Source organism: Vicugna pacos, chromosome 15 (assembly GCF_048564905.1).
Source record: "Vicugna pacos chromosome 15, VicPac4, whole genome shotgun sequence".
NCBI classification, from domain to species: domain Eukaryota; kingdom Metazoa; phylum Chordata; class Mammalia; order Artiodactyla; family Camelidae; genus Vicugna; species Vicugna pacos.
In genome coordinates, this window is record NC_133001.1 from 39,553,512 (window position 1) to 39,766,062 (window position 212,551).

At 48.6% G+C, this 212,551-nt stretch overlaps 1 protein-coding gene and 2 long non-coding RNA genes across 5 annotated transcripts; 1 reads left to right on the plus strand and 2 right to left on the minus strand.

Moving 5' to 3' along the window:
• Positions 1–9,177: 9,177 nt before the first annotated feature.
• GALNT14 (polypeptide N-acetylgalactosaminyltransferase 14) lies at positions 9,178–200,112 on the plus strand. Of its 3 annotated transcripts, XM_072937954.1 has the most exons (15): positions 9,195–9,851; positions 131,864–132,033; positions 155,318–155,416; positions 161,177–161,244; positions 163,339–163,404; positions 163,545–163,666; positions 170,383–170,470; positions 171,218–171,302; positions 173,181–173,284; positions 181,514–181,640; positions 183,228–183,320; positions 187,378–187,461; positions 187,949–188,093; positions 198,249–198,368; positions 199,566–200,112. In XM_072937954.1, the coding sequence occupies exons 1-15, from the start codon at positions 9,723–9,725 to the stop codon at positions 199,722–199,724; spliced, it is 1,659 nt and encodes a 552-aa protein (XP_072794055.1). In that variant the 5' UTR covers positions 9,195–9,722; the 3' UTR covers positions 199,725–200,112. The 3 variants fall into 3 exon arrangements, with proteins under 3 accessions (XP_072794057.1, XP_072794056.1, XP_072794055.1); XM_072937955.1 differs by lacking the exon at positions 187,378–187,461 and having other exon boundaries at positions 9,188–9,851; XM_072937956.1 differs by lacking the exons at positions 187,378–187,461; positions 187,949–188,093 and having other exon boundaries at positions 9,178–9,851.
• On the minus strand, positions 14,202–24,914 carry LOC140685892 (uncharacterized). The gene is made up of 4 exons (XR_012059344.1): positions 24,857–24,914; positions 23,407–24,038; positions 18,189–18,506; positions 14,202–14,778 (listed from the first exon to the last, which is right to left on the minus strand). It is a non-coding gene; the product is annotated as an uncharacterized lncRNA (long non-coding RNA).
• Positions 118,962–130,647, minus strand: LOC140685893 (uncharacterized). Its single transcript, XR_012059345.1, has 3 exons — positions 130,508–130,647; positions 122,559–122,625; positions 118,962–119,245 (listed from the first exon to the last, which is right to left on the minus strand). It is a non-coding gene; the product is annotated as an uncharacterized lncRNA (long non-coding RNA).
• Positions 200,113–212,551: the final 12,439 nt, after the last annotated feature.

A 212,551-nucleotide genomic window follows, 5' to 3' on the forward strand; every position in this document is an offset into this window, starting at 1 on the left:
GGTCCTCACCTGTCAGACTGCAGCTCTGCTGTGGGCCAGTTCTGGGGGCTATTGGTGAACCTGGCAGGGGTTGAAGGTCATTATACTGGGAAGAGTGGGGAAGCTGGAGTCACTTGTCCAAGAGACACGGGGTCTCCAGCTGAACTCATCCTTTCTGCTTAGAAGCTGTGGACTTTGCCAGGAATGTGCTCTTAGATTTTGGCAGTTTGCTTTACAAGGAGAGGGGAAGAGGAGGCGTGGGCTCTGCATCTCGGTAGAGATTCACCCTTTTCTCTAACACATGCTGCTTTGAGGCAGCCAGCATCAGAGGCCAATGAGGCATCCTGGCCTGCTGGCTTCTCTCCAGAGGGCCACCTTCCATCACAGGCAGAAGAAAGAATCTTCTTCATATGTCCTCTGTCCCATCTGACCTCCTGAAGGAAGTTATTGGTTCACACCCTCTGTGAGTTTAAGGGACCTGGCACTATTTGGCCATAGCAAACAGGAAGACTTTTGTGGATTTATCTCCTCTCAACATTTTATTAGTGGATATTTCCCTATGACTCAATAAACCCCTGTCTACATTTGCTGCAGAACCAAATGGAGACCAGCAGAGGGTTTTGGAGCAGGAGTCAGAAATGCATTGATTCAAAGAAAGATGGGAGTGGACAGGATCTTAGAGACCATCAATTTAGTGCCTCACTTTACAGGTGAAGACATCAAAGACCAGAGGACTCTGGTCTAATGCTCCAAGGCCTATAGGCAGGATGAGAAGCAGAGGGAGCACCAGAATTCCTGATTCCAGACTCCCAGGTCAGTGTTCTGTCCATTACCCCAGAGTTGGAATCGAAGCTGCCACTGAGACCCACCTACAGGACCTGGGCAGGTTACAACAGTTCTTGTTCCAGTTGCCTCATGGCTCCTATCCATCTTGGAGTAGCACTGCTAAGGGCCTCAGATGAAATAATGACTGTTAAGTGCCATGCAAATCACCAAGCAATTTTCAAGTACCGAAAGTGAACTACATTTCAGTTACTGGCAAGACAAGCATTTGTAATTAGTCAATCAACAAGCATCACCTAGCTGAATAAACATTTTGGGAATCTGGTCAGGAAGCTTTGCTTTTTAGTTCTGTTTTGGGTTTTTAAGTTCCCTAGAAACTAGGTTATGTACTGAGGGTTGTATGATCTTAGGAAATTATTTTTAATTCGATTCGGTGTGATAATGGTATTGTGGTTATGCCCAGGATGTTATTAATTTGGGGGACTGTGGGGCAAAGTATTTCTGGATTATTGTTTAGGTGTCATCTATCATGATGTCTGTAATTTATTGTTTAATAGTTCGGCAGTTATAGATGCATGTTTGTGGGTGTACACACACGTATGGCAAAAATGTTAATTTGTGAATCTTGGTGATAGGTATGTTATGTGTGGCTGTTGAGTAGACCATCCTTGTATCTTTTTGTATATTTGGAAATGTTTATTATGAAATGACTAGTAAAACACATTTTCCAGGTGGTCTTGATTCTCCCTGATGGTTTGAGCACTGCTGACGCGGAGCTGCAAGCCACTGAACAATGACAATGTGTGAGTGGGAAAATCTTTTAAATTCCCTGCTTGGTATCTTGTCAGAATTGGAACCACTTTTGCTCGGCAATACTGCTGCTTTGTTCTGCCTGTCTGAGTCACCTGGAAACCAAAGTATGAAAAAACCATCTTTTTCATTTCCAGGCAGACCTAGAGGTGACACTGACTTGACTTGAAGATATTGATTAGATCAGTGGTTCCCAAACTTAGGTGCCTAGAAACATCACACACAGACTTTCACCAGGCTTAGAGTGAGAAGCAGACAACTTATTGAACAGCCATCAGATGTCATTCTGATGTACATTTAGGTTTGAGATGCATATTTTAGACCTTGATGACCACAAAGCCAAAGTCATGGGTTCAATTCCCAACTTGAGAGCTGTTTAACTTTGCATGAAGGAAAGTTCTGTTCCTTGATGACATCCTGCACACCTTACCCTGTTCCACCATTTTAAAGTAGAGGTCCTGGTGGGAAAACTGGAAAAAGGGAACCAAGGGAAAGAAGATGAATGGATCAGAGCAATTTCCGATTGCAAACACATATGACTTGTTCCCCTTCTTCTGAGAATGCTACGTTCTATTGTAGAAGTGGCTGCATTTTATTGATGAGTGAAAGGGGGCCTTTGTTGTTCTCCAATTGCCCAGTGTATCAAGTATTCCAGGAATTTTGGATGGAAAGATAAAAATATCTTGTTAGTATTCGTGAATTTTGATCCGAATGAACCATGCTTTTAATGATAAACACCTGACAAGCACATACCCAGCAAGCCCAAAAGGAGAAACTGAACCTCAGGAAACAGAAAAATGAGCACCCTACCCCTCATCCTGATTAAGAACACTTTCTGGGACTTCCTCCACCGCCCTTTGGTGCAGTCCTGGTTTCTGCAGCAGGAACCAGCAGCGTCCTTCACTGACACGCCATAAAGCAGCATCCCTTATTCTTATGTAATACGTCTTTGCAGCTCAAACCTTTAATTAACCAGAGATGTCATCGAGAAAAGTTTGCCAAGGAAGAGGATGCCTGGTTTAATTAAAAAGATCTTTAATAGTTATTAAGGAAATCAATTTGGAATTCAGGCTCAAGAGCAGTGATGGGGGAAGAAATCACTGAGAAGAACTTTGCCATCTCTCTGGGTAATGGATTTTTTAACCCTTTGATCTGCGTTGCTTCAAAATCCCTGGGGCCGTGGTGCAGGGAATGGACAGCCAAGCTTATTTATCACTTATCACTCTTGAATCTACCTTCCAGATCCAAAAGGCATACAGAAAGCCTAACCTTCCTGGAATGCAGTTATCCTGACAATTGAAGGAAATAGGAAACCATTATAAATTGAAAATCTCCTGCCTCATAAGTATAAGCTATTTTTTTTTCCAAGAGATGCATTATTTCTCCCTGAGGATTTGTGCTTGGACTGTACATCAGGCATCTTTCTATTACCGCTCAAACCTGCATTCTTCGGATCAAGCCAGCAAAAGGGATTTGGCTCTTTGGAGCACAAGAGAAATATTATTTTCACTTGTCTCATGAAAATGATGACACAAAAGGTGAAATAGCCAGAGGATGGGCAAAATAAATTGTGTAGGGGAAAACTGCAAAAAAGGAAGGAGTTTTTACTTTATAAAATAGCATTCTGCCAACAGGGGGGTGATGTTAATATCATCCTCTGATGCAGCCCAGTTGAGTTCAAATGCTAAAAGCACTTTTCAGATAATCTATGTTTAATTAATATTTGTACAGCACTTAGAGAGGGAAACCAAAGACAGGTGCAGAGTGTGGCTACAAAAATGACTTTCTTGTTGTGTTGTAGTGAGTTCTCAGGTGGACTGAAGTGCCTCTACCTAGAACTCCTATCATCACTCAAGGGAAACTCACCAGAGAGGATGGACCAGATCTTTTAAGGCTCAAGCCTGCACCCTAATCACCAGCTTACACATTCTTGAAGACTTGGGAACAGACGTATTTATTTGTATTCCTCACAGCAAATTGCCCTAAATCCGTGCTCACAATGTATTTATTGATTGCTTTGCTGATTACCTATAGACTTCTGGGTGTAATTGCCTCCAAAACGTCTCAGCTCCCTGTTTCACTTGGTCTGTTGAACCTAGTGGCAGATGACACTTGGGAGAACTGGGGGTTCAGGGTAGATGTATTATAATGCAAGCTCTACTGATGAACTCGTCTTGCTGGAAGTAGATCATGTAGGTTCTGAGCTCCATTTTCCTCAATTACAAAATAAGGAGCATCAAACTAGATGGTCTTCAAGGTGCCTTCTGACTCTAATATAGTCTGATCCACAATTTCCCGTTTGTCTTGGCTGGGTATATCTGTTCTAAGTTGGTTGAATGATGGTACACAGGAAACCACAGTGCTTATTAAGACATTTGAGGCTGAAGAACAGGTTGTAAACCAGCACGCAGGAGGCTAGATCCAGTCTACAGACCTGTTTAGTTTAGCCCACCTGATATTTGGGGGTGGGTGGTTAGGAATTGAATTAGTTAACAACAATTAAAATCCAGGGGATATCACAGAGTTGAATTTTTGCTTCTGTTGAGAAGCTGGAAAACCCTGGCTCCACTTCATCTTCATTGGCGATGATCATTTAGGGCTGCTTCCTTGTGAGTCCTACCTGGACCCCAGTGCTTCCCACTGTGTCTTCAAAAAGAAGGGTGAATATCGATTCCATTGTTTTCATTGCGTTCATTGTGTTTATGCTATTGTTTCCCTGACCCCATCCCATTTCGCTCATTCAAGGCCAATGAAGGGAAATGGGTAGAGGAAGAGGTGATTGGAAGGACAATTAGAGTCTGATGACAGCTACTCTCTGCCCTTTGAAGAGACACCTGTGCCAGCAATCTGGCTGCTTCCTGAGATCCTCCTAGGTGGATAAAATGCCTTCAGTAGAGTGGATAGGATCAGTTAGCCATTAACTGATATGGGCAACACAATTATTTCCTATTTAAAGCTAGCTCAATTTGTCTATATTATCTCTACTTGGAATTAATGTCTTGAGTATCATCCACTCAGAATAGTGCCCCACAGGAACATCCAGACTACCCCAAACTCAGTGCACACACAAAAGAACTTGAATGGCAAAGACCATTTAGTCACTTAAGAAACTCAATCTTCCTTTTAGCAACATCATTGGAAGTCCTCCTGTCCATTAGAGTGGCCATCTAATTTACTGTATAAAAATAAGAATTTCTTGAAAGTGAAAGGGGGCACTATTAATACTTATGCCAGGAATAGGAAGCCAGGACTGACCTAAGCAAACTGGGAGGTGTGGTTGCCCTGCTCAGTGTGCTACATCCACCAATGACTTGATTACTTCTAAATTGACCATTGGCTGCAGCAGGTTGTCCTGGGAACCAGGTTTGTCTCATTTCCCCCCTTGGCGTGTGTTTGGCTCTTCTCACTGTTGAAATTCCTGCCAGATTGGAGAGGACCCTCCATGGTTCTGTTCCTTCCAGAATTTGAGCTCTCTTTCTCCCTTCTACCTTTCACTGATGCCTCTAAACTTAAGCCGACCAAGAAGGACTCTTTTTGACTGTCGGAGATGATGCAGGTGGCTATCAGACATGGCTGTCTGAAATCTGGGTTCTGGGGAATAAATGATCTCTGTCTTTGGATCCCTTCAATCCTTCTTCTGTTTGTGCTCTTCTCTTTCAGAGGCCCTGCTAGGTAATTCAGCTTAAAGAATTTTCCTCTACATTTCTTTAAGCTAATTGGGTCACCCCTTCATGCTGCTGGAACTTGACATTTTCCATGGGGGGCAGGGTGGTCCATGGCTCAGGTCACTGCAGGACACCACCACTGAAGATCAAACCACTTTCACAATCAGCACAGGCGTATCACTGCAGCAATAGTGAGTTTTACATTTGGCATTTGGGTGAGGAACAAAGAAAGTTTGGGGGCATTTCAAATAATGACAGGAAGAAGCAGGCTTTTGAAATGCAAAGATATAAATCCCTTTCCAGGAAGCAAATTATTCAGTGATACATAAGAAAAAAAAAAAGGCAGGGGGAGGGGTTGAGGGTAGTAGAATGGTGAAAGGAGGTGTTTAATGGATAGAGGAAGATCCAGAAAGGTGATTCTCAGATCGCTTAGATAAAGCCACCCATCTACTCGGCAAAGATAAGAGGAAAAGCCGGCTGGCTTTATTCTTTTGACACAGATGTACCAATGTGGCAGAGAGGGGAGGTAAGAAGGTTGGTAATGGCTCATTCTCATTTACCACACAGCCTAAACTGTTCTATCACTCACCTTCTAAAAAGGCCTCGCAGGAGACTCGGGACAGGCAGTTTGACAGAATCTACAGTGGCAAGGAAAAAGGAGAGGCGCACAGAGGAAAAGGGAGCTGATGTATTATTTACAGGTGGAGTGCTCGAACAAAGCAGGCCGCGGGAATGGGCCCAAAGACTTGCGTCTGTACGACTGTGGAATAAAGACAGACATCTTTGAATTCTTGCTGCTGCTCCTTTGGCTGCCAGGGGCCCCTGCCATTGCTGGGCCAGCGTGTGTGTGTCTCATCTCTGCCCCGCTACCAGTTACCCTTCCCTACGGCCGGGAGTGGCAAAGACCTCCCCAGAAAGCTGTCGGACCTCTGTGGGTGAAATCTCATTAGGCTGGGCACAGAGGGCATCTCGCTGGTGGTGGCAGGTCTGATCAGCACGCGGATGGAAGACACACACACGCACACACATCCTGACTGAAGTCACGCAGTGGGCAGAGAGGAGGGATGCGGGACTTGGATCCAAAAGGAACAAAAGGCGGCAGCCTCTGCAGAGAGCTGAGCGAGAGTGACAGGAGGACGGCTGAAGGCAACCAGAAGCAAAGTGTGAAAGCCCACAGCACAAGCTGCCGGGGAGCATATGCACTGGACTTCACAGCTTCCTTCCGTTTCCAGCTTACATTTGCTCCATATGCTGCTTTACACAGCTTTCTGGGGCCATAATGGGTTTTATTCCATAGTTTTTATACTAACACGAATGACTCACATCTGCTCCAATACCCAATTCGCTCTCTAATGTCTTCGGCTGCTAGGGAAGAACAGCTTACATGGAACTTGCCAATAACAAGAGTGTCACACACACACAAAAAATCCTAATTCAGGGACCAGAGGGAGGATGGTTTCAATGCTATACGTGTGAGCTGGGAGGGTCTTTGAGAGGGCATGATGGGGAAACAGACCCAAAGAAATGAAGGACTTGCTTAAGGCTATCAAGACCACAGGTAGATCCATTTTCGGGCACCAGGATGGTCCTAACTCAGAATGTACTTCTTTTCCTCATTTTTCTGCCATGTTAAATCTTCTGCTAGGAGCTTTTCCTCCCCATACAGGCTGTGATGAGAAAAGGAGTACCTTGGATTAATCACCGATCATAGCTAATCCCCCACTGGGATCAACTGTGCTCTGCATTACTTAAGCTGGTTATTAAAGTTTTAAATATCTGCCGGAGCACAGGGGACCCCTGGATAGGCTGAAAGAGACTTACAGGGCCGGGCCCTGCGTGGAGACTCACCTGGCTTCCAGATGTTTGAAGTCCCGTCTGAAATCATTTTCAGTCCTTATGACACTGGCTCAACAACCCAGATTAATACGCCTATTGGCTGGATGAGGTAATGACCTTCGGTGAAACCAGACTCCTTTGACAGTTTTCGTTGGCCCAGGGAATCTTCTCCACTTGAGAAAATAATGATTCAAGAAGCAAGCTCCTTGAAAGGCAAGCCCTGCTCTCCTAGGCATTGCAGGCCCTGCATAGGGCTGCCATGGGAGACCCAGGACCTTGGTTTCCCCAGATGCCAAACAGCACAAAGCACCTTACACCCTCAGCAGCAGGCAGTGTGGGGTTGCACCATCTCTAAAGCTTGGCGGTGGTGTTGTGTAACCGTCTGCCATCTGTTACTCAGAAGCAGCATCACAAAGCACTGAGCAGTGGACTACGGTGCTGCAGCTCCTGCCTGGAGCTGACGGCATCTCAGCGGCTTGCCTGGGGGTCCCCTGCAGTCTGCCGCAGAATATTTTGCAGGCCTCAGCCTGCAGGTCTGGGGTGAGGCTCCTGGAAGGGATCCAGGAAGCTCAAGATGCTGCAGGGAGGGGTTCTCTTGCTGCTGTTCCACCCCCATCCCTCCCATGACTGTGATCTACCTGGACCTTTGCCCAGGCAAAGTGGTGGCTGGGGAGTCTACTCCGACCTTTCAGCATAAAGAATTCTAATAAAGGCAAATCCTGGACCATCCTCAGGGTTCTGCATGAGGTCTGAGAGCTCAGCGGAATCTTGAGATGGGCTGGCAAGAATGCCCAGCTTTTCTGGGCTGTTTGATTTCCATCATTGTTTCCAACCAAAAACTTCTTATCTACAGCCTGGCCAGGAACTCTGTGAGGCTGTGAGAAAGGACTGCCCTCGGGCTGAAAGACAGGGTACCGAACCTTTCAGCAGATTCCCCCATTTCTGCTCCACTTTTTGTCTGCTCCATCTTACTGGAAAGTGAATTCTAGAGCCCTGCTTTACACCTGCCATACCTCCCTCTGGGATGAGGGCTTCCCCTATGCTAAGCTCTTTGAGGGAGGCAGGGGAGTGATGTCTTCAGTAGTAGAAGCATCACTTTCACCTCTGCAAACAACTTGATGAGATAAGCGTCCCTCCAGCTCAGGCTACACACATAAGATAGCACTGTTCCCCAGGGAGAGCGAGGTTTTATCTTCCCCTTTTTGAGGGATCAGATGATCAGGTAACACCAGCACCTTGCGTTTAGTTTTCACAACTCTTCATTCACTTAGAGGAGGTAGTATCATCCCCATTTTACAGATGAGGAATCTAAGGCTCAAGGAAAGTACTTGCCCAAGATTCCCACTGCTATTGTGGCTGACCCAGGCCAAGAACCCCTAATCCAGTGATAGCACATTTATTCCAGCCTAGCTGAGGCCTACATGGGAATCCCGTTCAGACTTTGCTCTGCCCCTCGACCTGAGTGGTTTTAATTTGCAAGAGGAAGGAGGACGCATTTCCAAAAGGCATTTGGGGAAGGGAGCTTTTGAAAGCCCTCTGTACCCAGTTCCCTCCTGCCCAAAATCACTTTCCAAGAACCCCATGTGGTCGACCCAACTTTGGACCCCCCCTTTCCTGGCACAGAGTTCTGATCCTTATAGGGAGACAGACTCTTAAGGGAGATAATTGCACCTTAATTTTTTCAAAGGATTACGTTAAAGTTAAATTTAGACCAACTCAGCGTTCCATTAAGCAGAAAAGTTGCCAGGCACCTGCAGGCAGGCAGAGAGAAACACTCTGGGGAGTTGGCCGAACTCAGCCTTGGCCCTGAAGGGCCACGAAGGTGACTCGAGGGTGGGGTAGCTGCCCCGCCAGCGTCCCGAGGTCCCAGCGCCGGCTCCGGTACGGAAGGTGCTCTGAGGGCGGGAGCACGCTGTGAACGCCACGTGCAGCCCCCGGCGGAGAGCGGGAAACTCCTCCCAGGCACAGCTCCGCCTGGCGCCGGCTGGCCCTCAGGCCCTAGTGTGCAGCTGGGGGAGGCGGGCTTCGCGGACGCACCGTTCCCGCCCCGCTCCATCCCAGGATAGTCCCGGAGCTGCGCCCAGGGTTCGGCGCCTGCGGCCCCCAAACAGCGCCCGGCGCCTCGGTGGGCTGACGGCGGTAGCTCCCCCTCTCAGAGCCCCGCTCGCTCCCGCCGGGGCGCCCTGGGAGTCCGCCTGTGGGTCGATCCTCCCTCCCCTTCTCTGCTTCCCTTCCCTCCTCCCTTGTGCTCCTCCCGGGGTGCCGGGCACAGCCTCACATTCCTCCCTCCCCGCAGCTCGAGTCAGTTTCCCTCGCGCGGCGGCAGAGGTGGCGGCGGCGGCGCAGAGAACACCTCAGCGGCCACCGAGCTTCTCCGGCTGGAGCGGGCGTCCAGCTTGGCTGCCCCTCGGCCCTTCCCTGCCGCTCCTCTGGGCACCTTGCGCCTCAACCCCCCTCCCCCGCCCCGCACTCGCTTCCCTCACAAGCGGGCGGGGCGCCTGGCAAAATCCTGTCAGCATTCCACCCGGATCCCGGGGCGAGCGTTCCCAGCAGCCAGACACTCTCCGGGACTCCTGCCCCTCCGACCCTGACCGCCAGGGGGTGCCCTAGGGGGCGTAGCGTCGGCGAGAGGAGAAGGCGAGGGGGACCATGCGGCGCCTGAGTCGCCGCCTGGTGCTGCCTATCTTCGGGGTGCTCTGGATCACCGTGCTGCTGTTCTTCTGGGTAACCAAGAAGAAGTTGGAGGTGCCGACGGGACTTGAAGTGCAGACCCCCAAGGTATTGGGTTTGGCGGCGCGCCGGGCGCGGGGCAGTGGTTGGCGGGAGGGCGCGCAGCTCTCGAGCCGGGTTTGCGGGCTCTCGGGAAGCCAGGGCCGGGGTCTGGGTGCTGTGAGCAGGTAACCGGGCGCCGGATGCGGCTACAGTGTGACATTTCTGGATTTAAAAAAGCTCAGGGGCATCCCCGGCCCCGCGCTGTGTGTAAGTGAGAGTGGGTGTAGGCGGTGGGCGCGCGCTGGTGGGCAGAGCGGGGCTCTCAACTTGGGCAGCGCGCCGGGGCCCTGGGGCGGCGGGGGACCCTGCTGTCGAGCCGCCCAGGGGGTGGCGGTCCGTGGACGCCGCGAGAGAGTCGCCGGTGGTGGGCCGGGTGGCAGGGCCGGCCGGTGCTGGCGTCCGCCAGAAGTCTGGCGGCTGCACTGACCTCCTTCCTTCCCTCAGCTGCCAGGCCCGATCAGGGGAGGCTGGAGGCCGGGGGTGTGCCGCGCGCGCGTGTGCGGCGCGGGCGAGCGCCCTGCAGCCTCCCGGGCGGCTGCTGCTCGGGCCCACCCGGCCTGCCGCCACCCCTGCTTTATAATAGTCCTCTATCCCTTCAGCTGCATTGGAAGTTGAATTGACTGTGCCCTGAACATCACTAAAGAGCCTGTAAAACAGACGCCTTGGTATTGGTGGGGAGTTGGGGAAATGAGAATCCAAGTGGCTTTTCCAACTCCAGCCCAGTCGGTTCATCGGAGCGGAGCCACAAGGCTCTCCCTGCAGGCTCTATCTCACCTTTAATGCAGACCCCTCATTCCTCAGCCTACTCTTCCACAGACCTGGCGGTGGGACACTGAAGGAGGCCTTCGGCCATTTCCTGACTGACCAGACAACATTAATGAACTGGGTCCAGAGCGGTCCCCCAGCGTCTGAGAAAAAGTCCTTGGAGAAGCTTAGGGCCCCAAGCGGGAGACTGAAAAAAAAAATGGGGGATGGGGGAGAGAGGGGAAGCTCCCAGTAAGTACAGTGCGGAGGACCTACTAGATGCCAGGTACATAGTGGGTGCTTCTTTGTAAGTAGTTATGTGAGTTGGGTGGTATTCTTCTTATTACACAGATTAGGAAACAGATTCAGTCTTTAAGTACCTTGTCTCATTTGAACTCAGACCTCTGATATGCAGTATCTCTCCACTGTATCACTTTGCCTCTGAGATCTCCTTTTAACTAAAACCTTTGGGCGCTTATGTTTTGGAATCTTGCCAATGCTCAATTGAATTCCACAAACATTTATTGATGATCTGCGGTGTGCCAGGCAGTATGCTAGGTGCTATGTGTACAGAGAAGCAGAACTTTTTCTCTGGGGGTGGGGGATTTGCTTAGGAATGGACCAGGATGGTACAGTGTGCTGAGGGCTAAGATGATTCCATGCACTGGACATCATGGGAACCTCGGGTCTTCCTGGAGGAGGAGGCGGACATAACAGAACTGAGTTGAGAAGGGTGAACAGTAGGTTTGGCCAGTAGGTAGGGAGGGCATTCCAGGTAGAGGTTAACTGCACCAAACAGGCTGAGAGGAATGACACAGCACGCTGTGCGAGTTTGGCATAATTTGAGCGTCAAAGCACGTGGCCAATGGCACGGATGAGGCTGGGGAGATGTATAAGGGTAGGGCTGTGTGCGTACCAGGGGGGCCTTGGAGGTGAACTGAGCAGGGGAGTGACGAGGTCAGACTGATGACTTCAAACAGCCTTTATCACACTGGATCAATTTTCTCACTCACCTCAGACCTGTCCATAGATCTGGAGAGCTTTTCTTCTTTTTCCCTGGGTGCTTCTGCTCCTTGTGATGCATTTAATGATGCCTACAGGGACATGAACTCTGTTTTGCACTGAACCTCATTACCTTAAGCTTACTTATTCCTAGTTTACACTAGGGAGCTGAGACAAGAGATCTGTCTCCTTCTTTGTGCACTTTGTCCTTCTGCCTCACTTGTCTCTTCTCATCCCAGCGGGCACTGAACACACATTTATCGAATGCAGCCATAGGCCAGGCTCTGTTAGGTTTGGGGCTTGCAGTGATAATAAGTACACTGTGTCCCTGAATTTGGGGGGCTCTCCCAAGTTCCTGGTTGAGGCAGAATTACAAACGAATGAGTAGTAGGATGGGATGGGGGCAGTGGTGTAATGTCAGGAGTCCGGACCTAGTGCTGTAGTTTTGACCACGTGTTCTTTGTCTTAACATCTTCCTTTCCCCCCATTTTCTGTGTTCTTCATAACCAGGAATTCTTTAGATTTAAAAAGTCTTGATACTTATTATTAGGCACATGTCTTCTTTGTTATATATTTCTTCTTCCTGTTCAGTGACTTTGTGTGTTTACATATATGTGTTGCATGTCTGACTGTTTTATGTTTTATGACCTTGTGTGTCTACATATATGTGTTATGTGTATTCATGGATGTGTTTTGTGTCTGATGGATGAGAACCCCTCTGTATCTTACTGTATATGTGTTTGAGGAGAGGGGTGGAGAGACAAAATGAGATCCTTCTTAGCACAGAACAGTTTTATTCCAGGTACCAGGTGCAGGAAAGGCAAAATTCTACAAATGATGGAAATTTGCAGGTCACGTCCCAAGGAGTGCAGTTGGTTCCCAAACCTGACTGCAGGTCAGAATCACCTGGAGAGCTTGTTTAATATACACATTTTTGTGTTTAGTTGCAGAGATTATGATCCTGTGGGTTTGGTAGAAGTTCCTAGAATCAGTATTTTTACAAGGGCTTCATGTGAGTCTGAAGCAGCTTGTTGATGGATGGTATTTGGGAGCTGGGTGAAGAATATCAAGTCTTTTGATTTTTTTTTTGGTAGTTTGGTTGGCCCCATGTACGTGTGGCCGAATGATTTCATTCTTCTTGAGCTTCTGGTAGATCACGCTTGTGTGACTGTGTGCATTCATGTGAAATAACAATAGCTAGCATTTGTCTAGTGCTTTACAAATTCACCATCTCCATTTCACATGTATTAGCTCATTTAGTCTCCACAACAACCACAGACAATAGGCTGATCATACTTTTATGCAGATGAGCTTGAGTAATGAGGTTAAACAATTGGCCCAAGATAACAAGGCTATTATTAAGTGGCAGCGTCAGGACAAGAATGGAATGGGCTCATTCTGGGAACTGCCCATGTAAGTGCTCCTTCCATGCCACCGAACCTGGGTCTGCACTAGTGGCTGATGGGCTGAGTTTGGGGTATTGACAGCTGACGATACCCATCTACTTTCCAAGCACTTCCATGGCTCATCCCTAGGTGCTGGCCTTTGGAGAGCTCTAGGGAGGTGGGTGTCATTTGAGAGGGGAACCTATCTCAGAGGGAAATCCTGCTCTGCCCTTGGAGGAGGCCAGATGGGGCAGAGGAGGCTCCTCTGGCTGGACAGAGTGCACCCCAGTGGGGAGGGTCTGCTGGGAGGAGACAGCATCATTGAGTGGTTGCACCAAATGGTTGCAGGTGGTTGTAGCACCTTTGGTTTAGGACTCCTTTGCCAGGACAGAGATTGTTGCCTCAACAGTAGGAATTCAGCTGGGATGTTGTCTATTGTAGGGAAAGAAAAATTTGGTTTTTGAGTGAGTTCAGTATCTTAGGTTTCCCTAGGCAATGCTCATGCCTAGTTATGGGAAGAGCTCTTGCCTTGGGCATGTCAGAGCCCTGGGGAAGTTTTCATCCTGCCTGGGGCTCTTCCCAGTGTGGTAGAGGGGGTCAGCTTATTTCCCAAAGCCAGAGCAGTGGGCTCCCGTCCCTTAAAAATATTTAGAGAAATTGAAAGGGGTTGGACAGGAGAGGGCTGGGGACCTCCCAACTTGTAGATTCCATGCTGCCAGTTGTCTTTTAGTGGAGATGCTGCCAGTTCTAGTCCGGGGCTCCCAGGCTCTTATTCTCCTTTCCTCAGTGTTAGGAGACATCCTCATTCACCTGGCAATGGGATCTCCAAAGTGGGCCTGATAATAAAATAAAACTCATGGCCAGTCACAATCCAGGTGATATAGAGAAGCCAGTCTGCACTTCTGGTTTCGGAAAATTGATTGGATTTCCCCCCTTACTTTCAGGAAAGGCTGGTTCTATTAATAGCTCAAATAAAGATTTCTTTAAGTTTGACTTTTCAATGTTGAGTTGATTTTTTTTATGGGAGTTTCCCACCCCCAAATTCAGCAAATCTCTAATTCCTTATTGAAAATCATATAACATGCTCGATGCCTTAATTTAAATTGTATTTTAGCGATAAATACAGTCCCACTAGAAAGGACTTGAAAAATGTTTCCGTTGCTTCTCTCCTCTGTCATTTGTTTGCCATTTGGAGAATTATACAATAACTGACAGAATTAAAAAAAAAACCCAAAAAACAAACAACCTAGCAAATTTGTCTCTTATTTCCAAGAAACTAAATTTGGTCCAGGGGCTTAGGGCTTAGTAAAAACAGAAGAATTTGAGGCCTGAGGGTACTTTTGGAGGAAAGTTTTGGAAATGTAAAGGCTTTGAATAAAGTGCCTCAGGCTTATGTAAATGTATTTGTGCTGTACTAGAAATATAGCAAACACTCTTAGAAAGGAGCTTGTTTTCTGTAATATTTGCATACTTACTGCAGATGTGTTAAGTATATGACACTGGTATTTTGTTCCCCATTTACTAGATGATTTCTCCCACTAAAAAAAAATCCATCAATTTTAGAGAGAGACCCTAATAATCTGCTGATGCTCAGTGGGTGCATTTTAGAGTCTGTCCAGGGACCTTTGACTCTGGAATGACCAGGAAGAGCCCATTATCAGATGAATGGTCATCCTTCCACTCGTTCTTGTGTGTGCTGGTGCCTGCACTGGGCGCTGGGCTGTTTTCCCATCTAAGGCAGTTCCTGGAGCAGGTGGGGAGGAAGGTGTTGCCTAATGGCCCAGATGTGTCTGCTGTGAGACCTGGGAAATATGAGAGCAGAAAGTTAGAACCTCAGGGATTCAAGAAAGGCATGCTTTTGCTTTCTAGATAGCTACAAGCTTTTTTTTTTTTTAAAACCCTGCGCTCCCCCTGAACTTCTCTCCTTCTGTTCAGTCCCAGCTAGCTGGTGGGAATTTCTCTGCCCGGGGTCATTGTGGGCCTGCCCTGTGTTGTACCTCTATTCTAGGTCCCTTTTCAGCTGGCATTCTCCCCCAGGCCCTGTCTCAGGGACCCCTGGGTCTGTTCTAAGGGAATCTCTTTGAGTCAGTCTGGGGAGCTCTCTCCCTCTCTCTCTCCCCCACTAAACCCTCGTTCCACTAAGTGACCTGGTGCTTTTGGAAACAAAGACCAGGAATCTCTGTCTCAGAATTTCCAAGAGGCACGGAATGATACCTAATCAAAACAGGAAAGACCTAAGGGTAAGGCTAGAAAGGAAAGAGAAATTAATGTCCCTGTCACAAGCTTCCCCAGCCTGTCTAGAGACTACCCTTTCCCAAGGTTGCTCATCTGTTTGAATCATTTAAAAGTTTTAATTTCCATTCATCAGAATTAACTGAACAGGGACAAAATGAGGCTGCCATTAGCTGATGCCTAAGGCCTGGGATTTCCACACAGCCAAGTTCATGTGCCATTTCATCTACCTCCTTTGCCTACATCCTTTCCCACACCTTTCCCATCCCAAATTTCCAGAACAGTCTTATGCATTATCAGGCACCCAGGAACACATTTTGAAGTTGAAGAAACATGTTTCTGTGCCCTTGTTTTGTTTTTAACATTTATGGTTCTGTCACTCTTCCAGAGCATCTCAAAGTCCCCAGTGCATTTTTTGGAAAAGAATCTGAATTAGAAAGTAAGGACAAATTCCGGGCTCCTCTCTCTGGGGGAGTCTGTGAGCCCTGCCATGACATTTGCACATTCCACCAGAGACTAGCATTATAGACCTGCCATCTGTTTGGGGAAGTGAGTCTGGATGTGCCCTGTGCCCTCTATAGCTGGCTGCTGACTATTCTCACTTGAGCGCTGTGACCCTGAGGTGGAGGGGGGGTGGTCAGCCTTCCTCCTTATATGGACCTTGAGATGCACATTTTTCACCAGAGTCCAGAGATGGAGAGCCCAGCTCCCGCCATGTCATCATCAAGTGTGGCTTCACTTTCCAGCTTTTCTTATACACTTGGCAGCCCGCGGGTCTCTTTCTGCCATTGGCAGTGCTGGATATAACTCTGACGGTCTCATCCAGGCTCAATCTCCTAGACTGTGAAATGGAGCCGCATATGGCAGCCCTGCCTATCTCCCCCTGGCCTTGCCAGCAGTCTGAGCCATTTGGGGTTACTTGTGAATCACTCTGAAGTGAGACCTCATGGCTTTAAATAATTATACTACAGATACTCTGTGTCTATTACTTATCTTTTAATTATTTTACCAGAAATGCTAGATTAATCAAAAATAAATCAGTTTCCAAGTCCTTAGATGTTGTGCTGATTAAGAAAGAACCCCTTTGGGATACTAAAGAACACACACACATGCACACATGTACACTGGTACCTTGGGGAATTCTGCAGAAGCTCCTGAAATTTGCTGGCTCTGATATTTTGGTATTTCAGAATAAATGGCCTGAGATGACCTTCTGGGGCAGCAGTCTTTGCATTTGGCAGGAGCTGCCGCCGTCACAGGACCTAATGAACACTAGGAAACTAATGGGGAGAGAGGAAGAGCTCTCTATGGTGTGAGAAACGTGTGCGCCACCCAGGGGGTCTGCTTTCCTCCTGCTTTTCTTTCAATTGCTTCCCTCCTCCCTTCATCACATCGTTCCCCCTTCTCTTATTCACATCTCCCGGAAAGGAAAGCGAGAGGGGTCCAGAGCAGAGAGGCACAAGACCCTTGGGCAGGAGCCCCAAGGAAGAAGTCTGGAGGTGCAGGAGCCCAATTCTTCCCTGCAGGCTCTGACCAAAGTCAGGAGCTGCCTGCCTCGCTCCTGCCTTGCTCTTTCCGAAGGAGGGAAGTAGCCCCTCTGGGTCACCCTGAGCCATTCTGCTTGTATGCCGTTATATCAGCATGAGTCCTCATCGCAGGAATTAAGGAGCCTCCCGGACAATGCTGATTGCAAGTACAAAGTCTCTTATGTGTAACATTTCCCGGAGACGAGATTAAGCACTTAAAAAAAATAATTAAATTCTCCTCATGTCACTTGTCTTCTTAACTGTGAGCACTCCAGAGACCTTTCAAGGAAATGCAGGGAGAGCAGCACACTCTCGTGTTCCTGCCACTCGATCTGAGTGCCCAGAGGAAGAGAACCACAACCCAGCTGCCTCTTTGCTAATGATCCTGTTGTTTAAACCCAATTTGCATCTCATTCCCGGCCAGGAATGTGGGGTAACATCTACAGAACGGGTAGGACCACCCCATCTTGATAAGCTCTCTCCAAAGAAGCTATCAGTCCCCTTCCTCTGTCCTCACTAGGGTTCAGAAATTAGAAATTTTTTTTCCCCTAATGGTCCAGGCTGAGGATTTATGTAGCTTCTGCTGTTCCTCTGAGAACACTCTAATCATTAATTCCCCCCAGCCACAGAGAGACTGAGCCAATCAATATTTATGCTCCCATCTCTCGCAGCTGCAACACGCAGGCATAATGGACGCCAAACTCTGTGATGGTCATTGAGAAATTAGCTGGCGCCTGTATTTCAGGCCCATTGTTTTCTAGAATCTCAGGGAGCTCAGACCACGTGGCCCGTGGATTAATTAAGCCACCCAGATAATTGGCTGTTAATAGACAGCCAGTTGATAGCTGCCAGCTGAGGGCTGAACTGACTGTGGTCCTTATTGTGGTGGGTTGATGGTCTGTATCAGGAGAGGCACTGGCTCAAAGACCTGCCTAATTCCAGGGGAATGAAGAACAGGAACATCAGAGGTAGCTTCCTCTCTCCACCTCTTCCGGGGATGTTTTACAGCTATCAAGTGTTTTTATTCATAGGTGACTCGTTTGATCCTTCCTGCAAAGGCGTGGGGTGGGTGTGGTTATGATCCTTGTTTTCTGGAGTTCGAGGAGACTGAGGTTATAAGCGGGAGGAGACTCTGTCAAGCTCCCCCAACCAGTAAGTGGCCTGGAGCTCACGCTTCCCTCTGTAAAGCACATGCTGTTTGCATCATGGCTGTGCTCGACTTCTGGGTAGCTTCCTTTTCCAGGGGAAATGAACTCTATTTTATATATGTACATGTTACATGTATGTTTTCACATGGACAAAAAGCTTATGCTTTTGCTGAGAAATGACTCTGTACCTCTGATAAAACACCAGTGTTGCTTTTCTGTACGCAGATTAAGGCAACTAGAGAGCCCATCTCCGGAGGGCCACCAGGACTTGGAGTTTTCTCCCAGGACAAGTCAGGTTTAACTCACCTGCAGGTCCTCCAGGAACGTCCCATAGGTTACTGTTTTCTCCTGTGGGAAGGTGCTGGGCTGGGCGGACTCGTGGTCCTGGGAGAAGCGGAGACAGGCTTTCCCACCCCTTCAGTCCTGTAGTCAGCGCTGGCTCTGTCCTTGTACCCATGGGCCTCCCGGGCTGGTAGGGGTTTGATGGCAGGAAATGAGGCTCTGCTGTCATTCAAGAGGCTGCTCAACTCAGAAGTCAACAGGATTGTGCAATTAAGACAGAAACCATTGATTTGAATCCCTTTCGTGATGAGTGCGGTCCTTAAACAATCAGAAGCAACTCCCCTGTAAGAGGAAAAATGTCAGAAAGAACCTAGGATGCACAGCTTATTTCAAATGCGAGGTAGGTGTATGCGGGAATGACTCCAGCCAAGTGTCTTTGGAAGGTACCCAGCCTCACCTGAGATCCTCCCAGCTCAAAGACAGAAGGTGCCCTGCCTGTGTCATGCTCTTTAGCCTTAAAGGCCCATTGATGGCAGCAGCGGCAGCTCACTTCTGCTCTGTAGATGGACTGCTGGTTCTACCCCGTACAGGGTACAGCCTCTTGGTGGCTGCTTTGGAGGTTAGATGTGAGTAATGTACTTACTGCCTGTGTATAAGCTTAAACTTATGACAGCATAAAATCAGGAGGTTGCTAATATCTTCTGGGTATTTGTCTGCAATTCGGGTAAGCTACCGGAGGGCTCATGGTGGTGCTTTGGTGATGTAGCCTGAATGACAAAGTCAGTCTCTATTGCAGGATTCTAAGCAGAAACATGACTTTCCTTGTCCATTTCTGCAGAGCATGGCAACGTTAAAGGGGACTGTATTTTTAGAGTGTGCATGGAGTAAGAACGAAAAGAAATGGTGAATCTCGGTAACTCTGACATTTTCCCTCTCCACTCAAAGATCCTGATGATTTTCTAATTATTTGTTCAATTCTGGATCAGATAAACTCCCTGTAATTCTCCCTGCCTCTCTTAACACTGAGATTATGGCTTCTGCTCCAGTTTTTAGCTTTTCTCTTAAAACTGCGTGTATGTTTTGGAAAACATCTTAGAAGTGTCTACTAAAGCCAAATGCATGTTTATATCTATGACCCCGCAATTTCACTCCTAGCGATAAACCCCAAAGAAAAGCCTTCCTGTTTCAGTGAATCCGTGCACTGAAATCGGAGCAGGCCAACTTTTCCTGTAAAGGGTCAGATACTAGTTATTTTTGTTTTGTTTAGGTCATACGATTTCTGTTGTAACTACTCAACTCTGCCGTTGTGGAGTGAAAGACAATATGTAAATAAATGAACATGGTTGTGTTCCAATGAAACTTTATTTGTGGACCCTGAAATTTGAATTTCGTATAGTTTTCACATCTTGTGAAATAATTATTCTTTGGCATGATTTTCAAAGATTTATAAATGCAAACCCCATTTTTAGTTTGCAGGGTGTCCTAAGACAGGTGGCAGGTCAGATTTGGCGGGCTTGTGGAGTTCCACTTTCATAAAGTACAAGAACCAGCCAAACTAATGTACGGTGTTTGAAATCAGTTTCATGGTGACCGTTGGTTGGTGTTAGTGACTGGAAGGAAGCAGGAGGGTATTTGGGGAACTTGTACTGTGTCAGTTTCTTGATTGGGGTACTTGTAACTTGGGTGTGTTCACTTTGTGAAAATTCCTTTTGAATACCTGCTCTTTTCTGTTTCCACCTGAATACGACGTTTAAAAAGAAAAAGTCGGCACTGAGTGGGTGGCTTCTAACTCCAGGTTTCAGCACCACCTTTGAGGTCAGAGCGTAGAAGTTTTCATTCTTTTTTTAGCCACTGGTTTCTGAGTGAGAAAGCCTTTGGAGAAAGGTGTTGAGAGGTCTTCCCAATTTCCCAACTCTTACTCCCTTTTTACACACAGGGGGACATTTAACAACCAGTGTAGTAGGGATACCAGTCACGCAAAGTACACGTGCCTGCTGAGAGTTAACTGTTTAGTTGCTGAATCATAGGAAGATGGGAGGTGGATGCTAGGGGAGAGAAGGGCAGTGGGAGGCACCTTCAATACAGTGGGAACCACCGGGAGGAATTCAGCTGGTATAGCTGCTCCACAGTGAACCCAGGCTGAAGTTGACCTATGTTTATAATTAAGAGATGGAGGCTTAGTGACAGTCAATGGAATTTTATGACTCATGCTACTGGCTTGTAGAAATCCAGCTTCTATTGATTGATTGATTGACTGATTGCCTCCAGGAGGAAAAAAAGCAGAGAACTAACAATCTGAGCCCCTACGGGTGCTGCCAGGTGTATCCTGTGTCAACCATCTATTCTTCGTAACAACCCCCTGGACAGTCGGTATTATTAACTTTGTTTGTCAGGTGAGAAGCATCCAGGCTAAGGATCATGAAGTGACTTTCCCCAAATCATGCTGCTCATCCGTGGAGGAACTGGATTCCAAACCAGATCTGTCTGGCTCCAGAACCCACCCTCTTACCACCTTACCACGCTCACCCTGGCTTCCTTCCCTCCCTCCCAGCCACACACGGTCTCCTGAAAGTGATGATTGAATATATTTTCCCCCTATAAAGGTGCCTTTATAGCCTGCCTTTGCTCCCCTTCCTGGAATTACACGTGTCTTGTTGAGACCAGAAGCTGTTGAATGAAATAGTTTTATATCAGAAGCTATCTCTTCCAGGACAAGTCATTTTAGAACAACAGTCGAAGAGAAAACTTTATAACACTTTCAAAGAGAAATACATTGTGCTTTCAGCACTGTTTGATAGCCATTAGGAACACATCCTCCCTACAGACCATGGGGAAGGTTTCTGGTCCCTGGGTTAAGCTTTAAAAAAGGAGTCTCCAAGCTATCACATTCTTGAGGGTGTTAAGCTACTTTCGATCTGCCTCAAGGCTGATTAAAGAGGGGATGGTGAGGAATCAATCAACAGATGCTGAAAATGCAAAGACCACGGTAAATGGTAACCACCCCACCCTGCCCAACATCATTCTTCGGAGAGGAATAGTCCTGTATCCAGCATAATAGCACCGATTATTTGGTTGTTTGTGCTGAGGAGTTGAAAGCTATCATGTGCCGGGGAAATACTCAGCATGGAGCAGTAATTATGGATCAGCTGATAATAAAGGATGTATTGGATTGACTGCTAATTAGATTATTAGCAGGAAAAACAAATACCTGCTATTAACCATAAATAAGCCACATTTGTGATATCTTCTCCTTTTTAATGCATATTCCTTTTTATAATGTGCAATTTCTTCTCTGTGCTAGGACTTCCTATCTTCCCCAGTCATATAGAAGCATAGCTGTTGAGCTGTAATCGAGTCGTTTTCTGGTTTCTTTCCGGTCTCAAAAGGGGTTGAGAGGGGTTGAGAGCACTGACGTGTGTTGAGTGTCATGTGTCAGGCCCTACATGAGATGTGTTTGGTCTTTTCAGGGAAGAAGTTGGGGCTAGATCAGAGCAGGAGCCGGGTGTTTCTCACAGGCATGCAGTCTCTCTGAGGGGTGAGGGATGAAAGGGTTTTCCCTATGAAATCCAGCCTGGAGTTAACTGCCAACAAAATGACCTAGTTGCTTCTTTGTTGCCACTTTGAGGTTTGGTCCTCATTATCCTGCTTTGAGGAGGATGGATGGGCATTTGGGTGCTTTGTGTGTCTGCCCCTACCCTCTCCCCACCAAGCAGGCCATCTTCCTACCCAGTATGTCCCCAGTGGTGTGAGAATCCGGCTGTCTTCCTGCCCAGGGTGATTATGCGTTCTCTGGGTGGGGACCATCTGAAAGAGCCCTTGGGAGCTCCCTGGGTTGTCTGCAGGGGTCAGGGGGCAGCTCTGACCACGCCCTCAGTAAGTGGTGCAAGTGGCCATCAAGTGTCCTGCAGGAAGGGCTAGGGATGGAATTTATCCCTGACCACACTGTATGCTAGGAGTCTATGCAGGAGGGAAAGGTTTCCGTGGGGAGAGGGCTGTATGGCTGCCTCTTGGGAGAAATGCTAGGTGCTTTATCTGTGTTGAGTTATTTGTTCTTTACAAGGCTCACCACGAGGTTAGGCAGGCTGAGACCTAGCTGGTGCTTGCCAGTACAGCCCTACCATGTGTTCAAAGCTGGCACCTTTCTGATTAACTAGTGCCTAAGCCATACATGTTGTTAAAATGTTCTCTTAAAGAAATACAAATCAAAACTATGAGGTACCACCTCACACTGGTCAGAATGGCCATCATTAAAAAGTCCACAAACGATAAATGCTGGATAGGATGCGGAGAAAAGGAACCCTCCTACACTGTTGGTGGGAATGTAGTTTGGTGCAGCCACTACGGAAAATAATTCCTTAAAAACTGAAAATAGAGTTACCATATGATCCAGCAATCCCACCCCTGGGCATATATCTGGAGAAAACTCTAATTTGAAAAGATACATGCGCCCCAGTGTTGATAGCAGCACTATTTGCAGTAGGTAAGACGTGGAAGCAACTTAAATGTCCATCAAGAGATGACTGGATAAAGAAGTTATGGTATATTTATACAAAAGAATACCACTCAGCCATAAAAAGAATGAAATAATGCCATTTGTAGCAACATGGATGGACCTAGACATGATCATACTAAGTGAAGTAAGTCAGACAGAGAAAGGCAAATATCATATGACATATCACTTATAGGTGGAATCTAAAAAAAATGACACAAATGAACTTATTTACAAAACAGAGACTCACAGACATAGAAAACAAACTTATGGTTACCAAAGGGGAAAGTGGGGAGAGGGATAAATTAGAAGTTTGAAACTAACACATACACACTACTATGTATCAAACAGATAATCAACAAGGTCCTACTGTGTAGCACAGGGGACTATATCCAATAGCTTGGAATAACCTATCATGAAAAAGAATATATGTGTGTAACTGAATCACTATGGTGTACACCAGAAACTAACACAACATTGTAAATCAACTATAGTTCAATTTTTGAAAGTTCTCTTATGAATATTATCTCTGGATGACATGTGGATTTCCCTTATTTTATGAAGAAAAACTTGAGGTTCATAAACATGCAGTGAGACTGGCCCAGTTCAACAGAGCTAATAGGTGGTGGAGCTAAGATAGGTCTGTGTGATGCCAGGGTACCATTGGGGTAGTTGGCAAGTGAGAAAGACGGTGAGTTCCTTGAAGGAATTTCTCCTTTTGAGTCCCTATCCAGCGTGGGGAGACAGGCTTACCAAACAGGAGAGACAATGGGCCGGTTTTCCTGTACCAGGCCATGTTGCAGACCTGTATAGGCAATCCTGGGTGGGAAACACTGTGCAGGGTGTGGGAGATGGCCGGGCCCGGTTCTGCCCTCCTGGCCCAGGGCGAATCCTGAAGGAGTAGTGGCGTGTGGAGCAGCAGTGCCTGGCAGAACTCTGTCTCCCTCTTGGACTGGAAGGTGTGTTGCTTTATTCCTGGAGAGACGGAACTGGGTGACTTGGATGGCTGTTTAATGGTGAGAGGGCTGCAAGATGAAGAGACATCTTTTTTCTCTTTTGAGTCAGAGTGGAATGTGAGGCCGGGGGTTGGAGAGGATCTTTACACGGGTTCCAGGGATAAAAGTTTGAGACGATGGCTTTCAAATTTACTAGGAGTTGTTCTGCAAGGTTGAATTCTTCCCTTGCTCATGTCACTCTTCAGTTAGCTCAGAAAAGTGTGGTTGAAGTTTAATCTCATCCTTAAAGCTCTTTCACTAAAACAGGAATCCATTATTCCACAGGGCCTCTTATTAGGAGAAGAAGGATTTAGGGCGGTCTTTTCAAGTCATTTCAGTGAGTTTTGAAGAAGTACATTTGCCGGGATCCACTTGTCCCCAAAGTGTCTGCTGTTTGAAAAGTACAGCATTAGCGAAAGGAAAACAGGAACGGAAAACCAAGTTCAGGAAAGAGAAATAGGCTAACTGAGCACCCCTCTTTAGTTTAATTAGACATTCATGCCTATTATGGGTTCTGTACTATTTTAGACAGTCTTTACTGGGGTTTGCCCATGGGCCAAAATCAGACCCCACCTCCTCCTGTGAGCTAAGAATGCTTTTATGTGTGTGTGTGTGTATAAATTTTTAATAGTTGGAGAAAAACTAGAAAGAAAAATATTTTGTGTCACATGAAAATCATATGACATTCAAATTTCAGTGTCCATAAATAAAGGTTTATGAGAACAGTCACACTCATCCCTGTACGGATTGTCTGTGGCAGCACTCTCTATCGTGGCCAAGCTGAATAGCTGTGATGGAGAGTAGGAGGCCCGCCAAAGTGAAAGTTTTGCTATCTGGCTGGCCCTTTGCAGAAAAAGTTTGCTAACTCTGCCCTAGATCTATGCTTCTCAAAGTGTGGTTGGCAGGTCAGGGTTGGACATTTGTTAGAAATGCAGATTCTCAGGCCATTCCACAGCCATTAATTCAAAATCTGCATCTTTTTTTTTTAATCTGCATCTTAGCAAGACTCACAGGTGGTGCCCAGGCAGCTGACGTTTGGGAAGCATTGCCGCAGGTGACAACTATCTTTTGCTCACAAAAATCGAGTGTTAATCGTAGTTCACAAACTGGGGTCTAGAGTTGGTGCTCCATTTCCCTATTTATTGAATTCAGTATGATTCTGAGATCCCATTCTCCTGAATTGGAGTGGGGATTCCTCTTCTACTCACAGATTCATGAGGATCCAGAAGGCTTCCTCGTTGCTAGAGGATGTGGGAAGAGCCTCGAGCCTTCCTGGCATTGTGGTCATGTCTGTGACATCACTGAGCCCTCATCATTCTCCTGCTCCCCGGCCACTGGGTTCCTTGTGACACTGGGATCCCCAAGCCCAGGGTCCAGCCTCCCTAGGGGCACCGCACAGCCACTCCTCTCGGACCCTGCTGTCCTCTGGGGCACCCACCACTTTCAGGACTGGTTGCCTTCATTGTCTTTCCAAGCTGGAGGACTTCCCTTTTCCATCACCCGCTGGGCTACTTACTCTTTCAACACACCAGCTTTTTTGTACCACCTGGGAGCAAGGGAGCATCCTGTTTGGGTTCTATGCTGAGGTTAGGAATTGGGGCTGGGCTGGGGTCGGGGTGAAGGGGTAGAATGCAGTGAGAACAAATTCAAATGAATATCCCAGTACATTATCCTGCCATGCCTGTGGCGAGTTAGGATGCAGTTGGGGGACGTGACCAGCACAGCGCAGTAGCAAATCTAGGATATCTTGCTGTAGAACATGGAGTAAATTCTGTAGGAATTCAGAGAAAGGGCGATTGTGTGGCTGGCGGGGTGAGGAGGGTCTTCCTGAGGCAGTGGGACTCAGCAAATGGCCAGAGTGGAGGAGTTTTAAAATAAAGCAATTTGCTTATTTTTATTCTCAGATGTGAATGTGTCTGAAAATGAATGGATCTCTTCAGTTGGGAATATTACAGTTTACTCACTGGGGACCTGTTCAGGGTATGTTTTTGGTTTAAGGATTTTAACTGCTCAGAGTATGCCGTTTACTCTTAAAGGGGCAGTTCAGTGAAACTCGATGAGGCATCCCCTTTCTCTTAACCTCTGGTCTAAATGAGAGTTGCTAAATATGTTCTGTATGTCTCACCAAGGTTGGTTCTGGCTTTTCTTGACCACCTATTTTCATCTTTAATTCGTGGAGCTCCTGTTAGAGAAACACCCCACGGAGAAGTCATCTTGTCGATCTACATTCTGTCGAATGAGGTCTTGGGAAAAGTCACGTAGAGCAGTCCTGTCCTCTGACAGGTGTGTGGAAGTCCTGGAGACCCGAGTCTGTGTGCGTTGGTTGGAGGAATCAAGAAGGGAAGATATCCTGGCTGGTGTTACCAGGATGCTGGATGGGGTTCCCAGGTTGGGAGATTTCCTTCTTCTTGTATCTACCAAGCAGCTCGGAGGCTGATGGCCCACTTGCGTTCACAGACATGTGTGGTGATCCACTATGCCTCTCGCCAAGTTACCCTTCTGGGAAGCTGGACGAGGAAAGGACCTAACACAGTGGACATGGACATGCATCATGATGTACCAAGTTAAAAAAAAAAAAGGATTCAGAATTGTGTCCCTAGTAGGATCCTATTTTGTTTAAAACAAGATATATATTGAAAAAATTTTTAGATTATCAAAGTGAGTGATTTACATAAATGGGTATGGTCTATGTTGTGTTTCTCATTCTTGCCTAGTAAGTGATTGATTTAGGCTTATCTTCTTGCTGATTTCCTCCACGCACCCCTCCCCCTACTTTATTTTTTTTGCAGGAGGAAGATAATTAGGTTTATTTGTTTGTTTGTTTGTTTTTGGAGGAGATACTGGGGGTTGAACCCAGGATCTTTTGCATGCTAAGCATGTACTCTACCACTTGAGCTATACCCTCCCCACCTCCCCCCACTTTTAAATAAGCATCGTAACAACCTGAATGTGTAAACTTCCGTATCTTTCTCTGTGCACCCTCTAGTCGGTATGTAAACAAATATAAACATTTACCGATCTGTTTGGGTCATTATTAAGGAGGAGAGAGAAAGAGATTGACCATAGTATATATCCTTCTTTGTATCTTACTTTCATTGACTGTACATCCTAGAAATCCTTAGGGCAGTGAGTTCATTATTTTTAATGACTGCATAATATTCTATGACATAGCTGTGGCTTATTTTATTCATATAATGAATTCACTTCCATATAATGAATATATCCCTTGTCTCTTATCTCTTGTCATTGCACACAATCTGCAGTAAATATCTATGTATACATACTCTTACCTATTGGTGCTTTTATTTCTATGGGATAGATTTTGAGGAGAGGGAGTTCTGAGTCAAAGGGAGTCTAATTTCTATATTAATGGATACATTGAGATTGCTTTTTAAAAGAGTGTAATATTCCATATTTCCACTGGCAAGGTGAGTATTCTTTCCACAGCAGCCCCTTTAGCATAAATGTTGTCATTTTCATTTTGCCAGTCTAATGGGTGTGTAATAGAATCCTACTATAATTTTATATTCCTCTGACTACCAGAGAGGTTAAGTATGTTCTCACATATTATTGCCCTGAAGGATCTGTTCTATGAAATGTCTTTTTAGATCCTCTGCCCACTTTTCCACTGGGCTCTTCATCTTTTGTTGTCAGTAGTAAGAACTCTCTGTATGTTACAGGTGGCTCTTTGTTGGTCATATGTATTGTAGATTTTTTTCTAGTCAGCTCTTACACTGTTGACTTTGTTTATGGTATATATTACCATAAAATCGTTTGCTTATTTTTATATAGTTAAAAATAGCTAATGAGTGTTCTGTCTTATTAAAAAGATCTTCCTAACTCCTAGGTTGTATGTAGAACATCCTAAATTTCCTCTTCTATATGAATTTCAAAAAAACTTTAAAATCTTAAGTCCATCTGGATTTTATTTTCATTTCTAGTTTGAGGTAGGAATTTAACTCCATTTTCTTCTAAATGAATAGTTATTTGTGTCAATATCATTAGTTAAACAAATCATCATTTTCTTCCACTGACTGAAATACTGCCTTTATCATATATTTATTTCCCCTAAACATTGGGTTTTAGTTCTGGGAACTCCATTCTGCTCTATTGATCTATGTATCTCTTCCTATCCCAATATCATACTTTTTACTAGAATTTTCTTATTAAACCCAGGGGCTACTTCTTAATTAGTCCCTCATATTTTCCAGGTATAAAATCATATCATTATCAGAATGAGTTAAATTTCTCTCTTTTTGAATATTGAGCTTAATCACTTTATTATCTTGTTTTGTCTCATTCATGAGAACATTCTAAATGAAATACCATGGAATATAGAACTCTTTCTTGACTTTGATGCAAATAGCTCTAATATGTCACTATTTACTATTTCACACTTATGAAATATTCTTTATCATATTGTAGTAGTTTCATTTCCTGTTTTACTTCAAGTTTTTCTTAGAAATGACTTTGGATTTTTATCATATTTTGTTTGACTCATACAGTTTTTCTCTTTTGTTGATGCAGTGAATCAGTTTGACTTCCTTATTTTGAACCATCCTTGCTCTCCTGGAATAAACCCTTTATAGTTAGAGTTTATTTATGCTGCTGGATTTTATTTGTTGGCATTTATTCGGAAGTTTAACAGCTGTATTCACGAATTAGATTGACTTATAGTTGTTTTTTGTACTCTGTCAGGGTTTAGATTTAAGAATATACTGCTTTTATAAGATAAACTGGGAGATTTGGGTTTTTTAAGCATACAATAGTTAAAATAATAGTTGAAATAACTTTGATATCTGGCTTTGAATGGGCACATAAAAACTCAGCTCTGAAACTGTTGACTCCTTCAACAGTAGCCCGTGACTCCCTTGAATACCAATTTTTATTTTGCAATCCAATCTGAAAAATGTTAGTATTTTAATAGGAATATTCAGCCTATCATAATTAGTGAAATAATTGATATATTGAATATTTACTGTTTATTTTTCTTTCTTCTTTTTATGATTTTCGCTATTTTGGCCAATCACTATCTCAACCTCTGTTTCCTTTTTAAATTCAGACATCTTATTTTACCATCATCACTGACTGTTACCTTCCTTTTCAGGACATTCAGATAGACATTTCTGTAAAAATAAGATATCAGTGAGTTATCCCCACAAAGATGTTTTACTCACTTCTTATCAGTCTAATACATTGAGGCTTTTAGAAGTATTTTTACTTCCTAACTCTTCCTTCTACTGAAATCAGGTGGACCGTTAGAAGACTTTCACTCATTAATTTCTTGGCTTTGCTAAGATAATTTAACACTTGTAGAACTAAATGTCAAGTTTTTCTTCACAGAGTGCCTCTTCTTTTTCAAGTATTCTTATTTATCACTTTTGTTACACGTTTCCAGTACTTTAATACTCTCTATTTAGATTCAACTGTGCAAATTGCACGGTTCATCACTCACCACTGTTTTCTCTTTATCTCACTCATCTCAAGATTTGTTTGAATTCATTTTTTGACGTGAGTATTTTCCTGAGATGGGATTTGTGGGTTATATTTTCTATGAACCCTTGCACATCCACAGATATCCTAAAATCAAACAGGTGGATAACCTCTATCCTGGATGTTTGGCAGTATGTGGATGGTTTCCCACTGTCTCCTAGATTCCCGTTTTGCAGATGGCAGGTGAACTTGGTGCCTAATTACTTTCCCTTTGTTAAGTTACTTGTTCTTTCTGTCTGGAGACTTGTGAGATTTCCTCCTTATCTTTGGAACTTAGAAATCCACCTTGGGGTATGTCCTTTGCTGTAACTCCTGTGAGGAGCTCAGTTCCATTTGCAGACTCGGGTCTTTCTTCAAGGGAAACCTACTTTCGTTTGTTTAATTCTTGTGTATTCTTTATTTGTGCCTTTTCTCCCTCTGGGATTATTCTTATTCACAAATTAGGTCTTCAGAATGGGTCTCTTCTCCACATATCTTTTTGTACGTGATTTCTATTTCTTTGTATTTTTGCTCTTCTGCAATATATATATATATATCGCACACACACACACACACACACACACACACACACACACATTTATTTCTTTTTCCATTTGATCTCCTGAGCCAACAATTCAGGTCAGTATAGAAACCATCCCTTTCATCAACTCATCTAATGAGCTTTTTAGTTTGAAAACCATGGTTTTTAGTACCAGAGAGCCTTTTTTTCTTCTTCTTCTTCTTTTTTTTTTTTCTGGTGCTGTAGTTGAACATCATTAAGCGCTGTTGTTGGTTTTTTCGCTTGTGTTGCCCTTTGCCTCTGCCAACAGCTCTGTTTTATCAGCAGCCTTGCCTTCTGGGTGTTCTGCTCATTCATCTCTCTGGCTTCTGGTCCCCTCTGGGGGGGGCTCTTTTCCTCTGTCTACTGGATGAGTCTTAGGACCAGCTGTCCACTGCCTTCAGGTGTGATCAGCAGAGAGTGGTGATGGCATTGCAGTCTTGGCTCTTGTACTTTGGAGTGGTTCCCCCTGGCAGGTTGTCAGTTCCCCGAGACACCAGAAGGAGCCCCTGAGGTACCCTAGCTCCAGGCTAGAGAGGACTTGGCAGGCTGCTCAGCTTCCAGCCTTTTCTCTGGGCCATGGAGACAGGAAGTCCTCTCAGAACACTCAGCCAGCTGAGTTGCCTTCCTCCTGGGGTCTGTCCCTCTCTGGGCTGAGCTGCCCACAGGGTTTGGGAGTTCTGAGCTTGCTCTGGCCCCTCTGCTGCTGCCCTCTTTCAATCCGGAACAGCTTTCTCCATCCAACTCTGCAGGACCTGAGGTATCTCTCTTCACAGACTCCAGACCATACCTGCTTGCTGGTCTTGCGGCTGCCAGGCTCAAAACAGCATCCTGCAGTTAGCTGGATTGGCATTGAGAGAGACTGGTCCAGTTGTCAGCAGGGGCATGTTCAAGACCATAGTCCAAAACTGCTTCATCAGCTCCTGAATTTTCAACAGTGAATTTTCAGTCACTTCCCAGCAAATTTGTTTTTAAATGTAGGTCTCTTTGTAGAGCAATTAAGTTCTAGGAGGAAGATGAGAAGATAGAGTCTTTGCATTGACTTTTGTATCCTGTTAACCTTCTAGGAGATGGGTTTTGCTCTGGTTTCGAAAGAATTTCTATGCATTGGAAAGTGTTACTGTGATTTTATAGTAGCTGCATAGAATGATACCACTGAATAGGCCTAATTTATCTAGACTGAAAGTATTCTCTTATGGGGTCTGTTAGGGGCTTTTAGGTTTAATCCATCGTAAAGTAAGAGTTCCAGAAGCGTATGGTGATGGCATTTTCTAACCACAGAAAGGAGGACTTGGTGTAGCATGAAGATCAAAGGGAAGAATTTGGGGATGGCAGGAAGGGGAGGGTTGGAAGGAAAATCAGGGACAGACTCAGAGGTGTTGTGGACACTGAGAATGGTACAGGATTTGGTTCCTTAGAGTGGGCAGAATGCCAAGTGGACCCTGACTCGTTAGGAAATGCATTGGCCTAGATGTTATCATATGTCCTTCCAAGTGCAAAGAATTGGAATATGACCTGGTGGTGAATGTTGGCTGTTTTTCCTTGAGGACTATAATATGTCACAAAGACTGGCTCATGAATAAGTCAAGAGATCATCTTTTTCAGAATGTATTAAACATCAGTTCCATACAAAAATTTGTGCCTGGAGCTGTCCTGTATATCTTGTTTACTCTCCACCCAACACCCTATGTTAGGCAGCATTTTCCCCAGTTTACATGAAGAGCAAGACGAGAAACTAAGGGACTTATTCGAGGTTACAGGTCCATAAATGTCCACTGTGATTTATTTGCTGATTGGGAGGCCTGACTCCGATGTGATAGTGGAATCGAGAAGCACAGGTTTTTGCCCAGAATTTGCTCAAACAGTGGTCAGAGTAACGAAGCCACAGCGGTAGGTTGGTCCCCTGCGCCCTGGGGCCGGTGCTCCGAGAGGAGCGTTTCAAGGACCTTCTGCCAAATGGGCAGGAGTGTGACCACTGGCCATCTTCAAGGACAGTCTTTTACAAAATTGGACTGATGGGGAGCCCACATCCTTTGTGGAACAAGGAGGGATACACAGAAGAAAAGAGAAGCCATAGGGAGAGGAGGCGCCCAGCCCCGTGGGTGGAGGCAGCAGCTGTGTGCAGGGCTGTCTTGTTGGTCACGGTGCTGCTGGTGGCCTATATAAAAAATTAAAAAGTAAATAAGATATGAGAAAGAAGCAAAATAGATGCAGTCAGAAGAGGAGAGAAGCACATTGAAACTCATCTTGCATAGAAAAAGTGATGAAAGCCAAATAAGGACCTTTGTTGGAAGAAAAGCCTTAAGCAAACATCTATTTACCTGCATCATCTCACCTCATTTTAAAAGGCAGCCAAAGCTCTTAAGGTGCACTGCAGGCTTCTCCAGAGGGGCAGGTTCAGGGATGAGCTTGGTGCAGTCTGTGATAGTTTTTTATAGTTTATTTTCAGTTTGCTGGGTTTTAGTTTGAAGTCCTAGATGAAAGCCACACGGGGCAGGGGAAAGGAAAGCTGTCCCAGTCCAACCAGCCTGGGAACCAGCAGAGAGGGCCCCCCCCACCAGCGATTTAGTGAACAGATTAAACTCTATAAATGTTTAGGATGAGTATCTGCAATGTGTCCAGTGATGAACTCGGCCTTGTGAGAATAAGTGTGTAAGCCCTGGCCTTTTGCCCTGGGGACTTGTGAAGTCTTGCAGGGTGGCCACCCTGGGAGGCCTCCGTCCTTGGCTCTCGGGGCTGCAGAATCCCAGGGTCTTTATGCTGGTGATGGCAGTTTCCCATCTGCAGCCTGGATGGTTCCCTGGGGCTTCGGGGTGGAAATAGGGGGCAGCATTTTGTTTTCTGCTTCACCCCAGCATGAATCCTTGAGGGTTTGGTGTGCCCCCTGTTTTAAATTCTCTGGCCCTGCTGGCAGACCAGAGGGCGAGGGACAGTTTGTCCAGCTCTGTCTTACAAATGGGCTACATACACGAGGGAGGACTAAAGTCCAAGTTCCCACCTTTTTCCTTAACCCACATGAGTCAGGGTAAGTCATAGCTTTAAAAATCTGACTTACAGATTTTTTTTCTCTGAATCTAGTGCCTGTGTAAGTTGATGTAATTCTCGCAGAGTCAGTTTTTCCTGTATCCTTGAGGGTCTGGTATTCAGAGAAAAAGACTAATCAGCTTGACATTAATTCCCCCAAATTTGAGAACAGATGGTTTTCTGAGCACGTAGGGAAAAATTGTGGTGGTTACCAGGCCTCACATGGCTCCCCTAAGAACAAAGCCTGTCTTCTTTTCCATGCTCATTCTACTGGGAGGTCAGGGGAAGGACATAGCAAGGGATGGCTAACATCGAGTCCCCGTGCTGTCACTCCTTCCCATCGCTCTCAGTCCAAGGGAGATGGTGCTAATTGTCTCTGTACCAGCACATGGCCACAGCTTTTATGTTGCTTATCATTAAAGATTGCCTTCTGGGTAAGAAATAGGGTTCTCTCTTTTGGTGACTTTTTAAATCCTTGTCCTGTTCAATTTCCGAGATGCCTAGTGTTTGGAAGACGTGTCCTTTGGAGTCACTACAGATAGGCAACCTTCGACTTGATGAGCCAGTGAATGGAGTGTCTAGAAACGGAGATCGGGAGGAATCTGTGTGCTTCTTGCATTTATAGGGGATAAAGAGACTGAGGAGGTAAGAAAGGGAGAAAAAAGGATTGAATCTGGCTATTCAGACATCTGGAATATTGTTTCAAAGAAAGGCAATGCAGAAATTAAGCCTTTTTTTTTTTTTGAGAGATAGGACTCAAAGACAAGGAAAGAATGGATTTGCTTTTAATGATTTCAAGTAGAATTGAGGCTGTTCCTGCGATTGTTGGAAATAAAATTGGTTAGAAAATGATGTCAGCAGAGAGTGGGGACTGTGAACCAGGAAAATAAATGAGCTCTGAAATCACCTTCTATTTTATAAATATTGTTTCTGGAGCTGAGAAAATTGAGACAGATGATTCCTTCTTTCTCTCTCCCAAGCTATGGGTGGAAGAAGCCCTGAGTATCCCATGTGGACCTTGTGAGAAACATCCTGTCTTGTCCTGGTGCGCTAAGTAGCTTTGTCTGCATTTAGACACACTCCATTTCCCTCTCAAGGACCACTATCAGCAGTAGCCAATTACAAACACACCTCATAACACATTATTGAGACACACTGCACACAAATAAGCTGGAGAGATGTTTAATGATTGTACCGCATCGTGTCCATTTCAATCTGTCCGCACTGTCTTAGGATGGAGGGGCTGTGCCTGGGTGCGAGCGTCTCTGTGTACGTGTGCTCATGTGTATTTCATTTTCACTGTGTCCTAATTGGGCATAATTTGAGCCAAACCAGTTTACACTTTCAAGAAGGGAGAGAGGGCATCATTTCACATTCTGACAGTTTCCTTTTAAGCCCAAGATTTCTTGTCTTTGGTTTCCTAAAAGTATCAGCGCTATTAGCAGACTGAATTCATCTAAGAACAAGGGATGATGCATTTTTCGACTCCCTGGGTGGCTTTCTTCTGTTATCTGTTTCTTGTAGAGAAGCAAAAGGTGGGCAATTTAGAGAAATGCTACTTAGGCAGTCACTTCCTCCACTTTTTCATCTGTGGGTTTGATTTTGCAGTAAGAGTTCGCTGAATTTTATTTTCTCTGCCATTTCCCACTGCCGTTGGTTTTGAAGTAATGACTGTGTTTTGCCACCATAACAGCCACATTCCAGTCCTGGGTGAAGTGACGGCTGATTCACAAAGCATCAGGCCTTCTGTTACGGTGTGGTGGAAGGGGTATCAGATCTGGGCGATGAGATAACAGCCAGGCTCAGGGGCGTAAGCCAGAATCCTCACTTGTTGAAGCAGGGATCCCTTGGGTTTATCAGGTCCATTTTCTCTCCCTGTATCTGAGGATGCTAAGATGAAGGAGGAGTTTACCCTCTCAAGAGTACTCAGATGGTTGGTGGCGGAACTTATCTGGAACTTGGCCTCTTGGCACTGAATCCAAGCTCTTTGCATTCTGCCTGTTCCAAGTTGGCTGTGTTTGCCTCTATATAATGCAGAGCTCAGGAGGGAGATAAGAACTGCTGACTGGGATGCTGGGAGCCTGCTGGACCCTCCAGCCATGAAAACCATGACAGAGCACACAGACGATGAACACGCATACAGTTCTCATTTCCCAGGGGAACTCCTTCCATTCCGCGGAGTCTTTTGAAAGAGAGCATACGATCTCACGATGTTTTAATCAAAGGATTGTTTTTAGCCTTCTTTTGGAAAAAACCAGAATGCTCAATGCTCCTTACTCATGTTGCCTTGCTTGAGTTTCACTCTTGTAGTTCTGGGCCTTGAAGGGGTAGCAGAGGGGAGAGAGAACAGACCTTTGTGTTTGCCTTTAAATCAGCCGGGGAGGTTTTCAGCTGGATGGAAAACTAGGTCGGCTCTTCTAGAGCCTGTGTGTATAGCTGAGTGGGTGACGTGTCCAGCCTCCTGAACTTGGAAAAATTTACTGTTCACACTTCATTCATATGTTCCTTAGTCCTTGGCAAGCGAATTGCTTTTGAAGAATTTATGTTCCCATCTGCCACTTCTCTTAGTAAAGGCGATATTTGTGACTGATACGGTGAAGGCTGAGACCTGGGGCCTTGGTAACTTGACACTGACCATCTGTAGCCTGAAACTTTGGGGTTCACATGGGGTCAGAGACAGGAACCTCGGTTTGGCATTTCCCAAATCACACCACCTGGCTGAGGGAGCCTGTTTGCTCACAGCCAGGCGGATGGTGCCAAGTAGTGGCACATTCCTACTGCTACTTTTGCAGCCAGTAAGAGAAATGAGACAGGACAGCCAGCACATTGGTATTTTGAAGAATCTGCTATGTCTGTGGGTGTGAGTGTGGGTGGTGTTGGGGGAGGTGGTGAGAGTCTACAGTCTAGTCCTAAAGAACCAGCTGTTTTCTGGCTGGTAGTCTCCAGAAGAGCAGTTCTAAAGAAGTAGCGTGAGAGGTAAAATGATCAGCACCATGGAAAGCACCATATTTCTCACCATTTAGGAAACTCTTCCTAAGCGCACTGAGACATGCCTCATGTCTGCACCCCCCGTACTCTGCTTTGATCATCTTCAGAAGCAGCTCAGAGAAGGACAGATATTCCTTCTCCCATTCTGTGAATGGGGAGACTGAGGCTCATGGGTGACTGGTTTGAGTTGTTGTGATGACCCAGTAGACCAGGCAAACAGGGCTTTTGGCATGATATGGTTGTTTGTACAAGACAAACTCTTTTTGCTTTCTGCTGTTGGATATTATACAGAAGCAACGTGGAGAATAGTAATCATTCAGAAATGCAAAATGTCACTTTCTTTGGAATTATAGAAGAGATATCATCTATGGAATCTGAAGTGTGTGCAAGGGCTACCCAAGCAGCTGGGTTCGGGAGAGGCCGCTGGCAGATGTGAAGAGGTTTAGAAGATCAGCAGGAGGGCTACGGGGCTGCAGATGGCATAGAGTGTCAGCAAAATGTGTGTCCTGGAGGTGCAGGGGCATCCTGAAGGGTCCCAGCTGTATCCCTTATTTGCAGACACTGGGCAGGGACTGGCATGAGCAGAACTGAAGGAGGGTGCCTCCTGGGCCTGTTTTGCTTCTGAGAAGCAGAGGAGGTGAGTTGATACAAGATTCTCCAGAGAGACCTGTCTGTAAGAAGTAATATCTGTTGCAGCAGGAAAAAAGTCATCCCTCCCTCTTTCTTCTTTTCTTCCTTCCTTAACATTTTTCTTGAGGGCTAACATGCATGCAGTAAAGTATATAACTAATTTTTAGCTCGACAAACCTGTATGCATGTGTACAGTTATGTAACTTGACCCAGGTCAAGTTCTAGAGCATTTTTGGCACCCAGAAAATCTTCTTGTGCCTCCTCCCAGTTGTTACTCTTTCCCACAAAGAGCTTTTTTTTTGTTGTTGTTATGTAATGAAAGTCTACCCTGGTCTTTCCTTCTATCCCACAGGAACTTCCTGCCAAGAGCTGGACCAAGAAAGTCCACTCGTTCAATGATAACTAATGAAAGAGACATGAGAAATTGAGCGTATTGGTAGAATCAATGCAAAGATATTACAGTGCAAAATATCAATAATAGCCACAAAACTACCCCAAATAAGGAAGATTCCTAGGAAAATGTAGGGAGGAGATGAAAACTGAAACTTGATATTTTACAGTGAATTTAAAGAACTCACTGAAGCAATCATTTCTATGAAGAAGAGCTATGAAGCAGAAACAGGGATTCTGGAAAGGATGACATGATGGCAAGAGGTAGGGAAATACGAGCTGTCAGAACTTGAGGGGGAAATGGAAAAAAGGCAAATCTGTCTCAGAAGTGAAGATAAAGTTGGAAGGATCTCAAGGGAAAATAAACATTGGAAAATTTGGCATGGAACTTGGACAACAGAAATGAGAATGGTGAATAAATGCAGTTGAAAGAAGGGAAATGTTACTAAAGATTAGAGAGAAAATGATAGACCTAGAAGACAGGCAGTGGAAATCTGACAGAAGCCTAATTTTGGTCCCTGAAGGAAAACACAAGATAATTGAATAGAACAAATATTTAAAATATAAATTAGGGAAGCTTTCATGATATAAGAGAAGAATTAAATCTCAGTGTTGAAAGAACACAAATTTGCGCTTTGGGGAAAATTACCCAGAACAGTTAACATCAAGATGCAGTCTTGGAAATTTTAGGCATTAAAGAAAGGGAGTAATTCCCTCCCTTCTTTCTTTCCTCCCTGCCTCCCTCCCTCCTTCCCTTTCCCCTCCTCCTCTTCCCAGCAGGGTAGAGAGTAGGTGTGGAGGTGGCAGGCACAGAAGGTGACTAGAATGATTGGGAGATTAGTTATGGGGCAATAGTTATTTATTGAGCAGGTAAATCTATAGAGGATAATAGGACCCATGTTTTTTACTGTTTGAGAAGAGATTTGTAAACATGCAAAGAGGGAAGGCTAGACAGAGCCTGGGGTGCTGGACTGGAATTAGAAGTACCAGTACGTGTATATACATACATGTACTTCCTAATTCATTCTGCTCAGATGGTCCAGAGGCAGTGGCATTGCAGTAGCGCTGAGTGCACACTGAATACTCAGACCCTGGTTTCCAATAACTGTCTTCCACTAAAAGTGACTGAGGCTCCTCAGAGAAGTGGCTGATTGAAGGGATGGGGCAGAGAAAATATAAAATGGACCTAAAGTATTTTATTTTTGCAGAAAGTAAAGAAAATACTAGAACATGTCAAAAGGACACAAAAGCCAGCTTGGAGTTTCCAAGGGCAAAATTGAGGACAATTTGAGCATCAAAGTAAATAATGAGTATCAGATTACAACCTATTGCATAAAATAGGAATCCATGTTATATATGAATGAATGAATGGGTCAGTGGATATATAGACAAATAGATAAGTGAGTGGGGGAGAAGGGGAAACTTTTCCTTACAGTAGAATGCCAACTGAGAAATGTAAAAGGAATGATGGATGTAGTAGATATTCATCACTTGGCAACTATCATAGTGGTAGTTGATACAGACAGGGGTTGTCAGTGGATGCTAAGTTTTGTGGGTGGAGGTTTTGTAAAGATCAGTGTATTGGCACAGTATGGGAATAACTTCCCACTAAATTGTAGTCAAATACAGTGGAAACATGGTGAATTGTCAGTCGGGAAACCTGGTAGACACTACCTTGGCCAGGTGAGCAAAATGGTGGAATGGGTTGACCTAGGGCACCCTGGATGTGATGCATTGAGAACACAGCATCATTTCTATTGTATTCCTGCCAAGAACGCATGGCTTTTGTCTGGTCATGTGGAAGCATCAGATGTACCCAGACCCCACTGAATGAAAGGCCTGTAACTCTGAGACTTTTAAGGACTTGAGAAAGAGAGAAAGACTGAGGAATTGTTCCAGATTGGAGGAGATTATTGAGACATGACCAGTAAACGGAACACTCGTTGGTGGATATGAACCTACACCACGAAGGGAAAGGAGACATTGTTAGAACAGTTGGAGAAATTTGAGTGGTCCTGTGGGCCAGGCTGTATCAGTGTTGATTTCTTGACTGGGAGGGTTTGTATGGTGGTTATGCTCCGGAGAGGGGTCTTTGTCTTTGGGAGGCATACACTGGAGTAATTCAAGAGGAAAGACATCATGCCAAAAGAAAATCTCTTTCTCTCATTCCTCAAATGGGAAAAATACAGTCAAATGTTCTCATCTAGGGAATTTGTGTGGAGGGGATGTAAGAGTTTGTATTGCTCTTGCAACTTTTGTTTAAAGGTTTGAAATTATTTTGAAATTAACAAAAGGATCATGGAAAAGACAGTTGAAAGGAAGGTAAGAAAAGGAAGAAAGAATCAGGAAAGAAAGGAAAGAGACAGATGGAAAGATAGACGGACTAGAAAGACAGACAGACAGACTGGAAAGAAAGGAAAGAAAGCTGAGAAAAACAATTTATTGGGGATTTGGGCAAAGAAATCAAGTCACTTACGAGGAGAAAAGTATCAGGTTGGCTCCAGTTTCCTCTACAGCAACATTCAATGCCCAGAAGACAGTGAGCATCTACAGTGTAAGCAAGGAAAGTGTGAGCCAAAATCTGTATCCATCCCAGCCATCTTTTAAGTAGAAAGACAGTTTTGAGCATGCAGTAACTCAGAATATTATTCTCATGAGCTCTTCCTGAGCAAACTAGTGGAGGATGAACTTCAGCTAACAGAGAAAAGACAGGGTGAATGCTGAGTAGTTCCAGCTGTCATTCTACGCTAAAACTAAAACAAATAGAAGGATTAGAGCAACAGAGGAGAATGTAAAGGTTATGTGCCCTGATGATGCAGAAATAACCTAGCCAACCAAGATGGGAAGGGGAAGGGGGGAAAAGAGAAAATTGTCTGAATGCCTCATTCGATAATAGCAGGGAGTCAAAGGGTATCATTTAGAGCTGACAAATGAAGTAATACAAGCTTAATTATATTTACCAATAAATGGTAAACATTAAGGAAGATAAAATTATTGATTAAAATCAGGTGATGGAAGAGAAACGCAGCCTAGCCAGAGTAAATGATGCCCGGGGGCTCTGTAATGTGTGTGTCACCTCCCTCCCTGCGTGCAGCTGCCACTGTGTTAAATCTATGTGCATTTTTATAGCTGGCATCCCGGGATGTGTGTCTGTTTCTCTCCCCACCCCGACCATGCCATTGCTGTGGAAAGGGAAGTGAAGGGGAAGAAGAGGAAATAGACCGATTCTATCTTTGCTTATAGTATAGGATTCATAAATCTTGTCAAATACATAGATTAAGATTATTATATAACGCTGTAGTTATGAAATGTAACCACTTGAATAAAAACATGAACCTTCCCAGAGGAATCCCACAGAAGAAACAATCACAGAAAGGCCCAGAAACCAGGAAACATGATATAAAATGAGAATGAGAAGCAAACCCATTTGTCATGTTGCTAAATATAAATGAGTTTAACTCACCTTTTAAAAAGATTTTCAGACTGGATAACAAATCACAACCCAATTCTTTGTTGTTTAGAGAGACACCTCTAAAGGAAAGTGATATGGAAAGGTTGAAACTACGGGAGGAATGAGTACAGGAACACCAGGAAAATGCTTAAAAAGGTTAATGAAAAAGTAAATGTAGAAATAAATAGTAATCACCGGCTTGCATCGGAAGAAGCGGAATTTGGGTTAAAATGCTTTAAATGAGATAAAGGAACCTCATTATGCTCAAGTGTACATTTCACAATGAAGAAACCCAGCAGCAATATTGAAAAAAACAAAACAAAACGAAGTTCCAGGAGATGCAAGGAGAAGTGGACCAAAGCACACTAGTAACAGATTACTTTAATTTACATGTTTCAGTCTCCTGATAACTGGACAAGAATAAAAAGCAATATTGAAGACCTAATTAACGTAAGTAATAAGTCAGATCTGATTGATGAATAGTAAACCCTGTTGACTAAATCAAGAGAATTCAACTTTCAAGAGCCCAGGAAACATTCACACATATTGACCATTTATTAGGAGCAAACCTCAGTAAATCCCCAAAATTAGAAAAAAAAAAAGCAGTATTCTCTGGTTACAGTACAATTAAGCTAAAAAGTAATACTAATTCAGAAAGTCAGAAGGACCATTCCACTGAAAGTCAAGTCAAAACAAAACAAAATGAAAAGACCCCCTCAATGCATGGCTCTAAGAAGAAAATAGAAACTGAAAGTTCAGATTTTATGAAAAACAGGAATTGATAAAAACACTAAATATCAGAACTGATGCGATAACACTAAAGCAGTCCTCAGAGGGAAAATGATGCCTTAAATATTTACACAAAAGAATGAGAACACATGAGTTAATCATCTGAGTCAAGGAGTTATAATGGAATAAAAAGATTATAGCAGAGGGAAAGCAGAAGGAAGAAATACATAAAAGTAAAAATGAAAGAGTTAGAAAGTAATGCAATTGAGATAAATTTCAGAGCTGGTTTGGGGGAAAAAAACAACAATGAAATAGATAAACTACCAGTTAACCTAATCAAGAGAGTGTAGGAGCAAGTGCAGACACATAAAACAAAAGATGATATGTGGGAGGTGACATAAACAGGAAATTAAAGGACTCCCAAGAGATTATTTCACTCAGATTTATGAAGATACATTTGAAAGTCTAAATTGTTTAGATTATTTTTCAGGAAAATCAAATTTACTAAACTGACCCCAGAAAAGAATCCAAAGTTTCCAAGGAGGAAAACAAAAAGCAAAAAATACTCTTTCCCAAAGAAGAAAACACCAGTCCGTGTGGTTTTACAAAGAACATTTTATCAAACTTCCAAGGAACAGACAATTCTAATATGTTCCAGAGCAGAGACAAACAGGAGAGGTAGTTACCAAAATCTGACAAAGAATGCACAGATAGAAAACCAAAAACTAATCCCACTTATGATACCAATTCAAAAATCCTAAAAATTATTTAGCAAAACAATTTTAGCAATGCATTTGAAGACTAATCTTAAGAGGCCTTTATTCCTGGACTGTAGAGACAGTTTTGCACTAGTGAACATTAGCATAAAAGATACGGTTATTTTCATAGATGTTGAAAAGGCCTTCGAGAAAGTTTAGTGATCACATTTTATTAAAAAAAATACACACAAGAAAACAGGAACAGATATGTACTTTCTTACCATTCTAAAAATACATCTATCTCAGACTAAAAGCCAGCATCATGTTTAATGGGGAAGCATTAAAGGAATTCTCACTAAAGAACAGGGATCTACACTATTCAGTACTATTATTCATCACTGTGCTGGTGATACTTACCAATGCAACTAGGTAAGAGAAAATAATTAGAAGAGAGAAGGGAAGGAGGCAACAGTAACTTTGTGAGATATCGTGGCTGCATGGCTGGAGAAAAAAAGAGAAATCACTGGAAGACTATTTCAGACAACACAAGAGCCCCATAAAGTAACAATGTACAAAAATTAGTAAACACAAACCAGTATCTTTCATATATACAGACATTAAACAGAATATACACCAGAAAAGCCCTAAGTTACAACAACAACAAAAAATCTAAAACAATAATAAACTTAACAAGAAGATATATAGGATATATAACAGGATTTAAAAGCACTGAAGCCTTAAGGAGACCCTTGAGCAAATGGAAGAGATATTTTGTGTTCATTAGTAGAAAAAGAATACATGTCATTCTCTTTATAGATTTAATACAACCTAAATAAAAGTACCAGTAGATCCTTTTTTAAAAATTAGGCAAGCTTATTAAAAAGTTCACGTAAAAGTTAAATAAGAATAGTCAGGAAAATTCTGAAAAAGAAAAACAATGTGGGAGGACTGGCTCTGCCAAATATTAGAACTTATTATAATGCCTCACTTATTGAAACAGTGTTATAGGCATTTGCACAAATAGTTAAAAGGAACAGAATGGATAGTTTAGAAATAGACCCAAGTGGGAAGGGTCTAGCTCAGTGGTGGAGTGGGTGCTTAGCATGCACAAGGTCCTGGGTTCAATCCCCGGTACCTCCATTATAAATAAATTAATAAATAAATAAGCCTAATTATTACCCCCCCCAAAAGAAGTGGACTCAAATACATATGATCATTTACTATTTGATAAACATGGCAACTCAAGTCACTGGAGGAAAAGTTTAAATAAAGCCCTATGGGAGAAAAAATTGAATCTGTACCTCACCCGATATAGATGCTGGGATAAAATTCTAAAAAAAATAAGATTTAAATGTAAAAACAAAACTATCAAAGTGCCAGAAGAAAACACAGAGAAGGCTTTTCTAACCAAGATTTAAGTCCAGAAACCATAGAAGAAAAATCTGATATATTTAACCAGACAAAAATTGAAAGGAAAAAAAAAAAACCAACAATGTCACCTGAGTAGGTAAAAATAACCTGCATAAAGTAAACTGAAAAAATAAATGGCAAAGAACTAATCATCTTTGAGATAAAGAGCTCTGAAGAGTCAATAAGATTAAGAATTTCAACCCCATAGAAAAAGTAGGCAAAGGCTATAACCAGGCAAGTCATAGAAAAAAATATGAACAGCCCTAAATGTGTTCAAAGCTAAGCTCAACCTTACCTCAGAAAAAGTCAAATTAAAACTACATATGAATACCGTATTTCACCTATCAGATTACCAAATAAAAAAAATTCTGAACAGTGTGTATACCGTACTACCTTTTGTATAAAAGGTGGTGGAGTGGGTTGGGGCAGAATAAGAATGTGTATTTATATCTGCTTCCATATACGTAGGAAATTTTGGAAAGATGCATAACAGACTAATAATGGTTAGCCTTTGGGGTGCTCATGTGAACTAGGGATGGACAGGGGTAGAAGGGAAACTTCATTGTATACTTTCTTTTTTCAACCATGTAAATATATGTATGTGTGTATGTATTATTGAAGTACCATCAGTTACAATGTGTCAATTTTTGGTATACAGCACAATGCCCCAGTCATGCATATACATAGATATATTTGTTTTCATATTTTTGAATTAAAGGTTATTACAAGATATTGAACAACATTCGCTGTGCTGTACAGTAGAAACTTTTAAAAAAATCTATTTTTATATATAGTAGCTAACAATTGTAAATCTCAAACTCCCAAATTTATCCCTTCCCACCTCCTTACTCCGGTAATCATAGGATTGTTTACTATGTCTGCGAGTCTGTTTCTGTTTTGTAGATGAGTTCATAGTGTCCTTTTTTTCTTTTTCTTTTTAAAGGGATTATTATACTAGCAGGATTCTAACATATTTACAGATACATTTATGTCACAAGATGGTGCACATCCCCTTACCCCCAACCTACAGAAAAGGATACAGATGCTTCTACTCCAGCCAAATGTAATTTGCCCAAACCCTTCTGCCCTTAATAAGCTGTGAAGGATGGAGGCAGAGCTCCTCAGAGTCCACTGTGAGTTTTACAGGTAAAATCAGCATCATCTCGAATCACTGACTTTTATTAGGCACTGGAGTTTTTGTTTGCAGATTGCAGTGCATTTGCTGAGTATGCAGTTTGCATCTCCCCTGATGATTTGGTATAGATCTGGATCAAGTATTAGATGCTTGTTTTGCAGCTTTTTAATAGAGATGTAAGATGATGACTGATACCAGTTTGAGATTACTCAGTTCCCAGCTATAATGCAAGTCTGAGCAGTTCTGACCATATAGGACATAGGACATAAGATGGTGCACTTGGAATGAATCATTGAGATTGACTCGTGAAATTCACCCATTTCATTGGTGAAAAAACACTCCAGTCCAGGTGGAAGGTCCTCGGCTAGTCAATGCTGAGCTCGAACCAGAGCCTTGAGGCTCTGAGCTAAACCTGCCAGTTCTGGTTCTTTCTCATCTGCCCATTTCCCATGGGCACTAAGGTGTTGGTATGGTTAGTACAGTGTGACTCTGTGGACAGTGTTAAGTAGGCTCAGTATTAGGGGGTGAATGCCACCTGTGTTAGGATGCTTGCATGTGGACAGCAGAAAACAAAAGAAGAATTAAGCTAACATGACTAAAAAGTCCTTGGTCTCTCTCTGTAACAAAAACTGTATTTTATTTTCTCATAGCCTGTAACACTCTCAAAAAGATCCTGTTGGGTTTTTTTGCTCATTTGTTTATTTTTTAGCTCTGTGACAGAAGAGGCTCTTCTGGCTTTTCTCCTGTTGTATCTCTGATGCCTAGAGCACGTATTTGGTGCTTAGTGACTATTGATGGGAGAAGTTAATTCTCTGCCCTTAGAGTAGAGGATGGAGGATGCAGCAAGTGCATGGTCTAGGAGTGCAGAGAGGGACTGTCCCCAAAAGACACTGAGAAGTGACAATGGATGCTCAGGGCCAAAATATAACGAATGTCTACCAGACCTCAGAGACTTTCAGATAATCTTCTTTTGCTCTCTTCTCGTTCCTGTATACTAGAAGATGTCTTCATGTCTGTATTTTCCCTTCTGCTAGATTTTACTCAAGAGAATGAGGGAGAAGCTTCTATAACTGTGATTAGTTATCCTGTCTCACAAGCAGGCAGTACGTCTCATACCCCCTGACACTGCATGGAGTCCATGAGACTCTCCCTGAGTCTTCCCCCAGTTAGAGGCTCCTGACTGCTTCTCCTTGATTGAGAACCAGGACTAAGCTGATGGTGTGTAGTCATACAGAAAGAAAGGAGGAATGTTTCAGGAGGATACATTCAATAGGATACAACCAGACAGAGGACAGAAATCCAAAATGAGAGACCCAGGGTCCTGAGTTATCTTCAGAGACCAGCATCTACTATTGCCAGACCTCTCCACTTAGGTCAAGTTGTGCTTTGGCCAAATGTGGTGTTGTTGGCGGTGGTGATATTTACCGTCTTCCCTGTGTGTACATTTCCATGGTATTCAGAACAGGTTTTCACTTAGGGCATGTGTTATTAGAAGACCCTAATGTGAAATCGTGACTGTCATTTTTTAGTTGTGTGACCCTGGGTGAATCATTTAACTTTTTACTCTCAGATTACACTTACACAGAGTGGGAATAATGGCGGTGTTTTCCCTGTATATTTCCCAGGATTGATGCGAGGATTAAATGAGACAAAATATAGACAAGTGCTTTGAAAACTAATGCACAGAAGAGAGCCTTATCTTTTAACGACTTTGTTTTTACCTGCATAAAGTTATATATTTTAAGAATCTTAGACTAAACTCTTGATTTTAGAGGAGGAAACCAAAGTGACAGGAGGTTTGGTCAGGATCATAGGCTTAGTGAGTCGGACTCGCTTCCTGTCCATTCTGAGACAGTACCGTGGTAGGTAAAATAAGAGCCCCCGCTCCCCCAGGATGTCCTCGTCCTTATCCTAGAAACTGTATGTTAAGTTACATGACAAAGGAGAGTGAAGTTGTTAATCAGTTGACCTGAAATTAAGGAGATTATCCTGGATTACCCAGGGGAATCCAACGTAAATACAAGAGTCCTTAAAAGGGGTGGGGGTCGGAATGATTAATGTGAGGACTTCACTCGCTGTTGCTGGCTTTGGAGATAGAGATAGAGGAGAGAGAACATGGGCCAAGGAATACAGGTGGACTCTAGGAGCTGGAGAAGGGAGGGAAACCTATTCTGCCCTAGAGCCTCCAAAGGACCACACCTTTGCTGACACCTTGATTCTAGTCCAGAGACGCGTGTTGGACTTCTAACCTACAGAACTCTGGGAGAATACATTCACATTGTTTTAAGCCACCAATTTATGGTCAGTTGTGATAGCAGCCATATGAAAGGAATTCAGGCACTGCTCCTCACATTTAATTAGGCACAGATAGGTGGAGAAACTCTTAAGTCCTAAGTGTCAGCTACTTTGGGAACTTTTTCTTGAGAAAGGAGTTGCTGGGTTGAAAATATTCAGTAACTACTATGGGAGATAGCCTGGAACAGATTAGGATGTTAAATCGCTGGTTTGGGAAATAAATTTTCCTCTCTTTTTAGCTAGTCTGCATTCCCTCCTTGGAGGGTCAGGAGCTTTAAACTTTTTTAGTGGCTTGCTGTAATCATTGCTTGTCCTGATGAGTAGGCAGGTTGACTTTTCCAGGACCGAAGAACACTCTAGTGGAAAGTAAAAAGTAGGAAGTTGAGGCAAAGACCATTTTCGTATAAATGGAAGTGGTGACTCTGGCATATGCACTTTTTGGGGATGATTTCCCCCATGTCCAATTAGTACTAGGTAGGAAAGGAGTAGCTTGAGGCAGGACCCAGGCTGGGTCAGATACGAATAGCTTGCAGTTGTTCTGTTGTTGGGGCTGATGTGCATTTGTTAGCACATCTGGAACAAGGCGGAAATTCACAGACACTGAAGGCTGGGTGGGATCCTAGTGGTTACCCTACCTTGTCTGGTGTTGGTGACATTGAGCTATTAAGGTGACAAATCTCTACCAAGATTAAGCCATCTCTGGTTGTCTTCTCTTTGTTTGCCACCTTTTCTTTCTTTGCCTACTCCCACTGTTGTTTCCATAACTCTTGTCTGCTGTCAGTTCCTCTTTAACTCAGCACATTTTTGTACTTGCAGTGATTCAGCCAGAATATGCTCATTGATTCCACCCCAGATTTGACATTTGTCTGGCGGTTCTTTTGTATCAGCTTCTGGCCTCTTTCTCATTTTCATCTTGATACTCTTACCTGGCTTCTGGTCCAGTCTGCTCATTGGACAGATGAGCTACTAAGGCCAGAGAGGAGAAATGACCCGCATGGGGCCCAGTATCATGGGACAGCAATGGAACCAGAGCCTAATTTCTTCTCCAGAGATTCCTGCCCCTCACCCAACACATTCCCCACAGTGAGTCTCTGTGGGGGCATCATTTCTGGACCAGATGCAGCCTGTGCCTTCCAGTCTCAAGGCCAGCCTCATGCTCTTTGGGAAAACCACTTAATCATGAACTTTCATTTTCCACATGCAAAATGGAGAAAGCAGAGAAGCTGAGAGGCACCTGGGGAATGGTAGAGTCTGGCATGTGCAATAAAAATGGATCAAAGAAGGCCAAAGGCTGTCATGTTGCTGGGGCAAAGAGGGCATCTGGCCACGTGTTGCCCATGTCCTGTCTCTGTCATAGAATTCCCTTTAATCACTCTCTGATCACACAAATAGCTGTGACTTTCAAGTCGTGCAATGCCCAAGCCTGCAGCTGGGGTAGATCTTATTGCACCAAAACGAATATGAATGACCTGGATGAAATGGGTTTCCACCCAATCACCGTGCTTGGGGGGGGCTTCTCAGGTCCTGCTCAGACTAGTTCAGCCCAGGTCTGGGAATAACCTGGCAGCCTTACTGTTCTGCTCATGGATGTTTTTCTTTCTTGGAGGCTGCAAGTCTGCAAAAGTGTTTTTCAGTCCATTGGCATTCAACACCCGCTGGATGCTACAGAAATAAAGTGATGTAGACATGATAGATAATAATAAGAAATGTAGCACTTGTCATTTGTTAACAGTGCTATTCATTATTCTTTGCAGCAGCGTGGTATGATAGATTCATGTTATCTTCTGCCTAAAGAGGAGGGACGGAAGCCTGGTGTGCGGGAATCCACATACTGTGTCTGTGGTCTCTGCTCAGGATGTGTGGCCCCAGACTCCGCAGACATCGCCTCTAGAAGTGGTGTGTCCTCTCCTGTGGGTTGGCTAACGGCATCTTAGATCCCCAGTATTGGTAAAGACTGGGCAGGCTGTCAAGGTTTCAGTCTCCCTTACCTCAGAACTATCCCTTAAGGTTCTTTGAGCTGTACTTCAGAGTATGCATCTCAAGCTAGCTTCTGCCATGTGAGACTCTTCTAGTGGTCCAGAAGTGTGGTCATGGAACCCAGGCCTCAGGCAGAGTTTGGAGCCCAGGACTGCAAGGCTATTGGGAACCTAGGGGAACTCTTTCTCTGTCTCAGCCCTCTCCTCCTCTCTGTGCATCTGCTTTATTCTTCTTTCCTGGCAGACCAGCCTTCCCTGCTCCTCAGCCCACATGCTGAGCAGAAAGGTTATGCTCAGTCACACAGAGCACCCCTGTTTTTTCCATCCCTGTCCTGACCAGCTTTCAGGTTCTAAGGTAAGCGACACTAGTGTGCCAAGCTCTGGACAGGAGCCATGTGGTTGAATCACGTTGTATAAACATGGCATCCAGGAACCTCCTACCCTGCGGATGCTTGTGATGTAGTTAAGGAGGCCTTTGCAAGATGAGTCATCTTCTAAAAGTTGAACAGATGCTGGTCACTGATCACTGCATTTTATACTCACAATATTGTATATTCACTACTTTGAGTGTATATGCGGATGGGGAGATCATCGCTGGAGGCAGCACAGACGGCTTGGGTGCCTCCTTATGTTGAGCTGAAAGGGGTCTTCAGTCCCAGGTTTATTTCTTGCAGCCACATAGAAGGATCGTGATCTTCCTTTTGCATGACAGTTCTTTGCATCATTGAAGGCACCCTCTTAATGATTTCTCTAACCATTCTTCCTTTGACATATGTCTGAGTACCAGAACATTCCTGGTTGCCTACCTGAAAGTGATCCATTTAGTCTGTACCTCTATTAAAGTAGAACCCCCAGAATCAAATCCCAACTCATTCTAGATCTTTTTCCAGGAGTAGTCTTTTTTTTTTCCTTCCCAACATCTTCTTTAATCATTTCTTTTTCAGGAGTAGTCTTGGGGTGAGTAGAAAGATGGTCTATAGTAGGAGTTGGCAAACTTTTCCATTGAAGAACCAATTAGTAAATAATTTGTCTTTACAGGCCATATGGTCCCTGGTTCAGCTGCTCAGCTCTGCTGGTGTAGCCTGAAAGCAGCCATGGACAATCTGTAAACACGTGGGCATGGCTGTGTTTTGATAAATCTTTATTTATGGACACTGTAATTTGAATTTCATCTACTTTTCATGTGTCACAAAATGCTCTTCTTTTGAGTTTTTTTTCAAACTATTTGAAAATGTTAAAATCAGTGCTTAGTACACCTGTTATACCAAAGCAGGTGGTGGGTCAGATTTGGCCAGTGGGCTGTAGCTTGCCGACCTCTGGTCTGTATTCTATATTTAAGGGGTCTGAGTACCTCTCTCAGTCAAAACAAATACAACTCTTTTCACCCAGGTCTGAAATACTACCACTGCTGGAGGAGGGAAAACTTGCCGTCTATGCAAGGGAAGGGAGGTCAGAGGGTCTGTTTAAAAGTGAAATATTTGGGGGTGAGGGAATCCAGCCTCTACAACTTTAGTATGAATTAGTACTAATGATGTACCTTTGTAAGACACTTGCCAGTTTATAAACATGCATTAGTTAGTTCTGTCCTCATGGAACCTGTGAAGTATATATTAAAATACGTGCCTTCACAGAAGAGGAGAAAGTCCCTTAAATATAAAGGGACAGCCTCCAGCTCCATGGTTCAGGCAGAACTGAGACTCCTCTCAGGCAGGTTGAGTGCTCCACCACCTCTGTTGTCAGAATAGAACAAAACGTATCAGGCACCCAATTGTGTCTGTCACCCTCCTGGAGGAGGAAACATAGGTGGATCAGACATAGCCCCGGACCCAGAGAGCTCAGACCCTCTTGGGGAAGATACCTTATGTCATTGTTTGGCTATAAGGTGAGAGTAGGGGACCTTCGGAAGCTCAGAAGAGAGGACCCTCACCCAGCCCAGCCATGGACTGGAGGGCTTCTTGAGGGACACTTTTCTCCAACAGAGGAGGAGGGGTGGGCTGACTTGACGATTCTGGCGTGTGGACATGATGGGAACTTGGGAGGGTGGCTTGGATCCCTGGAGGGGAGGGAAGGTGAGCGCCCCCACCTGCTTCATGAGTTTGCCTGTGGCAGCCCTGTTGCCAAGCGAGGAGTGTTCTTTGGACTCGTCCTGTTTTCTCCCCACATAACTGGTGGATGTGAAGATGGCACTGCAGGAAAGCTTCTGAAACCATCAGATTCCTTGAACCATGACTTCAAGGTCCACTCCGTCACCCTGGCTCAGGCTGGGAAGAGCCTCAAGAGTGAGCTCCCTTTCCTGTGTTTCAGATATAAAGAAGATCTGCATAGCTGGGATGGAGGGAGCATGCCGGCTGCTTGTTATTTCTGGGACCCCTTGCATGAAATACAGGCTCCCTAGCATCACCTGTCAGATCTGCTGTCTTTTGTTTCATTGAAAATAAAACAGAAAGCCCTCTAAGCAGTGGCATTAAAGAACACCTGGAAAATAACCCTTCTGCTTTCTCAGGGAAGATGTCAGTACGTCCGAGGCAGGATTGATTTTTGAGGCAGTCATGAAGAAAAAAAAATCCAAAACCCAAATGGATCAGGCTTCAGGGAAGTTGGCCTAAGAAGTGAGAAAAAAAATAACCCCAAACCAGAAAATGTGCCTGTCTCCAAAAACAATAGTTCTGGTGGCTAACTCTTAACAGCTGGTCTTGCCTGATTTGTTTTGGTCCAAGTCAGCTATTCTAGAAGATGAAACAGTGACAGACAAATACTTTTTCTTCTTAAGCCAGTTAACAAGTAATTATTAAGCCTCCTCAGCATGACCGTCACAATGTCAGGGTAGTTAGCAAAGGCTTTCAGAGAGTGGGGCTTATTAGAGTTTAAATCAGTGGAGAAAATGAGACATTTAAGGAGAGGCAAACAGCAGGCAACAAATCACCTCTCACCACCATCTTTGAGTTGCTGTCATTATCCCCTGGGAAGTTCAAGTCCCTCCAGTCTGAGCACCTCATCTTTCCTTGACCAGACTTTTAAACCTTCTGTCATCTGCACCCACATTTTCCCCTCTTATTACAGTGGAGGATGCCACACTCTCCTTTTATCTAAGGCCAACCTCATCACTTGTCCTTGGGAATCTTCCCTTCTCGCTATCTCATAGATGTTGACCTTCCGAAGCTATCTCACCTCTCCCAGACATCAAAATCCTCTGTCATGATGGTAGGTCATTTTCCCGTTAGTATACAAACATAACTCCAGTATCACCTATATTAAAACTAATCCTATCTGACCACACATTTCCCCTTGTATCAATCAGTCATATCCATAATAATGCTGCATAACAAATAAGCACAGCATCTCAAGGGCATGCATACAACAAGCATTTGTTCTCTTGCTTATAGAATTGTGGGTTGGCTACAAGTCCACAGATCTAAGCTGGGCTCCATGTTGTGGATTGTGTTCTAGTCCGTTCCATGTCTTTCATCATCCTTTATCCACAGGTTACCCAATGTGTATTTTTCTCATTGAGAAGGGCTGGAGCCAAAGACAGCAAGCCCAGTTAGGCAGGTACATTTCAAGCCTTTGTTCAGGGCATATCTGCACATCTCATGGCCTGACCATATCAGATGTCCAGGCCAGTGGGGTGGGAAGTACACTTCTCTCTTGTAGATGGAGGGAGAGGGAGTGAATGTTTGCTGAGCAATAATCTACCATATTCTTTTATCTTCAGTGCTTTTGTTCTATTTCTCATGATAGTCAGTGCTCTGGAAGAGGTTGCCTGCTCACGGTAAGCCATCCCCCAGTTCCTCACCTCCTGTTCTGTCTTCATCTCCTCTAGTGGCTTCTGTCACAACCACTCCACTTTGGCCCCTCTGGTCAAAGTCACCAGCATTGTCACACTGTCAAAGCCAATGGATGTGTTTCCATCCTCATCTAACTTTGTCTGTCTCCCAGTAACATTCCCTCCTTCTGGAACTCCATTCTCTTTGGGATTTTCCAGCTTCCTGCCCCTCCATGACTGCCCCTCCTCATCTCTTTCTTCTCTCCTCCAGCTCAGTGGTGGTATTTCTCAGGACGGGGTCTGGAGCCCCTCTTCTCTTCTTTCTCTAAGCTCCATCACTTTTCACAGAGTTTGAGGAATCTTCTCTGTGTTGATGACCCCTGAATGTATGGGTTTCGCTCAGGGATCTGAGTGTTACGTGCTCTCTGTTCAGCTGTCTTGACTTTGCCTTCTGGATGTGCATAACCGTTGAAGTCAATCTGTTCAAGTGGAATAGCTTTTCCTTCTATAATTTGCCCCTTCAACTTCAGCCAAAATGGTCCTAAACAGACCACAATGGCACCTGCCTCAGAGCCTTTGGAAAGGCTGTTTCTTCTTCCTGGAATGCCTTCTGCCCTCCTTCTTCCCACCCCACCCCACCCCTTCCCATCGCTGGTGTCTTGCCATAGTCGGGGTCCTAGGGTCAAATGTTACCATCCCAGAGAAGCCTTCCTTAGCTGGTCCCTCTAAAGGAGACTGCACTCCCCATGCTGCCTCATTTTTAATGTCAGTCCTTATGTTTCCTACCAGTTGCCATGATTAGTCATTCTTTTTATTTGTTCTCTTGGATTTTCTGTCTCCCCAACTAGAATGAACAATTCCTGGCAGGCACTCGGTAAATATTTGTTGAATTAATGACCTTGAAAGGCCCACAGAGATGGTTTAGTCAACTATTTGCCAACCTGTAGGCTGTGGACCCCTAGGGGACTGAGGAATTATTACCCTGGGTCCAGGAGTCCATAGTGTACCAGTCCTCGCTTTGCTGTTGGAGAACCAGTAATAAATCTGACTCATCTATGGACTACTATTTTCCAGATGATGGTGTTGTAATGAATAAAATACAAATTCATTTGAAAGTATTGCTAAATTCATAGGGTCTTTTTTATCTCACCTTCTAACATAATTCCTGTAACTCTGTCCTCATAGCTGTAAGCACATCTCCAGAGGGATGAAGTTACTTGCTCAAGGTCACATTCTTCCGTGGCAGAAAGGCCTGGAGAGGGATGGAAAGTAAAGGTCAGCGCCCTGGGGATTAAGAGCACGGGTATGAGCAGACACTCTGAAGGCACCTGCTTCAGCACGACGGTCCCAGGTCCCTGGGTCTGAGCTGACTTCTGGGGCTAAAAGGCAGTGGTGTGGGGGGAGTAGCAGGTGTGAGGGTGGAAGAGCTGGCAATTCTGTGTGCCTGAAAATCAAGGTTCGCCTGGAATAGTTTGGCCCTGGTCCAGAGAGCCTGGGACGTAGTGAAGGCCTGATGGCCAGGGTGGGAGGTGATGGTGGCAGAGAAAGTGTGGCACGTGGGCCGGAGCCAAGCATTTCCATTAGATAAGCAACAGAAAGGCACGAGCGAGCTGAGGGGTTACAGCAATGCAGAGAACGGAAATGGATGACTTCTGATGAGCCCCTAAGAAGGTGGTGGGGCAGTGGTGACAGGGAGATGGCACAAGTGTGACAGAGGTGGCGGAAGTCAGCATGGGACTTGGGTGTTTCCGGTGTGTACATCGGTGCCCAGGCCAGGGGCTGCAGAAGCTAACTTCTCTGCCTCACCCAGCGTGCCTCCTGCCTCATCTCCCTGGATGCCTTCCTGTGGTTAAGGCTCCCTTGTTGTCCCTGGGCTCGGGGTGGAACTCCTCTGTGGCTGATCATGGGAGCATCTTTTTGAGGCTCTGAAGGTCATGCCTCAGAACAGGCTCCTCCCTCTTTCTGGAAGCTCTTCTCATCGTCTTGATCCTGGTTCACCTTTCTGGATCCCTGGAAGACCAGGAGTGTGGAGTGAAGACTTTGAATCAGGCTCTGAGTTGGACAGGTCAGCCTGGCATGGTTAAATGCCATTAATTGGAGGATACCATTGCTTCTGATGGCTTGTGGGCCTGACATCCTGCCAGGTTAGCAAACATTTGCTTGAAATAACGTTCTCCATGTATGGAAGGATGCTCAGCACGTCACATGTGCTATTTTTAATACTTAACACCAGCTACAGGAGAGCCAGGTTATAGATGAAGAGACTGGGGTTCAGAGAGGTTAAGTGACTTGCTTAAGACTGCTTAGTTACCAGGGAGCAGAGCCATTATTCCAGTCCTGTCGTGTGGGGTGCACAAACCCATGCTTCTTCTCCTTCACTGGCCCCCACCTCAGCAGTGTTTCCAAAGAGGATACCCCCCACCCCTGCCACGCCCACCCCTAGGACCCAGGCAAGCTGAGCATCAGGTCAGGCAGCAAAGCCCTTAATAAACGTGGAGCAGCCAGAACACATCAACCACAGGGCTTCAAAAGCTATACCTACAGCTGGCCTAAAGAAGACTCTTCCTCCAGCCTCAGGTTCCTGGTTCCTCGCATCAGCCCCCCTCTGTTCAGTGCATGTTCCCAAAACCTGTCCCAACGCACATCTTTAAGGTTCCAGAATCAGCTGCTTCTGCTTCAGCCAACACACCCAACTCCTAAGTAGCTTGGTCACGTGAACAGCTCACTTCCCTTAGCCTCGGATTCCACCTCTCTGAGATCGTTTCCTCATCAAAAGCAAAGGGAAAAAATGGGGCACAATAATGCTTATTTTGGACTTTTGTGCTGAGGATTAAAGGAGGACAAAACTGGAGAACGAGCCTTGGGCGGCAGTTGCTCCCAGTGCCTGTTCAGCTTGTGTTGGCTGAGGCTGCACGTGGACAGGGATAAACAGGCAGGTTCACACTAAGTGAAGTAGTGCAGACAGACAAGTACTATATGATGTCCCTTATACGTGGGATCGAAAAAAATGTCACAAGTGAACTTATTTACAAACCAGAAATACACTCATAGACACAAAAAACAAGCTATGGTTACCAAAGGGGAAAGGGCTGGAGGGATAAATTAGGAGTTTGGGACTAACAAATACACACTGCTATATATGAAAGAGATAAACAACCAGGACTTACTGTATAGCACAGGGAACTGTGTTCAATATCTTGTAATAACCTATAATGGAAAAGAATCTGAAAAAGAATATGTATGTATAATCGAATCACTTTGCTCTACACTTGAAACTAACACAACTTATGAATCAACTATATACTTCAATAAAAAAGAAAGAAAAAGAAAATTCCGGTTCTGACTGTCAACCTGGTGCACTTTCTCCCCTACCTGCTGGATATCAGCAGCCTGTAAAAATCATGTTCCTAAGTCCATCCCTAAAACCCTCAAGGAACTGAGGGATCCCTTCACCAACAACCTCTCACAGAGCATTCTCTGGGCCCTCCTTGCTGGCACTGTTTCTAAGTTTCACCAGCCCCAGGAGATGAAATAGGAACCCAGAGTTGTGTAATGTCCTTTCTGTGGGTCACACATAAGGTCTGATGACAGGGTATGGGGAAGGCCTTCGGCCTCAGCCCCAACTCAGGAGACCAGGACCTGCCCACTGAACCAGGGCTCCCTGAGAGTAATTCCCAGCCGAGCTCTTAGGCCTTTCTGCAGAGACACATCCCAGGACACAGCAGATCAGAACCCTAGTCCCACTACTCAGCTTATTCAAATGCTGTGCACCACCTGTCGGGCTTCTGCAGTGAGTGAGACTCTGGGTAGAGGTTAAAACTCAATGAAGGGCAGAGAGACCAGCTGAAACTCAGTGAGCCCAGGCACGGCCAGACCTCACTTCTGACCATTCCCTCCCACACCCTTGTTTGTTTCCTTTAACTGGAACCGACAGGAGGAAATGATTAGCCTGGGCAGCTTGTTAATGATCATCGATTCCCTGGGTTCTCTTCATCAGGTGCTGTGATGGGAAAAGCTAGACCATGATCCTCCAACAAGAAAACTCAGCTTTACCCCCAAGCAGATGTGGTACCTGGCTCCCTGACTCTCCTGGCCTATGATGCCCAGAGCTAAAGGCACTTAAGCCTACCTGCAGCTTCTGTCCCACCCCAGGCTCTGTCATCAGTCTGGGCACAAGACAGGGAGAGAAGGACCAGCCCTCTGGGTTTGCCCAGTCTTTGGAGCTTTCGCATGGAATGTCCCTTATCTTGGGAAACCATCAATCCTGAGCTGACTGGACAGTTGTTTACCTAGCAGGGAACATTTCATCCTCCCTCTCCTCCTCTTCATCGGTAATAACTAATATTGAGTGCTTCCTGGGTACCAAGTTGAACTGTGCCACACATTCTGAATCTTTAGGAAGTTGATAATCCCTGTCAGGAAGTTGAGACAGAGGTCAGTTAATTCACCGGGTCAGCTCCTGCACGACTATTTCCCTGAACCCCTAACTCATGTTCTCAGTGCAGGTCAGCCTCCTGTGGGGGCTTCTCTAATCCGGTTTCCCCAAGCTCCTTCCTTGTCCTGGTCTCTGATTCTCAGCTTCTCCTCTAGCTGAGACCCACTGAGTATTACAGTACCCCGGGACTGAGGTCGGCCTTGTTCCTGACCTCTGTCCTGGAATTCTGTAAGACCCTGGCGCATCACACTTGAACTTCGAACGCTGAGGCTTGGTCTTTACACCAGCACTTGGATCCTGTGTGACTGCCTGCTCTGTTGCTTAGTAATTATAGTTGGTGCTTGGTTGGCCTTCCTGGAATTATTTGCAGCTGGCCTAGGTTTGCAGAAGGCTCTCCTTTCCCTGTTGGCAAGGCAGGGAGAGCTCAGCCTTTTTCATATCAGTCTGAACATCCTATAACTAGGGAGACAAATAGACCACTGGAAATATCATGCGCTCCAAAGGCACATACAAATGACTTTTGGAAAGGGTGGGCTCAATTAAAATCAAATTGATTCAAATCATGATTTGAATCACTAGTCGGGAAGAGTCGATTAAATCAATATTTTCCCTGCAAAAGTGCATTCATTTTTGATATAATTTTAATGCACAGTCTTCACAGCTCTGACAGAGATAGATGTGGTTTTCATTTTTAGAAGTTACATACCATGCATTTTTAAGCTGTGATTTATTTTGACATTTCGTTGAATCAATTTTGCAGCCACGTCTGAGTCTTGAGTGATGACTTGGTTATTTTATTTACCAAAGCTAATCAAACAAATGTGTATAATTTTCCCAACAAAATAAGCATGTGCACTTTTGAATGTTTAACTGTTTTTTCTTTTCTGTAAATGTAAAAATGTATAAAAATTGCTGAGATGAAATTAGACTGTTTTGGGCAGATCCAACCCAAAATACTTACTATATTTTGGACTTAACTTGGTCTTTTCCTTTCCTTTCTGCTTACTTATATTAGGAAAGAATGGGTAAGCTCTTCTACTTTTGTAGTTCCCAAATGATTTTAAAACTTAGGCTGTGTTAGTCTTCTTTGGAAGATGCTTTTGTATGTGTAGAGAAGAAATGGCTCTGATCACACCCACTTGATATTCCTCCTAATCGTTGCTGAGAATCCAGTGGTTGACTTCTGCTAGCCTTTGGTGTGACCTTCACAAAGCTTTGTCAGCATCTTTCATGATTGATTGAGCTTTACCCTATCTAAAACAAATTCTTTTCATACAGATCAGTGGATTTTATTTTAAGAACATCTTTTCATAATAACAAAAACTACCCACCCCCTGCCATTTTCCCCCTTTTTTATTGAAGTATAGGCAGTTTACAATGTTCTGTCACTTTCTGGTGTACAGCATTATGTTTCAGTCATACATATACATATATATTTATTTTCACAATCTTTTTCATTATAGGTTACTATAAGATACTGAATATAGTTCCCTGTGCTATACAGAAGAAACTTGTTGTTCATCTATTTTATATATAGTAGTTAGTATCTGCAAATCTCAAACTCTCGATTTGTCCCTTCCCACCCACTTTCCCCCCGGCAACCATAAGTTTGTTTTCTATGTCTGTGAGTCAGTTTCTGTTTTGTAAATAAGTTCATTCATGCACCCCAATGTTCACAGCAGCACTATTTATAATAGCCAAGACATGGAAACAACCTAAATGTCCATCGACAGATGACTGGATAAAGAAGATGTGGTATATATACACAGTGGAATACTACTCAGCCATAAAAAAGAGCAAAATCTTTTAAGGTGCACATTTGGGATCAGATGCAGTCTTAATAGGGCTGTCTGTGGAAGGCTGTTCTCTACCCTTCTGTCAGCCTCAGAAGGCTTTGGATGGACCCTATACAGCATTAGTGGCCCAGATAACCTACTTGGGTTTATCTTTTCTGATCTTGTTTCTGGCTTCAGCTGAATGACATCATCTCTTAGAACACAGCCACCTGCATTCTCTGCCTGCTGAGAAATCAAGTGTCTGTTGACAGATGAATGGATAAAGAAAATGTGGCTTATATATACAATGAAATGTTATTCGGCTATAAAAAAGATGGAAATCCTGTCATTTGTGACAACATGGATGAACTTGGAGGATATGATGCTAGTGAACCAGACCTAGAAAGAGAAATACTGCATGATCTCATTTATATGTGGAATATAAAGTAGTCACACTCATAGACGCAAAGAGTAGAATGGTGGTTGATTATCAGGGGCTGTGGGGAGGGGAAAGGGGGATAGATGTTGGTCAAAAGGTACCCAGTTTTAGTTATGAAGGATGAAGAAATTCTAGAGATCTGATGTGCAGCGTGGTGACTCGAGTTAATAATTCTGTATTATATACTTGAAATTTGCTAAGAGAGTAAATCTTAATTGTTCTCACCAAAAAAGGGTAACTTGGTAAGGTGATGGGTATGTTAGAAAAGACCTGCAAAGAAAGAAAGGACCTGCATCTTTCAAGCTGAAACAGGTGCTCTCTAGTTTTGTTTTCTAGGACTTGGAACATAAATACATTTGCTGTTCATACAGTTCTAATTGAATAGAATCATAACATTTTAGGATTGGAAAGAAAATAGCGATTTCCTAGTCTCATCCTGAAACTAACTCTTTAATGTAAAAGTTAACTGATTTGCACAGGTCACAAGCCTGCGACAAGAAACCATGTCCTCTGAATCTTCCAGAATAGGATGTTTCCTGTAATAAATCATGCCTGGATTTGAGTAATTTCTCCTCTTAGTCTTCCTCTTTTGGAAAGTAATGATTTTTTAAAACTTTTTTCCATATAAAAACATCTAACTTTTGTTCACATACTTATACTAAAAACTTAACTGGGCTCCTGTATTTTATCTGGCAATCTTGTTTTCCCCCGGTCTTCAGGGTAATGTGTTTTATGTGGTTTCCCATGGTATTTCTAAGGTGTTGAGTAATCCATTTTATTCTTGAGTAACATTTTCACAGCACATTCTACTCTTCTGTTTGGTTTCGTTAAAAAAATCATTTTGTATATAGAAAAGCAATAGATTACTATATGTGAATCTTGTATTCTGCAACTTAACTGAACTCATTTATTCTCATTTTTTGGTAGAGACTTTAGAGTTTTCTATATATACTGTCATGTCATCTATAAATAGTGAGTTTTATTTCTTCCAATTTGGATGCCCTCTGTTTCTTTTTCTTGTCTGATTGTTGTGGCAAGGACTTCAAATACTATGTTAAATATGGTAAGAGTGGGTATCCTTGTCTTGTTTCTGATTTTAGAGGAAAAGCTTTCAGCTTTTCACCATTGAGTATGATGTTAGCTGTGGGTTTGTCATAAATGGCCTTTATTATAATGAGATATGTTCCCTCTGGACCAGTGTTGTTGAGAGTTTTTATCATGAATGGGTGTTGAATTTCACCAAATGCTCTAATAATGAAGTGTCAGAAAGAAAAAGCAAAACAACCGCATTTATAAGCACTACAAAAAGAATAAAATACATCAGAATAAATTTCACCAAGGAGGTGAAAGACCTATACTCTGAAAACTGTAAGACTCTGATGAAGGAAATTGAAGACAAAAAAAATCATTTTGAGCAGCTCTGATTTTTGCCCCATGCACCATTTTCATTAACATGCACCACCACATCCTTTCGAGGAGGGATCCTGATGCCTGCAAAGCCCATGCCTGCCTAAGCCAGCCTGTGTGGCACCAGGTTGCAGGGAATCCAGGTGCTGGAGGCTGGAGTGGATCACTGAGTGCCCAGCCTGGTCTTCCAGGGAAGCAGCAAGAGGGCCCAATATCAGGGTGACCACCAGAGGGAGTTGCTATTATGGAGACCGAGTGACATGAATCTCACTGTGCCTGGAATGGGAGATCTAGACCCTGCCTGATTAGGGAAGTCAGTGGACAGCTCATGCTGAAACAGCCAATTTGCCGCTTGATGGGAGCCTCACCTGGAAGCCAATTAACCCTAGATGCGTGGCTGTCTAATTGAAGAAGCAGCTCTTCCTGGCCATCTTCTTCCCTCCAGATGTGGAGCCTGGGCTGTGGCTCTTGGTTTAGACAAGCTGATTTCCCAAAGGTGTGGCCACCTGAGCCAAATACCATGGCGTGCATTTCTATTTCTTATTTCTTTATGTTTTTGCAGATTGAAAATGGTCTACAGCTGAGGTCTAGGCTGACCCACCTCTGAAAGCAGCCCTAGCACCCCAGCAAAGCTCCCCTGCTCTCCCTCCGAGGCCCTGAGATGGGCCTGCACAGCAGCAGACCTGCCTGTGCAGCTTCCTGCTGCTGCGGACCTGAAGTGCCTGAGTTTGCAGCTCTTTGTTCCTCTGATCTATGAACCAGCCCTGCCTTGCCCTGCTCTCCAGCATCCAAGTTCTCCCCTCCCGTATCTTATCCCGTGTCTGATCTCACGTGCCCGTGCCCTTCCCTGTTGCTCATCCTGGTGGCCTCACCATGCTGTCCAGCTTCTGAACCTTTGCCACAAGTGACCACTGTCCTGAGTGGGCCGCATGGCCCCCAGGAGCCAGGACCTGAGAGCTCCTTGGTCCTGGCTGTGCTGCAGGGCTGGCCCCAAGAGAGCTCACTGCAGGGTGAGTGGGCTGATTTGATTGGGGTCCCAGGAGTGGGAAGAGAAACCTTTAGTAGGCCAGATCTGCCCAGGATTGCTTTGATGAGAAATTCTGATTCAGACCCATTATTCTGAAGTCGTTAATTGGCTTTAACTCTGGATGCAACTCTCCGGTAACCTTTAAAACAATAGGATTTTCTTATCAATCTGTGTGCCTTTAATAAGGGAAGGGCTGATTAAGGCAGGAGTGGGGGGCAAACCAGGTGCACTTATGATTGTCTAATGTTATCAAGCCTAATTACCATTTTCAAAGCCCTGCTGAAATTTGAAAGTTGTCGAGTCGGATGATTACCATTCAAGTTTTCTCCTTCTAACAAGCCTGAACTTTCTCTGCCATAGCTTAGCCTGATGCTTTTTGACGATCGTCCCTATTGACTAATGAGTGTAATTGGCTCTGGCCTTTTTTTCCGGGCTCCTCATTTCCAGTCTCCGCTGGAGCCAGTCTTTTCCCAAGATTACCCCCATCCCTTCACTTTTGCTCCTGCATTGTCACCTCTGGCATGATGTAGCAATGTCCTTAGCTCCTGACTTGAGCCTCTTGTTCTGCCCTGGTCTCTCCTGTACCCAGGGTGGTGTTGGACAACTCCATCTGTGACCTGGTACACATTTCCCCATGGGCACAATGTGACAAATCTTGATCTAGTTCCTCGGCCCATCCGCCCTAGCCTCTTAACGTAGACTGGAATGGAGATGCGATGCTCCTGCGGTGGAAAATAGGCAGTGCTGGGCTACCCTGCTTGTTATGGGATGAGACCCAGGGTGATGAGCTCAAGAGAGAAATGTGGGTATTTTGCTGGTGCTCAGGGAAAAGTCTGTTTAATTAAAGACAGATAAGGACGTAAATTAAGATTTCTGGGGATTGTGCAAGGGGACTTCTGGGCACTTGCAATGTCATTATTGGATGATAGAACTGTTTATTATTCTAAATTTTATCTTACAACTTAGCCTCTCATTTGCCTTCATAAAGGAACTTAGACTTATCAAACAAGATTAGTGAGCATCTTTGGAGATTTGTAAGAGGAATGGAAATGGGGAAAGAGATATTTAGAGAGAAGGGAAATGTTTTTCCTGAGATAATTGAAGGGAAAAGAAGGATAGATGTTAAGTAGGGAAACAGATGTGAAAATGGAGAGAGGGAAACTGCCTGAGCTGTGGGGGTGAAAGATGGGCGTGTGTACTGGATTTCATAGCCTCCTTGAGGGATAGAGGTGAGAACTTGCAGCTTGTAGTTCAGACGAGGTCCTTTATATTCGGACAGTGCTGGAGTACTCACTTTTGTGGCTGTTGGGCATGTCATGTAACATAAACTCTTTGTACTCTGTTTTACTAACTGTAAAATGGGTCTAACAATGCCCACCTCTTAGCATTGTGAGAATCAGAGGAGCCGATGTCTGTGATAGCTTAGCATAGTATCCAGCATCTCTAATCAACAGAAGCTGCAATTATTATAAGAATTGTTACTATAATAATATAAATTACAGGAGTAATCATTAGTGCTGACATCACAAGGGATAGGGTGGCATTGTGCAGAATTCAGCACTTGTATAGGACACTTGAAAGTAGAGTCTGTAAGTTTGGCTGGGGCTACGACCATCGAACTACCTTAGGTGACCTTGGGTTCACCTTGGCCATTCCCATTTATATCTTGTGTCCCAGTGCAGTTATTAGCTGTGCTTTAATTCTTTCATTCTTAAGAGTGTTCCAGTGTGGATGACAAATCCTACAGCTACCCTGCATGCGGTTCTTACTGTCTAAACCAGTGAGACAGTATTATTGCGTTATTCGTTGTTTCCTGTTTTCTCAAACAGATCATGAGTTTTTTGAGGCCACTCTGTACACTTGTTTGTGTAAATCTGTGTATATGCACGTACACACACCCCTAGTACTTCTTTTGTGTTTGTATCTGCTCATCACATAGAGATACAGTACCCTTGTTTTGCTTCAGAGCGGAGATCATTCATCTAAGATTTCCCTGTCTCCTCCACGAGAACGCAGCCTCCAAGGGGGCAAAGGCTTTGTTAGGTTTCTTGACCACTATATCCCCCGTGCCTAGATCCACACCTGCACACAGCTGGCATGCAACAAATGTATTTATTTAAGCCCCATCTTTATAATGAAGTGCATGTCACAGGCCAGGCACAGGGCTTATTTATGTCTCTAGATCTTGTCAAAACCCCATGGAGTGAGTCCTATTAATATTCCTGTTTGGCAGATGAGGACCCTGAAGCATCGAGTGGTTAAATATTTTGTCCAAGATCCTACAACTGATTCATGTTGGAGCCGGGGTTTTTGACTCCAGATCAGAGCTGTTAGATCCTATTCTTGGGTGACCCTTGCTGCCATCACTAAGCAACTGGGGGAAGGGTTTTCCCAGCAGAGAATGCCTGGCCCCTGCAGTTCCTGGGTTTTCCTCTGAGCTCTGGTGTTTTCCCTACCCACATTTTCTTCCGTGTACCCAACACTCTGTTGGGTGTTTAAGTGCAAAAGGCAGTTTATCATCATATGTGGAGAATGTAGGGCTCAAATAAGACCCGTAGACAATTAGCAAGGCCAGAGCAGGGCAGAGGCCCGGAGTGGTCATGGCAGGAGCTGGGAGCTCATTCTAAGTGGCCATTTCTACAGGACCCAGCCCCTCCCACTGTTGCTCCTCCAGGGGCCCCTCCCTCATTGCCCCAGGGGTATCATCAGAGGACAGTGGGCTGAGAGGAGAAGTGGAGATAAAGTGTTTATGGAGTGTTTAGAGCAGAGTTGGTTCTAAAGTGGAGCTGTGGGCCGACCATGGATCTGCACCCTCAACATCTCCTGGGCCAGTCATTGAACTTTTCTGAGTTTGCGTATATAGAAAAGTGAGTAACAAAATAGACTTAGAAGGCTTGTTGGAAGGATTGCATTGCGGACAGCCCTCTAAATACACTTGGGCAGCATCGTGCCCCTCCCCGCTCTTTCCTCCAGTTCTCCGAGCTGTTCTTTATACACCGTGCTTTTCTGGTCTGTTGTTGACCCAAGTATGCTTGAGTGAAGACAGCTTTTGGCCAGAGGGATGGATGGGTCATTTCATGTGGCTATCGGGGTTGTTTGTGGGGTCCTTTAGAAAGAGTTTCCTCCCTGACTCTCAAATGTGTTTGTAGAACCTGCCAGAGTTGCAGAGCCCAGTGTTGGGAAGAGGTCTTTTTACCATGGGCTTTGTACTTCCTGCCTGCCTTGACCTTAAATCATGTTATTCAAATGGGATATTTGTGATTCAATAATCAATTCAACAGTGAAAGGCAAAGGAGCAGTCTGCCAGTCCTGGCGGAGTAAATCATCCCATAAGCATACGAGGAGCAGCAGCCCCTAATAGCTCTTGTAAACACGCTGTCACTCTCAGGGTTGGGCACCGTCCAGCCAAACCTCTCTCTATGTGCATCTCTAGTTCTCGGAATCGCTGCGCGAACCAGCTGTGACACACGTTCTGTATCAGTTGAGAAATGCTTCCAACACGTGTCTCTACGCCCCAGAGACTGTTTCTGATTCTTTGCAGATCAATCAACAAGCCTTTTTAGAGCAGCTTCTGGGTGGGGGGAGAGGGGAGGCTCAAAGATGCTTGAGCTAGATTGCGGGTAAAAGGTGTGTGGGGACAGCGGGACCCCGTTCTGAGCCGAGCTCAGCAGATGTGCTTCCACTCATGTTCTCAGCAACTGACCCTTGTTACCTTCATTTGACACATGAGGAAGCTAAAACCTAGGAGGTCAAGTGACTTCCCCAAGGTCACGAGCTGAGAGCTGGATCCAGGGCTGACTCTGCAGGCTGTTCTCTGCTCAGTTTACGGTCAGCTGAAGATCTCCATTTGACCCGCATCCTCTCCCGCAGTGACCTCGGGCCCTCCCTTCTCTACTTGCCCTGCACCTCGGTGTCGTCCTCACCGACATTTCTCTCTTCCACATCCCCAACTCACAGGCAGCTGTCTGCAGTGGAAATCCTAATTGATTATTATGATGTGCAGAGAGCTCAGAGCTCAAAAATATACAGGTAGATAAGTGGGCAGCCTGGGGTAAAGCAGAGGGCTCCATGTGGCATGATTCCACCCCAGATGTTGTGCCTCCCTTTTTCTCTAGTCCCCGCATTGGCTTCATTTTGCTTCAGAGCAGAGATCATTCATCTAAGATTTCCCTGTCTCCTCCACGAGAACGCAGCCTCCAAGGGGGCGAGGGCTTTGTTAGTTTTCCTAACCACTATATCCCCAGTGCCTAGATCCACACCTGCACACAGCTGGCATGCAACAAATGTATTTATTTAAGCCCCATCTTTATAATGAAGTGCATGTCACAGGCCAGGCACAGGGCTTATTTATGTCTCTAGATCTTGTCAAAACCCCATGGAGTGAGTCCTATTAATATTCCTGTTTGGCAGATGAGGACCCTGAAGCATCGAGTGGTTAAATATTTTGTCCAAGATCCTACAACTGATTCATGTTGGAGCCGGGGTTTTTGACTCCAGATCAGAGCTGTTAGATCCTATTCTTGGGTGACCCTTGCTGCCATCACTAAGCAACTGGGGGAAGGGTTTTCCCAGCAGAGAATGCCTGGCCCCTGCAGTTCCTGGGTTTTCCTCTGAGCTCGGGTGTTTTTCTTACTCACATTTTCTTCCGTGTACCCAACACTCAGATGTTTAAGTGCAAAAGGCAGTTTATCATCATATGTGGAGAATGTAGGGCTCAAATAAGACCCGTAGACAATTAGCAAGGCCAGAGCAGGGCAGAGGCCCCGTGTGGTCATGACAGGAGCCCGGCATGGTGGACCTCTGGCACATCTCTGTCTGGGGTCCTCCTGTGCATAGCTTCCCTCACCATCTGGCCCCATCTTCAGGGCTGAGGGGAAGTCCCCTTGTCCCATGCACTGAGTGCAGGGTCCTATTGGAGGGACCTCATCTGTGGCAGGACTGGATGTCCTCCAGGTCTCCTTTTGCTGCAGGAATCCAAGTCTGTGGGTCTGTGAGTCCACTAAGGGAGAAGCCGAGGAAGGCAGAATTTTCCAAGCAAACTGGAGCAGTGGGCTGTGAAACAGGATGGAAAAGTGAAGAAGAGAAGCAGGGCAGAGAGAGGACAAGAGAGGACAGGCCAGGGGACCAGAAGAGTGAGGATGAGAGAGAAGAAATCAATGAAGGAACAATGAAATAAAAGGACGGGAGCAGGCAGGGGAAATATGTATTTGGCATATTTGTATATGTGTGTGTGTGTGTGTGTGTGTGTGAGAGAGAGAGACCAAGAGAGAAAAATAAAGTGGGTGAAGGAAGGAGACTGGAAGTGGGGGAGGGGAGTGAGCACCTTGGAGCCCGAGCCACCCCCGCTCCTCCTCCCCTCCCTTCCCTAGCCCCTTGCCCAGTGCAGGCTGATGGTCACACCTCCCGTCCATCCTTCCAACTGAAGTGCTCCTCTCTGCCCCGGGTTGGCGTGTTCTTCCACATGTCTCTGTCCCACCTCCCTTTTCACCAACCCCCATTCCCTCTTCTCCCACACATGGTGGCCCCTGAGTGTGGTCCTCGCCATCCCTGGGTGACATCTCCACTGGGGTGGCTCAGCACCTCCAGTTGGAATGCTGTGTCAGGGCAGCCCCCAGGCACAGCCGGCTTCCTGGGCCTGCGGCTCCGGCAGCTGCACATGGGACTGTGCTGGGTTTCAAGTCTGCCGTTACTGTCTTGAAATTGGAAATGATTTTTGATCGAGAAGGCTGCACTTTTTCTTTGCACTGGGCCCTACCAGTGACATAGCCAGTCCTGCCTCAGAGCCTAGAAGCCCACCAAGGGGTCTGATGGACAGAAGAGACACCAGCATTCAGAGGAGGGTAGAGGTGAGAGGAAGAGTCCCAAACACACCACTTGAGGTGAGGAGGAGGAGGGCTGGGGAGCAGCTCGGAAGCCGTGGGGCAGGTTCCTGGGACCGGGTGAGCCAGGTTGTCCTGTGCAGCAGGAGAGGCAGCCAGGGATGCAGAGAGTCAGAAGCTCTAGGCCTCAGCCCTGTGTGGGTTGGGGGGGAAAGGAGCTGGAACGGCTGCAGTGAGGAAGGAGATGTCATTTGACACCAATTTCTGAACGAAGCTTCTCTGTCTACCCTCCGTTTTAGATCCAAGTGGCTGACCTTGAAGCCATCGGCTCTCCGTTACACTCCGGTGTCCTCTGGACTTGGTTCAGGAGACAGCTGCAGAAGCACAAGTCCAGGGAGAACTCAGGGTCATGGTGGGCATCCTTGGTTGATCCTGGTTCTACTTTTCTCCAAGTCCAAGGGAGGCCCTGGCATCTCTCTGCCAGTAAAGATGGCCCTGACTGCTCCTGCAAGCATGTGCCCAGCCCCAAGTAGGCCCCCCATCCCTCCCTCAAACATCAAGCCCACACTTCCAGATCTGCATTTTTGCATTTGGGCAGGGGATCTTGGATGGCTCTACTAACTCAGTATGATCTGGGCATTTGCCACACACTGGAGTTTGGATGTGCCTGAAAAAAAAATTCAGACTCCTTGATGTAGGATTTCAAATTAAAATTAGAAGCATGGTTCACAGCATTGCTTGTTTCGGCTGCAATGGCTCATGGCTGTCAACTGCTTCCCCTCGAGCGCTCTGATAAATTGCTGCTGCGGGGTTTTCGGGCTGGTCGAAAATGGATGAATCACGGGGCTTTGGGGGCCTACCTGCAAGCCTGTGAAATATAGGGTGAAACAGGAGGTGGAAGGAGATGGCCTTTGAGTCAGGGCCCCACCAAGGGTACAGAAGCACCTCTGTGTCTGAGAACAGGACCTCCTGGCCAAGAGCTGCGTGGTGTTGCCGTATCTAGGTTCCTTCTGTCTCCAGAGGGATGTTAGGACCTAAATGGTCCCCTTTCTAGCCCTCAAACTGATGTCCTAGGTTTGTTTCTGGGCTCCTTTCAGGATTGTGGACAAGCACTAGGTGCATTCTGAATTTCCACCTGGCACTTGGCGAGTGAGTGGCTGTGTGGGGCAGTCCCTGGTTAATGTGGGATGGAGGCTGGAATCTGGGTTTGCGCTGAATGTCCTGGGACTTCACTCTGGTGGTTTGTCTCCTTCCTCCCAGAGATTCTTGGAGGATGCTCTGTGGAACTCAAAGGAGAGGTATAAGTGGGTGGAGGAAGGATTGTGGCTTGGCTGCTGGTTGCTGATTAAGCCATTCTCCTTTTCTTTTACTAGCTTTGGGCCGGTGATGTTGGAGCTCTCTTCTTCCTGTCACAGCGCCTGCTTCTCACTGAGCGGGGCTGTTCATCACCCATCGGGATGGGGGAGACAAATGACAGCAGTTACGTGAACTGAGGAGGATTAGATAAAACCAAAGAGCTATCACACACAACAGTGGACAGTCATTTAAGAGGAAATCCATCTCATTGTTGGCCTGAGGCCTCTTGGGAAGAAAAAGACATCTTCCTATCTTGAGTTTGGTTTTTATTGCCAGGGGTCAGCTTCCAGGAAGCTCGCTTGGGCCCTGCTCCTGCACAGCAAACTCTCCCAGGCTCTGGAGACACATTGCCTGGGGTCACACTCAGGGTCTGCCCGTCCTCCGGTGGGACATCACATTTAACCTGGGAGAGTCTATGTCCTCCTTTGTAGAGAGCAGATAATAAAAGTGTTTCCTTTATAGGGCAGTCGTGAAGGATAAAGGAGGGGATGCAAGCCAAGTGCTTAGGACATAAGTCGGCTGCAATCAGTGATACGTATGACAGACGGGGCAGATGCTGACTGTCTAACCTGACCATAGACAGATACCCTCTAATAAATACAGGCCCTCTCACCTCCCTGCTGGGGCCTTGTGGTAAATAACCCTGAGAATGTTTAATGCTACTTCTGAGATACCTTCTCCCTGTCTTTCTCCAGAAAGGAAGACAAAGGGGATGACCCAGCATTTTTATTATTTTAAAATAGCTTTTTTTTAAAAACATAGGGTTTTATTTGCAATATATTTCAATGGATGATTTCTTTCTTTTTTTTTAAATTAAAATACAGTCAGTTACAATGTGTCAATTTCTGGTGTATAGCATAATATTTCAATCATTCTTAGACATGTATATATACATTTTTTAAAAATGTTTATGAACCATAAAACCTACCCGTAGAAAGTATACAATTCAGTGTTTCAGTGTATTCACAAGGTGTACGAGCATCACCTAAGATAATTTTAGAGCATCTTCGTCCCCCCAGAGGAAACTGTACCCAGGAGCATTCATGCCCCATGCCCCTCACCCAGCCCCTGGCAACCACTGATCTAGTCTGCCTCTATGGATTTGCCTCTAATGGAGAGTTCATATGGATGGACCTGTACAATCTGTGGTCCTTTGTGACTGGCTTCTTTCACTTAGCATAATGTCTTCAGGGTTTATCCACGTTGTAGCATAAATGGACTTCATTCCTTTTAATTGGGGAATAATATTCCTGCGTATGGCTGTACCTCATTTTGTTCACCCATTCGTCGGTTGGTGGGTGGTTTCCACTTTATTGTGAAGATAACCCAGCCTCATCTGAAACACCTAGGGGTCCCACTGCCATCCTGGGCTGCCAGGGCTGGGGGTGAGTGGCTGTGAGCTGGAAGGTGGCCAAGTCTCTTGTTTGCATCCTCTGCAGTTGGGAGGGGAACAGGGATAGCCCTGCACCTTTCGTAATTCTAATTTAAAGTCAATGTGCCATTAGTTAGGGGCCAGCCCTTTGTCTTCCTTTGGAATCAGCAGAACCCAGGTGCCTGCAGGGGTGGGCCCCACAGTCATGCACAGAGGCTCCAGTCTAGGGGTTGACTTAGAGCCTCTTTCTGGGCAGAGCTGGCAGCAAGATGGGTAGTGGAGTCTCCTGAAGTTTGTTGCTGGTGCAGGTGGGGAGACTCCACACCCACAGGAAGACAGAGTGGACATGAGGTCGAGGCACTGTGTCCCCAGCCTTTCTGCCTGCATCTCCCCCAGATCTCAGCTCATGGGAACAGTCCTGCTGTGCATGTCCAGACTACCTGGATGTGGCTCAGACGAAGGGTGACTTTGAGTGGGTCACTGAGCCCCAGTCCTTGTCTGAAAAATGGGGTGAGTCATGCCCACTTCCTAAAATGTTAATGAAAATGCAGCGAGCTGATTGTAGCGGGAGGAGAGAAAGCCCTGTGTCAATATGGAGGGTGATTTTTATTGCAGGAGTAGGTCTGGGCCCCCCTGCCCTCCCTTTCCAATAGGATAGACCACCCCGTCTTTGAAGCTGGGTAAACTGAGACCTGGAAGGCAACAGGGGTTGCCTCAGAGCTGGGGACCCTGACCAGTTTCACAACAGATCCATGCACCTGTGGACGCCCCTCCTTCCTGAGCAAATGTATCTGCCTGTCATAAAACCGGCTGGAGGAGGACCTTAGGGGAGGAGCTCAGTATTCTGTAAGTCCTGGGGATGCGGTGAAGAAAGCCCACGTGTCCATGGTTCTGCACCTCTGTGCTCACCAAAACGGGGGCCTCTACGCCTTCTGTTGACCCCAGTGGGGACACTGCTCCTACCTCTGGACTCCCCGTGTGGCTACAAGTCCGGGATCCTCAACCTTCTTCCTCTCGGGTAAAGAGCGAATCTGCTCACCGTGGACCGGAGGGAGGAAGAGTCCGAGCAGATAAAGTAGTCCCCGAGGGAAGGATGCCGCCACAACCTCTGGGGTCAGAAAGAGGAGATCCTTGGCAGGATGGGAGGATGGTACCATCCAGCTGCATCACTGGTGTTGCTGAGTTTGGGCTTCCTTTGCTAAAGGGGATTCGGGCTGGTGTCGGAGCGAACTCGCACGTGGGCGAGGTGGGCATGTGGTCAGTGTGCCTCCCAGCCTTCCCCCTTTCTAGGCCAGATCAGGCCTCAGAATTAAGTTTTCCCCAGCAGGGGCAGCTTCCCACTGACTTAATTTCTCTTTTATGTGTCTGGAGCATGGCCCAGCTTGAGGGGCCAGCTTGGAGAGGAACCGTCTGTGCAGTGGCGGGGCAACTCCCTGTCCACCTGCTGCCCAGCCCCGGAGGTCACCCGCGCTCCGGATCTTCGCAGAAACCGATATTTGCAGCCGATTTTATCTTTCCGCCGGGATCTTTGGGATGACGATGTTTTGGCCGAGATGTTGTTCCTGTCCAATGCATGTCAGCATTTCTGAGGGGAAGCTCTCTAATTAAAGGCTTCCCTGCATGGCCCACTCCCTGTTCACTAAGCTCGAGTGACATAAATAAGCCCCTTGTTTCTCTTAGCCCAGCAAATCGAGACCCTTAAAGGTGGCTGAATGCCACCTCCCCCAGCCCCACCCCCTCGCGACCACAAGGAGTCCCGGACAGAGCCGGTGAATAATGGCTGCTGTCCAAGCCTCAGCCTCGCTCCCCTAGCTTCTGACAGGCTCCTGGGTGCTTTACAGCAGGGGAGGGTGTTATGAATTTTCCCTCCGTCTCCCTCTGACTGTGCGTCTCTGGCCCCTGGGGTGGTCTAAAAGCGGCTCAGCTGAGGAGTCAGTTGATGAGAAGCATCTTACAGTGGGCACACACAGAATGGAACCTCCAGATCGATGGGAAGGGGCAACAGGGTCCTGGGAAGGGGGCATCTGCCGTGTGGTGTCCTGCTCTGGACCCCACCTTGCAGCTCTGATCTCATCTCTCTCACATAGCAACCCTGCGAGCAAGCTAAGGAAAGGGAGGCTCAGAGAAGTTGAGCGACTTGCCCTAGGTCACACAGCTAGGGAGAGGCTAGGGCAGGGATTTAAATCCTGTGCTGAAGGCCCATGCTCTGGTCATCGTGCTCTACTGCCTTTCTGGGCAGTTTATGGGGCTATTTGGCACAAATGTGTCAGAGCTGGAACTCGTGACCTCTGCCCTGGTGTTCCACTTCTCCTGAGCAGCCAGGGCAGATTTGCAGGACACCCAGGATTTGTTGGGCACCTGGGGAAGACATGTAGAAGGGTTGGTTGTGGTCTTCTCAAAGCAGGAGGTCCCCAGTGCAATTTGAATGTGATTCCTTTCACGATGCTTCAGTCACACATCATTTAAAAAATTCAACATGGTGAGCAGGACCTGTAAATCTGAGACTCAGGAGGGAATGTTGCCAAATTGATGGGGCTGGAGTGTGTGTAGCAGTATTCACCCATCCCAGACCTTCCTCCTGGCCTTTTATGGGTTCTGGCTAACCCCCTCCAGCACCCTCTTGATTGCGGCTGCATCTTGTCCACTGAGATTTGCTAGGCACTGAGCTGTGTGTTTTACCCAGAGCATTGCCTTTGCCTTAATTCTTACCACTTTTCTGAAAATTATTCTCCCCATTTTTCCTATGCATGAAATGGAGCCAGAGAGTCTATGGACTTGCCTAAGTTCACACAGCTTTGAAATAGAAGGGAGGGATCTGGGCTGACTCAGTGCGATGCTTTTCCCACGATTATCTAGGCCTTCCGTGGATGGAGGAGAGAGGAAACGGGAGGCTTGAAGACAGAGTATAAAACATGAGGCATCCGGGGAGGGTACAGCCCAGTGGTAGAGTGCGTGCTTAGCATGCACAAGGTCCAGGGTTCAGTCCCCAGAACCTCCATTAAAAAAATAAAATAGATAAAGTAATAAATATAAAAACTAATTACTCCCCTGCCCACCTCCCAATAAAAACCATCAGGCATCATCTTTGCCCTCAAGACCCTGGGACTTTAAGCATCCATATAATAGGTAAAATGATAAAACAAAAGGGTAGTTGATAAAGGACCAAGATGGAGGCAAGGACTGCTAATTCAGTGGGAGCGCAGAGTTGGGAAGTCTTCAGGGATGATCCAGAAAGGAGAGGTCGGTTTGGGGCTTGCTTCTAGCTGCTCCTCCATTGCCCCACTTTTTCATACCCGCCGAAAAGCGCAGCCAACCTGAGAGTGTGAGCACTTAATCTGCTGGCCGTGAAGGAGATGGATTTCTTTAACCGTGTAGCAGTTTTCCACCACTCTCTCCATTCCCATCTCTGTTTATTCTGAAGATCAATACAGACAAAGGAGAAGTTATTCCCTGGAGAGGACCTGGCTATGTAGTTTGTAAAAATATCCTTAGTCCTTCTTCCTGGTCCTGCTCGTCTTCCCCCATCGTGTTTATTTAGAGCAGAACTGTTTCTGAGAAGCAACATTGGGTAGTGGTGTTGAACTGGAGAGCTCCAACTGCTGCAGCCCAGTCCTTCACAGGCCAGCGGAGGACCCGGACACCCAGGCTGCATGGACACCCAGCACAGGGAGCACATCTCTTTCCTTTATCAGGAATGTTTGCTTCCTGAGCCAGAGTCTTCACTTGATCTTAGCCAAAAGGCCAAGAAGCGATTCTGAGCCAGAGTCTTTGCAGGAGAGGGATTAAAAGACAGAGAGGAGCTATGGTGGGTGGGAAGGAGACATCAGTGTTCTCCTGGCTTCGGATCTCATGGGGCAGGAATGTCTAGCAAGATCCAGTAAGATGATCTGAAGTCTGCCAGTCCAATAGAAATCAGTATTGGCTGTGCCACGTATTCTGACCTGGAAACATACAGTCTTGGCTATTCCACAAGCTAGTGGAGTGATCTAGGGAATCAGAATAGATGTTAACTTTCAAACGCTTCCCCCAGTGGAATCTGTTTAGTTAGATTGAAATCTGTGCCAGGTCCCAGATATGGACCAGATGAAGGTGTAGCTCTGGCTGTAGGGGACCAGGGTTTGGGACAGACTCCACCTCCTCTCTGCACTGCTGTAGGATCTGGGGTTCTGAGGAAGGTGAGGAAGGCATTGGAGGAGTTGGCCCCAGAGGTTGTCTCTAGCTCTGATAATCTAGAAATTTACCATCTTCCATCATTTTCCTTTGTGCTGTGCCTGTCTCTAGACTCTGCAGGGAGCCAGTGAAAGCTGTCGGGGCAGAGACACTGTCTTACGTTTGATTTATGCCTTTGCACACAGTAGGAACACGAAAGCAGATTTGTACCCAGCTGAGCTTCAATCTCTGTTCCCACTAAAGTCAGGTGTTTGCAGCAGGTTATCTGGAGGAGAGAGTCACTCTCCACCAGCCTGGATGTGACATCGTTCTGTGTTCTGGTGGAGCTGGCTGTGAACCTGGCACCATTTCTCCTCTTTTACGATCTGTAAAAATGGACTCTTGGCCCTGTAGGGATGAAATGAGAATGAAATCCTCATCTTGAAAGTCCCTTCCTGTAGCATTGTCTTTTCAAATCTTTTCTGTCCAGGTGAGATTATTCTTTGAGTACTACCAGGGAGAAATCAGTTCATTTTCAAGATTTTATGGAAACCATTTGGTTCAGGCACTGCATTAAATGCGAGGGGTAAGAATAAACTTAAACTATGATCTTGTCTTCAAGAGGCAGGTAGGTATAGAGTAAGTTGCACTTTATTCTTAAAGGGCTGGGGAACTGTGCTGAAAGGATGAGGGACAGAGGAATAGAACAGTCCAGGCCCGGGAATAGCAAGAGCAAAGCCTTGCATGTATTGTGATGCTGGTGCTCTTAAGTAGTCTGAGGCAAGTGGGGCAAGTAGTTGGAGATGAGCCTGGCTAGAGAGTTTCAGTCCCAAGTGGTTGAAGAATTTGTTTCCGGGAGGGGAAATTTACGCTCATAACTCACATTTTTGGAAAATTACCCTGATGATATTTTAGAGGATGTGTGTTGGGGTGAGGAGAAAGGGGGCCTTGTTTCTCTTCAGGAGGAAGGATGGGAGCCCAGACTGAGACGGGCTGGCTTCATTTAAAATGGGAGAAAGGAGGGAGGTAGATGCTGGACAGATTTGGAAGTGGAATTAATAAACCCCTCCATGGATGCGAGGCTTGAGAAAGAGAAATTGAGGACGAGGCCAAATATTTGGTTTGTGAAATTGGATAGAGAAAGGAACTTACTGTTGAGTTTGGAGTTGGCAGAGGAAAAGCATGTGGGGTTCGGGAGGTGGAGATAAGGCTGGAGCCGCGTTGGGTTTGCAGGGTCTATGGGACGGGACATCCAAGCAGGATGTGCTGTAGCAGCTCAAGAGAGAGGAGGAGGAGCAAGAGGAAGGCCTGCCTTCTCTTAAAAGCCTACTGGGAAGAGAGGCTGTGATTCCTGCAGCCGCCGCCTGTTTCTGGGAGATCCGTCCTGGGGCAGCAGAAACCAGTCTTACGGCTATGTCCTGGAGCTTCCCTACAGAAGTCCTGGCTGGGTGGCGTGCAGTCGAGATGCGGGACAGAGCCGAGCCAGGTGGTTCTGCAGAATTGGCTGTCTTCTGGGCCGCATCAGCTTTCCTTAGAGAGAGGTGACCCGCTGGGCCCAAACACCGAAACTAATTGGGAGAGCTCTTTAACTTAAACGTATCACCCAGCTGTGGGCTGTGCAGTGACGGGGGCCCCAGGTGTCATGTTGACAGCCGCTGGCCCATTAAAGGTGCAGCTCGACTGGTGAGACACAGTTTTGAGGAGCTGCTATTAACAGCATTTAATAGCAGGACTGTAGTTAATGGTTAGCAAATGTTTTATGAACAGATTCCTCGTGCTCTGTGAAGGCGGATTCAATTTATTCGGAGTGGATTTGCTTTCCCCTATTAAGCTCAGGAGTGTGTAATCAGCTTCTTCCCTCCACTGAAGGGCTTTCTGTCTGGCAGGAGTGGGGCCTGTTTAATGCTGGGCCTATTCAAGTTAAATAGGAGGCCCTGGGTGGTGGGCGTGTGTGTCCTGGGGGGTCTCGTGTGGATTGTTGGCAAAGCAGAGCCTCAAGGGACTAGTTTGTGGTGGGCAGAGAAAGATCCTCTGGGACAGCTGTGTGGTCATCATGGCTTCTTCCCAGGCTGAGCTGGGCCCTCCCTGGATCTGGTCCTGGCTGGAGCCCTGGTTTCCTTGTCACTCTTAAGCAAGCCATTTAGCCTTTCTGCCTCTGGTCTCTTCAACTGTGAAATACAGCTAATCACACCTCTCATCCTCTTGGGTGTGTGGTCGGGATTAATGACCTTGAAGCATCTCAAGGGTTGGGGAGGGGAGGAGGTGGGGCAGGGGGTGTCCACTCTAAGTCTTCAAGGAGAGTCAGGAATTCCCATCGGGAGGGAGGGGAAATATAATTTGGCATCGCCAATACATCATATATTAAATTGAATTTCCCATAGTATTTTTTCAGGCCAAGTCACATTTTAAGAGGTAGAGAAAGCGCTGGACTCTCCGTTTAGAAGAGAAGTGGGCTGTGATGTCTGTTTCTAATTCAAAGAAAACTACCACTGTTTTTCCTTTTGTGCTGAAAGGTGAGGAGAGGGGCAGGCCTGCCAGGTAGGCTCACTTGCCCTTTATACAAAGGCAAAGAAAGTATTGTCCCTTAGAAAATAAAAAAAGGTTAAGATTTTCAACTCCAACTTTTACTTAAATGTAAGTTGCTGCTTTTATCTCTCTGCTTTTTCCTGAAATTATTTTCACTGAATTATACAATCGAACCACAAATTCTCCATGCCTAGTAGATGGATGATTATATCTCTTTGGTGCCATTTCTGTTTCTCAGTGGAAGGACCTGTCTTTCCAGAGAAAGAAGGTGGCCAGTGATGACTGTACTAGCAGGGTCTCACCCTGTGCCAATCGGGAAGGCAGGAGATATAACAGATCCACTGGACAGCCCTTCAAGTGGTCACCATAGCCAGGGGCTGGCTGGTGGGGAGGCTGTGCCCTCTGCAGTGAGCCTGTTCAAAGCTGCTCATTACAACAGGGGGCCGCTCCCAGGACCCAGTGCTCTGCGGCAGTTGTGTGTGGGGGGAATGCACAGACACCCGAGTGAGAGGGGCACACCTGAGCACAGAGAGCAGGTAATGGCATGATGGCCCCTTGGCCTCCAGCAGCTGGAGTTTCAGCTGACCTGGGCTGCTCCGTTTCGACCCTGAGTTTTCGCGTTGCAATGGCCAGTCATTTGATAAAGGGAAAGGACAAGGCTGTAGTTTATCCAGCACCTTTAATCCCAGCATTTAAAGAGCTATTCCTTTCTTGAATATGTGTAAGCACATTTGCCTGTCTTTTATGATTGGATTACTGCATTCTGTTGATTCTTATTTTGTCATTGGCTTTATTCCTTTGATAACTATGTAAGTTTAAAAAGCTAAAGATCTAATCTGTTCTTAGAAACAATAATTAGTACATATATGTAAGCTAAAAAAGTGCAGTGTACTGTATATATGTATTTACATGCAATATAATGTGTATGTGCAGTTGAACTGTAATAATTCTACCTAATAAAACTGAAAAAGAAAAAAAAAAGAGCTATGTCAAAGTGAGCTTCCAAGAAGTAAATGCCTGTGTCGTTTACGTTTTTTAAAATGTTAGAATAAACAAAGAGCAGTATGCTAGCGCCTTGCTAATGGGTGCCCTCTCTCCAAATTTTCATTAGCCCTTCCAAGAAGTGCAATCTTATACGGTGACCCATTTGACAGCAGTGAGCCTGAAGACACATGGTATCTGCTGCCAGTAATCATGTCGGCTTTCATTTAAATTACTTTTTTTTCCAGAACATGATTTCTTTTATGAGCAATATTAAGTCTCATCCTCCTTTGCTCTGATAGTGTAGTGGGCAGGCCTCAGATCTGGGTTCCTTGTGGTGGCTCTTGCTATGGCCTTGGGCCTCAGTCCTGCCATCCAGAAAATGGGCAGCTCTTCCCAGTCTCTCCTCCACTGTGAGTACCCTTTCGTGCATTTTGTTTTGCTTCCTGATTTTCTGTCTTAAAAGATGTTATCCACCAAATAAACAACTTTGATGCTATGATGCTTTTGTTTTCCCACTTTTAAAAATCAAAATATATTTACGAATTAAAATTTCTGATTAGCCAGGGAGCCAGGAATACTAGTTGAGTTGATATCCTTCTAGTCAAAGGCCCAAAATGTGATATTTTCTTTATCCTGGGGGGCTTTATCCAGGGTAAGCAAACAGATGAAGTCTATTAGGCTTTGAAATATATGAAAATAGCTCACAGGTCCTGTTCCTTCATTTGTTCCTTCATTTGTGCAGTGAACTCTGGGGGAGGGAGCACTGTGCTGGGTGCTGGGGGTGTAGCACCCACCGACACAGGCAAGAGTCTGCTCAAGGTGGGAACAGGTGAACAAGGAAGGGGAGGTCAGACTGTGAGAAATGCCAGAATAATAACGAGACAGGAGGGTGGGTGGGAGAGTGCCAGGGTGGGGGCTGCTTTAGTCAGGCTGTTGGGAGAGGTCTCAGGGGAGCGGGCATCTAAGGTGAGACCGAGAGGATAAGGAGCCAGCACGCCAAGGTTGTCTTTGGTCCCATTGACAGAATGGCCCGCGGAAGCCCACACATATGTAAATGTGACTTCTGTCTTATTGCCAACCATTTTTCAAAAAAACCCCATTAAAAAAAAATGTCATGAAGTAGGCAGCTCACTCCAGGGGCTCGAAGCATTTGTCACACTTCTGTGAAATGGCCTCCTGTTTCCTTCTCTCCCTCCCTAAATAATGTGCCACCTCCTTGGAGGCAGGGGCCCTGACTTGCTCGTCCCTGTATCCACAGAGCCTGATGCAGCGCCTGGCTCGGGGGGAGGCCTGCAGGGAATTCTACAGGTGGAGGAAGGAAGGAAGGAAGCAGGGAGGGAGGGAGACAGGCAGGCACAGTGTTGATTTTCATTGTCCTCGGGCTTTGCAGGACCACAGTGTTGTGGGGGGTTCTTGCCAAGCAGTGGCAGAGGCATGAAGGTGGCCAAGGGCTGGCTGGTAAGTGAAGACAGGAGGGGGTCTTCCCTGCCTTGATCTGATTCGCTGGCCCCTTGAAAAGTGTGCTCTGGAAACTGCATGTGAAGAAAAGATTTAATCCTTAGTGCCCTGCTATGTTCTTATTAAGAGAGCGTGGGTGCCGGCAGAGCTGAAAAGCAGCCTCATCAGGAGCATGATTGTTTGTGGACTGGGAGCTGTCTGGAAGCAGCAGTGTCTGTCGGGAAAGCCGGAAATGGGAGCAGGAGACTATCTGTTAGCGGCGGGGGACGGGCCTGGGCCTCAGGGGAAGCAATGGGATGTCTTGGGTGGCAAAGTCTTCCTGTCAGAGGTGGTCCTGTCCAGGTACTGTACCTGGTTAAGGCCTGATCCGTGGCCAGCAGAGCTGGAGGCGGGCAGGACGGGAAGGTACGACAGGGCAGGTGGGGGAAACAGGCTGAGAAGAGTCCCAGTCCCCGCTGTGGGGCGCTCACACCGCTGCCGGTGCTGGTGGGCGAGTGCACACCTACATCCGTGCTGTTGTCCCTAGTCGTCTTCAGTCTCAGAGCCACCACGGAGGCTGGCTACCGAAGAGGAAGTGGCCGACCATCCCGGCAGTCAGGGCCCTCCCCCTGTTACGCTGGGGTTTAGGCACTGGACCCAAGGTCTGGCACAGGGCCCCTATTAACAGGCAGATGCTCCAGCCTCAAAGAGGTGACAGACAGAACCTCAGCACAGGCACCAGAAGTGAAATGGGAGACTGGGGCCAGGGACTGAGTGAGGGTCTGTTGGGGGCACTGGAGCTCTGCTTTGCTGTGTCTGCAGCCGCTTAAATCCCTCCTGCCTCAGCTTAGGGTTGGGCGCCGGCTGAGTGAGGGGCTGAGCTGTGAAGAAATGGCATAGGAGGCCTGGAGGCCGGGGCCCAGCAGGGCCTGAAGCGGCAGCTGCCCTGCCCTCCTCCACTGGAAGTAGGCATGCCAGATAAGATGCAGTACACCCAGCTATGTTTGAATTTCAGAGAAACAACAAATAATTTTTTTACTATAAGTCTATCCCAAATATCATGTGAGATGTATCTATAGTTGGTGTGAAATTTAGATTTGATTGGGCATCCCGTATTTTTATTTGCTAAATCTGGCAACCCTGATTTGAAGGCAGAAGATGGAAGCTCCCAAAGAAAGCACTGATTTCTGTCGCATGGGCTGTCTGGCGTGTCCTCTGGAATCAAGGCTGCTGGAGATGGTGTTTCTCTTCCACCTCCCTGAGCATGTGTCCCTCTGAGTCAGCAGCTGGGCTGAGGGGAGGAGCTGGTGTGGTGATGGGGCTGTTGCCGGGGGCATGTCTCCTCGCCAAGTAGGGGAGGATGTCCCGATGTCCCCAGGCATCTGCTGTTTGCTTCACCTTCTTGGAAAATCTTCAAAGTGAAAATGCCTAACTTCTCACTCTGCCGTTTGACACTGAATGTGTCCTCTGTTGACACCTAGGACGTGACCTCAGGGATGTCGTCTACCCAACGGTTCTGTGGGGTGAAGTTGCTCCGCTTCACAGAGTGGGGGCCCGAGGCTCTCAAGAGGCTGGGAGATGAGTGACTCAATGCAGCAGGGGTGATGAGGACGTCACCCCAACATGCAGACTCCCCACATCCCTGGGATGCTGCTGGTTCCCTTGATGCTGAGAGAACTACAGGCAGGACAGCGTGGCAGGGCCAGCAGCCTGCTGCAGTGGGCTGGTTCTGTCGTGTGCTGTGGGTACCTCGGCACCCTGGTTAGTCTGTCTCCTTGGCAGGTGGCACATTTGTTCTCCTCACTGAGGAAGTTCTGTCAGCCTGGGACGCATGTGACTGGGGGAGTGGGAAGTCGAGTGATGTGCTGTTACTTCTGAGTTGAAAGTGAGAGGCAGTGGGGGGAGTGTCCACTAAGCTGTTTCTGAAATGTTTGTTACTTCCTGTCACTGTTGAGCCCAGGGAAAGACATCCTCTTAAAACGATCAATATGAGCTCTTTATCTCAGTGAGTGAACGATGGAGCTGTGAAAGTGCCAGTGATGGGATGTCACCATCTCTCAACACACAAGGGTGCCAACAGGACAGGTATGGGAGCAGGTGCTTTGGACCCAGCCCAGGTCTTCTGGACCCTCTGCTCCCCTTGAGTCAGTGAGGGTTCTCCGGGGAAGCAGAGCCAGTCTCTGTGTCTCTGTCTCTGCATATGTCTGTTTCTCTCTGTATCTCCATCTATTCTTCCATCCATCCATTTATCTATATATCTAGGGAGGTTTGTTTCAAGGCATTGGCTTACATGATGTGCGGCTGGCAAATCAAAACTCTATAGGTCTGGATATTCAGGTCAGAGCTTTCAGGGCAGTCTTGAGCTGGAAATCCATTGGCAGGCCAGGCAGGATGGAAACTGCATGAGTTTCTCTGTTGTACTCATGAGGAGAATTCCTTCTCCACACTTTGCTCTTAAGGCCTTCAACTGATTGGATGAGGCCCACCCATGTTACAGATGGTCATCTCCTTGACTTCAAGTCTATTGAGTTAAATGGTAATCTGCCCTCAGAGTCTGCTGGTTGACATGTAAATCATATCTAAAAAATACCTTCACAGCAGCATCTACAGTGGTGTTGACCACACAGCTGGGCCCCATAGCCTCTCTGGCTGACACATGGCATTAACCATTGCAATGGGCTTGTCCTTGGATTTGCCAAGTGTGTGGAACTGGCTAGCCACCCAGGAGGAGTGTCAGGCACTTTCATGGGGCCATGTCTCTCCAGTAAGGGGCTGGGCCACTGGATTTTCTGCAGGAGGTTCGTAAAGGTCAGAGTGTCCATCTTGATTTCCCTCCTCCTCTTCTCACTACACCAGATCTTTTAATGCCTGGGGAGATCACTTTGTTCTCTTCAACTGATTGGATGAGGCCCACCACTTATTCAGGGCCATCTGCTTGTCTCAGAGTCTCTTGACTATAAATATTAATCACATCTGAAAAAATGCCTTCACAACATCTATACTGGTATTCAACTAACTGGGCACCATAGCCTAACCCAGCTGACACAAAAAATTAAGTATTACACTTCTCTTCTGCTGTATCCTGAGAGTTGGGAATCTCTGCCCTTGCCTTGGGTGAGAAGAGAGCCAAGAAGGGTATGGGCATCTGTGTGTAGAGTAGAAATTTGACACAGTGAGAGTGGGCCAGGAGCTCCAGAGAGCAGGAGGAGGGAGGGTACACATTGCACTGGTAACGTCCACCTGCTTCACTGCCCCTGTTCTGGAGGAGGTTTGGTGGGCCTCCAGGCAGAGGCCAGCAGAGACTGGCACGAGACAGGATAGATCAGAAAAGCCCAAAGCCCCTTCCAGCAGGTGGGAGATCACTGACAGGGGTCCCCTCCCTGGTCAAGGATGTTATACTCCCTCGTGGACCAGTAGGGAGAATTCCAAATATGCCCAGCTGGGTAGAGGGTCTCACACAGCCCACTGGAGGCAGGTTCAACAGAATTCCAGCAACGGCTGCCTGATGCAAGCCCAGAGTGTTCTGCGTGGCACGAGCCTGTCTTCCCACGTCATTTTTCTGCCTCCGTCAAGTGGGCTTTTCTGGCAATGAAGGTGGTTTCTCAGAAGCATCTTCTTGCCTGATTCCTTTTCTTCCATCTCCGCGGGGAGACTTCCCCCTCTGCTCTCCCTCTCTGCTCTCCCCCTCTGCCCTTCTCCTCTTTAGTTACAACCTACCTGTGACTTGCAGGCTCTCTCTGGGGTGAGGTCGCATACAGGGAAGTTCCCCATTGGTGAGGGCTACCCGCAAGCCCCACCACCCATGATGGAGAACCCTCACCTCCAAGAAGGCAGCACATTCCCTTTTTTAAAAAAATTCAACTTTTGGTTTAGAATAACTTCCAGTTCATAGAAAAGTTGCAGAGATAGTACAGAGTTTCTCACTTAGCTCTCCCCTGTTATCCTTTTACACCACATGCAACATTTGTCACTGTGAAGAAGCCAGCGGGGCTGCACCACTGTGAACCTCAGGATCGGTTTGGGTTTCACTGGTTTTCCTGTTCCAGGAGTCAGTCTAGGCTGCCGCGTTGTGTTAGTGCTCCTCCACTTTCCAGGCAGGCTGGGTCCCTTGGCCACTTGCTCCTTCTCACCACACCCCTGTCCAGCTCTCTCGTCCTGTCTTCCCCAGTCTCCAAGTCTCGGGCTTGACCAGTCACTGCTGAAGCTCATGGCCATGTCTATGGATCTTTGTCCAGAGACCTCACCTGGAGCTTTTTTCCTTCTTTCATGCTGAGAGGAAGGAAGCCACCCTGGCCACTTGGTAAATATTTTACAGCGTCTAATGGAATCAAGTTGTTTACTCTGCAGGAAATAGAAAGGCATTTGTTAAAGTAAGTAACAAGCTGGCTGGTTGCTGATGCTTCAGGTTTAGCGAGAGACCTGGGAGCTTGAATGATTTCTGTTTAAGAAGCTTTAGTGCTGGGGCTGCAACTGGAACATCCCAGAAGTGATCAGCTTTGGCAGTTTCTTGAGGCTCAAAACCACAGGAGGCAACAGGATGTGGGAGCCAGGATCCCCGCAGCCTCAGACTCACTAGGGACTTTGCTGGGCTCCTGCTCAACTCTGTCCCCTAAATGTCTTCCTGCCCCCAGACCTCATTCTCCAAAAGTTCTCCCCTTGGCCTCTTCTTCCTTAGCTTGGCTCTCCCAGCCCATACCCTTTGGGGGTGCCTTGCGAGGCTGTGGGCCACGTCTTGAACCTGTCATGTTGGTGACTTACCAGAACCCCAATGAGCTCTGCCCATCCACAGTGCCTCTTGCCCGTGGGACCTGGCTTTCTGGTCTAGAATGAGAAGGATGGTGCTCAACTCAGCCCAGAGATCGAGGGAAGGGGACTGTTCTTCCCAGGTGGGTCTGGGAACTCCCATGTGGCCGGAGGATGCTGTGTCATTTCCTGGTCCTGCCCAACTTTCCCCACCTCTTCTTCCCGCCCCTGCTTTCCCATACTCCCCACCCACCACCGCAAGAGTTTCCTTTCACAGAAGAGTGAAATAAAAATGTTTATTATTTAAGCCAAGGCGTATAAAGGCTGTAGTAAATTGTTTTGATGCCATTTACAAGCTGTGCCTCATAGTAAAGTTTAATGTGAAGTCACAAGGGAATCAGTGAAGGAGGTCTGAGCGGCATCTTGAGTGTGGGGAAATGGGTCTCACAGACCCACAAGTTTGCAGTTTCGTCCCCTCTTTGCTTGTCACTCTAAGACAAGCACTGTCCTCCTGGTCCTCCGTGTTTTGCCCTGTGAACTCCTTTCCCTCTTCTTAGCCTGCACCCCGACCTCACCCCTCGCCCCCTCACCCCCTTGTTGGTCCCCCTGACCCCCTTCAGATGCACACCCCGTTCCATGTTCTCCATGACCCAAGGGAATGGGCCGCTGGTGTGGTTCCTTGGTGCTTCCCTAGGTGATCTGGAAGCCATGCAGGGAGCCAGCTCGGAGCCCTCAGAAGCCTCTGATTGGATTTTAGAGATTTACAAGGAGCATTGGGTCATCTTTCTCTGTTGTCTTCAGTGATCATCGTTCCCGTTTTGAGCATTTAACAAGTACAAATTGGCATGTGATACCTGAGAACAAGCTGAAGACACAGACCCTAACCCTGAGAGGGGGGATCCAAGACAGAGGTTACTGAAGTGGACAGATGAACAACTACACCTGGAGAACAGCCAACAGGATCTGTTTGGAAGTGAGCCAGTGGAGGACCATGCTACACTGCAGAGAACCAACACATAAGATACATACCAGGGGAACGTGCGGGATCTGCAAGGATGACTGGGGAAATTTGCCATGGCCTGGGGTCCTCCGTCCTCATCATGAGGGAAGGCTGGCCAGGCAGGGTGACAGGAGGGAAAGGAGAGGATGGAAGAGGGGCCTGTGGGCTGGAGGGGGCCTTTGTCCAGTGAAGGGGTCTGGGTGGGAATGAGCGGGTCAGGGGAAGGGCTCTGAATCCTAGCAAGTGGGTAGGGGAGTGGGTGGGGTGTGAATTCAGTCCTCTTCACAAGGACAGAGGGGTGTCTTTGGGGTCTAGGGGAGAGACCTGACCTGGTCCAAGGTCAAGAGAATGATATCAGTGACATTGAGTGAAGGGGTCAGCACAGAGCTCTCGGTATATTGAGGGAGAGAGGATGAGACCTTGGCTCATGGTGGGCAGCTCAGTGGTAGAGCCATGGCAGAACTCCATCGAAGGATGCAGCTCTTGGTGTGGGAGGGCAGACGAGGCAGGGTTTGGGGTGGGAGGCTGTCCCATGGCCTGGTCATCTCTACCATTCTCCCTCTCTTTCATTTTTGTTCCTAAGAAACTGCCCACTTAGTGCTTTAGCTTCCAGAGGCCGGTGGGCGGTGAGTTTTGGAAGTGGATGAGGGCAGGTGAGGTCCTCACCTAACCTGGGGCTTCCAGGCCCAGCCCTACAGTCTGGCTACCATGAGGGGTCTCAGCCAGAAGAGAAGCAGAACCTGCTCTTCCTTCTGCCATTCTCCCTTATCAGGGTCCTCGCGGGGAAGAAGTGGCTGGTTGAAAGCACATTTGGGCATTCCTATGTCCCTTGCCAAAAGCCATAGAGCCAGCAGGGCCCCAAGCCTATGGTTCTAATAGAAAGCAGGAAAAAAAGACCAGTTCAGGTTCCCTACCCTCTTGCCTGGCTGGGCAGCACGTACAGCTAGGAGTCCTCTTTCATGGTGACAGTTATCCCTGACTCTGAACATGTCCCTCTGGGCCCTGGGCAGGTGTCTTCTTGGCCCTTGCGTCTGGGCCATTTCTCCCAGAGAGCTAGGAGCTGGCTCTCTGGCATTTGGAGGCATCCCACGTGCTCAGCAGCTTTGGATTAAAATGTTCTAAATCCACCTATTATGGACCATAAGCTGCAGCCCCAAGGGGCTGGTGCTTGGCTGAGAGCCAGCACTCCCTGGTGTGGGCTGGACACTGCACTGAAAACGAGCCTGGAGACAAGGGCGGTGGGTCCGCGGCAGCTGGGGGGCCTCGGCTCCTGCAGCACGACTCCGGCTGTGTGGTCCTCTTTCTGGTCGAGGCTGCTGAGACTTCATCACTGCTTTGTCCCCTGAGGGCACAAGTCTCATCTGCACAGATAGTTGATATGCAGATTCCAGGGCCTTCTTGCCTAGTTTATGATTCAGTATGTCTGGGGTATGGCCCTGAGATCTTCTGGGGAGTCCTGACGTACAGCTGGATTTGAGAATCCTTGCTCCAGTCCACCCTCTTCTAGAAACGATCCCTTCCAGGTCCTAGCCCAGGCTCTCCTGGATTTGGTTGTGGAAGGGATACTGGGGACACACCCTGGGGCCTCCCTCCCCTTGATTTTGGCTCTACAAAGGGAAGAAGTGTTACCTGTAGTGCCATCAGACCTCAGAGTACAGAGTCCTTGGGGAGACCTAATTCTGAAGCTATTCAGAGCCCAGTGAGTGGCTACAAACAGGAACCGGGGCCCCTGGGACCCCCTGTCTTCTAGAAGAGGGCTGGGTAAGGAGCAGCATAGTAAGCAGGATAAGGGTCTCTTGCCAGCAGCGGGGGAGGCAGGGCTACGTGGTGTGTGGATTTTGGAGACTAGCGTTTTCTCACTGGCACGTCTGAGCCCAGCGTGGCACCTTGCTTGTTATTAAGCCTCAGCTGGTCCCCGGATGCTGGGATGTAGAAATGGCTCCCCAACGACTAGGGCTTCAAAGCTCAAGATTTGGACCAGTTTTCTCATCTTCTCTTCCCAAATGTGCCAGATTGTGGGTGTGGCTCAGATATTTCAGTAGATCCATCCTTCCTGCCCCTTTGCACCTAACCCTCTTCTTCAGCAAACTGGTCTTTTCTTGCCAACGTTCAAATGGCTCTGACATCTGCCTTCCCACCTCCTATCCTGAAAGGTTTAAGGTTTTCTGGGTGATGATTTCCTGTGAGCATATTGGCTTGAATTTCCAATGCCTTTGGTGGATCTGGCACCCCATACTTCTGACTACCCAGATGCTGCTGGGATAGAGTGTAGCCAGTGTGTAATTTCTAGAAGAATCCTTTCTGGTTTGTGCACTGTTAATATGAAGCATTGAAGTACACATTTCCAGAGTGCATAGATCACACATCTGTTTGTCTTGCTCTGATTTACCTCCTACACACAGAATAGTTAAATCCACGTCCTGATGGAGATGGTGGTAGTGTCAGTAATGTTAATAATTGGGAATGCCAAAGAGGAAAACAGGACGATTTGAATGTGAACCTGGATTCTGGGGAGGAAAGCAATGCAGTGTCTGTATTTTAAAAGGGCAGTGTGTTCACTTTGCAAGCCATTGCTAGGTGAAGTGATCAGGGCAGTATTTTCTTGCTGAGTCCTTCCAGATATTTCTGGGAACTCTGATGTGTCAGGACAAAAGGCTTTCTTTTTACAATGATGTGTGGCTTTCAAAGGCTTACTAAGGGGAACATGGGGAAACAATTATATGAAAAAAATTGATCTTTGAATGATTAAAGGGTCTTGTAATACGTTGTTAGTCCTTTGCTGTGCTGTTATAGAGTACAGTACATGAAGTCAGGAAACCTTGACGGCATTCCCAGAGGGTGAGTCTTCCTGGTACTGCTTTCTGAGATGCAGGGAGGCACCCTGTAGCCTGGCCCGCTCTTTCCCCTGTCATCTTTTACCCTTGCCTGACTTATTACTGAACACTGTTGTGTCTGTGATCATGGCACCTTGTATAGACGTCTGACGTCGTAATGTACTATAATTCTTGGTTTACATGTTGATTTCTCTGCACTGTGGGGAGGAATCGGTGCGGTGCGGTGTGGTGTCTTATTAGTTTTTACATACATAAAGACTAGCATGTAGTAAGCCCTCAATATATGTTTGTTGAATAAATTAATTTTGGAAAAACACTAGGAAAAGAAAAAAAGAATCACCTGGTCCATCCCTTCCTGGTGGAGTGGAGGATCCCAGAGAGTTTTAATACCTTGTCCAGAGCCCCAGCACCAGATTGTGTCCCCTACAGGGACTGGATCTTTTGCTTTCTGTCTCCAAGTGCAGCGTTTTTGGCTGGAGTTCCCAAGTTGTGGTTTTTTCCCCTCTTGTTTATCTACAGCATTTTTCTTCTTCACATATTCATTCATTGACTCATGCTTAGGTTGTTTGTTGAACAGCTACAGTGGGCTAGGTACAAAACAAAGCAGATAAAGAATGCTAATGGAGCTTTTGTTTTAGTAGGGGAAGACAGCCAATGAATAATCAGCATAATTAATAAGGAAAGTATATCATACATCAGAAGGAAATCAGTGCTATGTAAAAAGGAAACAGGAGAGTGGGGAGATTGGAAATATTGAGCAGGCGCTGGCAGTAGGTTGCAGCATTTCATGGGATGTGAGTGAGAAAGCGAGGTTTGAGCAAAGACTTGAAGGAGGGATAGGATTTCGTCTTGTGTATGCCTGGGGAAGCGTGTTTCTGGCTGACAGAAGCACTCAAGCCAAGGCTCCAAGGTTAACTTTGCTTGGAGTGTCTGAAGCCAGGGACCGGCAGAGTGGAGCAGGCAGGGGTGAGAGGAGGGGAAGAAGTTGGGGATGAGCTGAGGCAGGCACCAGAGCCATGGCAGGTAGGGCCTTGCAAGCCCTACACAGAATTTTGGCTTGGATTCGGAATGAAATGGAGAGCCATTAGAGGGTTTTGAGGAAAGGAATGACATGATTTGACTTGTTTTGAAAAAGAACCAGTTGTTGTTTTGAAAACAGACATTAGGAGAGCAAGGGTACAAGCAAGGAGATCTAGTGGGAGGCTGTTGAAATCATCCAGACCCAAGATGAAGGGGACTTGGATCAAGGTGGTAGCAGCAGTAGAGGTGGGAGAGGAGGCAGGTGCTGGATACGTTTCAATGGGCGAGCCAAGAAGAGTTCCTGATGGACTAGCTACAGGGTACAAGAAAGAGGAAGAGAGTGAAAGATAGCCCAAGGTTTTCACCTCAGCAAATGGATGTATGGAATTGCCATCCACAGAGATGGAAAGGCGGTGTGTGAAGCTGGATTCCCCATCTCCCAGCTTGCCCCACTGGTTCATCCCTGAGATGAAAGAGAAGTAGGGGGATATGGAAGGCCACCCATCCCAGTGAGACAACAGTTCCCACTTCTGTTTGGAACACTCCTTTTTCTTCACCAATTCTAGTGCTACCCTTTGATTATTCCCTTTGAGATTCACCACCTCCTTCATGCCATCTACCTTGATTAATTTTACCTGGCTGAAGTCTCCCAGTTCCTTCCGTATTCATACATAGATATGCTTTACTTAACACAGTAGATGAGCTTTTGAAAAGAGAGGTGTTAAGTCATCCTTTAAAAAATATTGAAGCCTATTTTATATTTGCCAGGGGAGTGAACTATTTAAAGTACCCTATTATTAATGCTTTTGTAAGGTGAAGAATTCTTTTGTTAGATGACTGTGGATCTCCACTAATTTATCCGTTTGGAAAGATCAGGTTACAAATGTATAAAACTGAGTGTGCACTTACATAACCCGTCTCTATACATGAGGTACCTGCTAAGCATCTCACTGGGGGGCCACTGGGACCCCAGGCTCAGTGTGTTCTCACCTGAGCTCATCATTTTCCTCCTAGACCCTCTTTTCACCCAGGCCTGAAACCTCAGAGTTATCTCTTGATGTCTATCCTCCTCCTCCTCTTGGTCCCTCTCTCCGCAGCTCCTCCTTTCACACCTGTGAATTCCCTCGCATCTCCCGTGTTCTCTCCCTGACCCTCTGCCTCTGTCATAGTTCAGGTGCCCAGGACATTGTAATGGACTTCTAACTCTTCTCCCTGTAACTACTCTATCCTGTCCTCTGATGCCTCATTCCTCATTCAGCTATGCCCCCAAACTGCCAAAAGCATCATTCTCATCACGACTCTTCTCTGCTCAGACATCTGTAATCTCCCCCATCACCTTGCCTGGAGCGTCCAACTAAACACCTGAGCGTCGTGTCTGAAACCCTGTCTGTATCAGTCTGCATGCACCTTTCTGGCCTTCCCGGCTCCTCTTCTGCATTCATCTTCGTGCACCAGGAGGGGTGTACGGGGTGAGACATTTACTGCTTGCCTGCGGCCCTGAGCGTGAGCAGGTGTGGGCCCAACTTCATCAGCCCAGGCCGGCAGTGCCCCTCGGGCCACCTTATTTTGCTCAAATCCTCTCCATTTTCAAAGACCTCCCAAGCACCCCTTCCTATTGGAAGCTGTCTGTTCTTCAGACAGCCCTGAGCGCTCCCTCCGTAGAACTGTATGCAAGCTATTTTGATTGCACGCATCCTTCTGGTCCTTATTCTCCCTTTCATATCTTCCTCACCAGAACTGCATGCTTCCTGCATGGCCATCTTCATCCTCACCTTTCTCTTTCATGTCTTATGTGAAGCAAGAACTTAATAAAAATGTGCTGTCCTGTCTGGCTGTCCTTCGTCTTATTAATGTTTTATTGTTGACATGTGCTGCATACATTAAATTGTAAGCTTTGGGAAGTCTGGAGCTGTCTTTTTTTTTTTTTTCACCTCCATCCTTGCCATACAGTCCCCACAGAAGGTGTTTCTTGTGCGAGGAGCTGAGTTCTCCAATAGCCCTTGTGTTTCAAGGTTGTCCGACCCTAGTGGCAGAAGCACAGCAAATTGGGAATTCATCCCAGGCACTCTGGCCTCTGGTTTGTTTATTCCTTCCTTCATTTATTTATATCCCACATGGCGGGTATGAATTTCAGGCCACAACAGTCGAGTACAAGAAATGTCACATTTCTTTATTTCTCTAAATCAAATTTAATCTGTGCCAAGCTTCCACCTGCTGAACTGGCAGGAAATTCAATCTGTCTTTTGAGAGTCCCTCGCGCCCAGCCGCTCCCTGAAGTTTGTACAGAAGCTTTAGGGGTCTCGCTCGTCCTGAGTTGCTGAGGAAGGACCCTTTGGTTTGGGGCCATACTGGTCACATCCTAGTTCATGTGATCTGCAGGCGGGTGGCTCTTCTGCTTTTGGATTAAGGGAGTTTGAGGGCCCAGGCCGGAAGCATCCAGTCCTTTCTGAGACCCTCCCACAGCCCCCTGCACTGTAAGTAGAAGACCCCTAGCCTCCAGCACTCAAGGTGGCTCCAGAAACCAGGCCCCATCTCAGCTTCAGGGGATACTCTTAAAACTTCCTCCAGATAGGAGGGGAGAGATGCCTCTTGTCCTTGTAGCCTATTTCAGTATTGCCAGAAAAAAAGTTAATATCAGAGTGATTTACCTGTCATACCTCTCAATAAAGTGATTTATGCTCAGTACACATGTTATAAATTTGTGACAGTGTAGAAATAGAAATAAAAAATGTGGACCTGGGAAAGAACCCAGAGTCCCAGTAACTATAATTGCTATAGTTAAGCTTCACATTGGACTCTGTGCTTTCTGGTTGTCAAAGTGAAAAGGGAGATGGGATTTCATAACCCTATTATCAGAAAGGGAGAAACAATCTGTTTCTCAAGAGAAGCAAAGATTTTTCTATTACTTGATTTGAACATAAATTTCTCTTATGAAGCTTTGTAAGGGGGATACCCAGCTCAACCCTCTAAGATACTGCATGCAGGTCTCTGTTCCTTGTAGCTCGTGCCTCTTGGTAACTACGTGTGGTGATAAGTGTGTCTGAGCCCTGCACAGAGGAGCTGTGAGCACAGATGTTGGTTCCTTCTTTTGCTACCTTTATCTCTTGTTCAGATTTCTAAATATGGCCAGATGGTATTGATCTCCCCACCGCACCATAGCCTAAGCGGAACACAGACTGAAAGCAGCACCAACTAAAGACCATAACCGAAGCGACAGAAAAGTCTGGCCAGTCTGGGCAGGTAGTTCAGCTCCTAATGTTGCCTTTGTCTGTTAATGGCCTTGGCTGTTTTTTTTTTTTTTTTTTTTTTTTTTTTTTTTTTTTTTTTTTTTTCTGCTGAAATCTCTTTGAACCTCAGGGCTGGGACTCTGTCTTCATCATGGAATCACCAATGCCTTGTATGGTGCCTTTCATTTAAGAAGTACTGAGTAAATCATTGTTGAGTTCACGCGCTTGCTTTCCTCTCTACTTCCTACCTGTAACATACTCTTTTAAGTTACCCTCCTGTGTTTCAGGAATAATGTGGAGCTAGGGAGAAAAGAGTTCCTCCAAGGTGGACGTTTCTCCACCTCATACAAGTCAGGACTAGGAAATAAGTCTGAGGATCCATCAGTGATTTAAGGGACATATGAGAATTAAAGGAAAAGGTAAGAACATTGTTTCATTAAATAGGGAGTATCAATAAAGAGATAAGAAATATTATATATATATATATATATATATATATATATATATATATATATATATATATAAAATATTATACACACACACACACACATATACCCCAAATAGACATTCTGGACTTGGAAAGTATAATAACTGAAATGAAAAATTCACTGGAGAGACTCAACAGTATATTCGAGTTGGCAGAAGAAAGAATCAGTGAACTTAAAAATAGGTCAATCGATATTATCTAGTCTGAGGAACAGGATGAAAAAAGAAGAATAGACAAAATATGACACCTGTGGGACACTATAAAGTAAACCATCATACGGGTAATAGAGTCCCAGAAGGAGAGAAGAGAAAGTGGCAGAAAGAATATTTGAAGAAATATTGTCCAAAAACTTTCTAAGTTTATGGAAAGCACTAATCTACACATCCAAGAATCTCAACAAATTCTAAGTAGAGTAACTCCAAGAAATCAACACCCAAATACATAAACCATCGAAAGTCAAAGACAGAGAGAATCTTTAAAGCAGCAGGAGAGATGTGTCAGGGACTAGGAATCTCAAAAGCTTAACAGCTGACTTCTCATCAGAAAGCTTAAAAGCCAGAAGTCAGGGGTCTTGAATATTCAACATGTTGAAAGAAAAAGACTGTCAGCTAAACACTTTTATATTCGGTAAAAACTATCCTTCAAAAGGAGAAATTGAGACATTCTCAGGTAAAGGAAAACAAAATTTGTTGTTAGAAGACCTGCTCTACAAGAAATATGAAAGAGTCTTCCAGGCTGAAATGCAAAAAACACTGGAGGTAACTCAAATCCACACCAAGAAATAGAGAACAGTAGTAAAAATTACTACGGTGTTAATGTATTTTTCTTTTGTTACTCTTTTCTTTTCCTACCTGATTTGAAAGACAGCATACAAAGCAGTAATTATAAGAGTGTGTTGTCAGGCTTAGCATGCATGATGACATGATTTGTATGGCTATAATAGCATGAAGTAGAGGGCAAAGAATGGAGCTATACTGGAGCAAAGTTTTTATATCCTACTGAAAATAAGTTGGTATTCATCTGAACTAGACTGTTATAAATTGAGATGTTAATTGTAATTTCCAGGGAACTCACTAAAAAAAGAATTCAAAGACGAAGAAGAAAAAACAGTGGGAAATAAAAATGGTACACTAGAAAACATCCATATAACATAAAAAAAGCAATAATGGAGAAATAAAGGGAAAAAAGACATAAGACACACAGAAGACAAACAGCAAAATAGCAGGCATATAAATCCCACCTTATCGCTAATTATTTTTTTTTATTTTTTATTTTGTTTTGTTTTGTTTTTAGGGGGGAGGTAATTAGGCTTACTTATCTTTATTAACTTTTTAATGGAGGTACTGGGGATTGAACTTAGGACCTTGTGCATGCTAGGCATGCACTCTACCACTGAGCTATGCCCTCCCCCTAATTATATTATATTTACATAGACTCAACACTTTAATCAAAAGGCAGAGATCGGCAAAATGGATTTTGAAAAAACATGATCCAACCTACATGTAGTCTACAGCAGACATATTTTCAATTCAAAGACATGGATTGGTTGGAAATCAAAGGATAGTTAGAGGTAGAATGTGCAAATAGTAACCAAAAGGATATATACTAATATCCAGACATAATAAACTTTAAGACCAAATTTGTACTGGAGACCCAGAATATTTTATAATAATAAAAGGGTCAATTTATCAGGAGGGTGTAATAAAGATAAGCATAATCACCTAACAGCAGAACCCCAAAATACATGAGACGGAAGTTAACAGAACTGAAGGAAGCAATAGACAATTCGATGATAATAGCAGGAGATTTCAATACCCCACTTTCAATAATGGATAGAAAGCTCAGCAGATGACCAACAAGGGGATAGATGGCGTGGTCACCATAAACCTACTAGACTAAACTGATATTCTTAGAACATTCCATCCAACAGCAACAGAATAGACATTCTTCTCCAGTGCACATGGGACATTCTCCAGGATATACTGTATATCAGGACTTGCAAGAACTCAGTAAATTAAAAAGGATTGAATTCATACAAAATAATCTCTCCAACCACAGCGGAGTAACATTGGAAAGCAATTACAGAAGGAAGTTTGGGAAGTGAACAAATATGTGGAAACTAAACAACTTCTAACTACTTCTAACTAACTAATGGATTAAAGAAGAAATCACAGGGAAACTAGAAAATTCTTTGAGAAGCATGAAAAAGAAAACACAACATACCCAAACCTATGGGGTGCTGCTTAGTCAGCGCTGAGAGGGAAATTGATGGCTGTCTGTGAGTGCCTATATTTAAAACGAAGAAAGATCTTAAATCAATAACCTAAACTTTCACCTTGAGAAATCAGAAAAAGCAGATCAAAGAGACAGAAGGAAATTCATAAAGATTAGAGCAGGAATAAATCAAATAGAGAATAGAAAAACAATCAAAAGACCAGAAAAAGATCAAAAGTCAGTGACTGCTGTAGCCACACGGGGCTCAAGGGAACCTGCCAGGCAAGGCTGCCAAGTAAGCCACTTCCCACTGGGCAGGGTCCTGGTGTGGACTCAGCGCAAAGCAGGGGCTGGGAGGAGTCCTTGAAACTTTTTCCTTGAAGAGTGACAAAACGAAATAAGTATTATAAAGGATTATTTGGTATCATTGTTCTGTTCGTTATTTGGGACCTGTTTTAGGTGCCTTATAAAGGCTAAAGAATGAAATTTAAGGTGAAGCTAGAGGCCACTGCAGTAATCCAGGCAGCGAGGGACAGAAGTCTAGAGTTGAGTTGTGCCAGTGGAAGGACAGATTTGTATTAAAGAGATTAGAAGGAGGGAAGACTTACAGGATTTGATGGCTGTCTGGATCTTTGATCTGAGAAGGAAGACAGGAGAAAAACAGGTTGATCTTGGCTCCATAATTTACTTGCTCTTTGACTTTAGACAAGTCTTCTGAACCCCTAGTTCCCTCATCTATGAAATGAGACTAGTCATGCTTGCCTGGCCTATATTTTAGGATTTTTTTTTTGGTATGATTGAAATAGGATAGTGGGTGTAAAAGAGGTGTAAAAGCCACTTGTGAACGTTTAAAGTCTTGACAAGTTTGAGGGTTTGTTTGCTGTTATCATGAGTTCCGTTTCTGACGTGCGTTTTCAGTAGTGAGAGCTCCAAGAGGAAGCGGTGAGCTGACAGTTGGAAACATAGGGGGTATCCTGGAGAGAAGTGAGTGCCAGAACTCACATTTGGGCCTCACCTGCCTATCTCTGGGGGAGGGGTGGAGAGAGGAGAGGGATGGGGTGGGTGGGCAAGGACTCGCCAGCAGAGAAATGGAACTGATTAGAGGCAGAGGTGTGGGGGTTGGAGACGGAACCAGGAACTCAGTGAGGACAGGGTTTCCCAGAGCCGCAGCTTACCATCGCCCCCAAGATGTGAGAGAGAAGATAACGCATCCAGGGATGAGACGGTGTCTGGACTATGCACAGGAGTTTCTGTAGAAAGTGAAGAGAAGCAAAAGCAGCAGCAGCTGAATTTAGCTGGAGAATCAAGAGTAAGGGGAGGTAGGTCACAGGCTAGACAGAGTGTTCATCTAAATGGCTGGCTTTGGAAGAGACAATTGGGACAACCTCAGAGTCTTGCGCTGAGATGGCATCATTCTGTATTTTGAAATGGAGACTCTTGTGGTTCTGCTGTGTGAAGTGTCAGGGTCATGAGGGAGGCCACCAGGGAAGACAGGTGCATTGGGTTTTGCAAGTAGGAGCCATGCCACACGTCACCCTGTCCGTGGGCACAGGAGGGAAATGCTCTCTAATCAGATATCTCAAAGCTTCCAGGGTTCAGTTGCCGGAGCACCTGGGGAAGTAGCCCACCCCAGCCAGCAGGGCTCATTTTGGAGACCTGATTCCTCGACTGCCATCTGTCCCCTCCCCTGCGGCGTTTGTTCCCCAACCTGAGGACGTTCACTGATCACAGTATGGCACTCAACTTGGGCTCGTGTGACTCCAGGCTCTCCCAGCTCAGAGCTGCTTTAGGAGCTGACTGCTCCCATGATGCCCTTAGGGTGTGGAATGCAGCCTTTCCCAGCTCCTCTCACAAAGCCTGAGCAGAACCCAGCTGTTTTTCCAGTGTGGAGCAAAGTGCAGCCCGAGGCGGGCTTCCTATCTCCCAGTGCAGGATGCACCTTCTGTCTTCAGGGCAGATCAGTGGAAGGTTGATATGACCTTAATGACTCAGCTGTGCTGCTGGGCTGTGCTGAGCAGGGGCTTCCTGGGCCAGAAAGAGAGAGAACAGCTCCCCTGGCAGGAAGGTTACAGAAGCAAGTTGTGCACTTGTTTGCGGGGACCTCTGGGCTTCTTCTGTCCTTTCATAGCCCTAAAATGCTTCCTAATCCAGACCTCGGTGGAAGGCACCAGAAAAGTGAAAGTAGCAAAAGTTGAACCCCGCTACCCTAAAGTGCTGACTTCATGAGTTTCTTGCAGCCTGGAAAATTGCCCTGCCCTTGGTTGCTGTTCAGGACATCCTGGAGCCCCGCACCCCGACTTTCCCAACCTGAGCTCAGGTAGGGATTAGAGATCTGGGATGTCGGTGGCTGGAGTTACCTTAAGTGGGTGAGTCCTCAACCAGCCAGCCTCAGCAATTCCGCAGGGACCGTGGGCACCGAAGGCTTTCTGAGAAAAATCGCTCTTTCACAGGATAGGGCTTTGGGCCTGAGCCTCTGATTGGCTGCCCACCTTGGAGACCTGAATGACTCCTTTGTATTCAGGAGTCTGACCCCTGGGTATTCCTCCCCCAGTCCCACCGTGGCTTCAGCATGGCCTTCCTGAAGGACAGAGGCACCTCCAAGGAGTTCCTCCGAGGAGGCAGAGGGAGCAGGGCAGGAAGACACATTGCTGAGGGATGGGTCCGACCCCTGCACTGCTCTTGCACGGGGGCATGGAGGGGAAGGGTAGCCTCTGTCCCTCCTTACAAGTTGGGCTGAATGTCTAGCCAAGGTCCTGCCCCCACAGCCGCATTTCCTTATGGGATTCTAAGGGTAGCAGTTATTTTCAAGGCTCAGGCAGGGCATCTGCTGACTTCCTTTTAATCTGCATGATCTTGTTTGCATGCATCCTGATGTTGAGAGGTGCGCCAGCAAGCTGGAACTGTTTGGGGGTGAAGGAGGCACAAGCCGTGCTCTCCAGCTGCTCGCTGTCTGGAAGACACACATGTAATAGCCAAGTACGTTTGTAGGACGTGCTCTCATAGAGTTCTGTCAGAGAGCCGGCACGCTATGGCTGTCCAGAGCAGAGCAGGACCCATTCTTCCTGCAAAGACGGTGCGCGGTATATCCATTAGAATATGGCTAAGCTGCTGTACCAAAAATTACAGTGATTCTACCAAGATAGACACGTCTTGTTTCCTTCTGAACAGTCTGGAGGTGGTCCAGGGTGGGCCATGCTGTACGGCATGAACTCACGTGGAGAGCCCAGCTGTCTTGTTGCTTTCCAAGCCTTGGTGTGTTGTTCTTGTCCCCATGGCTGAGACTGGCCATCACCATCACATCCACGTCCCAGCGCAGGGGCCGGGGGAAGGAGAGGAGTGGGGACGGTCCATGTCCTTTATAAAGGTTGTGACTTGTGTGTTGTACACATGATTTCCATTCACCTTCCATTCATTATGTGGTTACATCTGGCTGCAAGGCAGGCTGGGAAATATGGTCACTAGTTGGGTGGCCGTGCCCTCCTAAGATGCAGGGATTCTCTTAACAAATGGATGAAGTGGAGAAAGATTCAAGGAGACAGTGATCAGTCTTTGCCTGGGTGGCTTCACAAGAGCCGCTGCTGCCCTGTGTGATTGATTGGGTGGGTGGTTGGGTATGGGTGGCGATGATAAGGTATTTGGGGATGATGCTGGTGGAGACACTAGGATGATGGTGGTGGCAGAGGCATCTGTGACCATGAATGTGGAGGTGTGAGGGGCAGCGTGTGTGTGAAGAGGCAGGCTGACTCTTCCTGACTTCGGTTCTTTGTAGAAGAGTCACAGAGCTTGTCTGACCCTTCCTTTTGCAAATAAAAAAACAGATCCAGAGCGCTGAAGCGACTTGCTCAAGGTCGCACCGTTCCTGAGTTGCTGAATATAGAAACTCAGAGCTGAGTGTCTGCTCTTCTGGGCCAATACTCTTCCCTCTGCGCACAGTAGAATTTTCTTGGGTGGAGCAGTTTGATAAATGGGAGCATGGAAGGGCCCGGGAGAGCTGAGGGTAGTAAGAACATGAGAACTGCTACAGATGCCCTCCAGAAATGGCCCTCCACCTTCATTCTGGAAAGCAACGCTTTTATTTTGCTTTTGTTTTTGTTTTTGTTTTTGTTTTTGGATACAGCCAATCCCTCAACTGTAAGTTCTTCTCAGCTGCTGCTGCTTAGCACGGGAGCCGTCCTTTCCCTCTCCTCACCTTCCCTTCCCTGCTAGATATCGTGGCAATGACATACCACCTTGGCAGAGTTGGAGAATTTGTCATTTTTACATCTCCACATCCTAGTGTCTTCTGCTCCGAGTGACAAATAAATCCCTGGGCTGATGGCTGGCCCCGGCCATTCATTAAGCAAATAAAGCCCCAGCGTTCAAGCCGGAGACTCGTAAATAATCCCTGGTGTTTTATCCCCGTTGCCTGCTGCCTCCCAAGCTTTGCATATTTATAATACAGGAGCAGTATTTCTGACATAGCCTATTACGTGTGGGAGACGCAGGGGAGAAGGACAGACAGCAGAGGCTCTAAGCTGGATGGAGGCGGCCCGTTAACCAGGTCAGGTGCCCTGCCGCCCTGAGTGTTGACATTATCACCCAGCAGGGCTGAATTAGGGGTTCTGTCTTGCTGGGCCCAGAGCCCGCCCCAAGCTGGCTCCAATCAAGATGGGGGGGTGAGGGAGACCTGGGCCAAGTGGCAGCTTCAGCCGTTCTGTCCTGGGGTGGAGGACCATCATCTTGGAGAAGGGGAGTGGCTGTGGTATGGTGGAACCCTTGGCAAGGTCGTTAAGGGCATGGTTAATGATACTCCCCCCGAGAGAGGCCACACACCCTCACTCCTGTCTCCCTGGGGAGCCTCACGGGTGAGGGGTCAGACTTCCCCAGTAGGGAGCAGGAGGAAGATGAGAAAAAGTTCATGCCGGTAACAATGAGAATGAGGAGAATAATCAACACTAAAGAAGGGGCTCGAGCTCACATCGTCATGTGCATTACGTGCCTCACTACGTACACCCGTGAGCAGTGAACTCAGCAGACCTCTGTTATCCCAGGAGGATGTCGCTAACGCAGCATCCTGCCCCTGGCATGCATGTATGCACACACACATACACGTGCACACACCCACACCATGGCCCTCTCAGTGTGTCGTATCCCTCAGGCAGCATCTGCTGCCTAAAGCCTTCCAGAGGCGAAAGCTATTATTTATAGAGGTGCACAGTGTACACAGGAATAGGATGGTGGATGTGCATTTCATTTCAATTCCTATTTTAACCACAAAGGGTGTGCACATGGATTGTGGTGGGAAACAGTAACACAGATAGTGGGGCAACCCAGACTCTATATGATTTCTGAGAGGAATGGTTGGGACACACTACTATTAACTCACTGGTATCCATGTACCAGGTTTCTTCCGAAAGTGGCAAATGTTGGCTGATCTCACCCAGGATCCTTTAGTCTGGGGTCTGTGTACACTGTGCTAGGACCCCCAAGATTGAAGGTTTGCTCTCTGACCGGGCCCTGTGACATCTCAGAGTAGGGAAATGATGAGAGCAGAGCCTGTCTTTAACCCCTGGTGAAAGCATGTGGTTGTCTCCTTTAGTGGGAAGTAGACCAGGGTGTTTTTTAAATATGGATCATGACGCATTAGTGAATTGTAATTTTTTTTAAAGGCACAGGATGGAATGAGAAAGCATTACGAGCAGAAAGGGAGAGTTCATTCATAAAATGTTAGTGCCGAGTAGGTATACTGGTCACAGCACAGAATGTGCTACTTACCTGGGGTTGGACCCTGAGAAGTGGACAGCGTTGGGAAGGCTGGAGCAGACAGGGCTCTGGATTTGGAGTTGAAGGTCTTGCGTTCAATTTCCAGCTGTGCCCTTGAGTTCTTCCACACATACTCACACACCCAGACTCAGGCCAGTCCTATTTCTTGGTACATGAGCATAACAGAAATGAGCAGCCACGATGGCATGGTGGAACATTCCAGCTGGGAGACATCCTGGAGATTAGCCAGGTCTGCATGGACATTTAAGGCCAGAGATGGGGAAAGGCTGGTCCATGGCCACACGGCACATTAGTGGTTGAGGCAGGACTGGAACCCACTGTGATTCTTGCCACAGCCCCCCTTCTGAGAAGCCATAGGCACGAAGGCCTCAGGAATCTCCTTAGAAGCAAAAGTCTCCATGAAGCGGCCAGGGTGTCCCAGCGTCACCCTCTTCTAGGCCTCATTTGTCTCTGAGCTAGGGCAGGTGGCCACTTACACTATCACAGTCTACTCTCCAGCGTCTGTCTAGGGAGAGAAGACAAGATACTCTGCATCCAATTAAAAGCAGCAGGAGAGTGTAAGGGAGACAGAAAGCAATTCTCCTTCTTGGAAGCCAGCCAGGGCATCCTCGTGCCAAGATTAAGAAGAATCATACAACAGCCATAATAGTGGGAAGGAGAAGCTTCCACAAGGCCTCAGGGACCTGGTGGAGTAAGAAGAGGAGAAAGGGAATCAAGGTGGGCATGCTGTAGAGAATCCAGTGGCCCAGGCCCTCACTGGAGAGAAGCGCCCTCCTGGAAGTGCCCTTGGGTCTCCAGCTGGCTCTGCACACTCGGAATGTCTAAGGACAAGCTTACTGCAGTGCTCAATGCCACATGTCAGCTGGGTGAGGCTATGCGTCCCAGCTGCTTGTCCAACACCTGTCTAGATGTTGCTGAGAAGGTATTTTAAACACGCAATGAACATTTAAATCAGTAGCCCTGGAGTCAAGCAGATGACCCTCCATTGAGTGAATGGGCCTCATCTAATCAGCTGAAAACCTTAAGCACAAAGAGTGAGGTTTCCTAGAGAAGCAGGAATTCTCCTCAAACCAGTAACATAGAAACCCTGCTGGAGTTTCCAGTCTTTGGACTCAAGACTGAACATCAACTCTTGCAGGAGCCAATTCCTTAAAAACTCTCCCTCCATCTCCCTCTCTCTCCTGTTGGTTCTGTGTCTCTGGACAGCTCTGACGAATGCACTCACCATTTCATCTCCGCGCCTCCTCCTGTCACAGGTACCCACATCCTCATCCCCACCCCGGGTAGAGCTCACAGCCGACCTCATCTCTGCTCCTCTCTTCCCTCCACCCACATCCAGTTGGCCAACAAGCCTGTGAGTGTTTTCTCACTGCTGTAGGACTGTCATTTTCTACTGCCTGGCTCACATCTGGCCCTGTCTTGTCATTCTCTAGTCTGTCCTGTTTAGCCTTTTCCTATCTGGACAGTTGCAGTAGCCTCTTTAGCTCGCTCATACTCTCCCTCTCTCTCTCTCCATCCATGTCTCCTTGTGTCTATCGTCTGTCTCCACTCTTCTCTCTCTCTCTCAAGTTCTCTCTCTCTCTTTCCATGTTATAATGGAGTGTGAGGGCAGATGCCTTGCAGATCGTGAGATTCAACCCCCGCTCATTGGTTCCGGAATCAGACTTCCTGCATTGGGATCTAGGCTTGCCAACTTCCCAGCATTACTATACATCTTTCTGCCTCAGTTTTCTCATCTCTGAAATAGGTATAATAGTAATAGCTACATCTTAGAGTTACAAGAAGGATTCAGTGAGGTGATCCACATAAAGTGTTTAACCCAATATAAATACTCAAATCAATGTTAGCTAGTTTCATTACTATCACAGAAAAAAAAAGTTGGCCCAAATTGACAAAGTGACTGGCTTGATGGAGAATGTTCCATGGTGTGGCTGAGCCACTGGTCAGGTATTCTGACTTCCAGTTTAGGGCTCTTTCTCTACTGTTCCAGCAGCCACCATCGCTGCCAGAAAGACTGTCCTGGAGCTGGCTGTGTGGGATCACCCTCCTCAGAAGTTTTCAGTGGCTCCCCATTGCTTCTCCAAATAAAATCCACACTTTGGGACCTGGCATCCATTCAGCTACTATTTATTGAGTAGGACCACATGCCAGACCCTGGGCTGGGCGTTAGGGTTACCCATTGGGAGTTCCTACCCTCATGGGGCTTACATTCTAGTGAGAGAAAATAGAAGGCAAATAGATATATGGTCTATATGGTGCCGATGAATGCTATGAAGAAACATAAAACAAAGTAAGGGGAAGGGTAGTCTGGAAAAGTCCTCTGAAAAGGTGAGGTGAGATTTGAGTGGGAGGGAGCAAGCCATGCAGATATTTCAGGGATAGGCATTCCAGGTGGCAGAAACAGCAAGTGCAAAGGCCCTGAGGTGGAAGCTTGGCAGGCATGGTGGAGGAACAGCCAGGAGCCCAGTATGGCTGGAATGGGGTGAGTGGGGTCAGGGGGGAGAGCAGCAGGAGATGAGAGCAGGTGGGGTTTGGGGCTATTGTCAGGACTTTGTTCCTGAGGGAGTCGCAGCCAGGAGACAGTTCCGTGAAGAGGTGTATCATGACTTGACTTACATGTTTAAAGGATAATTATCATTGGTTTCTATGTGGAGAATAACCTCTAGGGAGAAAGGAAAGCAGCAGCGAGGCCAGTTAAGAGTTCTGATGAGAGATGACATTGGCTTGGGCTCTGGTGGTTGTGGTGGAAGGGCTGAGAGGTCCCCTGGGATATAGTTCAAGTTTACTGACAGAAAGGCTATGGGGAATGAGATGAGTCCAGAGTGATACATCCATTGGAGGCTGGAGAAGTGGGAAGGATGGATTTGCCTCGTACTGCGACGGGGAAGGCTTAGAGGAGCAGGTTCAGAGAGGAAATCATGGGTTGGGGACATATGTTCGGGAAATATTTTAGATCTTAAAGTGGAGACACTGGGGAAGCAGTTGGAAATGAAGAGGGGGAGGGGTTGGAGTCATCTCTGTGTTGAAATCCTTGGGACTAGATGAGATCACACAGGACGCGTGTGTGGTATAGAAGAGAGGATGACTGGGTGCAGAACCGGGGGCACTTCCATGCTTAGCTGAGAGGAAGAGGCTGGAAGGGGCAGCCGGAGAGGTGGGAGAAAACCAAGAGAGAGTAGGGTCCCAGAGGCAAAGGAGGAAAGCACTCCCATGGGAGGGCTGGAGCCACTGTGCAGTGATGCTGCTGAATCAAGCATACTGAGCACTGAGACTTGTCAGTTGGATTTGATCATATGGATGACCTCCATAACTGCCACTGCAGTGGAGACATCAGGGTGAAAGCCTGATGTGGTGGGACTCAGGAGAGAAGGGGAGGAGACAGTGAAGACGGGAGTCTTTTTCCATAAAGGGAGTGACTGATGGCGAGGGACCTGGGATCAAGGGAGGGTTTTAAAGATGGAAAATATAGTACTAGGTCTGTGTGCTAATGGGAATGGTCCAGCAGAGAAGGGAACTGTGATGATGCAAGACTGAGAGGGCACAATTATAGGAAGCAATCCCTTGAGGAGGCAAGAGGGGAGGCAAGTAGCGTTCCCACAAGACTCATCCTGGAAGTGGTCCCTGTTGGCCATCTGGGCTCTCTGCTCCGGCTCTCCAAGCAATTTCACTATCAGTGCTGATTTCTTCACCAAGCAGATGGAGTGCATGCTGAGGACAACAGCATAGCAGGGCCATCTGTGGGCGGGGAGTGAGGGAAGGGATTCAGCTCCCATCCGCTTACACAGAATTTTGGCTGCGAAGAACCTCTGTCCATTTCAGTCTACTTGTAAGTCCTGAGCTTTACTGTGGCATACTGTTTTTATTTAGAATTACAGATGGGAGGCATCATGATTTCTTCTGGTCTTAGGACCCCCAAAGATCCTCATCAGGCTGCTCTCCTTTGCCCGCCTTTCTTCCCCTAAGAGGCTGTAAGTGCCAGAAACAGGCATTGCACTCCGCCTCCCACCCATCTCGGGGCCCCTGCAGTACCTCCTTAGCTCCTAAATATACATTTGCTACAGTGTGAAGACACTGTTTTGCAGAAGTGTTACATGGCAACTGGAGGCCCCGTGTGGGATGATATTCTGCCTTTGCAGGAGGTAGAGCGATGGTGAAGAGTGATCTATTCCGGAACTGGGGGAGAGCACGACCGCGGGGCTGAGGCTGGGGTCAGGATCTATAGACTCAGCCCACGGGGAGGCTAAGCAGGGTATTAGGATGGGCCTAGCATCCCCCCATTCCCCACAGAGGGCGGCCCCCGTGGCCTTCGTGTCTATATTAAAAGAGAAGACAGGCTTTGATTTGCCTGCTGATCCATATTTCTCCTAAGAAAATCAAGTGAGTCAAAGAACGGCTCTCCCTTCTTCCCTCCCTCCACACTGTCCTGACCCCACCTCCCATCAATCCATACACATATTTGCAAAACATGCGCAGGTCTCTGCAAATATTCTAGCTGTGAAAAATAGGCTGCAAAAATATATTTCAAAGCCACAGGGGAAGGAAGAATCTCGCTTCTATCTAATTCCTTATTGATGCATCTGCCTTCGCCCTTCACCACACACATAGCATATCTCATTACTCATAAGGACCACACCCTAGAAAGTAGATGTTATATCCCCATTTTAAAGATGAGAAAAACTGATCCGTAGAGAAGTGGAGGAACCTCCCCAGGGCACACAGCTAGGACAGGACAGAGCACACGTTCACCTCCAGCCTCTGGGCTCCCAGGATTCAGCCCAGTGCTCTTTCTACTACCCCAAGGGTCTGTCAACTTTTTCTTGAAAGGGCCAGATGGTGAATATTTTAGGCTCTGTAGGCCGTAGGGGCTCAGCTCTGCTGTTGGGGTGAGAAAGCAGCGCAGTGTGTCTGTCAGCTGGTGGGCGTGGCTTGTGCTTCCAGAGAGCTGTCTTCATCAGAGCAGGCGGCAGGCTGAATGTGGCGCCCAGGTCCAAGACGAGCACCCCAGGCCTCCTCCAATGCTGCTCTTCCCTTCATGCCCTCTCGTGACCACAGCTTCACAAGGCCCTTGAAGGGTCCCTTCCTCGCCTGCACACTCCCCATCTGTGGGGCGCCTGCTGGCCTTCCCAGCTCTTGCGTGCGTCTCTCTTGGCTCCTGGATGGGCATTTCCACTCCTGCTCCCCCCTCCCCCCACCCCCCACCCCAGGCCCAGTGCAGGTGATGAAGAGCCCGGCTCCACATTTCTGACAGCAGTGGCTGGCAGAAGGGACCGTGTGGCTGAGATAAGCGAGTGTGTGCTGGGGAAGGGGGCTGGCCACGTGGGACGAGGGTTTCATTCCTGGAGAGGAATAATAAGCATGTAATTGGCTCTTCAGAAGTGTTCAGGCTGCTGGAAAGCCTGCTTCTCCCGCACACCGTGCTTTCTTCAGAGCTGCCGAGGCTGGCTCCCCCAGGGTGGGGCTGAGCTAGATGAATTCTGGACCAGCACAGGGGCCACCTTGTTCTCAGTGATCACTCTAAGCTGTATGATGTTTGGGAACTGAGAGGCCGGTTAGGACAAGACACAGGTAAGTTATTCCCACCAGCAACACAGGAGAAGTGGGTCTGGGAGGACCATTCCTAGATTCAGCCTGACTATTGAGGAGAAGAGAATTAAATAGCTTCCCCAGGATGCCAGGTCTCTTGAGGTCTGTAGACCATCGTTAAGTGACCCTGAGGCCACCTTGAACTCCAGGCACAGGTGGGAACTGCCCACCCCCCAGCTCTGTGCTGCCCAGAGAGGGTGCTCTGACAGTCTTTGGTGATGGGGAGAGCAGGGCCTGCTGGAGTGTTCTGTACTCCAGGGTGTCACTGACCCCCACGAAGTTATTAAAAACTGCAGCTGTGTGTTTGATGGATGCATTTTTACAAAACTCAGCTTTCACTTCTGGTTCAATCCCCTTTTAATGAACACAATTAAAATGTACTCTTCTATAGAGTGACTCTGTTTTCATGTCCCAGATAATGATTCAGCACTGCTTTGCTGTGTTCTAACTCATCTATCTGACGTGTTTGTTCCCCAGCCCCTGGTCAGTTAGCACTTGTCCGTCCAGTGCTGTTCGTGGGGGAGACCATTCACGCACCTCGTGCTCCCCTAGCACAGTTCCGCCCTTGGATTCTGGCACCGCAGTCCTCTTTCATATTTGTGGAGAGCTGTGAGGTTGGCAAACACTCTAACGTGCATCCTTTCACTTCATTCCCACACTGACCCTGTGACCCAGGCAGCTCGGCTACCATGGTTCCCACTTCACAGAAGGGCTAAGGGAGGCTCCAAGCTTGGTCTTTTCAGGTCACACGGGGACTAAGTGCCGGCCTCTGGAAAGGGGGCAAAAGCTGCTTAACATCAATGTTTCCCCTGGGCTGCCCCATCATAACCCTCATGAGCTTTCATTGCAGCCTGCAGGCTCTTGATGCAGGTTGTGTGGTTATGTGGTTGTGTGGCGCACCCCTGATGGCCTGCTGCCTGACCCGAACCCCACAGGACACAGACAGATTCTCAATGAGTGGTCATTAGATGGGTGAATGAATGAGTGACCCTGGGACCCTCGTAAGTGACAACTTAAGTGTCAGACACTAGGCCCTGCAATTCTAGAAGGAAGAGTTCTTTACAAATGAAAATTAAAGCCAAACCCACTCAAAATAGCTCTGATGTCAACAAATTCTCAGCTCAAGTCTGATTCTAAATTGACTGCACTGTTTTGTGTTGACCTAGCGTTTAAGCTGGAGGACCAAGTGGAGGTGCGGCAGCCTCCACCCTTTCCAAGAAGGTTCTGGGCCTTGGGCTTCTGTCCTCCCATTCTGGAGGCCCAGAGTGGTGATGTAGGATGCCTGCATTTGCAGCCTGACTGCCCTCTACTACCTGTGGCCTTGGGGACATGACTTAATCTTTCTTACCTCGCGGTATTGTTCTGATGATTATTGAGATGATAGCCAATAAAACATTAAGCACAATGCCAGCCAACACCTAACTCACCTGTCACCAGCCCCTGTCACATTGTCATTTGTGAGGGGCCCAGGGTTACTGTTCATTCACCCACTGAATAACCACTCATTGAGAATCTGTCTACCCTGCAGGGCCTGGGCCAGGCAGGTGGCCGTGGGGCCCCACCACACAACCGCTGAGCCTGCAGGCCGCAGGGAAAGGCCCTGAGGTCCTGAGGGCCACGTGCTGAGCAAAATGGTGTGTTGTATTGTCACCACCCTGACCTCATGCTCTCATATCTCTAAGAACCTACGCAAATTTCCTTGCTCCTCACTCAGTCTACCCCCAGAATCCCTCCCTGTTCCAGATGTCCTGTGCCTCAAATACCTTTTTTAAAAAAGGAAAAAGAGCCCATCCTTCTAGACTCTTTAGTAAGACGGAACAATATGTGGCGATTATTCCTTTAAGTCCTTCAGAGCTGCCACTGCCGGGTGCCCGAGATGGGCGCCCTCCTCTTCACTGGCGGAAGCCGGCCTGGAGGGCCCAGCAGCCCTGCTGGAGCTCCGGCCCGAGTGCCCCCTCACCCCCTCGCCGCTCGCTCTCCAAGGCCTTCTCCCTTCACATGTCTCCAGGCCCCTTGCTTCTCAGGAAAACTGCCTCTCCAGGGGGCCAGGAGGCCGTTGACTGGTTGGCCCTGACCTGACTCAGGATGTGAGCCAAGAGCCTCCCCCAAGGCCGAGGCCTGCGGGAGGGTCACCTCCCCCTTGTCACTGTAACTGCAGACGCTCTTATTACTCACACAGACGACTCACCCTTGTTTAACAGCATATTAAACCATTAGTCTCCATGCCAGTGGGTTCAGTTAGTTCACAGTGGCAAAAGCTGATCATTAAACCCCTTTTCCCTGCTTAATCTCTTTTAAATTGGTTGCCTTTTAATTTCATGAAGTGCCCTCTTTCTCGACAGTTCTATCATCTGGTGTGGCAGCGCGGTGAATTCCTGGGTGAGGGGCTGCTGGGCTTCCTGGTCTTTCCTGGGTGGCCTCTATGGGCAGCAAGGGCACAGGGCAGAGGCGAGATGGGACCCTCTCGCTGCTGAACGGGCCCCGCACTGGGGTGGCGAAAGTGTTCTCGGTTTTGCTCTCCTGTCACCTCGGATTCTGTCCCTGGGGCAGAAGATTCCAGGCTTTAAATCCTTTGCCTCATCAGTCTGTCCAAGAACCTGGGTCCTCTGTAGGTACAAATAAAAATCTTGTGTTTTCTTAGAAGGAGATTTAAGTATTCATAAAAATGGACAGCGTGTTATGTGTATACATTACTCAGTAAATTCAGGCGTCATTAAGGTTGTAGTAGAGCGAGGAGAATTCATGTTGCCAGGGCCCATCAGCAATCCTGGCCGTGGGCGCGGAGACGGGATGGGAGGTGGGTGCTGAGGTCCACTGCCACTCCTAACAAGCCTTATGGGCCACGGGGGGTTAACTCCAAGCTTGCAAGTTACCAGGGGTCATCCCTGCTAAGGGCCATGGGGTTGGAGAGAGATCGAGTCGTAGGAACTTTTATGGAAAGGGGGAGACAGAATTGATACATGAAACAAATGATATTAACAGAATAACCCTGGGGCCAGACAGACTGGGGTTCAGATGAGAAGTCTGCTCATCTGAACAGCTTGCTTGGAGGCCTTTGCTCATCATGTGGTGGTCATGATCTTAATCACATTGCAGGGTTGAATCATGAGTGCAGAGCCTGGCACGTTGTAATAATCATAGCTAACGTCACTGAGCAATCACTGTCATCCAGGTACTGTTTTAAACTTTGCAGGTGTTTGATACCTTGTGTCTTGGATCAGGATCCACAGAAGTAGAGCCTTGTGAAGTGGTGTCATGAGAGTACTCCTAGGAGAAGGGGAGTCAGGGAGCACAGGAAGGCACAGGGAGGCCATACACGGCTGGGGTCTCAAAGCCTGGCTTTGGCCTAGACCCATGGGAGCTCTGGAGAGAAGACTGCTCAGCCCATGGAACTGGCTGCTCGGCAGGGTTGGCGGGTCCCACTCAGTGGAGGGCGGGTCTTTGGAGCAGAGGGCGGCTGTGAGAGGTGGGCTGCCAGCACTCTCTGCAGCTGGGGGAGGGCTGTGCAGGTGCAGTGAAAGGGATCTGGGTGGGGCCACAGTGGCATCCACCATAGTCCACCACTCCATTCAGTACAGTCCAGACTCCACCCACATACAGCTTCTCTGGGATTTGGCTTGGTCCCAGGTTCTGCGGAAAGTGGTAAGGGAGGGTTAGTAGAATAAAGCATGGCTCCTGCTGCTGCCGTGGTTCCCAGGGCTGTACCTGATTCTCGTTGTCCCCCTCTCCACCACCCACTCTGGATCCCCCTCCGCCTCCATCTACACAGAGGTCTGGTCTAGGCGGCTCACCTGGCCAGATGATCCAGACCTTCATCCCCGAGGCCCTGGTTACTGTGCCCGTCAGTCAGCAGACGCAGTGCCTGCCTAGTTACAGTTACGGCTGAGCACGAGGGAACCCAGAGATGCTCCAGGAAGTCACCCGAGCACCAAACATATTCCTCCTCCCCTTATCACACAGCAGCCCCTTCTCACCTCACCTCACCTCCATCCCCCTCCCCGCTAGGTTAAGTAACTCTTTTCTGTGCCTGCTGGTTTGCTGGAAGAGGAATCAGGATGGAGGAGGTAGCACTCACAGCTTGGAGTTTAAAGGGACTCTGTCCCCTTAGGTGGGACTGAGAGTGGGAAGTGAGCAGTGACTCTCTGTTTCACATGGCACAGACAGCCTTAACTGTGGACAGAAGCACAGACTCCCTAAGTGTGGCATTGGTGAATAGGCCCACTCCTACTTCTGCTCCTTGGCCCCAGATCCATCCATGAATGCTGTGTGTTGCCTGTAGAGCACCATACCCTGGCCGTGGGTGTGTGGCGGCGCCCTGAGCGATGGTGTCCTGTCCTCTCAGGGCATCATCTCCTTGCAGGTGCCTCAGCTGCGCTCTAATAGGTCATGTGCTCTAATAGGATGTCATGAATGTTTTAGGACAAGTGCATCTGTAGTCTGGTACCCACGGCTTTTCCTCTTTGACGTAAAACAAATCCCTGGGTACAAGATGATGTTATTCTGGGTGGATCCTCTGCTGATAGGTCAGACTTTCTGCGAGCCCTTAACAGTGGAACTGGCTGGGGCTCTACAGACTGGAAATGCAAACACATACCTGGAATAGTGTTCATCCGGGAAGGATGAATCTCTTGCTGCCTTTTCCATTGTGGAAGGGTCCACTGTACAGTTCACCCTTGAACAACTCAGGGGATGTTCCCAGTATAACTTATAGTCCGCCTGTCATATCCAGAGTTCCTCTGCATCCTTGGATTCAACCAACAGCAGACCATGGAGTACTGTTTTATTTCCTATTGAAAAATATCTGTCAGTAGACCCATTCCAATTTCATTTTATGGGGGCTTCTCCCAGGCCTACTCAACCTTATGACTTTGTAGGTCCCACACCACCCAGTTCATTAGGAGTAGTTTTGACTACGTGGTTGCTTCATGTCCCATGGTTAAGTTTTTTTATATTCTTCTTGTACTTGGTATCCCAGGGTTTGTGGGGGGGTGTTTTAATATTCTCCTTCTATGGGGGTCCAGTAGCATGTCCTGGCATATAGCACCGGCCTCAGATGGCACATATAACCTCGCTGCATGGCCCTATGGTTCTCCATTGCAACTCCCCTATTGGGCATTTTTCTCCACCACAGATACCTCTGGTCCACGGGATCTGCCAAGCTGTGTGCCCTGGGTGTCAGGGCTACTTGACCTGTAGTCTCGGTTTGCCATGGAGCATGTTTTTGTTCTGTGTCTTCTAAAACCAGCAGCCTTTGATGTTACCTAATAAATGGGTAGGACCAGGGTTCCCAAGCATGGAAGATGCTGATTCCAAAACCTGAAGAGAGCTGGCAAATGCTGTCCTTTTCTCTCAGTGGAGAAGGTACAAAGTGCAATCAGATAGATGTCTTTCACTTTGGAGGGGTGCTCCAACATTCCCCAGATCACTGGGCCCTAAAACTTCAGCCACAGGTCAAGCCCCTGTCTCTTGTCCCTCCCACCTGCTGCAGCACATGTATCTTACCAAGACTTCCGAGGTGTTGCCAGTTCTGCTCATCTGGCCTGTTTTACATGATGCCATCAGTGTATTGGACCCAGGTGATGTTCTGAGGTATGTCCAGATAGTCTGGGTCCCTGTGGATGATGCTGTGATAGAGACGAGGAGAATGAACATATAGCACTGGAGCAAGTCTGTGAAAGTATATTGTTGTCCATTCCCAGTGAAGGTGAACTTCTGATCTGCATTCTTGATGGATATTGAAATAAAACGTTCACTAGGTCAGTAGCTGCATATCGCCTGCCCAAGGCTGCATCAGTCTGTTCTAGCACGGATACACATGCCTGCCACCTGCTTAGCTTTGTGGTGGTTCATTATGATCTGCCATAATCCATCCAGTCCTTGGCTGGGCCAGGATGGTGATTTAAATGAGTATTGATAGACATCGCTACCTTGGCATTTTTTAAAGCTTTGGGGGGGTGCTAATCCCCCAGAGGGAATGGGATTTCAGGGGCTTCCACTTGTCCCTTCCTACTATGGTGCTCTTACACTACAGGCCAAAGAAGCAATGTGGCATTTCTGCTAACTACGTATGTCCTTTCCAGTTTTATACTGAAGAACCAGGGAAATGACCACCAGGTGGGTCTGTGGATCCGGTCATCCCACTGCAAGACTAATTTGGGCCATGTCTCCATCTCTTAGCTGACCCCTCTTTGTTTGCCCCCAGTCTGTAATGGCACCTTGGGTCATACGGTGTCAGTAAAAAATTAGACCTTGTAATTGATAGTCCTCGAAAGACCTGGGTATAGTTACCCTTTTGAAAAAGGACTGACTTTTTTCTCCATTTAATTCCACAGCTCTTATAGGTACTACATCCCTTGAAACTTCTTAAACACCAGTTGCCTCGCACCAGCCAGCCCACCCTTTCACCTGCATCCGGGACATTTTCCACTTATGTCCTTTGTCTCTTCTGGGATCCAATTCCGGATCCCACACCACCTTCAATTGCTTCTTAGTCTCTTCCCATCTGTGACAATTCTCTCTTCTGTGTCTTCAGTGCACTTGATGCTTTGAAGAGTACCATTCAGTTATTTTGTAGACCATCTTTTCAGTTGGGTTTTTCTGATGTCTTCTCCTGGTGAGACTGAGGAGGTTCTGTGCTTTGGGCGAGAATGCTGCAGAAGCCGTGTGGAGCCCTGGGTGCACCATTTCGGGGGATTCGTGCTATCGACATGTCTGATTACTGTGATGTTAACCTTGATCCCTTGGCTAAGGTGGTGCCACCTGGTTTCCCCATTGTAAAATTGCCACTTTTCCCCTTTGTACTTAATATAAATCTTGGAGGGATACAGTTTGAGACTATGCGAATATCCTGTTTGACTTGGGTGTTAGGATAGGTGGATGCTGTTTTTATGCTGCTTTCTGGACCCTTTTCATATGGTGGAGTTGACTTCTTTCAGCGGGTCTCTTATCAGGAGTGGAATTTGGGATGCTCTGTGCAGGCTGAAGGCAGCTGCTTCTCAGCTCCCTCTGTGGGCAGCGAGCTGACACTCCTTAATGGCTATTGGTCGTGGTTGGCTCTGTCATAGGCAACAGGACTTTGTTAGCCTGTCCTGCTTCCTCTTCTCATCCCCTCTCCTGTTAATTTACACTCTAGCCTCATGTTTCCTGGCCTTTCTCCCTCCTTCCTTTGGTTTGCTGGTTGAATCCGTTGTGGCCACAAAGACTTCATGTGGGGCATGCAGTCTGCTCAGAGCTCAGCACCTAGACCCATGGGAAACCAGGGGTCTCAGAGATTATCGGCTCCCACCCTCTCACTTCCTGGAGGAGGAAAGAGACACAGGGAGGCTGAGAGGAATGAGTGGGCGCCAGTGCTGGGTCTAGAACTTGGCTTCCTGACCTCCACGTGCCCCGTTCCCCGCGGTGCCCTGTTCCCTGTGGTGCCCTGTCCCCCAGGGCCGGTCCCACAGAGACCACTTCCCGGTGCTCAGGAGGAGGTGCCCACCCCGTCCCTCACCCTGCTCCTCTCCTGCGGTGAAGTCTTGTTCCCGTTCAGTCTTGGGCTTCTCTTCCTCGGTCCTGAGGAAAGGGGGCTGCTCCCTGCCTGGATGGGAACTGGGGGCCCCCGCCTCCCTGTGGAGAAGGCTTCTCTCTGCTCTGACCTGGAGCGCTGGGACAGGGACCTTTGTGAAAGCCCAGAGTCTCCCATGAGCCGCCCAGACCCAGAGTAGTGGTTCCTCCTCTTGCTTTTTTGAGGGGAGGGTGGAGGGTGGGGGTCCTCACCTTCATGCTCATTTTATCCTCATCTTGATCTCTTTCACCTCTTAGTGAACAGATGTTATTTACAAGTCACTGATTTTTATACATGATATTTTCATTTAATCCTTAAACTCTATAAGATGGGAATGATTTGCCCCATTTTACAGATGAGGGAACTGAGGCTCAAATAGGTTACATGGCTTCCTCCAAATCACACAAATAGTAAGTGGTAGAGCTGGCATCAAAACCCAGGTCTTGAGAAAACTTAGGTCTATTTTTGCATCTTATTAACAGCTTTCATGACAGCTTATAGGGATATAAGCTTAAAGCCATTATCCACATTATTATTATTTTTAGATCGCCAGAGTCTATAACATTTTCACAGTTTTATATGAGCATTCCCAGAACTGTTTCATTTTAATTTCATAATTAAATAGATTCAGTGTGCCACTGGTTCTTACACTCCATTCCTGGGCTTTGTATTTTAACTGTCTCTTCATTGGCTGGATGTATATTTTAGTGGATTCCCCAAAATGGGCTCATGTGATCCTGGAGTTCTCTGATGGTGGGAATGTCAGTGCCTTGCCTTCTATGCTTGAACCGGTTAAGATGCTCTCGGGTCACACCTGGAGCTAGCCTTTGCAGGGATTCCTTTATTGTCCTCTGACGGTGAGTGTTGCTCCGGGAAAGTCTGAGGTCAGCAAACGGCGTCCCTTCTGTAGGTGTTTGTTAGTCCTGCCTGGATGCTTGGTGGTTTCTGTCTTCATCTTCCAAGTTCAGTATCTAAACCAGAAAACGTCTCTGGGGCAATTTCTCTGTATCAGTTTTTTTGTGTGGAACGTGGTGTGCTCATTTGTTGTGTAGATTCAATTTTTTTATTCATTTCAGGGACTTAAAAAAAAAAGATGAATACCTTTTTGTGCATTCCACCTGTGTCTCGGCTTCAGGGTCACCGGTTTTCTGATGTTGGGTCACCTTTGCTGTTTCTGCATGGTTTTTGTTTTTGTTTTTGTTTTTGTTTTTGTCTCCTTTAGTTTCTTCAGAAACTTGAGGGTTTCCCCTCTGCAAGTCATGGTGACTTGCCTAAAGGACCTGCTGCTAGTGGGTGGCAGATGGGGACGGAACCCTTTAGTTGGTGTCAGCAATTAGATTTTCTGCTGTGTCTGCTCTGCTTCTTGGAACTTCTACATTTATTTATAGGTCCTGCAAAAGCGTTTAGTGGTTCTCGATTTTATAACCCTTCATTTCATTTCTTTGTTTTATCATCTAATCTTCTAGCTCATGTTTTATTAAATTCATGTTCTTAAGTCGTTCTGTAACACGAAGCATGTTTGGGTAATTTCTTTCTGTTCCTTAGGTTATGTTTTGTTTCAGACTGGGATTTTTGGTTTATGTGTATGTATGGTGGGGTTTTTTTTTTTCACGCTATACTGCATTTCTTTGCTTTGTCCCCACCCGCCAAACCCCCCAGCTCATTGATGTTTGCATTGTTGCCCTGCAGTATTTTTTCAATTTGCCTTTCCTACTGACCCTGATTTAGGGTGAGTCAACTCTTAACCACTTTCCCAGCATGTTCTTTTTCTCCACCAGGTGTAGTTTGAGGGCTGGGGGGGTGGTTCTGTGTTCTGTCCACTTTCCTACAGCCTGGGAGCCTTGGCCAGGGCGAGGGTGGAGAGGCAGAGATGGCCTGAGGCTGGGAGTGGTCCTCATTAGAGTACCCAGAGTCTCTCCTGGATGCTCAGAGTCAGAGGGAAAACCGGGCTCCTACCTCTAAGGCATATGCAGTTTGGGAGAAGGCCCAATAAATAGGTAATTATAATAAGTGCCGTGACATAAGAGGAGGGGACACTTGTGGATTGCAGGGACTAGATTTCTCACCTTACTTTCATTACTAGTGGTGGCAATTTATTGTAAGAATGCCAGTTGTGTGTAGATTGGGATTAAGCCAGGTGAAGTCAGAAGTCCAGCAAAAGCCATGGTAAGGAACTTGGCCTTTATTCTGTCTAGAGAATCTAACTATATTTTAGAAAAGTCACTCCAGCAGCAGTGTGAAAATTAAGTACTGATCTAAAGACTTACATCCCCAAAGCCTATCAGTTGGTCAGCTCTATAAAGAGGCCAAAGAAACACCTTTTGTCCTTAGAGCTGGGGCACCATGGCCTGGAGAGGTTCCTGAAACAGGCTGACAGCCCCTACTCTTCTTTCTCCCTGAGGTGATTTCCTGAGGGTGATTTCAAATATCTTCAGCTTCTGGGCAACAGGTGAGGAACACCCAGCTTCCCCTCCCAGAGCTATTCCCTTGTGGGCCTCTGGAGATGCTTTCTAGAGCGGCCCAGATGGCAGCCAGGGCCAGAGTCTGCACATCTGGATAATATATCTCAAGGTTGTTGTCTTTCCAGCACAGCACAGAGCAGGGACCAATTCTGGGGTCCCTTTGCACAGCACACCTCATTACTGGGCTCAGCATGGGATGGGCAGACGCTGGCAGAGCTGGGGAATCGGCTTCGGCCCCTTAAAGGGTAGCTGAGAGGGAAGGAGGGAGGATATTATTGATTTCTTCCCTGCCAGGCAGGTCTGTCTTTGTGAGCTCATCATTTCAGGGAGGTACCCACTCCTCTAGACTGGACTTGAAAGCCAAGTGCTTCATAGGGCCCTGGGATGGCATTGGGTCCTTGATACTGTAAGCAGAAATTGGCATCTCTGTCTGCAAAGACAGTACTCTGGGTAGAAGGGCTTCTATCACATTGAAAAGGAGGACATCCATCCTCAAAATAGTTAAGAATGCCTCTCTATCTAACCCTACACTTGACAGATAGGGAAACTAAGCAGAGAGCCAGTGAACAGAGTGATTTACCACAGGATACAAGGTAATGACAGAGGGAGGTCTAAAAGCCAGATCTCCTGGCTCCTTCCAGGAATCCTCACTGCCCCTCTGCTGAGATCACTCCCTGCCCCATGGGCACACCATGTCGTCTTCACTTTACTAACAGATGAAGTGGTAGCTGCTATTTATTGAGTGCTTAGTGTGTGCACGGCCCAGTGCTCAGTGCTTTATTTAGTCTATTCGTTCACGAAACAGCATCATGATTTTACAGCATAGGCAGCCAAGGGGCAGTCAGCTGAGAAGGGGAGGCTCATCACTTGCCCAAGGTCACAGAGACAGTCACTGGAGGAGAGAGATGGCACTGTCAGCTCTTTGAGGGCCTCCACTCTACCCAGCCCTCCTGTCTCAGTCGGATCCATCCCTCCAGGCTCAAGCCAGGACTTGCCCCCTCCCTGAAGTGGCAGCCTGGCCTTGGCTGGTCTTCCCTCCTCTGCAGGTTCTTTGTAGGCAGATGGTCCTGGTTCAACTGTCAGTCCGGCTGCTTCCTTGACGGCTGCCCTCAGGCACGTTTGCATCTCCTCCCCTAGCTCTGCTTGTGTATAATGTGGGAATAATATCCGGATCTTGGGAATGTTAAGAGGATTAAATGAGATAATTAACATCCATTGAGTCATTTATTTGACACATATTGAAGAATCTACTGTGTGCCATGCAATATGCCAGCGATGATGGGCAAAACAGACAGGTTCTGCTCTCAGGAGGGTTATGGCCAAGTCGGAGAAGCAGGCATGAAATACATCATTAGACAACAGTACCTGGTACAGGCTGTGACTTCCACATTCTGTCAAAGATATGTCCAGGGTTCTAGGAGAGTACAGGAGGGGCTTTATTCAGCGTCAAGGTTCATGGAAGGCCTCTTCAAAGACAGACCCTTAGTCTGAGAGCTAATGGGTGAACAGGAATGATGGGATGAAGAATGGTCCAGGCAGCGTGCACAGCAGGTGTGGAGACCTGCGACGGTATGTTTGTTGGCTAGGATGGTCATTACAAAATACCACAGACTGGGTGGCTTAAATTGTAGAAGTTTATTTTCTCAAAGTTCTGGAGGCCTACAGCCTCAGATCAAGGTGTTGACGGGGCTGGTTTTTCCCGAGGCCTCTCTGCTTGGTTTGGAGACAACTGTCTTCTCATTGTGTCCTCGCGTGGCCTTTTCTCTGAAAGTGTCTCCCCCTGTTTTTATAAGGACACCGGTCATACAGGATTAGGACTCCCCTCTGATGGCTTCAGTTTAACTCGATCACCTCTTTGAAGGCCCACGTGCAGTCACATGAGTCAGGGCCCACCCATATAACCTCTCTGAACCTTAATTACCTCTCTAAAGGCCCTGTCTCCAAACACAGTTACATTATGAGGTATTGGAGACTTCAACAGATGAATTTGGGGGTGGGGCGGCAAAACTCAGATGGCAAAGAGCTCAACTTGTTTTACGAGCTGAAGACAGGCCAGTGTGACTGGAGCCAAATAAACAAAGACGGGAACGGAGGGTGGGATGAGGCTGGAGGATTTGCAGAGCCAGATGAGGCAGGGCCTGGACAGAGTAGGGGTGGTGTTCTGAGTGCAGAGGGGAGCCACTGAGGGGTTTTTAAGCCAAAGTGAGAGAGGATCAGATGTCATTAAGAAGGTGATTCCTGGAAATGGGTTGTTGGGGCCAAAAGTAGAAATACGGAGTTGGGGCCTATTGCAGTCAGTATTCCAGAGAGGAGTCAGTGGTGGTGGGGTGTGGTTGTAGGAATGGGGATGGTGGGGGATGGATGGAGACATATTTTGGAGGTAGAGTCAGTGGGATGTGGTGATGGGTAAGCTGTGTTGGGGGCTGGGGGAGTGGTACAGGTGATCCAAGTGAAGACGAGGGTGAGAGAGAAGGAGTGTGAAGGGTGACTCGCAGATCCCCAGTTGAGCAGCTGCACAGAGGGTGGTGCTCTTTCCTCCTGGAGGACAGACTGGAGGAGGTGCTGGTTGTGATGGGATGATCAGGAATTCCATTTGGGACCTACTCAGGGTGGAAGGCTTGTGAGACACCCAAGTAGGCATCGCAGAATTGACATTTGTTGAGTCTAGATTTTTTTGAGCTGAGAAAAGAGATCTGGGCTGGAAAGATACATGGGGAGTTACCCACCTGTAGAAGGTTTTAAAGATGCGGGAACAGAAGTCACCTGTGATGAGCATCTAATGACAACAAAAGAGGGACCAGGATTAAATTCACAGGGAGTTCCAATGTTTAGAAACCAGAGAGGAGGACAAGCCAGCAAAGGAGATGGGGAAGAGGCCAGAGGAGGAAAAGGTTGAGAAAAAGCCCTAGAGAAAGGGCTTCTGGAGGCCAGGAGACAAGAGCATGCGATGGGAGCCTCCCCGGGGGGCAGAAGTTGCTGAGAGACCGAGGAAGAGGAATGTGCCAGATCCTGGCTCAATGCTGGGCACCCAGTGGGCACCCAATCAATGAGGGATCCTTTTCCTTGCCACTCTCTCCTTCTTAATTTGTTCTCGTATTTCTGAATACTTGTTACCTTTTCCCTCCGATTACACTAAGAACCCAAGAAATAATGAAATGAATGAAGAAGTGAATGACAAGGGCAGCTGTGATGGGTAGTCTCCAGGGCAAGGTATCACTCCCCGCATCTCCCTCCTGCAGCCCTGAGCACTGATTTTGTCCGAGGGCCAGGGCCAGGCTGGGTGCAAGCTTCTGGGAAGCCAATGGCTCCTGTTTAGCAGGGGGCCCTCTGGGGGCCGCTTCGCATGCTCGTCAGGCATCCTGGCCTGAGCAGGACCGAGACAGTCCCCTTGGCTGCTAGTGCAGGGAGCCGCCTCCCCCAGCAGGTCGCCAGAGTCCCTGTCGCCTTTCCTCCCCGAGCGGTGTCGGCTGCACTGTAATCACACAATTACGATGCCATTAAAATGTCACATTTGGAGAAATCCATATAAACAAAGCATTAACAACCGCGTGAAAATTGTAGTCTTTACCTCTAATGACCCACTTTCTCTACACACCGCGCCCCCTCCCCCACCACAGCCTGACTCGGCTGCCATGTTCCCCAGCCTTGCTTTCAGAAGCAGATAAGAAGGTGCAGTCTTCGCTGCCTGGAAAGCCTTAACGTTTCATGTGCTGGGAGAGGCTCTTTGATGGAGCTGAAGACAGCCAGGCCAGGGGGACCCCTGCACTGAGCCACTTAGCGAATGAGACAAGAGGATGCCACGCCCGGTCCTCATGACGGAAGAGCCCTTGGAGAGAATCTGGTCCTTGGGAAACTGCGGAAAGCGACGGGTGTTGAAAAACCTGAGGGTTGGATTCATGCCATTGGCCTTGACTCTCTCCTTTTGGGAAGAGATCAGAGACTTAACCGGGTTACTCTCACGGCATAAGGCATTTCTGGAAGGAATGTCCTGTCCAGGGGCTGTGGGCCAGTGGGCCTGGATCCCTGCTACTGTGAGACCAGCCTGAGAACCTAAGTGGATTGAGAGGCATGGGGTAATAGGACTGACACTTATAACCTCATTCCTGGAATAGCGCTCTGGAAAAGTGGTGATACTGAATTTTCGTTGTCATCAGACTCTAACTTTAATACACTAAGGAAATGGATTTCTTACAGGAATCTTGTAGTGAGTGCTCTTATGAAGTAAACATAAGCAAGAGCAGATCTGGCCAAGTGATTATTCTCTTCCCAGTGTATTCAAATTGCAAATCGGACTCCCAAGGAATCTCATTTGCGGTTAAAGTGAGAGTACGCTTTATTCCGAGGAAGCAAAAAAGACCATTGTGGATGAAAAGATGTGGAATTAGTGTAGGGGAGGTTTTTTTACATTTTTTTAAATTGAAATATAGTCGGTTTACAGTGTGTTAATTTCTGGTGTACAGCATAGTGATTCAGTTCTGCATTCATATATATGTTCCTTTTCATATTCTTTGTCATTATAGGCTATTACAAGGTATTGAATACAGTTCCCTGTGCTACATACAGTAGGACCTTGCTGTGTATCTATTTTATATATAGTAGTTTGTATCCACAAATCCCCAACTCCCGATTTATCCCCCCTCACCCTGTTCCCACTCTGGTGCCACAAGTTTGTTTTCTAGGTCTGTGAGTCTGTTTCTGTTCTGTAAATATGTTCATTTGTGTCATTTTTTAAATTGCACATATAAGTGATATATGGTATATGTCTTTCTCTTTCTGGCTTGCTTCACTTAGTATGACAATCTCCAGGTCCATCCATGTTGCTGCAAATGGCATTATTTTATCCTTTTTTATGGCTGAGTAGTATTGAGTATAGGAGCGGTTTTAAGCATCACTCTGGCACTTCCCATAGCTCTCACAGTTCAGAATTAACCTGCACTGCAGAAAGGATCGGGCCACACGTAGGGCTTTAAGGGGTGGCCAAGAATGGTTGGTGATGAGCATGTCATTTGGGAAGCAATGAATGTGCTTCGTGAGGCAAGAGGGATGCCCCAGTGGATCTTGTTTGCATGAGCTAGGGCATTAGAATCCCTTCTTTATAGTTCATGCAAGGTCTGCAGACAAGCCTCGCAAGAGGCTGTAAAGATGGTGTGTATTTGGGACAAGCTCATAAGGATTTCTCCCAGTTTTTCGACCCTCTGCCATTATCACTTGCTGTGTCGCGTGCAGCACTGAGTTTGCCCTTAATTCAGCAAGGCAGGCGTCCCACCCCCACCCAGATTCAGCAGCCATGACGCCTGCTTTTGACATAAAAAGAGCCTTTTTCACTAAAAGCCAGCCAGCGGCCTCCATGGAGTCCTGGGAGATAAAGTCCTTTCACAGTTGTTCACGCTGGCCCCACACCTCCATATTCAGCAGCTGACCTAGTTTTGAGGGAGCTAGAGGATATCTGGATGTCACCTTATTTACAGAGCGGATAGGAAATGAGTGAGCTCTGGGCCCGCACTGCACACCTATCTGGGGAGATCTAGCCCCCACCTCAGAGGCGCAGAAGAGAGGAACAAATTCTCCCCAGCCAAGAGCTTGAGGTGTCTTGCTAATGTCACCTTTAGGGAATGAATGACAGGGCTTAGTGAGGGACATGACTCTGAAACTCTCTTTCTAGCCAGAAAATCCAGTTTAGTGCCTTTTGACCTGTGGATTAGGGGAGGTGTTTCCAGGATCGCCTCAGCAGAAAGAATATGATAGGGCTCCAGGTGGGTGCTGCCTCCCCTGCCATCTCAGGCAGGCACTGACTTTGAAAGCCTCACTCCACTAACGACCCTCTGCCCTTGCAGGTCCTGGTAAAGGATGTGATGGAGCCTACCTGCCTAGGCTTAATCCCCACACCTACGCTTACTAGTTGTGTGACCTTGGCCAGGTCCCTTTAGTCCTCGAACCTCAGTTTTGCCTTCAGTAAAATGCGGTTCGTAATAGCACTTGCTGCAGGTTTGTTCTGAGTATTCAATGAGTCGTTTTTTTTAGGATGGAGCCTGGCACACAAGAAGTGCTACAAAACTACTGGTTGTGGTTGCTGCTGGACTGCTGTGTCCAGTGTGCAAATTGGTGACCTATTCAAGTTGGTCCTTTTCCCTGACTTCCCACAGCCATGTCCATCTTGCGTTCTCCAAGGTCACCTTTGCCTGAGAAGAACCTAGAGGGAGATTTGGGGGTGCTGCAAACCTTGCTGAATACATCCCTGTGAGGATTCCCTGTGAGGATTGCTGTAGGACCGGCCATCTAGCCCTGGGAAGCCAAGTCTCAGCAGGCACAGAAAAGACCCTCTGGGTCTGAAGAGTCTGGAGGAGGAGAGGGGCCAGCGGGGAGCGCTGACACCCAGGCTCCTTGGCCATATGGGAGTCTTGGGGGCTCGAGCAGGTTCAGGCTTCTGACCTCATCCTTGAGATCACCAGGTCTTCCCCCGAGAATCACCTAGCACAGCTTCTGTGCCTGCCTCAGGCCTGCCCTCCACCCACGTGAAAAGGGAGTTAGCACAGAGGCCACACAGAGCTCAATTCTAGCCTTCCAAGCTGGCAATAGATAATCTTACGTATTACATTTTTTACAAGTAGTGTTCTGGTTGTGTCATTCTCATGGCCCTGTGCTCAAACACAAATCTGAGATGGAGCCTTTGGAGGGAAGAGCCCTCCCTCTGGATGTTCGAGTCCCAGGAAACACCAGCACTGATAATGACCTATTGCTTTCGTCACAGTGGGTCAGCAAGGAGGTGCATCCACTCACCGACTCACCTGAGGATGTAGTCAAAGTCCACATTTCTGCCACAGGGAAGGAAGAAGCTGACCGTAAACTCGCTGACTGTAAATTGTAAAATTGTACATTTTCTATTAGCATTCAGTCCCCAAAAGGAATAATAGTAACCACAGCAATGTTGACAATAATGTGTTACATATGCATGATGTTTGACCAAGCAATTTTTCCTGTCTTATCTCAGTCCTGAGGCTTAATCCGGGCCTGTAAAGTTGTGTGGGGTAAAGATTAGTATGATGCGCTGGATGGCAGAAGAAACCGACCACCAGAGATTGAAAGGATATGCAGAGCAGAGCCGGGCTCGGGGCCGGCTTTCCCGACCCCCATTCTCTTAAGGCATTGATGGGACGGTCGAGAGGAATTACAGAATCATCTGTGGTGTGTGAATCCCCTTCTCTGCCCATCTCCATCTTCCCACACACCAACACTCTTTGTGGCTGCATTTCTGTTCAGGTGAAATTGGCTTGAAATGTGCAAGGGCCCCCTTGAAGGAGAAGAGACATCACAAAAGTCGATGAACACTTTTCCCTTCGTTTCTTTCTTCCCGCCTTTATCTTTCTTTACCCTCTTCCTTTTATTCCGCCACTGTCCCCAGGTCACCACTGGGTTGGCCTGCATGCTAAATTCACCCCATGGGCATATTTTGTTTCACCCAAAGGGGAAGTTTAAGGCAGTGTCACTAGGTAGATGTTGTGCGGTGCCTGCCAGGTCTTTACTCACATTTCTGTTCTCGGTGACTCTGAAGGCATGTTCGTTTGTGACCCCTGCTTCACACCTTGGTTCAGTTCAGCCCCTTGAAAATCGCTTGTCACCACAGCTGTTCCATGAGGCTAATGAGATTTCTGATGATGTCTTCAGATATTTCTCAGCCTTGTACAGGTGAAGAGGGAGACCTCTTCTGTCACTGGGAAGTCCATACCTTGTTTTTCGTGGGGCTTTCTTTACCTTCTAGAAGTGGCCTCTAGTGAGTGAGGCTCTGACCACGAGGCCCCATCTCTGTCCTGCTGGAGGCTGCTTGGACCAAGCTGTTGGGCCACCCCAGGAGGAGCTGGCCTCCTCATCTCCTGCACCCCTGCCCTGGGAGACGGCTGCAGCCTGACCCTGGCAGACCTGCCCTCAGTTTGATGAGGTGACTCTGCCCAAGACAACTCAGCCATCTATACCAGAGACAATGTGTTTCAGGATCTGGTTCTGTCCAGCCCACTTCCAGTCCTTTCTCCCTGGGTCCAGGCCCTGTCCTTGGTCTCTCTTGAGCACTGGCTCAGGCTCTTAGTGTGTGCTGTCCTCCAGCATCGGCCTCCTGGTGACAGGCACAACCACCCTCCTTGTGCCACCGTGCAGTCCACCAAGTCCTCTTGCTCCTGAGCCCCATGTGCTTACTCTCCCTGCCCCCCACCGCCCACATCTTGCTCTGTGGCTCCAGAGCTAGAAGGAACAGAGGCTCCTCGTGTTCCCATGATTAGTTTCCTGCTCAAGTCTTTCAACACAAAGAGGATGCAGAAATCAATTGTGGAGGTGGGGGCTGGCTCTCTCTCCACCCTCATGCCCACCAGCAACTGGGAGGTGTTCTTCAAGCAAACAACAAGCCATGAAGGAGCTCTGGGTTTGGTCTTTGGTGGTGGACTGTAGAGGGGGTTGGGTAGGAAGGGAGCAGACATGTAGCATGAGAGCTCTCTCACCCCGGCACGTGCAGGGGGACCAGACCTGCTTCCCCAGTCATGCCGATTTATACTTCCCTGGCACCTCCCTCTCAGGCTAATTAGTAAGCAAATTAATCTCCATATAAGACTCAAATTGCATGGGATTCTTTTCTATTTTCTATTCCAGAAACAAAAGCTGGGCTTCTGTCCATTCAGTTAATCACATTATATTTCACAGTTGGAGTTTTCAGGCAATTATAATAATTATCAGAAATTCTCTTCTTCCAGGAAGCTCGAAGCATCCCCCAAAGCTGTATTTTGCACATGGTAGGCAACTGGGAAATAGGTGATGAGTATGTTTATTGGGGCAGCGGCAGGGAGGAGAGAGCTGGGGCAGGGGTGGCTCTTGTCACAGACTAAACGAGACTAAAGCTAGTAATAGAGAGGGTCTAGGTGTGGCGTCCAGGCTGTCAGACCTATCTTCTAGGCACCTGGCTCTTGAGGGAGTGGGGGTGAGAAGGAAAGTGGGGGAGAGAGACGGAAGGAGGTAGAAGAGAAGAATAAACTCATCCCCGCCGAATTACCTGCTACCTCATTTGGTCTGAGAAATAGCCCTTTCCTCCTCTATTATATGTCCATTCCATCTATCAAATTCTTTAAAGAGTGACTTTCATATAATTAATACTAACCATTAAACTACAACATTGAAGGAGCAATTGCCTAATTCTGAGGAAAATTTAAATTTATTACCAGCACCCGAGATAAAATGAATACTAAAGAGAAGGAGAGAAAACCGTGCGGAAGATAAATAGAAAGCCAAGTGGGATATTGACTTGATCCTTCTCCAGTGCAGGGTAATTTGGCTTCTAAAGTGAGTTAGATCATAATAAATTAAATTTAGATTTCTGCACATCAGTTAAATAACTCCCAAGACAGAATTCCAGTGAGAGGAAGAGGTGATAATACATGGTGGAAATATTAAAATGGAGATCTTATCTAATAACCCATAATTGATGTGCTTGTCCCTGGATGAGGGAAGAGGATTTTGCAGCTCTTTCCTTTGTCGTGAGCCCAGTTGGGTGAGTGAAGCGCTGGCGTTCCCCTCCCTCGCTGTTTGAGTTGGTCCTGCTCGCTGCGGGGAGTCTGTTACCAAGAGTCACTCCTCTCCCAGACCACTAGGCGGGACTTGCATAGCAGTGTTAGTGTGATGAGGGGCTATGCTGTCCTCTTCCTTCTCTCGACTGGCCCTTGGATAAAAAAGTCATTTCCCATCTGAGTGGACCGTAGTGCAAGTACAGATACAAGTACGAGGCACAAGGGTGAGCAAATCCTTGTACATCTTCCTGTAACTGTCCAGCAGGGGGAGCCAAGTGGTCCTGTTGATGGGGAAGGAACACAAGCTTGGAGGTCTGGAGTCCTGGGTTAGAGTCTCAGTCGTGAACTCACTACCTATGTGGTCTTGAGCAAGCTCCTTTCCTTTCTCGAGCCTCAGTTTCCCATCTGAAGAATGGGAGCAACCTACCTGGGCTGCCGGCTGCCTAGGGGTAATATAAATGAGATGTTCCACTGAAAATGCTTTGAAGATTGTAAACATTTCAGTTTGGCCTATTTGATTTGACTTTTTATTGTGATTCTGCTTTTTTTGTTTCTAAAAATTGTGCTCAGTTCTTCTTTTGTTCTTTGCTCATTTTTTATTCCACATTTTAACCTACATATGCTTAATTTTGTATCTGTCATTCCTGTGTCTGAATTTCTCGGCAGATCAGCATATGTCGTTCATAGTTTCCACTGACTCTCCCTTATAGTGACTCGTTCCCTTGTGTGCCCGATCACTTTTTATTGCAATTTCATCTTTTGGCGAGCTATGTGGGAATCCTGAGGGTCTACCTGGAGATGCTTTCTGCCAGATGGGATTGATTGCCTCTGCTGGGAGCCAGGTTACAGCTAATCTGAGACCATTTAGTCTCCCTTCTTGGCCTTAATTCTGGAAGACTCAGATCAATTTCTCTACCTTTTAAGAATCAGGCTTTCCTTTCTCAATGACCTTTGCCCTCAGGGCAGCCTCACATGTTGTCTTTACTCATCTTTCAACTACCCCAGCTCTGGCTTCAGCACCCTGTATTCTTCCCTGGCCTTACCCCTTCTCTCATGGTGAAGATTTTCCTAATAGAAAGCCCAGCAATGCATTAAAAACCATTGGGATTTATGCAGGATCTGGCTGTAGTTTTAGCATGAAAGTCCTCACAAGTATCTGGTCTGCCATGGTGCTGGAAACAGAAGCCCCCAGCGGAGGGGAGGCAGGAGCACTCCGGGTGGTGCTGGGAACCTAGTGGCTGCAGTCCTGGAGGATGAGATGCGTGGAGATTAGACACCCAGGCTGTACAGCTGGTGTAGAAACTGAGTCTACGGGCTTTGAGACGCACTTCTCAGTTGGGTGAACTTGGGCCAATTGTTTATCCTCCCAGTGCCACAGTTGGAGATTGGGGATTCCTCATTTGGAGACTGGGAATGCCATTTTCTGTTGTATATTTGGTTTGTAAGGGTGAGAGAGCATTTGGGGGTACCCCTCCATCACTCCTTCCCACTTAGGCCCTGGCACGGGGAGCCGGGATGGGTAGTTTCGTGTGCCCATTAAACGGCAGGCATGATAGAGGCACAGCACTTTCATAGAACAGCTTCCATTCGGGAAACCTGGATATAAAAGTTAGACTCTATTGTGGGCAATGACTTCCTTCTCGTTCAGCACGTATGGAAGGGTTTTCCATCCAGTGTTTGAGTTCTGTGATGAGCCCCACCTGACTTCATTTAATCTTGTTCTCCTGGACTTGGTGGATGCTTTGCTCTCCTCTGTGTCATTTTTTTCTGAGTTGCAAGTTTGATACGATGAAACTGGGGGTTGGGGGCTGGAAGACTTGGGGGACACAATAATTGCCACTGGATGTCTGAAGGGTATGAGAAAGAAAGCTCAGATTTGTATCAAATATGCCCAGGCATAAAGCCAGCCCCCAAAGGGAAATATTCCCAGGAGGCATATTCTGGTTCAATATTAGAAGAAAACTTCTAGGATTTATGGTCCTCTGAAGCTTGGAGTGGGCTTCTTGGGACCTCTGTGGCCCTGGCTGGACCCAGAAGGTATGTCCACTGCACAGTGGACTGTTAACGCTGGAGTTTCAAACATTGGCTGGATAGATGAATTATAAATTATATCATCTTTAAATAGTAAGTTTGATCATTTTTTTTCAATTATGACCTTATCCTGTGTGTTAACCTGTCACATTCCCACCTCCCTGTGGGAATCTGCCTACAGAGTTTCCCTTTCCTTGCCCTGGCTGTCAGGATCAAGCCCAAGCCCGCTGCTGGGGGGAGAATGACTGTCCAGAAAGGGGAGTGAAGAGCAGGTGGGGGGAAGGTGGAAGGAGAGGAAAGGTGAAAGTCATCCATTCATAGAGACAGACCCTAGTAATGAACTGGCCTGAGAAAAATGGTGGGAAACACAGAGATAGTATTCAAAGATGATCCAAGAAATGGCATTGAGGCTGTGGCAAGGCAGAGTCACCAAATGGTTGAAAGCATGGGAGCTGGAGCTAGGCTACCTAGGCTCCAAGCCTGGCTCTAGGACTCACTCCCTGTGTGACATTGGGAAAGTTACTCAACCTCTCTGTGCTTCAGTTTCCCCAGCTGTAATGGAAATGGTGATGTTGGTATCTCTTATTGTGGGGATTACATGTAAATATTGGGGACATTGGGATAGGTGCCCCCTCAAGCTGTTAGCTGTTTGTAGTGGGTGAGTCTGAGACGTTCACTTCAGGATGAGGCGCGGTTCAGAGGAGGACGGACGCTTTATCAAGGGCTAGAGATCTTCTCATTTTAAAGTGAAAAGGAAGAGGATTGAGTCAGAGAGATCCAGTAGTAGCAAGCTGGGGAAGGAAGGGAGGGAGACAGAAACATTAGTGGAAAATAGAGGCAGCTTCAAACCCTAACAGAAGGCAGGGCTACACCCGTGATTCCTGAACCGAATGATCAGCTTGACATTAAAGTGAGAGAAAACAGTCCAGGGGAGGATGGAGGACTAGGGATTCAGGATTTCTCACATTAGGAAGCGTGGTGGGAGGAAAGAAATGAAGCAACTTAACAGATGTGCTTTTGAGCTTTGGTTTTCAGTGCCAAAGTATTTAAGCGTGGGTCTTAGCCAGGGGCTTAGCCAACTTAATCAGATATTTTCTATTTAAAAGATCGTCTTTGTTTTTGTCTGTGGCATCATACTCATCTTTTGAAACACATCCAATCTAGACTGAATAAATTCTGGTCAGAAAGCCAAGCAGGGGCAGCTTGGCGGCCCCGTGGGAGTGGGCCCTTGGCGGGTCTCCTGGCTCTGTGTTCTCGTTTTGGAGAAGAGCCTCACTTCCCATGCTCGGAAGGTTTGTGAAGGTGAGAATGCACGTTCAGGTTTCCTGGATGCTCACACGAGCCAAGAAGCAACAAATCCAAAGCAGGAGTACAGTGTACTGTGCTCTGGGCCCTTAGAAGCTGCATGTGGGTACTGATGAATTGAAGAGCTTGGAAGCTAACTCCAAATTAAGACTGGAAGTCTCTGGTGAAGTCAGTGTCCCTTCAGAAATCCCGGAAGGACCGTGGTCACTCTGTTCTGGGGTCAGTCAGGGCTGCAGTGGCTGGCCCTTCCTGCAGGGACAACCCCCACTCCACTCCTCAGGGGGTTCTTTCTCTGGCCTCTCGCCCTCGGCAGAGAGGACATCCCTTATTCTGTCTGTGATAAATGGAACAATCCGATAACAGATGGTGGGAGGCTCTGGGGAGATTCAATGGGTGGTCCCTTCTCTTACTAGCTGTCCAGCATGGGCACTCCCTCTTCCCTCTTTAAGCAGATCCCGCTCTGTCCAAATGGGGGTTGTTGCAGATTCTGTGACAATACCTGCAAGCTGCTTTGTAAAACAGAAATTACTATTCAAATGGTAGTGTTATTTTAAACACAGCTTTACCATTGTCTAATACATCCAGATATCATTATCGGAACAGCAAGCTCACAGTGCAGGGAGATCCGCCCAGTGGCACCAGCTCTGCACACGAGACCCTCTGAGGGAGCAGTCTCCTCCAAGGATGCCCTCCACTGACAATTCAGACAGTTTCTCTTGCCAGCCTGGCTGCTGCTCTGGCTCGAGGCTCTCTGGAAGCTAGCTGAGTTCTTGTGGCACCATCTCCATGGATGACAGGGGTGCTTAGCTTCTCTAAGGGTGGCGATTGCCAGGCCAAGCATACCATCCTGCCTGGTGCCCCTTTGGCCCTGAGCCCCGTCTGGTGTGAAGAGTAGGGGTTGGGATGAGGCCAAGAGGTTGGTTGTGTGCCCTCTCTCTTAGCTCTGATGCCTCTCCGTGGTGCCGGCCCCCCCAACTGCTTCTCCAGCTGATGGATGGAACCATCCCCCCGGGCCCCAGCAGGCTTCCCCTCCCACCCAGTTAAAGGACCGAGGTCACCTCCCTACTGGTCTCTTCACAAAGTTCTCTTCCTTCCACTTCCATCCTACACAAGCAGCTGCAGACAGTCTCCCCTGACCTGCTTCCTATGGGACCAGCTGCATTCCAGGGTTTTCTTTCATTCGTGCTCTCTTCGCAGTCCACACCCTGGCCTCCCCATCCCTGAGCCATTCGGCCTTTGATCTGGACCTTCACTGCACATGTGCTTTCTTTCTGCATCTCTTCTTAAGCAGAGCAAAATCCCGGCTCATCTTTCAAGCCCTAACTCATTTGATGCTTCTTCTGGGAAGCTGTTCCCATTTTCCTTTCTCCTCTTTTGGAGGTGTCTTCATTCCCGTCTCTCTGCCTTCCATCTCCACATCTCCCCTCCTTAACCCACAGCACCGTGAGGGCTCACAACTTATTTTGAGAATTGCAGTGAATTCAACTGGGTGCCAGCCAGCAGAAGACAGTTCACGACCCTCTAACCCTTCCCAAAAGAATGGGATGTCAGAGTGGCCCCGAGGTCATGTTCCAGGCACAGGTGACAGCTGTCGGGCTGGGACATGGCACAGCCCAGGCTGCAGGTTTCCTACCCCCTCACATTCCCCCATGTAGCAACAGTATCACAGGACATTAATAAAATCAATTATTGGATAAAAATCACTGGTTTCCAATGCTTCATTTTGTGCTATTAGCAGGAGAATGCTGTTTCAAAAGGAGATAACAGAGAGAGAGAGAGAGAAAGGGAGAGATCAATTACCAGATAAGATCGCGTGGTGCCTGAGATGAATGTGCTCGCGGGCGAGCCGCCCCCCTTACCTGCCATCCGTGGGCTGAGCGCCTGCACTGCTGTCTGCAGTGCCTGCCCGGGGCCTTCCAAGTGCAGAGGAGCATCCTGGTCAACAATGGGTGGGTGGTACCCAGGCAGCTTCAGATACTTGCACGGCCACAAGTGTCAGTTACACATGAATGAACATCTCATTCTCGGTGATGATGCCAGCCCCAGGGCTGCAGCCTGCATGGTCCAGGTCAGAGCCTGGTCAATAGGTCCTTCCAGACACAATGTTCTTTTGGCTTTGATGAACCAGAAAGGTCTGAGCTTTGTTGATACAGACTGGCTCTCTCCTAGTGGGGGCAGTACTAGCCTCCACTGGGCAGTGGCTGTCAAGGGAAGCACCCAGCATGCCGTGGCCCTAAAGCCCACCCACCTCCTGTTGTCCATACAAAGGGTCTCATTGGCTGCGGAGCTGGGGTGGGCGGAGTGGAGGAGGCAACTCGGGCTCTGGCCAGGAGCTATCCCCTCCCTGTATCAGTCCCCCTGCCTTGTATGTGTGCACTGGAGGGCCCAGGAGACTGAGCTCTGCTTTGAGCTCTGCCTCAGTCCACCTGGACGACCTCAGACAAGCCAGTAACCTTTCAGAAACCTCACCTTCCCTCCTCCCCATAGGGTCTTAGGGAGGACAAAACGAGATCGTGAATGCAGAAACTGCCTTCCACTTTCTAAAGTGCTGTCTCCTCGTGTGGTGAGGGTGATTGCTTGCTCCCCTGTGGATGCTTTTTAAAAATAATCAGATTCCTGGGATGGAGGAATAATGGAACACACAGGCATCCATCTGGTGGGTAGCACACCATTCTAGATGGATCGCCGACTTCCCATCGCTGCCTTCCTTAGGCAGAGGAGGGAGTGACCAACATTGTGTACCTACTATGTCTCAGCCACCAAGCCAGCACTTTTCACCAGGTGTTCTCGAATTACCCTGGAGAAGTGGCCTCTGGGGTTCATATTCTAGAATCTAAGTCCCAGCCCTGACGCTTCCTAATTGTGGGATCTTGAGCAAGGTACTTGGGCTACTGTGGCTGCTTCCTTATCTGTGTGGTGGGAGTATGACCAACATCCATCTCCTAAAACTGCTATGAGGATCACACGAGATGATGTGAGTCCGGGTACCTAGCAGAGCGCCTGGTATATGAGCGCAGCACTCAAATGGTACCTGCCATTGTCGCCGTCATTCTGTCTGTTGTTGCTGATGGTTTAATGAACATCCGACACCTCTGCCCCCATCTTTGAGCTAAACCTCGCCCGCACAAGCCTGGTCCCTGTGGCTGGGCACTGACGGACAGAGGGGGCTGAGAGCCAGAAGCCATTCTCACAGACTTCCCATTTGTGTCATACAGATTTCGGATGCTGACTGGGATGACCTGTGGGACCAGTTTGATGAGCGGCAGTATCTGAATGCCAAGAAGTGGCGCGTCGGTGACGATCCCTATAAGCTGTATGCTTTCAACCAGCGGGAGAGCGAGCGCGTTGCCAGCAACCGGGTGGTCCCGGACACTCGCCTTTTAAGGTACTTCTTCCCAACCCCTCCCCACAGTCAAGACTGACCCATAGCAGGCTTGATTTGTGCAGTGCCCAGTGCCACGAATTGGGGCAGGCCAACTATTTATTGCCAGTTGGACACCAAGGGGTCTGTGATGTGGTAAATCACCCTGTCTGTCCTGCTTATTGTCACGAGCCATCCCAAAGCATCCCGTGGAGTGGGTGGGCGGCCTCTTGCGCCTGCACCTTGCCCCTCTCACCCGGTGGTCACTCTGAGCCCACCTGCCATGAAATTATGGAGCACTAAACACCCTCCAGCCAGGGCCTGTTTTCCCCTGGCAGATTCCCGTGGCTGGGCCTGGCTTTCACACTGGGAGGGGCAGGATGGGCAAGCCCTGGGAAGTCAGGCCAGCGGTCTCTTCTGTTGCTGGGAGAGGTCCTTCCTCTGACAGCCTGACACTTTGCCACATGAGAGGAGAAGCTAGTGGGGCCTCTTCACTTGCCATTGGGTCCACTGTCTGCTTCTAAGCAGTCCTTCGACATGGTCCATTCTGCCATCCCCTTGGTCAGGCCATATCTTCAGATGGTTGCAGAGATCAGGCCTGGGGCAATGTGGAAAGCTTTGTTTCCCAGCAAAAAGAGGCTTTGTAAGGGCACCTTGCCTCATTTCCAATCTTTCCTAGGGTCATGCCAGCCCTTTGCTTCCCAGGGAGGCGTGAGGAAACAGGTCAGTCTCAGGCCAGTACCTCCCATCTTAGCCTCCAAGCTGGGAGGTGCAGCCATGTCCAAGACCCATGACGGTGTGTTTCCTGTCTGCTGCCGGAAATTGATGTTGTAACCAGAATAGCAAATGGGCAAGCTTGGGGGTCGAGGGGCTTGAAGGCAGTGTTGAACTGAGAGGCTGTAGGACTGCTGTTAGCTTCTTAGATTTCTATATTTGTTTGGACTTCTGGGTACCAAATTGTGGACACTGGGGTTTAGGCACAAGACAGTAATAATTGTCAGTCAGGTGGTGCTTAGTTGGGAATATGTGAAAGCTGGTGGACCTAGTCTCCCCAGCGAGGTTGCACAAATCAGAAACTGTGACTTAGGCAGCTCGTGTCCCAGGGAGGGCTCAACTGGTCCTGGTTAATCACCATCATTCCTAAGAGGAGCTGGAGTCCTGGTTTCCCCATGAATAAAGCCAGGGGGCTGAACTGGATGGGATCTGTGGCTTCTTCTAACTCTGGGAGTCTGCGAACTTAACCCTCCTGTTAAGGTACCCGTGAGACACTTCCTTACCGCGGGGCCTGGGAGTGCTCTATAACCAGATACCTGGGGGATGGGCTCTACCCAGAACACTCTCGCTGCTTGCCTGAGAGCTTCTTAAAGTCAGAGTCTTGTATTGTTCCTATTAAAATTCCCCAGCACTAACCCTAGTCCTTAGCACCTGATAGGCTTGTTAGAAGTGCAAATTCTTAAGCTTCCCTCCAGAACTACTGAGTGAGGAACTCTGGGGGTGGAGCCTGGCAACCTCCACCAGCACCACCGGTGATTCCGACGCCCGCTCAAGTTTACCAACTGCAGAGCGTCAGCTAGCACTGTGGCTTCCCATTGTGGAGACTTTGTGTCCATGGGTGGGTTGGTCCAGCCAAAAGTTCCTGAGTAGAAAGGAGAGGTCTCCCTGCCTCCGGGCTGCAACCCTCTCCCTCTGTCCAAGTGACAGGATTGCTTCACCCACTGGGGAGACCTCTGGCTTCCCTGGGTCCTTCCTGCCCCTCCTCTTCCCCCAGTTTCTTCAACCAGAGGGTCTATATGCTGCCATCGTCTTGACAGTTGGCATCACCTTTACCGAAAAGGTCCTACTGCGGCCATTGGCCCACCCTGGGCTCCTGGTTCCTTTGTGGGACGCCACCCCACCCCCACCCCATGGACAAAGCTCCGCTCTCCCTGTGGGTGTTCCCATTATGCCTTGCAGCTAAGGTCCTACTAGTTACGACACCAGTTGCCCTCTACGGGGAGTAATCTTAGATGCATGCCAGGAATTCAATAACTGTTGAACAAATGAAAGGTAGAACAAGCCTGAGAAGACAATTGACTGCTCTTCTTCCCATCTGCCTTATGAGTACACAGGACAAGAGAAGCTAGAGGAAGCCCCCTTCTCCATGTCCTTCCATCCTCAGGAGCTTCAGATAAGGGATCAGGAGAACAGCCTCTGTTAAAGGAAAAAGGCCTTTCCCCTTAAAGAGTTCTCATTAATGAGAAGAGAAGTGTGAAGAAACAGCCTGTGGGAGGGGTCTGAGCTTATTAAATTTGCTTCCAATTTTCCTACCACAGTAATTGGACTGTGATTTATAGGATGCGTTTGGACAGTGCCTGAAACAGAGAACTATTAGCTGAGCATGAGAGCAGGCATTACGGAGAGAGCAGGCACTAGGGGGATGGCTTAGGAGTCCAAAGATGCAGCAGGTGGAGTGAGGAGGGGAGAAGTGGGGGAAGGAGGGAGGCTGCTGTGGAGGTTTCCTCCCAACAGCCCGTTGTGCTGATTGAAAAGCCACATGCGTTGGCAGTGTGGAACCCCCGACAAACAGGTGGTGGCGGGGCGTCATGTGCTAGAAGCCCCAGAGCGGCCGGGAGCTGGATCACCTATGTGGAATGGAACGGAGTCACCATCTTTCTCCTGGGCCTCTGCCGCATGGAGCCCATGGTACTTTGTGGAGGGCAATGGGGTCTACCTGGAGCCTGGGATGACCTAGGTGAGGAGTAGGAGATGAGGTGGGGCAGGCTTTGAACTCCCCATTCCAGGGTTTTGGGGGGCCATGGGGTGATGCTCACCCCCAGGATAGTTTAAAAAGTGAGTGTCTACACTTTCCAGTGGGTCTACTCCTTTGCTCTTTGGGGTCACCAGCCTTCCTGTGCCCACCCCACCCCTTATGTAACATTTGACATTTTCACCATCTTGAGATGGCAACCTGCTGTCTTAGGTCTTCAGACGTGTCTTTGCTGCGGCTCAGGCTCCCCATCTCCAAGTCAGTCCCTGTAAGAAGAGTGGGGACGAGGTGACCAGCAATGGCCCTCTGCCCGTCCCTGCCCCTCTCTTAGCTTTGTTTTCTCATCTGTAGTTGGACTAGATAACCTCAAAGCTTTGTCATTGCGTGAGTGCCACCTGATTGTAGATGGATTTGTTCTGCACAGTTGGTCTTCTCTCTCTGGATATAAACACATACATACACACTGCTCTCCCACCTGCCTCACGTGAACACAACACGGGGCGCCTCTTTGGGGCACCCTAGTTCCGAATTTACCCCCTAAGGCGCATAATTCTGTTAACACAGACGATAGCCTTAATTTCCAGGGCATGACCCAGGTCCCCTGAGGTCATGAGGATGAAGAGACGTGGCTGCCTGTATGGGGTGGGGTGGGGTGGGAGGAGTGTGCCGTAAATAACTATTTCAAGTAAGGAAGAGACAGAATCTAGCTGGGGGGAGTCTGAGAAGATTTCCTGGGGGAGTTCTGTTGTTTATAAAGCATTGACCGGTCCAACATAGTTCTCATTTTCCAGTCCTGTCGCCCCCACCCCCGTCACCACATTCTGGTGACAACAGCTGGATTTGCCATCATCCAAGTGGCACATAAAACGTCTGAAAGACATGAAGCCATTAAATGGAGGCACACCCCTGAGAAGGGGGGCAATATTTTGATAAAGCACATGTGTATTTTCGCTGTTGCCTAGCAATGCATATTATGGGCTTGCTTTCATTGCAGGGGAGCAGGTGGTGGGGCGGATGTGCCCGTGAGCTGGGGGCTGGGGCACTGAGAGCTGGGGAGCCTCATTAGGTCCCCTCCCCCTGGCCAGGCTGGGCTTGATTGTTCCCCTTGGCATATGCTCCCGGGCTCTGTCCAGCGCAGTGCTAAATGGTTCAAACAGTGGGATGCCCATCGCTTGCCTGGAGGGAAAATTCCACACTTCGATACATCTCACCAGGAAGGCATTTTTCCTTTGCTCCTTTTCATCCTGGGAAATGAAGGGGCCATGGCCCAGTCTGGGACTGCATTTCTCCCTCCTTGTATTTACTCGGTCAGAATGGCCGCCAAAGATCATCATCATCTCTCTCCGCGTACTCGTCACTTAACAGTAATAGGATAAAAATCTTTACGGCTGGAATGGCTAAGCATAAAAAATATTCATATTCCCTCAGAGTCAAGGCTATTCCACTAGCTCAGCACAGAGTTGGTGATTCCACATCAAGGTGGAGGGGAGGGGAGGGGAAACCTATCACAGACACTTAGCTTTGCAAACTAGCTCGCCCATCTGCTGCGTCCTGGTCCCCCCGTGCGCCATTTTTCAGTGCAGGAGTTTGTGAGCCTGCTGGCCGTGGCTCTGAGAGCACTTCACTCCAGGGCATCTCAGTTTCAAGGAGCCTTGGAAGGGGGATAGTGGGAGGAGTTTCCCAACACCCTGGAATATCTCAGTAGGAGAACTGCATCTGCTGGCTTGGGTACCGCTGTTTGCAGAACCACCTGCAGGTCCTGGGAGTGGGTTCTCACCAGGGTGAGGGGAGAGAAAGACCATAGAGACTGGAGGAGCAGGGGCCTCTGGGCCAGGATTCCTTTCACTTTCTCAGGTCCCCTGTCCCTGGTGTGCTGCTCTTGCAGGCCTCTCCCCCTGCCTGCTCTGTGAGTTCCACACAGATTTCGTGAAGGGGCAGCTCCTCAGTTTTTGAAAGGGGACACGTCCAGAAAAGCTACTGATGAGAATTCATCTGGACAAACGGCCTTAGCTAATGTTTTCTCCCACCTTGTTTCCTGGTTAATTCCCACCAACCTGACGTTATACTGTGCGTCTCACTCACTCACTAATTTTCCGGTTCATCTGCTCATCCATCCACTCAGCACATTTACTGAACACTAACCACGTGCCGAGCTCTGTGCTAGGAACTGGTCCCCGTTCTCCAGGTGCTCACGGTCTAGTGGTGGAAATCCACCTGGGACTGATTCCTGATGCTCAAATGTGAATTGCCCTGAGGCCATAGCCTTAACTTTGGAGTTAATGCACAGCCTCCCTGCCCTTGATTTTTAAGCACCCATCTCCTGCTCTTTCCCTGGTTTGGGTGTAGCTATTTCTGTCTTGGCCATGGCACAAAACACAGGAGTTAGAAACTATGCAGTAGAAAAAAGAGTAAAGGAGCAAGGCTGGTATGTGCTCTCAGGAGCCGAGATTCCCCAAGTGAGCAAACCCCCAGCTGGATGATCAGAAACTACCTTCGTGCCCCGCACAAGCCACCAGCCCCTCCTCACCTGACAGCCACTCCCCGGGGGAAGAATGTTCACTTACACTGGCCTCAAAACTAAGTCCTGGATCTTAGGGCCAGTAACAACAAGGGGGAGGTGGGATCGTTTCTTTCTCCTCACAAATATCTTTTTTTTTGAAAATTAGGTTTTGGGTGTGCACTTTTAAAGGCTGAAGGCTGAGGAGGAAGCCCTGGATTTGCGCTCTGGGTTCTGAGGGGCTCTCTCTAGCGTGCTGAGGGGCACCAAGGTGGCTGGAGTTCTAAGAGGTGGAGGGAGAAGGCATTGATGAGTTTGCTGCCTGTTTCTTTTTCCTTTCTTTCTTTCTCTTTTTTTAGTGGTGGAGGTAATTAGGTTCATTTATTTGTTTATTTTTGGTGGAGGTTTTGGGGATTGAACCCAGGACCACCTGCATGCAAAGCAGGCGCTCTACCACTGAGCTGCACCCTCCCCCTTGCTGCCTGTTTCAATACAGCCCTTGCCTGTTACTTGGGCTGTATTGAATCCTTCCAGTTCCATGGCTATTGAAAGATTCCTGCAAGACCAAAATATGCCCCAGGATGAGGATCTCTCTTCATCTTCTCTTAAAGTAAACTTTCTGTCAAAGTATCACATCCATCCTGGAAAGCTCATACTTGGTACATGTACAGCTTGAAGAATTTTTTCCAAGAGAAGTCACCTGTGTTCCTACATCAAGCACCTCGATCAAGGACAAGGCCTTCAGTTTGCCAAATGCTGCCTTTGTCCCTTGCCCCTACTCCCCACCGTAACACTGCCTGGCCTTCAAATGCCATAGACAAGCTTTGCCTGTTCTCGAACCATTTATAAATAGAATTACACAGTCTGTCCTTGGTGTGTCTGGCTTCCCTAAAAATATGTGTGTGAAATCCAGCCACATTTTGCAAGACAGTTTGTTCATTCTCGTTGCTGAATAGTATTCCTTCGTAGGAATATATAACCATTTATATATCTATTCTACTGTTAACATTCGTTTGAGGTTTTTCCAATGTGGAATTCTTCTGATTAGAGCTCCTGTGAGTAACCTTGTGTTGGTCTTTTGGCGAACAGGCATATGTGTTTCTGTAGGGTGTATCCATGGCAACTTTTCTAGAGATACTGTCAAACATCTAGGGCAGTGGCTGTGCCCTTTCCACTCCCACCGGCGGTGTGAGAGTTCCAGTGGCTCCACGTCTTTGTTGCCCATCACTTCCTATGGCCTGTCTTTCATTTTAGCCTTTCCAGAGGCTAAGCAGCAGTATCTTACTGTGGTTTAAATCTGCCTTTCCCCACTGATCTGGGAAGTGGAGCACCTCTTCCTTAAGTGTATTGGCCACTTGAATATTTGGTCAAGGGTCTCGCCCCTTCCCTATTCATCTTTCCCTGCACTTTGCTCAAGAACCAAGCACGAAGCCTGGGTCTTAGTCCGTCCTTAGTTACCTGCTCCTCTTCTGATTAGCTTTTGGCATTTTGGCCCACACCTTGGCAGCATGATAAAATGAGGGGGGAAATGGCTGGGCTGTACCTGAGAAGATCTGGGTTCTGTCTGAGATACTCCCCAACTCTTCAGCTCTCTGGGTGTCTGTTTCCTCACCCAGAAGATAGTTATTAAGGTCACTTCCAGCTCTGTTGCTGGTGGAATATACGCAGCCAGTAAGAACGTGTGGGAAGTGACTTAGGAACCGAATCGAGAGTGGACGCTATTTCCAGATGCAGGACTCCCTCCGGCTCAGCAGCATGTCCCCACCCCCAAGGCCAGGGATTACTCTTTCTCCTCACACACTTCCCTTCCTACAGGACTCGAGGGCCCCGCAGAACGAGTAGAGCTGTCCTCTTTCATTGTGGCCACGGCCGTTTCCATGTTCAGCCTTCCCCACCCGCTTTGCGCCTTCCCCTCAGTAGAGGTTACCCGACTCCCTCCCTGCTGCAGATCCAAATGTAAGCTGGTTTGACACTGTCTTTGCACTTACCTGAAGGTCTCAGAATCTATTAAAACACAATGACAAGAAAGCTGTTTGCTTCTGGAGTTGACATCACATGGGTGGCAGCTTGGCTGCAAACTGGTGACCTGCCCACGTTTATCAGTCTAGAATAGGGAGTTGGAACATACAGACTTTTCCCTTTTAAGACCCAGAACGCTGTCATGTTTAGTCACCGCTTCCCTCCAGCACTTTGAAGAACCCTTGGTGTGGTTTGATGCCTCTAAGGCTGGAAAGAAACAGGGCTGATAGGACTGGCTTGAGGCTGAGGGCACCTGGAGCAATTCCTAAGTAAAAGGCAGAACCTCGCAGCAAGTCCGTAGAATAAGAATAATTACACTTCTGTTTACAGGAGACTTCCCAGAGCCCTCTCACATCTCTTAGATGTGCTGTCCTCAGTAGCCCATTGGATGGAGGGATCATTGTCACTTCACAGTGGAGGAAACTGAGGCCCAGGCAAGGCAAGTTGTTCGCTGAGTGGCAAAGTAGTTCTCCTTGCCATGTGAGCTTTGGAAGGAGGCAACTCTGTTATTTTCTCGCTGGTCCTTGGGTGAGTTACTCAAACCCCTGAGCCTCACTTTCCTCACCTTTAAAATGGGAATAATAATGGTACCCAGGGTTGCTGTGAGCGTGAGCAAATCCATAGTCGATGTCAGATGCAGAGCCCAGCCTTTAATCCCTAGTAAGCACTCGGTGACAGTTTATTGGCTGTGGTGATGAGTACGAGGACCAGCATCAGCACTCAGGCACACATCAGCACACAGGGGGCGCAGGCAGGGAATTTCCGCTGAGAGCTATCTGCCTGCCTCAGCCTGGGCTCCCGGCACCCAATACTTAACTTGCCTGAATGTCAGACTCACTTTTTTTCCCACTGGAACACAAAATAAGCTCTGAGGCAATTGCGATGCTATGTCTGGTGAAATTTGCACTTTTCAGATACCGGGGATGGAAGCCAAGGCCAGCAGAGGGAGTGATTTAAGGGCGGGGGGGTGGGCAGGAAGTATAACGTGTGTTTGACAAGAGATGAAAAGAGCAGAGAGGAGATGACAGCTGCTGGTGGGAGAAGCTGTGGGAAGGAGGCCAGCCGAGCGGCCACGGTGACAGACAGTGGGATGGAGTGATGTGAGTCCCGGGGGCCGAGGACAGCAGGAAAACTCACAGAGTGTGATGTGACAGAAGATAGGCTCTGCCGGGGGACCCATGGAGTCATGTAGCCAGGCAGGGCTCCATCTGGGCTGGTGGGGGCGAGATCGGCAAATGCGCCTTGTGGTGTCCTTGGTGCCCTGGATGGGAGCAAGAGGAGCCACTTACAGCAGATTGAAGCTTATTGTATCTGACAGTGCTCACCTCCTGCCCTCCCCTGGCCCTCAGTGACCTCCCTGATGCCAGCCCGACCAGGCATCGTTACCTCTGTTCTCCTGCTTGCCCGCTCCTCCCTGTCTCTCTTTGATTCATCAGACAGACACATCATTTTTTCCTTACCACAAGCCTCACTGAGCCTGCCCGGGCCACCTCTCAAGACATCAAGGACCCATTTTTCTCTCAGGTCACCTGTTCCATCTCAGGGCAGGTTTATTGTTCACCCTGTGACCTCAGCCCAAATCCTTGGCATCCTCCTCCTCCCTCACCCTCACCCTCACTTTGTTGTGTCTGCCTCTTAGATAGCTGTTGGTCCCTGACCTGGCTCCCTGCTCAGCTGCTGCCCTCTCCACCAGGGTGACTGCAGCTGCCCTCCCACCGGGCTCCGGCCCCACGCTGGTCCATCCTCCACACCTCCTCTGTAGAGAGCATCCCAAATGCGGATGCATCGTTCCTCATCCAAAACCCTGTAATGCCGCCTGGGCACCCCTCTCTGAGGGCACGTCCACCCCAGCCAAGCCTAGGCTTGCAGCTGCCTGACTGTGCTCAAAGGTTCACACCTTATCTTCGCTGCTCTCTCTGCTCAGCATGCTCTTTTGCCTTTCAGGAGTCCAGGTTGGTGGAGTCCCTGCTCTAGGAAGACATTTTGCCCCTTCAGGCTGAGTAGGGCAGCTCATCCTATGCACATGCTTCCCCCTGAGCAGCACCTGTTATCCCGAGTTGCCCGCTTTCCCTCTCCCCTCCTTGAGCAACGTGGGCAGGGCTGCTGACCTATCTTTGCACCTCCCTCCAGAGCCTGGCACAGTGCCTGGCACTCAGACTCTTCCTCCGTATCAGCTGATGACTGATGGATTCAAAGAGCACCACACTGGCAAACTATCTACTGAAAGCATCAGGGTTTGCAAGTGCAGGCATGGGAATGAATCCTCAGAACAGAGGGAGAAAATTAAATCACGGGAAATTTAAAACCACCTTCACTCAACAGAAAATTCTCTGTGTTAGCACATAAATCCAGGAGCATAATCAGCCAACATTTATTGATCAAACTATTCCCCTGACACGTGGCAGGCACCTTATATATGTTCTCTCAGTGAAGCCTCACCGCTTTGCTGTGATACTGGGTTTAGAGATGAGGAGAGTGACTGCAGTTAGCGGAGTCACTGGCCCTTGGGAACATCAAGGAGTAGAATCGTGGCCGCTGCCCACAGAGAAGATGACACAGTCGTGCAGAAAGGGGAGGGAAGCCAGGGAGCCCATGGGAAGCGAGATGGAGGAGCTGATCTGGGCTAAGCGTCACATACCGGGTACACTGAGGCAGCCCTGGAAAGGATGGTGGCTGGACAAGGAAAACGCGTGTGGAGGTTGTGGCACAGATGTGACCAAGGAGGCATGGACTGGGTTAGGAGTACCGGAAGGCTCGGGCAAGGGAACTGTGGGGCAGGACTGGAGGGTTGACACCATGGCAGAAGCCTTGGGATGCAGCCGAGTTTTAGCTTAGGTAACTACCAAAGGTAGGGAGAGTTATGTATGTGAAGAGGGTGTCGGGAAGATAAATGTGGAAAGAAGGGGAGAGGAGTGAAATGAGGAGCCGTCAGGAGGCCATTGCAGTCCCTCAGACCAAGAGTGTGGGCCAGGCTCGGGCAGATGGAAGTGAGAATAAAAGGAGGGGATGGAGGCAGAATTTGGTGCAGGACTGCCTCTGGGATGGACTGACTGTCTAGAAGGAAAGCCTGGGGAGTCTTGGCTTCTTGCCTCCCCAGCTCATACCTTCCAGAGGGCCCACCGTTGTGAGTCCCCTGGAGAAGAAGAGATGTTGGATGCCTGGCCCTCAGCCAGACCATTCCTGAGTTCAGTGTGTGGGTCTGGCTACAACCCTGGAGTTACTAGGCTACAGGCCTTATCTCAGTTGCTTCAGTCTGAGGAACATTTACCTCTTTAGGTAAGAGGAGGAAATGACTCTTCTCTGATCCTGTAGCTGGGAAGTCTGAGAAATATCAGAAAGTAGCTCAGGGAAGATCCAGGGGAGACATCCTTCCTTAGCAGGCAAGGGACAGCCCAGACTTGTGACTTTCCATCTCTCCAGAACTTTCCAGCATGCAGACTTCTAGAGCAAAGAGAGAGAGAAAGGTCAATGTGGAATAAAGGTTTGCAAGCTAGTGAGTCGGCTGACCATCCAGGGATGTTCTAGAGGAGACTGAACTGGTGTGACATCGAGGCTCTGCTGCTTGCTGACTGTGACCTCACTGTCTTCTCCACGAGAGAGGGGAACTCAGCACCTACCTCAGAAAACGCGCAGGTTTAAAGCTCTCAGAAGAATCCCTGAGACATAGCAAGAGCTCGATAAATGTTATCTGTTATTACTATTGTGTAATGTGATTCAGGCAGGGCTAAAATAAGACTTGAAGGAGCCCTAGTCCCAGACACTGAGGAATCTTTTTCAAGAAACACTTCAAAAATAAGCCTTGGCCCACCTCCACACTTCCTGGTCCCAGCTTTTGCCTTTTGAGCACACTCTCCCCTGTGTACACACATGCACACACCACAGGCACACAGCTGCCATCTGGGTGGTGCCTGATACCAACTAACAGGTCCTGGCAGTGTCCCGAGAGAAGCCTCTTGGCAACTTCCAAGAGCAGCTGATCTCCATGGAGGAAAGGCGCACTTCTCCCTGGTTTCCACCTAACCTCAGTGTTCCACTCACTTCAAAGGGGCTGGTCAACAAAAAATTGAAATTAGTTGTCTGGAAAAACATGGTGGTGCAGAGTGGAGCAATGGTCATTCCTAGGAGGTCAAAATGCAGCCAGAGGCACCTGCATTCTCCAAGTCAGCTGTGTGTTCTGAGCCCAGATTGCATGCGACAGCTTGGGCAGCAGAAATGCATGAGGAGATATATCGAGGCCAGAGATTGGAGATGGAAAACTTATACCAGCTCGTTAGCATCAGTAGCACCAGGAACAGAGCTGGGGCTGCTGGTTCCAAAGCAAAGCATGGAGATATCCTATCTTCTGGGTTTAGTACCCATGCTATCTGCAGAGGGTGGTCGGACACAGGCTCGTCATAATTTAGTGAGACAAACCCTTGAACTGAACTTTCAGATGCCAGTAGGTGAATTAGTGCAGATCTGATTCATGGAGTTTGGGGAGAGGGAGATTTTCTTAAAACTTAATTTTACAATTTATAGTGCTTTTAATTCTTTGGAGATTGTGCTTTTCTAGTGTTTAAACACCCTTTCTTTTATGAAATAAGAATGATGCTAGGTGATGAGATTTTTAAAATATAACCTTTGCTGCAAAAGACAATGCTACAAGCCTAGTAATGGTCTCTATAACTTTTTAAACTTTTGTTTTACTCTTATGAAAGAATCCAACACCTAGAAACTATTGTCTGACACTAATGTTGAAATTGTAAATTGGATTATTTACAGGCTAGGTTCAGTAATGACCTAGAACATCAATGTCCAATAGAAATAGACGTGAGCCACATATGTAATCTAAAATTTTCTGGTAGTTACATTTTAAAAAGTAAAATTTTTAAAGCGAAGTTAATTTTAATAGTATTTAACCCAGTATACCCAAATATTATCATTTTGACATATTGTCAATGTAAAAAAATTACTGATGAGATATCTTACGTTCTTTATCATATGAAGATTTTGAAATCCCATGTGTATTTTATACTTACAGCATCTCTCCATTCTGATGCATCTCAAATGTTTCAATAGCCACATGTGGTTGGTGGCTACCATATTAGGCAGGGCAGGTCTCAGAGAAAAGTATGTCTGAGCCATAGTCTGGCAGTCCTATCAGGTAGGATTCAGTCCCTCCCATCTCGCATGAGGAAGCATTGTTCAACCCTGGGACTTTGGTAAACAGGGGGAACATCCCAGCCTTTTAAACACAACCGAGTCTTTTTAATGTGACTGAGAATGCATCAGAGCTGTCCCTAGACACCAGGTAACTGTTCCAGATGTCTCCCAGGTCAGCCTTAGCCCAAGGCTCCCTGCCTTCCCCACATGGCACCATATTTAGTTTTGGTGACTTGTTTGGTCTCCTCTGCATGACTGATCTTGGCACCTCACACAGCTTACCACTCTGCAGCCTCCTTGAGCTGGTGTCACCTGTAACTTGGCATTTTCTCCTCTGGCTTTATCCCCATGGACGCTTCATCTGCTTTCTCCCCAACTCATCCATCCACTTATTATTCCAACAATTATTGTTTGTCTCCTGTGTTGGGCCATTGTGCCAGGTACTGATGTTATAACTATGAATATCCTTGCCTTCATTGCAGCTCACAGTAGAAGAGACAGAAAAGTAGTTCACAATGCTTGTAATAAACTGCAGTGATGGAGTGAATGCAGGGTCCTAGGGGGAGCAGATAAGAAATGCCTTGGGAGATCAAGAAATGCTTCCCAGGGGAAGTACCTTCCAAGCCAGGATGAGAAGAGGAGAAAATAGTCAGGTCTTGGAAGAGAGGAGAGTGCACTTCAGATGCATGGGAGGGAGGCAGTGCCTGCAGAGGTCCAGAGGCAGAAAGCAGGTGAGGCAGCATGTGGCCAGAACTTAGAGGATGTGAAGGGAGAAGTCAGAAATGGTGCCAGGTCACTAAGGATGGTAAGCTGTGATTAGGAGTTTCAACTTTATTTTGTGAGCAACTGGGCAGTGTTGAAACATGTTAAAAGATTGGCAATTTGGAAAGATCATTCTAGCTGCGTGCAGAATAGATTGGAAGGGATAAAGTTAGCTAGAAAGTTGCTGCAGTAATCCAGCAAAGACATGATGGGAATACAGAGAAACAACCAGTTGGAGAGATAAGTAAGAAGGATTGACAGGACTCAGTTTAGTGAGATTGTGTGTCAGGGAGGGAGAGGCAGGATTTGAGAATATCTCTTGGGTTTGGGCACCTGGTAGATGGTGAGCTGGGGAACACAGAAGGGTCAGCAGTCTTGGGTGAAGTGTGGGAGGCAGAGAGTGGATGAAGAGGTCATTCAAGAGAAGATGCTCATCAGATGAAGGTTAGGGGTTGGGTCATCAGCAAACAGATGGGAAATTGAAGGACTTCTAAACAAGTAAGATAATCTAAAGAGAAGGAAGACTGAGAAGAGGATGGCTTAGGAGAGAATCGAGGGAAACACCAAAGTTTCAGAGGAAAGAAGGAAAAGGAAAACCAAGAAGAAACAGCCTAAGAAGAGGGGAGCCATTCTAGGGTGATTTTACCAAAGCCAGGAGCAAAGAATCAAACATTTAATGAAATGTATGACCCTCAGCATTAGCTACTACAGAGATATCAAGCAAGATAAAGACTGATCTAGCATCATAGAGAAGTAATAGGGACCTTGGTGGTAGTATTTTGAGGGGGGAGGATGGCACAAGGGGACAGAAAAGCAGAGGTGGCTAGTAGCCCGATGTGGACTGGGGCCTAGGGCCTCTCTAAACCATTTGACATGACTCCTCCCCACCCCGCAAGCCTGATTGTTTTAAGAAAACAGCAAGTTCAGTAGCCAAGAGCTAGGAGATCTTAGCTTGACCACCATAATTAGCAGGGTGACCTTGGCAGGTCAGTTCACTCACTCTTCTGGGATTTAGTTTGCACATCTTTAAAAAAGGAAGCAGCTGGCATCAATGTTTTTTAAACCTGTGTCCTACAAAATTCTGTTTGGTAGGATGTTAAGTGGTAGGCTTGAGTCAATGTATATCCTGTAAATATTTGAATGTCCATCGTATGCAAGGGATTGTCGGGCAGGGTTTGCAGTCAGAGCTTAGTAAGCAAGGGGCTAGTGGGAGTCTCAGAAGTGGAAGAGACTCATTAATGTGTCAGTGCGTATTGGTGGATCACCAAGATGGTAATCTGGTATTTTTCCAGTATTTCTCATGTGCCAAACCTGTTTGACTCTTGTAGACTTTATTCACAAAGCATGCACAGATTTCTGGAGATACTTCCAGCAGCTCACAATATAGGGACAGGCTAACCAGATGATCTCTGTGGTCCCTTTCAGTCCAGTATTGCAGCAACCCAGGAGTTTGTATGGAGCCAAAATAGAGGCAAAGCCTGAGGCTTTAGGGGACTCCAGACAACATGGCACCTTACATCATAGTATCTGCCTTCCCCAGTTAGCATCCCAGTTTATCAGCAAAGACTTGTTGGGGCATCCTTAAATTGCCAGTAAAATGAGCTTGCAGAGCTGAGTTCTGGGGTCATTATTTTAATATACAGCCTGCAATGAATAATCATAGTGGAAGTACTCTAAAATTATCAAGATGGAGATTTTCTTAGAAATCTGATGCTACTGGAAGTAGGTGGCTAAGAAGTCCAAAAGGTCCTCTGAGGAGCAGGAAGTGAATTGCAGATAGATTGAACCAAGAACATGGTGATGGTACAAGTGAATGTATCTTTGGCCTAAACAGACCCACCCTGAGACCAGGTCCTTTGCCAAATGGCCTTGTGTTCATGGAATGGAGGAACGTCTGTGATGCTATCTAGGTCAACCTTTCTTAACTGCACTTGTGCAAGAGAATCAAGCCTTAAAGCCCTGCGACATGCATTGCATGAAATGAATGAACTTCTCTTGTATGCATGTGGAAGGTCCTAGGTATGCACCACCCATGGGAGAAATAAGAACAACCCCTAAAGGTACTTCTAAAGAACTTTCATCTGTATGTAGGGACCAAAGGCTTCCCATACCCAGCAACATCTTGAGGGATGGAGACCACTAGAGCAGGAATGAAGGGTCCAGTGGGAGCTCTGGAGCTCCATGTGGGGGAGTCGTGATGCCTCTGCATAGCTCTTCCATAAAGGACCCGAGAGAATTTACCTGGGACCCTAGGGGAATGAGAAACCCTGGGGGACTTGTTTTTTCAGGAGCTAAGCGTTCCTGTATTCATTGTCTGTGCTGCTTAACAAATTACCATAAAACTTAGTGGCTTAAAATAATGTTTATCATCTCACAGTTTCTGTGGGTCGGGAATTCAATGGTCCTTTCCTTCAGGGTTCCTCACAGGCAGCGTTCAAGGTGTCCGCTGGGGCTGCAGGCATCTCGGGGTAAGTGTCAGGGAGAAGGCTCTTCCAAGCTCACGGACATGGTTGTTGGCAGGATTCAGTCCCTCCGGGGCTGTTGACCAGAGGCCACTCCTAGTTCCTTGCCATGTGGGACTCCCCGTTGTGGCAGCTTGCTTCTGCAGAGCGTACAAACCAAAAAGATAGAAGTCGCTATCTTTTGTGACCTGATCACAAGAGTGACATCTCCTCTCTCTAGCTGCAGTCTGTTCCTTAGAAGCAAGTCACCAGATTCATTCCACACTCAAAGGGACGCGATTCCACAAGGAGGTGGGGACTGGGGGCCATCAGCTACCCACCACCGAGCCCAGCCAAGCTCCTAAGCAGTTCACTTCCCTGCCCTGGCCCACTTATCCCCTTCCCAGGATACTAGAATTTAATAACATGCTCAGCAATGCAAAATGTGGCAGTGTAATGAAATAGCAGGTCTCATCGTTAATTTAAGTGTCTTTATAAGATGCAGGATTTCTATAATATTAAGTGAGAGTGGCTGTTGAGGCAAAAAACAGGAGCCGTATATGTTTATGTGGATGAACAAATTAATCTGCATGTGAAATCCCAGTGAAATTGACATGAAATAAAAATTTCATGCCTTACAGTGTATCAGTGTTGCCCATGAAATGAGATTAAAAGGAATTTCTGGTTTTACAGCTGTCATACTTTTTCTATTGCTTGTGTTTTTCTCTTCTGAAGAGTCGAGTTTGAATGGAAAGGCCAGTCACAGATTTGGCATTTTGTAGTTTTCAGTCATCTTCCTTTTCTCCTAAGCTGAGAGCAGGCTTCCTTATGTAGAACTAAACTGGGAATGTATTAGGTGTTCTCAGCTCCAAAAAACGAAATCTGGGCTTCTAAAAACTGACAGCAAGTTCACGGTCCCTGTCCTGAGGGAACTGACATTCTGGAAAGATCACTGGTCCAAGAGATTTTCCCCTCACACCTTTCTTCCTCACACACGTTGGCTTTGGGGTGGGTGTTGGTGGCAGTGTAGTCTCAGTGGGACCTCTTCTGTGCTAGCACGAGGGCACAGTGAGACAGAGATGATGGGAGTAGGGAGGGAGAGAAGCCTGTGCCTCACCCACCTGCACAGAAATCCAGATTGTCACTCCCTTGGGGAAAGTGTTCTCCCAGGAAACCAGCCCCATCCCCCCACCCCCCCTTACATCTTATACCTGTTTCCCTTGGCCTTTGTGATTTTAGAGCTCAGGCAGATGGTATATGCAGAGAAGATAACCCATGTGTTTTCTCTGCCTGGGTCTGGCCTCTGGAGTGGGTGCTGGACCTGCAGGAATAGGAAGAATGATCTGCAGCTTGCCATTTAGAAACAGAGGTTCACAAACCATGCTTCCCAGCACCTTGTTGAAATCACCCCTGCACCCACCCTTGCAGGCTCCATCTGGGCAGTAAGTGGGAGCCCCTCATAGGAAGTTCCCTTGGCAGCTCAGCCAGCGGTTTCCCTGTCTTCCTGTCACTACCCAGGAACCACAGGCAGCCTGTCCCTCCCTTCTGGGCTGGTCGCTGCAACTGCTGGGTTCTAGAGCTCGGTGGAGGCTGCTTCTTGGGGTGGTGTGAGTCACATAGGGGTCTACACAGTGTGCAGGGCACAGAGTAGACCTGGGGACAGCTGGCAGCTTACGGATACACTGGTGCTTGGAAAAGTGCTGGCATGGAGAGGTGGTGGCTTGGTGACAAGGATGTGCAGCAGGCCTGGGCTCACTAGCTGCAGTGAGTTACTTATCTCCCTGCACCTTAGTCTCCTCTTGAGTGAATCCATTAAACAGTGCCCTACCCCCCACAGGGTTACTGTGAGTATTAAATATGCGACATGCTCAGTACAGCACCTGGCAGCAGGGATCACTAAGTAGTCATTTAAAAACCTTCCCTGAAGTGGATAGTTTCATCACTGAAGTCACTGCCCAGCTCTTGAGTGAGAAAGGGCCTGCCCAGGGTACCACCCCAGGCCTGTTTGATTTCCACTATGTCCTGCTGTGTATTAGCCTGACTTCTCCTTTTACTCTGATTGCCCTCAGTCTGTGCTCGAAGGACACCAGAGCCCCCCCTTCAGGAGTTTGCTTTCCAGATACAGAGCCATTATCATTTCTGGACATACTAGTAATAATAATGACGCTCTCCTCTCTGCTTCCAAGTTATCGAGTGTGCCTCTCCATTGCTCCCACCAATGTTTATACTCCAGAATGAAATCCTGAATGTTTATCATTTAGGACCACGTCTTTTCTTCTGTAAGGGTGACATGCTGTAGGAGGAGGACCGGTGGTATAGGACGTAGAGGACCTGGGTCACAGCCCCAGCAGGCACGCCACTGGCCTAGCGGGAGCCCTGTTGCCCAATGATAAAATGGGGATGATGGCGGTCATCATAACGCTCTGTTTACGGGCCACTGCCAGTTTAATGAACTTGTGCAATAAAATAAAAGGCATGTGCACAGCATTACATTTCTCTGATAACTAACAGCCATCTTCGCTTGGTATGTTTCCAATATGCCCGCGTTGGCACCTGTTCAGGTACAGGGACAGTGCTGAGCGGCAGAGCAGTGATTGGCTGGTGGAGAGACAGAAATAGATGGAAGCGGAAGCTTCCACCCTGTGCCAGGGGTTAGCATCTAAGAACACCTCTCTGGAAGCATCCTCGGCCAATAAATGACACTGAACACTTGAAAAATTGATGGTTAGGAGGCACTGTGGGACCCACCTGAACTTGGGGGCATTAAACCTTAGTTGAAACTTTCTTTTAAAAAAATATGAAACTACATGTGGAAAATCAACTCAGAGGAGCGTGCATTATTCAGGAGCTGCTGTGGCAGTCAGGACAGCAGCCTGGGGCTGGCATCTGTCTCTGCACACAGCGGTGGTCCCCCGCTTCCTCCTGGCTCCGCCCCCACCCCCATCTTTCCTGCTTACCAGCTCTTCTTTCCAGTAAAACCCCTGAATCTTTAATAAATTATCAACCTGCTTGCTCGACTGTCTGCCGGCGCCAGATCTCAGTGTTGGCAGCCTTTTTCATTCCCCGGGTGCCCCTAATAGATCCTACTGTTTGATGAATCTTTTAGATCCTCTCACGGAAAGCCCATAAACAGGCCAAGCCAACTCTCCTCACTGCAGCCAGTGTTAAGATTTTTTCCTGGCCCTATGGCCTTGTTACTGTCAGTGAGCAGGGCTCATCCCTAAGCAGGGCTGTGGTCCCCCTGGGCCTTGAAGGGCAGATCTGCCCAGTATCAACCCCTCGGACTCCTGTGCCGTAACCAGGGTGAGTTCACAGCCTGACAGTAGAGGCCAACCCCATGTTAGAAGTCGTGGAAACAACTCCACTCATCTCAGCCACTCACCAGGTTTGTGACCTTGAGTGAGATTCTGAGCCTCAGTTGTTCTTATCTGTGGAGTACAGGTTCTCAGAGGCTGTTGTGAGGGTCAGAGGAGACAAGGATGTGTCCAGGCACCGTGAACTGTGAGTCGGAGGAGATACTGCCAAATGCCAGGAGTGGGGATGCCCATGCCTTGGAGCTATGAGGCACTTTCCTGCTGCCGGCCTGCCCTCCCTGGGCCTCTGCACATGGGAGGTGCTTATGGGACTCTGCTCAGCCTCGAGGAAGAGCCCCCTGTCCTTTATCCCCCAGGAGCATGAGGCTGGAGAGGGCCATGCCCAGGAGCATAGCAACCCAGGCTCTAGCTCATGCCTGTTATGCCACCAAGTTCTGCCCAGTTTAGGACATTGGACTGGGTCATCTCCAAGCCCCTTCCCTTTCTGAACTCTGACTTTGTAGTTCTAGTCCAGAAGCACTGAACATTGCCTGGAGGCTGGTCCAGCCACTATATGGTTGTGATAATAATCATTCTCACCATCATTTACTCATCAGCTATGAAACTCCAGGAGTTTTGCCAGCATTCTCTGCAGTCTTCACAAACAAGCCTGAAAAGGAGGTATTTGTGCTCATTTTACAGGTGACAGTATTGAAGCTCAGAAAATGTAAAGGACGTGCCCAAGGGCCCACAGCCAGTTTTCAGCAGATTTGACATCACAGCCCTACTGCCTTTAAAACACTGGTGCTTCACTCTTTGCTCCATTCTCCTCTTGCCTCTCTGGGCCCCTCACCCACCATTGGACAGGGCAGAACCACTCACCAAAGATGCCTTTCCAGCCCATGCAAGATATGGCTCCACCCACTGGGAGGAGGAGTCTTCGGATTTGAACTTGATGTTAAAAACATTGGTAGTTACTATTTGTCAAGCATCAATTATTACCTAGCATGGTAATAATCTAGGGGAGGAATCGACAAGTTCAAAATTGTTGTTTCCACTTCCCAGATGAAAAAACTAACTGAGGCTTAGAAAAGTAAATCTGGTGTCCAGCCACACAGTGGAGCCTCAGCTGTAGAATGCGCTTTGCGATATTTCGTTCAAATCAACCACGCTTATTGGATGTCAGCTACAATCAAGGCTTCTGATAACTGATGCTCTGAGAACTTTAGCAGGAGAGCCTTGGGCCCAGCCGCTGTTTTACAGATGAGCAGACAGCAGCCTGGAGAGATGGATGGTTTGCCCACTGTCTCTAGATGGTCAGTGGTATTTAGACACCCAGGCCAGTATTCTGTGAACAGAATATTCACTCGGCACCCAGCCTGAGGGCCCAGAACTGTGCCGTGATGGGGATGCCGTACCCCATTTCCATCCATCCGTTCCTACCTCACCCTGTGAGATTCAGCACCTCCTTCTCCATAAAGCCTTCTTCATCAGCACCCCAGGTGTAGACCCCCCTCCCTCTGCTCTCCCAGCACCACGTGTGCGCACACTGCCGGTCCCTGTGCGGCCATACACCTGCCTCCCAGCTGGACGCTTCTAAGGCAGGAAGAGTGTCCCTGTCCCCAAAAGCTCTCTAAGCAGATAACTCCCAGTACCTCCTGCACCAGCTTGCCCCCGAATAACTTACCTCACAAAAGCTGGGACTTGGGATGTCGTTCCTTCCCAGGGTGTGAAACAGAAAGCCGTCTCCAGCACGGGGTCCTGCCTGACCCTTGGCACAACCCGGGCAGTGCGACCTTCTCGGTCATTCTGCTCATCCATCTTTTCGCCCCTTCTCTGGTGGAGACAAGGAGGTTCTGCTAAGCTCTCTGCTTTCTCACCTTCCTGTGAAGAGACACATGATTGTCCTTTTGCTCCCTGACATCCACCGCATTCCTTCTGGCGGTGACCGTGCTCGCTACTGCCTGCCTCTCTGCCTGGGTCCCTCCAAGCCCCTCCTGCCCCCACGGACCCTGCAGCACACCAATCGATGGATCCCCCCGGCCCCGAGTCCACCTTCCCCAGCCACCTGCCTTCCTCCCTCCCCACTGTTCCCAACTTAGACTCAGGTCTGTGTCTGAAGATAGGCAAGTCCAAGGCCTCTTCTCACTGGGAGGCCATTACAAGACATTTTCTTTACTCTTTTATAATGCTTATTTAATGCACAACAAATCACCCCCAAACCTTAGTGGCTTAAAACAGCAGGAACCATGATCATCTTTGTAGTCTGTGTGGGTCAGAATTCGGAGCATCTTGGCTGGGCGGTTTTGTCTTGGAGCCGCTGGAGCTGCTGTCATCTGATGGCTTGACAGGAATTGGTGGACTGCCAAAGTGGCTCATTCAGACTAGCTGTGGGCAGGAGGCCACAGTTCCTCCACACGCCAGAGTCTCCCCACAGGGCTGCTTGAGTGTCATCAAGGCACGGCAGCTGGCTCTCCCCAAGGGGCCGAGGCAGGGCCTACAGTGCTTTTGTGACTTAGCCTTGGAAGTCCCACAGCCATTTCCATTGTATTCTATTACTCATACAAGTTTGCCCTGATCCCATGAGGGACAGAAGAATACAAAGCATGAGGACCAGTAGGTGAGAATCTTTGGAAGCCATCTGGTTACCGCACTTTTAAAACCATAAACGGCTAAGTCGTCAGCTAACCTAGGAATACATTTCCTGAATTTCTTTCTCTCTTTCTCCATGAATGGGGATCTGGTATACTTAATTCTTATTCTAGGGACATGGAGCTAGACAAAGGTCTTTTCCTCAAGGAACTCATAGTCAACCGGGGGAGACAGAGCATCTTGAGAAGTGCCAGAACAGAGATATGTACAGAATTATGGGAGCACAAAGGACAGGTCATTACTTACCTGGGGGAGTATGGAACATGTTCCCAGAAGATGGGATAGTTGCTCTAGGTCTTGAAGGATGAGTAGGAGTTCAAGTAGAGAAAAGAGAGAGGACACTGCTCCATGCAGAAGTAATAGAGCAGTGGCAGAGAGTTATGGCAGCAAATGAAGCTGCCATTGTGATAGGGAGTTTGGACTTTCTACCTGAGGGGCCACCAAAGGCTTCTGGCCAGGGGAAGGCCCTGGCAGAGCTGTGTGGTGGACTGGACATGACTGGCGGGGGCAGAGAGCAGAGGGCAGAGGCAGGAAGGCTGGTGAGGAGGCTGCTTCAGGGATCCCCCAGAGGAGTAAAGACTCTCTGAGCCGGGCCCCCTGGGAGGGTTTATTAGTAGGTGGAGCTGATGTAATGGGGTGAGAAATTATCTGTGTGGGGGCTACGCAGGAAGGCCTGAAGGTCATGATGTACCTTCCACTGTCTCTTCCCCTGGGGCCTTTATTCAGTGTTGCTCTTGTAGGAAAGAGTGTTCAGAATTATCAGGGAGGCCAAAGGGACGCCAGGCTCGTTGGCCTAGGACTGAGGTTCTTAAGTGTTTTAGGCCACAGACTTCTTTGAGAATCTACTGAAACTATGAACCATCTTCCCAGAAAAAAAAAACAAAACATTTGCATATACAACTTTGCAAATGATTTCAGAGAGCTCACATACCCCTTGTAGTCCATCCTTGGGTGTCCGGGCCCTAGATAAAAAGCCCCAAGCCTGGGAAGAAATTAGAAAATGGAGAGAGGAAATGTCTGACTCTCCAAACATCTGTTATTTACTTCCTCGTTTAATATCCCTGAAAAAGCGAGAAACAGGAGGAAACATTTACCCGGCGATCGCCCCTGGTGCCACCAGCCTCACTTGGTGGGTTTATTTCCATTATTATCGTAATTTCTGAGCTGCAGGCTACAATTTTCACTTGCAGTGAGGTATTAAATTGAAATTACCCCAGATGTAATTGTCATACAAATGATCCTGGACACAGGGAAATGAATGCTTTTTCAAGATGGGGTGTTATTGCGTATGTTGGTTTTAGGGCTCTGCCTCTTTAAACAGGCTGGATTTCGGTGTGTGTGGCAGGAGGTCAGGGGTCAGCGTGGCATGCGGGGTGGGAGCTGCTGGCCCGGAACAGGAACACGGTGAGACTGGGCAGCAGAGCCCAAGACTTGGAGGTGGGCTTGTGTGGCTACTAGGAAGCACTGTGCAGTAACTCAGGTGGGTGGAAAGTCCCACATTTATGTTCCATACATCAGCTTAATTTGGCTCCATGCCCAGGTTCCCTCGAGGTGAGGGAAGATTCAGCTCTAATCATTCTCAGAGCATCCTCACCCCCCTTAGGGCCAGGTGAAGCCCTGGGGTCTCACCCAGTGCTGGGCTCCCCATCACCTGGACACCAGGCATCTGTCCACACAGGGGGTGCTCTTGGTTCCAGCCCTTTAGATCTGCTTTGCCTCTAAAGGCCTTCTTGTTCCATTGCCTTTCCTCCCCAAGATGCACGCTGCTTGTGTACTGCAAGGACCTCCCCCCGACCAGCATCATCATCACCTTCCACAATGAGGCCCGCTCCACCCTGCTCAGAACCATCCGCAGGTAAGAGCCTTCCCGTCTGTCAGCCCTCGGCACTTAGCCAGGGTGTGCCTGCTCACCCGGGGACCAGTTCAGGCATCTTAAGTATCTGCTAGGCCCCGTTTGGCACACTCCACGTACATCCACTGGTAGTCACTCCTCACACTCCTATGAGGGTGGCTATTATCCCATTTCTTAGGAGGAAAGACAGAGGTCTGGAGCATTAGATGACTTGTAGAAGGTCACTGAGAGTCACAGAATGCTTGGTCCCAGAGTGCTTGCCCTTAACCACTGCTCTAGGACATTACTTCTCATTTTCACAGCTGACAAGGAAGCTGGGTTCCCTTGAGGCTGAGTACATACTCCGCCCCAGCATCAGGCTGGGAGTAGTACTGGGGTCTGCCTCTCCACCGCCTCCCACACACCCAGGGGCCATGGTGCAAGTCAGGGCAGCCTAAAGGTGATGGCTAACGTTTGCTTTTTCTGCCATCACCTTGTGTTCCAGCCCTGTGCCCCCTCAGGCCTCTCTGCCCACACTCTGCTCCTAGTCTGGGCCATGCCCTTGCTCTGACAGACATATCCTTGCTGTGTGTGGCCTTGGACCTGCAGGGAGTTTTCCATATGCCGAAGTCCCAGTCCAGCCCTCAGCAGACCTCCCTTACAACACAGATGGGGCTCTGGAGACTTGGCCCGGAAAGCCTCACCCTCATTCTCAGAAGACCCTGGTTGTTTCAGCTCCCCGTCCCCATGCTGTGCCCCTTCCTCTCCTCTGGAGCCCTCTCCCCACAACATCACCTGGCCTGCCCCTCCTCACTCAGTCCCCAGGAGCACTGGCGTCTTAGGTGGTGGTCACAGCAGCCTCTGGTCACTAAGTCCCCTGGTGTGCAGACGCGCCTTGGCTCATGCTCTCAGCTGGGGAGGTGAGTGGCCACCTTCACAGCTGAGGAAACTGAGACCTGAAGATGCAAAATTAAGGCCCCGAGTCACTCAGCTAACACTGATGAAGCGGGGTTCTGACCCTTGCTCTTTGATCTCTGAGTTCTTCTCAGCAACCTGAATAGGCAAGGCCAGTCCAGTGGTGGCCTTCAGCACCCCTGGGGAAGGTGTTGGAACCAGGATGCACCCAGCCACGCCTCCAGCAGAGCGAGGGGCTGGCCCTGGGGTAAAGTGCCCGAGGTACCTCCACCCACCTGGGACACATAGCCCATTGGAGACCATCTGGATCTGCTAGCACATCCTGATCAGATGGTCCCCTGATCCCACAGAGAAGGAGGTAAGATTAAACATGGACCAAAGAGAGTACAACCAAGCATAGCAAAATCTCTTGTCGTTTCCATCAATAAGCCGCACCTTCCCCTCTCCTTCCCACACGGGCATGGCTGTGGGCAGATGGGACTGTCCAGGGATGGGAGGGCATCAGCAATAGGCCCGTCCTGACAGTGGGCACCACGTCTTCGGTGCCACCTGTCACTCATGAAGAATGTCCACTGTGAAGGTACCCTTCACAGTGTCTCTTAGAAATGCAGAGAAGGCCCAGCCAAGACACATGATCTTCAGCCTGGCGTTTCCCATGTCCATGGGGGCAAATGGTGAATGGAGGCCAAAGCCACGGAGCTGGGAAGGGCAGGAGCCAGGATTCGGGTCTCTGACTTTCTCAGTGGGAATGGGAGACAGCTTAGGGTGCAGCCTCAGCCTCTGTCCACTGAGGCCCTGGTGCTCTGCCCTCTGGAAGGGGCCTGGGGACCCATCAACACCACCCTTTTCAGAAGGCCCCACGAAGTACCAGACTATACTCCAGACTCTGCTGGGCCCTTTGCTGAGAGAGCCCTGATCTCTTTCCTGCCTCTCTGAACCACACCCCGCTGCCCAGACCCGAGTGTGACACACAAAAACAACAGAATGGGGGCCCAGGAGCCAGGTGTGACCAGACCAGCGTTAGCATCATTAGCAGGTAGGATGGAAGTGAATTTCAAGGGGGAGGCAAGGAAGCTTACTTCCAGGAACTTCCATGGCCAGGTGTCACTTGCCTTGGGAATTCGTACCTCCCGTCCACTCCCTATCCTGTCACACAAATAAACCGCTAGCCACCGAGAAAGAATTGAATGAGAGCACTTCCTGTCTGCCTTTTGTCATTGATGAAAGACTCTTCCTAAGGTGTCTTTCAGCTTTAACTTTCTAGAAATCTGATGGCTTTGCTTCCAGGCTCTGGCAGAGGAAAGATGCCCTAGGAACTGGGGAAGACAGTTGCCCTCTCCTCCCTCCCACCTAGCGCCCGGCCAGGCCTTTGTCCCTCTGCCTGTCCCTGCCCAAGCCCTCTGCCCCCTGAGCTCCTATGTTAGCTGGGAGGCTGGGGGCTGGGAAGATACACATGGGGGCACTCAGAACCAGACAGAGGCACAGTGGGTGGGTGTTGGGGAAAGGGAGAGAGAGTCACAACCTTGATGAATTAGGGGACTTTCCTCACTTAGGGACGGAGCAGAGCCCTGAAGAATGGTTTGTGTGCATATGTGAGACCCAGGGCCGTCCCCTTCCTTCTGGGGCATCCTCCAGCCCCATGCTTCCCTCGGGGCTCGAGTGTGCACAACTGACTGGTTGCCACCCCAAGTCTCCATGCTGTTGCTTTTTGTAACAACTGAGATTGAGAGAAGCAGTCTCCCAGGCTCAGCTGTTAAGAAACTGGGTTCTGGGGCCAGATTTGCCTGCTCTGCCCTTACCAGCTGTGTGACCCTGGGCATCTCCTTCCCCTCTCTGCCTCAGTTTCCTTTTCTGCCAAACAAAGACCACTGATAATAACTACCTCACACGATTGTAGAGAAGGGTGAATGAGTTCAGGCAGGTAAAGGCCTTGAAGAGTGCTTGGTGCAGAGTGAGCCTGGACAGGTGACAGCAGGTCTGTGAGGCACCTCCAGCCCAGGTGGGCAGCTGGGTTCTAAGGCCCTGGCTCTCAAGCTTGAGTGGACATCAGAATCCCCTAGAAGGCGTGTTAAAACACGATTTCTTGAGCCCCCCCCCGGCAGATATTCTGACTCAGTGGGTCTAGAGGGAGGCTCTAGAATTCGCATCCCTAACAAGTCCCCGGGTGACATGATGGCTGCTGACTCTGGGATCACACTCTGAGAACCAGGATCGTAGTGATTATCAATACCCAGACTGCAGAGCAGCCGCTGTGTGCCGGGCACGGTGCTCAGCCCTTTTCCTGGGGCTGAGGAAGTTGTGGTGCTGACGGCTGAGTTCTTACAGGAGCTCTCCAGCTAGTGATTGGCAGACGGGCAGACACAGCACTTGAACCCAAGTCAGTCTGATTCCAGAACGACTAAACTCAACTGTCAACCAGCCTCAGGTCTTCATTCTACTGGTATTTCTGGAGCCTTTGATAAACGCTGCCTGCATAGAGCCCCATGCAGTTCACAAAGCGATCGCAAATGCATTTCCTCATTTCATACACACAAAAGCCTGTGAAGTAGGTCAAGTATTAATATCGCCTGCCTTTACAAGGAAAATGTAATTACAGATGGAAATGAAGGCTGGGAGCAGTCTGGCGTCATGCACAGGATCGCACAGGAGTAGATGGAGGAGGCTGCCTGGCCTCCCACGCTGCCGTACCTGCCACCTCTCAGAGTGCTCGGAGGTGGGGGGTAGCCCGTGGTTAGGGCTCAGCAGGCAGAAGGTGTAGACACTGATGGCAGCCGCCCTCTGGCAGAGAACAGCGCTGTGACTAGGAGACCCAGTTCTGGGATAATTCCCAGAGTGAATGTGACCTGGACGCACCCGTGAGGTGGGCACTCACTCCCACGCGAGGCTATGAAAGGAAAGGGTATGGAGCAGCCACGGGGAAGTGAGGCAAGGAAAAAGTGCATGCTAAGCCGGGCCCTGGAGAAAAGGGAGGCTTGACCTTGCTGTGGAGGGGCTGGTGAGATGTCCTGGCAGAAGAACTGGTGAGACCAAAGGAGAGAGACTCAAACAACCAGGGTCTGGGTGGTGAGGATGACAGTGGGATGTGCAGACGGTAGGGCCTGGGGGTACGATCTGGACTGAGCCAGGTCCCCTGGGCTGGACTTGACCTTCCTTCTTCTCCAGCCAACCCAAGCACCCAGAGCACCTGCCATCCTCCCAGCTCTGAGCCACTTTTTGGGAGCACCCCCGCCATCACACCAATTGCTCTGTTTAGAGCAAAAACCAGCCAGGTGTTACCAGGAAATGGTCTAATTAGCACTTACTGCTGACGATTTTGCTCCTTTTTTTTTTTCTAAAACTTGGACATTTTTTATTTGCTAATCATCTCTCCGTTCAACCAGCACAGAGCTGCACACGATTTACCTTTTGATGTTCACAGAAGAGAACTCTTGAATTTCAAAGAGCCAGCCGGGATTTGGGGGAATGGCATGCAGAAGCTCCAGCCGTAATCAAACCTCATTAGAGGGTATTCTTCGAGCAAGTTTTCCCCTCTCTTTCTGCCTCCCTCTCCCCCTCCCTCTCTGATGAGAGGGCTGGTTGTTGGGTTTGGCGTGTTTTCTTTTGGATGATTGTGGTGAGGGTTCCCTCCTACCACCTCCTGCCCTCCGTGTCCCCACCTCCCAGCAGCGGGCTCAGAGCTGGGATCTGGGTTCCTCTCTCCACCTTGCACTAGTTGCCATGGTGAGAATTAAGGCTTCATAAATAAAGGCAGCTCCAGGCAAAGAACTCCTCCCAGAAAGTCTCTGCATCCTGCTTAGAAAGGGCAGCTCACCTGAAATGGGGCTCAGAATGGTCCTCCCGAGAGGTCCTCCCACCTCCACCAGCACCCATCCGAACCCCCTCCCCAGCACACACAGGGCTCTGGGTGTCCCACAAGGGGTGGTGTGGTCCAGGAATGTTTCTGAGGAACCATGTGGGTTGGGGTGTTCAGGATAAGCAGGATCCAGCTATCTCACTCAGGCCTGAGACCCTGAGTGAACATAGAAGCCTCACCTTGTTCCTTGGGTACAGATCCACAGCACTGGAAGGTAAATGAAGTCAATTCAAAAACCACTATGGGTCCACACAAAACAGTAATCGTTGCTACCACTTTTTAATGCTTTTATCAGCAGAAATTGTGCTAACTGCTTTAGTAGCAGTCTCCTTTAATTCTCCCAACGGCCCTGTGAAGCAGGTACTACTTAATCTATCCCCATTTTACAGATGGGAGTACTTCATTGCACAGAGCAGTGAAGTAACCTGCCCAAGGTTACACAGCTTATAGTAAGTAGCCCCTAGACCACAAGCTTCTGGAGTCAGAGCTCACATCTCCCCTTACTCATCATATACCCAGAACCTAGCACATAGGAGGTGTGCACTGAACATCCCTGGAGGGAATGGTTATGGGCCAAGGCACAGCTGGACTCTGGCAATACAGACAGTAACTTGACAAGGCCTCTGTCCCCTGGGAGATGACCATTAAAGGGGGCCAGCAAAACCAGCCCTCATAGTCAGAAAGCTTCAGATACAAACAGCAGAGGGAGCCCCAGAGGAGGAAGCAATTAATTCTCACTCATTTTCCAGGAGGACCAGCACATCTTGGTCACTGATGTGATACAGGATTTCCAGGAGAGGGAGTGTCTTTGAGGATGACTTCCCAATCTCTGTCTGGGTGCTGGGGGTGGTGGTGGCATTCGTTAAGACAAAGCAGGGTTATGTTCTGGTGGCTCTCAGGTGAGTTGTGTGGCTGAGTTTTATTCTTCAAATACAGTGGTGTCTATTTAAAGCTTAGGTTAATACATAGATTTGCCACTAGAAATCATAATGCTCTTTCCTCTTTCCAACTCACAGCATATTAAACCGTACCCCTATGAATCTGATCCAGGAAATCATATTAGTGGATGACTTCAGCAATGACCGTAAGTACCATCACTCCCCGGTACTGTGGACACAAATGTGTTCCCAGCCCCTGTATAACTGGCAGAGGTGAGCCTGCTGGTTCTCTGGGGATGGAGGAAAGCCTGGGTTTGTAGTGGGTATAGAAGACTTTGAGTGTCCATACGGGGCTCAAGAAGTACATAAACCTTCCATCTGAAAAACAATGTCTTGGGTTCTCTGTGATGAGTCTTTGAGGATCTACCCAGTTCAATTTAGTTGATTGCTGATGTGGTTGGTGTGTTTACAAATGTATGCATGCACGTGCTTATGTGGCACTGTCCCCAACCTGCATTCCTGGAAATGAAAAGAGGCCCCACACTTTCAAAGGATGGACACTGGGACCTCGAGTCCTGAAGCAGTGTCACATCTGGAGATTCCTGGCTCATATGTTCTGATAATCCGCCAGCCTGAGCTAAGGGCACCCATCTTCCCCCTTCCATTCCCACAGCAGGGCTGGGCTGGGAGGACTCTGTTTTGGGGACATCCCATCATCTGGCCGTGACAGTGAGCAGCTGCCTTCCAACCTTCCAACCACTGGTCGTTACTATCTCCTAGTCGTCCTGTCCAAGAACCTGGGTCCCACCCAAATTCATACTCCAAGACCCCTTGCCCTGAGAAAAGCACACGGGTGTTTTTAGACACCTGTATGTTCAGTTTGACAGTATGATTGTTGTAGAAGTCTTACACTTCAAGCACTGGTAGTGCTGACTCCTCTTCTGAGAGCCATCGTCCCAGCCCCGGTGCTGTTCCAGGCAGTCAACACATCCAGGCAGGACTGCCTCTTCCCTGTGATGAAACGGGGGAAGCGGGTGGTGGCCACTAGGGACAGCTCCAAGTCGCAGAAGCGTGGAGTCTATCCCCACCAGCCCTGGTGCTGGAAGCTGGGCGTAGAAGCCACTGCCATACTGGGGTCTATTGTAGGAAGGCTGGAAACCCACATCCCTGACACAGCATCCGAACTTTGGAAATAATGCCAAAGTGATTTGTGCACCAGATCCAGGGTAATAAGATTGGGCTTGAGTTCTGAAACTCTGTGATCTGATCTCCCTTCCCTAGTGAGGAAGGGTTGGAGGTGGGAGACAGTTTTCCTGCCAGGAGGTAGCCTGCCATTGAAGCTGGAGAAGGAAATGCTGCTGGATTCACTTAGAAGCGGAGTGGCTGAGTGGTCAGAGCGTGGCCCCTGGTGCCAATTGCCTGGCTTCAAATCCTAGACCTGTCCCTTACTCTCTTCCTGGCTGTGTGCCTTATCAACCTGAAAGTGACTCAGTTGCCTTGCCTGTAAAATGGAGAGAACAATAATATATACAGTTTATATAAGGCTATAACTGGGTTAATACATTTGAAGTGCTTTAAACAGTCCTTGGCTCAGAAGCCCCTATGCGTCTTTGTGGTCACTCTGTAGAGTCCAGAGCCAAGCAGAGAGGCTAAGGTTGGTAAACCAGTGAAGCAAAACCAAAACTGAAGGTCCAGAGTTCAGCGCCAAGAATTGGTGAACTAGAGGAGTGATGGGGCAGGCAGGCAAGCCAGGGTGGGTCCCCAAGACCGGTCTCTTGCCCATCCTGGCATAGCTCCCCACATGGTGGAGAGGTGAGCCAGCTCTTTGTGATGGAGTACATGGCCTGGATTCCTTAACAAACAGAGTCTCCTTTACTAAGTGTCCATGATCTGAAAGGAAACTCCAAAAGTTATCTCACCTACTCTCTGGCCTCCCAGCAACTTTTTACCAGACCCTACTTAAGTGAATAGGACTCCTGTCTCATGCTTTGAATGATCTATAGAAAAGGAGCAATGTCCCCAGGTGACCATGCCATCCGGAAGTGTTCCAGCAATTACACAGGTGCCACTGTGTGACTGACCTGCTCCCAAGAGGCCCCCCAAGGCCACTTTGCACAGACTGAGCCACGTTGTATACTGATAGCCGTGGCCAGTCAGCCCCTTCCAAAGCCCCCAACACCCTGAGTCAGGATGGGGCCCGGTAGTTGGGGGTGGGGACGGGAGCCCGGGCTGCCTCACCTACTGTGCACGTTCACCTCCATCCCTGGGCTCTCAATCCACATCACCTTTTGTCTTTGCAGCTGAGGACTGCAAACAGCTCATCAAGCTGCCCAAGGTGAAATGCTTACGGAATAATGAGCGGCAAGGTAGGTGTGTGCTGCTGGGCGGGCCTGGGGGTAGGGGTGTGGGGATCAGTGGTATGTGTGTGCCTTTGGGTGTGTGTCTTCAGTGTGGTTGGACAATTGAGCAACAGTGGCACCCAGTTAACCATTTGTCCCTCTTGCAGGTCTGGTCCGGTCCCGGATCCGGGGTGCTGATATAGCCCAGGGCACCACCCTGACTTTCCTCGACAGCCACTGTGAGGTGAACAGGGACTGGCTCCAGCCCCTGCTGCACAGGGTCAAAGAGGTGAGTGAGGCGGAGTCCATGCCCCTGACTTCCCCCAGCTCAGTCCTTCACATAGGCCCTCCATCCCTTGGGAGGTGGGTGGGACAGATTGCTGTCCCCTTTTTATAGGTAAAGAAACTGAAGGATAGCAGCCAGCCCAGGTCACCCATTAGACAGTGGTGGAACAAAGTCCAGGACCTGTTCTCTACATCACACTATCACCCACAGCAGGTCCATGACACATGCAGCTTCCTGGGCAAGAGAACTGCCCAGAATGATTTCTCCCAGGCATTAGAAGTTTCCAGAAAGGGAGTGCTGATAAGTGCCATTTGTGAAAATGAAGCAGCAGAATTAACCAGGCCTCGTCACTCAATTCCTGAACTTCCACCCACATGTCACCCTCAACCAAAGGCCAAGGCAGGGGGACTGGATGCTAAGAGACCTGAATTCCTTGCCTCTGTCTGCCGTTAAATTACTCGAGAATTCTGTCTGCTTTCTCTCTCCATGTCGCAGTTCTTCCTCTTGAGAGTGAAAAAAAATTTTAATTTCCCATCATCATTTTATAGTCCCCAAAATCCATCCACCCCCTCCTGATCTAGAGAAGGCACTGTGTGTTTAGATGCTAGTGTCTGTGATTAGCATTTATGCTGTTTATTTCCCCCCTCAAGTTACTGCCTCCTGCAGCTGCTCTGTGAAGTGGGAGGCCGGATATTTTTAACATACCCATTTCACAGATGAGGACATCACCTCGAGGAGAATTATATGTCTTGGGCTGATATTCCCTAGTTGGTACCGCCAGCACCAGAACCTTCCATGTTGCCTTAACAGCATCTTCCCCGTGCTGTGGTTATTTCCTTCTCGCTCTTCGAGGGGGCTCCTTGACTCCTACCTGCAAAATGATGGTGTTCAGAGGATGAAAGAATTGAGATGTGTAAACAGCTCAGAGTGCTAAGAAATCCTTACCGATTTTGGTCATGCCAATGAGAGAACCCTGGTGGGTGTACAAAGTTCTCACACATTAGCCTAGATATCCAAACTCATCTCTTGACCATTTTTCCCGAGATGGGGAGGGCTCACATAAAGGTACAAGATAACCAGGTGAAGAGGTCTGGATTGGGGAATGGAGATTATGAGCAGACCATTCCATTGAGCGGCTTCTCCTGGCACTGGAGGCCCTTCTAAGTCCTCCCCCCTAGCCCCGTTCTCCACCTACAAACAGCAAGCCCCCCCCCAGTCAACATTCCAACAAAGCTGGGCTGCTCCTTCCCCCGATTGTGCCCCGACATTCCTACTGCTTCATCTCCCACCAAGCCCTTCCTGTTCCTGGATGTCTTTTCCCTCCTTTCCACAACCCTCTTGATTTTCAGGGCCTCACTCACATTTCCCCTCCTTCAGAAAGCCTTTCCTGGCTGCATGGCCAGCTGGGATCACTCTCAGCAAGAATTGCCCACTTGGCCCCACAATTTCCTCTTCTGGATTTAGTTCTCTGACTCCCCTAAAAGATTACAAACCCAAGGAGGGCACCAGTCACCTCCTTGTGGTCATAGCATAAGGTGCTTAGTGTTTGGAAATGATATTAATAAGAAACCAGACACAATGGGGTGGAGAGAGGGGTTGGAATAGGAAGTAAAAAGGCTCGCTTCCTGACTCTAAGTAGCAGAACTTTATCAAGCACCTATTTTGGGCAGAGTTTCTAGGGGAAATTTGGGATGGACCACGTGAAGGGCATTCACACCCTCCTGGGCTCCCCAACCTCGAAGCTCTTCAAACCTTGCTGTTTAGGGGTTTTATGGAGCCTTCTTTATGTAGGCAAGATTGATTAAATCATTGGCCATTGGTGGTTGAACTCAGTCTTCAGTACCTCTCCTCTCCCTGGGGGTGGCAGGCGAGTAGGGAAGGAAATGGGCAGGGTTGGGGCAGGGCTGAAATTTCCAACCCTTTAATCACACATTTTGTTCCTCCGGTAACCAGCCCCCATCCTCTAAGAGTCAGCTCATTAGTATAAACTCAGACATCGTGAAAGAGGCTTATCATGATTAAGAACAGATGCTCCTGTCACCCCATCACTCAGGGAATTCCAAGGGTTTTAGAAGGAACAAAAGCCAAGTATATATTTCTTATTATATCACAACATCACTGTGTGTACCACCTTTTGTTCATTCACTCATCCTCAGATGGACATTTGGGTCTGCCTTTTTACAGTTTTTGTGAATATTTTTGCTGCAAACATTTGTGTACAAGTTTTCCTCTGAGTACCTGCTTTCAGTTCTTCAGGGTTTATACTGAGGAGCGGAACTGCTGGGTCGTATGGAAATTCAGTGTTTGACCTATGTGGACCTCCAGGCTGACGTGTCCCTTCAAGATGCTTTCCTGCAGCAGCCTTAATGAACCTGGAGTTCCCTTCCATCCCCATGGCTGAGTCTATCTCAGAAGCCCTCCTTGAAAAATGCCTGCTTGTGCATCCCTGGTCAGCTTCAGTGCACAGTGATCATCCTGTAGGAGCCTTGTGGCCCCAAGATTGAGCTCAGCACCCCCAAGCCAAGCTCCCAGTCCCCACCACTGTCTGACCTAAAGCTTTCATAGCAGAGGATTGATCAGACAAACCCAGGACTATGGTCCTGTTCTGCCCCGGCAGAGAGATTCATCAGACCCCGACTCTGGATAATGAAAAGGTCCTGCTGAGACATCGCCTTCAGGACAGGGAGCATGGGCACGTGTCAGCCTGTTTCCACGTGTTTTTGTATGTGTCTCGTTTCAGAGTAAAATGTGATTTGATCTTGTGAGTGGAAGTGGAAATTTTCAGCTGTGATTGGAGTTTAGGATTTTCAAAAATAGAAAGAGATAAGAAGGAAACTGGGCTGGAGCTGCCAGAAGCTGTCCTTAGCTGGTGTTCTCCATGTGGAAAATCTCCTTGATTTCCCTCCCTTCCCTTCAATTTCATGATGCGACTTGAAACAAGCACCGAGTTGTTGGGGGCTTTTTAAACAGAGGCTCCTTTCTCCCCTCTCCTTAGCTACATATTCCTTTAGTAGGAAAAAAGATTTTAAGAAATTTCAGTCCCTGTAGAATTTGGTAAATTGATAAAAATAATGGCTTACATATGCTTCAAAGCCCTTTCACGTGTTTTCCTCTCTTGGTCCTAACAAAAGCCCTGTTAGGAAGGTGGGATTGTTTTGCAAATAATAATTTGTCTTTGCTTCATAGATGAAGAAACAGAGTTTTCTTGAGGTTGTATGCATTCCAGATGGCAGAACCAGAATGGGAACCTGGTCTCTGGCCCCTCTCTTGTGCCCCACCCCTCCTCTAGGCAATCAGAGATGCCATACTGTCATCCTCTATTCTCCTAGAGAGCAAGGTCTTCCTCATCTTTGTATCAACCACAATCCCTAAACCATAATAGGTCCTCAGGAATGCTGGTTGATGAAGTGAGTGAATGATTGTCTCTAGAAGATTTTTATTGTCCATTCACAATGTGGTTTCCGTGGAGAGAGGAGAGAGGTATGACTGGACGGGTGACTGATGTCCTGCCATTGGCTCTCACTAGCGGTGCTGAGGCATGGGCTTGGATTTGTGTAGGGGAAGGGGACAAATTGTTCTGAATCTACCAGGGATTCCACCAGGTGCCCACTGGAGCCTATCTGTGGATCTAGCCTTGAAGACATAGCCACTGGGGCACAGAAGTGGGGACCTGCAGTGGGTCTGGGTATCTCTCTGGAGAGTCCATTCATCCCTGAGCCTATAGGAGGAGAGGCCTTCTTGCTCAGCTGTAATCGATCTACCTCTTTACTGCAGCCATTGATAGTGTCCTCAGAAGAGTCGGTAGCTGCCCTCTTGTAGCCGAACGACCACCTGCTGCCCAGCAGGCTCTGGCCTGGGGTTGAGGGCAGAGAAAGTGGAGCAGATCTGACCCCCAGGGTCACTTAGAGAGGTTCGTATCCTGGCTTTGATGGGTCATGTCGAAAGTCTCCTGCAGCCCCTTCTTGACTCCACTTAGTCCCAAACATCCCACACTGCCTTTCTGGCCTCCATGTCTCTGAGCCAAGCAGATGCCACAACCGAGTTGTGATGTAAATAACAGAAGGACAGACACCCTGAGGACTTACAGGAAGGTACCCCAGAGCCTGCCGCAGCTCAGGAGGCAGAGCCCATGGGTGCCTTCTTAGGAAACCTGTGGCCCAAGTAACCAACCAGCATTTTATCTTGTATTTTGGTTTCCAAATATTGAGGAAAGACTAAAAAAAAGAAAAGGATTGCAGGTTAGGGGTCCCCAAGACCACCCTCAGTTTCAGTAATTCACTAGAAGGACCAGAACTTAGCAAAGATGCTCACACATGGCTACTGTTTATTACAATGAAAAGATCTGGATTAAAATCAGCAGTGGGAAAGGATGCCGGGGGGAAAGTTCCAGGCATGATTGTCCAGTTGTCCCCTTCCAGTGCTGGCAGGCGTGCGTGCAGGCAGCACGCGCTTCTTCCAGCCAGGACGTGTGGCGACACTCACAGAGTGTTGCCAAACAGGGAAGCCCAGCCCAGCCTTGGTGTCCAGGGTTTTTATTGGAGATCAGTCACACAGACATGGCAGATAACTGCCATGGTCTCCATGCTCTTTGATCAAGTTGATGGCCAGAGGTCAAGTTGCATTGGTACCACATGGCCCAGGGCCCTTACCATAAATCTCATTGTTGGCATATACTGTCTGGTATAGCCTCAGGCTCCCAGGTAAACAGAGACACTTTTATAGGCAGAACATGCCAAGGACTTAGAAGTTACCTCCCAGGAGTTGGGCAAGGGTCAGATGTATCTGTGGGCAAGGTTAATCCTTGACTGTACAGGACTCAGTGAAGCTGCAGAGGCCCCAAAACTCAGCAGACAAATGCAAAAAGGGGATTTTGTCAGGCCTACAGAGGAAGGTCAGCCTCTGAACTTCTAGAACATTTCAGAATTCAAGTTAGGAGGATGTCTTTGGGTGCATCTCTGTGTTGGTATTGGTGTGGATGGCGGGTGGCTATGTGTGCACTCAGTGTGTAATACACTCAGACCCACGATGACAGTGGCCCCCGAGCATGTGGTGGCTGGGCAGGTGCTGCGCTGACTGTGCAGGAAGCATCTGTGCCCACCCAGGAGGGAGAGCAATGCATTGAAAATGAGCATTTCCTTCCACGGGAGCCAGTTAGCTTCAGAAGCACCTTGTCACTGTCAGGATGAGTCGCACGTGGAGGCTGAGGGCCACATTAAGTCTGTGAACGTAAAGGCAGGCACTCGGTGAATCTGAGCTTAAAAGAAGAAGACAGCCTCATTGGGGGAAGAGATTGAACCAGGAAATTAAATGGTTTCAAGGAGAAACAGAAGTTCCCGCCCGTGCTGAGTGAGGGTGCTAGGTGCGGAGGAGTGGAAAAGTGGTCCTGCCTGCTTGGCCCAGAACTGCTGACTCTCCCCAGCTGCTGGACTCCCATTCGGCTACCAGGTCTTCATGGTCAGTCACAGCTCATTTATACTGCCCGCGGGGGCCCAGTCTCCCCTCCTGCAGCTGGGACAGGACAGGAGTGTTCACTCAGAATTAAGGAACTTTTTAAAAATAGATGCCATGCCTTGATGGCACCTAAGAATTTGTCTTGCAGATTTTGCAACCATCTCCTGGATGAATTTGATGGTTACAGATAGGGTAGCCTGGAGGAAACAGCAAGTTGTGAGGCTGGAAAGTTAGGTCCAGGCCTGTTTTTGATGGTCTCAGATGCCAGGCTTGAGGAGTTTGAACCTTCTCTTTAAGGCATTTCAAGTTTTTAGTTGTTGAGCTACAGAATAAGATTTGATGTCAGCCATCTGTAGAATGAGAGGGGAAAGGGTGAGATGAGGGGGGGAGGGGCTAGGAGTCCATGGTGGTATACTCCAGGGGAGGGGCGTGAGGGAGAGGCAGAATCTGTACAGAAGGGCAGTTGTAGAGTTATAGTCGGCAGGATTGATCAAGTTGATGGGCAGAGGTGAAGCTTCTTAAGTTAGTGCTGGGAAAGAAGAGGGATGTGTGATGGTTCTGTTGACAGAAATAGGGAACCAAGGGAAAGGAGCATGTGCAGGGAGACGGTGGTGAAGGCACCACTGAAAGGCTGTGTGAAATCCACATGGAGGTAGCTGGCGGCATCCTGGACCCATCTGAGTCTAGAAGTGAGGAACGAAGTCAAGGCTGGAGGGACAGATCTTAGTATTGCAGGAGGAAATGGAAGTTGGGGATCTCTGGAGATGCTATTCATCAACTTGCGCGTGAACTGCAAGCCAAGAAGGAAAGTCTTGGGAAATTCCAAGAGGTTCCCACTACGGGGCTGTGGCTTTGCTTCTTGGAGCTGCAGGCTGGAGGCCACTTTCCCACTAACCATGTCTTCTGCCTCCTGAGAGCCCCATGTTAGGGAAGGACTCCTAGAGCTTCCTTCTTCCTGACGTCCCTCTGTTTGGTGTGAACCATGCTCCAACCAGCCTCCCTGCGTCTCTGTCATGCTTAGATGGCTGTGAGAGGCTCCCGAGAGTTAGGGAAAGGCTCTTGCATTGGGGGCATCATAACTAGAAAGGTAACAGTGTCCACTGCCCCATTTTACAGATGAGAACATTGAGGTCCAGAGAGGAAAATGCTTGGTCAGGGTCCTGAAACTGATCTCCGGCCCTCCCAGGGTGAGGCCCTACCAAGTCCCCTGGTTCCCTGTCTGGTTCCTTGGCACCACCAACTGAGTGTGTGAGCCTTTTGTTTTCTAGGACTACACACGGGTGGTGTGCCCTGTGATCGATATCATCCACCTGGACACTTTCAACTACATCGAGTCGGCCACAGAGCTCAGAGGGGGTGAGTGGGGCTAAGGCACCCGCCCAGGAAGGACTTTCTTTTTCTCCTACTTGTTGCTGCCAAGGGGGAAAGTGAGCAAAGCCTCTTAGTGGTTTGTCTGGGACATCCAGCCCTGCAACCTGTGATGTCAGTAGCTCCAGTGTGGCCCTTACCACGGGCACTGTGATTGGAAGGGCCAGACGAGCACACAGAGCTCTGGCTCCATCAAAGGGCTCCCTTCAGGGTGGAAGGGTGTGAGGGAGGCAAGGACCCCCTGGCTGTGTGGGGCCTGAATTGTTCCAGCGCCCCATCAGAGGGCACCACCCTCTTCTATGTGGCCCCCACAGCTTTTCCCAGGACTGAGTACTGCTTCCCCAAGATTGATTAGAAGTGATGCCACTCACACACCTCCTGCTTACACCCCTCCTGAGACTGCTGTCCTAGGGCCACACTCCATAACTGTCCATCGTGTCCCCCTTGGGCCCCACCCGTGGGTTCTATCAACCCTGACTCTTCATCCTCTGCCCTCATTCCCTAACTGCCCCACCCCAGCAGAGAGGGCTCAGAGAGGCAGTAGGAGGTAGAGAAAGAGAAGGAAGCTGTGAAAGGGAAATTAGGCAGCTCTGTTACTGATCAGCCCAGGTGAGACCTGTTATCCCTGGGACCACCTGGGAAACTAGGTATATTCATGAACTTCTGATGAAGGGCCAGAATGAGCAAGTTCTATAGATATATCAAAGAATCAGCAGAGTGGACGCTGTGTTTTAGGGTTTGACTGGAGCCTCCACTTCCAATGGGAGCAGCTCACACCAGAGCAGAAGGCACGGCGCCTGGACCCCACCGAGCCCATTAGGTAAGTCAAGGCAAGGGTAGGGTGGGCAGATTCATTACCACCTGGCCCTTCCCACTGTCACATAGTATAGGGAAGCAGTCCACATTAGATGCTCAGAATATTGGGCAGAAACCAAGAGGACCCTTTTTCAGGCCAGCACCACTTTTGCCCTTATTTTAGGAGGTTTCTGTCCTTGTAGAGACTTCTGCTGAAGGGAGTGGGGCCTGGCGGAGATGTGTGCTGAGGAGATGCCCAGCCTTGTCCACCCATGCACATGCCGTGATGTACTTATGCTTCCTGCTAGGTGTTGGAGGGTCCCAGTTGGTCCCGTTTGAGCCTCTGACAAGGGAAAAGGTGGTCCCTTAACCCCCAGGTCTTGAATGTCAGGATTCAGCCCAGGAAGGTTGAGTCAAGCATTGCTGTAAGTGGAGGCCAGTGTCAAGGCATAGCCACTGCTACATCCTAACAAACATGACTGCTGGGTCCTGTGCGAGAACGTGGCAGGGGCATCAATCACTGGGCTGCTCTGGCGATGCTGTAGGTGGCTTTGTCCTGATCTACATTCTCGCGCTCAGTCCCCACTGTGACCTGCAGCACGTGTGGCAAGTTGGCCACCCGGAGTTCGGGACTATCTGAGGGCTTCTCTGTCCCCAGGGCGGGGTCCTCAGGGCAGGTTCTCTTCTGGGAATATCTCTCCTCATCAGAGAACAAGTGTTTGCCAGAATTGGGCCAATTCTCAAGGGACAGTAGGGTGTCGTGGCATCAGGAGGCTGAGCTTCTGACCCTCTCCCCTTCAACTAACAGTTTGACGTTGCAGAAAACTCTTTTAACCCCCTGGACCCACTGAACAACAGGCCAGGTCCCTGAAGGCTCACGCCCCAACCCCAGCCATTGATTCTTCCAGATACATGTCCTTGTGCTTATCAGGTCATTTGGCTGGACTCCCCCAACCTTTCCTTTCCAAGTGGCTTCTCTGACTCTTTCTCGGCAGTCAAGGGGAGAGCAAGTTGAGATGAGATCCCAGGAAAAGAAAGTGAAGATGAGGCTGTGTTCCTTTACTAGCGCTGCTGCCACAAAGTAGGACAGACTGCGTGGCTTATACCACAGAGACATCTGGTCTCATGTTCTGGAGGCTGAAGGCCCAAGATCGAGGTGTCGGCAGGGTTGTCCCTTCCGAGGGCTGTGCCAGGCTGCTCGCTTGGCTGGCAGATGGCCGTCTTCTCTGTGTCTCTTCCCATCATCTTCTCTCTGTGCATGTCTATCTCTGTGCCTGTGTCCCCTGTGACACCAGTCCTATTGGTTTAGGACCCACCCTAATGACCTCATTTTAACTTGATCACCTCTGTAAAGACCTCTCCAAATAAGGTCATGTTCTGAGTTCCTGGGGTTAGGACCTCAACACATTTTTCTGGGGGCATAACTCAATATCTAGCAGAGGGGGAAAGAGGGGCAAAAAAGAGAAAGGCAAGTCTCAAGAAATGGATGTGCTGTTCACAGGTGCTGCCTCAGCCCCTCTTCTCTGCCTGGTCAGTGGCCGACTGTCCCCGCTGCCAATAGGGAGGCTCCCAGGAGAGCCCCACTGGGCAGGGCCTATGAGAGAGGCCGGGGGAGGCTACCCAGGCCCTCAGAACAGCCGGGGTTCTGAGCAAATCCCAGCCCCCCAGGGGAGATGTGCTGATGAGCAAATCAGCCCGTCTTCAAGGTCAGGAGATTTATAATCAAAGGGGAAAGCCCTGGGGTGAGTTCCTACTTGAGGTAAGTGGACAATGTATTGATCTTTATGAAGAAGAGCAGAAATAGGAAGAATATGGCCTTGAGGTCTGGACCACCAGTGCAGAAGAACGTGACCACGGTCCCCCTCCCATGACTGATTCCCCTCTTTGCCTTCCAAATGCATAGGACTCCAATCATAGCTGGAGGGCTCTTTGTGATGGACAAATTCTGGTTTGACTACCTGGGGAAATATGACACGGACATGGACATCTGGGGCGGAGAGAACTTTGGTGAGTTGCTGTCTCTGCAAGCTGGGGCTGGGGTGGGGGTCTCTGTGTCCTTGGACCACATGTGCCTGGGATGAGGGTCAGGGAGATGCGGAGCAAGTCAGTCCTTTGGGGGAAGGCCACGTGGGGCCAGAGGAGTGGTTGCCGGGAGAGCAGAGGTAAAGAGGGGATTTCTTCATGGGACAAGTGGATGCTGAGGACCGGGGAAGCACGCCCAGGGGGACCATCAGGGGAAAGTTGAGATGCAAAAGTCAGGAAGACCAACGAGGGGCGCCAAGTCCAAGGGCCAGAGGCAGGCTTCAGTTAGGAGTACTAAACTTGGGAATTTGGAGTTGGAAGGAGACTGGGGATAAAAAGGATGAGGAGGAGGATGGACAGCAACACCGTTAACATCTGGATCACATGTTGGCGACTCTAGCCACATCGCCCTGCATTGGGTTGATGAGGAAGTCTGGGTGAATGCTGCAGAAACCCTAGGGGCGTTTCACCCTAATCTTTTAGTGCAGAGAAAGCGGTGGGGGTGGGAGGCTGGATTACAGGTTCCAGAACAGTGCCAGCAGGTGGCCCAGTGTGGTCGCAGTGGTGTTGGGCTGCCATTTGCAGCTATGGGAGAAAGTACAGTCAGAGACCTGCTCGATCTAACCAGTGACACTGACCTACCCTCCAGCTTCCTCGTGTGTTAAAAGTATCACTCGGGGATGCTGCTTGGGGTTGCTGTGGAAATCCATTCAGATGTCTGCAAAACTCCAGCACCATATGGGCACAGTGTTAGTTACCTCTCCCTCCGTCCAGCAGGGGAGACCTAAGAGATGACTCACATATAAGCTGCACAAGGGCAGGGATTTGGTCTGTTTTGTTCCCGGCTGTCTCCAGTGCTCAGTATGGTGCCTGCTGCAAGGGAGACTTCAGTATCTGTTGAGTAAACCACAGAAGAGGAAGAGTCCGGAGTGTCAGCGCCCCTTCCCATCTCTGGGCACCAGGGAACGCGTTTGGACTGGGCACCAGGGAGCGCATTTGGACTGGCCCCCCGAGCAGCCGGCAGGCCAGGAGAATGATCCATGAGGCTTGCCCGGCATTTAGTGGTAATCCCATACGTTGTCCTCTGCCACTGTTTTCGTCTGTCCCTGCCTCCGGGATGCTTTATGGCTTTCTTCCTCGGTCGCTAAGAGTTATTTCCTGGAAATTTATGACTGTTGGCCTGACCCACAGCATCTGTTCTCCCAAACTGGGCAGTGTAGGGAAATCCATCAGAAAAGTCCATCTCCTGCCATTCAGGGGCTGGCTTGGAAGCTCGGGAATCAGAGCAGAAAACCCCAACACCCATGAACAAAACCCTGAGACTCAGTCCAGGGATGCGACGGGGGTCTTTGGTGTGTCTGAGGAGGAATCTGCCTGTACCGGCCCAGGAGAACCTGGAGCCAGGTATGCCCTTGACTTCCTCAATGGGGATGAGATTTCTCTGTTTCTGGGCATCTTCCTTCGTGATCTACTCTCACATTTCCTCCCATCTGTTGAAGCCTTTTCTGCAGCCCTTTGGAGAGACAGGCGCCGTCCACTCTCTGCTTGAACTAACACTGCTTACGATGATGGGTTTGCTGCTCCACAGTTCGGCACATTCTGCCGTTGAGAATTTTCATGTCGAGTGGTTAGAAAATTCTTCTAAGTCCCAGCCCAGCTTCCATCCTTCAGGCCTCGTTCTCCCCTCTTGAGCCACGCAGAGTGCACGTGCTTCTTCCCCGCAGCAGCCCAGGGGGATTCAGGCACCACACTGTTATTCATGATGTCACATTCTGGTCCAGTCCACCAGTACCTTCTCTCTATAGCCATGTTGACACACATCTCACATCCAAGGGCCATCTCCTCTAGTTGGCTTCCCGGTCGTTTGGCATTAACAAGTGCTGATTGGAACAGGGAGGTTGGGAGGGGCTCCTGGGGGTGTGTGACAATCCACAAATTTTTTTTAATCACAAAAAAAAAGCACTGCAGACAGCTCTCACAGGGAACACTGTTTCCTCCAGTTCCAACGTTCCATTATGCTACAGCCAGCTTCCAGCATTTTGAAGGCCAATTCTGAATTTTTGTTGTTGTTGTTGTTTAGTGTTTTCAGTGGTGGGTATATCATGTGGACAGTGTCAGTTCTGCAGGTGAGGATCAGGGCTTTGGAGAGTGATGCTTCAGCTGCACAGGACAGAGGGTGCTGAGGGGTGGAGGGACTTCACTTTAGAATAAAGAGATCCCAACTCCAGTGTGCAGCAAGAGGACCCCTGGCCCCCAAGTCACCAAGTCTTGAAGATCCTCTCCCTTTAGCATTCACTCACTTCCATCCCTCTCTACATCCCCGAAATGGTTCTCCATCTCAAGTCTGCTCCCCTCTAAGCCATCCCCCACACTCCTGCCAAAGTGCTCTCTTGGAAATACAGGTCTCTCCCACCCTCCCGGGCCTGGCAGCTCCCGGTGGCTCCTTCCTGTCCTAGGGATGAGTCCCCCATTCCTCAGCTGGGTGCCTCGTTGGCCTTGCCCACTTCCCCAGCCTTCAGTCCAGAGGCACTGCCAGCCCCTCCTGCACTTCCCAGATGCATCCAGCCACCTGTGGAGACCTGGCCAAGTGCTGGATGGCCACAGGGCACAGCTCTGGATCGCCCTCACCTCCCCCAGGACTAGGACCTGCCTGCCCTCTGCCCACCCCCTCAGCACCCCACTCTCCTCTCTACTCCAACGATGGGCCTTCTCATGTATTTGTCTGCTTTTCTTTCTGTGCCTACCACCCTCCACCCACTAAACCTGGTTTGAGGATGGAGGGGGCAGCGTGGAAGTGGCAGAGGCTCCTGGCCTACAGACAGCGAGGAAGAGGGACGGTGAGGGCAAGGAACTGGGTTCTACAAACAACCTGAATGAACCTGAAAGCTTCTGAGCCCCCAGAAAGGAACCCTCTCTTGTTGACATCTTGATTTTTGGCCTTGGGAGACCCTCCGGTGAGGGCCCAACACTAGGCTGGTGTGGTGATTTATTCCAGCAGCAGTAGAAACAGTTACACTCACAGGCCTCTGTGAAGATTAATGAGGCCCCGTGCAGAGGCCCTACTTCCCCTTCAGGCTGCGTGCCAGCAGGTTTGTTAGAGGAGCGCAGTGTTGGGCCCTCGGGAGCAGTGGGTCCCTCCTACTTTCTCTTTCAGCCTCAGCCTTTCCAGGTTCAGTGGCTCAAGATGAGAGAAATGGCCTCCCCTGAGAAGAGCTCCGAGTCTGATGAAGAGTCATCTTCTCCCCCTGAATGGGGCTGCTTGCTAAGCCCAGGCCCAGGTGCGATCTCGTGAGGCCATGCTTCCCACAGGGCCTATGGAGCTGTCCAGAGCACTGCCACGACACTCTATCAGACGACCCGTGGCCACCACGGTGGGCTGGTGGTCACTGCGTGTTCAAGTTAGGGGCCTGGGTGCCATCTTGATTGTCTCAGATGGTGTGAAACACAGTTTTGCTCACAGGTTCAAGGCTGTCCTTTGTGGGTCAGTAAGATTGTCTCTTCTTGAGTCCATGTACTCATTAAAAAATAATAGAGCTTTCTGGCCCAGGAGGCCCTGAGAATGTAAAGGTTATTGAAGGAAAAACCATGTCACCACATTTGTATGTGTGGACTTAGGAGTAACAACAGCTGGATGTCTGTCTCTTTCTGCCCATCACTGTCCCCTCCAGTCCCTTTGTTCTCAATGTTTTGCAGTGTGGCCAGAAGTAGAGTGGATAATGCTGTGTAGACAATGGATATCTGTACCCGGGACATGAGGCTCCACTGAGAACGGGGCCCACTGCCTTCAGTGGAGTCTGTGCCTAGTGCTCCATTTGCCTTTGTCTAGAAACCAGGCTCTAAAGGAAGCCCGAACCTTGACCAGATGGCTGACAAGTGGCATGTGAATAGCTGTGATTCGGTGCCTGGGAAGGAAGTTGTCCCCTCTCCCCTGAATTCTTGTCTACGGTTTGTCAAGTAGATGTTGGTTGTGGCGAAGGACCAGGGGCTTATGAGCGCTGGTAAAACTGCTGATGGGTTGCTAAGAAGACAGAAGGAAGGAGCTGAGTACAGAGGGTGGGGAGGGCAGTTTGCTCTCAATTATTAATCTGAAGTTGAAAGAAAATCAGAATGTAACAGTGCCCCCAATGAGGATGGAATAATTACACATCTCTCTGCCTGGAATTCAAAGTGGATTTGGGTCTGTGTGACATTCATCACCAGGGACATTACGTGGGTGCTGAGTCAGCGGGAACCCCCTACAAACTCCCTGCATCGTCTTTTTGCTCCTTCACATAAGAAAGTGATGACTCTGCAGGAGCTGTGGACTTGGAGGGTGGAGGGTCTGGGCTGTACCTGGAAGGCCCACTGCCTTCCCCCTTGGTCTACAGCCATTCTGACGTACAAGGCTCCAGGTTCTAGGGCCTCTGGATCACAAAACCTTCCCAGAGGCCTCAGCATGTATCTACAAATCACTGGGCAGTCCTGGGAGGGTACATGTCGTTATCCTGAAGTCAGTGGTGTAGATGTGAGTAGGGCAACTCTCTGTCCTAGGTTTTAAGTATTCCACACTGCAGTCATGCCGCTGATCTGAACACCCCAACTTCATCACCCAGACTGCCTTGACCCTGGCCACAGCACAGTGAGACAAACGTTTCAGATCACCTTGGTTAGGACAATCTAAACTCCAGAGCTGAGAAGCTCTTACTGCATCTCAGGCTGCTGGCTCCTGTGGGCAATGTCAGCTGGCCTGAAGGCGAGCTGGGACAGACAGTTGTTAGTACTGGCTGAAGGAGTGGAGGAGATAGAAATGTGACAGCTGGTTATAGATCTTTCTCTCTTGTTATCCTGTGGTGTCTTGAAGTCAGCATCTTTGTATCCACAGCCATATTGGCTGATGGTGGGTGTTCAGCACTGAGAGAGGTGGAATCAGGGCAAGGGCTTGAGTTCTAGAGTTGGGGGGATGTGCTTCAGTTTCCAGCTACCTGCTGTCAGCTGTCCTATCAGAACTCCTTCTACATCGTAAAATAACACCAACAAACATGGGTGGGGTTGTGAGGATGGCTAAGTTAGCGCCCCAGAGAGGACCAGACAAAGCCCAGGACCAGACAAAGCCCAGCCCAGGAGTATATGAAGGGGTCATTCCTCCCACATTTCATGTTTGCAGAACTAAGATACTCTGAAGTTGCAAAGCACAGACACAGGAAATCGAGGGGGAAGGACAGTTTTCAAGGCGGAAGAGAGTAGGCAGGCTGTAACACGGTATGAGAGGTTGCTGATGGGGGTAGAAGATGTATTGCATCTCAGGGCATCCAGTGCACCTCGACAGAACACAAGGCAGCCACAGAAGTCCGTGCTGGAGACCAGAGGAGAGCTGGGGCTGGCGGGATGGGGGTGAGCCCCTAGCATCAAGTGAATGTCAGGGTGAGATGAGGAAGCAGTGTCAGTAAGACACTCAGAGACAGAGTCTTGGGGTGAAGAATGCCAGGAGCCCATGAGAAGATGGAGAAGGACCAGAGTCAGGGGACCATACTTTTCCACAGTGGGGCCTGTACATGACTGTGGCAGAGGGGAGAGGGGGCCAACAGATTCAGAGAGAAGCAAAATTCTGGGCCAAGGAAGCACAGGGAGAGAAACAGGTTTCAGGGGTGTTGTTGGGGGTGGATTGAGGCACAAGTTGGAGGGATTTGCTCTGCAAATGAGGAGGGACATATGTCTCATTTGAATACGTGAAAGGAAAAGACCGTGGCTGCAGCATATGCATATTTTTGGAGGAAAGCTGGCACAAAATTCATAGGTTATATTCAGTAAGCAAGGCCTCCATCTCTAGTTTTGAGGAATGAGAGGGCTTTCCTTTTGGGGAATGGGAGCAGACGTTGTTTTGAGATCCCAGAAAGGAGTTGACTGGAGCACAGTAGGCCTTAGACCTGGAGACTCAGTTGACACGCATCCAATCATAATTCCCTGCAGCAACCCCATCAGCCCCTCAGTGCACCCCTGCGAGAGGGAGAGGTGGGCACTGGCAGCCAGCTGAACTCACTCACTGTCTCCCGCAAACACCAAGCTGGGACCCACGATTCCAGTGATGCCCCAGCCAAACGCCAGGTCGCCATGTGTCACAGACCTTTATGGAGGGTCAAAATCTCCAGCGTTGTGTCCACAAATTTCAAGCGCCCCCTGTGGCAGAAGCAGGAAGCTGTAAATGGTCTAGGAAGTTGGAAGTGGGCATAGGTAGGCGATGCCATCGGCATCCACATCTTAAAGAGACTGGCTTCAGATGAGTGTTTCACAGTTGTCACTGCTCTTTCAATCACACTTAAGAGTTTTCACAATTGTTCTTGAAAATTCTGTTTCATTTGATGTCAACAGCCATCCTGCAGAGTAATTTTATGCTCTTCATTTGACAAAACCCAGCCTCAGTGATGTCAAGCAGGTTTCCCCAGGGATGCAGCTAGTGGGTTACTGCAGACTTGGGGCCATTGACCCCAAAGCCAAAGGTCTTCCCGTGTCTCCCTGCCAACTCCATGTTCTTGCCAGCATTTGGTAGCAGTCTTGAGACGTCCTTTCTTCATCCTAGTGGACATGTTGCCCCCACTCTGAGGGAAATCCACGCTCGCTGGCAATGAGCTGTAGCCTGTTTGGGAGAGCACCTGGGCAGGCAGGCGGAGTATAGGTGTCAAGGAAGCCCTGCCTGCAGCTCAGGGGCTTTTGCAGGGACACGGGGCAGGCGGCAGAAGGGGACAAAAAAGGGGCTGAGGACAGGTGAGTGGGAGAGCAGGTGAGGATCAGGATGAAGAATTTGTGTCCAAGCACTTGCTGGGGGAGTTGGGATGAAGGGAGACAGAGAGCAGGAAGTGGGAGGGACACAGGATGAAAGAGAGGACCCTGGAGCAGAAACCCAGGGAGGTGGGGCCCAAGGTGCTGGGGGTGCAGGGCAGTATGCGGTGGGATGGCGCTGGAATCCCCGCTTCCTCATTCCCTACTTGTGGACCCCCCAGCTCACTTCTAGGGCCCCCGCCCACTTCCAGGGCAGTCACCTACAGGCATTGGTTTTTCCTGAGCCAGCCTGTCCTCATACTTGAGCTTCACTGCAGAAGCTTTTCCCACCAGTGGCATATCCAGGGGGTGTGGGAAGCAGCCTGCCCTGGGTGCAGTCAGTAAGGGGATGCAGGTGCAGAGAAGTTACAAGCAATAATAAATCCACGGAACAGTCGTTCAGCAATTCTAAACAATGGCAATGATAAGATCGTCCCCCATCACCTTGGTATTCCACTGCTTCCTCTGGGAGCAGAACCGCTGCTCCTAGCCTGCAGTAAGCATCCCCAAGGGAGAAATGCACATGCCTGCCTCCCCAGCCACCTCGGCTAACACCACCCCGCGGCAGCAGCCAACCAGGAAAAAATGAGTGTGTGGAGAATCCCCACCCAGGGAAGCACCCCCAGCAACAGCTTTGAGGCTTCCAGCACTTTTTATGTTGCTCGCAGCTCTAGGCTACGGCCTAGACTTCCTTCTCCAGGATGGCATTCAGGTGCCGTTGCGGGAGGCAGAATTGCAGTCGCAGCATTGGGAGGAACTGTCCTGGACACCTTGTGCAGGTGCCTCCTGGGAACTGGTCCTCTGTGTCGCATCCTGACCAGGTGACTCTCTAGCCTGTCTGGATGGCAAACACACTGACTATGACAGCCTCTTCTATCTGGACCTTGCCCGTCAGAAAATTCTCCCTAGTCTAATGGAAATTCTTCGTCCTCGGTCCTGGGTCTAATCCTCTGAGGTCATTCGAGCGAGTCCAATCCATGTTCCACACTGAAGCCTTACACGTGTTCATAAGCAGGTCTGTCACTGCCCCCAGGCTTCTCTGTTCCAGGCTAAAGCATCACACCTGACCATGCTGGCCCCTGAGTGTTGCCGAGGCGTAAGCACGGCCCTTCACGAGGGCGGGGACGTAAGGCGTTTAGATACGTGCTCCTCCGCGGCGACCACTGCCGTGTGAACGCAAACCGCCCTCCCAGGTGTGAGTTATTACCAGCCGCGTTGCAGGCTGGGAAACCGAGTTCGCCCCGCCCGCGGAGCACGCCCTCCGGCAGCGGAGGCGGCGCGGAAGCCCGGCGCCCGAGGCCGGGCGCAGCAGGCCCTCCCCGCTCCCCTCGACCTGGCGCCCGGTGTCGGGAAGCTGCCATCCTGTGTCCCCTCTGTCCGGGAGGCAGAGCAGTGATGGCGGGGTGCGTGGCTGTCCTGCAGAAATCTCCTTCAGAGTGTGGATGTGCGGGGGCAGCCTAGAGATCGTGCCCTGCAGCCGAGTGGGCCACGTCTTCCGGAAGAAGCACCCGTATGTTTTCCCGGATGGAAACGCCAACACGTACATAAAGTAAGGGGGCGTCGCAGGGGCTCCATGGGGGCGGCCGTGGCCGAGGGCTTTTGTGGTGACGGGTTGTGGTTGTCCCGGGGCCTCTGGTAGGCTGCCTGAGTGTTCTGGGGGGATGGGGGTGGTGTGTCACGCCCGCTCGGCCTCTGCCTCAGCTGCGGAGGCCTGGCCTGTCTCTCCGGCTTTAGGCTGGAGGCTCCGCGTCTGTTCTCCCTGGGTGGCTTCCTCCAGACTTGACAAGGCCCCATGTGTGGCCTCCGGGGCTTCAAGTCACGCTGTCTTGCAGGGCTCAGTGCTCCGAGAGTTTGGGGTTATTCAGGGTGGGGGAAGGGCGGCCGGTTTTTGCCGCTGAATTCCAGAAGGTCTGCTACTCCTGCCTTCAGGCTGGGTTGGCAGGGGAAAGGCCCTTGGGAAGATTCGGGAATAGGGACTGGGGACAAGTGGATCCAGCCTACGTGCCAGTGCACAGGAGGGGCCAGGCTTGGGGAGGGCCTGCGGCCCTGGGCTCCTTGCCGGGAAACAGGACTCAGTGACTCAGCGGTGCCCGTGCCCCCTCCCTCCCTTTTCTTTGGCGTGATTTCTCCCGTTGATTTCCCCCTTGGCCTTTTTCTCTCTTATTTGGTCCGTTTGAGGGAGGAGCCAAGCACCTCTTTGGGGCTTTTCTCCTGGGCTGTCTCTCTCCTCCCTGGATGGACAGGTTGGGGGGGGGGGGACTGTGGGAGGGATAACACCGTGGTGGGCAGGGCAGGGCCATGAGGACCCAGGCGGCAGAACGGGGAACAAAGGGAGGGCCGCCTGGGCTCTGGGCTTTTTAAAGGGAAAGGTGAGCTGAGGACACCTGGTGTAGGCAAGTGGTGGGGCCATGATGTGAAATGGGGCCAGTCTAGATGTGAGGGGGCAGAGCCTTGGGCTCTAGAACATTCCTTGTATTTGAGACTGGGGCCTGGCCAGGGGGCATCCTACACACCACCAGTGGGTCATTGGGAGGTGAGGGAGATGTGGGGCATGTCAGATTGGGGTTGGTTAGGCCAGTGGAAGGAGCTGGCAAAACATCTGACCAAGATGGTGTGGTGGTTACCTAATCCTCTACACCTGCACCAAGCTAATTCCCTGCCTGTGGGAAGACCCAGTGTGACCTTCCCCTTGGACAGCTGGGCCCTCAGCTCGAGGGGAGACACCTGGAGCTGGAGCCACAGCCTATGGGCGGCCAGAGACTGTCAACATTCTCTGCTTGTACTCCCACCAAAGGGATGCCCCAGGTTCTCCTGGCTTTTTCCTCCCTGTGGTTTTTTTTTTTTTTTAATTTCTTTGTCGAGCGCCATAGAAGTCCAATTTCTGGTGTAATTTCTCTAGTCTGTACCTTTTGGGAAAGAATACATCGTGACTACTGAAATTCTGTGTCTTGGGGTACAGGCCCCTTTGGACTTGGTGGACGTGGCTAGGCTCAGCACTCTGGGGAGACTAGCACTACTGGACTGTGGTAGCCCCCACCTGGGTGACACTGCTAGCTTGCCGAGTGTGTGTATTTTACCTGGATGCGTCCCAGCTCCCTCTCAGATGGCCCCTCCCCGACACCTCCTGTCTCCCCAGGAACACCAAGCGGACAGCCGAAGTGTGGATGGATGAATACAAACAGTACTATTATGCATCCCGGCCATTCGCCCTGGAGAGACCCTTTGGAAAGTAAGTCTCCCTTCTAGTTGGTTTGTGCAGAGAGTTAAGAGGAGCCATGGCTCACAGGCCCGACGCAAGTGGTCCCTACAGGCCTATCTGCTCAGCTGGTCTCCAAGCCTGTGGTCTCTTCAGGGCCCGGGCTGAGGCTGTTCTCCCTTCATGTCCCTTCTTGCTCCTGTCTGGGAGGAGCAGTAGCAGGAGGTCTCCCCTAGAGCAGTGCTCCAGCTTTGTAGGGATAGAATAGGACAGGGAAGGGCATTAAATGCCAGATACCATTACATAAGATGTCTCATTAGTCCTCCTCAAACTGAGAAATGGGTATAATCACTCCTGTTTTACAGATGAGGAGACTGAGGCTTTTTACAGTTTAAGGTAGTTGCCCTGGCTCACACCCCTGCAGGAGTAGGCTCAGACCACACCTGTCTGGTTCCAAAACAATATGATGTCATGTTCCCCAACCCAGAGCTGATTTGAGTCGAGAAAAATGGCAGCTTCACTGATATTATCCTTCCCCTTTTGGGGAGAGACAACCAGTGGCTTTTTGTCATCTAATATCCCTCAGTCATTCTGAGGCTGTTGAGCAGATGGGATTTTTGCAGACTCCATGTCATAGGTGGAGCCCATCACTGCTCGAGAAGATGAAACTAGACCCCACCAAAATGATCTGTATTCCTAAAACCGTAAACCCACGCTGTCCCTCCGGTTCTCCTGATCAGAGCCTCCTCAGGAATTTATTCTGAGTCCTCATTTAACTTCCAGTCCATTGGCCATGTCCATCCATCCCTCCTTTCTTCACTTCCTTCCTTCTCCAGCTTGGGTTCCACTCTTGTTTAAAAAGAGTGCTTAAAAGATGTCCTCAGGTCTTTTGCCCTGTTGAGCATCTGTCAACACTCCCAAGTGAAGTTCTCTCAACCCTGGATGAGCCTGACTTTGAACTTTTCTCCCCTCGGCACATGCTGCTGAGCAGTTCTGGGTATTAGCCAGTGCTGCTAACACTCCGTGGCCATCATCAGTCTCAGAGAGGCCCTCAGTGGATGTCTTGGTCCCGCCACCTGGCCTGGCCAGCGTTCCTTCTCAGTCTCCATTTGTACCGTCTCTGCTCTCCCCAGCTGCTGCATCTGCCCCCGTCCTTTCACTCATAGCAGATGACACCTCTGCTTTATAGATGAAATAGCATCAACTTCCCAGGACACACCAACCTATAAACTTCACTGTATCTGCACCATTCTTCTGGTCTCTTTCATCACACAAGGTGTGCCCCCTGCGGTATCAGGGCAGCCCTCTACCTGTTCTCCAGATGCACCCTTCACTCCTACATTCACTCATAAATCAACGTTTATCGAGTTCCTACTGCCTAGATTCATCTCCTCCTGCCTGCTGGCTTCTTAAACTTTAATGTACACACAGATCTCCTGGGGATCTTGTTAAAATGTGGATTCTGGCTCGGTAGGTCTGCATTTCTAATAAGCTCCCAGGTGATGCTGTGCTACTGGTCTGAGGACCTCAGGAGCAAGGTTCCAGGGCAATGGTTCTCAAACTGCCCGCACATCGCAATCACCAGGGGAGCTTCAAAGAATACTGATGCCTCTACTCCACCCCCAGAGAGTGGATTTAGTCTGGGCTGTGGCCTGGGCTATGGAATGTGTAAAAGACCACCCCCCACCAGGTGATTCTTATGTGCAGACAGTGTGGGGTCCACTGTTCCAGGGGACTTTGTCCTCCGTGCGCCTTCTCTCTCCCTGATCACCAGTCTCTCTTCTCTTTTGCATGATTCCCATTAGCATTTAAATTTATTCAGTATCTTACACAGCTTTTAAAAAGAAAAGAAGAGAAGGAAAGAAAACAAACTACAAGAACTCTTTCTCAATCCAACAATGCTTGTCACCTACACCCTGTCTTCTGCTTCTTCAGAGCCAAGTTTCATGAAAGCTGCCTGCATCGCTCCCCCAGCTCCTCTCCTGACTGTGATCTGAGGCTGTGCCCTCCACCCCTGCTATCACTCCCACCTGGCCCACCCATGACTCCCTGGGGCCCCTCACCTTCCTCTGTGTTACCCCACTGGTATGAGTCTTCTCACACCTAACCCCCTTCAGGCGCACCTCTGACCTCTGGGTTTCCAGAACTGCAGGCTTGGCTCTTGTCCCACAGTGCAGGTTGCCCTCTCCCAGGCCCCTTTGCGGGGGACTCTCCCCATCCTTATATGTTGGTCTTCCCTGAGAGTCTGTCATAAGCCCTCCTCTCACTCCACATTCTCCCTGGCATCAACCACCGCTTGTGTACTGCTCACACTCGCATCTCCATCCCTAACCTGCACCTTGTCTCTGAGTGCCATCCCTTGGATCCAAGTAGCAGCTGGACATCTCTGCCTGGGTGTCTCCCAGGGTGCTCCAACTCAGCAAGTCCTAACTGAATGCATCCTCTTCATTCCTGAACTGGCCCCTCACCCCAGGTTCCCCATCTCCGTGCACACTCTTCCTTGCATCTTGTTGTCCAAGCCAGAAATCTGCATGTCAACCTTGACCGCACTCCCACATCTAAACAATCACCAAATCCTGGAGATCCTGCCTCATTCATGCACTGAGCATCCGGGTTCTTGCAAATACTGAACATTTACTGTTCAGAAATACTAAACTTAGCATTAAAAAAATGTTATTCCTGCCCTCTTGTTGATTAGAGTCTGATGAGGAAATGTGGTTAGTGCTGAATAAGAAGTCCTAGTCCCTTGAAAGCACCTGGTCCCATCTCTGGGGTGGAAGGAGGTGAAGCTGGACAGAGCAGGGCCAGTTCTGTGTGGTTGCCCAGGAAGGACAAGGTGTAAAGGGAACTCAGGCAGGACTGGTGGTGCGGACGGAGAGAAATGGAGGGACTCGCACCTGTCCCTGTTCTCCATTCCCGCCCCCACTTCTCTGCCAGAAAGCATGGTCAGTACCTTGGTTTCTACAGCTGCCTCCTATCCACGCTCCTAGCTTTGCCCATCAGATCTGTTCACCATAAGTAAGATGCTCTTAAAGGACGGGCATCACCATGTCATGCTCTGCTGAGAACCCGTCTTTGGCATCCCATTGCCCTTAAAGCCCAAGCTCCTCCACCAGACCCTTTATGGTCTGTGTCTGTCCTCCCTCCGCCCCCGCTTCTCTTCTCCTCCCATACATATTCTAGCTTCCTGTAGCGCTGCTCCTGCCAGCGGAACCCTTCCCACTTCACACACACTCATCTCTCGTGGCTCTTCCCTGCCCTTACCAGGGCCTACCACCTCACCCACTTTGTGGTTTGTCTAGACAACGTCTACTTTCCTTCCAGATTCCAGCTTCCACATTACCACCTGACCACCACCAACCCCAACAAGCAAAGGGCCACCTCTGAGGGGCTGCCATATCCCCTGCAGGCCCAGCCCACGTCCACATCAGGTTGTGAGCACTTGGTTCATTCATTACCCATCTCTTGCTTGAAAGCTTACCATCACATCCCACAATGGGCACAACGGCACATAATAGGTCCTCAGTAAATGTATGATGGTCTACGGCCATACCACCCTGAACGCGCCCGATCTCGTCTGATCTCGGAAGCTAAGCAGGGTCGGGCCTGGTTAGTACTTGGATGGGAGTAAAAGTGTGATGAACAAATACATGACCACGCCCCCAAACCAGCTAAAGAACAGGGTTTTCTGAGGCTGGAGTGGTCTAGAGAAGGGGGATGGTATTTCAACATCTGAAGCCAAAGAGAGATTTGTGAGTAAGTAGACCCAGAGCCCCGGTGGTGAATTATTAACAACCCACTGAATGTGCTTGTAGCCTTGTTTTTAATGAAAAGTAAAAAACACCCTCAAATTCTGTGTTCAAATAAAAGCACAAATCTTCGGTGCCATTATTGTGAGATATCACTAAGTGTTTCCATAGCTCTGTCTGGAGCTCTCAGTTGATTTCCCCAGCACCCTCTGGAGAGACGTGGGCGCAGAGCGTGAGCACAGCCTGTGTTTTGCACTTCCCACCCTGGGTGCGTGTGGCTGGTACCTGTCTCTGACACAGCTATATTTTGTCTTTGTGTCTACCCACCCCCGTCACCCCAGCATTGAGAGCAGAGTGGACCTGAGGAGGAATTTGCAGTGCCAGAGCTTCAAGTGGTACCTGGAGAATGTCTATCCAGAACTCAGGTACCTCCCCTATGGCCTGAGCCTTGGTTGGCTGCAGGGAGACTCAGCTGACTCAGTCTGGAGAGGGGACCGCCTGTGGCCATCTGGATGAGGGTTTTTAAGTACATGGAGGTCTGAGAAGACCAGTTAACTCCTCTTATCCCTGACACCCGAAGAGGAATTACATTAATCAGTAGCATGAGGGACTGAGGTCGGCTTAGCAGTAATTTCTTAGCTGTGGGAGTTTGAGCTCCGGGGTGTGACCTCAGGGCATGGACTCGCTGACCCTGATTCCGGTCCAGGCTCCAGACTACTGAGTCTTTCCTTGCTGCCTTGTTCCTAGTGGTACCTCCCCCACCCCCAGGCCCTGAGCAGTCCAGGTCATGGTAACACAGACCAAAGCAAAATGCCCCTGCTGTTCTCCCAGCACCGCCTGACCTCTCTAGCGGCTGCTGGTGTTACATCCAAAGAGCTGTGGGTTCTCATCCGTCCTGTGGCTTTCCTCTAGAGTGCCTAAGGATGCCTCCATCCAGAAGGGCAATATCCGACAGAGGCAGAAGTGCCTAGAGTCTCAAAAGCAGAAAGACCAGGAGATCTCCAACCTCAGGTTAAGCCCCTGTGTCAAGATTGAAGGCAAGGATGCAAAGTCCCAGGTAAAGTCACTGGCTGGGGATACTTGAACGTGTGCATGGACTTAAGCCTCTGTGACTTGCTTTTACATGACATCAGGTGTCAGTTATACCCAGAGCTCAACAGCAGAGCAGGAGAAGCATGAGCCCCCTTACTCTGGGGCTGGGTTCACTCCATTAGGCCTGAAAGTGCACGGACTCTCTGAAAGATGCCTCACCAGGCAGTTTAGCACCGATAGGAAATTGCCATGAAATTAGCAAGAGTTCAATGAGTGTGTCATTGGTGTCCAAGCTGCTGGCAGTAAGTGTGGGCTGGGTGAGGCAGGGTGGGTGGCACAACTAGCTCTAAAGTAAGAGATGCAGAGAGAAAAGCATGCTGCTGGGTGACACTGCCTCCAGGACGCAATGCTCGTTCTGTGAGTCTCCCCGCCGACTTAACCCTGACTTCCAGGTAGTCGCATCAGATGTGGTAAAGCCATCCCCATTGTCCGCCGCCCCCATCTCTGGGCAGGGCCCTTGATCATCCCTGTCTGGCTCCCCCTGTGCTATCTCCTGCTTCCCCCCAAGTCTGGAGGGACCTCCCTCGCCCCTCCTCAGAAAGGTTTACTTGTGCCTTAGCTGATTCATCAGCACCGTGGGTCAGTGTCCTTCCCTCTGAGGATGGAACTCTTTTAAAAGTTGCTGACAAATTCACAGCCTGTCTCAACCTCTGTAACACTTGGCCTTCTGGATGCATTAAAGCACATGCATCTCATAACTTCCTTCTTGGCTCGGAGACACTGTGTGATCCTGATTCTCCTGCGTTCCTGCTCTTTCCACCTCTGGTTTTTTGGGTTGCTTTTTTTTTTTTTTTTTGCCAGCTCCTCTCCCCAACTCTCATACCCCTACAGTGCGTATTCACCAAAGTTCTCAATTCACTGTTCTTTTCTCTATAAATGGTCTCTTGGAGGTTTTATCCATGCCTCCAGCCTTGGCAACCTTCTTTGTTTTGTCACAAATTCTGTGTCTTTGTCCATCCATGAATTCATTCATTCATTCAGCAGACATCTACGTTCTCTGCTGACTGTGGAGATGCACAGGGAAAGCTGAGTTGCAGCTCTCCATGGCGCCTCGAGGGATCTAATGCAGAAAGAAGGAAGTCAGCAGCCATTGCCATATAATCTCTGTCCTGGATAGAGCTTGGCCCACAATGCTATAGACGTGCAGAGAGAGGGTATCCAGCTTATGCACAGGGTTGGAGACATCTTCCCAGAGGACCTGAAAATGAGCTGCATCCTGAGAGATGAGTAGAAATAGGACAGGTCAGGAAGGGGAGAAAGGGCAGGCCGGGAAGTCCAGCGTGGACCAAGTTCTGGGGCTGGGAGGCAGGCTGCCTTTGAAAGGCTGCAGGGGACTGTGATCAGAAGGGTGGGATGGTGAGGGAGCAGCAGCAGGTGAGGCTGGAGAGGAGGGAAGAGGCACATCATGGCGCATCCCAAGCTGAGGAGGCTGGGTTTTATCCTCAGAGGGAGGAGGCTGTGAGACCCGAGGAGAGGGCTCAGGGGTGGCAGGTTTACACTTAAACCTCCCTCCTGAACCCTTCATCTCCCACGCTGCATGATCAGGTGAGTCCACAACCATGACAAACGCCTCTGAAATTCAAGCCAGCAGGTGGCTCCAAGCCCGTGTCAGGCACCCCGGCCATCTCACCACCCCACACATTCTCTCCAGGTGGCCACCTTCTCCTAAGCGCCGTGCTTCCAGTCCTGTCTGTCTCCCGTGGCTCCTCTTTTTCCTGCATCCCCCGTTCTGGCAAGTCCCATCACTTCTTCCCTCAGAATAGCTGCTCTTGGACCCAGCATTCATTTCTTCCTGCCAGATCAGTGGTCCTTGGCCTTGGCACTACTGACATTGAGGCCAGATCACTCTTTGTGGTGGTGATGGTCCTGTGCACTATAAGCTGTCTAGCTGCATCCTTGGTCTCTGCCCACCAGATGCCAGTAGCACCCCCCCCACACACCAGTCGTGCCAATCAAAACTGTCTCCAGGCATGATCAGATGTCCCTGGAGGACAAAACCACCGTGCTTGGGAACCACTGTTAGATTATGACCACAGCCTCCAGCAACATGCAGTCACCAAACCACCGTTCTCCATCACTACACAGCTTTCAGTGTCTCCTTGTTGTCTACTGCAAAAATTCGCACCTTTGGCCTGGCATTCAAGGCCTCTCACCACCAAACTACAGCTTGCCAGGACTTCTCCAAAAATTGTCCAGCGGGACACGGGAGGGGCTGCCTGAGTCAGACAGGAAGAGAGAAGAGAAACACCACAGGTGTCAGTTTTACTTTGGGTTGGCTGAGAATGAGGATGACACCATTTGCTCAAGTGGCGTTTTGTAGAATAAGTAGATAACGGACTTCCCTCTCTCCTCAATCTGTGTGTGTGGGCTCTGCTCATGGGGGGTCACAAACAGCAAGAATGTTGTTGCCCCCTTTCCCTGGGATAGGAGTTTACCTCATCTGTTTCTAGCAAAGCAGGGTTTTTTTCTGGTACCTAATGTGGTTGGCTGCATAAGAAAGTGTGAGGGGGAGTGATGGGATCTCTGGGTCTCAGGGAGGGACCCCCTATATCCCAGCCCTGGGCAGAGGTTGCCGGGCCTCTATTTGACTGGAGGGTGGTGGTACCTACTCTAGCCAGTGTTCTGGTGGAGTGAGAAAGGGGAGGGAAAAAGGCTGTCATCTGTGGGAAATTAAAGTGAATCACAGTAACAGTCTTCAAGTGAGCAAAGAGTTCTTTTCTGGAAGAGAGTGCCAAACTGTCACTCCTCTCTGCTTTGGAGAGAACAGTTGGGTTTGTGTGGCAGCAGTGTGAATTTGGGATCTCAGAAGAACACACTGAGATGGAATGATGTTCAGTTCATTTCAACAGATCTCACCATGTCAGCGGTGCACTGGGCACTGGGCTGCACACTGGGGAGCAAGATGGGCTGAGGCAGACTTAAACAGCACCCCTCCTAGCAGGGCCCGCGGCCAACAGCAGGCCTGGGATGCCTGGCCCAGCGTTCTGAAGGCGTGACACCCATTGATAGGAATCCACATAACTATTTCAGCTAGAATATTCCCCCGAGTGTGTGCACTGGGCGTGTGTGCATGCTCATGTGTGCTCATGCCCGTGTGTGCGCGTATGTGGCATATACACCCTCGCAGGACTGATGGATGTTCCCTTTCTCTTCCCTTCCGTGTTCCCGCCTCCTCCCTACATGCACTAGTGGCCCTGTCTTCCTGCCTCCTCTTGTGCAAGTGCACTGTGGCATCCGGTGTTCCCTCCTGCTTTCCCTGCTTGTCCTGCCCCTCAGCCTGGCTGCAGGGAGTTGCATCTGCCCCTCAGACCCCTTCGTGTGACCCATTCAGCCTTCCCTCCTGCCCCCACCTCTCTGTCTCTGAGAGGACACATCAAGGATGTGACATAAAAACCCGATTAAGTAGGTATTACTATTCTCCTCATTTTACAGATGATGAAATGAAGGCCTGGAGAGATTGTCCAAGGTTGTAGACTAGCAAGTGAGGAAGACAGGGTTTGGGAAATCTAGCCACCACCCCATAGCTCCACTGTTGCTGCTGCTGCTGGAGTCATGGCTGGTTCTGGGCCTTTTTATTCAAGTTCAATTGATGGAGATGTCTGTCTCTGCGATCCCTCTTCCAGGCTGTAAATATTAAAAGTGTAGATCAGCTCTCTCCTGTCAAGGCAAGAGATCCTTCCTCTTGACCAGTTCCCAGCGCCAGCCCCTATGAGAAGGGAAACCAAGGTCATGCCCCATGTCAGGACAGGGAGGGGACAGATCAGAGATTAGGCTCCTCCCCTCACATTAATGGAAAGGGAGGCAAGAGTGTGAATGGAGGCCCATACTCAAGGACTCCACACCAGACCAGGGGACGCACAGGCACTGGTTTCCAGCCTGGGATGCCTCCCTTTTCTTCTTACCCCTGCCTCTGTTTCCCACTGTGAACTCCCAGCCCACCTCTCTCCCACTTGCTCACTCCCCTCTAGACAGTCCCCCTAGGGTCAAGGTGTATGTACTAGGGATACAGTCCACCCTCTGGAACAGACCTGGGGGCAGAGATCCACACAGGTCCTGAAATCAGGCTCCCGTGCTTGGGTGGAGGATTTTAGGGTCCTCGATATGTGGGGTGAAAGAGCAGCAGAGGGTAGGCGTCAGGAGGTCTGAGTTCTGCTTCCAGCTGTCCACTCACTCTCCGGATGGTGTGTCCCTGGGGACATGGGTGTTCTTGTTGTTGAGAAGAGACTACCTGACCATGACTGTCTTCTGACTCCGGTGCTGGCTCATGACCCGACTCCCTGCATCCCACAGCCCCATCCATCCCTCATCCCCCCTTACCTCCCTTTCTTGGTTGGCTTGCCAACCTCAGAGCCAAATGTCTAATCTGGGTGTGCATTCAAGATGGCGGCACCCAATGCCTTGGGTGAGAAACAGGAGAAACACACCATCCGTTTGTAAATGCGTCAAGCCCCAGAAACCTCCAGGGTAACGAGTTCCCTCTCAGTTGTATTGGATTCCCTAGAAAAATATTTGTGAAAGATAGAAAGAATACAGGTGCATCAGTCTAACTGCTATCCTAATTTAAAGAAAGGGAAGAAGTGTAAATTTGAAACCTTGCAGTGAACCCTTCCAGCTGCACCCCCAGCAGGTCAGGCTACTGGCTTAGGAAGGATGCATGCAGACAGCTGGATAGCCTGAGTCGGGGAGATGAAGGTCAGAGCCCTTCCCCCAAACCTGGACTCACATCAGCACCTCTCAGTGAGTCTGCAACCACTTTACTTCCCTGCCTGATACCAGCCTCTCCTTCCCGGCTTTCTCAGCACACTCTTGGGAATAGCGCTGTTGCAACCACCTCTCCAGCATCTCTCCTGGGAGGCAGAGCAGAGGCACTGTTTGGAGGAAGCTCTCCAGGGCCGCCTTGCCTCCTGCTGGCTTCCTCCATCGTCACAGTCAGCTCGCAGGCAGGAGCTGAGCACTTGCTCTGTGGCTAGCACCGTTCCGGATGCGTGTAGGGGTTAGCGTCTGTAGTAGGGGCTGCTGTTGTCTTCATTTCACACACGAGGGGACTGAGGCATAGAGTAAGTAACTCAGCCACATTTATGGGGTTAATAAACAGGTGAGCCAGGATTCCAGCCCTGGCAGTCACTCCAGAGCCCAACAACATAATCCAACACCATACGTACTAGGTGTGGGTTTGCAATCATATGTGTACGTGTGTTCTTACAACTTAGGAGGAAAGGACGGGATGGCCTGGAAACACAGACCCCGAAAGGGAGTCTAGCGCAGGTCCCAGTGGAAGGAGAGGAATGTGTCTCAGAGCCGCCCCTGGTCAGAGGGCCTCCAGCGGGGAGCAGCGAGGTCTGTGCCTGCAGCTGATGAGGGTCCCCCGCACGGCCGGTCAGTCCATCTGGGAGACCCCACAGTAGTACGGATGTACCAAGGGGTCAGCTGAGCTAAAGGTTCATTCGAACCTTCTCGCTCACTGTCTACATCTTGTCTGAAGAGGGCTTGCAGGCATTTTGGGTGGACTGGTGCATCACCCAGTGTGGCCTGAGAGGCTGGAGGCCAGCCTGTGGTCCTGGACGCACTCAGCTCAGATCCCGTCCCACCAAGGACGTTCCACATTCCCAGGTGACCCCGGGGTCTGCCCCTGGCATTGCCCAGAGTAACCACTGCCCTCAGTCCCCTGTCCATCAGCACACGCTGACCTTCCAGGGTGGCTGTGAGGATTATGTAACAGTGAGCGTAAAGGATCTAGAACAGAAGCGTCTCTTGTCACAGAGCTATTTCGGCTGTCTCACCCCGGCACAGCATCCCAGTCACTGCATCATCTCCGTGTTTACTCTTCCTGCCCAGAAGAAGTTTTGAATGAGGAACTTGCCACCATCAGAAAATGACATGGGCTCCTGCCTTAATGAAAACCCAGCCTCCTCACTTCTCTCCACATCTAAATGTTTCTCCATCCTCACCGAGCCACCCCTCTTGCCCACGTGTCAGAAAAATACTGCTGACAGGGACCCTGCTCCACCAGGCATGGGGCTGAGGGTTCCACTTGCATCTTCTTGTTGAATCTTCACAACGACCCCGTGAACCACGCCCTGGTGGTGCCCCATTTCATAGGTGGAGTAAACGAGGCTGAGAGAAGTTGACCAAGGCCACCTAGGCCACACTCGAGTCACACCAGAGCAGGCTTTATACTGCTGCCTCCAGAGACCAAGCGTTTAAGGCTAGGCTGTTTCTCGCCTTCAGCACCATTGACACCGGTCCCTGATGCCTGCTGTGGGGACCGTCCTGTGCACTGTAGGATGGTCAGCGGCACCCCTGGCTTCTACCCATTAGGCATGAGTAATACCTCCTCCCACCTAGTCCTAACAGTCAGAAAACGTCTCCCCTCGGGGGTGGATAGGGGCAGAATCACCCCAGCTGAGAAGCACTGCCCTGGGCTAATTGCTTCTCGTCCACCAGAGGTGGCTCTAGGTCATTCGAAGATCAGCCCCTGTGCGTGGGCCCCTGACTTAGCTTCTCCAGAGACTTCCGGCCTGGGCCATCCCCTCCCCGTCCTCAGTTCTCCTCTTCCAGGGCAGGAGCAAAGGGGCTGGAAGACCAGGAGAGGACCCCCTCCTTCTCAGCCCCTTACCAATCCATCTCAGTGAGGAGAAGGCGAGGCTGCTCACACCACCTTCAGGATGGCCTCTGGATTACCTTCCATGGGTCCAGCTATGTCTGTGTGCTTTAGGGATGAGGGGTTTGACTTCACCGGGTCCCCAGATGGAACTGTCCGTGCTCACCGATTGCAGCCAGGCCAGCCTGAGCAACCGGTGCTGCCTTCTTGAATTCATTTCTGACTCGGAGATTCGGGTAATAAACCCATGCATCACCAGCCACTCTGGGAAGTCTGGCAGGCCACAGAATGGGAATAGGAAAACCTCTTTTCACTTCCTGCCCCACCACTCCTGCCTCCTGCTTCCCCTCCCCTCTGTCCTTGCAGATGTGGCCACAGAGCTGCATTCCTCTGGGGGATTGTGAGGTGGAATTACTTCGGTGCTGGTAAAGCACAGGCTAATGGAAGGTCCAGTGAGTGTCAGGGCTTCCATCCCTGTGTCTGCCTGTGCACACACTTCCCTGGAGGGTCTCCAGGTGGTTTCCTCAGGCCCCAGCCTTGGTGTCCCATATACATTCCTTCCCGAAAGGCGTTTTTGGGTGGGGGGTCTCAGTGTCAAAAGAACCACACTCCACACCCACCCCCATGCCACCCCTAGCATTTCTGGTTTTTGAAGCCCCTAAGATATTAAAAAGGAAGAAATACCAAAGCAAGCTTACAGAAATTCTGGTATATTTTAAGTTTTTACATTTAATTCATTAATGCTTTTGACATAAGAACACAAAGCTGGGGTATTGTGATTGTAAGATAATTGCAGGGTTTATTTTTAAAAGGCTAATTCATGGTTCACTGCAAGCTATGTGGTCAGGTAATGGGACAGAGGGACGAGCCTCATCTTCCTTCCATGTGGATGACTGTGTGTTCAGCCTCGTTTCCAGACAGATCGGAAGTCTCCCATTGAGGCCTATTGTCCAGTGGGCCCTGGCAAATGGCCCGCAGGTAGCCCTGCCATCAAACCTGGGTCCTTCTCTCCCCTCCCCACAGGCTAAGGAATTCTCTGGGCCCAGGACCAGCGTCTGCTTTCTACATCACACGCCAAATTTGTGGGACCCCAGAACCCACCACCCAAATGACCCAAGCCTGGTTTCAGGACCTGTGTGGATCTCTGTCTCCGGGTCTGTTCCAGAGGTTGGACTGTGTCCCTAGTACACACACCTAGACCCTAAGGGGACCATTTATCAAGCTGGGAGACGCAGGCTGGGAGTTCACGGTGGGAGACAGAGGCAGGGGTGAGAAGAAAAGGGAGGCATCCCAGGCTGGAAACCAGCGCCTGTGCGTCCCCTGGTCTGGTATGGAGTCTGCGGAGTGTGGGCCTCCGTTCACACTCTTGCCCCTGTTCCCATCAGTGTGAGGGGAGGGGCCTGCTCTTTGGTCTGCCTCCTCCCCAGTGTGTGACCTTGGTTTCCCTTCTCACGGGCTGGTGCTGGGAACTGGCCCAGAGGAAGGATCTCTTGCTAGCTCTCTCCTGCTGAGGAGGAGCTCATCTATACTTATAGTATTTACAACCTGGAAGAGGGTCTCAGAGACAGACATCTCCCATGATTGAACTTAAGTAAAACGGCCCAGAACCAGCCGTGACTCCAGCAGCAGCAACAGAGCTATTGGAGAGGAGGCTGTAGGGGCCACTTTCTAGTCCATGACTTAGGATAAGCTCTCTGAACCTTGACCTTCATCATCAGTAAAATGGGGATAATAAGAATACCTACCTAATCAGATTCTTATGAAGGTGAAATTAACATGGGTAAAGCTCCCAGAAGAGAGCCTGGCACATAGAAAGTGCTCAAGAAACATTAGTCGTCATTGGCCATATTGTCATGGCTCTCACGTGGCCTCTGTGTGTATAGGCTCTGTCAGCTTACCTTGGAAGAAGGCAAATGATATGTGTAGGTTGGTGATGTTCACAAAGCCAGAGGAATACATTTCACCATGTTTTCTTATATAAAATTTGGAGTAAATATAGGTCTAGAACTAGATGGAAGAGAGTAAAGAACCTCTGTGTACCCATTCTCAGGCTTCAAGAATTCTCACTCCACTCCCCAGGGAGTACTTTCTGATCTAGGTCTTCTCCTGACACCAGCAATTTGAAAAGGGACAGAAGAATCCACAGGCAGGACCCAGCACTAGGGGACCATGGCTTCCACCGGGCTAGTGGCCCCATCCAGGTGTGAGGGACAGGAAAAGACCCCAGATCAGGAGAGGCTGTGGTCAGCATCCAGGGGGTCTGGTGGGGGCAGCAGAAGGGCCCAGTCTGTGGGAGAGGAGGAGCAATCCAAGTAACAGGAGGACTTGGAAGGTGTCGGCAGAAATGGAGGTCAGGAGAAGACGTGGGGCCAGGAGGTGGCTGCCAGGAGCTGGGGAAGGTGTAGAACTAGGGCCAGATGAACACCGTGTCAGCTTACAGGACACGAGGTCCCAGAGCAGGGGTTGGCCAGCTGAGGAACCTTTATTTCATTCTTGAGCCAAGGAAAAGTGGCCAGTGAGTGGCCTGGTAGAGAGGTCAGCTGGACAGTAGGGGTGTTGTGGAAGAGGAGGGGTATAGCACCTAACAGGATCCTCTCTGTGGCTGCCCTCAGGGCATCTGACTCCCAAATCTTCCTTGCCCCACGATGAAGGCAAAGGACAGGTGTCCTTCCCGTTTCACAGCCTGGGAGACACCTCTTGGAAGTGCTCTTTTGACAACTATCATGCCAGCACTCTCGCACCCTGATTTAAGAGCTGGGAAGTGGTGCTGGCTTCTTGAGCAGTTGATGGCTCTCTGATCTGCGGCACTCGGAGGAAACGTTCCTTGTTCCCTGTGATGAACCTCACAGAATGCCCTTTCTTTTTGCTGTCAGAAAGCTGCTTGTCCATCTGGTTTATCACCTTCTCTCTCTGCAGGAGCTCCAGGGCCAAATGATCTGTCCTCCAGGAGTGCTGGTGCCCATGCTCCCTCTTGGAATGACTTGACTTCTCATGACCTTCTTCCTCTCCTCCCGCTCCTCTTCCACGCCCTCCCTTGGAACCCTTCCTCATTCCCTTTGTCCCTCCATCTGTCTCTTGCTGTAACTCCTGTGTTCTCAGGATTCCTTTTCAAAGAAGGGACATTATAAAGATAGCTAGGGCGTGACCTAGCTGGTAGCCACTTGAGATATCAAGTATAAGGAACAGACACCAATCCAAATGGAGAAACCAAAGACCATGCAGGTTGGCCTGGGTGTCATTCAGTCTCCCCTCTAAAGCCTAGAATTGTTCCTTGCCTTCCTGAGGTGGCCTGCATGTCCTTAGCCCATCCCCTTCATAGGGTGTGGGGACAAAGACTTCAGAGGCAGGTGACCCTGACTCTTGAGCATTTTCCAAGGTGACCTGTTGACAGTCGATTCCTGCTAGGACCCCCAGTGCTTCGTACCAAGCTGTGCTAGTTGTCAGTGTGAGCAGAAGAGTATCCCACATGGTGGCTTCCAAGCATCCTGAGGTGACCCTTCCTGGCGTCTTCCCCTCCAGATCTGGGCCTTCACGTACACTCAGCAGATTGTCCAAGAGGAACTGTGCCTGTCAGTCATCACCGGGTTCCCGGGCGCCCCTGTGGTTCTTGCCCTTTGCAAGAATGGAGATGAGAAACAGGTAAGTGCTCAGCGCATCCACCCTGGGACATGGCCACCTTCAATACCATGGCTGCCTGAGTAGGTCTAAGTCTCATGGGCAGAAAAAGAGAAAAGCTATAGAAGAGATGGTGATGGTAAGAAAGAGGTCCTTCTGGTTAGCAGAGGGAGGGAAGGGCTCCTCTGATACATCCGTGGTGCCCACAGCAGTGTTCAGCTGCCACGTGAAAGCCTGCTGACCTCATCGGACCTCACCTTGCATGTGTATCTGTGCTCCGACACCCACCCAGGATCCCAGAGCAGGAGAGTCCTGGGACCAGCCTTCAGGGCCACAGGGATGAGCAAGAGTCAACCTTTGCCTTTGAGGGGAGCCGTGGGCTCTGGTGGGACATCCACCAAAATTCATAGCACTCTAGACACACTACATGCCAAGTTCCTCTAGCAGCAAGGTGTTGGCTCCACTCAATTTCCTACCAACTGGATTCTGGTGTTAGACTGAGATTCAAATGCCCATGGTATGGCTCACTGGCTGTGTGACCTTTGGCAGGTTACTGGACCTCTCTGGGCTTCAGTTTTCTCCTCTGTGTTAGGTTGATGATGCCCATCATACAGGGTAACTGTTAGAGCAATTAGCTGAGATGGCCCATGGTACCTGGTCAGTGGTGATTCCAGTGTGTGTCCACCCCCTCCCTCCTTGTCATGGGAAGTGAAGTCCACTGTCAGCAGCATGAGACCCCCTCTGCTTAGGCCCTGGTGTGCTGGAACACTTGGGACGAGCAGCGGTTCAGGCATCGGGTGCCACCCAGGAGCCCCCCGCCCTTGGCATCGCCGTCCCCCAGCTTTCTCCCACTTCTTCCTGACAGTGCAGACACCATGTGTGGATCATTTCTTTAGCTGCTCCTGTGACTAACTCACTTCACATTTTCTGGCCTATTGCTTGGAAAGTTATTGCCGTCTAATGGGTTTTCCTAGCAAACACTGATTTTGCTTTTACTTTTTTATCCAATGGAAAAAAAACAAACAAACCAAGAACAATACCTGGCAAAGCAATTAGTTGCAATTTTCTTCCTCCATGAGACCATGAAGTCAAGTCTCTGGATGCCCCTAGCCATATGGTGTAAATGTTTCTGATTATGCTGGAGCGCCCAATATTATTGATAGGACCTGGGGCCTTGGCCAGAGAATTCTGGCTCATCCTCTCTCCTCTCCATCTTCCCAGCAATGGACCAAGACTGGTTCCCGCATTGAGCACGTGGCATTCCACCTCTGCCTCGACACAGACATGTTTGGTGATGGCACTGAAAACGGCAGGGAAATCGTTGTCAACCCGTGTGAGTCCTCACTTATGAGCCAGCACTGGGACATGATGAGCTCTTGAAGACCCAGGAACCAGTGGGGGCTGTGGGGTGGCACGTCCCTGGAGAAGCAGCAGGCTGGAAATCAGGCTGCATGCAGCCCATTGTCACCACAGACACCCTGAACTGGGAGGCAGAGGCTGTCTCAGGGAGGATGTAGGAAGAGCTTGCAAGCCAAGTGGAACTCAGAGACAGATCCCGCGTGTTCTCAATGCTGTTAAGTTCCAGTCCTGGCCCAGTCTGTCCCCGACTGGTACCTGGAGACAGCAATCTGAGGGGAAGTGTCAATGTTGTTCCCTTCCTTACAAAAGAAGCTAGAGAGGAAAGTCTACCTTGTCACTAGGCCAGGACTCAGTTGAGAGGTGAAGAATGAAGTCGTTTCCAAAGCAAATAAAGGAACCTTAGAAGCTTTCTCTGTGTATCTCTTACTTTGTTTCTACTTCTGTCAGCTCAGAGCTCGGCTCAGTTCTCTTTCAATAGGGGCATCGAGGTGGTGGGGTCCTTTGGCAGGTGGACAAGGAAGAGGACAGGGAGATGGGAAACCTATGTCCTGACCCTGAGCTGCCATCGACAGGCTGTGTGACCTTAAAAGAACATTTAACTTTTGTGATCTTTCATTTCCTGTGATGTCAAGTAGGGGAGTCAGGGCACAGCAGTGGTTTTACCCAGGGATACGCAGCCCATCTCATCCAGGAGCCCCTAGCTCCCCCTGTGGAGACCCCCGTGCAGTAGGTCCACAGTAGGACCCAGGCTCCTCCCTGGTTACAGTTGCCATCCTTTTTCTCTCTGTGGGCCTGTATAGCTTTATAGTCTGCAGTCATTGATGTGCAAGTTTCTTCTCTAACAGATCCCCAGTGTGTTCTGAGAGTGGGGTACTGTGGTTGTCCATTCATAATCACTAGAGTTTAAGAAAAGAACTAACCCATGTTGTTTAAAAGTTCCCAAAATATTCTCAGCCAAGGTAAGTTCACCACATGCTGATAAGTAATGGTCTTAGCTGTGTGCCGCTGAGTAACAAATAACCCCAAAATTTGGCAGCTTAAAGCAGCACACCTTTGCTATCTCCTGGTTTCTATGAGGCATGGCCTCACTGGGTGCCCAGCTTCAGGGTGACTTTAAAGTCTGCAATCAAGATTGCAGTGGTTGTTGGTAGGACTTGGTTCTTCACAGGCTGTTGGCCAGAAGCTTCCCTCCGTTCCTTGCCATATAGGCCTCTCCAACCCCGCAACCCCTTTCATCAAAGCAAGCCAGCCGGGAAGGCACACGTGTCAGCAAAACGGAAGTCACAGTTCTTTCCAGCCTCTATCCGTCCCTGAATGTGGGAAAGGCAGTGGAATTCAAAAACATAGCAAGAGCATCCGCGGCAGCCTGACCAGCACTCCAGAAAGGGGTAGTGATGAGGACCTTGAGCCACTGCTACAAGACAGTGGCATCTGGGAGCTCTCTTCCTTCAAGAAGCCTGGGAATCAGTGCACTGAGTTACCTCCCATCACTTTGGGCACATTCTGTTTGAGAGAAGCAAGTCCCTGGGCACAGCCACACTCAAGGGGAGAGAACGACATGAGAGAGCTGAAGCCAGAAGTGGGGGTCACTGGGAGCCATTTTAGAATCCATCTCCGATCTTCTACCTGAAACAGGTGTCTGTCTCCCCTGCACCCAGAAAGACTTCAGGAATGGGGCATGTTCAAGCTCACTGTTACACAGTCCATGGCCATGGACTCCTGCAGACGCGGGAAGAGAAGGCTGCATGCGCGTTCCCAGCATCTCCCCAGCAGTGGTCTCTGTGCAGTCCTCCTCTTGCCTTATTTACTTACAACCTGCCTCTTTTGTTGGGCTGTTTCCCTCCCCACTGTGAAAAGGAAAGGAAGCGTGTAATGTATAAAGACATCTGTGGAAGATGTTCTGTTGGCTCCTGAAGGCTGTGTGTCCACGGGATTTAAACCAGTCTTGCAGAGACGAACAGATGGTTTCACCAGCGCCCTCTCCCCTAACTAGGGGAATCAGACACTGCACTGACATAACTAAAGGAGCAGGGATTGTCCTCCTCTGTCTGTTTGTCTCCCTCTGTTTCTGTGCCTGTCGGGCAGTTCCCTGGGGGCAAGATAAAGTGATGTTACTTATTTACTGCCCCTTTAAATCACAGGGTGCAGGTGGCCATAGATCTCTCTTGAACACCCAAGGAAGTGGGGTAACAGGAATGGAGGCCTCAGCCCCAGAGGGACAAACGTTATTTTTAATCTCAGCTGCTTTGATGTGGCAGAAAAGCTAACGCTCAGTGATCTTGCTGACCTGCCGCTTCCTAGTGGAAGCCCTTGGGACTACAACGAAGACTCTCTGTGAAGGACGTGGGGGTAATCTGCTCATGGAGATACCGAAGGTTCACATGCGAGCTGCAGGGTGTGCATCTTAAGGCCTCCTTAGTGGAAAACAGAAGTTAATGCAAATAGGGATCACATAACTGCGTAGGGTTCTCCAGGCACCCTCTCACCATTAAACTGATGGTGATGAAGCCAAGGCAAGAGCAATTTGTGATTTAAAAGCAAGAATAGCAGCAGTTCCACAGCTCCACCAATTCAAGACAAAGCTGATGATCCCTGGGCGAAGAGCAACCTGCTCCAGCTTGAGATGCCTGCATCCTGCAGTCGTGCCTCTGAGCAGCAGTGGCCAAGCGTTGCCTAGAGGTCATGTCTTTTGGCGAATGCTGCATTAGAGTCCTTGGTCAACTGTGATCATTGAGTTTGAATACCAGATTTCAGGAACCTGAAACATCCACTTCGGAGGCCACTGGTAGTTGTGGGTGAGAGTGAAAGCTTGTCAATAATATCAGCGTATGAAAATAAAAAAAGGACCTACACTTTTCATATTTTATGGGCTTGTGAGATTGAGACCCCAAACCGAGCTTGGAGAGTCCCCACTCCAGGGTAGCCTCATCACACTGCCAGGGGAGTAGGTGGCCAGGTGTGGCCGCAACCCATCAGCAGGGATCACATCTGGCTAGGTGTGAACAGTATACGTTTCTCAGTGTCTAATTGATGTGATGTGCAAATTAAATGAAGGGAATTTATACATGCATTATATACACTCATGAACTGGAAAAAAAGAGAGGGCTTCAGGCACTCTCCAGCGGCTGGATAGAGTCGGAGGGATAACGGTGTTGAGTGGATGGGCCAAGCTGGCTGCCATATTGGATCTGAGACTCACTCTCTTGGCTGTTTCTTTTCTTATGTGCTGTGTGATTTCTCTGTGTGAGCTCATATTCAGCGGGAGTTATTTCCTCCAGGTTGTGGAGGCATGCCTTGGGAAAGGTTGAAGTTTGCCTCCATTGGGTTCCATTGTGTTCAAACCAGTTTGTACACTGACTTTTCCAATTGTAGTCTGCACACTGTGAAAATGCTATGAATCCAGACCCTACAGCCATGGTGGCACAAGCTTGGATTTTGATCCTTCACAGATTATCCTTTCTCTACCCAAATTGTTGTCCCGCTTCCCTTGTGGTCACCACTTACCCAGCTGGTAGGTGGGGTTTGTTGAGCCTTTCTAAGCACCCAACTAAATGTAGGGTCTCCTATCTGGCCCTAGCCACTCACGATGCGGTGGTCTCCATGTCTGCTGCCACTTGGGTGTTGAAACCACAGCCCTGATTGTACACATCTGGCTTCAGTTCCCCTCCAATGCTCATTCACCATGCTGGCTTTGAATTCCTATTCATTTCTGGAATCTGGAATTTTTCTTTCCTTCCTTTCAAATGCAGCTGTGATTTCAAATCATTTTATTATATTTTACCCCATACTGATGTGTGTTTATGGGAGGGGTCTTCCCGGGTCAGCTCAGACCAGAATTCCTTAGTGCTGTAATTAGCTGTCACCACTGTCTTTCCCACTGGCTCTGGGACCATATCAGTGAGTGAGAGAACAATCCTGTGATTCTTTAGTACCGCTTCCTAATTATCTCCCAGCTCTAGCTATCAGACATTAGAGTCTGAAAAAGACAGCAAAGGCAGAAATGGAGAACGGGGAAGACAAATTGATAACAATGACATCCTGTTATAATACACACAGATTTAGGGATCATGAATATTTTACTTCATAATGACAGAGTTTAATACTGAAAGTGCTCACTGGAATGAACTATCAGTCATGGACGTCTTTAATACTGCAATCGAGCCTGGCAAGAGAGATTGTTCTCAGAAACGCCGAGGGATGGTGATGGGAGGTTAGAGGGGAGCACTTGCATCTCCTCTGCAAGTATCTCAGGCAGATTCCCTGGCACCTGGCAACCAGAGTCCTGGCCGGCCTTCAGGGAGAAGCTCACCTTTTACCTGTGTTTACCTGTGGCAGAGTTAAGCCTCCTCCCTTGCCCTATTCCACACATTTGCTCCTGGGGAGACAGCACCCTGACCTATCTGTTCCTTTGGCACCTGACAAGACCTGGAGCAGCATCTGGCACGCAGAGGGATTGCGTGAGAACTCTAGCAGCTGTGCTCTCATGGTGGCCTTGTCGCACACGATGGGTGGGATCCTCTTCTCCCCAGCAGGCAGAGCCAACCTCTCAAGCTCCCCGGTGGTCTAAGGTCTCAGGCAGCCCAACTTGGATTAGCAAAATCCAAAGCTCCAAGCGCTTTCCCATTTGCCATGGAACCGGCTAATTTAATGAAGCCGTCACAGTGCAAACCTCAGGGCTTATTGGAAAAGGACTAGAGCACGACATTATTTCACAGCAGTAGATTGCATCATTTTCATTTCACAGCTTTCCAATGGGAAATAATAAAACAAAATTACAAACATAATGAAGAAAGAGAGGAGGGGAAAAAAAAAAGCCTTGGGTGAGAGATGCATCCTCTGTGCTGTGACAGGGCTGGTTACCTTCTTCAGTGGAGCCAGTAAATATTCCCTGGCTTCGCTCACAGGACTGAGAGCAGCCCAGGATGCTTCACCTGCTGCTGAAGATAACAGGCTGCAATAACTCACTGCCCAGCACAACAGGGAGCCCTGAGCACCCGGCAGGAGGCTCGCCAGAAGTCTGTCTGAGAAGTTCCAGCCTCCGAAGCACAGCCCTCCCTGGGCCGGCCACAGCGCTGGGGCTAAGGGCTGCCCTTGGTGATGGCCTGGCAAGCTGTTGGGGCGTCAGGGTGCTCTGCATCTCCCTTCCCTCCAGAAGGCAAAGTGGCTTCACCAGTGGGGCTTCATTTATCCCTAGGATGGAGGAGAGAAGAGGTCCCTTCCCCCAAAGGAGCTGACAGCCAGGGACTAAATAGGAGTCACAGAGAGACACAGCTCTTTCCAAAGCTGCTCTCATTTATAGATAGCACTGAGGTGTAGGATCGGGGAGGTAACCAGCTCAGCAGGACATTTTTTTCCATTCTGCCGTCTGTCCTGAGCTTGAGGAGATGCCCCAGGTCTGTCTGCACAGCCAGGAGACTGAATACCTTCATTCTACCCAGGCCCAAATTCCTCCTACCGCCCCTGCCTGGTACTGAAAGTAACTTTCTCCTCATTTAGTGGAGGGGTTTGAGGTCTCCTGGAACGAAATCCCTCCTCTTTCTCCCAGCAGCTGGGCTGCTGCCTCTCTCTCCTCCTCCCCTCCCCCACCCTCCTCCCCACACTGCTCGCCTGTGCCTTGATTCTCCTCCTCCCTTCTTGCTCCTTCAGTAATGCCTCCCTGCCCTGCCCCTGCTGCCTCCTCCCCATTAACTGAATGGTGTCCCAGTTCCTCCTACCTGACAAAAAAGCCTACTCTGAGCCTGGTCTCCCCTTTTTCTTTGGCCAACATGCTCCTGTAAAGTGCAGTAGCTGGCCCCATGGACTTAGGTTCAGATCCTGGCTCTTCCAGTTCCTAGCTGTGTGACAAGGGGCAAATTACTCAACTTCTCTGAACTCAACTTTCTCCTCTCTGAATGGGGCTCATAGTTGTACTTATCTCATATGTTTTTTGTGAGGTTAAATGAAACGACTCCTGTGATGTTCTCAGCACAGAGCCATACGTGTATTATGTCCAAAAGTGTGGGTTGTCCTTATCATTTTATTGTGAGGATTAAACATCAGTCTCCAGAGCAGAGGACAGGGCCTGGGAGTGGTGAGGGCTGCCCCTCAGTCCTCAGAGGTCACTTAGAGGTCAGGGTAGGGCTGGGGACCCCCTGGGAGTTGCCTGCGCTTTGGTTCAGAGGGAAATGGCGAACCCCTCGCTGGTCTTGACCCTTCCTTGCCTGCGTTTTCAGCCATTTGCCTTACCTGGAGCTTCCTCAGCCTGTATGTTCATTCCTCCTGTGTGCACACTGATGGGGTCTGCCACCATGTATGCCACAGTCTGTGCGGAGCCCCGTGGGGAAGCCGTGTCGTTCAGTGTCAGTGTGTCATAGACAAGAACAGAGGACAGGCGTGCGAGTAACAGAGGCCTGGGCGAGTAACAGAGGCCTGTCCGAGTAAGCGCAGCCTGGCTGCGCATCCTCAGAAGCTCTCTCCTCCCTCGTGGGGCCGTCACACCACACCCCATCACCAGAAACATCACTAGCTCTGCTTCCTACACTGTTTGAATCTTCTGTCTAACCTAAGAATTCAGCTCTCACACCTGAATTCTGCTTCTCTTCACTTGTCAACCTGCTTCTGTGTGATTCTCAGTTTTGGTGTTGCCCCAGACACTGTCAAAACACTGTGTCCAGCTCGGCCCCAGCACCCAGGGCCCTGGGCTTCTGCCTGCCTTTCAGTGGAGTCCCCTTCTCAGGGAGTGGGGTCTGATCTATCTCCCCAAACTGGCTTTATAGGACACTTGGTCCTGAGCAAGGGAATATGATGTTAAGGACCCAAAGCAGTTTAGACAGAACGTTGTATCAGAAAAGAGGGTCAAATAAAGAACTATGAGGTTCAAAGGAAGAAAAGACCCCATATGAGATGAGTTTGAAACATACAAATGTATGTGACACTTGAAAAGGATAGAGACGGGGACACACTCAGGTGATAAGAACAGCCTGAACAAAGGGACAGAAGCAGGAAATAATGGGCCTTTCTCAGAGAACATGGAGCAGGTCAACCAGCCTGAGGTGTAGAAGACATGGAAGAAAGTGGGGGGTCAAATAGGGCAAGAGAGGGGGCCTTGAGTGCCAGGCAGAAGAAACTGAACTTAATTGGATAAGTAGTTGGGAGCTACTGAAGGTGTTAGAGCAAAGGAGTAACATCAACCAGAGTGTAAGTGGAGGAAGACGGATAGGATAACAGAGAGTTAAGATGGTTTGGAGGTGAGATTCTGTGACAAGGGGCCTGCCGGAGACTCCAGAAGTAGCCCAAGAAGATTATGAGGCCTGAACTATGTCAGCATCAGTCAGAGTGGACAGTAGACAATGATTATGGGAGATGCTGGTGGCAGATGTGGGAGGAGAAGGAGGGTGAGGGGAGGGGATGGAGCAAGGCAGGGGAAGGGCCTTAATGCCAGATGGGTCCTATTGCGCCTGCTGAGCGACTGCCTTCGTGGGCCCACATTTAATTGTTCTATTTGAGGATTGGATTACCAGGCTTAAGCATTTAATCATAAAACATTTCAGACACACAAAAGAAGACTAGTAGCATAGCAACTACTTACGCAGAGCTTACGCTGCGCTTGGCATTGTTCTAAGAGTTTTAAAGAATTTAACTTAGTCAATCCTCCTGATAATTGTAGCTGTATAATATCATACTAGCTATTACTAGCTCCATCTTACAAGTGAGTAACTCGAAAGCCAAGAAAGTTAATAAGTCGCTTGCCTAAAGTCAAGCAACTGGTAGTAGACGTGAGATTCAGGTCCCAGAAGTCCACTCCAGAGGTCTGGGTTCCCAACCACCAGGCTCTGCGGCTCTCACGTTGAGGACAGAGCGGCAGGCACTCGTGTCCGCACCAGAAAGAAAGTGCTGCAGGTGTGGGGGAGTCCCTCACGCACAGGCCCTTAGCAATGGCTCCCTGATACATTAAGTCGTTTTACATCTTTGACAACTGTTAGCCATGGTGACCCTCAGATCCATCCATCCATCAGCCATCCTCCTTGAGGTGGACAGGGGGAAGGGAACTAGCATTGGGGGAGCTATAGTTATGTGCCAACTGTATGCTTTGGGGCTCTACAGTCACTACTTTGTGGAATGCTGACAGTATCCTATCAGGTAGGTGGTTGCACAGATTTTACAGATGAGGAACTTGAGCCTCAGAAGTGAAATAACCAGTCAAGGTTGCCCAACTGATATGTGGCAGAGCGGTCCGCCTCTTCTCAGGGGCTGTGCTGCCTCGAGTGCACGGCAGTTCAGCCCCAAATGCATCTGTAAATCACTAAGCAATAAATATTTACTAAGCACCTGTCATGTGACAGGCATGATGAAAGGAGCTGGCCACTGACCTTGGCCTCAAAGACAATGAGTGAAGAAAAATGGGTTTTATTTTAGAGAGGGTTGTGGGCGGTAGGGGAGGCAGAGAGAGTGGGAGGGAGGGCGTGCACAGGGTCACTTTGGCTATAAGAGGTCACTTGAGTACAAAGTTCACAGAGGAGGGACTGGGAAGGCTTCTCAAAGGATGGACAGACAGACAGGAAGGCTGAGTTGTAAGGCTAATAGGACAAGAGGAAGAGAGGGTGGAATTCCAGACACAGGAACCCAAATCTGCTTCTTCTCACTGTCTTGGAGCCCCTGGCTCATCCCTGGTGATAATATGATGGCTATATAAATGACATACAACAAGTTCATTATCTTTATGAACTTGTGATGGTTCATTTAGAGATTGGAGAAGAACATGGGACCACAGAAAGGCTGAGCCATCTCCTAGGAACCCACTTCTGGGCCTCCCAGCAGATGGGATGCAGGGAGGCTAGGTGTTCCCTCTGTGTCCCCGTGGTACCCTGTGTCCTCATGGAAGGCTCTGTGTCCATGTCTTTCACTGAGCACAGCACCCCCACAAACAGGTGATGTAGCACTTACTCCATAACCAGCACCTCCTCTGTTCGTGTATCTATCCCCCAGTCCCCATTTGCTTGTATGCACCTCCAAGGAAGAGACCCACCTGCATCTGGCAGCATCAGCCCCCAAAGGGCACGTGTTGAACTGACCCTCCCCGCCTGCCCCCAGGTGGACCAAACTAGATTTTCCAGGTTAAGCTACACCCTCGTTACTCCTTTGTCCAATCAGCCAGGCCAAGGTCATAGACATTTTTCTGTCCAGAACAGACCCTTGCAACTTAGGCAGCACAAGCAGGCAGTAGTTCATCCTAACTGCTAAGAACATCCTCTTGGATCGTGAAGCTGATGAAAACCTCTCAGACCTAGCCTCTGCTGATGGATAGTCAGGTGCTTCTCCCTGCTGCCCTGGGGAATTGATAATACACACTTAGCAGGACCTCAAAACATTCAGAACTGTCTTGAGGGAGCTCCCGCTGTCCTCGAGGTTACTCAGGTGCCCTGCACAGGACTGGCCCTCCTAAGAGTGGCAGGGCAGTAGGCAGAGAGCCCAGAGTGGTGACCACTGACTGCTCTCCCCTGCCACAGTTGGCTTTGGGACATCAGACTGAAGCAGCTTCAGGGTAATGGCCAACCTGTGAAGTGGTGCCTGGTGTGGGGAACCTATAGCAAGATAAGGTGGCACCAGCAGCTGTGTCCCAACCACTGGATGTAGTTCAGATTCCACAACCCGAAACTCTAATATGGAAGAGTTCTCTAATGGGAACCCAGTATGACCCAGCGCTAATTCTCCAGCATGAAACAAACTAATTCCTGGGAAAACAGGTCTGACCGCCTCTGCCTCGTGTCTACCCATTCTCTCTAACTGCAGCAGCCCAAACACATTGCCTTGGCTTCTTTATTTCTCTGGTAGAGTTATAAGAAAAATCTAGAATACTGAGCACAAGCAGAAGTTTGAAGGAACATTTCTAGTCCAACTCGAGCTTCTTGGCAGGCCTGTCCCCACTTACCAGCCATTTGCTTCTATTTTTAAATGCCTTTAGAAGTCACTCTTAATTTGCTCCAATCAAATCAATACCTAGTGATGCCTACTCCACACAAGCAGCCAGGGTCTACTGAGGCTACAGTGAAATGAAATGCCCTTGCCTTGCCTGTAACTGCCCCATAAGGAAGGTGGTATTTCCTGTCTGCAGAGCAGAAAACTGTTTCAGAGCAGTGCAGTAGCTTCTCCAAGGACACACCGCAGGTGGGGGTGGGGGGATAGCGGGGCAGGTAGGACTGGAATCCAATTCTTTCAGCTCCAGATCCCAGGCCCCTTGTTCTCTTTCCTCCACCCCCGCCCCCAGAAAATGCAGCTTTAAAAATCTAGTCAAGAAAAATATGAAACTGGTATTATATATAGCATAACTAAGGAGTTCAAAATGTACCACATTTTAAAAATTGTCTTTTGTTTGTGGTGAGGAAAGCTGAAACTTGATGACTAGGCCAGTTTGGTTGAAAAAAAGATCCATCTCACTCTTTTTTTGTCTTTTTTTTTTTTTTTGCTGGACAACATCCTAGAGTGCATACCCGAGAATGAACACATTGTATTTTTTTGAATTTGACTTTGTAAAGATGTCTTTATTCTACCTCCCATGTATTTTCTCTCTGGCTGTGCATGAAATTCTAAGGTGATAAACGATTTACCCTCAGAATTCTGAAGGCATTACTGCCCAGAACTGTGAAGGGTCAGGTGGAACCCTCCTTGCAAGCTAGCCTGCTGGCTGCCGTTTCAGGGAGGCTAATGAAGACACAAGGCTCCTGGGTCAGAGACAGGATAGCTTGTTGTTCACAGCAGTGGGAGAAGCTGGAATATCAGCATTTTTTGCACCTGTTCCCCTAACCCCCATTCTCCTAGGGAACATAAAGAGGGCCAGGTGACACCTGCACACGCACAATGGGTTATGTTATAAGAGAGGAACCTGGAGCTTAGGGAACCTGAATCTTTTATAGTGGTCGTGCCTGCCTTTTGCTCTGGAGGGAAACACTCTCTGTCTTCCAAAGTTGTTCACTCTACAAACATGCTTGAAAAGGTAGTTCATCTGAAACAAAGGGCAGTCAGGGCCTCTCTCCCAAGATACTCAGAAATGCAAGAGACACATGGCATAGTGTCTGCCAGAAGCTGTCTCCGTGCCTCCCAGCTTCCACCACTGCTCCTGAGCTTCCACTAATGTCGGTGCGGGCGTTGTCTGTGGTTTGTTGCCTTTTGTTTTCCTCCCTGGAAGCCTTTGGACCATCTCTTTATACCTGGTCTTCTGAAATTTCCAAATGTCAATTTGGAGACTCTTATATCCTGCCTTTCTCGAGATTTTTCTTCTACTGTTTCTTTGATTATTAGGTGGCCTTTTTCTCCCTTGGACACCCCTTTATGGAATTCTCTACTTTTCTTTGGGTTTGTTTGCACTGTCATTCAGGTTGGAGGATTTTCCTCAAGTTTCCAATTACCTATGGATATAAGAGTGTATTGAAGAATCAGAGACTAAAACAGCTGGGAATTCTGTGTGTATGGCCAGGGCGTGCCACCTGGTGAGCCAAACCATAGGGTGATCAAAGGTGATTTGGCTTTTTCACTGTGGGAGTGAGGGGTTCCAGTTGTCAAAATCAGTAGGTGTTTGCTGTTACTTCCTCTGGTTTCTCTAGAGAACCCACTTTTGGTTTCCTACGTGGGAGATTTATGCCAGGTTTGGTTTTCTGGAGATAAGGGAAGAGAACTGAGGCTACCACATTTCAGCAAGCATGCTTTATGAAGGAGAAGAAATAAATGCACTTGATTAACGAATGCACCTTGACCCTCACGTTCTCATAGTGGTCCTATGCTCATCCCTAGCCTCTGATAGGGTGGGCCTTAGCTTAGAGCCTGAGACTCCTCTTCTGCTGCAGAGGAAATTACCTGGAAATTGATCCAGTCAACAGGGTATGTGATTCCAACTTCCTGATTCTCACCAGGCTCTCTCATGCAGACACTCATCCTTTATGGGTCTGTTTGAGAGGGGCCGTCTGATGGAGGCATCCTGAAGAGGGCAGTGACATTTCCTCATGGAGCATTCTTCAGAAAATGCCTGCTTTGCTTTTTCTCTGTCCTTGATTTGACCTTGATTTCTTGGGACCCTTCTTCTTGAAAAGCTTTCTTCACCCAGTGTTTGTGAGCTCGTCACACTCACTTTCTGAGCATCTGGTTCACGTGCCTTGAGGACCTCCTGCCTCTTGGTAAGCCTTCATTAAGTCTTTAAGTTCAGAGGTGAGCACTATTAGGAGACCTTCTGTAACCATCCCCTTGTAAGCGCCTGCACTCACAGAGCAGGAGAGCCCATCCTCTCTTCCGACAGTGTGCCAGTTTACTGTCAGAATCTCAGTGGCTGGGGCCTGGGAATGTGTATTTTGAGAACATTCCATAAGTGATTCTTGTGACCGACTAGTTGACAAGGGTCTGTACACCCTTGCCTCTCATGATTGATGCCTGCATTTAGAGCTCATATGTCCTGAGCCACATGTCCCTGGGTCAGACTACCTGCCCGCTTCAACCTCTGCCAACCCACTGCCCTGGCCAGGCCTTGTATCCCCACTCAGCTATGATCCTCCCACCCGGCTCTTCTCTGTCCTCACACTGGCCTCCTGGACTCAGGAGGGCTTACTTGCCCTAGCTGACTCATGTCCTTCCCTACCCTCCACCTCACCACCTGCCACCACCCACACACCCAAACCTGATATCCTTCCTCACTCTACCCTGAACCACTCAAATCTGCCTGGGCTGCAGGTCCTGTAAATAGAAAGAATGCTGTTGGGTGCTGCAGTGTTTGGTCTCATCAGTGATGCAGACAAAGAACTTTGAGGAGGAAGGGATGACCTCAGGATGGCATCTTGGGGAGATGTCACAGTGAAATGGGATTTCAGCCAGAGTTTTAGTGGAGGAGT

Coding starts and splice junctions, on each gene's coding strand:
- GALNT14 (XM_072937954.1), top strand. CDS start 9,723: ATGCGGCGCCTGAGTCGCCGCCTGGTGCTGCCTATCTTCGGGGTGCTC. Junction 132,034..155,317: donor CCGGACACTCGCCTTTTAAG/GTACTTCTTCCC, acceptor TTCCTCCCCAAG/ATGCACGCTGCTTGTGTACT. Junction 155,417..161,176: donor CTGCTCAGAACCATCCGCAG/GTAAGAGCCTTC, acceptor TCCAACTCACAG/CATATTAAACCGTACCCCTA.